Source organism: Strix aluco, chromosome 11 (assembly GCF_031877795.1).
Source record: "Strix aluco isolate bStrAlu1 chromosome 11, bStrAlu1.hap1, whole genome shotgun sequence".
Classification (NCBI taxonomy): Eukaryota; Metazoa; Chordata; class Aves; order Strigiformes; family Strigidae; genus Strix; species Strix aluco.
Window position 1 is genome coordinate 7,677,552 of NC_133941.1, and position 257,999 is coordinate 7,935,550.

Consider the following 257,999-nt stretch of genomic DNA (forward strand, 5'->3'; position numbering starts at 1 on the left):
TTTCCCTTCCACTAAAAGATTAGAATTCTTTAAAATGAGCTATGAATTCTACAGGAATATTCTGGTTTAGACAAAATTACCATTGGGTAACTAGGTATTTTTTTTCAAAAAGGCAGTAAGATCATGGCACTGATTTTACACTGGTGCTGGGAAAATTTACCCTTCAGACCCATGTCTGAGTCTCCTGTTTGCTTGATTCATTGCAGATTTTTCTCTTATCAGGTGAGTAGTTTGACCATTTGATTTTATTGTTGGTTTCTTTCCAGATGCCAGAAGTACCAAGTATTTAAATATATATCTGAAGTTCAGCAGGAAATTGAAAATTGATTCTCTACAGCAGTTATCTGAGATATGGTTCAAGTTCTTGCTTGAAGTTAGCCAGAGAAGAGAGCTAAAGCAGTCTCAGAGGAATGCCAGCCTGACAGATATTCTGGAGTGATTTCTGTGGCATCTTTGGAGAGAAATTCAGAAATTATGCATCTGTTCAAACAAGTCTCCTGTTTATTCTCGGCTCTACTAAATAAGCATGGAGGGTAAGAAGAGAACAAAAAGGATTTTGAATTACTTGCGTAATAGGCAGGCACCTTTTAGTGGTGCTGAATTGTGAAGTATGGTGATGATGAGATTATGACTCCTTGTGATTTTCTTTAGCTGTGCTGTGGCATGGCCACAGGCTCTAGTCACAGCTCAGCGTGCTGGTGCTAGATCTCATACGTGTGGATATAAAGGAGGTGACTTCTACCCAGAGTACTAACCCATAGATTGCAACAGGAGCCAGGGGTTTGGACAGGACAAAAAGGTAGGAGGACACAAGATGACAGACCATTGCTGGAGCTTGTATATCCACAGAGACACATCTAGTGTGTGGATGGCTGTTCCTACAAGCACACACCCACTGCTAACTGGTGTTAAAGACTCATGGCTCAACCTCTGCCATGAAACTGAATTTATTCTCCTTTAGTTTTCCAAACAGTTCTCAAGGCTGCTCAGTACAGCTGAAGCAGAGGAGTGCACTCCAGTAGAGCCAAGTGCTTACTGCAAAAGTGAGGAGCATGACATAAAGTCGTATTTTTACTAATGCTTCTATGAATTTGATGTACTGACAGAGATGTACTGACTCAAAGTGGTAACCTTTGTCATTCTGGGTTGTCATAAATGAATGGTTAAAACAGCACTTGGGTGCAGAGTTTAGTGCTGTTTTTCTCAGCAAAATCAATGAAACTAACCTTAGGTAAAATATTTGCGAGTATGTAAAAGTGACTTAGACACTTCTCTGCCTAAGCTTAAGCTTGCATCAGCAGCACCTCCAGTGGTAGCCTATTAAATGTTACCTGGACACCAGAAGCTGTAATATGCAAGAGCTCAAACCCCCTTTTATGCTCTGGCAGGAAAGTGACTGCAATAATGATTCACTATTACAGACCAGTGTTAGTTCAATACAGATTGATCTGGTTCTGTATCTTTTTGTTTAAAATGCATTCCCACACAAATGTGTCTGGTGTGTTCAAACTTCCTAAACAAAAATTCCACTAAAATTCTGTAATAAATAAATTACTCTCAAAAATCTACTAGAATTAAAAATAAATCAGTAGATTCTCTGTTCAGTAGCAGCAATAAATCCTTTCTCTATCACAGCATACACTGTTTACATTTGCCTGGGGGCTCTAAAACATTATGAGATGAAATGATTTTCCTGTTCCTTGGTGTCTGGCTGCCATAGAATTTAAGTGGTTCATGAATTTAATTGTGAAGAGAACAGTTTAACATTTTTCAACCCCCTGTGGGGAAATAGAAGGAGGAGTCAACTGGATATTATGTTGCCTGGAAAATGATTCATATCTAAAATTTAGCTATGATGACTGTATCAGGTGAGATTCAGAAGGCCAGCAAGTTACCCCATGTCTATTGAAGACCCATGCAAACTGTCAAAGAAGGATTCGATATCATAAGTAGGACCTAGCCTTTTGCTTGTGGTAGAATTTCGTTTCATGTTGCGTAAATATCTTTATTTATGCAACATTAAGCCAATTTTCAGCATTTTCCTGAAAATCTATTAGATGCTTTGAGGCTCTCTGAAAGGTATCATATTTTATTGCATGTGAATTCATCTGTCATAGTTTGGAGAGAGAGTTTATATCTCTAGCAACTAAAAGCTTGTAAAAAAGCAGTTGCAATCTTTTGCTGGAGTATAGATAGAAGAAACAAAAAATACTACCGTTGCTTGGATGTAAAAAGAATTCTTTTTTTCAATGGAAAAGATTGTCCTGGATTACCTTGATTACTGAAATCAAGGAAAACATATAACTTCAGTCTACCAAACCATTTCTGTACAATTTAGGGAATGAGAATATTGCTGTACAAGCAAAACTACTGGTTGTACCTCCTTTAAACATACACCCCTCTATATTTTCATTTTCCAATCTCTATTTTCTTTTTTTCGTTCTCTTTTATTCACTTTCATGCTTTGCAAGCAATATGGGAAGGATTTCTGCACCATTGTGTATGCTTACTAATTCTGACTTCTCTGCTTGGTGCACAGAACTCAGGGTGTGACATGAACAACAATTTGATGTACAGAGCCTACAATGCCAAAAGAATCTAGTATTTTATTCAGAAGCAAATGACAACAAAATCTTTGAAAACCTGAGAAGAAGGTGAGGTAGTAAAAAGGATGTGTGGGAGAAGAGGAATATAAAAAAAGGATGAAAGCAGATAAATTTCAGCTGGCATGTGATAACATACTCCTCAGTTTCCTAGAGTTAAATCTGTAGCTTCCAATATATTTTAGTGATGGATTCCGCATAGCAACCTTAACCTAATTTATCCCTTATAAATTTGTTTTCTAACAGAAAAAATAGAATTAAATATCATCTTCTAAATTTTGCTAACGTGATTGGTAGCGAAGCAAAATCAGCAGTAAGAAAAAGAGTACTGCTGACAATTTCAGTGAGGAATAAAATCAGTCAAGTATAATGTTCATTATTCCTTATTTACTATGATAATTAGATCTCGACATTCTGCATGGTGTTGTGCATGGCTTGCTTTGTTCAAGATGTTACCCACATTATTTCTTTGGGAGTTGTCTTCTTCCCTTGCCACCAGCTTAATATACATGCTTTTAGTACACATGCACTGGAAATGAGTGCTTCAAAAGTTCCTGACGGTCCCAGCACCTCTCTACGTGCATACCAGATGACACAGAGACAAATGAATCTGCTGCCAGGGACACCCCTGTGCGAAGCATTGCTGTGGTTCATTAAAGCAAATGCCTGGGTACACATTCAATAAATGTTCTTTATCACTGAAAATTAGCAGTGGTGTGAATGGGTCTCTTGAACTTTGTAACTACAGTCAAGGTTAAGAATGACAGAATCTGAGTGTTGGGAATTGGAAGAAATAAAGGAGTAAACCTGAACACAGAGCAGACTGGAGACTGGAGCACTCCTGCATCTCTCTTAGGATGGAACTGTGCATTAGCAGATGGCAGCCTAAAAACAATATGTGCTGAGAGATCTCGAGATGTATGGCAAGATTTTCAACACCTACGCAAACGTTCAAAAGAGTATTGTCTGTCAGGGGTGGGGTAGGAATTTGCAAGTTGCTTTTGTGCTGATTTCTGGAGCTATTATCTACATTCAATCAGCTATGAGATGTTGGAGACAAATTCAAGGCAAATTTTTACAAAATGGAATACGAGAACTAGTCACAATATCAATCCATATGTTTTGATGTGAGCGTTGTAAAACACATATAAAACAGCCCAGACCCTTCTTATTGGTAGATCATGTAGCGAGGTTGCTTGCGAGAGGCAGCAGAAAATTGCAACTGAAGAGCAAATCGTGATCTAGCCATCTGCCTGGAAGGAATTATTATATAGGGTTTGCTGTCAATCAACCAACCTGTTTTGAAGCAAAGGCAGAACAGTATATGATTTATTTCCATGCTCATTTCATGCACTAATTCCTTACTCAGAAACTAACCATTTCCAGCACTTGGGGCTCTGGCTGCAGCTTTCTGCCCAGCCCTGCAAACAAGGAGATGAGGTGTGGAGGAGAGTGCTTAGAGTGTTTTTCTTAAATAATGACAAAGCCCATAGCTGCGACGAGGAATTAAATTTAAGGTATTGTGTTTGCTAAAGTGATGGCATCAGGGAAGTATTGACTGCTGTATATCATATATTCATGCTGATTCTCACTTTTTTTCTCTTCCAGTTGGAGAATTTTTCCCAATCTCTCATTGCTACCTCTTTAGGGGTATCTTTTGTGTTTCTTTCTAACTTTTTGTGTTGCTTGGGTTTTTTTTTATGAGCACAACTGAAGTCAGAAATTGTCCCTGTCTGCCTGCTCTATCTTTTCAAGGATTTTCCTACAAACTCCAGGCTATAGTACTGCACATGAGTGTATTTCATCCATAACCAAATGTCCTTATGTAACACCTCTAATCTGAGGATCTCCAAGCATGCTAAAACAGGTGTGTGGAAGCCACACCATGCCCCTGCAGAATCCAGGGTATTTTAGAAGCAATAAGCTGAAGTATAATTTAAGATCATATAGTGAATCCATTATGAGAGTTCACACTGCAGGGAGCAAGTAGCAAAGAAACCTCTCAATTTGTTAATGTTTTTTCCACCACTGGCTTTCTTTGTGATAAAGTGGAAGCAAATATACAGGTTTGCAAATAAGCTATTTGGTCAATCCCCTGGTGTAATATAAGAGCTGAGATTTCCTCTGCAGCTGGGGCCGAGGCAGAGTTAGTAGCCTTGAAAGTGCTATTTTGAGGGGAGCACCTGGAGTTATAAAGACCAGAAGAGCAACACTGAGGAGCTGAATTGGCTCCTTGCATTTTCCTTTTGCAGAAGTACCAGCCAAAGGTTTCTTTCCAAAATAAGATGTTTCTGAGCACAGGTGCTGGCTTGTGCCAGGACGTGCATTTGATGTGTCACAGCCAGGACAGGCATTAAGCTCATAGTGGAGCCTCCATTCAGCGTTCCCTAGCACATGGCACAACCATCTGGGAATATTTCCCAAATCAGCCTGGTTGTGCCTTATCACTGGGATTTACTCTAACCAAAAAATACTTTTCACCTGATAGTGTTTTGAGCCTTCAAACTAGCTCATCCCTGTGCCAGGCTGTGGATCCTTTAAAGGCTCAGGTGGTTTAAGCTTATAAAAGGTCCCAAACGGTAGAAGGAGGTGGGAAGTGTAAGGTGGTAGTGTTTGCTCTGGAAGTACTCAAAAATTTATAGAAAGAAGTTTTGTAGTTAGGGGGAGACAGAAATGAGAGCTAAATTTTCATGTGGGCTCAGACCTGGTTTTTTTTCAAGTTTGGTCCTTAGGAACTAAGCTTCTGTGGCTGGGTAAGTGGGTTCTGGTTGTGTTTGTACCTTGGGGAAACTTTCTCCTCACAGTGATGGGAGGTGTTGGGAGTGGCCAGGAGTGGGTTGATGTATTCTTGAGCTTTGGGCTGTGTGGTAACCTTTTGCTGTGGCTCCTGGCTGCTTTTCCTACTATTTTTGCTGTGCCAGGGGCAGGTGGGAGGGTGGCTGGCTGGGCTGGGGGATAGTCTGCTACAGTGCAGCTGGGAAGGAGATGAAGTAGCAAGCTGTGGGTGACTTGCTGCAATGCTATAGTGAGAAATTTGTTTCCTAGATAACCCCATTTCTATGCTGATATCTGAAATATGTGAACTCTGACAGAAGAGGCTTATTTTAACTGCTGTTGAAGCCTCCTCTTTTTTATTACCTGGGGATAATGAAGACCTGCTGTTTGTTAAGTTTAACTGAAAGGTAGGAATGTAGTATGCTTAGGGGGAGTGAAGACAGTCTAGTGACCATGTCTGAACTCACCATAGTGAATTTGCTTTCCAGAGTGTCTCAGTTGCTTTGCTTCTGGTGGGCTTATTTTATTGATGTTGTGAATATTGAAAACACTTTTACCTTCATGTAAAAATTGACTTTTCAGCAGCAAAAGTAAACACTAAGCCTATGTTTGAGGACTGATATTTGACATACTGAAACTGATAAAACAAATACAAATAGTAAGTGTCCTTTCTGGCTATAGATATACCAATTTTCAGTTCATGCACTCTGGCCTGTGATTTCTCTGCTGTAGCTGGGTCTTGTATGTAACGTGGTTTTAGCTAGTCTGAAAAGGCAACTGCAAACTGATAATAGTAATAGTTTGTCCTGAAACTAGGACTATTTCAATAGTATTTCATGTCTCATAAGGATGTCTGGTTTGAAGGGTCTTGAGTTTGTGCTACGTGGAAGTTGAGAAACGATGAGGAGATTCTGGATTTTTCAGATCAGGATGATCTCTCCAGCTAATGTATAGCTGATAAAGGGTAACAATATTGCTACTTGACGAGAGCACCATGACTGGCATTGCTCTAGAGCTGTTTTAACTCGGATTTCTTTGCTTTTTGGTATCTCTGAGCTGAAACTACATAAACAGCTTGTATCCATTATATGAAAGTTATGTTTACCTGCCATGATATCCTGAGCGCAGTCATGTTTTTATGGTTATATTTTTAATATATTGAGTGCTATTGAAAATTTGTTGCATGACGATAATGTACTGCACAGATAATTTGTCTTGTTAATCCTTAGCAAGTACTGATCTTGTTGGCTACTGGCAAGTTATAGATAAGGGTTGAGATTTTTTTGTGCGTTGTCCTACATACTTTAAAAATAACTAGGACACAACTTTTTGATATAAACTTCCTTGACAAATATAGATGTGTTCATTTTTTTCTTTCTCTCCTCTTAAGCATGGAAAAACTGTAAGAAGCAGAATCCTTGCCTCCCAAACACAGTAATTGTGAAGACTAGACATCCCTTTAACAAGGAATAGCAACACCTTTAAGGTAGGCTGGGAAAAATAACTGTGAAAATCTTTCTTTTTGTGCTCTGCTCTCACTTCTCTCTGTATTTGCCCATGTTCAGAGTTGTTATTTAATTATTCATTGTTTTTTTAGTAGAAGCTACTTATGGTGCTCTTGTGGTTTGTTGCTGTGTTTCTTGGGTTTTTTTAAATTTCTAATGGCTTTGGCTATGCCATCTTGCTAGTTGGGTCTTCCCTGTACATTTGGAGATAGGGGATATCTGATAAGACTGCTGATTTTGCCAAGCAAGTTTGGTGTGGCTGTGAGGTAGAGATATTGCAGTGATATGGCATGAGATAAGAAGGTGGGAAGGAGCCACCAGGTTTTTGGGTGCCAAGCTCAGCACATGGACCTTCTCCATTGAGTGTGTTGCTGGGCACTTGGTGGTGCATTTTCTGTTGCCACTGGAAAAATTAAAGGAGAAGAAAGCCTGACAATAGAATTTAATATTTTTTTATTGTTTAATACTGTTGTAGAAGACATAGGAAGGAAAGGAAATAGGTTGAGTTCAGTCACTGAGGTTGGACCAGACTTCCTTCAAGAGAGGAAGGAAAGTAGTGGGGACTGAGAAAGGCAAGTCTCAGGGCAGAGAAGGTTTTCCTGGGAATATATCAAAAGTGCTAGAAAGGAAGTGGAGCACCACTGTGCGTCTGACTGAGCACAGGGGATGTGCACGTGAAATGCCGAACATTGCTACAATCGTATGTATTGAACATGGCATATAAGCACTTGTCTGGACAAAGCTCTATGCACAGCTGATTTCTAGAAAGCCCACAGATCTTGTGTTCTCCTATATTGAAAGAATCCTGCTTTACTGTTTGTGCTCCCTGTTCCACTGGGGAAAGAAACCAAGAGCTGGAAACACACAGGGAAACTTATGGCCCTGGATGAGGATTGCTGCTTGGCTGGTTTTACTCTGGGCTTTCTGGTTGCTGTTCAGGCTATTGCATGTAGGCAGATCAATCTTCACATGCTCAGCTGCTGTTTTTTCATGTGACCTGGTTTGTCAATGGAAGACAAGCTGCGTGGGGAGGCTAGGGGGCCAAGCAAAACTTCTGTTCCATCAGATTTTTAAACAAGCTTCCATAAATCTTGTGGACGTAAGGCAAGAGAGTCAGTAATTTGGCTTTCAGTAGAGTGAAGGTAAAACTTGCTGTTAGACTGTACTTGGCTCACCTGGGGAAGGAACATGCAGGTACTGAGGAGCTGCAATGTGCACTGCCTGTTGCCCAGGCAGCAGCCAAGACTGAATTTAGGTCTATAGGAAAGAGCTTTGTAGGGTGGGTGGGAGCAGCTGAGAGGGATGGAGAACACAATTGGTGAAAAGCAAAGCTTCATTGTCCCAGGAGCACTAGAACTAATGAGCTTTGCATTTCAAAGGTGGTGAGCCTTCTTCAGACCCTGTAAATTACAGGCCTGGGATTTGTTGTGTTAAATATGTACACAGGGAAAAGGTTGGGGGGGAGGGGGAGAGAGAGGCAGAGGAGGCAGCATGCAGAAAGTAGAGGCCAGAGACCCTTATTTGGGTGCAAGTACCAACCTGCTGTCTGCATGAGTCTGCCCGAGCTGCATATGCTCTCATTTTCTGTGTGCAAAGAAAATTGTGATAAATAGAGGTTCAGGCAGTGAGGAGCATTTATTTTTATTTGCCTATTTTTGTCATTCACTTGGCATCTCTAGATGAATGGTGGAACTGGGAGGAAAAGGCTGTTCTCCTTGTGGATGCAATCCTTGTGTGTCTGAGGCAGCCTGTCTCAAAGACAGTTTGATGCCTGCTGACCCCTTGCAGCCCACCTTCACCTTGGAAATATCATGCTGGTGTAATGGTCTGATTTTTGGCAACCCTGCCTGCAACCCCATGGAGTCTTTCCATGAGAGCTGTGGATAGGCAGTTTTCCATGCTCTCTGGCTGTGATAGTTCAGGTCCTGATCTCTGTCCTTCCTTCTGTCTGCTGTCGGGTATCAGAGTGGAGGTGAAAGGACCTTCTTTTGACACTTCACCTCCCAGCAGCCAGGCATACACCATGTAACCCAAAGGCTGTTCTGCCCCTCTGCAGGGCCTGGATCCAGTGCTGGCAGGAGCTGTTCTTGCACAGGAGGGTTGACACAACCTTTTGACCCATTTCCCTTCCTTCTACAGACAAACTACTCTTTCAACATTCCCTTTTCATGAGAAAGGATTTTGAAACATATAGACTGTTCACTAGCATCTTATTTTTCACTGTTACTAGCCCCACATTCAACACACAGGCCCATGGGCACATGTAAAACATCATTCCCTTCGTGTCAAAGCCAGAGACTCCTGAAGTGAGGCGCTAAAGTAAAGCCCCAAAGTATCAGGTGAAGATGACACTGTGCCGAACTCAAAGCACAGTAAGAGGAGCTGTTTCATGTCTTGTTGGCCCACTGAAAGTTAAAATTGGCAGCAAAGACATCAAAGCAGGTGTGAGGATGCTTCTGCAAGATTTGCCAAGGACTCCTCTGTTCCTGTCTGATGCTGGGAGCCAGCACAGGGAAGAGACTGCAAGCACAGCCTGTTTAATATTCTCTTCTGTCCCTCTGATCTCCCCCCTACCCTGCAGAAGCAACATGTCCCATGTTTCTGCAGAGCTTGTCCTGAGCAATAGCAGCATCTGTCAGGGGTTACGGTGGCATTAGCCTCATGGAGCTGGGAGTTAGCAGTGCTTGGCAGAGTGACAGTTCTGCTGTACCTTACATAAATCTGTATCTTGCATAAATCTGTCTCTGCCTACTCTGCCAAGGTGTGTGGTCACAATTTGTCTGATTTCTCCTGCTGTCCACAAGGCCTTTCAGTTTCCTAGAAGATTTTATTTGCTTCTCGAGTCCCCTCTCCCTACTTTTTCTTCACACATCTCCACTCATACCCTTCTCCTAGTAGTTTCCCCATGAGTCCTAGAGTGAACATACCTTGTTAAACAGGTGTTATTTTAAAATAAATTCCTATCACCTGCCCTTCTCAGGTGCTGCAGAAAGCTCCCCATATTCCCATGGAAAGAGTCTTGAGCCTCCCTGTGGCTTTGGCAGCAAGCCACAGCAGCCCTCCACCTTCTGCTATTGGCTGCACCTGATTCCATATCCTGATTCCATGCTCATCAGTACTTTATTGTATTTGGTGTGCCTTGGTTGCCTCTCATCAGCTTTCTTGGACACTTCTAGACCCTTCTGAGGCCAGAAAGTAGGAACAACTGCTCCAGTTCATGACCTTTTTCCAGTGTCTAAGGAAATTCTTGGGGAAAACAAAAACCCTTTATTAAACAGAACATAATAGCCCCAAGCATACTTGTCATGTGTTTTCATACAATGCACCTAAAAACAAATGTTGACCTCTTGAAAGCATCTCTGGTCACCACAAGGCTTGACCTGAGCCATCCTCTCCTCCCCAGCACCACTTGGGGACCTGATGGGAGCCATGCTGCAGTGGTAGCTGTGGTATGGGGAGGGTCCACTTTCCAGTGCTCTCCTGTGTCACTTTGTCACCCCCCCCATTTGCTTTAAGGCTATAATAAACACCTGCTCTGAGCACTGTGGCAGAGACCAGTGTAATGTTCCTGTTGGTCTGCAGGGATGATCTTTTGGTATGTATTACCCAGTAAAATACAGCAGCTCTAAAGGGGTGTATGGTCTGTCATGTAAACTCATTACACCTCTTGGTGAGTCTCCACTGAGATACATGTCCTTGGGTGCTGAGAATGATGTATTTGAGAGTAAGGGTACTTATTACTGTTGCTATTGACTATTGTTTAGTGTCTGGAGCTGGTAAGCAGTGAAGGTAGTACACTCTTTTACCACAGGTTATCAAGGGGGAAAAAAAAAAACAAGCGAAGAACAAAAACCCCATGTTGTGTTATTGCATGCACCCTGGGCTCTTAAAATGGAAGTTTCTGTTTTGTCTCCAAGCCTTCTTTTGCAGGCAGATGTGAAAGCCATAATGCTAAGTGAATGGTATGTATTAAGTCTATACAATAGTTCTTTAAAAAATAATTACATATGCTACAAGAGGGAGAGGAAACCACTCCATTCCTGTAAATGGCCACTTAAGATGTAGACAATAAATAAATGCCTGTAATAAATAATCTGGTGTATCTGAGCTTTAGCATTTAGGAGGAATAAATCAGAGCTCTTTCCCCATCGTCTGCTGAGATGCATTGGAAATGGAGTTGGAAGCAAAGCTTACACTCAGAGTTGTGGCAAGGTGTTGGAAAGCCCATGGGTGTGTGTAGGAGTCTCCTGCCCTCCCCTGTCTCTCCTCTGTTTTTTGTTACACTTTCCCTGCACCACCCCTCCCTGTTCACAAGCATGTGCTGCTCTCCTGTGAAATGGAGGAGACTCCCTGAAGTCTCACTTGCCTCTTGCGAGTAAGTGCAAGAGCAACGCCTGGTGAATGAAGCCTCTGCCGGCAGAATTAACGCGGCTCCCAGATTGCTCATTGGGCATTTAGTTCTTCGCCTCTCCAACAGCTTTGTCTTTCCACCAGCGCTCTTCCACCCTCCTCTGCCCATTCATACCTGCTCCTCGCAGACAAAACCAGCTGCTCTTCTGCTCTGTGCAAAGTCTGAGTGCCGGTATTTAAATGCAGCTCCAGTTGCTAAGCCCCGGCGACTAGCGGAGTGCCTGGCTGGGGCTTGCAACCAAAGGCTGTGTCGCTTTAAGGCATGTGATACTTTCCCGAGCAGGGATGTATTGAAATAGGCTACGGTACTTACAGCATCGTATAGCAGTGTACGTACAGCTGCCTTACTCTGCACTGCCTGCGCTGGAGTGAGCCTGCTCTGTCATTAAACATAAACTGCTCCTCGTCCTTAAGTATCCTGGAAGCGGCAAATTATCTCAAGATCACTTCAAAGGTCTCATCAAGCAGAAGGTGATGCTAGGAGATGATTTAAAGGTGAAAATGAGAAGGTTTCCGCCCCTCAAACCTTGGCCACTTTTCTAACGGCAGAGTCTGAGAGCTCAGATGTCTTCTTTACTCTGGAAACAGGATTTGTAACGAAAAAGAGATTTTTTTTTTTCTTTTAATCCTGATAAAGAAGATTATTGGGAAGCTATTAAAAATCCCTTATTGTGATACAGATGGATTTAAAAAAGTGTTAGATCTTTCCAATGAACACTAATAGAGTGCTCTGCTCTTGGTTGGATTACTCAGGTAAGGAGCTTCTTTAGGATTTAAGATTCAGAAATCAGATCTGGAACTCATCAGATAATATCTGGAGGAATACTCATTACTGTGTTTCTTTTCTAATGATAAGATGATCTGTGTGTAAAAGTGTGTATGTGACAGCAGTTTGCTGACAAGTGCATGAAGAAATCTTTGTAAGAGGTGCTGGGTTTTGAGCAAAGGTAGTTTGAAATAGTGTAGTTTGAGAAACAGTTTTTATCAAAAAAAACCCACACCCAAACCTAAAACCCCACAAACAGGTAGGCAGGGAGCTAATAATAAAGTCTGAGTGGGTTAAGTCAGTCTGCTGTCCATGTGGTTAAGAATATGATGCCCAAGGAAAGACACAGGAGCATTTAGCAGGCTGTAGAAGTTTGGCTTCGCTTTGCTGTTTAGCTAGGATTTGTAAAGTTCAGTTTAAATAACCTGAATACCTGAAATATCACTATGTGAGTCACCTTTCCATCTTACCTTTTTTGTATAAAAAGCATGGGAGCACCAAATATGACAAGAAGGCATTAATTCCTGAAGACACAGGAAGCCTACTGGGAGCTTCCTGATCTGAGGGCATTGAATCTATTTTGCAAGGTAAATAGGTCTAAAAAGAGAGGAGAAAAAGTACACTGTATACTGCAAATTAAACAATCAGAAATTAGTTGTGCGAAGCGGTGCATCAAACAGTACAGAGAAAGGAAGAGCCTCATGCTGATCAAAATAATGTTTTGGTATTTTTCATTAAATATACTTGTCAGTTTATGTGGTTCTTTTCAACCAATTAGACTTTAAAAGCTCCCCAAAGACTATTCTTTAAAATCAGGGGCAAAAAAATATATGCATATATTTTATTATTACTGTATTTCACTATTTTAATAGTGTTAATATTCCTAGTGCAGAAATCCCCCTGATATATCACATACAGACTTTTTATTTTTTAATTTTTGTGTAAAGACATGATTTTTTTATGTGAGATTTAATCTTTCAAAGTCTTTCTTGCTCTGTAAAAATGATGTTCAGCTGATTGGATTATTAGCTAGAAAATGGCATCACGTCATTGGCTGAATAAGGAGAGTGCCTGAAGTTTGATTAATTTGGCAATATAAAATGCAGCAGAAGGTGTTGTTAAGGGAACTGGACGATGTGTAGCGTAGCTGAGCCTTGCAAACCTCCCGATCCTTGCAGGCATTGAAAAAGAGCTGTTGAAGTTAAAAAGTCACAGGGAAATTTAGCCAGTTACTACAATAATTAATACAAGTATGAAAAGCCACAGTTGTCTATATTGGATGTCCAAGTATGCCAGCACTGGGAGACAAAAAAATTGCTCTTTCCCTTTGCAATAAGAATATTTTTAAAATTTTGACACAATCTGCTTTGTGAAAAGATCAAGTCTTCTATAGAATACATCTGAAATTCAGTCTGGCTATACTCCAGTCCCTTTACATGCACAGGTTGAACAAAAGGAAGCTGATTTCATCTGGGGATTAGAACATAATTCTGAGAAACCATTACTTTGTTTAGCAGACAGCATCATGATTAAAAATTAATGCTCGCAAAAGTCAGAAACAATAAACTGTTACCTTCTGGGTCAGTATTAGCCTCCCAGTCTTGGGGATTGAGTATTTTTGAAATGCATCTCAGATATCTGAGGATTTTGTATGCCTATCTGTAATGTGTTTAAAGTAGTTTTGATACTATCTGCACATCATGGGTTTTTTTAGCTGGCAGTGTGATTCTTTTTTTATTTTTATTTTTTGTAATTGTAAATTCAGCTATGGACCAATGTGGGAATATTTTCCAGCCTTCTACTTACATTGGGGTTTTTTTTCAGTCCTCAGATCATTACAGTTTCATTTTTACCACTGAATTATTAAAGTTATCCAGGCTTCTGTGTTGACATCCTGTTACCTCAACTGTCCTTTTTGGACATGACCTTTGTTGTATGACAATTGCATCCTGCAGGGGGGAATAATAACCAAGTGACAAAAGATATTTAGCAAAAGGAGTAAAAAAGGAAAAAAATTAAAAATACTATTGTAATGGAAGCTGACTATTCTGTGTGCTGTAAGGCAATGGGTAATAATATCTGTCTAATGTTTTGTTTAGAGAATGGCAGTGGTCTCTGCAATGTCCTGGGTCCTGTATTTGTGGATAAGTGCCTGTGCAATGCTGCTCTGTCAGGGGTCCCTCCATCACACTTTCCAGCAGCATCACCTGCACAGACCAGGTAGGACCAAGATCAGTTGTGGGTTGCCATAAGATTGCAGGCTCTTTGCCTGTGCTCATGTCTGTCTTGATAAATGACTGAATAATCATGAAATCCTTCTTATCACTTAACTTTTATGAGTTGCTTGCCTTTATATTGTGCAGCATCTTTTTTTTTTTTTTAGCCGGTCAAATGTGTGTTGTGTTTTGCCAATCTGATGTTGGACTATTCATCCTTTAACATCATCTTCTAACAAGTTCCCAACACCGGAATCCCCATTTTGGCCAACCATTCAGTTTCTCTGTCCTTATTTCTATCACCCCTTCTCTTCATTTCGTGCAGTTCTGGAGTGGGTGTATAACTTGGAAAGACATCATGACAGCACAGGTTTGGGTAACTCTGCAGTTATCTGACCCAAACTGGACAGGGATTTGTTGCTTAAAATACTGGCACCAAATCTCAGTCACAGTCACTAGTGTTTGCTGGAGGTTGGGTATTTGCCTTAGCATAAATGAGACACAGCTATTCTAAGGTTCTCAAGTTTACCTCTGAAAACTGATGGGCTGGCAAAAATGTAGCCCAGAGGGGAATTTGGGATGGTCTTTCAATGGAGTTAAATGCCTGTAAAGTTGGAATAAATCCCACAGGTTATCAGTGGAGAATGCAGCTCACTTTGACTGTTGCGATCCACAGAGACTGCACATTAGTAGTTTTATTGTGTTTTTATTAATATAAATGGTTCACATAGCTTTTTCAACTGTTAATTGCACTTTGAAGAATATGTGCTGTGTTAAAAATTGAGGAGTTGGCATATTCTAGCATGGTATTATCATCTGGTTATAATCAGATGGGCCAAGAATGTTGCTTAATAAATTTGGATCCAAAGAAAGGTGGGAAAGGTTCTAAGAGCTTTAGAGATGAAACATGGAAAATGTTAACTCGCAATAATGAATCATTTAACAATGTGGCAAGTAATACTTTAATGTTTTTTGATCTAATGGCATACCTTCAAGGATGGCGGTCTTGAACTGCAGGTCTTTAGCAGCCTTAATGACTCAAAGTTTTCCCAACTACTTTTGTTTTCCAAAAGTCATAGGTATTGACATTGTCTTGCTTTCTTGTAATATGCATAGTGTAGAGGAATAGACCTAAATCTTTGGTAGACCAGCCCTCACTACTTACGTTAGAGCATCAGATTAACGGTGTTACTAGATGACACTGAAAGTTTGAGAGTGTTTGAAGTTTGAGTGGTGAGGTTCTTATCTGGGACTCTTAGAGCATGAGCAAAATATTTATTACAATGCAATTGTAAGTAATGCTGCCAGTTATTTGAGTCTGTCACCCAGTGAAGGAGATGATAGGAAAAAACCAGCCTAGCTAAACAGATAGGTAAAAGGAAAATGTAATCTTGTTTTGTAAAATCAGTTGAAACAAGTGACATTATGAGGAAAAATGAGCTGTGCAGATCCAGAGCTCTGCAACATTTGCCTAAACTTGAAAAATCACCTTTTTTATGAAGCAAGAACAGCAAGACACTGAATGCATACCAAGTGTTGAGGAAATGTGAAAAATGACAAAATATTTCACTCAGAGATGTGATACAGATAGAGTGAAGGTTTTACAGCTGCCTCATCACCTACTTAGAAACAGCCAAGCTTCCCCTCCTGCGAGCCTTTCTCAGGCAGCTTCTCCGCACCCTACATGAATAAGATTGATGGTGTTCTGATCCCAGGCAGCCAATTTCGGTCTCTCAAGAAATAATCCACTACGTTGACAGATGAGTGGAATTTGACATGATGTTCACCTCGGATTCAGATTGTGCTGCACCTGGGAAGTACCAGCTAGTGAGCATCCTTTAGGGAAACTGTTAGAGATTTTGGACAATTTCTGCTGTCACAACAGAAAATCAAGACAGTGTTTTTTAAGGCCATGAATTTGCAGTCTGCCAACTGAATGTGAAAGGTTGTACATAAAAGGGATGGAAATATGTTAACTAGCAAACTGAGTGATTTTAATGTATTCAACTGCAGTCCCTGAGCACACCCTATTTTTCATATTTATAATATTAGGAATGCGTCATTTACTTTTAGTTAGTCACTGTGTAAGTAAGATTAAAATGTTCAGCCAAATAAAAGTGAATAAAAAATGGATGCAGATGAGCCAGTGCATAATTTCAGTAATTTAATATTTGGTATATGAAATTTCAACTTATTGAATCATAGCAAATACAGCTGTAATCAATATCATGCTCAGCATACCTTTTCTTTCAGTTTGTGATCTTCCATAGATAATGAGATACTCTAAAACAAGATTTTGAGCTGCTCAACTTCATCGTGGGGCTACTTTGGTACAAGATAATTAAAAAGTCAGGTTCCACCCCATCTTGTGCTTCTCATACTTTATGAATAGAAGTCTCACTGAGCACAGGAAGGTGCAGGTAAAAGAAAATCCTCATGAAGTGTACTTAACATAATAAACTTGAACTGAACTCAGTGGATTAGCACAGTGAGTATACCTGTCTGTATTACTGTGGTTAATCCAATTTTGAAACACTGGAAACCAAGGGCAATATATGAAAAGGTTAGGTTATCAGAGATTTCTGAGCTTGTTCTTTTTTTCTGAAACTTTAAGTGAATGTCTGAATAGGTTGAAATAGATTTCTGCACACTATGTGCAATCAGAAGTTTAAATCTTCCTTTCAGTGTAGTATAATTTTTCAGTTTTATAATTCAGTACTTATTTATTTAGTTAGACAACTTAGCAATAGGTATGCACCTGAAAACAAATGTGATAAACTGCTTCACGTGGCAGTATTTGACTTAGCTTTATTTTTCTGAAATGTTGGCGGGTGGGCACAGATATTAAGGGCATAGTAAATATTGCTTAACATAAGATGGGTGATGCTGTATTACTTGTTCCTGTTCATGAATTCTTTCCTGTTTTATTAACACAATGAAAAGTTTGAATGCTGCTGTTAAGCACCCTTCAGTATTGGTGGCTGTTCCTTCAGATTCTGATACATGAGGTGGGTGGGGTAGATTTTTCAGGCTTCTTTGCTGGGATCCAGAGGAGACCTTTGGAGTAAGCTAGCTGAACACCATTGCACCATAATTCCCCTTGGGTAATACACATGGCTTTCTGCAGGTTTTTTATTACTATATTTCATTTTTATGAAAATTATGTTAGGCAAAATACATTTGAAAGCATTCAGAGGGAATAACTTTATGTGGAAACAAATCTCCATTTTTTTCCAAGCATGCCATTTCTGTGTGATTTAATAAGAAAGAGTAGTAATGAGAAGAATTCCACACTGGCTGTTTTAGGCTCTAAGATACACACAGTTGTAGAGCTGTTGAATTGGCCTGAGGATTAGAGTGGACAGGTTGTGATTTGCAGAGTTAGCTGAGTGCCTGTGATAGTCCATTGATCATCTGATTGACGGGATTGACCCTGCCCAGAGGTAGGAGGCAGATGCTGGCATTTGGTAAGACAACAAGATATTAACAAGTAAAAGATTCAAGTTTAAAAAATAAAAAATAACCACCACCCTTTCAATCATGCAATTTGTAGCAAATTTTCTGGCTCTGTTCCATAAGTGAGGGATGTTTTCCTCCTGGTGAGGACCATCAGCTAATACTGAATCACAGTGGACAACACTGGCCATGTGTTGCTTAAAAATACAGGAAAGTACATTGGATTCACCTGTAAGTTTGTGCCAAATAATTAGGTACACATTAAGGATGCTTACATACAGTCTTGCATACAGTGTAGAGATGTGAGGCAGACAGGCAGAAACATGTACCTACTGTAGCAATGCTGACATTTGCAAATATGTTAATTAAAAATAGGCACATTCAGAGGAAGAAATCATGGACTGAATCAAGGCTGGAATCATATGTCTACTAAACACAAAGTACCTTTTATTGTGACAGCAGTTAATGATGTGCCCATTAAAAATCATCTCAAGAAGTGATTCTCTATACCTCATATTACAAGGAGGAAAATCAGTCTCAAAGCAATTCTACACAAACTAACAAGCAATGTCAACCTAAGGATGCTCTGAGTATGTTTCTCAGTAGACAGCATTTTGCAGGAACTTGAGTCAGTGGCTGTGAGCAAAGAATTTCTTACTTCTGATCTTGGCCTTCCCACTGATTTTTATAGCCTTGGGGGAAACTGCATATTTCACATTTCAAAAGGTCTGCTATGTTCATATGCCCCGTATATGTGGCTATTGAGTTCAAAACATACTGGGAAGAATGTTGGTCTGAATCTAATTACTCAGGAAAGAGTAAATAAAATGTGTCTTTACTTTGTAGAACAATTGAGATTTGGAAGATGAATTCAACAGAGATCTTGCTCTGGGTACTGATAGAAGCAAGTGTAGGACTAGGTAGTTAATATATAAATATATCTAGTTTCTATGACTAGCAAGAATTGTATTCCATTAACCATATGTTATGAATGCAAACTGTTGTCTTCAGTGTACAATGTCCAACTTGCCACGCAATGACTTAGCCAGTATGCAGCAGATCACGTCATGAGCATGAAAACTGACAACTGGTGCTTCTTGTGTTAATTAAAATGAATGAGTTTATAATCTCTAAGGCCTAATGCAGATTTCATCTACCTCAGTAAATGCACAGGAAGCACCATATGTATCCTGGTTTGTTCACAATCAGAAAAACCTGCTCACAATGAGCTGTTCCTGTCACTCACTGGAAATCATCTCTCTCGTGATACCTTTCTGCTATATACCTCTGGCCTTCACAGTCTGTTCTTGAAAATGTGAAACTACCAACTGCTAAGTAAAGAAATCCAGGTTGGAGGTACCTACTGTGTTCCCAGTCACATACAAAATATACTTGGATGTATGTAGACAAACATATTCATGTGTATTTTGTGTAGGCAGAGAACTGATGTAATGAAATCAACACTTAAGGATGAGGTAGGATTACTAGCAGCATGATAGTGATGAATTGCCTACCGTGCTTGTGGAATGCACTTATTTACAGCAGCAGACCTTATCAGAAGTATTGCACCCTGTGATTTTTATTTTTTCTGAAAAATCAAACCTTTAAAAGAGAAACCACATGGCTGTAGGGTGTGTTTGCAGCCAGAGAGTTAGCTATGTTTTTTTTCTGGGGTCTGTAAGCTGTTGCTTTAATGGGCTCCTGTCTCTCTGGTAAAGGGGAAAGAGTAAGCGGGCATTGCCAAGGAGCAACCAGTACTCAGTGGAGGGTCGAAGGCAAGAGGACACCTCTCTTCTTCACTGGAGAAGGGTGTGTAGCTGGGAGGCTCACAGCTTGGTTGCAGGTGGAGGAAAGCTGTCACCAGTCATGCTGCTGAATGTGACGCCTTGTTACTTCTGATCCAGGGAGACTAAGCAACCTGAGGGGGAGCAGGTGTTGCAGCTCGATGGACTGTGAAGAACAGCATGGACAAGGTGTGTGGTGGGGCACTGAGCAGAGCGCTGTGCCCTGCCTGGCTCTATGGGAACTACTGGAAGCATGGCTGTGTTCCCTGCAACAGCCCCTGCCACACACCTTGTGCAAAAGAACAAGGGCAAGGTGCTAACAGTGGTATTCTGTGAGAAAGGACTTGCCTCTTGCATGTGTGCTTTGTACTGGCACTGTCTGTGCTCTGGTTTGGCCCCCCTGCTCTGCCCTTCCTCCTGGCCATGCTCCTTCCCCATCCTGTGCCGTGTCAGCTCTCCCTCAGGCCTCTCTGCAGGCAGCCACACAGGCAGGTGCGATGCACATCCCTCTTTGCATGGCAGAAGCTGCTCTGGGGAAACAGGGACCACAAAGAGCCTCTTGCTGCCGTGGCCCCGGCAGGCATCTCCTCCTCCCACACCCCCATGCTCAGCTTCCATCTCCAAGTGCAGCCTTGGGGCCTTGGTGAGTCAGGAAGGGACCTTTCAGTGCACTGCACTATTTGTAGCTTGCTGTCATGGTATTAAAGACTGTGAGAATTCATACTGTAGTGGTTAAGTCCCAAGGAAAATTTGACACCTACAAATATAAACCCCAAAGGCAAACTCGGCTGTTCTGCACTGAAGTATTTCTGCTGATAACATCAGAAACCTGCCTTTAATGATTAGCCTACTTTAGTCCAAGGCTCATTTATATTTTAAAAGGCAATATCCAAGTGCATTTCCTCATAAGATAGATGTGTTTTCTCCCATTAAGTTTCATATTGTTTTATCCTATCCCGCCTATAATCTTTGTATTTCCTTTTGAATGTTTTCTCTTCCACTCTGCTGTGAAATCAACCTTTGCTGTGAGCAAGATTTATTTTCCTGATGGGATTCAGCATTTTTTTCTATTTTCAGATGCTCTGTACAGAACAGTTCTCTCCAGCTAAACTTATTTTTTTGCATGGGAGCGGTGCTGGAGACTTCTTTTCATTGTGCTCAAGGCAGGGACCATGAGGACTGCAGCACAGTTGGACTCTAAATTTATGAGACTCAGTCAATGATGCACAATGGGGAATTGGGTGTGTAAAATAAGCTGAATGAAGTTACAAAGCCCCATGTATGTATCTGTGACTCATATTTCTATGCTCTATTTAGAAGATTGCTATCTGACATCTCTCTCTTGCCGTCTGTATTCCTTTCAGAACAAGTTTTCCCCTTTTCCTCCACAGTGGGTGAAGAAACCAGTCCTGCCCTTCTTGAAAGGTCACTTGAGTGACAGCAGGTGTATGATCACTGTTGCTATTGTATGATAATCAATAATTGTGTCATAGTATTCCATTGTAATCCTTATCTTACCTTGAGAGAACAGCTTTGCTTGGGAACTGAATTGATGGTGGGAATGGAGGCCCTTACTAGTTTTTGGATGATGTGAAAGTGATTCCTTGAGAATCACCCAGTGAAGTGCAATATGTGGCCAATCTCTTATCTGAGATGGCTGAATTTCCTACTACCACGGTGCTCTCACTGTGGTGCCTCGTCTTTGAGCTACAAGTGATCTGGGAATAGTCTGCTCTAACTCAGCAGCTCCCACCGACAGTCACATGTGCTGCGTGCTTTTAAAAATTGTGCATAAATATTTCTTCTATGAGCTGTGAAGCTTTATTTGTATATCATGCACCTTACTTCTCACTAAATGAATAGGCAATTAAAAAGCAGCTTAAATGCTGATCCTTGTCTCTTGATTATTAGGAGAGCTGCTGGTTCAGATCAAAATATGCATTTAATGAATCCTCATGAATGATCCAAAACTCCTATTAGATTAATTTTGCTTTCTGTAGATACCAAATCTGAATTGAGGGCCTTCACTGCAAATCTACTAAGCACAACAAGCAAAAATCACTTTTGTAGTTAACTTGTGTGCAAGTGAAAGTTATGTTGACGGAGAATGTGATTGGAAAAGTCCTATGAACGTACATGACAAATTATTAGAAAGTGGGGAACTTGGAACTGTGATTTCCTATGTTGTAAATAATGCCAGCAGCCAATAGGCTCTATCCGGATGTTAAAAAAAACTCAGGATCATAACTGCACACACTCTGATAAAACTTTATTATCTTTTTTTAGTGTCCTCATTAATGCTCTTCAATGATGCCATTAAATATTTTTGGCAAGCAAAGCCTCAGTGTAATTTTACTGTATTGTTAAGGATTTATTAATTATAATCTTTTCTTGCAGAGTCTATTTATATTTGATCATGACATTAATTGTTTGCCAAAACAAACTAGAGTTAATTGTGTTTAATTAAGTGGTTGGGAGCAAGCAAAGATAGTTTATTTGGGAAATCTGTTTCATTGATTTATATGTTTATTTTTTAAAAGAACATAAATAAATGAAGGGAACCTATTATTTAGCACCTTTTTCCCTACATGCATGCCCATCAATAGCACATTTGTGACTTTGAACACATTCAAGTGTGGGAAAGTATCTCTATTATATATATATTTGCCTATACAAGCCTGTGAAGAGGCAAATGTTCACATTCTGAATGATTCTAAATTTAAATAAAACCTAAAAACAAGTAGAAGTGTGATCAAGTAACATTGAAACTAACAGTAAGATAGTGTTCAGAACAATGCATTTCAAAAAGTGCATTTTGGAGAAAAAATTTAGCTTCATTTAGATTTGGCTAATGGTGCTTTCGATAAGGAAAGTATGGTGAAATACACTAAAATATGACTAGATGAATATTTTCTATAATTATATTAATAAATATATAGTTATAGACATTACTAATCATAGAAATACAATATATTTTCTATCATGCATTTCAAAATCAGCTAATTTTACAGTTCAGAAGCTTTTGAACACCGACCCATTTCATGTTTTAATGCTAAAATAAGAACTGAGTGGAGAATTCTGAGGACTTAATGTTTTTTTGAGAAATGAGTTTCCTAAGTTGAAACCGTAATTTTAAAAAAACTTTATTTTTGTGCATTCCTTGTTTCTGCCTTGATATTCCTCATGGGGGAAAAAAAAAAAATCTGCATAAGTTTTCTGTTATCCCAGCAACTACCCAAACCAAGTCATCATCCTGATAAATAAATCAATACTGTCTGGAACCATATATTCAGATATGCCAGTGGCTGCCTCTTTCCTGAAAGAAATAAAGACCTCACAGATGTCAAATCTAATACCTGTACAAACATGAGGAGGGCCTTGTGTGTCCTTCTAGCTGGTACCTGCTCTGTTTTGGTTTGGAGCAGCACTGAAATTAAGAGGCCTAGTGTTTCCAGAAGTTGTCTTTTCCCCAAAAATCTCTGCTATTTTAATAAAAGGTGTTTCTTTATCTAAAAATCTTGTTTAAATCATAAGCTATCAGGGCTACACTAACACTGTTTGCTGTGAATATCATTAACTCATGAAGTTCTTCTTCTTGGTTGTTTGCATGGGATGCTTTCAAATTTGGGTTGTCAGCCAGCCAGAAGTCACTATTGTACATTAAAACAAAAACTTAAGGGATTAATTGAAGACAACAGAGGTTTTTGAGTTTGTGATTGGTTTCAGTGTTCCAGGGCAGGATCTGACAGAGAATGATTGTGTCTAAGCCAGCTCCCACATCTGTAGTATAATTCTGTCTGTAGTGATAATTGTATTTTTGTAAGGCTTTAAAATGCAGCTTTTTTTTTCCCCCAGGTAATTAGAAACTGTCATTCTATGGCTGAAACCTGAGTGCTTTCTCCATCAAGTCAGTCACTTGAGTGGTACTTATCTTAACTTTGTTTTGAGTTTCTCCAACAAATAGATGACTCCTTTAGTTCTAATTTAGTTTCTCTTGGTATTTCTGTTATCTCTTTGTAGTTGGCAGGCAAGGAAATCAGATGTGCATCAAATGAAACCATTTGTCACGGATTAGTGCATGCAAATGCCTTGATAACAGCAATAGACAAAAGCTGGCAAGTGTCTGAATGCTAACTTTGGAAGAGAAAATTAACAAGGACAAAAGACCAGTGATAGCAGTCCCTAAATGTGATTATTCAATCCCTAAGAGCAAGGTGATGCTCTTCTGTTCCCTCTCTTGCCATTTTTTTCTTTTACTGAAATCTTAAGACATTAGGGTGATGCACAGTGAACCCTGCTAAGTGGAGAAGTGTCTGTGGGAGCTCCTGGCTTTCCCTGGGCTACACAATGTCAGCACTTTCCCTCTGTCTATTAAAACCCATCTGTATCCACAGCAGAGGAGAGGGATGGGACTCGGATGGGCAAAAGTAGAGAAGACCATTAGTGACGCTCCAGCTCCTATGTCCCACTTTGTCCCAGCACACAGGAGTCAGAAGGGCTGTCGGGCAGGATACTTAAGTGAATCATGTCAAGGTGGAATGTATCTTCTTCAGTGTCTTGGTTAGAAATGCTTTGCACTTCCCTTCCCCCGCCCCCCTCTCCGAGGACACAATTGGGTAATTGTTTAATGCTGATCTCCTGCTGTTGATAACAGGCTGAATTGAATGAGTTGGCAGCGGTTATTAGATATTTATCTCATGCTTGTGATTGTTATTCCAGTTTCTTTATAAGCCTGGTTGGACTCTGAGTCCTAAAAGGTAAGCGTGGGCTCTGCTGAGTTCCCCACTCAAAAGATGGTGTGAGGAAGAGCTGAGACAGTTGTGGGAAGGGAATTTTTAGATGCCCTGACGGGAAGCAGGCTGTGGACAACGAACATCCTCTGCACATTTGCACATCATATTTCCATCCCTCCCAAACCACCCTTAGGAGAGCGCCAGACACAGAAGCTGTAGTTTAGTGAAAGGACCACAATGTAGCCAGATTACCTGCTGTCTTCTCTAGGTTTTCCCTCCATTTCAATCTTTTTTTCCTCACTGCCTATTCTATTTCTAAATCTGTATCCTTTCCTTTAAATCAGTTGCCTTTATTTTCTTTTAAATCTCTCTTTATGTAAGCTATTATGGCTCTCACTTTTAAAAGAGGGTCTCTGAACCTCCTTCTCTTAGAGTCAATGCACCTTGATGTGCTGTTTGAGCAACAAAATGCTATTTGATTTTGTCCCAATTAGTGCAGCACTGACATTTTTATGAAATAAATGGTTTCAAACATGGCTATTTGGAAAGAATCAAAATGGAGCTATTTGATCAAAAGATTTGAAATGCTACACTACATTTTCTGCTTTCTGATATTGACACCATACTTTAAGTGTTTTCTAACAAACTGGGGAGAATATAAATTGTAAACTTTTTCAATATAGGAAAAATTATTGCTGTTGATCAGAATTTTCCAATGGGAAAAATTTCACAGGTACTTTGTGCCTGTGTCTGCAGCAGACTGCATGCAAGGCAATATACTATCATAATGGATTTTTGTTCCCCCCCCCCGCCCTTGTGCTTTGATTTTTGTGTATTTGTACTGGAACCAGACCTTCATCCCTATACCCCCAAAGTTTTTTCCTGTTTTGATGCTGTAGTGTAGTCAAGACACCTTGTTGAGGTGATGATGTTACCACAGGCATAAGCATGTTGGTCAGACCGGGTGGTGCAGGCTCTAGAAAGCAAACTCTTGACTGAGCAGGACTAGTTCTGAAAATGAACAAATACTGGTGATAAAAATAGTTGCAAATTAAAGGGAAAGGGATTTCTGCTTTGAGTGTGAATCATTTGATGGTTTTCTCTAGTAAACAGTTCCTTGACTTTTTAGATTGTATTTGAATTGGCTTTGAGCTGCCTGTTGCTGCACAGTGTTTTGTGACGATGTACCTTCTATGAGCAGTGTTCTTTTGTACCAGTCATACTCACTGAGGTTCAGGGTATGCAAGTCCCCCTTAAACCCTGTTCTTATGTAAATTTAATTATTTGCTTATGTTCTTTTTTTGTGTGTGTTTTCTAGTCTATCAAAGGAAAATGTGTAATCTGTTGTGTCTAGAGATGGAAACAAACTGCAAAGCAGTATCACATTTATACTGAAATCTGTCTGATGAGGATTGTATGTCATTAGTATGCTGCTCCCTACATCTGAGGAGCTGGACTCTTTAACAGGTGAGAAGAGATTATCGCTTAGTCCTGACAGAATCTGTGAACCAAAGTCTGTGAGGGGAAGTTCATACAGACTTTAAAACATAAACCTGCTTTTAAATGTAACTGTAGCAAAATAACTTCTTCTGTATAATACATGTGACATGTATGAATTAGTACCTAAAGTTTCAGAAGGTACTGTAAGCTGTGTCCTGTCTGCTTTTAAAGAGTGTGTTAATGTCCAGATTTCAAGTAGGAACCAAGCAAACATATGAACAAAATTCAAATATGCCTTTGTCTTGAGGGATTATTCCAAATTCTGATAGCACGTACAGATCTCAGAACATCAGTATTCCCTATAACGAGAGCATAGATTTACAGGACTCCCAACCAACACCTGCCTTTCTCTTTGGTTCTGTTCTTTCTCTTTATGCCCAGCCAAGGGACAGTCGATTCCCCCTGTGCAGTCTGCACACAGCATCCAGCAGTGGAATAGATCGTCGGAGGAAACTAAGAGATCTCCATCATGAGCACATTTAGGGCAGCTGAGATGCAAATAAGTGAGGCTTTGTTATTCTGTTCCTCGTGTAGCCTCTTTAAGTGAGGCTGGTGGCTGCCAAACACTGTCCTCCCAGCTGGTACCCAGAACAGGCATCCTGTCCCTGGTGCTCCCTCTTTGGCATGGCTTGGCATGCAAGTACAAGTGTTGCTGTGAGCCAGGTGATGGATCATGGAGGCTCTTAGCTCCCTCTTTTCATGAAATCAAGTGCTTTACTGTAAGCCAACTTCACGCTGGCTTAAACTTTCATGGTGGTTAAGCTGTAATCTATCAGACTGCCCCAGCTGTGAGGTGTAAAGAGCCTTCACGTTCCCTTACTGTTACTCAATTGACAAACAAGTTGTACCATTGTAGTGAATTTTTGCCCTGTGTCCATGCTCTCAGCTGAACCAAAGGCTCAGCACACCCAGACAGGCAGTGCGGCATTTGCTTCAAATGTGGAACTTCCCACGTTTTACTTAATTGCTTCATTTAAGAGATGAGAAGGTTGGGCTTGTCTTTGGACAAAAAGGCTTCTGCTTTAAGTGTGTTTCTCACTTGAAGATTGTGCATCCCACCAGAGTTTTGTGTGATGCTTCCAATCTTTCACAGGTGGTGTAACATTGATTTTGCATAACTCGGAGTGTATTTTTTGTAATATGTCTGACTTGCAGATCTTGTTAACTGCACACTGTTATCTCAATATGCTTGCAGGCCAGCTACAGCAACATAAAAACTTATGACAAGATAAGTCATGTCAATTTTTTTAATAGGGAAAAAACTTCAGACTATTTCATTTGCTACAACTGGAAAAAAATTAATCTCTTGATTGCTTCTGAAGACACAGATTCCTCTGGGGAGAGACTACATCAGTTCCAAAAGAGAACTGTGCTTTGGGGGCTCCTAGATGGAAAATCACCTGTGAATGATGTCTTGTTTAGTCCAGTCAAAGGTGGAGGAGGGACTTGGTAGGGCTAGGATGCTGTTAGGGTCCTGCATGTCCTTCCCCACTAATGGCCCTGTTTTGGCTGCTGCTGAGTTTCGAGCCAACTGCAGAAATTTTGCTTCACACTTGCTGGAACCTAGAAAACTTCCAAGCTGGGAAAAGGTCTTCTTCATTATTTACCTCTGTTCTGGCAACACAGAAGCTCAGAAGTTATATAGCTATTTACCAGTATTGTGTTTCCTGGCAGGACTTCATGCTGTCATAGAGTCACAGCTGGAATTCTGTGTCCCAGCTCATATTTGGGACACCTGGTTGGACAAGGGAGTCCTGGCAAGGGGTCCCCTTCCATAGCATCCTTTTCCTCTTATGCAGTGAAGAAGTGACTGAGCTTCAGCTGATGTCCACTGCTTGCTTTGCAGAGGGTATCTAGAGGCGCTTCTTAGGCCTTGAGAATCAACCTAGGACTTGATTCCATCTGTATTGCTGAATTAATGTAAAAATTGTTCATTTTAGCCTCTTGTGGTGATAAGAATTTTATGTGCTGGAGGAATTGTAGCAAATTTTCTATTGTGACGTTTGTTTATTTTTGTAGGCTGAAGGAATACAGGGTAACACTCTACATTTTGCAAAGCAGTCTTTCTTTTCTTGTGTGACTAAAGCAGTGTAAATAATTGAATTTTTTTTATTTGACAGCCAAAGCAAGATATCAAGTGTTGGTTTGGTGCACTATTTACATTTTGAAATTAGTTTAGAACAATTTGATTGTTTTCCTTACTAACTGGGAAAGAAAAAAGAAAACAAAACCTGAAACAATTTGTCATATTTCTAAACACTGAAAGAAAAGCAAAGAAAAGGCCAGATTAAATTAGTAAAAAAAAGTCTAGAGAAGATGCTGCTTCTTTCCTTAGATTTAAATCAGAGTATCTCTAATCATATGTTCTGCTATAGGGCTTGACCCTTCAACTTTCTCCAAAAAGTAAAGCTGTGGTGTTAAGATATTACTGGTAGGGAGAGTAACTTCCAATAACTCTTGAATTTTCCATTTTGAGTAAATAATTAGGTAACCAGGAGAGCAGGGATGGGACATCAGGATTCTTCTCTCTCACTTGCTATGAAGGGGCAAAATAAGCCAGTCCATTGCTTACAGTTTCCATGGCTAATGTAGTGTTTTATGTAAGGTTGAATGGGCTCTGAGGCAGTCCCTACCTCTGCCAGAAAGTGAAGAGATGGAGGAGGCAGTGGTAAACTCCCTGCCGCTAAAACTGAGTGCACAGCTCTGCTCTGAGCTGGTGGGGGCTCTTGAAGGCAGATGCTAGTCACTGACAATTAAATGCACGTGAAAAGGAGGTTTTAACAAAGGATGGGTATTTTAAAAATACCTTGTTGTGAAGTTTAACCTCTGGGAAGGGCATACTTTGGATGGTTTTGCTTTTCTTTCTTTCAGAAGAAAGCTGAACCACTGCCTGCTAACTCTGTGTGGTGCAGTAGGTGTAGATTTTTCTGCCAGTCTTCTGCTGTAGTTGAACATAAGGCTTGAACTGTGGCTTCTCTATCTCTACTGGCATTTTGGAGGCCAAGGCTGCACTCCAGCCACAGCAGAGCTCTGCCTGTGGCCACTGTTCATCCATTCAGAAAGAAGCAGGAGCCCACAGGGAGAGAAGGCAAAGCTTTGACAAACAGATGTTTGTCTGCAGTGGTATTGAGGTGTTTTGCTGACTTCTCAGTCATCTCAAGATCTTTGCTAATTTCATGAGCCAATTTCACTTGTCAAGGTGACAGTTATCCATGTCAGAGACCAATACTCCTTCTGCTTTAGTATACATCTGTAGCAGTTATTTTGCTGTCCTTGAAGAAACACAGGCTGGAATATCACTTTATTTTGAGAGATGCTTCTAGGGTTTTTTTTAACTGAGGCTTAGTATTAGAAATGTGTTTCTTTATCTGAGTGATAGTATCTGCTTTTGTCATTTTTATGTAAACTTGGCTCTGCTTTGCAAAGCACCACTGTTCTCCTATTCTGGAGAAAATGTGATCATCTATCAGCAGTGAAGCTCTGTCTGTGCGTTCTAATATTAATCACTGAATCCAGCAAGTTATTTAAACTGTGTCTACTCGTGTCTCTTTCTTGACAAGTTCTTGGGAAAGTGGGAGGGATTGTGGTGGGATTTGTAAGTGGCTGTATTGGAATTTAAGTAAGAGTACTTATGGTAAATGAGTTGAGGATTATGTGCCAGAGGAGACCTTTAGTGAAATATATGGACTTATCAAAAGAAAAATACCTCTGGCAGGAACATACCAGTTTTAGCAGGATCCAAATTTTGGTAAAACAGAATGAAAGAGAGATTGAGATCTTATCAACAATATGATCAGTGGTGTGGTGGTTTGGGCATTTCCCTGGAAGCTGATTCGGATGGAGGATTTGAATCTCAGTCTTTCACTGGGCTATTGAGTTTTTCTGAATTTTCCCTTTCCTGGGGAGAAAATCTGCTTCAGCCAGTGAGCTGCTCATTCAGCACACAGAGAGCTGATGGCATGGCCTGGCAGCACAGCATAAAGACCAAGGATTGTTTTTCAGTAGCACAAAGTACAAACCTTTTTCCAAAGCCTTGTGACTTTTCTAAAAGTACCAGCCTGGTTCTGTGTGATGTTTTTTCATGTTGTTACCCAGCTCAGTGGACGATCTGTAGCTGTCAAATCTTGCAGAGCCCCAACTTTCTGCCAGCAGAAATAGAATGGGGTGTAAAACACTTAGGATTGGTTTTGATGGCCCTTCGTGTGAAATAGAAAATGTAGATTCATTTCATAGCTGACAGAGCTGATTATTTATGTTTCTTAGAAAACAACTAAGAATGTCTAAGAATCTTTTTTTACCATTATGGATTACTTTCCTTGTATTTTCACATCATTCTTTTTGAATCATGACAAACTGAGATTAAACAACAAACAGCCCCTGAGATCTGTCATTTTTTTCAATGATTTACATAGGATGCTACCCATAAATTACGGAGGCAGCTGCCAAATACTGTGAATGAACAAGTACTTCGTGATGTAGTTCTGAGAAAGATCCTGTGAATTGTATCTGCAGAAGATAATGGTGCCATCCCATAAAAAAGCTGCTTAACATTTTCAGGACACTAAGCCATGAGGCAAAGGTGCTGATTTTTTTAATTTATTTTTACATAAACCCATGAAGTTTTTGTGCTGGATTATATCACTGTCTGCCCGACTCTTTTCTCATTGCTTTTACCATGTCATCTAAATGTCAAAAGAACAAAAATCACCCTCTTGTAACGGGAAAAGGATGAAGATTTTCCATCTTGCTCTGGTGCTCTGAATACTTTGACATCTGTAATATAACTATTTCTCAGTAAATAATTCACCCTGTTTTGGACACCCTCTTTTGTCTGGAGCATCTCCCTCTTCTGCAATGGGAAGTTTTGGAAAGATACAGTAAGAAAAGGAGGCTTAATTTTGTTCTGCTGCAAAGTCTCCTTATTTATGGCTGCTATTATTTAATATATTTCTTTTCATTACTCCTTGAGGAGGATGGAGGAAGGTGGCAATGTATCATCTCCCAAAATGAGAATGTGTGGATATGCATGTGGCCAGGCATGTCTGACTTCTTTGTTCTCAGTGGTGCAGGCATATTCCCATACAAGCCTCTGCATGTTACTTCATCTTGTAGTGCAGAGACCAATTTTTAGTGTGCAGAGCTGGATTCTGCACTCACTTTCTTCACAGAACATTGTCCTTTGCTCTTCCTTTATTTCTTGTCTTCTCAAAATAGTCCATAGTGGGGATGTTCAAAGCAGCAAAGTCTTAGTCACTCATGTGGATATCTAAGTGCTAAATGTTTCCTATCAGCTGACCAGGTCTTGAAGTCAGTTATTCAAATAGTCGCAAGGATTTGGGGTTTGACTGTATTTCTGCTGGGTCCTGATGAAGACTGAAATATTTTGAGTTTTGCTATGTCTGAGAGCATCTTTCCTCGTTGTGCAGGTGGCAGTCTGGAGCGAGATGCTTCCCCCCAGAACCACGGCTTGCCACGGGCCAAAGTAGCAGTGGGAGTAGCATTGTAAGGGGCAGCAGAAAATCCCTTTGTTGCATTGCCCAGGGGAAATGAATGTAGCTGCCTTCTTCAGACCTTTTTTTTTTTCCCCACAGAGAGAATTTCTTCAGCTCCCCTGATAGCAGTAAAGACATCTGCTTGCAGCTGCAGAAGCAAGATGTGTCAATAGCTGCCCTGGCCAGGGCAGCAGCAGCAATGTTGCGGCAATGCAGGAAGCTCAGCGCACACTAATTTTCCGTGTTTCTTGTCCGTGCACTCCCCAGGCCAGTCACTTCGCCTGTGCTCGGGGCACAGCACTGTCAGGCTTGAAGTGGTGCTGGTGGAGGGGACGTTGTACATGTCTCCTGCCACTGCATGGCAAAGCCCCAGCTGACCTGAGGGAAGAAGATGTGCCATTGCAGGCACAGGGCTTCTGTCATTCTTTTCAGCTTATATGCACTTGTGACTTGCTTTTTTTTCTTTCTGTCAGTGAAAACCTTCAGAAATATCACTCCATGGATGTGAAATACTTATCAAATTCCCTGTTTTTTCATTATTTTTGTTATCTCCCTACCCCCACCCAGAAAAAAAGATACCCTCTTCTAATTTTTTTTTTAATATTTTGTTACCTTCTGTGCTCTGGTGGTTATAGTTAGGCAGACCTCAGTGCTTACAAGGATTGTGTTTTCTAAATGAAGTACTTAAAATCATAAAGCATAAACGTATGAAACCTGTGAAGAATATCAATTATCCTGTCTTTCTTCTCAAGAAACATTTTTCTTATCTTTTGAATTAATTCCTGTAACAAATTCTAAAGCATATATACTGTCTCAAGTACAGAAAATGCCAAAGTGTCATTAAGTTTGCCGTCAATATTTAATGTCTGGGTAAGTGCAATTCATGCTGTAAACAAAGCCATGGTAAACTGGTGAAAGGGAGTGCTTGTATGTATACACATCCATACCTTTACTGTAAATCAACTCATTTCTGGCTTTACATTCCCCACATGCCTATGGATTTCTTTCATGGGGGTTTCTGTATGTGTGGTAAGATTCAGAAGCTTCAAATTCATAAAATCAATCCACTTGGTGATCTTCTGGTAAATAACACCTGGGAGTTTATAGTTTGCTCATCTTCGTGATAGATCATAATTTGGATTTTCAGCCATTTGCCAGCCTGGCAGGCAGAGAGGTAAATACCTTCCCCTCCAGGAGCCTCCGGCCTGGCAGCACCCGTGTGTTGTGCCCAGAGCCCAGCAGTGAGGGGATGCTGGTGAGCTCCCTGGGGAGGGACCGGTGCCTCACCCAGTGGTGGCTGCCTGGCTGCCCTGTGCTGCAGCTGCCTTCTGAGATGGCGTATGAAGATCTGGTAATTAGCAGTGAGCAGGGATTTGAGGTAGTAACAGGTTTTCTTTACAATAAGCTTGCCAAACATTTTGGCTTCATCACACTTCTAACAGTGATAGTTATATTAATTAGCACTTTTATCACATAATAGTCTTTAGCCTTAAAATGTCAAATTGTGAGTGTATTTGTAGATCAGGTTTAAGCATTAGTGCTTTTCAAGAATTATATATAGATATGTATTGTTTCGTTATTGACAATATTAAATCATCATAGTTGGAGAGCTGTTCATTCATTTTTCCTCTGCCACCAGAAACATGCAGACATCACCGCGTCTTACCCAGCTGCCAGTATTTGAAGATGTTTTCTCTTTTTAAGTCTCTTTTATCCTCCACATTACATAACTACATAAAGGTTTCATCGGTATGCTTTTCTGTAATGTAATTTATATTTATTATTTTTTCAAGGAGGGAAACTTCCACACCTATGAGGAGAAAGAAGTAGACTATGAAGCATTGTTCTTAATGGCAGCAGTGAAAGTGTTCCGTGATTTGGGATGTTAGAGCAAGTCTGCTGGGAAATGGATTAGTAGGCCAGGAGAGGGTATTGTGATCAAAGTGCATAGTAAATTAATTTACCTCCCACTCCTGCAATTTATCACATAGATATCACCTCTACACATGAAAAGATACATGAGTATGGATGCAATATTGCTCTGCTGCTTATATCTTATTCCAGAACTTAAATAATTTAACACTCCTGCTTTAACCTTATTGAAATATTTAAATCCTGCAATCCCTTAGATTTGCTTTTGTTACAACTGTAACATGACATTTTTGTGTCTTTATGACACCGGTTCATAATTGCAGCCAGACAGGTCTTTGGCCATTTGAATAGAAAGCAAAACTGGTTTTGACTGGTAAAAGCTAAGCAATTTAATCATGAACAAGGACATGCATTATAAAGAAGGAGGAATTGCAGATTCACTGACATCAGGAGCCCTTTTGAAAAGAACTTTTTCATTTGCTCACCCTTGCAACTTTTGGCTTCAAGTCATTTCCCATCTATATAGCAGTTCTGAGTGATTTTTCAAGTTGCAGTAGTTACGCTTCAAAATTAGACTTGGCTGGTAAACAGTTCATTAAAAATATCTACTTCAAAGCAAGATAAAACAAGTCTTTCAGAGGTTTTGATGGAGAACGGAACAAAATAAAGATCCATCTATTGTTGAAGGGCCTCTAGGCTGTCTGGTGGTGGTGCAGTGAAGTTGAGAACAGGTAATGAAGTTATGTCCTGGTCTGAATCATGAGTGTTAAGAGTTCTTGTTTGCTACTCATGGTCCAGGAAAGTGCCATGACAAGGCTGCTCTGGTCTGTCTGTCCCTTTGACCAATACCTGCCTTGTTCTGAGCTACTTTTTCCCATCAAAATTACTGTCAAGTGGCTCTCCTCAAAGTTTCAGCTGTACAGAATATGCGCTATCAGATTACAAAAAGATCTCCTCAAAAAGAAGTCCCAATTAACTATAGTCACTGTGCTTATTTCAATTAAGCTGAGCTGATCCCTGCTGCTTCTGGATCTGGCAAGCGGAATGTTGCAGAGAAGGTCTGCTCCTCTCCTGCTTTCCCACATCCTCTCTCAAACGACTGCTTGGCTCCTTCTGCAGAGCCACCAGCTTCTTTAGCTGGAATCCCTTTATTGCCTGGGTTCCTCTAATTAATTACTTATCTCCAGGTCTTCTAAAAATTTGGTAATTAGTGTGTGTAGCTGTCTGTTTCCCCTAAAGTCTGAAACCATTTTATGTACATCTTATCTAAGTGTACAATCAGCTAAATTAATACTAATTACAATTTCCAAGACTCCCATGAATTCTTCATTTTTGGAAAAGTTTTCTTGACAGTTATTTATGGGTAGAGGTTATGAATATCACTGTATTAATCTTTTTTGATTGCTAACACCTGGTAACTCAGATTGCTTCTTCCTAAAGTATTTTTGGTTCAATTAATTTTCTTTTACTGCTGGATCTAACACACATGCTGCTGTAGTAAATCATCTGTTAATGAAACTACATCTTTTACAATCAGTTCAGGCTTGCTTGTGACTATGTTTGTTCTTGTTAGACTTGCATTTAAGGAAAAATGTGTACCTGGAAAGGCTTATGGAAAATTAAAATAGAAAATCCAATTACTCAGATATTTCAGTTTACTTGAAATTTCTGAAGTGAAATATTGTCACCTTTAAATTTCTTGTGATTTTGACACCAACATGAGTGGCTTTGACCATTCTTTGCATAAATTTTTTCTGCATTCTTTTAGCACAGAATTATTAGTGTTTCTTGGAGTTTTTTCTTTTTCTTTAAGATGTAGGGCTTAGAGCCTTTACCTTCAGTATGAAAATATAAGACACACCAGATGATGTCAGATCAGCCCAGGCTCTCATAGCATGGCCACACAGGACAAGGCATATTCAATCAGCTGAGATCTGCTGCAGGGAAGTGTGCAGGAGAGGAAGTTAAACCATGAGGGTGGCAGTGTTTCCGAAAGCTCATTGAACGATGAGGTGGTGCAAACATTGGAACTCAGACTCCAAAACTGGCAAGAAAAAGGTGGTGGAAGAAGTTGCTACTCTCGTAGAGAAGGAGGAAATCTTTCCAAAACAGGCAGTTGGCGCTCTGTTGAGTTTTCATCGTAGTGTTACTCCATCAGTAGAACGTAGGCATCAAGTAAGACCACACTGATTCAATGGCATTTTACAAGCATTGCCCAAAAGACTTGGGACAGTATATAACTGTGTTCTAGGGTTATATATAAAAGAACCTTTAGACCCTTTTACAAAATGAGATTTATTGATGGCTCATGAGGGATTTCAGATGAACTAAGTGATCCTTCGGAGAAATGAGTAAATGCTTAATCAAGACACTTGATCATAACCACTGCAAAATTAATATCTTCCATTGAGGTAGAAAAGTTGTGGTGACAACTCTTGTTCTGGTCCACAAGAGTGAGCGGTACATAACTAGGTCTGCAGGTGACAAAGTGTTTGGGTAGTCAAAAGGGAAGAAAGATGCAGCATTCTTAAATAAGAGGAGGCCAAAGCTACAGAACCCCTTTGCAATGTGTTATTATAAATCAGCAATATGCTGGGATTCAAAAAATAGATTAGAGACTTAAATGATTAATAAAAACATCTGTAGATATATTCATATATGTGTTTTTTAGCTTCTAACCTTACTTTTAATGGTATAAGCTTGCTATTCACCTCTTAACTTCATGTCTCTAGTGCAAATCCTAGTCATGCCTTCACTAAAATCTGTGCCTGTCTCCCTGATGACATCTGGTTTTAAGTCTGACAAAATATAGCTAGAACAAAATTCTTCTCTTACCATGGCTAAAGCAGGACTCATCATTGTGTCAAATCTCAGTTTTCAGTATTGTCCACTGTGAATAATTCCATCCTGCCTGTAATGTGTCATCTTCAGCTCCTCAGCTTGTGTCATCCATGCCGCCTCTGAATCATGCTGCATGAACCATCTAACATGCAATTGCTCAAGTTTGTATGTGCAGCCAGAAGTATTGTTAAGGCTCCCGTTTCATGCTCTGTTTATTTCCACCTTCATTTGTCTGTTCTTAAGTTTTGTGACGCTATGCTAGTGTCTATCTGAAAGGATGAGGCAAATACTGTCCTTAGCCTGTACCTCATCTTTCCTGGTATCCCTTTCACTGTTGCATGAATTGTAAACTACTTGCTTTGATAATTTTTTTAATAGCCTTTTTGGTCTATTCCTGTCAGATTTAATTCCCGTTTATTGGGTATTTACATGCTTTCGTGTGTATCTCATATTGTGCAGATTTTCATGTTGTTCATTCACATAGTACTTTATGAACTCTTTCAAAGTACCAAGCTACTTTAGTGTTACCTGCTGTTGGGATACTGGACTAGATGTACCAATTGGCCTGATATTCTATAACTTTTCTATGACTGCAGAAAGACTTTCTCTAGATAATCTATCTTCTAATATCTGTACTTAGGATAACAGACAAATTATACTTAAATTCAGGTGACCATGTCTGATCTACAAAGGTGCCTCCTGGGACATACTCGTTTAGGTACCAAAATGCAGGTTTGTACTTACTGTGATATTCAGCCATGAGTTTTCAGGCATCTAGTTTAAAAGATGCAGTTGTATAAGGATTTAATTTCAATAGGTCTTAGTCCTCTGAATATCCCCCCTCTCATAAAAAGAAGATTCTAGATGTATCCACACAATGCAAAGGGAAACAAAGATGTCCTAGCTGGAGCCTGTACTAGCTCCAGAGCCAACATAGCTGTACCAGGGCATGTTAGCTTGAGCTGACTGCTGTGTTCATTTGGTACTCTGCTGCCCTAGCTGGGCGAGTTTCTGTGTTGCTCCGGCATCACACATGTGTTGATTGCAAATCTACCTTCAGTGTAAACTAGTTTTAAGCTATAGTAAGTGTAAACTAGTTTTAAGCTATAGTATCAGTTTAGATGCTTACAAGACCAAAATTCAATATCTTAAAGTTTATCAAAGGTTATCTTAACTACACATGTGTCTATACTGTGTTTCTCGGATTTTGTTACTAAACAATTATCAACAATGATTATTAAAAGGTGTAGCTAAAATTTCGTGTTGATTGAATCACTTATGTGAGTATGCATAATATGGAGTGTCCCTGGTTTATTAATCTGAACCAAACTGTGCTGCTCTGAAAGAAGGAAGATGTTATTAAAGTGAAGTATATGTGTATAGCCAGGCTATTGCCTTACAAACTGCGGTGATAAACCTGAAGCTTAGGTACTCTTGAAAATATTCCCTATAGAGAAATGCATACATTTGTTTATAATAAGTCAGACTTAGAACAGGATTTCTGCTGGTGTTTGTAGCCTGTGCCCTGGCAGCAGTCAGCAACCACTTGATTAGCATCTAAACCCAGTGTTAGGACCTCAAGGGTGACCTTCAGTAGAGGGGAGCAATCAGACACTTTTAATTTCCTAATTACTGAGCGGGGCTAATGGATGCATGGTGACATCAATTCCACAAAAACTATTCTTGTTCCTCTTGGGTTCCTCAGACTCCTTTGCTTGTATTGATTGCATCTCTGCCCTGAAAAATGTATAGGCAGTGTGAAAGAAAGCTATTTTGGCGTGAGGTGTTGAGAGATCAACACTGTCATAGTATATATAGTGATTTAAATGTGATATGCCAAAAAGAGGGCAAGATACTGTGCTCATCTCCACTGAAATAATAGTTATTAATAACTGTTCTGTTTTTAAGGAAATACATGTGGAACAAGGAAATCCCTCAGAGCGGAGGGTTTAAATTGCTCCAGTCAACAAATTATTAAACACATCTCTCTGAGAAGAAGCTAACATTTTTGAATGTCCATGGGTGCTCACTACTTCAGTAGCTCAGCTACTATTCTATACGTAGAGTGTGCTCACAAAGTATCCCTTATTCACTGAGGACTGCTCACTTAAACAGGTGAAGTGACTTAGGTCTGGTGTAGGGCAGGCAGGTTCTGGATTTCAGACCTTGTTGCTGGCCAGTGCTATGGGTCAGCAACCTGGTGTTAAATTCAGAGGCTGCACAACAAATTAATTCCTTTGCAGCACTAGGATATAGGGTCCTGCTTTCCCTTCTCTAGCTTTTTTACACCTCTTGGTAGCATAGCTCAAGCTTGTGTAGTGACCTAGAACTAAGTAATTACTGTGCATAAAAGTACATAGATTTAGTGGAGTAAAATGCTAGTAAGTGTGCCATATAGTAATTATACCACTTTAAAAATTACCCATCTAAATCAATTCGATATGTGATGCCTTTTAATGCTTTTCACTAGTTTTACATTATGAAGAATAGTAGATAACTGTTTTGTCTTTCCATGTCATCTGCTATTTTATATGCTTTCCTGTGTCCCTCCCCTTTATTTGTTCTCACTGGAAATGAAGTGTTTAAATTTGTTTAGTGCCCTTGATTCACTTCGGTCCTTTTGCTGGTGTCTCTCTCTCCTGTTTTTCCTGCTTTGTCTTTTTTGGGGTGGGGATCTTAAGTTTTACTGGGTTTAGTATTATTTAACTATATTCCTTCTCTACTGATTTTTCCAAGCTATTATTTTTCTAGCTCCCAAATTGTCTGACTTTATGGCTGAACTATCATTTTTTTTCCCAACCTGACATGGTTTACTTTAGAAATATCTTGGAGAAGGTACAGTTGACTGTTATGACTTCAAGTGAAATTGCATCTGTTTCGTTAACTCTTGTTAATGATTTTCCCCCTTTTTTAAAAAAAAGAACAAAAACAATTGAAAAAAAATCAATTGAAATGCAATTCAACAAATGAAAATAACAATTAATGTTGGTCTTCAAAGTGAAGGAGGGGGAGTTAATGCTGGTATTCCCTCCAGAGCCCCAATGCTATTTTTCTTCTTTTGATAATACCAACAAAGTGGAAGCAGCTTGGGCAGATTTGTGTGGGGAGGTGTAAAAATTGTGGGAGTGTGGAAATAGCAAAATAAATTTATCTTCATCCCACTACAGTGTGTCATTGCAGCTGTTTATTTCAGTAGTTGTTCCACATAAAATACCGAAGCAGAGCCAGCTTCTCTGCTTCAAACTGGCTGCAATGTATGGGTACTTTCAGGTAATGGGCCAGTAAGAAACAGTAGGCCTGAATGCTGCCTCTATGGCCACGTGTGCCTTGGGATAGATGCAGGTCCTGCTTCCTCATCAGTTGACAAAAGACCACTGCCAGGAACTGTGCCTTAAACAACAAAAACTGTGAAGCCCTCTGAGGAGGAGCTTGAGGTTAGAGGATGTTCTTGCCTCACAGATCTCAAAGCCAGCATCCTGTAACTTTTTTTCCCATGTCCCCATTCCTGAGGGGAGCAGTGGGACAAATGCTGAGAAGGATTCTCCTGTCTCTCAGCTACCTTCTCCTTCTCACTGGGAAAGCACCCTAGTGAGTCACTTCTTTTAAAAACAATAGGTGACTTTAGGAATGTTGCTGTTTCTCTTAGCTGTGTGTGGGGTGAGCTCCAACACCACCCCGATGAGCCAGCATCCCTGCCTTTGCAGGGCTGTGTATTTTGGCTCTGATATAAATTAAAGCCATTATCTCTTGCCCAGGCCTCCTATGGCACCTGTGAGTTGTTGCATTGGAAGGCGACCTTACCATCTGCTCTGAACTCATCACACCTGGCTGGAGACAAACTTTTAGCTGAGGTGTGGTTCTGGGTAGAAAGGGGAAAAGAGACTTTGGACAATTAAATACAGATCCTTTGGTATTTATTAAAATATAGTAACTATCAAATTTAAATGGTGAAATAGCTGTTGCAAATGCAAATTTTCTCTAAAGTTCAGCTGCTGCTAACTGAGATTCTGGTGCTCCTATACTTAGAAATGCTTAACATAAATTATGACCTAATTAACATTTGCATGGTAATCTAGACTTCCTACAGCTTATTCTGCTAATTAACACATGACAAATGATCAAGAATTAATATTTCATTGAAACATAACTTGTCCAAGAAAGCCCAGTAATGCTGTAGAGAACATTTCATTCCCTTACAGTTTTATACCTGAAAAGTGTTCTGTTACAGTAAAGACTATTATGTAATTTTTGTCATTAAAATTATTTGTTATTAGAAAAATTACTGTAACAAGGATGATTGCAGGTGTTTCAATTTTTTTCATTTAAAAATAAATGAAGACATGTCCTGCCATGATCAACTGATCTAATTAGGGTTTGGGGTAGTTTGGATTCTTCTGTATTACCCTGCTGGACTTTGGTCAGCTTCAAACAGTTTGAAGCAAGAAACAAGCGCGAACCCCATGTGCTGTTCTTCTGTTCTTGTTTATTTGTAATGTGATAGTACTGAAGGGTAATATGCATTCTGAGTAATGCAGCGTTATGAGCAGACCTGCAGGTTAGCTCCAAGCAGGCCAATATCAGCACAGAACACAGCACAGTGGCATGCAGAGATACCAGCTTGGGTCTTTAGCTTCCGTTGCCGCATTTGCTCTGTTTCATGTTTTCCCCTTTTTAATGCTGCAAAACATCCCTGTGCTTATTGCTGCCGCAGTGGGGCCAGCCTTCCAGCGCCCTCAGTGGGACCCAGCTCCTCGTCCTCGCCTTTCCTGGGGTGACAGGCTGCCTCTTTGCAGGATGTGGAGGTCTGAGCACCCACTTAGAGTTTCTCATCTTAAATGGATGACAAAGTGTGGCTGAAACAGAGAGCTTACTCTTCAGAAAAAAATGTTTTCTTTAGATCCACAGGAAAAAGAAAAGAGCCTGAAGAGTTCAGTAAATGTGTGTAAGCTGAGTATGATTAACACTTAAATAATTATTAACTGCTAACTCATATAACCAGGAAACAAATTTCAAATCAAGGTTGTAATTAGGATTACATGATCAATGCAGCACAGAAATCCAGTGAGCTAGTTCCTTGAGTTCAAAGTGATTAAGTACCGGACATTCTTGCCATGATTTTTTTTAAGCATTTCTATTTCTGAGCACTACTTACCCCAAATTTGAATATAGATGTGTCTCCTTGGGCTGAAACAGTAAGTCTGATTACCCTTAAAAAAAAAATTAAAAATAATCAATTGAAAACAGAACATTTTCTTCTGCTTGGATTCCTACGCAAATAATACTACTTAAAGCAATAGGTATTCTTTTGCAGGAATGTAAGTCTCATCTTCATTGTTTGGTCATCAGACACATCTCTACAGACACCTCTTGCTCCATTTCTTTTAGATAATATATCATCATTTGTTCAGTAAGCAATAAATCCTTAGTGATTAATCAGTCAAAATGCCTGTTGGTTTCAGAAGGAATCTTGACTGCTTGCAAAACACAGGATCTCCTCTCTAAGGAAAGAGCAGAAAACATGCACATATTAGACTAACATTTGCTTTGTTTTAAAGTCAAATTAATTTTGTCTTGCCTGAAGCTGAGAAGGAACTTAATCATATATAGAGAGTCTATAATAAATCCTGCTTGACATATGGTATTTCCCTATGAGCTTCTAAAAAGGAGGGGGAAGCAGCAGATATGTTGTTCAGGGACAAAGGCCTGGTATTTCTCGAGCACCAATTGAACTCCGACATTTTGTATTTGCTTTTGTACTCTAGTTGTGTGTGCTTTTCTTGGAAAGAGCTCAGAACTCAATTTTGTTGCACATGGCTGCTTGGCACTAGTCTGAGACGCAGGCGCAATGCAGAAACATGTATCTGAAAAATCTGCTTTATAGACTGTCAGACAGCTCTTCTCCAATGTATAAGGTCAATGTCTAAGGTTTGAGCTTTATGATTATCTTTTTTTATATGAACTTGAATATTTATTTTAAATTACCCATAACATTTTTATTTCAACCCAGAGTGGTAAAGATATTTGGGTCTATATGTTATCAGTTCTGAGGTTATAAATATCTATCTTAACAGTTCAATAAGCCCAAACTTCTTCAAATTGAGTTCCTCAGAACTATTATCATGAGGAATTGTGACTGTTCAGGCTGGGAAGTCTGTTTTCTAGCCCACTAAATGAAAAACACAGTGCAAGAATATGGGGGGTTTTGGACAAAAGAGGCATGACTACGTTTGTGTCTGAATGGTGGCATTACGTAGCATATCATCTCAACTATCAAGTACTGAAATGCTGAGAATCTGTGTGCAGTCATTCTCCCACTGCCTTCTTGGGAGAGGCCTTAGTGAGTACTGGGTGTAACTTGTTGTATAATAATTGCTTTAATATTGCAATGATCTGAGTGTTAGCAGTGTTGTATCTTTGAATTTCTTGTAAGCGTAACTATTAGAAGAGTTTCCTTTGTCCAGAGATGGGAGTGCAGATAGAAATTGGTAATACTGATCTGCCAACAGTGATGTATTTTACAACTGAGTCTGAAGCATATCATCCCTTTGAAGCTGTCTTTCTTGTTTAACTATTTTCCTTTGTTCTAGTTTTTTTTAATGTTCTGGCATTGATGCTCACAATGCTAAGAGAACTGAATGAAAAGCCCTTCAGAAATCTAGCAGTTTGTGCCTGTTTACATTCTTCTGTTCTACATTAGATACTCAAACACATTTAACCCTGAAAAAAAGCTTCCTTTAAGGCTTTTGATTCATTGTGACATGTTATGTATGTCCACATTATGCACGTGGCATCGTGGCATTTGTCCTCTACCATACAGCTGGAGAAAAGTAATAACACAAAACTTCGTCAATCACTTCAACTGTAGGTGGCCTTTCAGTGCTCCCAAAAACCTGATGCACCTGCAGCAGGATACAGCTGGGATGGGCCATCCTTCTGAGCTCCAGGCTGCCCTTGATGCAGGAGCATGTCGATGCTGATGGTGTTTCAAAGGCCCGTAATATTCCCTTTTTGGATGCTACATTTTTGATAAATCCACATTTATCCAGGCTTGTGTTGCATCATGTAATTGAAGCAATCTGATTCATGCAATGGAGTGACACTGAAAGCCAGTGCTCACTTTTATAAACTAGTTTCCTTTAAATTCAAAAGAAAACATCTTGAATGTCTTTGATCTATGATAAAGGTCAAAATTTTGAGATGCAGACGATATTGCACATCACCCATGGATTTGGGGATGGCAGAAGTGTCAGTCAGGTTCTTGACTGTGTTGCAATAAGCGTGATTTCATGTCTTCAGTGGCCCAACATCCTCCAAATGTAGAGCTCTCACTTGTGTATCCTTCAGCTTCTTTACTTTGAACTTCTGAAGGGTGTCTGTGACTTGGCCTACTGACTGAAATGAATTATGAATAATTAGCTCTTGTCTTATATGGTTATTTTGAATTAAAGAGTCTCTGATCTATACAGGTTACTCAGCTTTTTTATTCCAGATTTTGGGGGTTGAGCATGTTGACACCATTTCTTTTACATAATGAACAGTAATCTCTTGTCTCTGCTCTGCATTTTGTTATATTCTAGTTCCATTAGATCTGCAGGTAAAACCACAACCCCAACTGCTTCAGAAAAGGCTTTACTTCTTTCCAGTTGCTTGAAGCAAAACCTGTTTATAAATAAACAGCGAGTGATTAACTGCTTTCTCTAAGAAATGCTGGTCAGTGTGGTAAGGAAGGAATTGCTCTTCCAATTTGGCTGTCTAAATGCAATTAAATGCTGCTAGATTTGCCATAACAAACTGCTAAATTGTCACTGTCATCTGCTGAAAGAGACACCTCAAGTTATTGAGGGCACTGTTCATTTCCTCCTCGCAGATAAGGGATCTGTCCGGCTGTCAAGTGTCAGTCGTCGTCAGGCGATGCTGCTATGTGCCCGGACTTCAGAGCGTGCAGCGCGGTTAGTGCTTGGATGGCGTTTTTACTTACTCTTCTGCTTGGGTTTGCTGCTTTGGGGGTGCATTTGGATTTTCAGCTTCCCCAAGAATGACTTCATGTTGTTATGGGTGGGTGTAATTTCTCAGGGAAAGAGTAGAATGGGGGCAACGCTTAAATGGGTAAAAATTTGGGATGTTTTTATCAGGGGACAGCTCAGTTCCCTGGCTGTGGTGATGGAACAAGCTGTGGATTCGTTGTTCTGGGTCTGACTGCATGAACTGACAATCACAGGGTGGTTTTGTTTTCTCCACTCAAACTCACGCTTTGCTCTGAGTATCTCTGTTTACACAGACCATTGCAGTCACAGAAAAGGTTAAACTGAGCTAGAGAAAAAAGTGTCTTTTTTTGTTGAGTTAGCAGTGAAATTATCATGGGATAAGCTTTTCTTTCTGAGAATAGAGGCTGTACTACTTGAATTCAGCCTGTCTCTAACACTGAACTCTATTACTCTGAGTCATTTTACATTTTTCCTTCTCATTTCCCTTTTGAAATGGGAAGAGCCCACCAGAGGGTGTTTTCAGCATTAATTAGTTGACATAATTTGAGATGCTGAAGAAATTCATGATAGTTCAGACACTTTATTTTGGGCTACTGCCTCTCTTACCGATTGATGTTTTTTCCTCACATACTAATTTAGTGGGGAAAAAACTACCCCTTTTTCAGTTTGATGTTAGACTGACTCTTCTTTCTGTCTTCTCCCATCCAAGGCATCTGGAGGTCATAGAAGCAGCTGCCTACATGCCAGGCCACTATCAAGTAAAAGTGACTGTGCACTGATGCACACGTACATTTCTTTCCGCTGTGTTCAGCTGTATCGATGTTGGAAGGCAATATTTTGGCCACTGGAGCTGGTATTTACATTAAGGGCTGAAAACTGTCAGTTTGCTGCTTGGTTTTGAGATGTGAGGTTGTCCATCCATAAACCCAGCACAAGTGTCAGAGACCCCGTCAGCTCATAACAAATACAAAGGCATGGCTTTGCAGTGAGTCGTCCAGTTGTATAATCAAAATGTTTATAGCATCTGTGTCTTGGCAAGGTGTCTGCAGTACCCCAAACACAAATTCCATCAAACAGGTGGTTGCAGAGCAGCCATGTGTATTAACTCTGTTTATCAGATAATTAATTTTGGTATCAGAGAGAAGGGATGACCATAATTTACAATGTAATTCAGGGCCATGTGGAAGAAAGAACAATGCTGTAGTATTGTGGGCTGCAAACAGGAATTTTAAGTATACCTTAATATCTCAGTGAATACACTAAATGCATTAGGTAACCTTCTAACCAGAAGGTTGTCCTTATGGTAATGGGGGAGTCAGGTTCATGTCCTTCTGGCAGGACAGGACTAACTTCCTTTTGTGAATGTGTCTTTGCTAAAGGGTGGGGTTTGGTGGTTTTTTTCCATTTGGGATTTTTTTGGCATTTCAGTATTGCATAATCCTCAAGAATAAATATTATTGGTTCTCTGGCAGCAGCCATATTTTAATTTTTTTAAACAATATGATGTTTATGGCCAGCAAAAGATTTGAAAATTATTTTAAGCCACAAGTCCTGATCAGACTAGGAAATGTGGATTTAAATTGTCCCACACAGGGTCTGAATCCTGTAAACGTATAATCAGCCCCACTGCTATTTCCTGAATGCATTTTGTTGCCAAGTGCCCTACTAGGGCCTGTGAGGTGACTACCTCAGTTTCCCTACTCCTTGCCAGGAGAGAAGGAGCAGATATCATCCGTGTCTTCTCCAGAGCATGTAGAGTGCTTCTGCCTCCTACCCCTTAGCAGCAGTGCAGACCCAAGGCACCGTGGGCAGGAAGCACGTTTATCTTGGCTCTTTCTTTATTCCCTTAGTATTGTCAGACTGAGTACTCCCATTTGACAAAATGTGTACAACATGCAAAGTGTCATCTAATTTTTTCATCTTTGGGGTGACTTCTGTTTATCAATAGCTCAATAATTATTGATATTACATTTCCTACAGAGCAGGCAACATCTTTTAAAATTTATTCTCCCTACTTGCAGTGTTTCTCCATTTTCTGCAGTATCTAGCTAGAGGGGAGAGAACCAAAATGAGCATTCAGGTCTATTTTCCAGTTCAGGATCCCTTTTGTTCCTGCAAGCAAAGTGCAGGTCGCACCACAAGCACTAGATAAATGGCTTGTTTTACCTCATCACCGAGTGAAACGTTCTTTCTCACTTCTTTTTCGCTGTTACAACATGTTTGGTGTTGTTCCATTTGCAGCATTTGTAACAAGTTCCAGTCTGATGACCTCTGGCGATCCTCTCAGCAATGCCTGCAAGTGGTGCATTACTACAGCAGAAGAGGGAATGAGCAAAATTTCCTTTACTGCTGCATGACTCTTTTCAGAACTGCCAGTACCTTTGGAATATGCTGCACTGTTAGTTTGCCTTTTATTTTATCTCGGGTAGCTACAATCTGTTGCGCTGACTGTTGTGAACAGCCAGGAGGAGGCAAGGCTTACATCGGTTGGTGTTTTAGCACTGAGAACTTGACTGTGCTTCAAGGCACGTCCTGGGAAGGAGCAGGCAAGTGGGATGCCCTGGGCTGGGAAGTGCTGTGGCTCAGGCTCCCACAGTGCCCCAGCTGGCTCTTGCCTCTACCCCTCTGTGGATGGGGTGTGAGTGTTCACAGCCACTCTTTTCCAACAGGGATATCAGGACTTGGTCTGGTTAAAATGTGAATTTTCATCTGTGATTTGAAAGTGCTTTTATTTTCCCTTTTTCTACGTTCTATTTATTAATTTTGCAGTACTTTTAAAAAAAGTGAATAGTGGTTCAATATTTCAACTCTTCTTTCATGTTGTTTTGAAAATCATTATTGCCTTGCATTGATCAAATCACACTTTATCTAGAGCAAAGTGTCTACTTTGAGATGTAATGAAGAGTAAGTTTGATACTTGTACAAAAATCATACATTAAGGCATGTCAATAGTAAAGTAGTGCAGGATGTTACTACCATAATGTTGGAAAATGTGAGAATAATAAGGACCATGTAAATTGTAAAATATATCAAATTACTTTAATACTCCACTTAAAAAACCAATTCATTTTAAAAAATACTTAATTGGAATATATTATATTCCACAATATATTTGTTGATGTTTGCATTGAAGTCAGTAGAATTTGTAGGGGAAAAAAAATAACTTTTTTGGACAAAGACCAGTACATCCAAGACCCTGCAAACAAACAAGATGTCATAAGAGGGAAAAAGCCCTTCATGACACTCAGGTCCTTACCAGAAACTCCAGAAGACTGGTGCTAAACACACTTTTTATTCTTGCTAGCTCTTTCTCAATCAGCCTCTATTGTGGGAGAGAGGGAAGGAAGAGCTATTCTTTCCTAAAGCCCTTTCATGATGATCTGAAATCCAAGACACAATCAAGTCTTTATATACTAGAGAAGTGGGTGGTAGATGTCAACCTAAATAGATTAGATGAATTATTAATGTGCATATTTTTGAGATTGACAATAATCGGTTGAAGATGACAAGTCTATTTCGATAAGCAGTGTGCCTCCAGACACAGCACCAAAGGGAGGGTCCAGCCTGGGGCCCCTCAATTTGGAGAGAGATTGCGGGGGCCATGGACAAGCCTTGTTGAATCACAATGACAGGAGAAACAGCTGATGTGGAGCTGTTCACCACATTCTTCAAAATTGGGCACTTGGTGAATGAGCAGGAAACTGATTTTTAAAAGCACATTTGTCCCTTTGAATGCCCCCAGTGCAGGGCTGTAGGTCCTGGGGAATGATGGAGGGGATGGGATGGCACAAAGTGGCAGAGGCTCCTGTGCTCCACCAAAGAGCACCTAATTGCTGCTGTGGGAGAGGAAATGCTGACACACAGGGCAATTCCTATGCTAATATGTCATCTTGAAAAAGTCTTTCCTTATTTTCCTGCCTTTTCCATATATTCTGTGAAGAGAGGGGGGCATATCACTTTGAGCTGAGAAAGAGGGTGCATGGCTCTTTTCTCAAGTCCTAAGAAAGTACCACTGTAATGATAATGTGGAAGAAAAAAAATCCTATCCTAGTTTTCCAACTCTTCTTGTTTACTCCCTTGCTAATAACCACACAAACTCAGCTCTGGTCATCACCAGAAGCCAGATTGTTGCTTCTGAAGAACAGAATGAAATTTCAGTAATATGGACAAATACTTTGGCGATTAGTTTGCAATGTGCTTAGCTTGTTTCCAGCATCACTTAATCTCAGATTATCCAATATAAAAGATTAATCTTCTGTTTAGCTTTCAGTTCCTCTCAGTATCTTATGTCCAAGCTTTCTGCAACGTATGCAGCTTTTTAGGGTGTAATACTATCATGGCTAACGCATGCATAATGTATTAAACCTATTCATAAGCAAATACTGGGTGATATTTACTAACATTTGCTTTGTATCCAAGCCAGTCTTTTCAACTCAATTCGTATTGATCTTTCAGCCTGATTTCCATCTTTCCTATTAGGTTGGGGGGTTTTTTTGAACCATTGACCTTAATTGACCTTTGGAGCTGTAAGAATGACAGAAATGATGCTATTAGGTTGCTCTATGGAGAGCTGATGGTGACAGTAGCAGCTTTCATTTCAGGTCCCCAGGCATCCTCAAGTGTGTGATTGATATTCCCATATTATTTTCATCTCTCAGGTCAAATCAAGAAAAAAAAAAAAAAAAAGAGCAGTTAATCCAAAAACTCTATCACCCCAAAATGAGAAGAGTGTACAATGGAGGCATGTTGGTAAAGCAGACAGCTCTGCTCTCTGCTGATTTTTAGAGCTTCTTATTTTAAATGACACGGAAACAACAGCTTTATGCTCTGATCAGAAATACAGAGGTTAAAATTTAATGTGATTGAACACTATCCCACTAGTAGGGCTGTCATGAATTTTATCTGCAGCCTGCAGAATGAGAAGGGTCTCCTTGACAAGATACCCCCTAAATCCCAAGGCTGCATTTACTGTTTTAGAGGTGGGATTCTCTGATGTTTGCACACATTTTTCAGTTTGGTACATGTGACTTTAAGAACTGTATGAAATATTTGTGTTGTGCAAATGGTGCTGCTTAGTTACTATTGGATACCTATTGTGGTACAAGGCTTGAATCAGAATTGCACAAAGTCTGAATCACAAGATGCAAAACAAACCCCTGAAAACAACTCCATTTTGTTCAAAGAAGCCAGTCCTTTAGTTTGAGGCTGAAGGAAACTCCTAATTCTGTCCATTTCCAGAGGGATTGTGCCTTTGTCTGGATTTGCTGTATCAGGAGAGAGATGAATGCTTGGCAACGTGTTTTGTGAGAACAGTAAAAACATATCTTGTCTGGCGTATTATATATTCTTAGACCTACTCCACAGGGAAGCGCAGGTCGAAAGGACCATCCTGCTGGTTTTTAGCTGAGTCTCTCTCAATGTGGTTATCAGTTAACTGATGAAGAACCACACTCTGCAAGATGCAAGATATTTTTTATGAAGGGGTGATTATCTTCATTTTCCCCTGGGAGCTGAAAATGCTGAGCATCTCACATATTATGTTCAGTGCTTTACAGGACTGAATCTAAAGGTGACATAAGTGTATTAGGGCTAATTTTAGGGCCAAAGACCTACGGGGAGGGACTGAAAATCATGACACTGAGATGATAATCTCAGCCCTGCAGCTGTCATACAGAGCCTGCTTAACTTCTTGGTCTTCTCTGGAGACTGGAAACAGGGCCACAGCTACAGATATATATGTAGGTACCTAAAGATGCAGAAAGATGCTACCAAAAATCTCCCTGAATATATCTCCCTATTAGTAAATATTTTACTGTTGTGAGTCTGGCTCTTGAGTTGTGGCGCTTCCCTAAGCCTTTCCAAGACCTGCCTAAAATATTCTAGTTTTGTGGTAGTGTTTTGAGTTAAATTTTTCAGTTATGTTTTCTCTTTGGAAGGTTTGATATTTTTTTTTAACTTTTTTTTTTTAATACTCTGAATTATTTCCAGCCAATGCTGAGGTGGTTTTTTTATTTCCTTTGGAGCCTTGCAAGATCGACGGGCTTGTTGTCATTTGATAGATAGGTACAACTGTCAGTGCCACTTGCTCATTCAGCGATGAAGAGACCTTTAATAATGATAAATGGTTAATAATAGCAGCTTTTAATGCCTACTATCTGGAATTAAAAATCTCATGAAAGCTTATACACGCTTTCGAATTGTGGTCATTTAGTGCCTTTGTACTTTTATGTGCTAGAAATCTAGCAACTGTCCCCTTTGTGCCTGTTAGATACAGAACCATAGTTGTCTGACTTCAAAGTCCTTAGTCAGAATGAAACAGCAAAGATTGCTGTAGCTTTCCTATGCATTTGCTTAAAGACTTATTTTCATTTATATTGCTTGTTGATGCTAATCTTTGTTTCAATTATAGTAACATGTTGATAATATGATACCTGGGTATGGATATAAACCAAAATGGATGTAAATGTAAATTTAATAGGTAGACATACCTCTTTATCTGATGCAGAAATATTTCCATGGTTATTAGTTGTGTATACAAATACTCCTGCATAATTTGCAAAACCAATTAATGCATGGTATTACAATGCACATCTTTGGTCACCTTCTCTACAGTTTGTTCACAAAGTTGTTTGTTCTGGAATAATGCCAGATAGTCTCAGCCTGTTTTACCTTACCTGCCATATCTAAATCCAACTACTCTGGCAAAGCTCGCTGGTATCTCTGTCAGTGTGGAACAGTAGGTGGAGTCAGGGTGACCAGGAGTGTGAGATTATTCACTTCTGGATCCACTCTTGGATCTATCAGGGGGCTGAAGTGCAGCATCCAGTGGCCCTGCTGGATTAGCAGATAGAAACAAGCTCCCTCTTTCCCAGAATGAGAAATCTTTCTTTCAGGCCCCAAAGAGTCGTATATTACCAACCCTAAAATAAATCACTGGTGTATGGGAAGCGCAAAATAATTTTCTAAAGTCTTTCAGATGGGTGTCAATGTACCCCTGGTACTAAATTATGCCAGGTTGAAGCAAAAGAGAAAGTTACCACAGTTAACTTTAAACACTCTAAAATTTTTTTTCATGTTCAAGTATATTGCTTGTACTAGTATGGATTAAGGTACTCTAAGGAGTTTGCAGACATTTCTTCAGGGTGACCTTCGTAAGTTCCTAGGGAGTTTACTATCTGCAAAGGAGACGTGCCCAGTGAATGCCTGTTAAATATTATACCACAACATAATATTGCAGATACAGTGGTCACCATTAACATTTCAGAATTTGTTTACAGATTTGTTTACAGCAAATAACCACAGTTATTTGCTAAATCAGGCACATGCAGAAACAAATGGTATCTCAAATAACTTTAACTGTTGGAGGAAATACTAAATTTTAAATTGTGAGCACTGTATATACATGTGACATGTATTGTTATTAAATAATTGGGACCAAAAGCCCCAGTTGAGAATAGCAATTCACTGTACAAATTTGTATAGGAATCTGGCTAAGTATCATTGCAATAGAAGAGAGCTGCCATTCAGAAGACCTTTGGAGATTGTTGGGTTAATGAAGGTATCTGCTAATCGAAGGTAAACTGAAAGCATTCATTTGCAGATTGTGTCAGAGTGTAGGATGTGAATTTGTGTAACAGCAGCATTTCCGCAGTCATGTTAAGACAGAAATAATGCAAGGTAGAGAAAGTTACTTTAAAGCTAGTAAGTGATATGTCCTTACATAGTTTCTTCTCGCTTTGGATTCGGAGTTAAATGCGATTTACAGTCCAGTGCTTGTAGTGGAAATCATGTTTCTTTTAAGTTGTAGTGATTCCTGTGCTTAAAGGGTACAGCTTAATAGAACACAACTTCTCTTTGAAATGTCTCTTGTCAAAACTAAACACTCTGGAAATTTTCAAACAAACATCAAATGAACTGGCTGTAATTGGCACTAGTGTGTTGAATATAAAGTACGTTACTCTTGTAGGATTTGTTTCACCCTACGTTCATTTCAAAATATTGGGTTATTCTGCATGTTGAAAATGTTTGGTGGCAAGAAGAGTAAGTGATGAATGAAGGTGACTAGTGGCAAAAATTAAAATGTGCTGGTAACCGTGCATTCATCATACTACTGTGTAAACTTTATTGGGGTTGGATAGACTCAATTTGCACATATTTTGCTGAGCACTGATCAGGTGCATGATTTTGGCTATTTCCTGTCATGTATCCTGGCCAATGGAGAGATCGTATCTAGCCTAGTGATAAGTTGTGGATATACAGGTGTCATCTATTTTGACTGTGTTATAGTCCTCCCCCCAGATTTCTCAATAACACAGGCATGGGATCACTCACAGTATCTCCTCTTGAGTTCCTCCTTTGTCAGTAGGACTGCCTTCATCTCTTGCTGTTGCAAGATGCTGTAAGGGTAAATGCCTGAAATGTTTTGAGGTGCTCTCATACTGTGGGAACAAGAAACTCTGGGTATATCCTGTCCGTATGTCCACCTGCAAAGATACACGTCAGGTTTAATAATTCCTATAGTAGCTGCTATTACCTCTGTCTATATGGCTTCCAGGTGAGAGCTGGGCCACAGTGGAAGAGCTCAGGTCCATCTACACTGCCCAGACAGATATGCCCTTATGTGGGCACAGGGTATGGCAAAACTGGTGAAGGGAGATAGGATGTGGCTGAGAAAGGGCTGAAAAAATCATAGTGGAAAGAAAAGCATAATAAATCAAACCAACACACAGAGAAGTGAAAAGAAGACATAGCACCATCCCTAGAGGCAGGGACATAAGAGCTGAAATTAAATTAAATTGCTGTAAAGTGTTATACCTGGAATATCCATACTATCTAGTCAAAGAAAGATGCAGAGCTTTGAGGAAGGCCAGTCTTGATATTGAAAATGCAAAACAAAAGGAAAAAGAAAAATCCTGTCTCCTGAAATGGAAAGCCATGGCAAGAACACCTTCAAATATTTCCCCTGTTGTTACTCAGGGGTGAGACACTCTCCCTCCTCAAAATATAATTCAGAAGATTGATTTTTTTTTTTTTTTTTTTTGTCAGAGAGGGGATGGTGAAAAATACCTGGGACCAGTGTCGCAAATAAAATTAGTGCTGTATACCAAAAAGCAAAATAGTTAGGGTTGTCTCTCGATTTCTCTTTCAGCTTGAATTTAAACTAAACTTCAAAAACATTCATGCTTGGTGGTGCAAGTCATCTCTCAGAAAAATCTGATAGGTATTGTTTTGGTGTGTTTTGTGTTGCTTTTTTTTTTTTAAGAGCTTACTAGCCAGACTGTGCAATATATTTCTAAAAAGAAGATTGCCCAGTAGACATCACTGGTTAAAAAGCCTCTGGCTGCATAGCAATCAGATTTGACTTAACATCAGGAATTGGAAAATAAACTTGGTTCTTCATTTTGGTGGCTGTCGGTGGTTTTCTGCTCCACGGCTATAACAAGCATGGAGGTTGCATTGACACGGGCACTGTACCTCAGCCAGTGACGCGCTGCATTGCCTGATAAATCCCAATTCACTCGTAGGTTATGCAATGGGAGTGAAAGCTTCCCCTGTTGTGTAAAGGGCTGGGGTTTGTTGTTTAGGTGTTTTTGTTGCATATCTTTTTAGTTGAAAATAAGCATAGTAACAGTGTCCTAACTCCACTCCAAATAGAGAGAATGGTTGTAGAATTCATTCATTTCAGTATTGCTGGGTATAAGAGGTGGTCTTTCACAAATGATGCGTGTGTTATCTTTTCAAGAAGAAGTTCCTGCTCTGTATGCTTACCTCTAGCTGCTCTTTTCTGTTCTGTCACCCATGGGGTTTGTCACCCGCAGCCACAGTCTTGCTTCAGAGCGCCACTGAGGGCAGGTACAGTCATGGAGGTACAGCGCCTCTAGCGAGGGCAGGCAGAGACCTGTGGCGGAGGAGGATGTTTGGCAAATTGAAGATTCTTTGTGCATGACAGGTGAATTTAAACTTTTTATGAAAACAGGGCCTTTCTAAAGGGACTGCGGGCCAGCTTCTATATCCCTTCTCAGCCTTCTCCCCAGGCAAGACCTATTTTTTCACTTTCCTCCCTGATACACAGGGCAAACAGTGTGCACATAAGCCACACAACTCCCTTTCCCAGGAGTATCTCTCCTTAGGGACAGACAAAAATATCTGTGTGAAGAAACACTACCCATATCGCTGAAGGTACGTCACAGGCCCCAGGAAAGATACAATCCTGGTAGCTGTGCATTTGCTGGCGTTAGTCTAGCTGACGTGGGGAAGGCATAGCATAAATTAAAGCGCTGCCCCATCTGCTCCTGGTTATGGATTTTTGTTGCAGCCCTGTGTCACTGGGCTGCCGGGGTGAAAGCTGTGCTCTGCCCCAGGTATGGAAAGTTACCTCAGGAGAACAGGGCTCACTATGAGCCAGACACACTAAAGCTGAATGAATTTCACTCCTGTGCAATTAATCACTCAGTTCTCTGAGAATAATACAAATTATGTGCACTTGCATTAAAAAACCTCCTCCTGACAGTGCTGTTGAGAAATATGTCAGCTTCTAAAATCAATGTTTGAAGTCTTTGGTTGGAAGCCTGCCTTTTCCAAGTTCTTTTCTTGCTAGAAGATAATATCAAAAGATGGCATCTTAACGTCCTACTAATTTCTTTCTAGTCATTCAAATGATGAGTCTAGCTAAATTCTTTTTCCTCATAACAGGAAGCGTAAGTTAACATCTGACTTTTCTCCCTACACAAAGCCAACACTACACAAATGCCTTCTGACTAGGTGTATGTACATTAACAATATGGCTTCTTAAATAATCTGTTATCTAAAAAGCAGTAAAATCTGTTTCTTGTGGAGTTCCAGAATATTTAGTTTAAAAAACTCAAGCAGTGAGCAGCTGGGGTTACAAGCTTCTGCGAGTTTTGTTTCAATAAAAGGAGTAGTTTGGGGGAGAATTGCAATGGAAAAAGTGACACATTCTTTAGAAGTTCTGCTCCTGGGATGTATTCTGCATTGCCTCTGCTGAAGATGGTCACAAAATAAGTTTCTGCAGCTCAAAGTCTGATGGGTCCTTTCTTGTACATCCATCAGGAATGGGGCAGAAATGCTTCTCGTAGTCTAATCACTCCAAACAAGCATGCCCGGAGCATGGATTACAGGAATTACAGGGATATTAGGAAGAGCAATCAATTTAATACTGGTGCTATAAGAGAAGCCAAGCACTTGGAATGCCTTTCAGCTCAGAAGTTGAGTTTATGGGGTTTGAATTTGGGAGGTTTCTCAGACTATTCCGCCACAAATCACTGACTGGTGACATGGAAGCCCAAAACAAGAGTAACTCTCATTTGTCAGAGCTTTGAAATGAGTCTATTTGCCCTCTCTTTGCATTTCTGGGTGTTTTAGAGGGCTAGAGGGAGGCAGATACACAGCAGAATAATTAGTTTGTGGTGTATAAAGCATTCACATGGTGAAAGGAGGCAAATGAGTGCCTCAGGAGGATGTGGGATGCACCTGAATTAGCCTGGGTGCCTGACGTGAGTGATAAAGCTGACCCTGGCCTGGCACAGGGGTATTAAACACCCATTGTTGTGGAGAGATCAGGTAGTCACACTGCAATTTGCTACAGTAAATCACCTGGTAAATGAGAAGCAAGCAGGTGAGCAGGATTTACACAGTGCTGCTATGTCATCCTTTTACACGAATAGGCACTTAAGACGTTTGGTGTGGTTATGTCTTGTTCCCCTGGGAGGCTAGAGTCATTTTTTGTGGGGGTAGTTTAGTTCAACTCCGAGGAGGTTTGTCTGTGCTTTTTATTTTATGGCACAGCAAATGCTGCTGATCTACATTAGCCTGTCTTTGCTTCTGCAAGTGCTTGCTGTTGAGCTGCACGATACCTCTGTTTCCCCAGCAACTCCGTTAATTCATTTAAATCTCTCTTAAAAAGTAACTTTTCCTGTCTACCTTAGGATAGGGAATTGTAGGGGAATTACAAAATCAATATACAAAACAAACCCAAACTAAATTTAGAGAGACTTCTGCCAAAACAATGCATGTTTTGTGTTCCTTATCTAAGAAAGATCTGCTTTTGCATTGTTCACTTTGTTCTTCCTACATCTATTTCTTTATCCATTGTATCAAGCGTAGGAAAAAATGCCAAAACTGCTGAGGTGTGAGTTTATGCATATATTTTGGTATGTTTTGGGATCCATGTTATTTTCTTCATCTACCTATTTCTTAAAAGTAGATCCCAGTTTGTATAGTATCTAAACTGTATGGTACATTTATATGGATATTTAGGAAGTACAGAGAATACTTTGAAGAGGTGAATTCTGTATGACTGGACACAGTACTGAATGGATACACAGTTCCAAAGTCCAGCCAGCATGATTTACCTAGTTACAACCATAACATCAGAAGTAGTTGTGTCTGAATCTATTTTGTCAGTGATTAACTAGAGGATAAAAATTGCAATTCAGGGAAACCGTGGTATTTGGTGGATGCACAGATAAGTGCTCTGCCTTTGGTTCTGGTTTAGAAAACATTGGCATTGAGATGAGAGGATTTTCTCCCACAGTGCTGAACTCCCACAGTCTGCCCAGTTTGATTCCTTAGCATTCTAAATAAAACCCCCAGGATGCTGGCAAGTCTTAAAATTTCTTTGGAACTCAGGAAAATATGAAAAATAACGGGAAATAAGGGGTGTTAGCCTTTAATCAATTGGCACAAACCCTTAAAAATCAAATCCTTTCCCTTTCCAGACTCTGTGACAAAGCCTCTTGGGTTGGAAGCGGTCTTCTGGTCCAGACATTCATGGTGGCTCAACCAGAACCAGGCTTTGAAGATGTGCAGGATGCCTTCTTGTGCTGAGCAGGTCCCAGGGCTCATGTTGTCCGTATTTGCTTCCCAGACACTGGAGAGTGGTATCGAGGGCACAACCCTCTGCCTCACATCCTGCTGCAGGGCAAGGGATATTTGCAAACATTTCCAATGTCGGCCACCATGTTCTGCATTTTACAGATGCTTCCAAGGAAAGTAGTGTGGGCTGGGCTGAACTGGTCTCCCTGACAGGGAAAGTTGGGCTGTGTTGTCTCTGCATCCCCTGTCTGCTTCTAGGAGATGGAAATTAAACTTGCAGTAGCATATCAATCCTGAGAAAGCTGTGCACAAGCCTATTGCCTGTAGTCTGCATGGGGGCCAATCTCACCCTGTGTTTCTTCATAGAGCAAGGCTGTCAACTCTGTGCTTTCCGTGAGCCATGAGGATTCAAAGGAAAAATAAGATAAAGAAAACAGCTTTGATTTTTATATTTTTGCTACCACCACTGAACAGCATATAATTAGCCTTTCTTTTACATATTAAAGCTAGTTTGATGATGTAATATCCATTTTAACTCTAAAAGCTTAATCTTAAACAGAGAAAAAAAAAAAAACCAAAGCAAAACAGAGGAGGATCATATGCCTGTAAATTAGCATAGGGCTTTTTTGTCTTTAGAGGAATGCCTGAGTGCATGGATGCTGAGAGGATGTGACTCATGCAGAATGAGAACGAGTTGTTCTTCAGCTTCTTGATGTAGTGCCTGGGATATCAAATCAAGTCCAAGCCCTGATTTGAAACTCCCTTGGAGGACCAATTTTCAACTGGATGTGAACTACTTTTAATGATGGAAGGATACCTCTTTTGGTGTTATATTTATGGGAAAAATGAAAAAGCAATTTTATAAGAGCAAAACATACTCCAGGGCATGCAGTTGTAATCAAGTAGACGTATTTCCTGATTGCTGGATTCACAGCTGAAGCATAGTGTATAGAGTATATAGGCTACATGCTGCATCTCACACAGGGCTCAGTCCTGTTTATGCTGCTATTGGTATTTTATACAGACAGCTTCCATCACAGGACAGGAGTATTTTGACATGTTTATCCTAAGGAAAGACTAGATCTCCCTTGAATTTCCTCTGTTCAGTGCATGTGAAGAATGGATAACTGGCCCTCAATTCTTTTCCCCTTTCATCAGACTCAAATTCTCAACATACAGGCTGTGATGCACATTTCATCTCTGCATACTCTCATTACCTCCCTCGTTAGTACAGTGTGGAGGTCTTGGCACCATCCCACTGGGGAATGGGGTCACGTGTTTGTGACTTAGTCCTGTGCAGCTCCTCAGTGGGTTTAACTATATAATATTTTAAGTTAGCTTTTCTTCTGTGCCAAGGTGTAAGCTTTTAGGAGATGCCGCATTCCATCCTGTACTGCGTTAGAGTGCAGGCAAAGCAATCTTTCTACCCACCAGTTGTAATCAACATATAAAGTTTGTCAAATAAGTAATAGGTAATTTTTACTCTTTCTTAGAAATCCGATCATGCTGTTATATTTTGTTCCTCTTATTAACCAGCTGAATAATGGCTTATACAAAATCAACGTTTAGAACCCCCCCCTTTTTCATTGGTCATGAAAAGCATCAATTTGAATTGTAGAGCACTGCTTTTAAAGGGAAAAAAATAACACTTGGTCTTTGCCTTGTACTTTTTCCTTCATTCACAAATCATAAACAAACACCTACCTGGCTATTTAAGTAACCTTTCATTCTGATAACTTAGTTATTTATCTACTACAACCTCATTATTTAACATTAACACAAGTGTTTTCTTTGAAAAATCTCAGTGCTCTTTCTACCCATTGCTGCTGTTCTATCTGGGAACCCTCATACCAGTTGATTTTCTGTCTTTGTTTTTACAGTATAAGTGAGTTTAATATTCTGCCCTATGCTTTCTGTGCCCTGGATGTCCTCACAGAGTAGTTATAGAGTAGCTAGGGCAGACTGCATTTGTAATTTGCTTCTCAGTAATTTTCCTGTGAGGACAAACCTTAAAAACTATTTTTCAGCTAAAGGTCTTGGAAACTTCATTTGACTATGCAGCAAGCAACGACCTGATCTCAGGGCTAACTGTATCAACGTTGTTCTTCCTATTCTCTATGGGTTTTTGTAGTCACAACATCCACACATCCACAACTGCACCTGAACACCTTTCAGTGTGTATTATGCAGCATGGTTAATATCTGGTATGTATTTTTCTTCTCACGTACTCCTTGGGAAGTGTGAGCAGCACTGTGCCCAGGTGGTTTTGTTTGGTTGGTTTATGCAATATGCACATTTCTCCGAGTTTGTTAAACTCAAGTGAATGTTCTTGAAAAGGAGATGTTGTAGGGTCTGTAATTCCTATTGCAAACTGGGAAACCTCAGCATCTTGCACACATGAGCCTAATCCTCCTTACAGCAATTTTTTTCCACACAGTGAAGTCCTGAAAGGTGGGTTTCAACCTATACACACCATATGATAGTGTGTGCTGCAGGAGCAATGAAGCTTAGCTGTATCAGGAGAGAACAGTGCTGTGCATGCTAGTACCTACTGGGTGGGCTCTCCAAAGCATCACGGTCATGTCAGAGAAGCACTCTATTGTTTATCCTCGTTATTTGGAGAAACTAGTTATAATACCATGCTGATACAGGTATCTCACTTCTAGTCAAATTAGTTTGGTGGGCACTGGATGGCATGGCTTCACACCCTAATATAGGTGGTCAAATAAGATTCAGGCTATCCAAGGTCTTTGAACCTTTCTGGGGATATTGATGTAGAAAACATAAGACTAACCTGATTTTCTTACAATGGAAGCTAAAGGGATTGTTGCAGCTTTCTGTCCTGGATGTGATTTTTCTGATCAGATCTTTCTGTCCAGGACCACATGCAGACCTGACTAGGTAGGATGAGGCTGGGACTAGAATCCTCATCTGCACCATTGAGGGGGACAGGGAGCAACCTTTGTGTGTGCAGACACTTGTAGCCTTGGGTTTCTTCAGTCTTGTAACCACGGTGAAACTCTTCTCTAGACAGTAGGACCCTTGAATCCTATTTCATCTTGATCACAAAGGAAAACTTCTAACAAATTTCATTATTTCCTCACTGAGAGTTGAATAGATCTCACGTTAATTGTGACAGTGTTTCAAATTTTCCATTAGTATATGCTGTATCATTCTTTCATGTCAGTAATTCTTTGTTCAGTCTGCCTCACTGCAGGAATATATTAAGAATCCTTACAGCCCAGATTTAGACATGCTTAGGCATGATGATTTTTCATTTGTTGTTGTAGAATGAACATTGCAGAGCAAGCAGGAGGCTAACCATTTAACACCAAGTGTCTTATTAATCAGCTTTTGTGTATTTAATTTAATAAGCAGTTTTGATAGCTGTGAGTCTGGTTGTATATTTAATTTAAGCAGCACTTATTGCTTGGGTCTTTGGAACATACTTCATCCTTCCTGATATTTTGCTATTGTATGGTGGCATTTGGATCTCAGAAAGTTTGTTTCACCTTTTCTTCTTTTTCTTTTGAAAATGCAAACAAAAGCCAGGCAACTGCTTGCCTTTTGGCATCAAAACCCAGAGAAGCAAGTGCTAGAAACTCCTGTTTTTGAATCCTATCTGGTCCTTTGGGAAGTTATGGAACCTTCTTACCATCCTCTTCTCCTTCCTGACAAAAATCAGTGTTACCACATCTCTGCCTTGAATGAGTCCCAAACTATTTCAAAAACACTACTATAGGAGGTGAGGACCAGAATCCACCTTTATGATCACTATCTCAGTCCTCTAGTCACAGCAGTCCATGAGTTTTCTTGTACATTTGTTCTTAGAGTCATTTAAAATGCTTCCCAACGTGAAGCATGCTGCATTCCTGTGCCTGGTGCTGCAAACCCTGTCTCCTTAGGGATTTGGGGTCCAGGACATGATTGTCACTCTGGTTCCACTCCTCAAAATTCACCAGGACAGAAATCAGAGACCTACAGAGTTATAGGTCTGTGGGGAGCCTTTCTCTAGTTTCATTTACATATTTCATGTAATCATTGCTTATTAATTAATCTGGTTTTATTTTTCTGAACTAGAAGAATACCGTGTGGTTTTGTATCTTCCATTAGTTCCATCAAATCACATCACATTAACAGGATGGGTTTGCATGTACAGCCCATAGTTCCAAGTGGCCTTGGGCATTTTTTTTCATGGATGCAGTAGCTGAAACTGGACCTTGCTGTATCTAGTGAAAACTCAAGAATTCTCCTTAATATTCAGTGCAACATGATTTAATAAGATCTTGATAAATTCAGGACAAAATATTACTGAAATAAGTTCACATACATGTGAGTTCCATGATATTTCTTTTAAAGAAAAAAAGAAAGGATATATAAAACCTTCTGTTACCCATGATAGTCATATTTGTGCATTTTTGCAGCGTTAGATTGACATGAAGACCATGTATTAAATTGGTTACATATCTGCCTAATTCCATTCACGGTGCTGCAGGCTACAATACTGTGTTTTGAAAGACTATTCAGGATTAAGCCTCTAACTTAAAGACTCCTTTCATAAATTATTTAAATACTGCAGGAGGTGGGGAAGAGAGTTTCAGAAATATGGAGAATTGTAATTGTCTTGGTGAAATCTATATTGACAATATTAATGTTTAACTTTTTGATAAACCCTTTGAAAAAAGGTACTCTCTGCTGCAACTTGCAGATCCTAATGTAAACTGAGAAATAGAGACATTGATACCTGACTGCAGAGTGCTATATGTCCTTGGGTGTAGTCCCCATTATGCCATTCTGATACCTAAGCAGGAAGATAAGTGAGAGACAGTTACTCAATGCTGAAAAACTAAAAAAAACCCACCCCAAAACAACAAAACCCAAAAAACCTGTTACACAATTTGTTATATTGGCTATTAAAAAGACCTAACACCCAAAATCCCATCCTTGGCAAAAAGCCAAGGGCATGGTCCAATTTGATTTTCAAAATCATGGGTATACAAATAATTAACAAAGCAAGCTTTTAAACCCAATTTAAAAGGAAAGAACAGAGAAGAGTTTTGAAGCACATAATTCAGTTTTTCTTTCAGTTCGTTCCCATGCTTTCATTGATTTTTAGGGGCTGCTGAGTAGTTCAGTTGTAGTCATTAGGATCCTAATTCTCTTAGGTACTTATTAAACACTCAATTGCTTGCTTGTGCCAGTTCTTAGTAATTCATTGTCCTGAAATAAGAAGAGAAAGAGCAAAGATTGACATCCGAGCTGTTATTTTTCCTATTGTGTTATCTGGCAGAACAGTAAAATCAGCATTTTACAACCTTTTCCTCTCTCTACCCTATAATCAGAATGTAAGACATCTCTAGTAATGATGGAAATGTCTCATCTAAATGGGAATACTTAAGTGCCTGTTCCCTTTTTTTTTTATCCTTACAGGAACAGACATTCATATAAGATTCTTAGTACCCCCAGCTCCCTCTATTTCCAGATTTTCAAAGAAAAAAACACTGTGTGCTAGAGCAATGTAATATTCCTTTACCCAGTAACAGTGGGACTTTGACCCATGTTTCCAAACAGGATCTGAAACAAAGACTTTAAACGCTAATGTGGGAGACTCAGCTCTTCGCTGCAAGTGAAAAGGGTTGTTATGTGGAAGCAGTCATTGAAAGTTATTTTCATATGTCCATCAGCTACAAGAATGGGCCATCTCTCGACTATTATGCTCGTAGGGCCTATGTGGACATCTAAAACATATTTCTGCTGCAAATAATGTCAAAAGGTCCATAGGTTAATTATCTCTGAGCATTAAAGTACCTTGGGGAAACATAAGCACAAAACGAAATGCTGCTGTGTGCATTAGACAGCAAATACAGCAGTAATGTTTTCAGCACAGATAATGCTGAAGTGGGAAGCTAGCCCACTGCCAAGCCTTGGGTACCTTGGCTTTCCCAAAAAACAAGTGGCCATCTGCAAATTAACTTCAGACGGCTCTGCGCTCTAATGGAATAGCTGATACGCAGGAGCATCAACAAGTGCTCTTTGACAAAAGAAATCCTTGATAAAAGATGTCTAAAATAGTCCCTGGGGAGGGGGGAGAAATCAAAAGCTCAGTCTGGAGAAGTCACTTTTGTACAGCAAATGCTGTCCACATGGGATAACAGGCAACAACTGATCTTGAAAAGAACTAGGGCCCGTTATCCTTTAGTGACCTGAAGTGATGTTGGCATGCAGGAGCTATTAAAGGGCAGTGGAGGCAGAGGGAAAGATACTCCTTTTGAGTGAGAAATGAGTCATTTGAGGAATGAGTTGCTTTTATTTTTTTTATTTAATTGCTTTTCTCTCTGTCTCTATTAGCTAGATATCAGCTCTGAGAAATGTGCTATTTGGGCTTCTGGGAATTTGTCGGCAGTATTTCAAGTTTGTTTGTCTATCGGTTTATAGACTTGTCAGCAGAAAATCATGGGAGAATGCAAATCAGGAAATCTTTAATTTTGTGTAACTTATCAGTTAATTTCCATGCATGTTTCTCAATAACCTTATTTCCACAATGCTAAATGCATGTATGCATTTTATTTTCATTGTGTTTACTCATTGAAAAGATATGTTATAAATAGAAAAATGCTTTCCTAAATGTCTTGCTGGCATTGTAATGTCATGTCTCTGGCACTCAGTTATGCCAGCAAGAGCATTTACTACTGCCAGTTCCAAAACATAAGTCTTAGGCTGCTGCCTGCATTGGGCTTTTTTACCCCAGATCTGTATAGAACTCCCATGAGAGCTTCACCTATCCTCTGCACCTTTTGAGCCCATCCCTGCTGTTGCTGAACACCTGCCATGCCAAACTGACACGTGGATCAAATTGCTTCTTCTCCTCTGGTGATACCTCCAAAGTCACTCCCCAGTAGGGCACCAAGTGCTGCTCTAGGCTCGGTCCTTCCCTTTTTGCTTCTCTTTGCATCCACCCTTTCCCTCTTTTATTTCTCTAATTTTTTTTTCTCTTCTAGACATCTCACCGCTCTTTCTTTCCCTTGTTCCAATCCCTTACTGTTCTCTTAAAGGCAAAAGCTCGTGTTTCACCTACCCTGGCTCTCCCTCTCCCCCGATGGTTGCTCTCCCAGTGATAACCATCCTCCTTTCCTCACCCTCCTCCTCTCTCCTCCTTTTTCCTGGCACTCTAGTTTCTTTCCAGGGTGGTGGCTGACAAACAGGTTTACACCACTTTACCCAAACTAGATGAAATGAATATGCAGCTATTTCTGTTCGTAGCAGCTTATTTCAGTTTACATCAAAACTGCTCTTACACTCTACCATGGTGGAAAGAGCACAGAAAAGAACCTTTTTTTAATGCTGAAGAAGTCACCCAAGGTGTTTTCCTGATTGATCCCTGGTGGCTCTGGGGTAACCAGATGCATGTGGACAGGCTTTGAGGGCCATGCTTCAGTTCACAGCCCCTTCATTATCTGTTGCTTCTTCCACTGGTTTGTTTTCAGTTGAAAGAGGCACTTCCCTTATGACTCAACCATCTGCCTCGGTCTCGCCACGCTTTTACTCTTCTATGTCTAAATGGAGTTTGCACCATCTGGACCTCCCCCCTCTTAGTGGACAGAATTTGTAAACATCGTGATGGGTTTTCTGATTGGTTTCCTCACGATTTCCTCCTTTCAGGAAGAGCGTGGAATTGGCAGAACAGCCACCTCATGGATGTTAACCAAGTTGCCCTCCTCAACACTTCTCCTGCCCCATCTTTTCCATCTTGATTTGTGTGCTTGAGCTGGGATGGCTTCCTTGGTGTCTGTGCAAACATTACAACATTTTATAAAAATAGTAGTGAGTAATGCTGTTAGTTCCTCTTCACTGTGGTTTGATTTCCTTTATTTTAAGCATAGGTCATTAAGACTGTTGTTCATTTTTTAATCTCTTATTATCTATTAGTTTTCAGCTTAGATATCCTACTGCTGATTTTCTTTAACTTTGATGGCCCACTGCAGCTCTAACAGTCTCTTACTGAGTTTCTGGGTACTGCTGAGGGCTCATCTCTGATAGCAGCCAGGCCTTTACCACTCTACAATCATACAAATCAGTCTTATTTACCTGATTTTTATTGCTGTCAATGGAATGCAATATCTTAATTTGTAATGATAAAATATACATTTTTTTTATCCCCACCCTCAGCTTTGACTTGTCTAGCTCAAGCCAATGATGGTTATTTCTCACATCACTCAGTTTGATGTAGAGGGCACCTGTTGTTTTGTCTATAACTCTGGTTGTGAGGAGAATATAGAAGACACCTATAGGACACTTGCTCTTTTGCAGAGGGATGGATTACCCCAGCCAGTCATCCCCTGTCAGAGTCCGATGAATGGGCTTGATGCCTCCTTCAGCACTAAATATTTACTGTTTCACTGAGCTGGTCTACTAATCTAACTGCACTGAGGATTTTAAAATAAGTATCATTGCCTTCAGCTTAATTAATTAAATTTTCTAATTGTGCTCTCCCTTTACTGCTGTACGAGGTAATAACTGGTGCTTTAATGGGGGTAATTCAAGAAAAAAATCATCTTGTTCTTATTACTGGGTTCTGGGGTTTGTTTGTTTATTTAAGGTTTCCCTCGATATAATACCCATAATGTTAAATTGCTTCAGACTGTGGGAAAGCATCTGCCATATACAGATGCTGAGAGTCCTGGGTGACATGGCTGCTGGGTCAGGCCTGACTTCCTAACAGCCCTATAGTTGATAATGCTGGATTTCATACTACTGCTGGGAACCCATATACCTTGCACTCCTTTTAGGATTAGATTGCTGAATGAGGACCACGGGTCATTTAAGCCTGATCCCAATTTGTAATGACTTTATTGTTCCTCTGAAATGGATATTGGAGAAGAGAAATAGGTCCATCGGGTGTGTTATGATCATAGGGTGTATACTACAATCCAATCCTTGTGTAGTCTGTTTAATAGAAGAAAACACAGCAGAAAGATCCATTTGAATGGTTTTAAGATCGTCATCACTCTAAGTATTGTCCTTATTTTCCAGAGACATTTCATAAATGGTAATTGCTGCTTTGGGAACAGGCCATTGAGAGTTTGTGGATATTTGGCAGTGACTGGAGTCAAGGGGCTTAAGCGCTTTTCCACATGGGAAGATTTACTGGTGTAATTACACTGGTGTAATTATACAGCTCTAATCGTACCAGCATAAATACCCCATGTTTTCCAGGATGAGGGTTACTTTCTTCTTGTTTATTGTGCTTCCACTGTGACATGCTTTGGTTAAAAAGGAGCAAACTTTGGCAGGTATGTTCACCCTTACCAGAATGCCGGAGCTCAGGCTGTGGAAGCTGTCCTCAGAGGGGCATCCCATCATCTGCCATACCCACAGACATGCGAATTTATGTCCCAGCACCATGGTAAAATTAGGAAGGCTGTGTTGCACAGCCCAGTGGGATTATTTTGTCCATGGGCTGTGCTTCAGCCAGCTGTGTGGTAGCTGTTATCTCACTATTCTGCAGAATACTAGAAAGGAGCTATCAAGCAGGAACGTGTCTCTTTTGGTACCACAGATTCTGAAATGGATGAAGCAACATGTGCTTTCAGCGAGATGATATTATATAGTGTATTATCAAACAACCGAGGCATGGGAGTCTTTCGAGAAATGTAAAAGCAGCATGCTCAGTGAGTATCGCTTTCAGGGCTGGAGGAGAATACTCCCAGATCCAGAGCTTTGCTTTGAGGCTGGGTAAGTTAAAGAGTAGAGGAGGCAATGCAGGTGAAGGGAGAATTAATTTACTGGAGTTCCTGTGCAAGGTGCAGTTAAACGCATTAGGAGTCTTTGTGTAACCACTATTATTTGAAGAGACAAAACTCTAATTTTGGAGTTGTGTGTTCAGGACAAAGAAATGTTGCTTCTTTCTGCAAGTCAGCATCAATAGCCAGCTGGAACCTGCCTAAAAATGTTTCTCTTTGGATTTGCAATTATTATCTTTGATTAAATAATGAAGAGGGACCTCATTTTGTTTTAAGTACACATTCTGCAATATTTCTGATAGTATGGGAAAGAGCATACTATGCACTTAAAAATTACTGCTCATTAATTAGCTTCTTTGATCCTAAGAGTGAGAACATCCCACCTGTGCTACAAGGTGGTTTGCAGAGTCTTCTTTAGAAAAAAGACTTTTGCTGAAAAAGCTTATCCTCTCTGCTGTGTTATGCAAACATTTTTTTTTTCTTTTAGTAGGAGTGAAGTATGAGTTCTTTTTCTTTTCCCGGCTTGCTAAAAATGTGTGATAACAAGTTGACTTCAGTGGGAGTTTTGCATGGGTAAAAGCTGAAGGATCAATCCCCATATTGTATGTGATTTTGCCCTAGTAATTATTCTTCAGTTGAACAGCTTCTCCATGGCAACTGCTTCAAATAAGTCTTGTATCTTCACCTATTTTTAAAAAAGGACATATTAGAATGTAAGTTTTAAATTTTTTTCACCCTAAAAAGAGGGACAGGAAAAGAATGAGACACAAGCAGAAGCATACAGGATTTGGCTGAAGATGTCCTTTCTTCCACTCACATCCCCACCTTTTCTCTGTCCTGGGGTGGAGGAAACATATACAGTTAAAAATAAATTCACTACCTTCTCTTTCCAAGTCCCCTTCCTGAACCTCTGAGACATTATGATGCTGACTTGATCAGTCATGCCACATCCACCCCAACAGTTCCTTAACACAAACTTTCTTCTTCCCTCTTTTTTTCAGCCACAGTCTTTCAATCTGGCAATTAATTATCCTACTTCTCCTGTCCTCACAGTTACATTTTTGTCGGATGGCTCAGCTGAAAGTCAGGGTCTGTTAGCTGCTTGCTTTGTTTTGCACCCTCTTACTAAAAAGTAAGGGGAGCAAAATATTTTGTGGCCGGATGTTCTCTTTCCTATTGGACTCATCTCACAGATCATTGGTGATGCCTCCACATGCAGTTCTACACCTAAAAAAAAGGGACTTTTCTAATTTTTTGCCAAAGAGTAGAAAACACATCTGTTGTCAGCAATACCGTAGTCAGAAAAATCACCCAATTACTTTAGACTTAATTTTCTATTTTCATTTTAGTATGGCAACCGTGCTTTCTAACAAAACTCCAAGAGCAAGGGTTTCATAAGAAATGGTCTTTTTAGAGTTTTGTATTATTGGAAGTCACTGTCTTTTGAAATAATACATCTTTTTGGAAGGTCTTTTTCCTTGATTCATTTCCAAATGTGGGGTTATTTTTGTATGCTGGACATGGTATTTTGTGTTCAGTTCCTTATGCTGTGACACATCTTAAAGGCTAATGGGGTAAAATGGAGCCCTCTCCTTACTGCTGAACACATGAATATGGAAACTCTGGCAGATAAGTTTACCTGTCCAGGTGACATGATTTTTGCAACACTGCTGACTGACAGTTTTGCTGGCAGGTTTTCACACATGGCTTTTTTAAATTGATACATAAGGCCATGTTACATTTGCTTCACCTGAAAACCCACAGAATGTGGCATGCAAAATATGTTACCTAATTGCTTTCAGCAGGACTATATCCCATGTGAGAGCTATTTTGTCACTTTTAAGGTTGTGTCTGAAAGTTTTTGCAGGTTATATCTAATTTTAAAATCACTGCTCTTTCTTGTGAAGATCATCAAATGCTGATGATTTTTAGCTGTTTTTTAGCAAATCCAGGATGACTGGCACTGGACCCGAGATTTGCCTTCTGTAGCTGCTCACCCCTCTGGTTATATGCTGCTCTCATCCTCCCTGTGATGCACATTGCTTTTGGAGATCCAGTCTATATTATGACCCAATAAAGAATTTTATCTGCAGAACTAAGATGGCAACAAACCGTGGCAGAAGGTGGGAAGAGTTTGCTGGAGGATGAGAACATAATAAACCAGCTTTCTCATTTAACCTGATTTATCACTGTACCCTGAGCCACGATACTCATGCATGTCAGCAGGTACTGCTCAGTTTTATTCTTTTCCTTGCAACTCTCAGTGTCAAAAAGACAGCTTATCAGGCAGCATCCATGAGTTTGCTGGTACATTATAAAGCATTGCCTTTTGCTGTTTTCTGACAATCAAAGTAGAGGGAGTGGTTAATAAAGCTAAACTGGTATTTCTCAGTCAAAATGTTGACAGCCATTTTGCAAATGCCATCTTAGCTCTGACATCTTGGGAAATGACTTAATAATTAACATCACAGTGGAGATTTTAACTGTCTGCCAGTTGTGACTACGACCAAAACAACACACAAACTCACTAGGTATAGCAGCGTTACCTCAGGTGGACTGGACATCAGGCACTGACGAGCAGCTGTCATGTTTGATATGGTGCCATCAGATGGAAGAAACTCTAACTGAATCTTTAACAGGATACATCTATTAAATTTTCATTATATGTATTTGCTTGAACAGTTACAACACCAGTTTGATTGTCTTTTGTTGGCATTAAAAAATTAAGCCAGCAATCAAAAAATGAAATAAACATATCTAGCAGTGAAAAATCTAGGATTTTTTTTAATCTGTCTTGGCTGTAATAGTGATTGAATGGTATACTGTCAGTCAGGTTGGGAGAATAATTTGACTCTAAAATGCTGTGAGACAAAATTTCTTGTTACACTTGGTTCTGCACTATCTTTTTTGTCACTTAATCTAATACCAGAGTAATTAATTCCAAAGAGCTATCTTTGAAAAACAAATAGTCCTGGCTTCCTGCTGAAAATGATAAATATCACTCTACAGGGAGAATAAAAAATAAACAATAGTTTATCACAGAAGTTTGGATTATTCTGTTTAATTGAGAAGTAGCCAAATGCTCCAAGTCCTTGACGATTAGTGAATTTATATGTATATTTAATAGGTAAAAACAGGTGTGATTTGATACCATTCATCACTGGTTGTACCAGTTTTTTGGCCAACAACCCAAAAATTACAGAGGGTTCTCCACAATGTTAGCCTTATTACTAACATTTTCATAATAATTTAAACAAACAAACAACAAACCCCCAAACAAAAAAAAACAAACCTAACTCTACATTTTATGGGTTAATGTGGTTCCACAGACCAAACTATAATGCTTACTGATGTCTTATGGACCACCAGAGAAAGCTGGGACAGCTGGTGGGATCCTCGCTGTGGTCCATTTCTGAGAGTGCAGTATTTCCACGGGCAATGTATTTCAGCCAGGATCAGTTTCCCTGCGTGGCAAAGAGAAAAACCTTTTTGCAGCAGCAATAGAATGATTGATGCTATTGGTTTTTATTACAGCTAGATCTTAAAACATCTATTTATCCCTTTCGTCCATTCCATGCAGATTTTAGACAAAGTGACATCTTCTCCATGAGTCTCCTGAGCTTGCTTCTCTCCCTGAGGCAGGGCTCCTTCAGTACTTGTATTTTCCTCAGGACACCCATCACCTTGCTTCTGTAAGTAGGATAGTGAATGAAGTATTCTTTGGTGGGGAATTCAAGAATTTTATTGTTTCATTTATTGCTGGATTTGGATTATGATCAAAGAGTGAAGTAGAGGCACCACGCATTGAATGCTGAAGGGAAGAATAAACGTTGCACAGTCTGCATCACTAGCTAAACTACATACTGATTTGGGCAGGGTCCAGAGGAGCAGGGGCATGGAGTTATGTATAACTCATGTACAGGATTAATGTTATAGGATTAGACCTGACAGCAGATTGGATCCTGCTTTCCAAGGACTTGACTTTGCAACTTTAGCATTCTTCTCAGTCATTTTGTCATTATTGCTTATGAAAGAATATCTTTAGAGACCTTCCAGCAACTTTCCTGACATAAATCCTTCTAGTCAAAACCTTTTCCACCTGAACTAGATCTTGTGCCCTACTGTATTACAGGAATTATAAGTCCTGATTTCAGCTGACCCCAGGATTGGCTATCCAAATGGAAAAATGATTGTGTGTCAAATCAAGAACCAGGGCACAAGGGAGAAGAACAGGGCATAATTCCCATGGTTGGAGGCCAAAAGGGGGAAGGTGGTCATCCCTACCTTGCTCTCAGGTAATAATATACACCACCTGTTCTACAGGCTTCATTAGGTTAGTTTTCCTTTCTTTCCCCTTAAAGCTGTTCTTATTTGAAACATACAGCTACTTGAAAGGTGGTATTATTTAAGATAATATGGTAAGTGCATCTCTGGCAGTTGTTCAACTACCAAGAGAGATCATGAACAAGGTGGCTAAAACTGGTTTTGTACCATACCAAGTTATCTTGATGTCACAATTAATATCTAGCGAATAAGGTATTAGGTCTCTCCTTGGATCAGAGCATCCCAGCTCTTATTACAAATTAATGATGCCAGGGCAGCTGACTAGACAGGAAAAAATAATTTATGAGAAGTCCAGCTTACAATTTTGAGTCTTTTTAAAAAAAAAAAAAAGTGAAAGCAGGACTTTGTGTATGTTAATATCATCTAAATTTAAAAATGCCTGTTAAATGTGTAAACCTAATGCATGCTTCTGTCAAATTACATTTTTGGCTATGGAAGGTATAGGAGTAGATTACAGCTTAATAGTTTTTTTAAGGTATGTTTGTTTAATCTCTGTCACAATGTAACTGCAAAATTTGCTGGCTATATATGTTTTGTTATATTGATATCCTATGCCCATTTAGGTAGCACATAAGAGAAATTATGTCATTTATTAAGCAGTTTAAAACTGATCCTAGTTTTCAAGTTTCTATTAGAATGCGAAAGGAGTCATGACATTTATCTTGCAAACTTTTGAGATATAAATGTGTATGCAATATCTAGTAAAGAAATTTTACTTGCTGGGCTGGAGTTTCAGGTCAAGTTGAATTTACACTTGTGCAATCTTTTTTGAGGGAAAGAGCCTTTGCTTATATCTTTGAAGGGATGTGAGATAATGGACTTTTACACTGAGATGTTTGTACTTCCAGAAAAGCTTTCACAGACCAAGAGTGATGCCCAGACACTCCTGTGGCTTGGATAAAATTAGTTGGTGAAGAGGCATTCCACATTTAGTGAAAATGAAAAAACAATGTCTTGATAACTTTAGGGACTTCCTTCCTAAAAGTGACCATTTGAGCATGCTGCGGAAGGTATACAATTATGTTGGTACATTGAAATAAATCTTGGAGAAATATATTAGCAGGCAGGCATGAGGGCTAAATTACATGGCTGTGATTACAGATATGGAGGAGAAATCTGTGAGGTGAATTCCACATGTATCTGTGCATGCAAGTTAAATCTTTACAAAATAATAGCAAAAGGTATAGTGTATGCTGTAAAGTCAGAGTTGAAAAGTAGTCCTGCAAGCTACCTCCTTTTTAGTTAATGAAGACAGAGGAATCTTTGTAACATATAGAAAATCAAGACTCTGTAATGTGTTGATTATTCTCCCATTAAACATTATCCTGGACATAGAAATGGAATATAAGTTAGCTTTATAGGGGAAATATTGACTAGACAGGCTGCTAACATAGAGATTGATTTTATTATTTATGAAGGCAGAATATTAGGATACATGAGTGTTTCTTTTTTTAACCAAGATGCTATGCTGTCAGTGGTGAAATATTACTGCAGGAGAGTTTTCTTTTTATACACAGTGGTAAGAAGTATGGCTTCCTTTCTCGGCACTTCAGCCACAGATGCTATCAGCTAGACCATCTGTGGTGACAGATTTGTGTTATATCACTTAGAAACTAAGTGAAGCTGGTAAAGCCTCCTACTACAGGATATAAGTAGCTCCTGCTAAGGCTGGGATGTATTACAATTCTGTCTTTCTTTGGGGGCAGAGGAGTGGGAGGATTGTGTGGATAGAGGCTCACAATAGCTTTCAATCATGTCCTCACCAAGTCTTGAAATGCTGGCGTGGATCTTCCGGGGTAATGTCCACATGAAGCTCCTTTTTCTGTGTCCCTACAGGATAGATCTGGACTCTCCTTCACTGTGAGTCACTAGCAAACATAAATGATCTGTGGAGGTCAAGGGAGATGCTAAATCTACCTCAGAGGAAGTCTGTGTAGGTGATATGTACCAGGCTCTCATGTGGCCCATATCTCCTCTAGAGGAAAGTCTGCAGAAAGGACAATGTCTCCTCAAGGTTACACTGTCTTAAAGATGGTGACATTTTGGGTCACAGTGAGCTTCTTCCTGCCCAGTTGTAATCTTTTCTTTCTCTTAATCTTCAAAATGTTTTTAATTGGTGTTCTGGGATTTCCCAGAGGATGACAAGCTTTGATGAACATTGTTGATAGCAAGTGGCCATGGTGACCATGAACACCATTTGAGTACTACTAAGACTGAAACCATTATACCACACAGGGAAAGCTGGCCACACCAGGAACAGTTTGTCAGCCATGAGTATGCAAGAAATGAATGTTGATGGCATGTAGTGTCACACAGCATTTCTGTGCAGTGAGATGTGGTGCAAATAGGTGTTTTGGCAAAAACGTCACAGAAAGCTTTGCTGAGCCAAGAATGGAAACCTTCAGTCTTCACATCTGTCCAGTTGAAGGTATTTGTGGATGTATTAGACTGGAAAGATATTATTTTCATGTCTCCATAAGCATAAAAGAAACATGGTTTTAGACTGAGAAACAATTTTTACTGCTAAGAACATTGCGATATCCTTGTTCTATGTTCAGAATCAGTGGGGTATACTCAGATACCAAAGGAGCACAATAGGATTTAACAGTATGAAAGCTCTCCAAGTACCTTGTGCTGAGAATTACAGGTTCCTCAGCCCATAGTGTTATCCACTCATTCCTCATCTCAAATTCTAACAAGTAACAACAGAGTGGTAGGAGTTGAACACCTTTATGGAAGTTGGCATTTCATGATCTCAAGTTCCCCACCTGCAAAACAGAAGAGATCATCCGTTTGGTCATGTAGAGAAGCGGCCACGACTTCTTTCAGTAATAGAACCCATAAAACAACCAAAAATAAAACTATGGCATTTTACAAAATCTAAGCGATAACAAACACCTACTTGTCAGTATAAATTTGCAAAATTGTCCTTCCGTTCTTTTAAAATAAAATCCTGCTGATAACTTATACTTTAAATCCAGCAAAGAGAGTTTCAGACAGATGATCTCAGGAAATTGTTTTTTACCTTTGTCTTTGGAAATTTCGGCTTGCTACATCTCACCCACAATAATTTTGCAGAGGGAAATCATAGCAGTGGTTTTCTGGGTACTGTTCCTGCACACAATGCAGCCAGCTAAAATTTTCCAGTTGGTAAAATAAATACTGAAAGAGTCATGAAATGAACAGGTCTTTTTTGTGGTCAAGTATTTCCTCAAGGATAAATCGGTAGTCAGTTATGTCCCTAGTTGGCAGACAGAGCTTGCATGTGGTAACTTTGTGGCATCTCAGGTGTTACTACCCCTTTTCTTAATTTGTCTCCTGTTTCTTTTTTCCTTTATCCTTCCTCCCTTCTTTCATCCATCTGAGCATTTGAACCCTATCTTTATGAAGACTTGGAGTAATGCACCCAGAATAGTGGTTACTGCATGTATGGCCTGTGCGATTGTCATACTACCTCTGAGCAAAATCTCCACTTAGGTTTTCTTCTTCCTTCTTCAGAAAGTCCCAACACGCTACTGCAGGGTAGAGGGCATAAGAAGAGGTTGCTGATCCTGCCTTTTAGGCATGGTAACACAGAGGGCACGTGGGTCATGCTCTGATTTCCCCAGATGGCTTGCCAGGTAGACCCCTGCAGATCTGGCCCAGACATATGCCATCAGGAGAGTAGGCAGGCAGCAGGTTTGCTGTTGAACATGGCCCAACACTACACCTAAGGAGAAGGGTTTGTGTGTGAAGCTCTGCAGGCATCACACTGCTCCTCCACGAGGCTCTACCAGTGCACCACACTCCCTACCTAAAGCATTCCTGTGTTACTGTTTCAGGGAATGCAGTCATTGCTGCATGGAGTAGGAAGCAACCTTGCCCTTGACCCAACACCATGACAGCCATCTCGGAATAACACTGGAATAAGACAGGCCTGGAAGCCTCAGATCCTGTCACCAACCTCTAGTCCATTTTAGACACTTGCTTCTTGCCAAAACCTGTTGGGACTTGGTGCTGAAATACTTTGGAGGATTTGAATAAAACTGCTTAGAATAATAAAAAGATAAGATCAGCCAGTGCACCATCAAGAAACATTTGAAATTAATTCTTTTCCCTTTTTGATTTCCAGAAAATATTTGTTGCTTTTAAAAATGTGACCTGGCTATCATCCATTTTAAAGCAAAATGAAACCAGCAACAAAGACTGCTGTGTTTAATTAGTTTTTAACATATCAAAAGTAATGCCTACAGTGGATGTGTATTATTAAAAAACCAGTAGAAACTGTGATTGCTTTTACTTCAGGATCAGAGGTGTCCCTTTAACTAGGCTTTTTTTTTTCTTTTATCAGGCATTTGTCAGGGGGGTTTGTCATATGTATACACATGGTAGGATTAAGCTAAGCTGAGACAGAGAAGATTTATTAATTTATCAGGTTTTCTTGTTTATCAGGCTTTTTCTTGCAGTCTTCAATATAATTAACTTGTTGCTTGTTAGCTCTCTCTGTCCTGCTGCCCCACCGTGTGAAGTGAGGAAGCTTTGTGGTGTCTTTGCAACATCTTGGAACTCTAGAAAAACAAAACCACGTGACAAAGTCAGGCTTCCTGTTCCATGCTTTTGGGGAGTTTCTATGAAGACTTCAAACTCCTGAGCACTTTCCTGATGTCATCATCCAAAATGCTGCCTTAGCAGAGGTTCCCTGGTGTCTGTGTTTGGTTCTCTGGCTGTTAGAGGTGTGCAGCATGGTGGGGTGCGGTCCGTGGGGGGTTGCAGGAGGTCTGTCTGAGTTTGCCTCCAAAACTGAACACAGTTCCATACTGAACGCTCAACTGCTAGCATGCACACAAAGATATTTTTTCCCCAGTAGCTCTTCATGCAGCTAAAGTGATCAATACTGGAATCTAGCTGTCCCTGATCTCCATATCCAGCATGCTGTTGACTGGGCAACATATAGCCCTGGTAATATATTGCTATAGGGGATGTTACAAACAATTAGAGAAACAGGGTGGGCTCTTGTCAATTGGAAGGCATCATCTAGTCTAAACTGCTCACAGCAGGTAGAACAGGCTTCTCAGGAGCTTCTCCAGTCAAGGTCTGAATAATGCACCCTGTGTGAGGTACTAACGAGGTCTGTGGGTTAAATTAAAATTAAATGTAGACAGGAGTTACTTCAATAGAAAAGGTCCTGCCAAAAGAAGAGATCATCGCTATGCTGCATGTAAAAGGAGAGACAGGAAAAAACCAAAATCTTTGGCACAAAATCTGCTCTGTTATGTCCTTGTCCTGTCCTTGAAGCCAGAACATCCACCCACTGGATGACTCGGGTCAGAACCCAGTTCTGCAGCAGAGGCATGATGTTTCTTCGGTGAAGAAGAATACTTTATTAACAATATGTTTAAGTTACGTCAACTATCAGCCATTCATGAACTTTTATTGACAGTTAAATAGAACCTGAATGATTTGGGGTTTTGCCTGTCATTCAGGGGTGCTTTTGCTTTCAGGTCTGTCTTAACCTGAAAGCATGTAATTTGTTTCATTTGTGGTGCTGCATAGCAAATGAACCTAGGTCTCTAGTGCTCAAAGGCAAATGCAGTAATCATCTGCATGACTTGATTCCTTATTCCGGTAATATGAAAATTGTCAATTATGGATGAATTATGGGCACTACTGATACCTGTAATTTGGTTCTGCAGTTTTGTAAACATATGCAGCTGCATTTAATTGTATTTTACTAGTCATGTAATTCATTAAGGTGCACCTGCAGTCACCTAAGATACAGATATTAATGAACTGAAAAGCTGTATTTCATCGTCTACTGTTTATATTGACATTTCTTACAACTGTTTGTTTTTAATCATATATCTGTGTATCCGAGTTGCTGATATTAAAAAAAATTAAATGATTTTGAAATAAACAGACAGCACAGCTAGCTGCTGTATTTTAACTTCCTGAAAGTACTTGCTAAATAATTAATTTAAATAATTGCTTTTCCATGCAAAGCCCAAGACTGGAGGAAAGCTGTAGAATTGATTTTTGCAACAGTTATTGTGGCAAAGATGAATCATTAGATAACTGATTCCAGGGATGTAAGCTGCTGAAGCCCTAAGTCTGTATTTCCATGCATGAGTGGTGATGGATGTTGTTCAGCTCTGTCCAAATGCAGTGCCTTTACCTTTCATCTTCCAGTCCAATCTCTTGGAGAAGTTATCTTCAGATTGGGAACACATTTTTAAAATAGACATTATATTTTGCACAAATATGTGTTTAATATGCACAGCCTCTTCCTCCTCTTCTTCTTCTAGATATTCTTATCATTTGGATTAAAACAAAACCAAGTAGTTTTATTAGCTATATAACCAGTTCTTGGTATTTTGCAGAATGTACAGGTAGAGCACTGAGAATCAGATCATACAGGTCATACCCCAGATTTCTTTTTTCCATTCTTTCAGCATTTCTAATTTTGCATCTTATTATGGGGAAAAAAATTATGTTATGGCAGAAACCTATGGCTTCAGTAGGTCTGGGGTAAACTCTGGCTCCATAGGGAATCGTTGTAACTTTGCTGCACAGGAGAAAGATGGAAAAGAAGGCAACACAGAGATTTTCAGTTACTGTCTGTGTCCCTGGGAACATTGCTCCATGGCTGCTGTCTGTATGGGAGCGCACAGAGAAGAGTGGTGAGCCCATTATCTACAAGCTGCTTAGGGGAAACTCAAACCTTTCCATCAGCACAGGAGACATACTCTGATCTCCTCTCAGTGTTGGTCTCTGCCTGTTCCTGCTCTCAGTATTAACTACCTTTTGTCTCTGATGAAGTACAAGTCAGGTACCTTCTTCCCATCATTACTTTCTCCTTAAACAGAGATTCAGTTTTCCTTTTTGACTCTACCTCAAAGGATTGTCCCCAGTCAATCATGGTGTTACACATACGAAAGAAACCAAACCACTGAAGTTAAATAGTCAAAGTAGCTAAACAGAATAAAATCATTGAGTCTGAGAAGGATGTAACACTGCTTACCATAGGTTACAAAAGTTGTAGGTCCCATCCTTGAATCAAAGGTATTGTATTTCTTGGGAAAAAGCCTCTTTTCCTTGAAGAAACTGTTGATTGGTTGAAGATCATTCCTGGAAACAACATTAACTTGTATATTCCATTTTCAGTGGAATATCTTTTTTCAGGAAAGTTTTCCCAGCTCTAGCTATTAGAATACACTTTCTGCCTCACATAAATTTGGTCTCTGCCCTGTAATGTAGATCCCGGGACAAAAATAGAGTGCATCCTTTCCATACATCTTGACATTTTCAAGGAGTGAAAATTTTTGTTGCAGGTTGGGGGGGAGGGGTGTTAATTCAGTATTTCAGAAGTTTCTGTGATCTGAGTGAGTATGATGACATTATGCTAAGAAATGTTCTCTGGCCTTATCATGAGATTCTGTGATAGATGCTTTTGCAGTTGCAGTATTTGACACAAAATGGACTAATCATATCGCTCAGACGATGTACTTTGTGGCTTGGCACCATTTAACTGCACAGTGATGGTTATTGTAAAAGCAAGCTAAATATTCTTAAGCCTATCTAGGATATTAAGTACTACCAAGCATCACACCTCCATTTCTGGAGGGGTTTTAGAGATAAAGTTTCCAGGTAGGAAAATATCAAGCAAGAAGAAGAATTGGAATTTGAATAGCAAGACTTACATAAGGGGACATAGGGTCCTCTGATGGAAGAGGCAGATATCAGGACAGATGCCTTCAATTAGAAGGAATTAAGAATTAATGTTGTAAATAACTTCCAAAAAACACAGGAGTTGCTGGAATGAATAATCTGATTATGTCTGTCCTGACATCTGTGAAAGTGTTGGAGTGTAGGAACATTTGCACAGGAACAATCCAAGTACTTATGTTCTTCTTATGCTAGAGTCTAAAAACAGATTAAAAAGTTAATTGCATCTTTCTCCTGTTTCTTTGTTATGCTCATTAAGAACATTGAAGACAACTGAAGGAGAAAGTAAACAACAAAAAAAAAAGGAACTGCCATTGTTGGGTGAAGGTCTGGAAGATGAGGAAAGGTGGATGGGAATTTATTGTACATCAGATTAGGGATGGTATTATTCACGAGGGGAATACTGTTCAGAAATCTGAGTTAATATGGCAACTTGGCTGTTTTATGATTCTGTTCTACTGACTGTATTGAAACGAGGTATTAAAGAACAACTGAAATGCGGAAAAATGTTAACAGTAGGCTACATTTTGAAATCACTTTATTCAAGCTGTTCTTTCCAAGGAAATATAGAATAGATGAAACATAGTTCCATTAAATTGATATGTTGGTTGAGTCATTTTAAAGTCCTCTTTCTGTGTAATAATAGGATTTGTAAGGATAGTGAGGTGCCCAAATCCCACAAGTTGGTTCACCTACCAGGCCTTGCACTTAAGCCAGTTCCAGTTAGGGTCATTTTCCTCCTTAGACTTGGATGAAATCTTCTCCAAAGCTTGGCTTTCACCAGCCTTTGGAGAAGTTCTTTGCCCTACCTACATCTTATTCACTTCATTGTGTGAGGGAACAAGATTTAGTCCTTATCTCTGCCTATACACATCATTTGAAGTTTTCTTTAAATGAGATGCTCTTCCAAGCCACATAGATACCTAGATTAGAGGTGAAATATCTCAGTCATAAAGTGGTTCCTTGTCTTGTTGCAAGTCATGCAGTGTTGAGGAATGGCTTAATTAGTTTGGAGTTTGCATGCCAGTTGTTTTTCCGTTTCTTTCCCCTCTTGTCAAGCAATGGATGCTAGTTATGACAGCATCTATCCCTGGTTTTATGAGAAAGTTCTGTGCACAACAAACTTCAGAAATTAATGGCTTAAAAACTCACAAACTTGTATGATTGCATTTACTCTGATCGCTGATATGTATACAGTCTGAAGTGTTAGAAGAGAGGAGAGGTGTATCCAACTCTCAGCTGACCAGTAAGTGCCATATATAATTGATTCTTTTGTGCTAAGTGGAAATTGAGTTTTCTTGGCTCATAAAAAGGAACCTATTTCTGGAGTTTGCTACCATTTTAAACACTTCTGTTTATGCTCGTGATTGTCATTGCTGCATAGCATTGTCATTTGCTTTAGTTTCTCATGAACTTTAGTTTCTAACCTTAATACTTGTTTGTATAATTGGTTCTTAATACATTGAACACTTACTCTTACATCTCAGGTCTTTTATTGCTGAACTTCACTCAAACCCTTCAGTGAGGTAGTCTTATCCAGACCACAGAATTGCTTGATACACAATACAGGTAATTCAGTGTCTGGTTTTCTGCAATATGTATCAAGGACACTTATCCTAAGTTCAGTTTGTCTTGAGTAAGGACAGAACTATGATAATTTCTGGTATCAATAGAAACGCCAAGGAGTACAAAAATAGAATAATTTTCTCTTTTTTAACAATATTGGCTATTTTAGGATGCTACAAGACATGTCTTTTGCTAACTTTCAGCTTCCTGCTATCTGTTGGTGATTTCCAAAAGGCTCTCAGAGCAGTATGAAGCTGTGAATTAAACACGGCTTTAATTTGAAAATAAGCTTGGAATCATTTGTAGTTTAATTGGTTTGTGGCTTCATCTGTCTAGAAAAGGTAGGAAGAGGGTATATAAACCATCCTCCATTCTGCAGCTTGCTTAAAGCTCCACTCCCAGTGAGTAGACCAGGAGATGGTGGGTAGCTCCAAGGGCTAGGTAACACCATGGCTCAGCCCTCCCACTCACTAGGTCAAAATAGCTGAGCCAGCACCTGTGTGCGGGGAGGTAATAATTTAGTCCTGTTATAGGCCAGCGGTAAATCACTACCCTTTCCCTCCCACGGGGAGTAGGTGATTGTGATTCAGAGATGCGTCTCTGAGTCAGGTGGCCTCCCAGGGCTCATCGTGGGATGTTCGCTCCCGGTTTAGCGTGTAGCAATGCAGAGGAGTCGATGCTCGCCAAAACATTGCTTGGAGGGGGCTAATCCCATCCAGTTTGAGAAAAAGATATAAGGAACTGCTTTGTCTTTTGGTTCCTTCTAACCAGTGTCCCATCAGCCCTTCAGCAATAAAGAAAGGTCCTGAAGTTTAAATTCACATCTGCTCTTTCCAACTGTTTGTTTCCTGAAGAATGTATTATAAAGCATAGGAATGTGATCATAGTAAAAATTGTGTGCCTGCAGAAATGTCATAAGTGTCTTCTCACACCTGCATTTCAAAAGGCAACACTACCAAAGATAAAGGAGGAATCTGAAATAGTTGAGGTAGTAGGAATTTTCTGGCAAATTACTTTCCAAAGGAAAACATCTTTCTTCCCAAATCTGACAATGCCCATCATGAAAAATGTCAGCTTAATGCAAATTAATGTGGAAAATTGGAAGTTTTCTCTGGTGTATCCCTGAAGGCTTTCCTGAAGGACCATAATGTTACTGTCACTGCCTGTCTGCTGGAGGGAAGGGAATGTGCGAGAATTTTTCCCCAGGGCAGCAATTTCAGCCATGCTTAGATGGAGCTTTTATCTTTTTCTGGAAACTTACTGGGGAGCACAGGGAATTATGTTTCTTTATAGTTTAGGGTGATTTTAAAAATTAACTTTTTTTCTTTCTTTTTCTTAAAGCAAAAGATATCTCTACTTTCTGTCCAACCAAGCACCCTGGCCAAAACAGAAGAGTCTGGTCAACAGCTTTGATCTGAATGTGTCATGGGTTATTCTGTTACCTCCAGGTTTCCAGATTCTTTTTCCTAGTATAGGAGCAAATATTCAAGCATGAGCATAAACGCCATGGACGTAGTACTGCAGCAAGAGTCTGCTGTGGGTGAAGAACTGTTTCCTCTGCATATTGCTTTCTGATTAGGGTTGTTTCTTGACACAGTCTATTTCTGAGATACTTAAAAAAGATAATGACATACTCTTGTTTCTGACCACTTCTTCTCCAAGACTAGCAAACACGCAGGAATAAGATGACATATTTAGAATCTACCTAAATATCCAAGAAATTTCTTTTTTCTCCTTTACTGGGCCCAGTTATTCACTAACTGTTCCTAGACAGTCACTGCCTGCCTTGAAGAAAGGGAACAACAATACTATTTCTATAATACTAATATTTCTGGTAAATATATTGCTAGTGAACAATTTAATAGCTAAAATGAAAGTGTACCCCAAAATCTTCCTTAGGCAGGAGTGAAAGCAAATTAAAGAGTAGGAGAGATTCATGATTTTGATATGTCTTAACAGTAAGTGACTCAGACCCGTTCGTATAAGGTACCATTTATTCCATTCTTTTGTGCACTCATGTCATGACAGATACTCATGTCTTGTTCTCTCTGTAAAGTGGCTGTGGTACTTGTGAAAAGGCTGTCATCAGTGCCAGAGAGAGAGAAATGTCGCATGAAAAGTGGCAGTGGAAGTTTTCCTGCTCCACAAGTGTCCTTGCCTTGATTTTTTAGGAGCTGTCTAGTAGAATAAAAGTAGTACCTCAGCTATTATGGCCATTCAAACAAAACTGACTATAACTATCTCTGACCACTCCAAGTATAGTATAATTTTTCACTGGACATGTTTGTTCAACCAGTATCTCCTGACTGTCCCCAAGTATTGTTGAGTAATATCTCTGCAGAGGAAGGGCTGTTCTCCAGAGAAACACTTGCCCACAGAGCTGGAAATCTAGTGTCTCTTCCTGTCATTAAAGACTCTTGGTGAGAATTATAGTCACCATCATCTCCTAGTGCCTCAAAAAGGATGGCTTGCACCTCTGAAATGATCTGATCATTGATGGAGTAACCAGTGATGGCTATCACTGGTGTCAGCATGGGGAACTGGTGGTGGTCTCAGAGCTGTGTTGTTGCAGAACTGCTGATTTCCCAAGTGATTGTGCAGAGGATCCGTGCAACCACCTTGCAGATGATTTGTCAGATGTTTCCAACTTTTCTTACCCAAAGAAATTATTTTTACTCTCTTCTTACTGTTACCTGTGAATGAATCCTGTAGCTTTAATCTTAAAATTCAGGTTGAACATTAGACTAAAATTTCATGGTAATATAATTGTTTCATATGAGATCATTCCACTTCATAAAAGGTGCCTTCTGATGGTCTGGAAATAATGTTATAAAACAGAAAGACCCCAGAAACACTAATACATCACCATCTCTAGAATTGTGTTATCTAAAAAATACTTGAAGTGCCTTTCTGCTGTGCACTGTGTCCAGAATCAAAATGAGGAAAGACAAATTTTTAAGATAAATTGGTTTGTGAAAAATTTATGTGCACTTTACTAGTGCAGGCAGGATGTAATCTGTTTTGTATTGAATCTGCTTGAAAAAAAACCCACAATGATAATGAGATTTTTAAAGGCACTTTTAAATTCATGCTGGCAAAAGACAAATAGACATGACTTTTAATTTCTATAAACTTAACAGCTGGGGACAAAATAAAGCGTTATTAACTTAAGGGGTGTAAGGAAGTTGCTTTTGTTTCAAGGACAAAATAAGTTATTCTGTTCTCAGTGTTATTCATCTAAGCTGTCTGTCTGATCTTTCTGCTGGTACTGCTGGGCCAGTGAGTGCTTTTATTTATGCTGCTTTTACTGTTAGGAGTGAGAGAAGAGGGGCTGAAAACATCTCCTGTGTTGTCTGTGTTCCCCATCCTTGGTAGTGCCTGGAAAAACATTGGTTGTGAAGTAGCTATGCTTCAGGAGCAAGTTGCTCTGATACTAAATGGGGTATTCCTCATATTCAAAACATAAAATCATAGAATACCAGGTTGGAAGGGACCTCAAAGATCATCTGGCCCAACCTTTTTGGCAAAAGCATGGTCTATACAAGATGGCTCAGGAGCCTGTCCAGCTGAATCTTAGAAGTGTCCAATGTTGGGGAATCCACCACTTCCCTGGTGAGATTATTCCAGTGGCTGATTGTTCTCATTGTGAAAAATTTTCCTCTTGTGTCCGATCAGAATCTCCCCAGGGGTAGCTTGTATCCATTGTCCCTTGTGTTTTCCATGTGACTCCCTGTAAAAAGGGAGTCTCCCTCTTCTTTGTAGCCACCCTTTAAATACTGGAAGATGGGGAGAAGGTTTCCCCTAAGCCTTCTCTTCTGAAGGCTGAACAAACGCAATTCTCTCAGCCTTTCCTCACATGGCAGGCTTCCCAGGCCCTTGATCATCTTTGTAGCCCTTCTCTGGACCCTCTCCAGCCTGTCCACATCTTTTTTGTATAGCAGGGACCAAAACTGAACACAGTATTCCAGGTATGGCCTGACAAGCGCTGAGTAGAGTGGGATAATGATTTTGTTATCTCTCCTGGTGATGCCCTTGTTGATGCAGCCCAGCATCTTGTGGCTTTCTTTGTCACTGCAGCACACTCTTCATTCATATTGAGCTTGTTGTCCACTAGGACCCCCAGGTCCCTTTCCACAGAGCTGCTCCCCAGATGGGTAGATTCTAGCCTGTGCTGCACTCCTGGATTGTGTTTTCCCAGGTGCAAGACCTTAGACTTGTCCTTGTTGAACTTCATAAGGTTCTTGTTAGCCCACTCTTCCAGCCTGTCCAGGTCTTCCTGCAGGCTGGCTCTCCCTTTTGAAGTGTCCTCTTCCCCACTCAGTTTGGTATCATCAGGGTATGCTTGATCCCATCACCCAGATCACTTATGAAGATATTAAATAGCACTGAGCCCAATATCGATCCCCAGGGGACCCCACTTGTCACAGGTTGCCAGTTTGAAAAGGAGCTATTTATCATCACCCTCCGAGTGCGGCCTGTCAGCCAGTTCCCCACTCACCGCACAGACCACTTGTGCAGACCGTAACACATCAGTGTCTCTAAGAGGAGGATGTGGGGAACTCTATCAAAAGCCTTGAAGGAATCCAGGTAGACAATGTGCACTTCTTGCCCCACACCAACCAAGCAGGTTACTTTGTTGCAGAAGGCGGGTCAGGTTTGTCAAGCACGATTTGCTCTTGGTGAATCCATGCTGGCTTTTCCGAATCACATGCTTCATTTGACTTTCAATAGCCTCCAGGATTCGTTCCATAACTTTCCCAGGGATTGAAGTAAGACTGATGGGCCTATAATTTCCTAGATCCTCCTTTAAACCCTTCTTGTAGATGGGGGTGACATTAGCTTTCTTGCAGTATTCTGGGACATCTCCCAATCTCCATGACTTCTCAAAGATTATGGAGAGTGGCATTGCAATGACATCAGCCAACTCTCTTAACACCCTCAGGTGGATAACGTCAGGGCCCATTGATTTGCAGGGGTCAAGCTCCTGTAATAGTTCACATACCAACTCTTCCTTCACTGACAGTCAGTCTGTGTTTGCATTCACCTGGATTTTTATTCCCAAGGCCTGGGGCCCAACAGTGCTGGTAAAGACAGGTGAAGAAAGTGTTGAGAACCTCTGCCTTTCAGTGTTGTTGGTGACTAATTCACCTCTCCTGTTTAACAGCGGGCCAGTGTTTTCCTTCCGTTTCTGCTTGTTGTTTACATACCTGAAGAACCCTTTCTTGTAGTTTTTGACATCTCTGGCCAATTTCAATTTGAGCTGAGCTTTTTCTTTTCTAACTGAATCTCCGCACACCATGGCAATGCCATTGTAGTTCTCAATGGGTACACTGTGCTTTTCCACCTCTTGTACGCTTCTCTTTTGGTTTTGAGCAGACTCAGAATCTCTCAGTTAAGCCAGGGAGGTCTCTTGCTCCACCTGATTCCCTTACCTTTAAAAGGGATGAATTGATTTTGTGCTTCCAGGAGAGCATTCTTGAAAAATTCCCAGCACTCACTAGCTCCTTTATCCTCCATGGACGCTTCCCATGGAATCCCTCCCAACTGAGCTCTGAGAGAGATGAAGTTTGCTCTTCTAAAATCTAAAACCTAAAAACAATCTAAAAATGTATTACCAAATAGTGAGAGGCTTCTTAACCTCATTTTACTGCTAGGAAAATTATTATTTGTCTCTTCTATCATGACAACCATTAATGATAAAGACGTTTGTCCTTGTCAAACTGAGTTCTTACACTAATTTTAATTGCATTAAGTGCAATTTACTGTTATCAGAAGATAAATAGCAGTTATTTTTCTTTATCAGTGTATGTCTTATATCACAACTAAGAATTAATCTGTTTGGGTTTTTTTCATTTTGATTATAAATTTAATGGTAATTCAAAGGCCAACCACAGTTTCCTGGTATTCTTATGTGCCTGCTGTTTCTTTTGCCTGTTGAATTCAATTTCATTTATATTACTCATTTATTTTTTACTGTGAATATCTTTGTCACCTGCAGACTCCTCCTGTACTTTCCCAGACTTCACTGTAGAAGAAGTTGTAGAGTATATTGTGTTAATAGTAAACCACAAGTTCATGTTTACATACCAAGGGGTTTCCCTTGAGTCCCAAGTCTTTACTAACTGATTTGTCATAGAGGTGAAGGGCACAACCTCTGTGTTTAGGAAATCAATAGCAGTTGCCATTTCCATTAAGGAGCTTTGGCTGAAGTTGTTCTGTCTTGAATATTACACTGCTGTCAGTATATGCTTTCATTTGCTCATAGCCTGAAGCTAAAAATGGGGACAGACCAAAAAAAGTAGAGTTTTTTTCTCAAATAAGCATATCCTCTCCATAGAATTGGTAAGGACTGATCTGAAGATGGTTTGAGTGGAGGGAATACAGAAAAAACTAGTGTGAGTAGATGTTATAAAAGGGTTTACTTACATATGCTCAGCTAAACCAAAACAGTGGAACAAAGTATAGCTTGACCTAGTGGAGAAAAAATCTGCAGAATTGCCAAAAAAAAAAAAGATCCCTCTGCAGGGAAGATTCCTTAGTACATTATAGGAGTAGCAAACTAATACCTCTGTTCAATAGTTCCTGAGTAGCATCTGATGGTGTTTCTAGGCATCTTGAAGAATGACCAGTGTTTGAAATAACTGTAGGTGGAGTAGCAGCAAAGAGCCACGTGCCAGTTTAGGAGCAAATGTATTGGTGCCATTGGTTAGTTACCAAATTATGACTTCCCCCAAGGACTGACTTGGGCTACAGCCCTTTATTGGTACCCACACTACTGTCCTTTTTCATTACTACTGATCATCAAGACAGGTTTTGTTGCTGTTTACCTTTAAAGAGCAGGAATGCACATGAGTACACAAGCGTGATGGTGTCATTACAAAATTAACTTACATCACTGTTATTTCTGGGGAGAAAGTGGACCGAAGACAACCATAAATACTCCTGAAGTCAGCATGTGAAATTACAAAACACATCTTTCATGATTTCGGATGGCACATCCCAGCTGGCGCTAACCATTTCCTCTAGGCAAGAGTGTCATTTAAAAGAGATTAAACTGCACATGACAAGGATAAACTCCCCTTCTCCTCCCAGGGTGCTACTCAAAGCTTACCTGCTTAATACCAGTGTTAGTACCCTCTTCTCTCACTGTAACATCAACTTGATGAGACCCAGAGGTCTCCATGGTAGCACTATAGAGGGATGCTCACTGGGTGGAGGCACCATTAGCAGTGCTCCTCAGGAGTGTGCCGGAGCACCGAGGCCGTGGGAGCCCAGTCCATGCACGCTTGTCTAGAGCATCCAGCACCCACTTAATGACAAGAAAAGATTCGTCCCCAAGGCAGTGCTAAATTTGCAGCAACCACAGTGGCGTGGAAGTGGGTTATGGGAAAATTTGCTGGCCTTGCTTGTGTTTTATAATATTTCTGCCTGCAGGAGAGCCACTGTGCTATGCCAGGTCTTATGCGCTCTCCAGTGTATTTCAAGTACTCTACCTTTAAATACCGACCACCAGCAGAATGATGCCAGTGCTGAATGCTGCACTCATGGATAGGATAATCTTAGGGAAGATACATTTCTATCAAATTATTAAAGGGACATCTGATAGCAGTGTTTCAGTTAAGGCTTATTAAACACTCTCCATTTTATCCTCCATTTTCAGGGATTTATAATTTTGCTATAAAAATTCACTCAACCTTGAAACTTGGCATCCATGGTTTCATTCCAGAAGATATTTTTAAAGATACGAAAGCAGAAATATCCCTATTCTGGCAATGGCTTAAATGGATATTAACTTTCAATCCTGCTGCACAGTACATTGAAAAAACTGCTAAAAATTACTGCTGGAAAAAAAAAAAAAAAAAGCCTTTGCAGCAATATAGCTTGGATTATTCACTGAAATCTTGATCTCTTGAATGTGATCTGGTACATTTTGAGGGTTGTTGTGCAATTTCAGAGAGCTGCTGAGATGCAGATACCTCTGCACTGTACTTCTTGCAGAGGCTGGGCCCATGCCCCAACAAGGAAGGGCCTTTATAGATAGGGAGGATGTCCAAGCACAGGCAGTCCTGAAAGCAATGTGAACAATGGTAGCAAGTGAGCTTTAGCTCTGAGGAGTGGGAAGTCCACTGTTACCTGAATGCCTGGGAGTATTATAAGATTGGCAATGGGCACAGTTGCTCTGATTTTGAGTGCTCTGGAGAATGAGTGGAAAAACTTTCTAATTGTTAAGTCCTGGAACAAATTGCTCAGGATCATTGTAGGGTCTCTATCATCAGCCCTTAAACTGGACAGGCTAGGCTAGGCATGTTTCAGTAACATCTCAGATACAGTTAACTCTGCCTTAATGGAGAGGAAGAGATGGACTCTCTCAGATGCCCTTCGGCCCATTTTTGCTCTTTTTTCATCATAAAATTTGCTGTATATTTTTTCATTGGTGCTGCTTATTCCTCTCCCCAATTCACAAGGTGATCGCTTCACAGTTGTCTTAAGTGGGTCCTTATTTCTTAGTGCAGAGCAAAGATTTTTGTTCTCAGTAGAGGTCTCCATTTTCCTGTCCTTTTTACCGAACATGTCTGAGCCTGGTGTCGTCTTGATTTCATTGGCATTTAAACTGCTTGACATCTTTAGCCCTCGAGGATGCTCTGAGCTGTAAAGACTCCTTGCTGAAACTGCTGCTCTGGAGTTATAGGTGATGCACGATTGGTTGGCTGCTTCATGTGCTAAAGAAATCAGGCAGCGTGTATCTTCTCTCATTAAAAATTAACGCTCTGCAGTAGGCAGTAAAGACCTTAAATGTTTTGTTGTTAAGGAGCAAATAATGGAAAAACACCACCTTTTTGTTAAAGAATGAAGGATGCTTCAAGTTAGGAGCTTTCTCTTGTTATGTGGCTATCACCACCTTGAATCTGACGACCGGAGAATGATGTCTGGGAATGCATGATTGTGCATGTGGGTTGCTCAGATGTTATTCCACCATTCGTAATCACACTGCTTTTACCTGAAATGGCCAATGCGTGTATGCAATATGTAAAGAGATAGATAAGTACCTGTGTGATTTGATAGTACTTGAGGTATCCTTTCATATACTTTGTGTGTATGTAAAGCTTCACATGGCTGCAGATGGCTAATTTGAAAAGAGGCCTGTGGGAAATTTGGCATAGAGTGCATTTGCTAATGCAAATCACAATAATTCATGTGGGAAAGAGTGAAAGGATCATTTAAAATGGAGCACTGATTCCAAAACTTCCCAGGCATCCGTGAATATCCTGGGTTAAGAGGCTAAACTCATGATGAGGGAGCTGGGGATTTGGTAATCGTTTGGGATTATGTGAAGATGAATTGTGGGATGTCAATGTTCATGTCTATTTTGCACACTCAGTCTGCAATGGGAGATTTGCCTGGAGCATGGGGTTCTGTTGCCCTGTTGTATCTGTCTCAAGCTGTTCTTCGCTCTGCAAAGCAGTGATGACTTGAAGCCTGAGAAATGCCCATAGAGTGGGATACAGTGATTGGAGCAGACCTGTGGAAAGCAGGCACGTTTCCTCTGTCTGAAATGGCATAATGTTTTTGGCAAGGACCACAGTGAACGAAATGAGAGGGGGCATTCTGTCCAGCCAACTGTTGCTGCTCACATCCACCTCCCCTCCGCCTATCTGGTACATCAGCTCTATTTCTGTTGCACCATCTAAATGCTAAATAGCAGGGCTGCAGCATGTCTGTAGCTATGCAGTGCTCTTTTGTTACACTCCATGCTGCTACCAGATGAGAAAGAAAAATAGTTACGAAGTAATTGAAGGTTTAGGAGAACTGTGAAGCACTACCATGCAAATAAGAGGAAAAAATATGATGCTATAAGAATGAAGTGTTTGTGTGAAGAAGCTCTCTAGAGTCATATAAAATGAAGTCTATCTGTTTCACAGGGTTGCAGCAGAGGGGTCCTTCAGCTCATCTGGGATGTGATGGGGGCTGCTTTGCTCGGTATAAAATCTGGTGCCCACAGCCTCTGTCTAATTGGAAGTAATTGCAGTAAACTAGTGGTGTAATAAAGACTAGTTAGAATAAATGCTACTAATGACAGTAACACGTGTTAAGAGTGATAGGTAATTGCTAGATTTAATTTTAATCTTAAAAAAGAAGTTATCTATTGTTAACCACCCACTTGTCCAATACAATGTGAAGAGATGTAGGTTAAGACAGACACTTTCATTCAGACTCCCATGGTTGCTTTACCCATGTTGCACTGTGCTCCTCTTTAAAGTGTGCCCACAGCCTCCAACGCACATCCTTTATGGAAAGAGAGCAATGTCACTTTGAGACAGATCCACAGGGTTTAGACCAACTTTCCATTTCCTCAGTTAATTACCAACATAATCTCTAGATAATCTCTTCTCAAGTCTATGAAGATTGGCTGCCTTTGAATTCAGAGGACACTTGGTCTTTTTGGATCGTAGCCACAGATTAAACTTCTCCAGAATGGAGATAGCTGTACTTTTCCGCTGTTGATTGATACACACTGCTGAACACTTCTGAAGTTGGATAACCCCTCCAGAAATGCAAACAATTGCTGGCCTCCTTGTGTCCTCCTAGCTCAGAGGTGCTAAATCCCATTATAACTCATTTTTGTGCAGACAGTCAGTCATAACCTTGTTGTTCAATGTGTGAGAGGATTTTCCAGTTATGATAGGAATGCTTTATCAATAAGAAATTGCACATTAGGAAAGAGCTATTTCCACCAAATTTGCAAAACTGTGTCTGTAATTGTATTGTTATGCATTTGTTGCATAACCCTAAAGAGGGGATTTTTCTAATTATGTTTTCTTAACGATCCTCATCGTGACCGAATTCTTACATCTCCCATGAAAGGAGAGATCTCCCATCTGCAGGAGGCGTACCACCATCATTTGCACACCTCTGCTATTTTCAGTTCCAGGCATTTTGGCATGTTCTGCAGTGAGCATCTGCCTACAGAAATGCTCATAAGGTTTGTCTGATGTCACCTCTGGGAGCTTTGCAGAAGATCAGAGAACTGTCAGAGGAAAATTAAAGGTTTTCCCCAGGGGAAGAGGCAAATTTATTTAAATGAACAAATTTACCCTATCCTGCATGCTTTCCTCTGTATCACCCACACCACCTCGCCAATTCCATACACGTATAGATTATCTAAGGAGCCATTTGTTCACCGCATGCATATGGCTGGGAGTACCGACTCTCAGAAACCATCTTCACTTCTTGGGAGTCACAGAAAATGTTCAGGCGTACGCTAGGTTGTCCCTCAGTAGCCTCTAAGACCATTTCTGGCCCTGCCCTTCTGCATGTGCACTTCTGATCTTAATGAGCTCACTTGAAAATGCTGGGATCTGGCAGCATAAATTCATTTTGTGTCACTGTTGGAGAACAGAAATACTGATTTTTAAAAAACATTTAGTAATTTATGAGACAGCAAGAGAATCAAATGCTTAATATATGCTTTCCTGTGGGGTATAATTTTAAATTAAATTTTGCTTTTCAATGGGCCTTAGACTTCCAAACTATTTCACATCAAGAAAATGTAGATACCTGCATAGTCATGTTGGTGGGATTTGTCTCTGGTTTAAGTTGGGGTCTCTAGCAGCAAGTCTGTCATTTAATTTGCTGGTGGTTATTTACAAACTAAACTATACCCATAACTGAATGTAACGCAGTAAACGTCTGTGTGGTTTCAACACAAGGAATGACCCATCATTCAGATATCCATATATTAATTTCCCATGAGCTCAGATGAAATCATTCCATCTCCCAGTGGACATCTAGCACCATTTTCTATTGTGAGTAATGTATTTCTCCCCTGCCCTGGACACACACAGTCATTCCAGTTTCTGGTAACAAGTTTTTGATCAGGTTTTCTTTGTACTCTCAGCTTTTGAAAGCTCACCATTGGGGTAAATTTGCCTTTCATCTTCATATAACATTCTCCTCCCCTTTTTCTCTGAAAACATCTGAAATTGGTAAGGAAGAAAGTTGAAGTGCAAACATAATTTGCTTGTTTAGTTTGAAATCGTAAATCCCCTTTTTCTTAAATTCTCCCTACAGTGAAAGAAAAAAAAAAAAAACAAAAAAAACACACAACAGTTTTTTTTATCCTGTGACATTAAAATCTGGAATTTCTACTTATGAAGAATAAGACAGCTCTTTCGTTCACCAGCTGTATGTGTTTTTACAAATGTCAGGCTTAGTTTTGAATGAATGAATGCCTGAAAATATAACTGCATACTTAAATATGATGCCATAAAGGCATTTGAAAAGACAGAGTTGGGGTTGACACTCTCCGGGTGGAAAGGATGGTGCAATATTTGCTTCTGCCCCATCTAGGCCTGATATTTTGAATGTTACCTGCAGAATACAACAGCTGAAGAGTTTGGTAATCAAATCCTGCTCTCTACCGAAGTACTAAAGATGTTACTATGGCTGAAGTGTTTATGGCTGTGTGAAATGTAGAGGAGTGAGAAATAGTTTTTAGAGAATGACAGTGATTTTTACTTAAGACATAGGAAACTCAAAATTGGCTTTCTACCATGAAATAAATAGAAAATGTACTTAAATGCAATCTCTGACCTAAGAGCCAGCAACGTATGTGTTATGAAGTGTTGGAAAGGTTGACTCTGCATGCTGCCATGGGATGAAGCCATCATCCCTTGGCCATGTCCAGACAGCACAGCCCTGACCGTGTGCCCCAGCTCACTCCTGCCATGCAGCTCTTGTTTCAACTTGGCCGGTGCCTTCTCTAGCCCCACAGTACAAACTGCTCCAGCAAAAACTTCTTGTCCAAAATTCTTAGGAAAACTATAAACAGTTAGGCTACCCATTGTTTGTGTCCCCTCTTCCCTGCCACTGCCATGGATCATTTTATCTGCAGGTTGGGAGAGTCTGTATGAAATGCTCTTTCTGTAACTTGCTGCCGGTAGTACCATATTTGCTCTCTTCTCCTGCCATGCTCTTTATTTTCCTAAGGATATGGATAGCATCCAAAAATCATATGAGCTGGACCTTTTCTATTAAAGACTATGCTTTTCGGGTCCAGAAAGAATAAAGTTTGTAGCAAGGAAAGGGCTTTCAACTCAACTCAGACAGATGAGCTCTACTGGCTCTGATGCAGCCACGTAAAATACCACCAGATAAAACCCTAATCCAGAGTAAGGTGTAAAGCCAGATGTTTCAGGGATGTCAGCAGCCTTTTTGTTTTCTGAAATGAGACTGTGAGTAATCTTGAGCTTACCATCTCATGAGAATGTCATGAGTGGATTTAGTAAGATTTTGGAAAGCAGTGAGTGTGTATGGAAGTATAAAAAAATATTATTTCTTTTGTTGAGCTTGTTGAATGTAAAGCCTCCCTGCTCCTATCTGGTTTGCTACAGAAATCACACTTTAAAATAGAGTGTATGGTTTACACCTACATATGCGCACGTGTGTATGTGTACACTGAACACTTTAAAATATATGAATTATCTCCATTTGGTGGTTAATAAATTCTTATGGGAGAAAGGACCCTCCTGAGTTTCCAGACCAAACATGATTAGTTACTGTAACATTATAAGGTGAGCCAAATCCCAGCTGATGTAAATTGGTATAGTCTTAATGAAACCAAAAGAGCTGTTCAGATCAGAATCAGCTGACAATTCAGCCTGTTTAATAATCAAGGTTTAGAAATAAACCGTTTTTCCATTTTACTGTTAGAATATTTATTGTAGCTGGATATTTTCAGGCAGCTAAAACAAGCAGTTCCCAAACTTGCTAAAAATATAGAAAAGACTTGAACACTGCTAAAAGGTGTTCCTTTTAGTGAATGTGGTTTATTACTTGCATGGTTGACATAAAATAGAAAAAGGTCCACAATAATGGTATTGTTCATACTTCTAATTAAGATTGCATCAGTATTTCAAGGGTATAATACCCAGTTAGAAAAATGCACACAATTATAGCATTAATTCCTTGGGAAGTAGATCTTTAGCCAATTTTTATGGGGAAAACACTGTTTTGGTCGGTGACCAGGTAGACGAGTCCAAAGGAAATGATTCTGGGTTCCAGCGTGGCATCAGGTGTTTTGCATTCCTCACATAATTAAAGCTTAATGTGGAAGCGATGCCTTAACGGACTTAACTAGCAGAAATGCAAATATTAGACTGACTTAGTATGTTCCACTTTTACAATGTATTAATTGCTGTAAATATGCAAAGGTATGCAATTAAAAGAGCAAATGAGTATTTCTAATTAGGATGGAATGATAGCACATTTCATCAAAGTAGGACACAGTGTGCTACTTAGCTGTGTATATGTTTTTGCCAATTAGTCAACAAGGAATTCTTGTATGAACAATTGAGCCTTATATAATTGGAAAACGAGCACTGAAGCACCAAGGTCCAAAACCAACATTTATATTACCCTGTAACACAACAGGGTACTTTTGGCCTTCTTTGCATCTGGGGAAATAGATAATTCATTGACAAAACCTGCACCTGCATGTGGGAATGTGGCCTCCTCCTCGCTGCCTGCACTGCAGCATGCTGATGGGGCTGCCCGGCAGAGACGTGGGCAGAGTCCTACTTGCAGTCAGACAGAGCAGTGCACGTGGGACTGGGAAACCAGCTCCCCGAGCAGCCCAGGGGCAGAGCTGCTTTCTAACCCCTTGCATTTGTTCATTCGGATGTGTCTTTCAGCAAGCCGAGCACCGTGGCAAGTGTCCACAGTACTTCGCAGTGTGACTCTGAGGAGCCTGGCTTTCCTGGCAGTCCCAGCAGTGTGTTACAACTCACTCTCAGTGGCAGAATACCACACAAACATGTTACCAGCACTTTCCTAGAAAACATTTAGAAACGGGTCTAAGCTGGAAATATAACTCTTGGCTGAAATAATTTCGATCCGGTCTCCTCCATTGAGCTGCATCTTTGTGGGTGCACGTGTGGGGAGGGGTAATTCCACAAGGCAGCCATGTGTGGGGTGTGCCAGGGCTGCGTGGCCGCTTGGACTGTGACAAGTGACTTGCTGGAAGGCTGGGGTAGCTGAGCTCTATGCCAGGGGTACAGCCCTCAGCCATAGATACCAAATTTGTATGCTGAACCTCATGCAGTGGGGAAGCAAACCAATTTTCTGTGCAGTCAAGAATATCCCAGTGAATACTCCACATTTTGGATGAGGGGACACTCAGAGCAGGTGGAAATTCTCTTAGTTGGTGCTGTGCAGCATGCACACTGCCATGGGAAGATCTGTGTTTGGAGATTTAGCAAAATAAGTATTTGGAAATTTTAAGACTAGATCCTTTGGTTTTTTTCTCAGGTGACAGGAATAGGATTAGAAGGGGAATAACTTTTGTTCTTGACTAACATCTGTGGGAGAAGTTGTATGGAAGAGGATGTTACTGATACAAACTGGACCCACAAATATATCAGTAAAGATGTCTGTTCAGACTGATGAGGGGTTTGCAGGAAGAAAAGTTTAATCTGCCTGTCATGGGGAGCTAAAAATCTGAAACTGCTTTGAAAAGCCCTTGAAGGGGCAACAAACCCTAAGCCAAGTGCTCATGGGAGCTGCTCAGAAGAAGAATGTGCTTCTAGTCTTTTTAATGCTTTGCTGGTTTTGGGGCTGCTCTTCCCTTGCTTTTGGATAAAGTTTCCTTGTGTTTGTGAGAATTTAGAATGTCTTGTGGGTTCAGTAAGTTTAGGGCGTTCATTTGGGGAAGGAAAAGCCATTTCTCCTTTGTGTGATAATACAAATGCACTTAGATACAGGCTGTACTCAAAGAACTGACTGACAGTCTCTGTGACAGACGAAATAGAACATTCTGGGGTTGCAGAATAAAATAATATAATTCATACTGTACCAGGCAGCCTCCTGCCCTGAGCCCTGACCCCTCCACAGATATTCTTCCCATAGCCTCCTGAAATATTCCCAGAGCCTCTTTCATGGTGAAAGGTAGCTTGCTTAGTGCTTCTCCTATGCTCAGAAGGCACTGGCCTGTAGCTATAAATAATTACTGACTACTCACACTGCCTAGCACAAAGTTCAGATTTGAACTTTCATTCAGGTACCTCTGTGCCTGTTCGTGCTTGCTGTACGTGGTAAAGTTGTATTTTCTGCATCTACCCCGTTCGCTCCAAGTTAAAGTGATTTTGTCATCTGGTTGAGATGCTCAGACAGGGAATTAAGTTGGGAGCTTTTTTGGTTTTGGTTTTTATTTATTTATTTATTTATTCATCTTTTCCCGAGGAAAATTTCTAAAACCTTGTTCTTTCCAAAAGAAAGGAGTTAGTCACCTAAATCCAGGTCATCAGCGTGAGTATTTAATTCCCTTGTGCTCCATTGTGAACCAAACCAAAAGACTGAGGTCTGCCCTACAACTGCCTTTCACAGCTTTCCTCAGGAATTAGGAATGTCCCTTGTCACCCAGGTGAGGCAGGGGTTGGGTTGAGCAGATGAAGGTGGGGAATATCTACAGATCTCTCTGTCCTGAAAGCCTCCAAGTCCTGGCAACTGCCCCAAGGTAGGATATTGCCCTTCATGCCATCTTTGCAGGAGCTCAAGCCTGTGGTGGCCCAGCCGTGAGGGATCCTCTCTGATGGGCTTATCTGGAAGAAGGGTCCCTCCAGGGCGGCCTCCATCAAGGGTGCACTGATCAATGGCACTAGTGTAAAAGCTTTTATGCACTCCCATGGGACTGCACCTCTGTTTCTTTTTAAAAGACCAATTATATATGGTAATAGCAACAAATGCCTCTTGCATCATGGCTGAGTCTGATGTGTTGATAGCTGCACTCACAGAAGATGCTTCAGTGGAGCGAACCAACTTCTCCAGCTTTCAACAAACCTCAAGGAATTTTGCATCTGGTTATTTGCATGCTGTTATTTTGACAGACCTCCTACTCAAAATGCTTTGCATCACTCAAACTTGCCAGATTTTGAGCTTCATATTTTGAGTGAAGGTAACTTTCCTGATATATTGAAGGTGTTTAGAACTTTCATTTGACCTTAGCTTTAACTTGCTCATATTTGTCACTGGAAAGAAAGGTGATTAGGAAGATATATGGCACTCTATACTGATTGCAGACAGTGGATATGCAGCACTGTCAGAGTGGGCAATTGCTGATAGAACTGTTTCAAGTTTAGTACAGTTTGGATCTCAGGCTCACATCGCTGTCAGCTCTATTTGAATATCTCCTAGCACAATTTCAATATTTACTTCATGCAGAATAGAGAACATCTGGGATTTATGCGGCTGCTCACAGGAGTAAAGAAAAAAAAAAAGTAGTAGTGATTCTGGGGCTTTGCCTACAAAAGCTTCAACTTTCTGAGCAAAGCTAAATGGTGCTTGGCAGTGTTATAGTAGAAAATTAGAATGAAAATGGTATAAAGGCTTGTGTTAGTACCAAAAGAACTTTTATTTCTGCAGAATTTGGCATAGCAACACCATGCATTCCCAGAACTCTCCCTATGTATTCAAAAATAATGAAGTGAAAACAAATTGGGTTTGTGGAGTACATTATATGTGCCAGCAGGCTTGTTTGTGTGTGTCTGAGATAAATGTGCATGTGCCTATGTGTAGTGGGGTAACTGTTATCCGCTAAGTGGTGTGTGATCCCCCTCCCTCCATGAATTCACATCGCCACCATGTGCTGCAAATAACGAAGAAATACTGGGTACTACCATTTATATGTCTAGACTCAGTTTCCATGTAAAGAGGCTAATACTAGATAAGAATTAAGTGGTGGTCTCTTCATGTTGCTTTTGAGGCATTTGGGAATATTTTTAATCTCTTTAATTGCTGTTGTCCCTGCTTCATCCTCTCCCTTGTTGCCACTTAGTCCTTGCAGAACTGAAGAAATGGCTTTTACACAATGTTCTGTAACTATTGAGATCTTTGATTATAAAAGGTACATGCTGTTTCCACTGCCTTCTGTAACTGTAATTTGGACAAGGAAGTAATGGTGAAGGTTGCATTGACGGCCAGAGCCTTAGGAAACCCACTGACATGAAAGTACTGCTCTGCTTTGCACTGGGTGAGGATTTGTGTGTCTTCTGTCCCCTCAAAGGTGGCTATTTTTGTCAACAAAATAGGGCTTCCCTACAGTGTCAGGGCTTTGTTATCCCAAAGATAGCTGAATTTCAGGACAGCACAGTATCTTCCCAGATGTTTAATGCTGTGATAATATACACTCCATTGACAGCCTGCATTAGAGCTGAAGCTTTGCACTCAGTATATTAAGAGCCTAACATGCTGCAGTAATTGCACAACAATTCCACTCTTGTGCTGCTTTTCTTTATTCCATGAATCCTGATTCGTTACCTAGCTCAGAAAAAATTATTAGCATTGGGCTATGCCTGAGCCAGTTAATCTGTGTGAAGTAAAGTTGCTCAACACAAGAGTTCTTGCAGGAAGTCACAACACCTTGCTGCTAGCTCGGAACTGCTGATATTATGAATTTCCAAATTCTATTACCTACCCCACCTCCTGTATACACCATGAGTCAAGCTTCAAGATACCACATGTCTGAAGTTTTCTCTACTTGTTTTCCTTTTCAATCCTGTAATTTTTTCTAAGTAAATTTTGGTTTGTATGCAAAATGTTTTGACAGCTACATAGTAGTCTTTATATCCAGAATTCCTGTGTGTTTTACTGGCATGTGTCAAGGTCAGCAGCACTGCAGGGATGCAGTAAGTCAAACTAAGCCTTTAAATGTTGATAATATGGTGTATGCACTGTCTATTTATTGCTAACCCATAAAGCAAGTCCTGGACTTCATGAAACATTTGGCTTTACTTTGCATGTCTGGAAAGTTAGTCATGTATAAAAGTGCTAGATCTACTGAATGTGCACGGAGCATTTTTTTTTTGTACATACACATTTTAGGCAGTGGAATGGATTGCCCAGGGAGGTGGTGGAGTCCCCATCCCTGGAGGTGTTTAAGGGTAGGGTCGACATAGCGCTGAGAGATATGGTGTAGATGGGAACTGGCAGTGTTAGGTTAATGGTTGGACTAGATGATCTTCAAGGTCCTTTCCAACCTAGTTGATTCTGTGATTCTGTGATTAGTAGTGATGTTTCCCAGCGGCATCTGTGCACATGCACAGGGTAATGGTAGCAGAGCAGGATACTTGGTCTTCCAGGAAAGCTTGCTTGGAGCATATGGGTTATGGCTCTATAGTGTGGGGGACCCCCCATGCTGGCCCCTTGTCCGGAGTGGTCTTTCATGAAGGAAGACCAGCCACATCTGAAAATGGACTGATCACCAGAAGGTGATAAAATGTTTACTGCTGTGGAGAAAGAAAAAAAAAAAAAGGTATGTAACTTATTGAGAAATAAGTGTATAATCACAAAGGAACGTTACCTCTGCTCTGGAGTTTTCTATAAATGCATCATTTGAGAGTTACCTAACATTTAAGTAATTGCTACGCCACTGTGTCTCTCATTGCAGTGGAGTAATTCCACATGTGTAGGTGCATATAATATAGAGCGATGATTTTATTAATCTCAAAGGAACATCAAAAGTCTAAACTATATCTAAGCACTGGCATATATCATTTGAGTGTTGTCTCTTCCACATAATCTTCTCTCTTGCTTTGCTAATGACTCTGACACATCTTTCTTCTTTTTTTTTTTTTTTTGACACATTTCTCCATAAGCGTAGTGGGAAGATGTTACATGAATCTTGGTTTGTACAGACTTCCATGCTTGGATTTCAACATTAATTTTACCTTAAGATAGTTACAGGTTGTCACTGTGCCTAGTCTAGGTATATTATTTCCATATCATTTTTGCATGGATGTGGTGGTATTTATTCACACACAAATAAAGCCAATAAAGCACATATCTAGTGCATATTTTATTACTAATGTAACATTTACAGCACTTTATTGTTAACATAAAATAATGGTACACATATAAAAAGCAAATGTTTCAGCATAAATCACCCTAAATATTCAGCCTGCATGACCATCTCATATAATGTTTCCATTTATCAATCAATATGTCAACATGACTTGATGCATCAGATGTAAATTATCATCTAAGGTATCTTTAACTCCTCGAAATGTCATCCACCGAACTGAGCTCATTGAAGTTCACCTTTTAACTTTTTTCCGAAGATGCTCACTGTCCATCAAATATGTGAAGGAGGTCAGAGGTTAATGAATCTTAATTGGGCTTCATTATGTGGTAATATAGCACCTCGAGTGCCTAATTATGCCCTGGTACTGAAGAGCAATGTCATAATGTAAGGACGTAATGAACTGGAAGCCATGCATTATCATGCACTGTAGCATTTCATGACTTGTTATGGTTCTCTGCATTGTCTCCAGCGAGGTATAAAGCTTGGTGCATATTAATACAGTCAAATTCCAGTTTTGAGAAATATTTAAAACACATTTGTAAGTATGAAGACTTCTGACTGACTGAATTATGCTGTGAAGGAAGTCCAGTGCCATATGACTTCTATCATTACTATAATCTATTGTTCTTTATTGCCTGTGATGCTAGAATAGAAATTGTATTTCTTCACTGCAGGTAGGGCAAGGCAAACTGAAAAAAAATACTTCACTCCCAAATTTTATGGTGTTGATTTGCCATGTATTAATTTTCACGTATCATTTGAGAGCAAACAAAGAATTAAAGTAGTTCACTCAGTAATAAAAATGTTTTATTCTGAGTTGTAATTAGGCTATTTTATTTTCAGTTTTCCTTTGGCGGATTGGAGTACATAAGCAGAAAATGGTTGTACTACTGTTTTTTATCTCAAAAAGTCTGCTTATACACTAGCTTTTAACAAAAATGCATGTAAGATACTAGTGAAGTTAGCAGGGCGTTGCAGGATCAAAATTAAAATGTTAACATATTTTTGGTACATTGTAACTACCGGTGTTTATATTCCTGTTTCCCAAAGTTTCATGTTCTGCATCTGATGCATTTTGCCAATTCTTTAGCAGTTGTCATTTATATAATCACTTTGTCCTGTTATTTAAAACAGGAACCAGGTACAATGTCTGGTTGCTAGAAGCCATAGTCCATGATTAAAAGTTATCGTAGAGAGCTTGCAAACAGCTCTTCACAGAGCTGGGTGAATAATTGATAGGTCTGTTTGCTACCTTGGGTTTGGTGTTTTGTTTGGTTTTTGGCTTAGGGGTTTTTTTTATTTTAGTCATTCTGGAGCATAATATTTTTTCTTAGTAAAAAAAATTAAGTGTTCATTTAGGTTACATAAAATACTTTGTTTTGAATAAAAGTTATGTTTTGCATTCCTAAGGATTTTAAGTTTATTTTTTTTTTTTTTTTAAATATCCTGGCATTTTTTAGAATGACTAAACTAGATTTTAATTTGAAACCAAAAAAAATCAAAATTATTCATTTTGAAAATATTAAGCACTTCAATTTTTGAAAAATAAACACCTCTTTTGCCCAAAAGTCTTTATGGACTTCACCCCAGAAAAGCAATTTTCTGTGTGTAAACTATTCACTTTTCAATTTTTCATTTCTTGGGTCATTCATTTTTCATTTCTTTTCTTTTCACCTTCAGAGTGATTGTTCACTCCTAACATTATCTGTTTGGGCTAAATCTTGCTTAACAGTATGTGTTGTCATTTGTAAAAACAAACCAAATTTAACCCAAAAGATGACAAATGGTAGGGCCACTCTAAACATGACTGCAGAGAGAGATAACTGTATTTTGGCTTAAGAAATGTGCTGATTTTTCCTGGTATTGCAAATACCAGCTAATTTAAAATTGTTTCATAAATAAATGATTTTCAGTCAGCAAAAGAGCACCTTCATTTCTAAGCTGAAACTGGTAATTTTCTTGTGGACTTTCAGTTGTTAGGAAAGGAAACATAGTTATATGCTGCTGTCTGTACCGTCAGGTATCCTGCTTTGAATCCAATAACTGAGTTCAACAGCCTCAAAAGGGTATTAAGCATCAATATCCTTTCCTCAGCAAGGACTAATCAGTTCCATCTCTCTAGCTTTTGGGGTAAAATGAGGCTGCTTGGTTGCTGCAGGATTTATAATATTTATAGCTTCATTTTATATTATCTGTTTCCATCTGCCTTTGTTTCCATCTCTCTAATTTGCTTTATTTACATAGGATACGTGTAACCTGAATGTAGCACTACAAATTGGTTAAAGAAACCAGCCTATAGGACATATCTGCCTTAGGAAAGGCTCCAGCAGTTTCACTCAAGAACGGAGTCATGTATCTATCTTTATTCCTTATTTTCAGTTTATAAGAACAGCCCCTGGGGCTAAATGACCACTGGGGAGACTTTTCGGAGACAGCAATGACCAAGCAGTCTTCAGCTCTCTGGAAGTGCCCAGATCTCCTGGGAGCCTGGGCTGCAGTGAGGGCAGACCTCTTCAGTATTCGCAGTATTTGATATGGTCAGACACAGGGATGGTGGGCAATGCAAATTTCTGTTATCACTACATGTAAACTGTGTTTACTTTTCTTCTTCTCATGGTCTGTTCTAAATTAAATCGAGCAGTGAGCATTTCCGGGCAGCAAGCCTTCCGTTTGCTATGTTCTTACAGCCCATAACACAGTGGGACTCTTGTCCTGATTAGGCTGTCACAGCACTGTTGTAATGACGTGTCTGTTTTCCATTGCATCAGCTGATAACTTGATTCAGATAAATGATTACATGAAGAAAACAAAAACAACCCGCCCCCAGGCATATGTGGTGTATGAAAGCAAATCTCAGCCCCTATTAACTTTTAGACTGTTAAAAAACACTTTCCTAGAGCATAACACGTTACTATTCCTCCTAAAATGTGAAATATAATCCGAATAACCAGTGGCAGCGAGGGATATATTTGCTGTATGTTCAGGTAGGGTTCATCTGGTGGAGTTGTATCACATTCTGATAGATTTATGACAGTTCAATCAGAAGTACAACACTCGTGTGTGTGCTCCATACCCGCAGGGACAATACAGATTTCAGGAAACGCAATGAGCATTCCAGCAACAATCACAATTCAGGACAGTGTCTTCACTCTGGATATCAGTGGCAACATCTAATTATAAAGAAGAAAATGTCAATGCTTTCCCTTTATTACTAGCATAGTAGCTGCATTAAATCTAACTTTATTTGACAGGGACTACTCAAAATTATCTCCTACAGAAATGTGCTATCAGACAGCAAGAGTATATCTTTGTCAAAACAGCAAGTAGTAGCTGCTGTTAAGCAATTTTGCAAATATGGTACCTTCAGGCACATATACCATATTTTATTCTGCATTTACTGATATGACAATTAGCCTTCAGTGTCGAGATAAAAAAGATTATGGATGCAAATATGGCTATTTCTTTTCTTTCAGTTGATTGTATCTGATCACAGCCAGATACTACTTCTCAGAGTGATGACTTTAAATGTTTTACTCTTTTCTTAAGGAAAAAAATGGAAATTGACAGCAGAGTACTTAACTGCTGAGATTCATATGCTCACTTTATGTATATATGAAATGTAATTCAAGTGGCTGCAAACATTGACTAATCCAAGAATTCAAGCTTATTTGAGTTTTCTGTAGAGAAGCTTAGATTAGATCAAGTTGACGAGTTCTTTTGAGTTGCATATTACAATGTCATAAAAGACTAACTGAATTCACACCAAATGCAAGCTGGGCTACTGCTCTCAGCACCATCAAAGAATAGAATCATGATTTGTATCTTCTCTTCACAGACAGCAAACCTTCTATTTGATTATTGGAGGAGTTTTGGCAGATTGTCTCACTCAGCAGCAAAAAAAAAAAAAAAAAAAAGTCTTATTATGGAGTCAGCCCTTATACGTGGATTTTATTATTATCATTTTCTAAATATGAGCTATTCTTCAGTTTTGCAGCCTGGAGGTGGCTTAAAAACTTGTCTGGGAAATTCAGTGACAAATATGTCATAACAATACTCTGGAAAACTAGCTGGAATTATAAAAACATAGTCAAAATTAGTCACTTCAGACTCACCTATCATGTAGTTTGGCCCTGAGGAGCTCTGCTGAAGGACCAGCACACTCTGAGCTTGACCTGGTGCTTCAGTTAAACCCAGTGGGCTTGTTCCCAAGTGTGCCAGGGCAGGGCAGAGCCCTGGCTCTCTCTGCCCTCCTGCTCGTGATAATGGAGACGGCAGAAATTGTTGTGAAAAACGGCCCGTCTTGAGCACAGTCTTTGTAATCAGAGACCTTTTCCTTTCTATCTACACCAAAAACCTAGCTGCATTATTTTTTGCAGCTTATTACTTGGAAAACAAGCAAAACAATGGAAGGAGCGCATGTGATAGAGAGATGGAGTCAGGAGCTAAATAAAGAAAACAATAAATATTGCTGAGATTATGCTGTTGGCAAAATAGCTGGATGCAGTTAAAAATCCAGCAGATCAGTAAGATGAAATTCATTGAAGGATGCTAGGCAGTAATCAGAAAAATGTGTTCCAACCACAACAAAAACTGAAAAGAAAACACTGGGATGGCCACAGCAGGTGTACTTTATACTGCTGGCACTCGTGAGACCTGACAGAGAACCTTATAGACATGTGGCAGCAGAGCATTTGAGTATAAAAGGAGCATAAGGTTGCCTTGGAATTCACATATAATTTAAAAGAAAAACACTGCTTGGGTACATAGAAAATATGTATCTTCCAAATATTTCATATGGAGATTGTGGTGCTTATGCTGTTCTAATCAAGAGGACATTCATGGAAGAAACCAGTAAACAGCAGGCTTGAACAAATGCTTTCTCAGCTCCCAAGTAGGAATTATTTTTAATCATAAAACATAAAGCATTCATTGGAGTAAGACCCTGATCAGTATCTTGCTGTCATGTGAGTGGTTTCATTGATTTCAGTGGAGCTATTAAAGATAAGCCTGTGCTTAAGTGCTTGGCTGGGTTGAATGATAAAGATGGTACGTTATTTTTGCAAATATACCTGACAAAAATTGCACTCATTTGCAACTTAATACCCATTTCATAGTTCTGTCCTTTAAGAAAACATTCACTGAGAATAAGAGAGGAGTCATAGACCCAAACTGCACCAGAACAGAGGAAGACTGTTTTCCCTGCAGAGATTTCAACAATGTGCAATGACCTCCAAAACTTTAATTAAAGAGAAAATGCATACAGAAGAAAACAGTACAAAGATATAGTTAGGGCAAATAATTTAGTTCAGCATCAAAAGTCAGTGAATGACTGTGCTTCATGAAAAATAACTGTCAGTCCTTGGCCAACGACTACAAAACTTGCTGTGATGCACTGAAACATTAGGGGAAAAAAAAAAAAAAGGAAACTTTTCCTGACTTCTTAAAACTGGGCACACAGTTCATATACCTTTTAACTACCTGGGGGAATTAATTAATGAGGAAAAAAACCCCACCACAAAACCAAAGTCCACTGGGAAGTTAATTGCAGGTATCTACTTTCCAGATCACCTGCTGCTTTGACTGTTTTTATCCAGGACTGCCATTGTTAGCAGCTGCTGACCTCCCCCTGCGAGACTGTTGTATAGACTTGCATAAAATTCAAGATGCTATAACCCTGTGCAGCATTCACCTGAGCTGGCTTTCCGGTGATTAATCTGGGGTAGGTGATTATCAGGGAGCAGCCACCTTTCCTTTCACACTAGCTGTAAATCTACAGAATTTCCATCTCTGTTAATGGACACGGGGCTAATGGACTTCTCTGCTACAGAGTTTCATTGTGTCTCTGCCCCTCCAGCTGCATCTTTCATTGATTGCACCTCAGTACTCTTTAAAGAAACCTTTGGGGACTCCTTGCTTCCCCTTCAGAGGGATGAGAAGGCTCAAGCTGGGCAAGGGACACTGTGGGTGTTTAATCTTGACCTCTGCTTATCAGATCTTCTCAGGTGCTAGCCACAAAAGGCTGTGGCAGTGATATGTCTTTCTTAACTCCATCTGCAAATATTGTCTTCTGCTGTTGAGGTTTTTCACCTTGAGCAAACATATCATTCAAGAAAGCGGTAGGGTGTGCAAATGTAGATTGCTTTGTGGGTTTTTCTCCCATTTTCAGGAAAAATCTATGGATTTTTTTACCCAAAACTCTACTCGGTATTTACATACTGATTGTCAGAAACTTCTGTGATATGTAGTGATGATCAGGACATAGGACTCTGCCTGGGATGTCTAAAAGTCACATGAATTCAAAGAAGTAAGGAACAGCAGTCAGCAGCTTGTGCACCAACATCTTTCCTGCTTTGGTCCTGTGCAAAGACTTCTGAAGCTGGACAGAGAGATGTTTGTTTGGAAAAAAGGGAATAGGTACTGCCAAATTATGGAATTAAATTGTAAGTAACCAGATTGGCCAAATTATCTATACTTAATGCCTGAAATTTACTTCTGAATTCAAGGTATGTTTGCTTGTTGACAGCTCTCGGTGGAGATACCCTTTCTCGGCATTAATGTTACTGATAGCAGCACTTGAGTGGTGTCAGCTGAAGTGATATTTCTCTTTCCTTCACCTAATAGAGACTGAAAGGGTCCTGAATTCCTGGATTTAGTTGTGTGAAAGTATCAGGTATTTAGGAAGGAAAAGGAAGATAGATGTAGGAACCAAAACCACTACAAAATCAACATAGTGCAATTTAAAGATCCATTCATACAGGGTTGGAGCCTGCCCATAGCAGACCTGTCTAGTCCAGGCTAAGACAGGACACAAGTTTGAAGGAACACTAGAAAAAGGCAAGGCTGAAGCTTGGGCTTAGCTATACTATTGCATTGCTTAGCTACAGATATACATGACTAAAAATGTTCTACTATGAATTGGACTTGGTCAGGTTTTTACAAGGACACTAAGGTATATAATCTTGGAAATACAGATGGCTTGATTACAGAAAAGTAGATGGAGACACCTATTGAGAATTAGAGCAGGTAACAGCACTAGCAAGACTTGATGTACTCTGTTTTATTTACAATGCAAGGTAAATTTTTTAAAATTTGAATGTCTTATTCCCATACAAAGTATTACTGCAAATACCATGGCTGACACTGAAGAGCTGATAAAGTCCTTGAAGTATTTATTTGACTTTTTAATCTATGTGTGTAGTTTACAAATTAAAACATCACAAAATTACTTTTATTTCTTCTGAATAAACCACCAAATTGTGTTTTAATGTCAAATTTCAGTTCTAGTTCCAAGCAATTTGGTAGAAGTTTTACCAGTGTAAGGATTCAAAGTTGAGCTCACTGATTGCAGACTCACACTTCTGGTAGGCACAGTGATCTCAGAGAAAGTCTCCTGGCTGTTAGTGTGACATCTGTAGTAGTACAACTGCATTTCTTGTTGAAGTGTGTTTCATCTAAACTGTATCATTTAGCAAATAAAAACCCATTAAGTAAGATACAGTAGATGGATGCTGAAATTGGCCTATTAAAGATGCTTTAACAAATGGTATAATGAAATTATCTGTAGCTGAGATACTAAGCTTAATATGATTCAGAATAGATAAAGTAAATAGTGACTAAGAGTAAAAGCACTTTATAGGAGATAATTATCATTTAAGTAAGGTACTTTGCAGATGTGAGGAATTTCTGCAATATACTTCTCTTTCTGCTAGCATTAAAGGTGGTTTTCTCTCGGTAGTGACTCAATGTGGAGCAATTTGTTTCATAACTTGGGAGCTTAAAATGTAGTTTGGAGGTTTGTTAAAATGTCTCAGACTCTTCATTTTGTAATGCTTTGAACTAGGCTGTGAATTATTTTCCCCTGAGTCTTTATTAACTAACAACCACAAGTCCCCCACATCTTCCAATACAAACTCCTGTGAGTAGTAGCTTTTCTTGTTGTCTGCGTAATATTTTCATATGTGCAATAAGCTATGCTTTACAGATAGATACTCTAGTAAAATTCTGGCTGACTAATAAACTGTATGATTTAAGGTCAGACTTCAAGTCCAGGTTGGAGCAATCTCTTTTTTTTGATTACATATAATAGTTGGATGAGCGTACTGGGTCTGGCTGGGTTATAAATATGTGTCTGTGTTATAAACATGTATCTGTTCCCACTGTGTTATAAGTATGATCTCAGTAGCCTTGTGACCTCACTTTGATATCTCTTTCAGAAACATGGAGACCATTGTCAATTCTGTATGAATCAGGTTTTGATTTCCAGAATCAAATTTATTCTAATTTTGCCAATTTTTCCTCTGATGTGTGTTCAGATCAATGACTCTGAAGTTATCCTTGTGTATTAGTGACCCCTTGAGTTTATCTGTAGATAATAGTCAACTAAAGGTTAAGAGAAGGGCTGTGTCTGGATCATACATGGTCAAGATCCAAAGACTAGCCTAATCCACAGCCAAATGAAGTGAAAGAGATGCCTCGTGAGCTCTTCACAGCCCTTTGAAGTCATCATTTTCTCCTGGGTAGAGGGTCTACTTCTGGGTAGGGCTTCTGACAGGACAAGCTTCCCCAGATGACGTGGAAGGGGTTGACACGTAAATTATTTTACCTGCTTCAGATGTGTTCTGAGATACATGAGTCCTGAATCACTTTTTAAGTAGGTGACTTACTTGATTAATTAGTTTTCTGCTATATGTGTTATTCATGAGCAGCTTTTCCACTTTATCACAAAGCACTTTCATTTTGCCAGACATTATTTTTGTTTAATATGCAATCTATTGAGCAACTGATTGCAATGCCCCATACAAGATTTTTATAAGTGTTGCTGTATGTTTTAGTAGTCAGTATAGTTATTGTAAGATTTAATGTTCGCAGCACTTCTGAAACAAATGGCTTTTCAGTGTCCATATTATTTTATCATATCAGTAATAAGCTATTACATGAATATGGAACAAGTTTTATGTGACACAGCAGAGAAAAGGTATTAATTTCCCATACCATTTCATTCTCATTTTGAATTAACAAAGGTGTGACTGAGAACCATTTCTAAAAAAAACATTGTACCATCTATTGCTGTATGAGAAATGTCCTGATAAGGAGTTGCTGCAGTTATAAAGAGGATAAATGGAACTTTGCTTTTAGATGAAAATCCTTTCTTTGCATATCTTTCTTCATCTGTGACACTGAAGAGGAGAGAGTGACCATGCTGTTTAGATGCTGGCCAGGTGGCGCACAGAAGCCCTGCAGTAGCCCTTGAACATTTGATTTAATTTCTCTCAGGCTGAATCCCATAGCAAGGTCACTCAGAGGCCTCCTCTTAACCCACTTTCTCATACAACTGGTATGGTTTTGTACCACTGCCTGTAACACCATTGCCTGTGGCTTTTCACCTTGAAAGGGCTCCATGGCTTGTGCAGTGTTTCAAGTTACGATTAGATTTAGGGTTAGGCAAATGCTTTTCAGGGATTAAGTTATTCACACGCAGAGGTTGGAGCTATCCCAAACCTCCTTGCTGAGAGGTTGAAATCAAATCTGCTGAATAAAATATTTCAGGCTAAATCCAATTGGGGGTTTGGGCTATCAGCACACAAAAGAAAACTTCTGCATTTAAATGTGAGCAGAAGGCAGCGTGAGGAGGAGGGCAGGGGCTGCCCTGCTGCGCAGACTGCCCAGGTGAGCATCCCCCAGACCTCCTGCCATGGAACAGCCTGTTCTGCTCTGCACACGCTGGTCAGCTATGTCTGCACAGGTACTGCCCCCATACAATGCCCACAAAACCTGCCAGTCTTCCCTCATTTTCAGTTTGTATTGCACCGTACTTCCAGAGCCAGCTGTGTCCCAGTTTGTGTTGGCACATCTGATTTGCCTTCCACACCGTAGTACTCTACACTTGTCTTCAGTGAATTTCATTTTCTTGATTTCAGTCCGTTTCTCCAATTTATCAAGATTTTTCTAAGCCTGTCCCTGAGAGACTTCCCTGCCTCTCCCAGCCTCTTGTCAAGTGCGTGTTTCAGCAGTGGGCTCTCTTTTGTAATTACTCACCATGTAAAAAGCAGTACCATCACCACTGATGAAGAATGGTAATAATTTCTTCACAGCCTGCAGAATTTAACGAGTGTTGCACTTCTGCTCTGGAAGGCTATAAAAGGGCTTAAAAATCTCCAGAAGGTGTATGATTATTTATTTAAATGTAGTGGGTTTATCGATTCCTGTGGAATCCGATTGATTTCATCCCTGTTAAAACCCAGGTGACTAAAGAATGTAGCCTCTTTGATAAATTAATAATTGAATGTAATGAATTATTAATTATGGCTCTTGTTCTGCCTTTGGTGACACAAGGTGCAAAGACCCCCATTAATTCCTCCCAACCCCATTTCATTCAATGGGCAGTTTCCACACCAAATTCAGGTCTATTCTAAATCTAGCAGAGGAGTAATATTAGATATGCTGTTGGTCCATTTAGTTTGTAGAATGAACTATATATTTGCAGCATTTAAGGCTCACTGAAGTTATTTCAGGGTTTTTTTTACAAACATATCTTCTGTTTTTCAGCAGAAACTCTTGTATTCCACAAGTGTGAGTTTCATTACATGCATGCTACCGTTGGGTGTGTACATTCATTCACCTCCAAATTATGGATAAAAATTAGAAGCATTCTAAAACAATCATTAAGATTATAAATCAGATATTTATATGGCACAAAGAGCTGTGTGAAAAAAAGCCTGGAAATCAGGTCTTGAACATTGCGTAAGGCAGTAAGTGGAAGTCATCCATGGTACAAGAAAAATTGGTTTAAGGCAGCCTTGCCCATGTTACAGGAGAAATCAGCCAAATGCACTGCACTCTGCTGTTTGCTTCCATTTCAACATCACTGTTTGCTCTGAAGGCCCCATTTACTGCAGCTGCACACATCACTTTTTCTCATGATCTTGACTTATCTTCTTATTGACCTAATGGGGAGAACTCAATATATGTTCTGGAAGATGGGATTACAGGCAGCACTGAACAAATGATCTCTCCTTCTCTTATCCTGGCCTCGAGTACCTGGTGCCTTACTGGCCTAGTGACCAGCAAAAGCTGCTGCTCAGTGTCATCTCCTTGCCTTAGGAAGTGGCAGCCCTTTTAAGTGTCCTTGATCTTGCCCAAGGATTTTTAAGTAGAACTACCTCATTCCTAAAATTCTCTTCCCCCCTCCCCCCCCGAATTATTTTAAACCAAGATATTCTCTAAAAGGATTTATAACTTACCATTAGAAATCCTCTTCATTGCTTTTTAGCCCTTTAGGATTTTGTCAGGATTACTAACAGGATTTTTATCGCTAGGGAAATATGGTTTCAGACATTATATCTTAAAAAAAATAAATCTGAAGCATAGACTGTCAATGAAGCAGCCAACACATTTATATTCTTCTCCAGAATAGCTTGTCTTGTAAACCAGAGGATTCTTTAGCAAGGTGTTTTAATTTTTTATGTGTCAGAATAAAGCAAATTTCTGGCTGAGGAAAACCATCTGTATGGATGACAGCTTGACCATTGCGGTTTACTATTTTGCTAACGTGTATCTACCACATAGGTTTCACTGTTTTTCACCATGTTTTGCTACAGCTGCATTCCTGCTCATTCTGGTCCCATACTTAAATATATTCTTCAGTCCATCTCTGCTCAGCTGTTCACTCAGGATTTCCAAGCATGCACCTCAGTAAATCAAACATCCTCTCAAGTGTTTTCCTGCATCAAGGCCTCTCTTCTTGCGAATAGAGGATGAATAAAGAAGGAATTAGGGACAGTAGTTCCTGCTATGCTGGACCCAGGAGACACCATAGGGTAAAAAGCATTCATGTTCTCTCCCTCGTTTATCTACAGATCTTGCAGTCCTCAAGGGGTGAAAACTTGGATGGTCTTAAATATGAAAGGGAACTGTATATATGACTTTATTTAATGGCTTTTCTACACAGGCTTCTTTGTCTTGATTTAAACTTGTTCTAATCATCCTACCTAAAGGAAGGATGATCAGCAGGTTTTTACAGTCACAGCTTACTGCATATCCATTGTGAACTCCCTGAGCGAGCAATGGAGGCAGTTCACCAACAGTATTTATGCAAAGACCTGTCCATGACCTTGTTACGTCTCCATGTCATGCCTAGTATATCAATAGCTGGGGAATGGGAGTCAAATTAGGAAGGAAATGGACCTGAGAAAATGTTGCATTGCAGAAGAAAGTGTTAACCTTAGATATGGTCTTTGGGGATGCAAGAGCTGAAATCCGTGCAAAAGCAAATTTTATTTCAAAAATGCTTCCTGATGACCATATTCCTTTCATTGTTTGTCAAATGAAGAAAGAAAGAAATACATTTCCTTTTTTCTCCCTCTAAAACTGCCCTCACAGAGTATGAGGAAGAGCACTGTGTTTTCAGTAGGCTCTTTCTGCCTCCATTGCCCCCAGTGCAAATTGTTGATCTAGAGCAAGGAAGACTGGACGTAGAGCTGTAGAAGGCCCTTAAAATAGGAGGTAGCAGCTCTCTGTTCCTGAAAGTGTTTTTCCAAGTCTTGGTTTTGCCCACGAGGTTGGATCTCATGGTGGGCCTCTGTGCTCCAGGTTCACCATGTTCTCCGGTCAAGACAATTTTCTAAATGATTGCTTTATTTGGAAAAATCCTGTGGGTTTTTTTCTGCTGTTTGTTTGAGTTTGGGTTTTGTTTTTTTTTTTTATCAATAAAGAACATAGTTAATTCATTAAAATGCATGACATTCCAGAGGTTAGTGGGTCACATAAATCTTTTAGAGCCAATAACTCTGTTTTTTTGTTTGAAAAAGTTTATTTAAAATTGTGTGCCTGGGGATGTACTGTCAAGGTTATTTTAATTTCATATCAACTATAATTATTTAAATGACCTCTAATCTATTATGTCTTAGAAAGTCTAAAATTCAATAATAGGAATGAAATCCTGTGAGTACAACCTTTCTAGCCACTTACAGGATTACCCTTAGCAATTCTCCAGTGCTTTGGGAGGTAGGGATGGACAGAGCTTTCTGAGATATTTTTCTTTTTGATTTCTAAAAAGTTTCTGGATCACTTGACAACAAGTTTGGATTAATTAATAAGAAGTGCAAAATACAGCGATCCCTGGGAATGACAGAAAATCCAATCAATAATAAGCATGATCCATCCAGATCCCAGTGCTGAGGGCTTTGTCAAGGTGTGACCATATGATGTCCATGAGCTGCATGCTCATCTTCTGTTTATAGCAGTATTTAGGATATTCTCCAGTTCATCTTCATTTTCCTGAAGAGTATGAAGAGGTTTTGCAAAAAAATGCTCACAATAAAATACCATTAATTTTTAAACAGATGAGTACAACCCTCACAGCTGGTAGCTCTATGCTATTTACAGGAGAAGTTATCTGTCTGATTATATATTTATAACAGGCCAGGTAGTGATTAATGTCTGGGGGGATGGAGGGGGCAGCTTGCCTCAGCAGGGGCTTCCATCACGGAGTCCCTCGTGCAGAGTCCCTGCTCCCCCCACCTCACTCAGCATGGGTCACCTTTGTCCTTCTGTGAACTACATGTTCTGCTTCTGCACTGCTAAATTGTGTAAGTCAAAAATCATGCAATAGGATTAAATGCATGTGATCTTTAAAAAGATAACTTTTATTTCCGTCCTTGGCTTTGGCCCTTCAGGCTTTAATCAGCTTTCATCTTCAAGCTCATCTTTGAACCCACAAAGGCTCTCTTGTCAAAGGCGAGATATTGTATCTAATCACTCGATTTCAAGAGCTGGGCTTTAAAATTAAAATGCCAGATATTCAAGTTCACTATAAGGACAGGAAAAGTCATCCTTAAAACAAAAGTTAGCAGGAGTTCATTCTTCCTCTTCCTTGCCGTCCCTGAGCCCGTGGTGCAGCCCCACAGCTGGAGCCAGCTCTCAGCAGCACACCCATGAGGGGTAGACACTGGTAGCTCCTTTTGTGAGTCAAATTTCACAAATACCAAACTTGGCAGCTCGTCTCATGCATGGGGTTTATTTTAGCAGGGGAGCAAACAGTTTAATTGCTCAGATTCCAGGCCCCAACCTCAACTAACTTTAATTAATTAATTAGATATTGGCACAAGTCATCAAGCCTGTAGGTGAAGAGAGGAAAAAGCTGCTACTTTAAGGCCTTCTCTGGGACCTTCTTGTTTGCCTTTTCCAGAGGAGGAAAGTGGGGAAAGTGTTTTCTATTGCAGTTAAAACAAGACCTGGAGTGGCTCAGGTGAAGGCGATGTGAGCAGCAGCAGGGCATGACTTTGGACTCTCCTACTCTCATATAGGAGTTTGTGTGGCTCCTGTCACCTCAGGGAGGCTAATGTCCATGCCCAGGCTTATCTGCTTATCAGCTGAATTGATTTTTTAGAAACTAAACACACATCAAGGCAGAAGGGCTGCAGCTGGAGTGAGTGTTAGATACTATCTCATGCAGGGGTTGGTGGTAGGCTGTCCAGCAGAGACTGGGTTGTTACAGGGCAGACTTAACCCCAGGTAAAGCATTGTAAGTCCCTCTAGGCTCTCTGGACAGTGAGGAGAGAAAGGTCCATCCCAAGGGCAATTCGGGAGAGGAGGCTTAATAGGACAGAAACTCCCTCTCTTGCTTACAAGTCCCTGAGCTGCCCTTCTGGGAGCAGCAGCCTCTGCAAACATTTAGATGGATGCCAAGAGGGAGGTAGAGCAGTTGCAGCAATTGCTCTCATACAGCTTGGGGTGACTGTAAATCAGCAGGACACAGGCTTGTTTGTCTGCAGGCTGATTTGGGATAGAACAGCTTCCTTTGGGAAGGGAAACACAGCTTTCCTGAATAATTCATGTTTTTTCCTTAATTATTCAATAATAGGTGCCCATTCTTTGGTATTGAGATCCCAGATAAAATGCCAAGAGTGTATTATGCCTCTAAATCTCATTTTCAGGAGTAGTTCAAGGCCAAATTTTCAAGGTTATAAAAGCATCTTAAGATAGAGATAGCAATTTTCAAGACCAGTAATTAAGCCAGGCATCCAATTCCCTAGGAGCACAACCTCTGTAGGCATTTTGTAAATGTGTCTTTTGGCACCTAATGACCTTGGCATCTTTCTCAAGAACAGAGAAGGGAGGGAGTTTGGATGACTTCCTATGGCTAAATTGCAGTGGAAGCTTTTGTTCAGTAGGAAATGCAAAAAAAAGGTCTTTTAGTATGTTTATTTTGTTAGCTGCTCTCTAATGATACAGCAGAAAAGACAGGTCTTGTAAAAAGCTAAAGTGACAACCAATCTTGTTATTTGGAGGGTGAAAAAATAAGTAATGCCATGTTTTTCCTGTAGTTCATTTAAAATTTTATGTCTGAGACTATGGTACCAACTTTATGTGGCATCATTAGAATACATTTGCTTAAAATAACTTTATGCTATTCATTTCTTAGAAAGTCTGAAGTGCAACTAACAAATGCTAAATCTTCTAAGCATAGCCTTCCCAGCTGCACAACACTACTACTTGTTTTGGCAGATCCCCAGCACGGCTGGGAGTCCTCTCTCTGCTTTCTGTCCTCAAAATGTTTTCTGGATCAGAGCTTTTGACAAGTAGAGAGTGTGGGAGTGTCATGTTCAACAGCTCCAAATCATTAGGAAGAAGCTGAACTATCCTGCACTGACCATGGTAGTGTTATATTTGTTTTGGTTAGTTGAGATCCTGACCCATTTAGGAAAAGATTAAATTTAGATGAATGTTTTAAAGTGTTAATTGAAGGGTTTTTTACATAAACAATCTCTTTTTAAATGAAATATTGTTTTGGTTTACAGATTTATATGTGTGTTTCTTTATAGTCAATTAAATTAATAAAGGAAACTAACAAATTAATAGAACAATTTAATAAATAATAGAAAATAGTGGATTTTGTGAGGCTTTGACTTCCATTAGACTGGAGTCTGAGCACCTTGCTGTTATGTTCCAGCCTGCCAGGAGGAAATCCTGTCCCCTCTCTGCCTTTTGGGGACAGGCAGGGAGTGGGGGAGCTTTCTGTATTCCCTGGGCCAGCACAGCGAGCTGGCTCAGTTGCAGGAGCAGCATGTCCATGTCAGCAGGCACCAAGAGCAGAGTTAATTCTGCTGGTTGGCCTCAGCTTGGGGATCAATGCGTCAGATATTATCTATAATATAGACTTGCCCTAAGGCTCAAATCTTTAAATGTATTTAGGAACCTAAATATGCAAGTGATTTCCTGATAGGCTTGCCCAAGATCACAGTTGAGGACTGTGACCAAATGCTGTAACCCTTTCTAGTCCCCAGAATGAGAGAGCATTTCTGGAAATGGCAAAGTGTATTGGACTATGTTAGGATTCTGGGAAAAGAGAATTACTTAATTTTCAAAAGAGAACAAGAAGAATTCACATCACCCTGACATGAAGATTACCTGGCCCCTGCTGAGTATGTGCTAACCACACACTACTCCAACTTCTGATATTGTAAACTTGCAGCTGATCACTTATGAATAAACTAAAGAACACTAATTATTTACAGAAATTATATGGTAAGTAACTGTGCGCAACAAATATACTTGTTTAAATGATAATCTGCTTGTGGATAATTCACAAAGAGGAAAAATGTGATGCTTTATTTATGGCGAATTATTCACTACTGTGAAGTGATTTGCTAGTGGAATGCTGATTCTTGCCAGATATTTATAGAGCTGTGTCCAAACTTACTAAATACTTCAAGAAAAAGCTGTGAGAACATTGCATAGCGTAGTTAGTGTTTGTGAACAAAATTCTGGTAATGATTGCTTAGCAGGAAGGTTTGGCTCAAGAAAATCAGCCAATACTCTACACCGGTATTAGATTTCCTTTACATAAATTTCAGATCAGAACAGTACTATCTTGCTAACTTTAACTTGTATGTGGAAACTAGGGGAAAGCAAGCAAAATGACAATAATAATTGTTTGCTAGGCTGTTGCTTCAGAAGACCCTTTCACAAACATCAGGTTTTGCAATGGGTTTTTATGTTCCCCAGAAAAACAACTGCAATTCCTGGTAGCTGAATTGCCCTGTGTGTTACTTGACAGCTGTCAATCAATCACTGCTGAAATTTACTTCTTTGTTATATGTGCTTTATAAAAAAATAGGAGACCATTCACACAACCTAAGTGGGCTTCATTAGCATAATGACAATAATGTAGCAACTCTAGAGAAAAATACAGCTTAAGGGAAGTTTAACCTGCCTTCCAGCCCAGTTACTGCATGGAATGGGAGTTTTCTAAGTAAGGAATTGATTCTAATTTCCTAAATCTCTAGACTGATAGTGGAAATAGTACAGGGAATAGAGAAGCGATTACTTCATGTAGCTGGTTATTGCTGTTTGAATCTGAACAGGACACTTGGCGAGATGCATGCCAGCAGAAGCTGGCTTCTTAGTTTAAGTACTTCAGCTTCTTACTGTCTGACTTAGCTCTTGATTAAGAAGGTTATGGCTTTTGTTTCTGTTTTACTTCATACTCCTGGCAAGTTTTCTGAGGAGGCTTGCCTTGACTCAGCATTTATAATATACTTGCATGATTCAGTTAATATTATCAGGATGTTCAGAATTAATACTACAGCATGTGCATTATATGTTTTTTGTCACTAGTTAAGTCAGCAGCACTAAGGCAGTAACAATATTTGTGATACCAAAGCCCTATATTCAATATTGGTGATACCGATACCAATAATAGTAACAATATTGGTGATACCAAACGCTTTCAACCTTACAGATCCCCGAATTTCAGCTTGCATGAATTGGTGTGTGGTAAAGCTAGTTTTTTAAGGCTTTAAATACATTGACCAAACTGTTTGTGACTTTATATATTTTAGCGAATACAAAGCTATGCTGATTTTTCCCGGCTAAAGACTGAAAACCTAGTCCCAGTGCTTTGAAATTGCTTTTCTGTCTTTTTACAAGACTCTGAGGGAAGAAGCCTGAGATGAGAGGCCCAGCTTTGAAAATGTAGCAGGATTCCTCTTCTCTGGTAGCTAGGGAACAGGCTTGAAAGTCAAGTTTATCCATATATGTGCATATAGATGTGCACATTTTAAATGTGTATATGTCTATTTTGAAGCTTTTAAATATATATTTATATAATCACAAATATATATATTTGTATATATAATTATATATTTAAAAAACCAATTCATGCTAAATCATTTATAATTCTTAAATAAAGAACCAAAGTTTTCTTCCTTGCACGAGACATAACCTATATAGTGTGCCAAGCAAAACACCAGTTTGTGTGCCAAGGTAATAGAGTTTTTGCTGTTTTAAGGAAGTTAAATATAACTGATTTCATAAGATGTTGTTTAATGAAAATGCTTGCTTTCTTTCACACTGGTGCTGTTTATTTTTGTCAAACCCTGGCTGGTTTGTTAAATATCACTAAATGATATTTACAAGTTCGCAATGCTCCCACGGACCAGGTGTAAAGATTTTTATGTATGTATCTATCTATACATTACATATATATATTCTTGATTATACATAATCAAAAGGAGAAATTAATGACAAATTCCCACCTACGTATTATCAGGCACGTCACTGCACAAACGTAATCTCATTTTATATCTATTTAGTTTAATGCTCAGGGAAATGGTTGAGACATTACAGCCCAAAAAACTGAATATGAAGTAGTTGTCTATGAAACTTTGCTGCAGATTAAGGTTTACATACGTCTGTTGTGGACTCATTCCTTAATTTTACCAGAAACTTCATCACCAGAAACTTCATCTCAATTCCCACATGAACCCACAGCTGCTGGTGTTTGAATTTCCTCCTCTTTGCAGCCCCAGCCATCTGGAAGAACCCATGTGCATATCTCTACTGCAATAACTCTCCATTTTCAAATATCAGCCATAAATATCTTCTTCTCCTTGCCCATAACCCTTCATTTCTCACCCCATCTGCAGCCACATTATAAGGGTATATTTTGCAATTGAACTATCTAATTGTGAATTGCTCTTTGAGATGCAAGTTGCCATATCAGGCGTGGGGGTACATGTTTGGGTGCCTGTCCGGGGAGCACCCAAGGGAAGGACCACAGACACCAAGGAAAGAGTCCCTTGCACCTGCTCATGATCCTGCTAACTTCAACTGCTGCCTGGTGGAAAGTTCAGCACTGTGGGTCTTGTCTGTATCACTGCAAGCTTTGTGTCACAGATAGCTTTTGCAATTATTTGGGTTCTTCCTTTTAGTACATTTGGGGAAAAAAAAAAAAAAAAAAAAAGCATTTTCAGCCAATTTCCTTGGCTGGCCTGAATTATAGAGAGCAAATCATTTTAACATAATCTTTCCCAAATTGCTGAGTAAAACAATTTCTGAATCTTCTTGTAGAACTGAAGATGTCAGTTTTATTGATTACAGCATGGTATCAATCAAACACTAGTCTTAAAATATTTTCAGATGCAAAATACAGTAAACATAGCCGATAAGTACCTTAGCCTTTACTTCTTCAAAGAACTCTGTAGGTGTTACTAACTGGTGTGTTAGTGTGGACTGCCCAGGATCTTTATACACATGTATGACTCCACCTGCATTTATTTCTTAGCAAGGTTACAGTACATTATGGGATGTATATGGTGGTCAGTGCCACCTCAGAATACCTTAAAGCACATCAATAACCAGTCTGCAAGGTCAGAGTCAAATTTTTGTGTTTCATTCTAAGGCATTTTGGATGATCCAAAAAACAAGATATCACGTTCACCACATCAGTAAAAAATTCTTAATTCTTGCATGAAAGTGTAGTTGGTGTATCAAACGCTGAAGATAAATTTATGATGGCAATTCTAATTCAAGCCATGTTCTTGAGTTCAGTCCACCTGAGCACAGACTATTTGATTGATAGAAAAAATGTGTGATCTATCTGTCTCTAGGGTGCCATCTTTTCCCATTGTCCCTTTGAGCTCTCAGTTCTGACACAATTGAAAACAAGGGGTCAAGTTACTGCTCAAAACGGAATGATTTTATGCCACTTACTAACGCTATTTCCTTGTAAGCCAGCCAAAAAAGATCGAAGAATTTGACATGCTTTTATGCCCCTTGAAATGTGGTATTGAAGATCATATTAGCATACACATATTTGCTTCATCTCTTCCTTCTAACGTACAGCTAACGTTCTAAAATTAGTCTGGAGCAGATTTCTCACAGAGTAGGAATATGCTTATTTGAACAATTTCTTACCTTGATTTCTGACATAAAATATCGGAGCTGTATTTTAGATTTAGTTATGAATAGATACAGCTTATTGATAGACAAATGATACCCCTGATGCTTTCCCTTCCTGTTATTTTGACATTTTGCTTGTAATTGGTGATTGTGAAAGTTGAAAATTAGCAAGATGGAATTATCTGATACAAAGAGAATACATTGAATTTTGCAATACCGAAGTGGAACAGAAATATATCTACAACCGTTTTCCTATATTTTTTTCCATAATCATTTCAGGTGGGTGTTTGTGTTTCAGAAACTACAATTTATTCTGCTTAGCAACTTTCATCCAGAAGAAATAGACTACAAGGTGTTTTATAGACTGTGGTAATTTAACTTACAGTGGTAATATAGGCACAACATGGCAAACAGACCTAACTGGCAGAGCAATTAATTCATGCTGAACATTAAGCACCTCAGTAGTCCCATGATGAAATCCACTTTGAGACTGCTGACAGGCCATCTTAATGTTAATCACATGCTTACAACCTTTGCTGTATCAAGGACTTAATTTACCAACACTTGAACAGTATGCAGGAAAAGAAGGAGAAAACAGGGAAGACGATAAGAAATAGTTTCCAGACAGAAAGCACTACACTTCAAAGGTTACTGAAATGGTCTTACTGACACTTGACTATGCCAAGATGTTATTTCCCACAAAACCAAAGAAAGGTAGAACAGCTGAACTAGGGAAAGACAAAAGCTTACTCCTTCCATCCAGAAACTTATTCAGTGCAAAATTTGGCTTTGTCACAAGCAATGATAAGAACAAGATCTTGCTCACTCTTCCCTTTCTGGTAAACGGTCACTCTTGTGGCATTAGTATGTTGACTCCTAATATTCTTCAGCTCATTCAGAATGGTCACATCCCAGCTATTTCCCTGTAGCTCCACAGGCAACTAAAATAAAAATGCAACCTGCTGTCATCACAGTGGATTGGATAGGAGTCAGCCTTTGCCTTCATGGGGAAGGGGCTGTCACCAGTCGAAGGGAATGGAGGAAATTCCCTAAAATATCTTTTCATTCAAGGTAAGCAAGAAAATTTATCCTTCAAGAAGTGTGATTCCTTACTGATGATGTTAAAACTGTAGCATGTCAAGTTTAGGGCTTTGATGAGCAAATGGAAGGAAATAGGGTGAACCAGGATAAGATTTGATCCTTCTAGAATCACATGATGGAAAGACTTTAGGCAATGTGTGAGATTTGTGCATGATCAGTTGTTGCTGAGAAATTTCTGAACCCTTAAGAGATTGCAGAGATGGAAACAGTTTAGGATCTGTTTTGCATCCTACTGTCTTCAATTTCAGAAAGACAAATTCAGTGGTCTTGGCAGTTTCTTACTTGTTTCCTTTTTTATATAAATATATACATTTTTAAAGATACACAGATTAATCTGTGGAAAAAAAACCCACAACAAACTCTTCTCTTATGAATGCAAGTGCAGTCTAAAAGAAATATCACGCAAAATGAAGGATGGAGAGATGTGTGTTGACTCTTATGCTGACAGCAGTAAAACTTTTGCAGAACACATTGAAACTTCTGTCACCAGAACTATTTTATTGCAGCTGGGAATAACAAGAACTGTAAGAACGGATCATTAAAGACAATAAAAACAATGGTTTTTTCTTCAGATAGGTAAATCACATTTTGAGAAGTAATTGATAACTAATGCTACACAGCCAGCTGTAAATAAACCATCCATCCCAAGGATGAAATATATAATTTTTTCAGTCACAGTCCTAAACCTCCATCAAAGATCTAATTTCCTCCCCTTAGCAGGGGAAAATACAAGCCTTTATCAAACAGTAATCCTTTTAACAGAAATGCCAATTAAAGCTACCCTTCTCTTTATACTATATGGGTTCTCACCATCTGTCTTGCAACTCTGTACTGTAAATAAGAAGGAAAATAAAAGGATTCTCAGTTTATTATAGCTTTAACTGTAGGAAAAAAAATTCAAGCATTCCCTTGATGTCAACAAATATCCCTCTTGTCACCCAGTGGAAACACGACCATACTTGCGCTTTTGCTCGAATTAATGAGTTTGAGTGCTCGGGGTGCAGGGCTGAGAACCAGAGGCTTGTAACCTATAATGCAGCACTGGAGAGACTTTTCTTCACCAAGGGCAAACAGGCCTTTGAAATGCCTTTGGCAGACCACACCGCAACACCTACCTGGAGTGACAGCAGCTCTGAGAATATACAACAGAAAATGTAGAAGTGGGGGCTTCAAATTGTAGTGTAACATGGAAATGCACCATGGTGTTATTAACAACACTTTGCACCATTTATTAAAGCTTCCTTGAAAGAAATCAGTAATTTCTCATGAGCTATGTAAACACCATGACTTCTTATTTGGAAATGGGTTGTCTTTCCAGAGTATCAAAGGTAGGAGAAGTCTTCTGCACATTTCTACAAAGTGGTACATTGAGGCAGAGCAAAGTCCTGGATCATATTTCAAAGTAATATCTCTGGATCTCTCTCCTTTCTCTGTCATGCCTACACAAATGCCTATCCCACTGCTCAAAATTAGGAGATATGACAAGCAAGCCCACCCAAACTAATAGGAGTTTAAAAATCAAATGAGAGTCACTACTTCTCAAAGTTGCAGTGTATTTTCAGAATGGTACCATGAAAATAATGCAACACTCTGTTAAGATGCTCAAGCCCTCTTTTCTTTAATGTGTAAGGCTATTTTAAGTATTCCATGAACTCATTTTCTTTGACTTTTAACAAGTGATTCCTAAGTTTATTTCCATGTCCTGTGGGACTGATGTCCTCACAAGCTTTTTCTGTTCTGGCAACAATCTGTGGGCAGAAAAGCTGCAAGCCTCCAAATTTGCATGAACCATAAACTGTAATTAAAAATGGCATTAAATGTTATCAAAAATGGGGTCCAGAGATTTGGTTTTCTTCCTTATTATGTTAGTTCTCTTTCAGAGAAGTGGCCCTGTTGTCTGGAAGTGGCACACAGTAGTCAGACAGTGGTGGTCTATGGTATGGTGTGGGAGTGAATGCGGTGGAAAGGACTTAATGGGTGGCCCTTGTTTAGGCTATGACATTAATACTGGTTTTGATAGATGTATCCTATAGACCCACTGCAGTATGATGAATTCAGCACCTTATTTTTGCACATTTCCTACGAGATTGTTATAAATTTGCAAACATAGGGGCAGGGAGCTCTGGTTGCATTTGATTGTGTGATCAGGTGGAAAACTAAACATATAAAATTGCTCATTTCAAGTAAGATACTATCTTTTTTACCCAAAATACCTTTTTTAACCCTTTTTTAGATACAGAGAACGTAAAATATGTGTTGTAACACACATTAGTCTGAATGTCAAAGAAAAAAATTTTTTCCCGCCTGCATATAACAAGAGACCACAATGCATTTATTCAGGACTTCATTCATAATGGGCTTATCAGTGCTATAAATCTTAACAGAATTACCTTTTTGTGGTCAGATTTTTCCTGTTCTTTCAGTTTTGTCTCTGCTGGTCTCACAGTTTAGCAGATTATTAATTCTGCTTCAGATACACCCTGTGTAGACTTAACCATGCTTCTACAAATTCTCTGTAAGTCAGCACCTTCTCCTCTGGGACTGCAGCAGCAATACCTTAGTCCCCTTTGCATTCAGGAAGTACACAAAAAGGCTTGCTGCCAAACTACTTCCCATCCTTTTAACAACTCTTTTAACTCTCCCATCTCCAGTTTGATGGCTTGTGTTTTACTGCAAAGTGAGCTTTCCTCTTAAAGATAATGATACCCTTTGGTTTCTAAGTACCTAGTAAATTGGTCCCAAGGTGTCTTATGACTTTGACTTGGTTGAAACATCCACTTCATTCCTTGTACAGCTTCTCTCTTATAAAAGTATCCTTATCAACTTTGTGACAGTGATGGGGTTTCTGTGTTATGCTTGTGACCATGTCATTGATTAATAATCTGCACATCTGCAATGCTGAGATGTGTTTGCTGCTATATGTACACGTGCAGAACTCCAATCAACATGTATACCTTACATAGAAAAAGGTTTTATTAATGGAAAAGTTCTATGAAGCATAGAAATTACTGCTTGAATTATTTGTTAGATGTTTTTCATTTAAAAATTCTAAGAAATGGGAGAAAAATAAGGTAAACTATTCAACCTAAGAGGCAATGTATTGAAATATATGAGTCCTGTGAGTCAGATCATACTTGCTTTTCTACCACAGCAGCCCAAATCTTACAAGCAGCCTGAGGAATACTATGTTTTTCAGACAAAACTAGTCTGAAATATCAGATCCATATTCTGGTATAATTTGCGCTGCTTTGAAAGCCTGATGGTGTATAAAGTTCAGTGTCATATATGATCCTAGGTGGCAATAAATGTTAGGATGTTCCTAAGCCAGAATCCATTAATATGTGTAAAGATAACCAAAACTGCACTATCTTTGTCTCTGGAGAATATAAAGGACTTCAGTTCCTTTTCCAGTAATATCAACTAAAGAACTAATCAGTTATGCAAAATGTGAACCAGAATGTCTCCATGACAAAATATCGTAGAATGTATAAAAGTGTGACTTCCTATGGAAAATTTAAACCAACTGAGAAAAATTTCAAAAGAACAGCTATCTCCTAAATGCTCTAACTTCCACACAGGACATATAGGTTTTAATTCCATAAGAATTTCGTAACAATTGATACAGGTGTCAATTCAAATAAATATAAACAGAAACTGGAAATCCTCTGGCAGAGTACCTGTTCTGGTAAGGCATGCTACTGTCTTTTTGGCAAATTTCACCATATCAATTGGCACTCGTAAATAGTAATCAATTAGAATAATTTACTGTATAACCAGGAAAGTGGCTTTCTTGTGAATGCTTGCATAATGAATATAAATAATAACATACTGAGAGTTTTTTCAGTTTTCCTCAGTACCCCTTTCTGAATACTTTTCTCTGAATGATCCACTTGGCCTGTCATTCATGTGGTTTTTGAAATAAAACAATCCTCCTCATGCAAACACTCAGTGTAATTACTAAGGCCACTGCTTAAGTAACTCTGCTGGAGTCACTCCATCTGTGAACTGCATGAGCCTACGTAAAATAATTCACTATGCACGTAAAAAGAAAGGGAGACATAGAGGAAAATTGCAGATAACCTCAGGGCTTAGCAGTAGGTCTACTACAATTAAATAAAAGATTTTCTGAAGGTGACCTTGCGGGTGTTCATTTCTTACTCTTGTCAACAGTAGACCATGATGACAAGGCGGGCAGAAGGTAGTAATGAGACAGTTTGATTGATCAGTGAATGTCAAATTAATTCAGCTGGAAGCTTGCCAGAGCAAAACACAAAGCTGCATGGCGGAATAAATAGAAGAGTGGATTTGATACTTTGGCTAGAACAATGCCCTGAAACCATTGAAAAGATGGCTCGGGCATGGAAAGGTAAAAAATGAATTCTGTAATGAATTATTTGTCATTCAAAACAAATTTGGTTTTACAACAGGAGATAAAAACTATACACACAGCTTTGCCAAAAGGAGAAGCAATAGATTATAAAAATGTTAGTGGGACAGATGACAAATATTCATTTATCTTTAGGCAATCTACAAATTCAGCCTCTTAGATTAAAATCAAAGGAACCGGTCTGGAGAATTCAGTAATTTAAAGCATGAAGAAAAAAGCCCTTTTTTAACTTTATTTTATATGTACAAGCACGTATCATTTTATAGAGCTTCTTCAGAATCAATCTTGAGAAGATTGGTCTATTAAATATATTTATTTGGATTTGATTGCAATCATTCACAAAATGTTTATGGTCTGCTGTATACACAGAGGGAAACGCTGGCCTACTGAGTCAGTGGCAAAGCCTCCCTGACTTCACTAGGTGCTGGGTACTACCACTACATGTACAAGGAAAAATTGTCCCTACTGAAATCAGATTTTTATCTGATAATCAAATACAATGGCTATTTTCAAACTTACTTTGTTCAACCCATTTCTCTCCTATTAGCATGAAAAATGACATTGACCTCCTTAACAATACCCTTCCTTGAGAAAAAGTATCCACATAACTTATGTCTCCAAATAACATGTTGCTACTGTTGGGCAGCTCCCTTTCCAACGTGGCTGCTCATCCAGAAAGCTTTCTTGCTCCCAAAAGTAGTTTTTTTATGTAATGGGCTTGGGAGGAAGGGAAGTGGTGGGGTTATGGAGACATCAGGGCAGGAGGTGGGAAAATCTCCAGCATAGCACTATCAGCTGTATCATCTCATTCTGCTTATTCCCAGAGCTGTTTTCCATGGATGCCCGTGCTGTTGTCAGGTCTAACTTTACAGCCACTTTTCTTTAAAACCAAAAAGCTGTCACAGTAAAGGTGAAGTCTACACCAGGAGTTGTATCAGCTGCTGGCAGCCCGTAATTACATAGCTCCACATTGCTAAATGTTCTTTTTCATAAAATAAGTAACATTGTCCTATTTAGACTGTAAAGGTACTTATATTAACTTTGTGATGTGAACACACATTCTAGAGTGGGAATTTGCTACAGTTTCACACAGGATCGGTATTTATGCCGCAATTGCAAGACATACTTTTACCAGTGTAGAAAGATATCTAACTGGGCTTCATTATCAGCCCTTTATGAATCCACTGTTCTGCTGGAGATAGAAAAATTTTTCTTCCAAGTGTAATGCTGATGTTGAAAACACAGAGAGCTATTATAACTAGGGTTAGTTCAATTGCTCAGTGTCTCTTGGGAATATTCGTGCCATCATGCTTGTAAATTAATTTCCTTTGGCTATTCTGTGTTCCACTTGTGTTAATTTTCTATGAACATTTCTAGAAAATGGTTTTATTAACAAAAATATTAATCGAATGACTGTTTCTAAACCAAGGCATATTTGAAAGGGCTACTCCTGGTACTTGTTCTGAAATCATGGAGTGCTCTTGTATTGTTTGTAAGAAAATCTTGTTTTTAAAAATGCCTACTGAAAACAATAGCAGCTTAGATGAGTAATTTTGCTCTAGTGTTAACAGAGTTTTAGGGCTGAAAATATATTTGTTGAATGCCAGGAAAGGCTGATGGTAAGGTTCTTTTTGCAGTCACAACTACATCATCTTTGGTGTATATAGTCAGGTTTTGTATCTGGAGCAATAGAAGCAAATTCCTCAAGATGAGCTGCTCATGCTCGTACCTGTTTGCCACACAGGACTGGCCAGACCTGGAATTTTGACATTGGAAAGGCTCAAACACCAGGGAGCCATTCTGCATGGTGCAGAGGGAGCAAGGGGAGAGTACACAGTGGTGGGACAAGGGTCTTGTGGATTGTCCACACAGGCACTGCTCGGTGAATCCGCTGGTGCCAGCACACTTATTGTACCACAACAGGACTGCTGCGAGCACATCTGGGCCTCACAGCACAGACTGGAGGGTGAATAGGAACAAGACATGGGAATTTTGCCACCAACTTCAGTGGGAAACAGATTGAGGTATTGTCTTTTCATGCATTTATCTGCAGTGATTAATTTTTTAGGGAGCCAGGGACAGCCAGCTGCCACTGAGCGATCTGTTCCTAGGCTCCAACTGTTCAATAACTTCCCAGCCGGAGAAGCCTTTGTCCCCACCTCATCTCTTTTTCGGTCGTTCACATTATCACTTGATAAATATCTCGTGGCATGATGCTCTATTTTACCCAGACCTACACCTCAGAGACCTCCCTGCAACTTCTACCATCCAACCCCAGGAAGGTAATGCATCAATAAAAAAAAAATTACTTGATGTGATGTGAAGTGAGACCCGAAATACCCTTGATATTGTGTGTTAGGTACATTGCAAACCTTCACACACTATGAGGTTTAATGGTTTACTACAATTCTATTGAAAAACTTTACTTTTTCATCTGAGTAGAAATTTGTCATATACAGAGGAACAATTAGTCAACCTGATAGACCACAGAGCCTCTTGATCCGATCTGTATAATTATATGATGCCTATTGGGTTCTTAGTTCATTCTTTCTCTGTAGCTATAAGTGTATCAAAATACTTGTTTGGGCACTACCTGCCCTTGATGAAAACTCCTGTTTTTTTAATAGAGGTCAGCACATCCTGTTAGCACAGTGAAATATCCTATGGATGAGAAATTTCAATGCAAAACTTCAGGCACCCAGTTTGAATGCCCTGAGTTAGGAGCTTGATCTGAGCCTGCTCTTGGATGAGCAGAACCACCTTCAGGAGTCCCAATTTCTTTTCACCATGAGGGGAAGCTCATGAGTTATTTGGGTGCCTGAGCAAAGTGCTTACACTATGTATTCTTGATAAAGGGCCACAATTCTGAAGTGGTCTCTAAAACTGCACAGCCCATCTTTCCTCCAGGAGCAGACATTTGCACATTGGTAAATCTCGCTTGACTTAATTTTGGCACAGAAACAGTCTTGTGGTTTTAGTGATGCAGATTCCCTACATGTGCAGGGGAAAGCACAATCCTGCAGTTGCACTTTCAAGGATTTCCGCAGAAAAGTAATCCCTTGGCTCTTCTGATTTTTTAACTCTCAAGGCAGGAATCCCGCTGCTCTTCAAAGCAATCATGCTGTTGGTCTGAGTTTGCTCCTCTTGAAGTCTATCACTGAATTCAATGGGAAGGATCTCAGTCCACCCACTGCTTAGAAATGCCACCTATTTCTTCTTGGAATAGTAATAACTAACCTTTTATCCACTGTGATAATACTATTTAACTCTTCAGCTGATTTACAATAATATCCTCCCCTAATATTTATTGTACATGTTGCAAATTTTTACTTGATCTTCATTTCTAGATAATATCCATATATTTATATGATAGTATTTTGATTTTCCAGCTGAAGTACATTTCTCAGTAATGCAGCACTTGAATGCATAGGCATTGCTCTGAACTTTGAAGAGACATCATAGGACTGGAATGAACCTAAAAGTTGCTTTAAAAACCTCTCTCATCTTCAAACAATTCTCACAAAAAAAAACCCCAAGTGCAAACATTCCATTGATTAAAGATTATTTAGCATGTTTGAATAGCTTTCCAAAAAAGCCACATACCTAAAACTTAGTCACATTTCTGTGAGCCTGCACTGGTGTTTCTGACATTATTTTTATTAATGTTAAAGGAAGGGAAATAGTTCTGATTTTTCCCAAAGGAAATACCAGGTTTTAATGTGGTGAAAGGACAACCATTGTTTGCTGAGATTTCCGTTGCTGTGACTCATTTACTTGTCCTACTCATTCAGTAATTAGCCTGGATGAGCTCTCTTTCTGCCAGTTGGCATTCCCAGAGCATCTGAGGGGAATCCTGGTGCTTTCTGTTTGCATCAGTTGAAATGAGAAAGGTCCTGGGTCACTCCTGAACACAGACTTTGGCATCATACCCCACTGCGCAATCAGCCCCACTCGCAGGGCTCGCTGCCTTCGCTACTCTGTGCTCTTCCATCACCTCCCCACTAATTAAAGTGTCAGTCCAGAGCAGCTGGGGTTGGTAGTGGTGTGCTCATGCCAGGGATATAGCATCTCAGAAGGGTCACCTCTGGGGAGGGAACATTTGAAACATATGGGAGGAAAATGCTACTGGGGAGTTTTTTGACATCTTGAGTTTCTAAATTGGCTCTTGGATATGAGAAGACATTACTGCATTAAGGTTTTTCCCTTCTTCCTAAAATCCTTTGCCACAACATTTTGCAGTACAAAGCATTTTTTAAGTGGAGGGAAAGGGAAGGGAGGGAAGCATTAAAGATAAGGATTATATTAAGGGAAGTGGCCAACTTTGGAGCCTAGCAGCATGACAAAATTGAGGTAGAAGAACAGAGACTGTTTTTTGATGTAGGATAATTTAACTTAAGACCATGACTATCACTCCGTTTTACACATTGTAATGAATGCGGGCATGCAGCAAGAACAGTTTGGGAGCATCTGATATATGAAAGCATGAATATGGTATTAGGCACTTTTAATTGCTGAATTTTTGGTGTCTTGGGCTCTTTTTTAATAATTTCCATTGTTGTTATTCTTTCTTAAAAAGCTATAAGGGTGATCTTTAGCTCTACAGAGTGTGTTGGACATGGAAATATAGAAACCAGTTGAATTGTTTTTATACTTTATGCTAGTAAATGATTTATTTTATATGAGAGCATCTTTTGTAATGCCTCTCCCTAATTAAGATACTTCAAGCACCTTTCTAAGCACAGTGTATATTGGCCTGGATTCAAGATCTGCTCAGTGCAGAGGAGGGGTACCAGGGAGTCGATTATGGGTCTCAGACTCACAAACCCCCTCTGCTCCAGCCTTGATTTCAATTAGAGCATCTAAAGGGGCAGCTTCGAGTTGCCCCCAGTTGTTCTGTGTCCTTGAGACTCTCAGCTAGCTGGGAACTGAGAAAATTGAGATTTCTACCCATTATACACATTGTGACAGCTGAGTGTTTCCCCAGCTGTGGTCATACTCTGTATGGATGTGCTTTGTTAGTGGTTGGGATGAATGGGAAGAAACTGTGGCCCTTTTAGCATAATCCTACTTCACCCTTATATGTCTTCTCTTGGCAATGTCTGTCAGTCCCCAACAGCCTTTATGTGAGATGAGTGGATACTGCTGTCCCCAGATTTTCATGCTTACAATGAAGTAATTACAAATGGTATGAAAATTTAGTCACAATACTACAAAAGTCTCCTTAGAATGTGTTTCTAAATGAAATCTTTCATTAAAAACAGAAAAAAAAAAGTGATAACTTCACTGAATTCCAATGGATATCTTTGATGTGTTGATATTCTTGGTAGATTTCTGTCAAAAGCATAAATTCATCTGTAACTATTTTTGCAAAAAAATACTTGAGCTGCAGTGTTGGGGAGATAACAATCTTGGGACTGGGGGAAGATGCATTTATTGAACAATTACTCATAAAAAATATCCACAGAGCAGTTCTAAATACAGTTGATGTCTACAAATACTATATTAACTGAAAAGAAAAAGTTAATCTGTTGTCCTTGCTCAAGTGAAATCAAGTGGCTGTTAGGATGGCCTTTTGTAGCTCATTTGCTGACACTTGAGTCATTTAAACTCACCTGAGAAGGATCCTTGCCAAAAGAGGGGTTGTACTTGAGCAGCTCTGAAAGCAGTGCTGGTGGGTTGAAATTGTAAAATTACTAAAAGAAAATCTTCCTGCTGGCAGAGTCAAGGACAAAACTGAAGTTAAAGGGAATTGAATCAGAAATTTTTTGAAAATTATGCTCCCAGGCTACTTAAGAAGAAAGTTTTATGGATGTAAGGGAAAATAACTCCTTGAGCTTGATATCTACCATTTCTGAGATAGCTGGTGAGTGCTTTTATTGTGAATGTGTTTATGTTTTTATGACTTGTGAGGAGATTCAAAACTTTGATCTAGTTTAAGAAAATAAAATCATAGCAGGAATGCTTGAGGAAGGTGGAGGGAGGCCACCGGGGAACTTTGTCAGTGGTGGTGGGTCTGCTGGAGAGTGTCCCTGCACAGTTTGCACAAAGAAACTTCCAAACAAACATCTCTTTCTGATCTCCAGAAGTCTTCTTTTGGATAGGGCTCCGAAGTGTCTCTTGGTAGAATTCCCCAACACATTGAAGCAGAAACATTTAGGTTTCTGATGGAGTTTATTCTGTTTCTAAATACTGACAGATTATCCTTGCCAGACACACCTTACACCTGAGCTTGAGGAAGAAAAAAAAATCACACATCAAAATGTTCTTTTTCTCTCTTTTTTTTTTTTATTCTTCAATAAAGTAAATGAAGGGTATTTACAGTAAAATAAATCACCAGGAGAAGATGCTTTCACTGCCATAGTACCCAGTTCTCTACCATCAATATCCACAGGATGATATCCAAGTCTAAAATACAAACATTAATGAAAAAGAGGATCTTAATAAAAACAGCTTTTTCATATTTGCTTTTTTTTCAAGTTGCAGAGTTATCGCTTTGCAAAAGCCATTAGCAGGCTCCTGTAACTGCACTTTCTGTTGGAGAAGGATGTCATGTCTAAAAATGTTGTCACCTTCAGAATACTGTGAAAGTCAGGGGCAAGTTATTTTAATAAGGCAGTACTAGAAGTTGTGGGTAGAATCACAATGGAAAAGCAATATTTTCCTTTATATGGCCAATGAAGTAATCTCAGTTTCTCTGGGGAGATGCTAGGGATTATGCGGATGGTGAGATTAGTGTATTACTAAAGCATTTAACAGCAAGAACAGCTACCATGTTAGCTCTCTAATACTTTAATAATACTTAATATTTCTAAGTTGTATAGCCTCTTTCTTTACAGGTTTCTATCCATGCCTTTTTCACTGCAGTCAGCTCTATCTACCTTGAGAGATGGAGAAATAGGAAGGCTTTCTTAAGAAAGTGATTGATTGGGGTGAGATTGGGGCTCCTGCAGGAAATGATGGAAGCTGCCAGGCTTGTGCCTTGGAAAATGCCACTGAACAACAGTCCAATTTTCATAAATGAAGAGACTTTCTGGTTTGGGAGAGATGTTGTATTGTGCAGGAAGAACTTGATGGTGATTCCTGGAGGAAGGGTTAATAAGAGAGTCATTTTGTAGCCAACATAAAATTTGGCTTACATTGATGGCTTCTTCACTTGGAAAGCTCTTTCTGCAGGGGAAATCACAATAGGTGAGAGTGGAAATAAAGGAGATTTCTTACCCATTCGACTCCAACTGACCCCAGGCCTCTCAATTTATGCATTGTGCTTTTTTCTCTCCCTTGCTCCATTAGCCGCCCCCGCTAACTCTGATGGTAGTAGTTAAACTGCTTCCAGTTTGGGTTTTTCCACAGGCTTTGCTTTAAAGTTTCATCTCACTTATGGAGACTTCCATCCACATTCCCTGCACTTATTTATTTATGCATAAAAGCTGCTTCTCAGCAAAAGCACAGACCTGGGCAGAAGGCACAGTGACATGTCTAATAGCAGGATTGCTGGAGGGGTCAAGCCAGCACAGCAGAACAACACACTTCACACAGGGCCTGAGTGGTGCAGAGGGGAGCGCTGTGACGGCTTGGGTTTATCTGAAGTCTCTGATTAATAGCATTACCATCCCAAATCTCCTGCTGTGTCATGTCTTGCTTGCCTGTCTGCTCTTAACTGAGACCCAAAGAGCATCATGTACTCACACAACCTTGGTAATTATCCCAGCTACCTTGGCTCCTACTTCCCAAGCTAAGGCTGCCAATCTCCTTTCTATTACTGACCAGCCAGACTTGCCTTGTAAGTCCTCTTAATTGGCTTTTTGGGATAACTGAAGTTTACCTATTCAGCCTGGCCAATTTGCTAACAAGGCTCAGCTGCCTTTTCTGGACCTTGACAGGCTGGAGAAGGATTTTCAGGGCTTGGCTAAGCTCAGCAGCTTTGGAACAGCTGCAAGTAGTACCTGAGGGTTGCTATCAGTGGCTTCACCTCTCCTGTGAGAGGCTTCTTGTGTGTGTCCAAAATGTGGATTTTTCTTATTGAAAAAAGATGGGTGAGTGCTCTTTCACCAGCCCCTAAACACCCTCTTCCCCCTTTCCTTCCCTTCTCGCAAAACTATACTTGCTAGTGGTGTATGCTATGGAAAATAATGAACCTGCATGTGGTATTTTACTGCTACTTTCTATCCGTGTATACTGTGTCAGATATATTGAAAGTAATGGGATTTATAACACCATTATGGTTCTGATAGTTGGCCATATCTATGGCTAATCTTATTTTTTCTCTGAGCTCCCCTGTTCTTTGCTGCACTCTGATTTGATTTTTTTTTTAATGTAGTGATATCAGTCTCTAGGAGGCAATGTTCTGTCACAATAGAGTTATTAGATGGCACTGTATATAAAAAGAGGCCAAAGTGACTTGATAGTTATTTCTTTTTTTTTGTAGCTATAGACTCATTAGAAGAGCCTCATCCACTTGTGGCAGGCAGGCCAGAGTACACCTCATTAGTGTTTAGTATGAGAAAATCCAGCATGCAGCACCAAAGGTTAGTTACAGATGTATTTCATGATAGATCTAAAGCTCTCTATTTTAACACTTGCTCTAAAGTAAAGCTACTGAACCATGACTCTGTATTGCAGTACATTAAAATGCAATGATAATTACCCTCATTATGAAAACATCTCATAGCTCTTGCAATACTTGCTTCAAAAATGCATTAAGGGGGAGTATGCTTGGGATGTAATCTACAGAAGTGAGGGGTGATAGCTGGGAAAGTAAAAGTACATTTATGGACAAGAGAGGTGGTGAAGAGATGTCCCTCCCTGACAGAATCCTACTGCAAACTGCTATCTCTCAGAAAAGGTCTAATTCAGCACTCGCCAGTTAGAGGTTTCCCATAGTCCTCCCTGGAAACAGCATGCAGTGAGTCCCAGTGGTCCCCATTTGTCTTATACGGGTCTTGTATAGGATTGACCAATGAAATGGGTTTTGTGTAGGTGCATGCTTACCTGGTACTGCGTCACACAAAATTTCTGCTTTTGATAGTTTTGAGGTGACAAAGTGAAAGGTGTTTTAGCTGAAAAAAGGACTCATTAAAAATTAGGTCTGTATTTCCAGTCTGTCCATGCACACAGGGAAAAAAAAATAGTTCTTGTGCGTAATATGTAACCCAGAGGATTTGGTTTGAAGAGCTATATTAGCCTGGAGACAAAAGAGGGAAGCCTTAATTAGAAATAAAACAAGCAGGCTTTCAACCACCCTGAACTTAGTGGGATGCAGAAGAGGCCTTGCAGTAAGAAAACTCCTTGATCTACCAAGTTTCTACAACTACCAGTGCCTAGAAAAGTCATTATATTGAGTAAGAGAACAAAAATAGAATATATCTCCCCATCCCAAGCAGTGGTAAGGTTTTCTGCAATGTGCTTCTTAGCAGGGGACAGAAGTTTGATAAGGATCAACATCTGATCCTTACAATTCAGTGTAGAACTTTGCTGATGTATGTATGTCTTACAGTTTGTTTCTCGTTTGTAGCCTACAGGAGGCATATGAGCAGAAAACCAGTTAGTTGGGTAATCGTGGTAATTAAAAGAGATGTAAACTTTCAAAGTAGCTGACACTTAGTCATTACACCAAGCTGTCACGCTTGACTGAACTAACGTTAATTCCGATATCCCATTATATTTAGCTGATATCAGTTTAAAAGATAGCTGCTGTGTTTCTCTAGCAACTTGCAGCTACAGTCATAAAAGTATTGATTGCAGTGCACATTTGACAGATGCGAGATGTATTTAAGAGAAATTGTGCCATAGATATTCTTTTACTTAAACTGCTCGATGCCATATGGATTCCAGATATATCCTTCTGGATTTCACTGGTAAAGTCCTGTGCAATCTACCTGAGAGGTGCAAGATTGAGGAAACACATTCTTTTGGGCTGTATTTTTAGTTTCTTAGCATCGATCTCTTTGATTTTGGTACCTGACTACCAAGGTGATGGAGAATGGGAGAAAAAGCAGTTTTTTAGCCAGCTTCGCCATTTTATTTGAGACTTCACCACATGCTAAGTTATAGACCTCAGCCAAAGTCAAGCCTTCTAATTGACTTCAGCAGGATTTGATGGAGGGGCTGAGCACTGAAGTTTTCTATTTCTTGGGAATTATCTACATATTTAAGAGTTATTTTATCTTGCCTTTCTTGCTGGCATCAAATTGATTTCCCAGTAGTGAATTATTATTTTTAAGACCTTGTTAGATTTCATTAGATACTAAAACCCCAGCTAGTGGAAGCTGCTGGGAGCCGTATGGGAGCTATGGAGAAGTTTTTGTTTGCAGGACATAAACTCTATTGAAGTGGCAGCAGGGTGCTCACGGCAGACTTTGTTCTTACAGGTGTCTAGAGGACATGAAGCTTTCTTGTTCAACCCTTAAATGATTTCTATTTTTTTTCCTAAGTATCCTACCCTTTGCTATCTTATAAGCTAAATAAGCTTTTATTAGATAATACATTCTCTATTTCTTCATTTCTGCACGCAATTTTAAATTGGTCTATGTGCCCGCACTGAAGCATGAGGAAAATGATGGCAATTGTCCTAAGACAACATAAGAAAAGAAACAGAAAAAAAGATTTTAATTTCCTTTAAAAACTTAAAATTCAGCAACTCAAAAAACCCCATAAGCCTAATTACTTTTATCTTTTTCTTTAAAATAATTTGTTAGCTTATAGCGTGGCAGGAAAAAAAATGGGAGCAGGCCCACAAACTGGCATGAGAAATGGGAATAGTGAAATGAAATGGCAAAAGAATTATTCATAGATTTATTTCTCTGTGTTTGGCAAAAAAAAAAGTGAGTCTGAGAGCTTTCACAGAGACAGGCATGCTGGCATTATGAAAAAAAGGCCAAAGTTCAACTTTATCTAAAGATTCAAAAGCTGTCATCAGATCAATGTACGCCTTACAGTGTAGCTTGCAAAAATCATTTCTCTGCTAATATCCTCAAGGACAAGATATAGTTTGATTTGGCTCTTCCAGGAGGTATTCTTGATTGCTTTGGAAAGCAATATTTTAAAATGGGGGTGAGGGAGAGTGATGTGGAGTTTTATTTTTAAAGCTCTGCAAATCACATCAATCAGCTGTGAGGAAGGAGACTCTCTTTCTTTATAATGGGAATCTTGAATCTTCTCTTTTATACCTAATTGGCAATTTTTTAAATGACTTTATGAAAATCAGTCTGCCTTCCAAAATGTTTCAGGAGTTGGTTTTGTATGGGTTAGTGCCTTCTTCTGTTTGTTGGTTTCTACACTGCAGTACATAGGGATTTGGGACTTTTTTTCCTTTTTCTTCAACATTTGCATTTGATTCATATGCGGACAGATCCTAAGAACTGTGTGAATACATTGGTTAACAAATCTTATCAAAAACTGCATAGAAATATGCTGGAGACAACAATCTAGTAGTTTAGTGTTCCTGTACTGAGGCATTGTAGAGAGCAACAATTTACCTCTTCTTTTTTTTCTTTTTTTTTTTTTCTTTCCCCCCAAAGCTGATTGACACAGAAAATTAAAATGGTAAATAAATGTTCATGCTAGTTTATTTAAAGAGGTGCACAGGCTTTTGGCGTGCATCCCACGGGCTATTTAATAAGATTTGTGCACAAGGCTCCCACACAGTGCTTACCCCCTGATGGGCAAATATGCATGCTACATGGCTACTTCTAAATGCAGGAACCTAAGAGGCCTAATACTTATTTCTTTATTCAGTCAGCAGTGCTGTTATTACTGTGGAAGAAGGGGATCTTACATATTGAAAAACCCCAATCTTCCCCTCACCCCCAGCCCTACATTGGCAGCAGTAGGTCCAGTGAATCGCATGCAAAGAATTACTGATGGAGAAGTACCTGCTTTAAAACTTCTCAGGAAAATGCTTACAGAGATGCTTTTGTATGGGAGGCCCTACAAAGATCACTAAAGTAACAGGCAGCCATTGCAGGTCAGTGTTTTCTTTATTTTGTTCCTGATCTGATGACAGATTTGGTCAGAAGGCAAATTCATGGTGTGCTGGTAGCTGACTGCATTCAGGAAACAAAGTATTAAAAGGGTCAGGGTCCGACTGACCTGTGCTTAGCTCAAAAAGGGAAGAGATCCTGTGAATTTAGTATAAAGTGTTTTACAGCATAGCCCTGTGGATGAAACTAAACCAGGGACAGGATTTGAGCATACCCATAAATGGCTGCTGATAGCAGGAGAACTGTTTTCAGGGGCAGTGGCACCCATTTTTGTTTCTAGATTTATCACCTTGAGTGCTTCTGCCAGTCTCTTCACTTGGTTTGCTCCTGTAGCTGATAATTTTATGGAGGCTTTTTTTAAAAAGATGATTTAACTGTTCTGCATCAAGTGGAGAAAAACATTTTTCTTCAATTTTTCTGGCTCAAAAGATGTAATGGAAAATGTATCTCATAACTTGACTGTCTGGGAGATACATCCAACACACACAGCTGAACATCAGCACAGGGAGTCAGGAAGAGCAGGTCCCATACAGCAACTGTTAACCAGTTAAGATACTGGCAAACTGTTATATCAGGACTGAGCAAGCCAAATTTGCAGAGCTATGATTTACAATGTGAAATGCAGAAATATCATGCAGTTTAAAAGAAACAGCAGGAGAAAATTCCTTTCTCTTTACTCTTCATATACATCAGTATATAACCTACAATGACACAAATCAACATTGATTTTTCCATCTCTATACTGAAGTGAATTTCTTCTGCCTTTTAAGATGTGAATATTCTTAAATGTTCGAGGGTGTAAATGAGCATGGAAAGTGTGTCCATGAGAAAATGAAGCACGTGTTTTTAATGGCTCTGTTTCCTACAGGTAGTTGAAATTGTATTAATTTCACTTAAAAACTTTGAAACGTGCTTTATTCTGGCAGTGTTGCATATCAAGCCACATCCATGGAAGTAAGCTGGTTTCACCTCCAGTCCTGGCTTTGTCAAATTAACTCAGGCCATAGTTCCTCAAGTCCCTGGAGCTGTGTTTCTGTCCCTCTATCACCAGGCTTGACCCATGTGTGAGCTCGCAGGAGTGTCAAGCCTACAGTAATATTGGTTAAAGAAAAAAACAACTTGACATCCAGCTCAGAGATGATGAAAATTCCTGAGAAGGAGAAAATTTGCAACCTGGCAGGCATTTTTTTACAACCACTTCTCTGAGTGCAGCTTCACCTTATTGGTTTAAAAGATGTTTGTCTTCCAGATCCTGGTGCTTTTATTTAAGAGTAGAAAAACAGATTTTTATAAAACTAGGTAATTTGAACAAAGATATAAGCAACTATAGAAAATGCAACGTCAAAGATGTGGGAATCTTTAATTTAGTGACCTGTGCAATGATACTGGGCTGATAGCTGTAATTGTTTATCACTCTTTAACATGATCAATACGGTAGCTAACCACAGATTTCTCTTTCAATACCATTGATTGTAACAGCTCCAACTGACAGTTGCTGTGTGTACGTTACAGTTGTAGCCACATATTAACATGACTTTTGAATGGCTGAGGAGCTTTAGACTCAAAAGATGCTATTCTTCACTGATTTACAGCCCCTACGGTATTTCTGAGGCTATGTGGAATGTAAATCAATGGAGAAGATGGCCTAGGTGATGAGCTATTCCATTACAGAGAAACATTTCCATTTTGGTGTATTTACAGTATAATGCGCTTAGTTCCTCTGGTGTTACCTCTAAAGTGAAGTAGGGGTGCAATATCAGGATTGAAAATTTTAAAAACCTATTTTTTGTTTGAACACATTCACTTACAAAGTTATTTGCCTTTTTCATAGTGATTGAGTCAGCACAAGTATACAAACATTAGAAATGCAGTCCTGGCAAACTCCCTTTCGTCTGACACCAGTTCACTGCGTGTACCTTACTTGTATACTCTGTGCTTTGCTTACTTGCACTTGGAGGATTATTCACATGAGTGAGCTATGAACCCTCCTGTGCAGCTTGCTGTCCTTCAGCAGGAAGATCTTGAGACAGACCAAGGGCCAGTTAAGTTTTTTTTGAGCAATTTCGATCTGCAGTTGGACAAAGTGCTCTCAAGGGATGTGTCTAGAGGTAGGGCCTTGCAAATAGCTGGTTTTGTTGGCAGTGTGCAGCCTGTGATACAGGCACCAGGGCAGGAGTTTGGTGGTTGAAGATGACCAAAGCTGCTTCATCTGTTCTGATCTCAGAGCAGATTCAGCCTTTATTACAGCCAGGATCAGAGAGTAGAGTTGTGTTCTTGCAGCTTAAAAGTTTATTCTGTGATTTATTTCTTTTTTTTTTTTTTTTTTAATTTGACAAAGAGTATAAATAGTGGTAGTTAATTCCCTATAAGGATGAAGCTACCATTACTCTCTCTCTCAAGCCCTGACCATTAACTGGCTGAATGAATTGATGGTGATGGGAGTGCCTCAGCTGTTTATCGACAACTGTTAGGTTTCTTCTCAGCCTATGCGTGATGCTTGTCTGGATTAGTGTGGGGATCTACTAAATAATCTATTAACGCTTCAGGTTATTGAAAGACCACCTTGAAACACTTTTAAATTATGTTTGTGGGAGTCAGTCTAGAAAAAATTGACTGTCAGATTTTAAAAACAAAAAAATGCTCCCCTCTCACGCTATCCAGTATAATTGGTTTCTGTGCACTGGACAAATCAAAACAATCAGAATACTGTTGTGATGACAGTGGTTAACAGACTGGTTGTGAATTGGGGTTGTACATGAAAGGCACTGCCAGGGCCTTGGTTTGTACAGCCTACATACCCATCCCATTGGTATGATGCCATTCTTCCCCACATGTTGAGATAATTTTCAACAGGTCTGGAGGTTTGTCACTGCAAAATGTTACAGTTCATCCCCTCCCTGTGAGCGCTGGAAGATGTAGATCTTTCACCACATTGCAGGTGTTAGAAGTTGTAGTAGGGGGAAACGGCTTAGATTTTCTTGGTGCTATTGCTACCAGTCTTGACAGATAATAGAGCAAATAATGAGAAGTAGATTTGTCTGCACCATGGATATAGATGTAATCATGATTTCTTTTTACTGTGTGTCTTTTCAAAGCTGGTCCATGTCGAAGTTAAAGCCATGGTACTGAGTAGCCTAGAGCATGAAAACATAGCTGTCCTACATAAAATAAGTTTTGTTTCTATTTTTCTTTTCTTTGCTCTTCTTACCTCCTCAGATCACCAATCACAGACACAGAGACCAAATCTTCCCTTGGCTGTATCTATAGACTCCTAATGACTTGTAGTGAGATATTATACAGTGGGACCTGAGGCTAGAGGTTTTGCCTTAGTTTTATTGTTCATTCTGCACAAAAACAAAGCAAGGGACTAGTTGGAGCTCAGAATTGGAAATTAAAGACCCCAAATAAATTATTTCAGCACACCTACAACTTGAGAACAGGTTGTTTTCCTACTTCTTTGTGTTGGTGCCTCACATGCCGATTGTCTTATTAACAAGCTGACACGATCTCCACTGCTGCATAACTGAGAAAATTAGGATAGTGCTACATGTGTGTTACTTGAAGGATATGCTTCATTTGGGATTTCCTTCAGCATCTCATATCTGTGAAAACCTAATGAAACTGCTTTATATTTAGTACTTGTGATGGTGTTTCTGACCTTTTGCGCTGCTTCTCCCTTCTTGGATAAGGCACCTGCATTTTGGACTGACTTGCCATGCATGTAAATCACTGTAAGCGGTGAAATGACTTTTTCTTGATTTGACAGAGAGCACTAAGTATTGTGCTTTTGTTCCCTACACTACTGAATATGAGTTGGCTAACTATACATACTGTGAGAGCTATTGTATCACGCTGTTAATACCTAAGGAGTTTTTTATTGGACTTTTATGCTAAATATCTTTAAAGGTACTGCCTGGTGTTTTTATATAAATTACAAATGTTTTAAAAATACATTAGAAAAAAATACTTTAATAGTACAGTTTCCTACTGCGGGGTCTCATGCTACGTAAAATTTAGATTACAACTATTTATCCCTGCCCCCACCAATGACAGTCTCTTTCACGGGATTCAATTATAGCTATTTATTCAGCTCAGATAAAATATTTCTTTAGATATTTGCTTTGGAGCATTCATTTTTATTTTGAAGGTTTGGTAGGAAATGCCCACAAAGACTATTTTTGTTGCAATCTCCCAGACGGTGATTGATTTATGATGATATTTATACCAAGTTTCACAAATAAAATCACTGATGTTTCAGAGAGGAACACGGAATTTTCTGTGAGTTTGATCTTGTTCAGTTTTACTGGGAGCTATGAAACTAGTAGCTCTGGTATTCAGAACCGCACAAATAGCAGGAGTGAAGACCTGCAGCAGATTTGGAAGGTCAGATTCTGCTGGTGATGCATGGCTTTCCCACTGAACCAGATATCCAGTGGCTGATGCATCTGCTGAAGGCTCCCCTGTAAATTAGTAAGCTGTGGTAACAACACGCCCAATCAGCTGAACCCCTGTAACTCTCTACAGTCTGTAGTGAACACAAGATAACACAACTTCTTCTAAAAGCTGTTTCCCTAAGGTGTAAGAGAACCCGCATTACCCTGCACTCACTCCAGGGAAAGAGCATGCACCTAGATGGTTAGTGCACCTCTGCTAGCCTGGTGTAACTTGTTAAGCTGTGGTAACTTGACTGTAAGTCTAAAATGCAAGTCACTGTTGCTCCTCAATGATAAAAGAAATGTCCCAGGGTCATGGAGTGTTTCCTATTTCCCTTTTATGTGGGGGATTTGCTTGTTATCCTTCTGCTAAGGATTGTTTCAGAACTGCCTCTGATAACTCCTAGGACAAGAGAAGCTGAAAAACTTCCCGCTCCAGGCAAAGGTGGTGAGCGAGCCCTTTGCCGCACATGGCTCTGCATGCGGATGAGGGCAAGCAGCATCGTTTCTCGCCTCACCGCCGGCACGAGGGAGGGTTTTATATGTAAGAGTCTGTATTGAGCTGCAGTGCCCTGGAGTGAACATTAGTGTTGGAACTTCTGAAAGCGGCAGAGAGAAAACCAGGTTGACAAAATGCACTTGGTGTACTTGTAGGTGATATATAACGGACTGTGCCATTGAGGGTAGCACAATGATGATACTCTCCTGTGAGAGAAGCTACATTGGGTAAATATTCAGTGTTCTCCCTCCTAAACAGGACGGAAGTGCTGCCCGCAGGCCAAAAGTTACTTGTCTTTTTAACTTAATTATTTTATCTAGGCAATCTTTCTTCCATTGCTTTTCTGATTTCCTTATTAATTCTGACTTCAGGATAATCCCTTGTACCCCTTCTAGTGAATATATGGTCTTTCATACAAAAGTCTTCTTGTGTGCTGGGGTTGGGGATATTCAGACAACTGCAGTTAGTAATGGAGCATCAGCAAGGAAGGAAAATACTTTGATCCATTGTTTCCAATGTAATCCACAGCCTCCAGGTGGAATTCAGCTGCTGGTGAGGTCAGACCATTTCTATACCACTGAGTTTGGCAATGAGGCCAGTGGTGACCAGTGATAAAACTAGAAGGCTCAGAGGAAGGTCTAATCCCAAATACTGGCATATCCCTGGCCTGGGTGGTCTTGTGAATTCAACAATAAGAGAGACTTGCAAGGTAGCTGGGCATTTGATTCCAAGTAAGTGTTTTTCCTAGAATAGGTAGTTATTTTCTGTACATAACTCTTGTGACCATCAGCTGTGCACAGGCTTACAATACACTGCAGATCAAAGTATTATTTTTGATGGTCTTGAAACTGCTGCCTGGAGTGAGATAATATCTGCAAATGATGCATTGTAACTGTTGACATGGGAAAACTGTTTTGCAATCTAGTACAGCAAAAATAAATTAAAAAGGCAACCGCAGAACTTGAAAATGTAACAATCCTGCAAATATTATTTCTTTTTGCCTTCCTATTTATTCATACATTTGTAAATGCCAAAATGTCTTTTATCTGCCCTTTCTCAAGGGCAGTTCCCTAGTGTCATAGTAATTGAAAATTAAGAATTTACAGTATCGTAATTAAATTCTACCCTTTGAACTCTTGTAGACTGTAGCTGCATATTAACAACATCCCGCTCGGATCATGAGTGGCAAGAAGTATTTTGAACACCAACTGCTGCAAGATAACATAACAAGCTCTGACAGCTCCCTAATTACCAGACTACCCACTAGTTAAAAACTCTTTAATACTGTAGCAATTCTCTTCTTTGCATATAAGTCAAAAGGTATAACTAATTTGTCATTTAATTGATATCTATATTGCTGTTTAAATAAAGGGCACATACTCCCACAATATGCTTAAGCATTAATTTGTCACCTATGAACTGAATTTGGAAAATAATTGGAATGACTGTAAAGGCTTCTTTCATTGATTTTTATCACTTTCACGACGAAACTTTTACTTCTGATTTGATCATTAGTCATGTTAAGTGGTTGGCAAATCATGTAAAGTGATTCTAAGCAAAGCTGATGTTCAAATACTTCTGTACATGTAAAAGATTCCCACCCTGCCATGTCCCAGTGCTTGTGGCTGAGTTGCAAACTAATAAAAAATCAAAGGTTGCAGAGCCATGATGCTGGCAGGCCTATCAACTGAACCACAGCAGAGGGAACAAAGTCCTGTCTGCAGTACAACGCCCTGTTTCTAGTCAGTGACATTGTACTGGTGGCCCATTAGCAGCTTGCTCTCCACACCAAGGAGTGGGCGATGGCACTGCTGAGCTCAGCTATTCGACATCCCACCAAAACTGGCCTCCTGCACAATACCCATTACCATCTCACTGCTTTTCCTGGTGGTGGTTATAATTTAGGAAAAAAAGAGGTTCTGGTGGCTTGCCAGTTTGGAAGAGTGGGAAGGTGATACAGAAGCTGCTGTAACTAGATTTTTCAGCACAGACACAAAAAGTGAATTCTGGAGGGATCTGAAGGTGGAAAAAGCTAAAAACAGGATGTCCTGCTCTTAGGAGTGTAGTTAGTTCCAGGAGAGACGAGAACATCCAGAAGATGTGACCAGGACTGCTGTGCAGCCTCTCTGAAGGAGGCAGCTTGCAGAGATCAATACATGTGTTTGCCTGAAAAGCTGCTGGAAGAATGCACATCTCTCCCAGGGCTATTAATGAATATACTGTGGGCTTCTGAACAATTTCTGGCTTTGTGTTCTTTGGCACTTTGTGATCATGCCATGATTGAAGTCTTTCCATAAATTGAAGCCAGAGGAGGTGGGAGACCATTAATGAGGCTGTTTTTTGGGACATTCCTCATGCTGTGTAAATACCCCTCAGAGAACATACCATAGGCAAAGATAGTAAATGTTGGTTTCATTTCTCCTTTTCTCTTTTGTTCAATACCTAGCATGAATTTAACAAAATGTTGCCTTTGGTGCATGTAAATACAATGTGATATTTTGATGATGATGACTAAGATTACCTACGTTATTTAGGTAGCTAAAGATTCAGGCAAGCACTTCTGAGAGCATTGCTCTGTGCCTTGCTCCCATCAAGGCACCAGCAAGAGCAGAGGTTCAAATGGACTCGCATGTCCTAGGTGTACCTTAGGTTGCTCTGACTTTTGAACCACTTCATTCTTCTCCTCTGCCTTTCATGATACAAGAAAACAGACTCAATTGTTTATATGAAACTTCTCCCTTCAACAATACCATATCCTTTGCATGCATTCTTTTAATGTATCACCACTGAATTCAAACATTCAGTCAATGAATGACACAACAGATCTATGCTCTTACAGTACACATAGAGATTTGAGTTCTCTGAAGCACAAAAAAAGGGCTCAAAATATTTTTCAAAACGTTTTTTTTATACTTCAGTTTCTCAAAATGTCAGGGCAGAATGTTATCAATCTAGCTAAGAAAAGCCTCCCCGTAGTGGAAAAATAACAGGTTGCTCAGAATCAGAATATGGCGATCTATGTACAAGTTTTTCAAGAGAATCATTAGTTACAACTTTAAATTATTTTGACAATTATTTTTTCTTTGTAAGAAATTTCTGGGTCATGATTTTAATTCTGGCCAAAGGAGAGTCTGAGCTGACTGCAACTCAGGACTGTAGCAGTGAGGAAAAATGTCATTGATAAGAAAAATGTCTGATGAGACAAAAAAAAAAAAAAAAAAGCATTGTGGCTCTGTGTAACATCTGTCATTAAAATATTTTTAACCAAGCTGCATTGCTAGTAAGGAATACCTTTGTATGCTTACTTTTCCACTGATAAGAGATAGAAAATATCAGCACAGTGTAGCAGGAGAAGAATTACTGGCAATCCTTGAGATTTTGGTAAACATCCACTCATGCTGAAAAGCAAAAAGTCCCCAAAAGTCATTCATGAGTGAAGCAAGAGCTGAAATACAGACCTGACATAGATGACACTGTGGAGAGGAAGAATGGATGCTCACTCAAGCAACAGACTTATATGCACATGTTTTGAGATGAATGTTATCCCAAACTGGCACTAAATGTGGACAGGCACATTACTGTTGTGTACAGTATATTATATATGATGTGTGCATGGGGCCAGTCCACTGGTCTGGTTATAGAAAAATCTCATGAAAGTCATCTCTGCATCTCCCAAAAGAAGGAGTATTTCTATATAGTCCATGGCAGAAAGTTTATATTCATGTGTTTTTCCCCACCTCTTCTGTGTTTGCTTTGTACCCTTTCAAGGTCTCTTTCCTTCTATATGCCGCTGTAGGTCATGTGAAACTCCTTATGTGAAAGATATGTTGTCTTCATGCCTTTGTGGGGTGGCAAGTTGATCATGACCCATCAAAATAACTCTCATCAGAACAAAACTAGTAGAACCAGATGAAAGGAGGGAATTGAGGAGATACCATTGGTTTAATGAAAAACCCAATTCTCTCTGCTTTTCTAGATACAACAACCTGGCTTTTTGTATCGACTGCTGAAATGTGCTGTAATCATATAAAAGGGACCTCTAGACAGAAATCTATTTTTTGTTCCTCTTCTACTTTGTATTAAGTGAGCTCACTTAATACAGCTCACTTTGTATTGAGTGAGCTGTAATGTTACTTTTTATAGGCTATAATCATTGTAATTATGTTTTGTTGAATCTTTCACAGTAGTCTAACATTTAGTAACGTTTATCTCACTGTGCTGGGACTTGAAATCTTCTCTGCCATCAGATGCTAATACAGTTATATTATTGTGGCTATATGGGAGCTAAGCCTAAGTACAGTTTTTACTTGTTACCGTTGTTACCTTTGGAAAATTACTTCTGGTTATTTTGAGTAGCTGAAATCAGAAGGTCAGTGTTAAGCAAACCGTGAAGAAGATATGAGCAATAGATATGTTTAAATATCCACGCAAAGCACACAGTTGTTGGGATCACTAATGCATTGGTCAGCATCCAGCAATCAACAGGGCTTGCTTTCAGTGTTGTGCTCATTGCAATGATTATTTCTCGTTGAAGACCCTCTCATGTGCTTTTTCAACAGAATGCACATGTGTCCAAAGCTAACTCAACCAGATAAATTCTCCTGAATGCTAATATTAGTATAGTCCTCTAGCTTATTTCTATAAATGCTGGACTATATACCATCCTAGTATCTTCAGATCAATATAAGGAGGTATCTCAAAGGAAAGAAGTTTGGAGAATTAATGCTGTAGTTTCTGTAACATAGTCTAGGAAAGGGAAATGCACATCCCTTTCTCTCCCTATCATCTGCTCACTTGCTCTTCCACTTTATGACTGGTATTACACTCTGTGCTGTAAACAATCACCATTAAACTCAATTGAGGCACTGCAAGACAAGCAGAACTTACACCAATTGTTTGTTTCTCACTATGTTCCTCCAGCCTGGCCTGCTGTCATCATTCCAAGGCAAGATCCTCAGCTGGCAAAAATCAGATGAGTAAATTTGTGTCAGTTAGGATGTACCCTGTAATAAATGTACTTTTATAAAGTATCTATCAGGTTGTCAGGTGCTTGAGCTGGTTGTTCAGAAGTCACAGGTTCTGGATTGTCAGTGGGAGAGGCATGATCCACCCCGGATCATGCCTGCTACTCATTTACAGCATGGACTGTTGTGTTTTTATGTTCACATCAGGCCAGAATAGGATTGATCAAATGACTGATATTTAACTAAAAGTATTGCTGCTACTTCTTTTTCTCTTCCTTGTATAACCTTTTCTCAGATGCTTATTAGCTAGGAAAGGTAGTCACTACAGTCTCTGCCCTAAGGCGAATCCTGTGATATACCCTGTGCACTTAACAGAAAGATACTGCCTCAGCAGGAGAGCCTTAAATAGGATGACACAACAATGGTTCAGAAAAATACAATTTTGAGCTTTTGCGGGTTTTGTGTGACAGAACTGAAAGCCCTTTGAAGTCATATTATCTGTATTTCCATGTGGACCCAACAAGTCCATGGTGAACCCAGGAGGGTTGGCCAGGAGGGCAGCTCCTCTTCACCTTCCAGAGTAGGGCTGACTTGCACTCATGTCAGAACAGCCCTCTGTGAGTTTTTATGCTGTTATCTTGTGTAATTGTAAATGATATTTAAACTTCTGTAAAGGAAAATGGGTTTCAATGAAGGCAGGTTGCCATGGATGGCATGTGCTGTGTCATGAGTGTTTAAGAGTGAGAACCAGAGATTGTCTCATTACCTTTTGCAGCTTCTTCCAGGCATCGATTGGCATCTCCGCCAAGAGGTTCTTCCTCCAGGATTTTTTGAACTTGTTATCCTTTCTGTCTGGAGGCACCATCACTTCTCCCTCTAGGTTTAGGTTTTGACTCAATGACAAGGAAAGCGAACTTCACGTTCCCTCAAGCTACCGTGGGGAGCATGGGAATCTCTGACATGCTGGCAGCCAGATCATCTTTAGTACTGCTCTAAGGAAACACAGCAGACTGAGCCCTGAGATGCAGTGTAACCATGGTGGATGATTTTTTTTTCCTTTTCCTTTTTTTTTTTTTTTTTTTTTTTTTTTGGTAAGGACATTGTTCCGAAGGCCTTGTTACTGCTGCTTTCAAGAAGAGACTGGTGGTGCCCTGGGAAATACAACTTTCTTTCCAGTAGAATAGCTGGCTTGGCACAAAATCTCCCAGTGCTCTGCTCACCAATGAAGTCCCCATGCCTCCAAATTTTGAAAAAGAACAACGAGATGTGCAGCATCTGATTGCAGAGCCTTGTGCTGCAACAAACTTGTAATATAAGAAAAGTCATTATTGATTTGTGGTTATTGGAGTTTCTTTGCCCTCCCACCACTCTGCTTCAGTGCTTTTGACAAGCAATTGGCTCTCAGCTCCTGGAGTAGGAACAAGCAAGACAAATCCAATATAGGATTTGAGCGTCACTGTAAGGCTTGGGTAAAATTTAGATTTCTTTGTCTGAAATTGCAACTCTGAAAGCTCATCCAGCTACCCACTTCTGGGAATACCTAAATTCTTTGGTTTAACAGCATGCCTCAAGTGACTGGATAAAATGTGCCAGTACTTCTGGAAGCAGTGTCCAGGATCCAGGGCTTCTACTTTTCCAGATGTAGTTATCAACTTTCTTGTTATCTCCACTACCCAGCAGCATGGGGTTGCTCTATCATTTAATGACCAGGGTGCTCAGCAGAGGTAGAGGACGAGGACGTCTATGTCTCTGCTTTGCTGGTTGAATACTTCATCTACAAAACTTTTGTGCAATAAAAAGGAAAGCACCAGCACCATCAACTGCATTTTAAAAGCTAAAGGATTGATCAGAGCTCATGTTTCACAAGAAAGGCTGTGGATGCATGTGTTCAGAGAGGGTCCTGGGTGGGACATTTCCACAGAAATGAGCTGGGAGTAGGGCATTTGGTGAGTGAGAGTTAAGTTCCACATCTGCTGATGGCTAGCTAGACAAGAGTGCTGATTTCAGATGCTCTGTGTTCCAGGCATGGGATGTTTCACACTCCTTTGGAGGCTCTGTGTGTGTAAGTGTAGGAGTTGTAGCACCAAAGTTCTTTACCAGATCTGCTCAGAAAATTACAATATTAATCTTGCATTTTATCTGTCCAAGAAATTCTTCCTCATTTCATACTTTCTAACTGTATTTTTAAAAACACCTGAAAAATATTAACTACCTATGTATCAGTGAAGGACCAACAGAAGTTGTAGCATCAGCTGTAATTATTTGCTTGTTTTGCTTGAAATGCCGTTTTTAGCCAATTTTGCACATTTTACAAATGCCTTTCTTGCCAAATCATCCATGGAACGTACAAATCCTCTCAATTGTTAAATTCATTAACCTAACAAACTGTGGACTAAAAGCCACATTTAAAGCATGCGTCCTAAATAGTATTCTCATTATGTGGAATCAGATTAGTCCCTAATCAAATTTGACTTGGAGCTTGGAGCAAAAGGTAATGGAGTATGACCCCTGATGTAAAACAAGGATAGGTGAAGTATCTAGCACCACGATACCTCCATTTTGTGCTGTGCCAACTAATTCCATCCTTCCTGAGCATTTTCATCATTTTGTAAACAGATTTGTACTTGTTTAGCTCTTTACCTCAGCTTCTCATGCACACATGACATCTGCTAAGATATTTACAGATATTCTTCCAGCAGCTTGATGTTTTTGCACATTCATGTCACTGATGTAACTTTAATAGCGTGGACCTATAATAATTATCGAGTCTATTATTGTTGTGCCAACAGACTGAGCATTGATGGGACACCGTGGCTTGAGACAGTACAGACAGAACAGCAGAAAGTCTCTGCTTCAAGAAGTTTGCTGTGTAAATAGAAAATTCAAGAGGGGGCAGAACATGCAAAGAGAAGGGGAAAAAAAGCCTAAATGGAGAAAAATGTCACAGTCAATTTCTTCCATCCTAGAAAAATGTAGAGATACCAGGAGAGAGAGTCGCAATACAAAAGAGAGGAAGGACTGAGAAAGACTGAGCATAGTCATATTATGCATTTGGATAGTGGATTTTCTCCAGGAATTTCCGGGCATGTCTTAAGGACATTCTTTAAGGAAGATTTAGGAAAGCATATTTCCCCCCTGAGTTAGCTAGTGTGAGCCCTCTTTCCCATTTGCTGAGCAGTTGGGTCTCCAAAGTGGGTTGCTCACCACCATCATCAGCCTGGTTTAAGGGGACTCCACAAGGGTCGGAGGGGTGTGTTTCCCCCCACCTGCTCCAGACTGGGCTCAGTAAGCTGACTCTGCCATGTGGTGGGGCCATATTTAGCTGCCAATTTTCCTTCCTGTTGAAACAATAGCGTTTAAGGGGCCACCGAATAGCATCCACTGTACACCAAACCCAGGAGGTGGGATGATGCAGTCTTACGTCCCCTAGTTAACCCACTGGGATGTCCTATTTATTTCACACAGGAATAGTCAGTGTGTATCAAAAAGATCAACATCTGTCCTATAGCCATTGTAAACTACTTATGTACAAAAGACTGTTTTCATGTGGATGTTTTCTACTGTTTCTTAAATCCTTCTTTTTTGAAAAACTGTTTTTTCTTTTTCAGAGGATGCTTTCTTACAGCATCCTTGGAAACTGTCCCATTTCATGCACTGCCATAGGTAATTCATTCATTTGCCAACTATCTGTTGGCTAATTAAAACTGTAGCTGTTCATGTGATAAATAAATACCATTTCAAAGTTGGTTTAGCTCTTTAGTTGTGTATCAGTAGTAAGGAGGAATGGACTGCATCTACAAAGAAAAAAGCAAGAATAGTTAATGCATTTAAAAAAACTCCATCCTTCTGATATTCAGAAGCCCCAAAGAAGGACTGTCAGCTCTTTGGAAAGCAAGACAAATACTTTTAAAAGTGTGGTCAAGGACATGAGGTGAGGTTACCACAAAACAATTTAGCAGATAAGAGTGTGTGCAGTGGTGCTGAGGTCATTGCTAGCCTGCTCGTGTGCTGTTACCAGGCTGATTTGTGATAGAGTTTTAGATACCTAATATTTGTTTCTGTCCGTCTGCAGCATCAAGGTCCTGGGCATACTGTCCTGCAGTAGGGTAATATACAGTTCCTTATTCTATCTACTCGCTGCAATCAACTTGATTGAGAGTGTAAATGTCTGTTTATGAATTTGCAAGTTCTCATTCTCTTCTCTTTGTTTAATTTTTGTTACTTCATATAACATTGATGACTTCAGTATATGAACAAATGCTTTCAAAAGCTCTTTGTTCTGGAGGCAGCTTGCATTATTTAATCAGATCTGCAGTTGCAGTATAAGGTATTAGCTGTATCATGTGATTCTAAAAAAAAATCTCAGTGTGATGTTTGGTGGGTTTGGGTGTGCCACAGCCATCACAAAGCCATCATTAGTAATCTGGTGCAGACAGCAGTCTTTGATAATGAAAGGGTAAGGACAGAGTTTAGTACAAATTACAATTATTTTTCAGAACTTGCACCTAAAACTAAGATCACGTTCTTTATTCCCCACAGAATTAAAAAAGTCATCCATTTGCTTTTCCTCTTTGCAGGTCATTTCTTCAATCTTCTCAAAAAAATGGAGGTTAAAAAACAATATACTCAGACTAGACTCTTCAGACAGATCCAGCAAATGAATGGGACAGCTGGCGCTCTTATGATTCTCCTTTTTAAGCTACAAATGGTTTCGATTTTTAACTTTTTGGCCCTTTTAAGTAAATGGGAGTTTTGATTTTGACTTCAATAAGGTCTGTCTTTCTCTATCTGGAAGAAAATGTGGTTATATAATTGGAACTATATCAAAACCTTTCTGCTTTCTAAAATAAAAGAACCTGTTTCTGCCAGTTTAGCAATTACCCATAAGTAGTCTTTGTGGCGACTTCTGCAGTGCTATTTGGTGTCAGCATCAGGGCAAGAATTTGGCTTCAATAAACTGCTTCAAATTGAAAACCAGAACACAATGTGAGTATATGGAAGAACAGAAGGGATAGAAAATAGCAAAAAAACCTGAGCGAGCATACCTCAGTAGCTACTCTGTAGCTCGTAACACAGCTCCTGAGCAAAATTCAGATTGCACCTGGAATGTCTGGTTCAGTTAACATATCTGCTAGGAGAAAATGCAATGGCTCTCATATCCCAAACCCCTGTGTCATTGGCCACAGAAATATGGTTGTTCCTACCCAAGTCCTCACCCAATGCACAAGTCGCTGTTTAAATGCACAGAAATTCATGGGAATTAGTTGTGTGCATTGCAAAGGAGGACGCACAGCTCCAAATCCCAGCATCACGGCCTGGAAGATGGCAGAGCAGGAATCCTAATATGATTTCATAACAAATACTTGGGTTTCAGCGTATGTATGAGGCATAAAAACTGTCCCTGCAGGCTGACATGGAGTAAGGAATATGTTGTCAAATAAGAGAATCTGCATTTTGAACACAGTTGGTCTATTGTGAAGGTCCCTTCTTACGAAATATTTTGAAAAGTAAAAGTACAGTAAGGAAAGGCTTCTCTTCCCATTGTTATCCCTGTCTGAGGTGTTAAGAGCCCTTTTTTTTACTGCTTTCCTTAGATAACTAACCTGATGTTACCTTTAGTTCTGGGCACTACTTTATTGGACAACTAATAAATTAGTTGAAAAATAAGAGCTAGCTGGGGAGAAAAGAATTTGGGTCAAATCCTATAAATAGCTCCTGATGAAAAATATAAGAACAAGAGAGAATTCAAAATCATTTCATGGGAAATGCCAACATGTTTCATTTCAGTGCTTTAATGATCCAACTTCTTAGCTTTCTGCTTCAAATCAGCATTTTTTTGGTTTAAAAAAAAGCTCTATATACTAAAAAAGGAAACTATCCTTTGTTCAGGAGTTAAATAAACCAAAAACATAATAAAATATTTTAGGTTCAATGAAGCATTTCAGATTGTGCTTATGTTAAATGCAGAGGTTTTGTTGTCGTTGAAAAAGCATATATATTTTGACCTAAACCAATTTCCTTCTCAATCTCTGAATTGGTTGGGAAACTGAAGAAGCTATTTTTTTCTCTCTCCTTCTCCCTGTTCCAGCATTCTTGAAGCATTATATTTCTTTAGCAGACTTTTTCAGAGTGGACAGGCTTTCCTGGAAGCAAATCCATCTGTCTGTGACTAGCAAGAGAATTTCTTCTGCTGAAATATTTTGAATGTGTCTTTCTGAGACAGACTCTTGCTGCAAAATATGTTACAGAGCGCTTTCCTTGGACATGCACTCAATGAACAGTTATTCCATATTTTTGTTAAAGCTTTGATTATACGGCAAATGTAGGATTTAAATTCCTGTAATATTCTGTGAGCAGTGGAAACATATCCATTGCCTTTGGACCGCAGACTTAGGAGTCAAATGATGTGCGTTTGCTAACCACCAAAGCTCACAGGTTAGCACTGGTTAATCAGGATTGCTGCAGAACACCTGCAATCACATCCATTTCTTTTCCAACTAAGTTGGCTCCTGGCTGGAAAATACATCTCTAAAAGCTGTGTTGACACCTTCAAAGATGTGCAAATGCTATAAAAGTTTAGTGCCACACTATGGTATCCTTAACTCTTACTCTGGTATCCTTATCTCTTTCGATAATGTTGAAAAATACTTCAGGTGAAGAGTGAGGGGTTGCACAGGGAGAGAAGGTAAAAATGGAATGTTTTTGCTCAGGACACAGTTGTTCAAGTGGGTGTCATATCAATTGCTTTGTCTGCAATAGAGTGAGAAGCGAGTCCTCTGTTCCGCTCTATGCAACTTGCACGTTCTGCAAATGGAGAAAAAACAGTGCACATCTGGGACCCCTCTTAAGGTCCTCTTATGATGTCCGAGAGCAAGAGGGAGTAGCAAGGTGGCGGAAAGGAAGACTAGATAACCAAAAAAAGGGCAGCTGCTGTTGTCCTAGTTACTCACGATATTTGCCTTTTAAATTTCCCATATGACTTGGGACGGAGTGTTCTGGAGGATGTGATGAAGGGAAGCTGAAGTCAGCTGGGGCCTAGTATTAAGCTCACAGGTGGCCCCACCAGGCTCAGGCTTGCACCCAGAGGGTCTGGCATAAAGATGAATTGGCCCCAAAATTCTAAGTGATGTCAACAATGCTCTCTATTGCTCTTCTCTGGCATAGCTGAACTCTAAATTACAGCCCTAATCACACAGATGAGTGCTGTGGCTCTTTGGTGAGTCTTATGTATGCATTTACATGCCTTCACAGCACAGGATTCCTTTTAATTGAGTCTTTGTGCCATCCTACCATTTTCCTGTTTGGGAAGAGACAGCTCCATAGCTGAAATCAAGTTTCTGCCTGCTCTTTGCTGATCTGGCATGATTATGTGTATAGGGAGGAGAAGAGAGGAGAAAAAATCTAGACTCTTGTGATGTTATGGGGGAAGGAGATAGTTTTTTTTTTTTTCACGAACATTTTCTCTATTTGTGCAGATTTGCTGTAAGTTAGAGTAAAACATTTCCTAGATGTATGAATGTTATCTAGATCAAGAGTATTATATGGAAATATCATTTAAGTTTCATGCCCAAGTCCCAGTTTAACTTCCACTAAGTCAATAGAAAAGATTGCAATGTGTTGAATGGAAGCGAGATGTAGGTCCATAAAAGAGGTTTTCTTTTCACAGGGGACATTGCTTTGCTATTTGTACTCTTTGTTTCTTAGGAACGTCTCTCAGAGGTACTCCCTCTTTCATTTCTCTCGTCAGAAACATGTGATTAATGATCTCTTTTCAAGCTTTATTATTCAATTCAGCTCGCTAATCCAGTACACATGTGCATAGTTCTGAAAACCTGAATTGTCACCACATTCATCCAGACTGGTATACATAGACTTGCAACTATCCTGGAATCTGACAAATCAAATCATTTTAATGAACCACAGCAAACAGTTCATGTTGAAACAGCTGTAAGCACAATATGCAAATCATGTTTACTGGTAGCTTATGCTCCAGAGAAATAATCTTTATATGACTGCTTTATTATTTACAGTAGTTCCAAAATTTAATTTTAGTCAACATTGACAGATGCCATCCATGTTAATACTTGGACTGCTATATATGGAAAATGCTAAACATATGCAGAGATCTCATGTTTGTGAGTTGATAATGTGGTTGACAAATGGGTTTAACAATATCCACTCATTTCTGAGCAGTCGGCTAAAATTCACCTGAGGTCTGTGGTAACAGAGTGAAGAGGAAGGTCAGAGGAATATGAATGAAGAAGAAATAAAGGAATGACTCCAGAGAGCAGTGGGTATAATAAAAGCATGACAGAGGATGATTAATTATATTTTAGAGTCAGATAATTCCCAGAGAATATGTGTGCATGATAAAACTTTCTAACCTTTCGAGTTGTAATTAAATGAGTGATACACTAATCTGACCGAGTAGAGACTATTCTGTTCCTAAAACAGCACTAATGCATATATTAAAAATGTGTTATTTTAAATAAGCAATCCTACCTGGCATGAATAAACTTAGAGGCATTAAATGCAAAAGACAGAACTGAGAGCAAAAAAGCTAAAATAAAAGAAAATAACGGAGATTTTGAGATGTGGATGACAGTGGGTAAACTGCAAGGAACAGAATTTGTAGGAATAGCTATTGCTGGAAGATAGGGGTGAAAGCCTCCAAAATTCTTCTCTACTTTTTATCCTGTGTCCTTTGTTTTGAAGATGCCTATTAAAGTTTTTGTGTACTTGCTGTCAATGAGTTCACTGGCTCTATCAGAAGCAACATGGGCTTCTATTCAGGTCTTGAGTAGTTGATTTAGACAAAAATTCTGGAAAGACTCAGGAGTGTAAACTAGTTTGTATGTATTCAGCAAAAGTAAGCATGGATCATAAAAAGTGTGTTTTCTCCTCTTCCACTGGTTATTGCAGTTCAAAAAGTATCTTTAAACTATTTCTGAATCTCGACATTAGCAGAGCTGCTTCTTTAGCTGATGTATTACAGCGGGTAGGTAGGAGCCATTCTGGAGTGTGTGGGGATGGACCTTCAGAGTGCAATTATTTTCCATTTAACTCTATTCCTTAATATCAATTACTGAGGTGCTAGAATCTCAGGTACAAACCCACAGTGCTTTAATTTTTAATTAATCCAAAAGGAAGAGCTTAAGGACGATGAGCTGTGCTACCCTATTTAGTGAACTTCACTTTGGTAGGAGTCAATACGTTCATTTATAGTTAATGCTATAAAGGATATTAGAACTCTCATTATCCTAACTTGTTTTTAATACAGGGGCTTTGTAAAACACATCTGCAGTGGGCTGGACTGGTCGTTAAGCAGCTCTGTCTGGTTCCTGAAACACTCAGCTTGTTCCCAAGGGAAAGCGGGTTTCAACTTTCATGGTCTGTACTGCACTTCATGCTGATTTTTGAAGGGGAAGACTATGAAATCAGGGTCATGTTATTTCAGAATGAATGTGCTGGTGATAGACTGGTCTTGGTCTGCCTTCAAAAGAAACTGTATTGCCTTTTTCTCTCTGTTGGCTGAAAATGTACAGGGAAAAGTGGCCATAGCAAATGACTAGTATTCCATTGTAATTTGTTAGGAGTACTTGAGAGAGCAGCACCCGAAAGAGTTTGGTAATCCCAGCCTTTTCCTCCAGCTGATCTTGGAGCCATCCCCTTTCCAGGCTGTGGCTTCCTCTCTGCCTCCTCGCTCTTCCCCTGTTTGTCTTGCTGCATGAGACACCAGCTGGACAACGATGCTTTTTATCTTCTTTTTCAAGTTGTCTGTGCAATGTTTCTTGGAAGCTCAAAGCTGTTCCACCCTTGCTTTGTGGTTATGGTTGCAGGTCAGATAAAGCAGAGATGCTCCTAAGACATTTTCAAGAAGTGCAGAATGTTATCTTGAGCTTTTCTTCTTATCAAATGCTTGGATTACTTCATTAAGAAATCAGGGTGACTTCAGGTGGTAAATTTGCATAGTGAATTAGGGACTCTTACCAGAAGAAGTGGAAGAATTATGTTGGGTCTTCCATTTCTCTTTGATATTAATATTGAAATACTATTTTGTGTATTAAAATAGGAAACATTTTATTGAGGTGATCGGTCACACCATAAAAAAAAAAAAAAAAAAACCAAAATAAAACACAAAACAAAACCCAAAAAAACCCTGAACAGTTGCATTTGAGCAGGAATATTTCCTTTTTAATAGATCTGGATGTATCACAGAAGCACTAGCATAGAGCAAACCTTTATATTCATGGTCTGCTTAACAGGAAACCTATCATTTGGCATTAAAATCTGAATCAGTGAAATGGTTAAGCACATGTTTAATCCTAATGGATTGTGGACCCACTCATGTATAATATGCTAACAGTTTTTCAGCTTTCTGAAGCACATTTTTCCTTAAGTTTTAAAATAATAACACAGTGAATTATGCTGATTTCACCCTGATCTTACATTTTTTAATGTTGCAGGCTTGATCAGCAAATTTTAAATCAAAGCATTTCCTGTGGCTTCTTAGATTAAAGTAAAAAAATGCAGTTCAGCTGTTTATATACAAACATGCAGCAGTTATAATGAAAGAATTACCCACAATGCCAGTGTAGCTATAGTAACCTGCATTCATAAAGATCTACATTTAGTGGTGGTTAAAGCCAAATACATATTTGTTTCACATAGACAATATCATTCTTGTAATAGAACACAACAGCAAAAAAGGACCTATGGATGCAAATATTAGTTAGGTGTGGATTTTCCCACAAAATAAACTCTGTCTTTGCTAACAGTATGCAGACTCTCAGGCTTCTCCAAGCATGTCAGAAGGCAGACTCATTCAAAGTCAGATGAAAACCCAGTTCTCTAAACCCTTGTCCACAGTAGTATCCACTGGCGGAGGGTCCCATTCTGCGCAGAGTACCGCTGACTTCAGCAGGAAGGTGTGGGACTGATGCTCTCTAATCTGCAGCAATTGCTGCATCTTCATACTGCTATAAATATCAAAAATCAGGTGTTTGGCTGTGCCAGAGATGTTATTGATTCTAAGTGATGGAAAAAGAAAATAGTAAAAAACAAACAGAAGACAGCTAGAGGAAATGAAATAAGCAGTGGATGTACACTATAATCACAGGGTCCTCTCTGGTTTCGATACACTTTATGGTGATGCTCTGTTAAAGAGAGGTGGAGTTTTTTTCAAGTCTATGGATGATTGCAAACAAAAATAACTACTAATCAATAGAAACCTCCACTGGGAATGGAACATTGCCTGGAAATGATCTTAGCAAAATTATCTGGCTTATTGCCTTGCAAGTTTATGCAACTTCTTCTTCATAATTGTTTCAGTTCTTCTTGTATGCAGAAAAGTCACTATTGGCCTATACCCCCCTTTGCAGCTTGGTAATTTCAGGGAGTGTAAGGGTACAAAACCCTCTGGTTCTATTGCTCTTAAACGCTGTGCTTTTAGTTTTGTCCAAATGTCACTCACTGAGACGACAAAGCGTTCAGAACACTAACTAACAGTGCGTGGTGGGCAGAGGACAGGAGAGAGGTGGGAGTCCAGGCACCTTCTAAGTGGGAGGTACCTGGATGATCCCAGCAAGAAAGCCTCCACTTTCTGAAAGAGAAAGGCACAACCATCCTGCAAGCCCTGCAGATCTGACACAGAGGGGGAAAAAAAAATCATTTCCAGCCCCAAACCTGGTAAGTGAGAAAAGCATGACAGGCAGAGCCTGTGAATGCATGTTCCCCATGCCACCTCCTTCATTAGTCCACGGCAGCCCCTCTTTAGCAGCTATGGACCTCCATTGATCCCTCAGAGTGAAATAGAAGAAAACCCTCAGATTTTTTTCTAGGCAGTTGTTTGCTTTATCGAAAGAAAGCAAAGTAAGTATGACCAGGTTTATCTGAGATGAGTGGTTTCAAGCCTGGAAATACCAATACAATTCTGACCAAGGATTCTCAGGGTTCAGAATAATGTTGAACCAGTGTTTATTCCAGCCAGACTTAAAGCATGCTGTGCTTTTCGCAAGACCCAACTGTTATGATATTATACCGTTAATGACTGCTGTCAGATTCATGTGTGAATATCCCTTTGTCCCCAGAGGCTGGGTTCCTATTCCCAAATATGTGGAGGAAACGTCAGTTATAAAATGGGTACATGAAAGGTTAAAATCAAGCACCTGTATTGAGGATTAGTGCAGATTTTTACCAGAGTTTAGTGTGTCAACCTGTATGGTTAAAACAGTTTCCAGGTGGGCTAGCATGTAAGACTGTGGTAGCTGGTACCTTCCCCATCTTCCTGGTCTGGCTGATGTGGTACCTATTTACTGCTGCCGTGGCTGCCAACATCCCCCAATGCAAGGAGGCATTATCTGCACTGAGTAGCTGTGTCCACATTTTCTCTGTGACTTTGAAATAAAAAGCAATATAAAGCAGCTTGAAATTAGCTGCATTTTGTTATGGCTGAAAACAAGAACATAATTTCAAATGAACAGCAGAGAGCTGTCAGTTGTTATGTTCTTTATATCTAAAAGTTTAATGCGATTCATTTTATACGTGGATGAAGAAAAAATAAAGAAAGGAAGTGTGGGTATGTGGAGGGAAAGCTAAGGGCTGACAGGTGGAAGGGCCCACTTCATTAGTACATTTCCATCAGATCTGAAGTAACACTGAGACAGTGAGTAACAATGTAAATGACTTGTGTAAATAGAATTGAAAATAGAAGAGTAGGCAACGGTACAGCCAGGATATAATATTCATAATGACATGTTCACAACATAGGACAAAAGTTTAAAATCTTGTTCCTAAATCAATAAAGAATAAAAAATGGCATACTTTACTCCAGTCAAATAGCTCTTTGAATTTCAATTTCAAATAAAATGAAAGCAGGTTGCCATGACTACTGAGTGTTATTGAATGTCTTCATATCTGTATAATTGCTGAATATTTGTAGACAAACAGTTGAAATGCATCTTTTGCTTTCACTTGAAAACTTGGAAGCTAACTAGTTGTTAACATGAGTCCCCTGGTGTCTTTGTGAATAATTGGCTTAACATTAAGCTACAATTATCTCTATCCAGACAAAAAGATAGCTATTCAAACAGCCATCATACATATATCACACCCAAATGTCATTATGTGTTAACATACAGTATATCTTAATTTTACAGAGCTTTCCCCATTTAGATAAATCAAAGGCTGCTAACATGGTTGACATGATTGTATGAAGCTTGTCTTTGGGCTGTTTGATCTTTGCTTCCAAAACTTGATAGCTTTTCACAGAGAAGTGGAGCTCTTCAGCACAGCTGCGGAGGTCCTGTGCATGGAGAGCTGATGGCTTTTTTGGGCTTGTCAAGGACCTGTCACAGGACTATTTTATACAGTGTTTGCCCACAGTGTCTCCCTTCGTTTGGTAGGTCAGATATAACAGGCAATGCTTGTGATTCTATATTTTTTTTTTTTACATTTTTACTGTAGATTTCAGTTAAACTGTTCACATGCAAAATGAGATGTGTAATTTACACTGTCTTCATGTATTATGCATATATACTCTATTCCATTTGCCTGTTAAATGCAACACTTCCCATTGCCATAGAACTAACTGATGTTTGGTGCTTGCATAAGAGTTGCCCCCAGTGAGGCTAATTCAGGTACCCAAACCTTTCAACAACATTAGAAATCTCAAATTTTTATTAATTTGTAATAATCTGTAAATTACATACACAGTTTGTATTTAGGAAAAGCATTCAAAATTTTTGGGGGGGAGGGGGTCTGTGGCATGCCTTTGAGAAGATCTGGCCCTAAAACTGTAAGGAAAATATTTGGGGGGGGAAAAAAATCATTAATAATTTACGTGCTTTTCATCTAATTTAGAAATGTAATTAAATGTTAAGATAACCAAAAGCACTGCTACCTCTGCTTCCCTTTTCTTTTAACTGCGTCTACTGTAGCACATATGGGGCAGTAAATGGGAGGGAGATGGTCCAGAAAAACAGACTTTGTGTTGTATTGAACAGTTGCATCTGTCATACAGCACCTCTACAAGAATCAAGAAAACACAGGATAATGGTGGACAGTTCTGTAAGGTACCAACAGTTTTCAGCTCAAAGTTATGCAAGTCAATCCATAAGTAATAAATGTATATAGAAAGCAAACTCAGAAGGAATGAGGAAAAAGCTGAAATATTCTGCGGGGCTATTTCCCCCTCACTCCATCAGTACTTGTGCTATTCTAGAAACTATGTTACTCCTCACATGAAATTTTTCAACCTGTACATGTGCATTGCTCATCAGCAGTAAACGTGGTATAGTTGTTGGTAATTAGCTATTATTAGCAAGATAGCAGAACTCAAAATCAGGGATCTCTTAAAAGTCATGGCAGCACCTAACAGTACAGATCTGGATTAAATTTTGCAGCTACTCCCTTGGTACACAAGAAATTATCCAAAATCCACCTTAGACTGTATCCCAGTTCTGGAAAATAATTTAACCATATGCTGAAACCTAGAAGTGGTAAAATTGTTACCTGCAGCTTGCTTTCTCTTAAAAAACAAAACAAAACAAAACCAAAAACAAACAAAAAAACCCCCTCAACTTAAAGCCAGAAGGCTCGTTTTATTTCCACTAGCTGTACTAGGATTGGTCCAGCTTATTTATTCAGGAACTGAGATCTATATATAAATCAAGTTTACATTTTTTTCTATTTATGTAGTTCCAGTCAACTAGTAGTAGAAAACAAGTGCTGCATGAGGGTCTTTGGTCTTCCTACCAAAGATCATTATGTGTCTGAAGAGCAGTTGGTTAGTCCTATAATCACTTAGAAGTTTTCTGTCAAGCTATATTAGTCTCTGTTCAGCTTCCACTAGATTTAAGGTTCTTTTTCTTGGCGTTTACTTAATTGTACAGGTGGAATTTCTTTCCCCTTGCACAGCCTTTGGAGAAAGATCCACACCTTCAGCCTCAGCATAAAAGTAGCCCAGTTGTCCCCAGGTGATATGTATTTTATTCTTCTTCAAGTATAGTTCTCTGTTCTTATTTTGTAACGTTTTCTCTTTCATTGTTGAGCCCATCCATGCCTCTAGTGTGAGACAAACAGTTCTTTTGAAGAAGAATAATTTATACAAACAATGTTGCTCATTTTTCTGTAGTTTCTTCATAGTCATGGATATCCCCTTGTAACCCTGCAAAAAGCAGCTTGGGTAGCTCCATGTATAGTGTGCCTTCCACCTCACAAGCCCATGTCATCCCCTTGTAGCTCTGAAGGTCACTGGAGTATCTTTGTTGGTCTGTTTTAGTCCAAGAGAAACTCAGTCCTCTGTACTTGGACCTGAGCTATGAAACTGTCTCCCTTCGGCACCAATATGTGCCAGTGCCAACATATCATACATGTAACTCAGGCGTGACTATGGAAAACAAGTTTTTTCCCAGTTACTGACAGAAATTTCATACACTTTTCTCTTTTTCATAATAAATAGCCTCTGCTTTATCATTTTAATGAGTGCAATGTGCGATGGTTTGAACTTTTTTCTTGTATTATATTATTGACCCCAGTGAATTAGGCAGAGATGTAACTACATCAAGTTTGAGACTATTTCCTATGTATATGAATATCTAGCATCTATACAATGGAAAGCAGGAAATAAGCTAAGAAAGTGAATACATGGAATTAATCCTTTCAGGGTTCACAGACTCAACATTTCAAAGATGTGTGAAGCTTCTTTTTTTTAGTTATTCCATTGACTCAAAGATTTTTAAGGTCAGAAAGTGTCACTAGTATTATGTATTCCATTCTCTTGTGTAATATAGGTCACAGGATTTCATCCAGCTGTTTCAGTGCTGAGCGCTGTAAACTCTATTGAATAAGCATATTTACTGAGGGAAAAGTCAATGAACTGGAGAAATGAACTGAGTTCTCCCCTCTCAACCTGGCAAATACACCTGTCCTATTCCATTTTTCATCAAAATTCCAATCTTCTTATAAAAAACGTTATTTATGTACATAGAGATTATGTTACTTCTTTAGAACTAGCATCTAATGTGTTCTTTATAATGAAGAAAATACATATGAAGTACTCCTCCAAATACACATGCACACAGACGTTATTCTTGCGCTGCTTTTGGTACTTGGTAAAGCATCCCTGCGGATAAATAATATTAGTTCCGCAAATATTTATAACCTCTCTGTCATGATCATCTCTACATCTGTAATCCATTTGTTTTAGACAATGGAAACTCTTTAGAAACTTCATAAAAGGTTTATAGATTGAATTTACAAGATGGAGAAAATTCTAACTTACAGAAGTAGCGCTGCTGGAACAAAGATAAAATGTATGTGATCTGTGTTTATTTGTATAATTTTCTGGGAACAAACCTTTGGTAAGCTGTTTAGAACATCTGCAGCTCATCTGTCCACTCGCCTAAAAAATGCAAAGAGAAAGATTTCACTCTCTAGTTAAGTTGAGCTTCCAATAAAGTAGAAAAAAATATGTGTACCTTGTCAAAGGTGCTCTGCTTATTGCTAATCCCATGACCTGAGAGCTGCTAAACACTTCTGAAAGCCTCACCATGGTTCCCTAGCTGCCATGGGTGGAGACACCTCCTCTGTGTGCCTGCTGGCTCTGAGAGCTGCCCAGGATGCCCAAGAGGGCGAGGAAACCTTTGGACCCCAGGTGGGGTCCTTCCCAGCCCATCCTGGCCAGGGAAATGGTTGTGATGTGTTAGGTGCAGACTGGGGTTTGAATGGTGTTAGGTGAGCTTTTTCTGTAAACAAGCAGAGCAGAAACTCAAATGTGACTGTCATGTGATCACTACCATGCATGTCTAATGCTGCAGAAAAGCACACAAAGGAGCTTTATTTAGTTCTGATGCAGAAGGGATGATAGATAACTTGAAAAAGTGCAATGTATCAGCTACACTGCCACATTTATCGGTTGTGTGTGGAGAATCTCAGAAAAAAAATAAAAGAGGAAATTTAGGTCCTGAACCTATGTCTGTAGAAACTACTGATAAAACTCTTATTTTCATTAAGTCTAATAATCAGGAAAATTTCAGTATGGGTTCAGGTACCTGAAAAACTTGAAAGCTTGTGAGCTATTTTGCCCATAAATAAATATGCTTGAGAAATGTATGGTACTCATTATTACACCATAGTACACTATAGCACTATATGTACATTTGGGAGATGTGTTGTCCCTGTGATGTACCCCAAAGGTTGTAACTATCCCCCTGCTATGTGTCTGCTGCGGCTGCTCATCCTGGAAATAGGGATGGCTGCCACAGCGAGCAGGTGTGGTGTCAGCTTAGAGGAGCGATATTTGTGCTGATGGACTGAAACCACATTGCAAGGGCTGGCAGCGTGCTGTGAATAGCGATCCAGCGCAGGCAGGAGCGGGTCTCCTGGATGGTTTTCCAATGTAATGGTGCAGGTCTCTATTGAACTGGCTGCAGTGGGCGAGGCGGGGACCAGGTTGTTCCTTGAACACACAGGCTGAAGCCTAGCTAGTGCTGGAAAAGGTGACGTCAAGGCTAAGCAGTATTTAAAAAAAATTCTTCTCTTGTGTTAAACATAAAATCTTGTTGAAAATAAGATTTTCCATGTCTTAATTGTAATAGAGAAAGTGTCTTTTATTCTTCCTATGCTTGAGATAGCAAGGTAATTTCAGAACTGAAACTGATTGTCTCAGACATTCACGACTCAAATATTTAATCTAAAGGGTAAAATTCCCAGAGTACTTCTCTCATCATTCCTTAGTTCTATAGAGAATAAAAGCTTCAGCTTTATATGATCTGATATTATTTCCATTATTGGTATTATGCTGGAGGCAAATATCCTTCAAAAAGCAAAATCCACTTCCCCAGTGCTCAGTAAGTTGCACACCACAAAGGCCCAATCTCTCCTTTGCACTCTGTTCTGGAGATGCCTCGTAATCTGCTGAGAATTTAATAACAATTATTTTACTTCTTGTAGTGAAGAGCCTTTAAGATGTAATATAAAATATTCATCTGAAATCTGATGTATCCAAATTTCTGGGGCGATTTAGGACTGAAGGATGAATTTTGCAGCTAACCGAAGAGTTTAAGTAGTAGTATGCCTCTATGTATATGCATCTGTGCACCTCTCCATATGGGTGTGCAAGAGCTTTCTTTGGCACCGCTTTGATTTCACTGCTCTAATATATGCGAAGACTGTGATAAGTAATAGCTTACTCCTAAGTACTTCATACAGTTTTGGAGCTCTGCCTCTGGAAACAGGAATAAAAGTAAGCATTTCCCTGTATGGTAAGCAAAGACATCAAATTCATTTTTTCCAATAACCCCTCAAATTCTTTATCTCCTTAATAACACCTCAAAGATTTTTGCATGATCTCAGTCCAATTGCTTCTATCTGAAAGTGGTAAGAGCTGCTAAATAAGAACTTCTAAACAGCATGCAGTGTAATATGACAAACTGTAAAATATTCTGCGATTGAAAACAGTAGGTAATATAAGGCACCTTGCTTGTAATACAGAAAGGACCTCTTAATGATATCAGACAAATTCCTGATGTCTTTTTTTCAGTTCTCACTGAGTAGAAATCCCATTGACTTTATCACCTTAGTGGGGCTGCAGGATTTTATCCATCCTGCCTGATATCATAACAACATGAATATGGATTGCTTTCTATATTTATTGTAATACAAGGGCATATGTTTTGTAATTATGCATAATGAGGTCTGTAAGGCTATGAGGTGTGTGTGTGTCTGTGCATTACCCACAGACATGCAGGCAGGAGATGGATACAATTTCTCCGCTATCGATCATTTCTAAACGTAAAATGAGATTGCTTACTGCAGTTGCACAAAGCAGTTACTGTGTCTGCAGAAGGAACTTGTGCAAATAAGTGTATGCATGAATGAAAGAGTGAGAACTAGAATAAATACATAAGAATTCAGGGACATATGGGTGATAATTGTGGAGTGGTATAATGGAGCAGCAAGACCAGACTGAAACATTGACGTAGACCAAGTTTTTGTGTCACTAAAACTTGTTGATTTCTGTATCCAAAATATCTTTGAAAAACATTATTTGCTGCGTATAATTACCACAACTAATTTGTAGATGACACAGTTGGGCTTTGATCAAACACAGAAACAAGGGAATTGAAGATCAAGAATAAGGAATCATGACTCAGGACTGTGCAACAGACTGAGAAAGGAGAAATCTCAACCAGTGCTAAAGAATGAGAGCATTAATGTGTGCTTAGTCTGAATTTCCCATAGCAGTCCAAACCAGGAAAATGAGAATTCAGGCTGGATGCTAAACAGTTGCACCAAAGAAAACCCTTCTTTGGTGAACCCGTCTTTGGAGAAGTTCTCTTCTCTGTTATGACACAGAAAGAGGGATTCATTTCATGGTGGTTTGAATGGTTACAATGCAAATGTTGACACCTAAGCTCAAAGATCCCCTTGCAGTCAAAAGCTTTGCATGATCTAATACTCAGAATGCTACTGTCAGGCAGCAGATGCTTGACAATGTTGATAATATCATGTAGATGGTACGTGACAAGCAAATAAGCTGCGTAAGTTTTCTATACATTGACATGCTAAAACAAAGACCTAGAAGACACTGATAAAGAAGAGAAACACCAAATTGTGTTAGAAAAGGGAATCATTTTGCAGGAGACACCGCATCTAGTTCATGGCAATGTTTGTAGACCAGGTTTTAAGTTGTTAAGTCTATATCAAGTTGTCATATCAAGCAATAATAGCTGTGATGATCCACATTAGTTATAGATCAATTTCAGGATTCTTATTTTAGTATTTTCGAACAGTAGAGAACAGAAAAAGAATCTAATGAGTTATTAACTCTGATATAGTTAACTATCAGATCATCATTTCTACTATCTGGGTGTATGTGAACCAGGATTATCACCAAAATATTTTATTGTAGAAAATTATCTGTATATTCACTTTTTTGCCTAACTTGCAAATAGCTAGTAAATGTCAGAATACGCCAGGTGACATTAAGAAAGTTATTCAAGCAAAGATGGCTTAAAACACTTACTAGTGCCTGTAGTGTTTTTAGATGGAGAGCAGAAGACATCACTCAGTTTCCTCTCGTTTTCTGATAATAACAGCAGGTAAAGGCAGAGCAGTTGTTCGAATGTACCTCAAGCTATCTGCTAACTGCACATATCTTTCAAGATAGTCAGGGACTCCTGAGGAAAATACAATTGGATTTTAAATTCTAAGCTAGCTGAACTTTTATGCATATATATGTCTAAAAATGAGTATGTGTCTATGCACATGTACACAGATTTTAGAGATATTCACTCTGAGTATGTGCAAATACATCCTTAAATGGCAATATAGTCTCCACTTAAGTACAGAGTATGCCCTGCTTCAAAGTCAATGCATAACATTTCTGTCATTCTCCTTTATTTGCTTTTTTCAAAGAAGATTGTAGAGGTGAAGTTACAATCAGTCTCTGATTTTATAGGTGAATATAGTTAATATCATTTAACATTAATTGATGACCCTTTTATTATCTTCTATTTCTTGGTCTTTTGAATAAACATAGTGCAACCTACTGTTGCATGAAAATCCTAATAATTGCTCTTTGGTGCCTTGAAATGGGTTTCCTCAGCTTTAGCATAGCTGGTATTTCTCAAACGGTTCTGTAGCTAAGTATTTTATTTTGAATTTATAGCAGCTACTTGCTGCATTATCTGACTTTTCAAGGGACAGCGAGACATCAGTATTCAGGAACAACTGTAGGATAGTGCAAAGATTAAAAAAGAATTAGAGAAACAGCAAGAAAGAAGCAGATAAATAACAAGAGGCATAGTCACTAAGAACAGGGGATTGCCACCTGTGATGAGAAGAATGATGACTAAACGTGCTCCATCTGAAAAAAAAAAAAATACAACCAAAAAAAACAACAAACCAAAAAACAAAACAAACCACAAACAAAAGGGCTCAGTCTGATTTTATTTCGTGAATAGGCTCTATGGTGACTGACACTGTGCAAATGATGCTGATGAATCTAAAATAACTAATTAGTGAAATTACAAAATAATCTCCTGAAGTTCCCGGGGATGGGATTGTATTAGTTGTGTGCATGTTGTCATTAAACATCTTTCTATTTTGGGGAAGAGGCATCATCTGTTGCCCCCCTGGACCATTTCAGAAGCTACTCATAAGGGAGTTTATGCGGCTGGGGAAGCAGCTCACCCATACTGGGAAACACTAAGAGCTAAAGAGAGTCCCAGCCCAGACCTGAGAAGGTCCTGCAGGGAGATTTGAAGTTTGTAGGAAACCTTTCAGGCGATGCAGGGTATCAGCCACCTTTAGTGAGACAGGGTTCTTTATCTGAACTTAAAATAATAAATGCGGCAAGCCTCTAGAAGCCATTATCAAGGTTCTTTTTTCTCTTAGTTAAGATATAATTATTACTTTATTATAATAAAGACTATTCTTTGGACATGTTCTAAATGAGCTTTAGTAATCATTTGCTTGAGCTGGAAAGCAATGAAACCAACTAAAAACTTTTTAAACATTTTGCATTACTGCCCAACTCTTGTAGTAAGAAAGGGAAAATTTCAGCCATACAAGCTAAGTGCAGGAATCCAAGAATCAAGTGCTTTCTGAAACTCTGTTTTCTTTCCAAAATAAAACAAGCTGCCAAGTAACTTCCAGTCATTCTTGCTGTGGCAATAACCTTTCTCAAATAAATCGATGCACTGTTACTTTATTAGGTCATCCAGGTAGAAAACTGTCTCCAGCCAGCCAAACAACTGCTTCTTTAAGAAAATACAATAAATTTCAGCATATAGCAGGGAGTTACTTGGCACTATGATGACCACAGTAGATCACTAGGAAGAGGTGATACGGCTGTTCATAAAGCAGTTAGTGCTGGGTTAGTGTGGGATATGCACTGCTAAAAATGGTCTTCCTAGCAATGATCACCACTTGTAGCCGTTAGAGTTGTGATGGAACTCTTCAGGTAGGGATGAGTATGATTCTATACTGTCATAACTAGATGATTACATAACATTATTTCTAATGAAAATTAGATGTTGGAGGTCTGACAAGAAATCCTGGTTGTTCATGATGCATTACTCAAAAGGCTTTGAGAATTATGGTTGTATAATTTTGTCCAAATATGTAAATACATCATGCAGGACCAAGTGCTTTCAACATTTTTGTATCTGATGCTTATAAATTTTCTCAGGAAAGCCATGTTCTCTTTGGAAGTATTTCAATTTTCTGCAATACTTTCAGCAGAGTCAAAAAAGCTAATGTTACGATATACAAACTTTTTCATTATTTTCACCCATACTTTCAAGTATTTTTATAAGGGTTGTTGAAGGAAGTTGTGAAGGAGTTTGGATGCTGTATGGACACAATTAGGACACTGTTTGACCATGTTTTGTATATATTTGTCTGTAACACTTAAACTGTTCTGTAGTAAAGCTGGAGGACTGGAAAGCAAACATCAAAGGATATGAACTAGTCACCTGAACACCTAAAATGTCTTTTCTGAGAACATGTGCCTCATCAGGAACTGAACTGATTGCTGCATGGTTAACTTCTGATTTTTACTTTGTTCCAGCTGTAAGTGCCACGACTCATCAGTTATTGGATCTCAGTGGCATTATTGTAATGGGTAATTCAAAACTTCCTTCAATAACAAGATGCCAACTTGCATTGTCACACGATAAGTATTGAGAGACAAAAGGGTCTGCAGATGGAAGAAACAGAGCAAACTTTGCTTCATTAGTTAGAATCATAGAATCACAGAATGGTTTGGGTTGGAAGGGACCTTAAAGATCATCTAGTCCCAACCCCCCTGCCATGGGCAGGGACACCTTCCACTGGACCAGGTTGCTCAAAGCCCCGTCCAACCTGGCCTTGAACCCTTCCAGGGAGGGGGCAGCCACAGCTTCTCTGGGCAACCTGTGCCAGGGCCTCGCCACCCTCACAGGGAAGAATTTCTTCCTTATATCTGTCCTCTTTCAGTTTAAAACTATTACCCCTTGTCCTATCCCTACACCCCTGATAAAGAGTCCCTCCCCCCTTTCCTGTAGCCCCTTTAAGTACTGGGAGGCTGCTCTAAGGTCTCCCCGGAGCCTTCTGTTCTCCAGGCTGAACACTCCCAACTCTCTCAGCCTGTCCTCACAGGGGAGGTGCTCCAGACCCCTGGTCATCTTTGTGGCCTCCTCTGGACCTGCTCAAGCAGGTCCACGTCCTTCTTATGTTGGGGGCCCCAGAGCTGAAGTTACTTGGTAGATTTGCCCTGTGATGCAATGCCTTGAGAATTTGCTAAATTTGTATTACTAATATTGTTCTAGTTACTCACTTGAAATACATTCTGTACAAATAAATACTACATATGCAACTGTTTAAATTCAGTTTGGTATCATACTAAGACACAAAGGTGTTTAAAATACTGATTTATGTGGAAAACTTACTGGTTTATACTGAACAAGAAACCACTGTACTACACATTAGTATGTTGACAATATAATGAAAGAGGGAGAGAAAAGTTTTACCATACTTCAGTGAAAACAGCAATGTATTTACTTCCATAACCATTTCCATAGGTTTGGACAATACTTTATACTTTTGAAATCAAATTATTAGGTGTTCATCAACCGTGGTGCTGTTTCTGTTGTTCCTGTGTAATATTTTACTGATGGAGATTAGAAATCCATCATGTAAAAGGAAACCACAAGCTGTGGGAGGAGGCATCCCTTAATGGCAATATAGCATTGATTTATTCATTTAACCCTTGCTTATATTTAGAGTAGGCACCAAATTTATTCCAAATTAAATGTTAATGTAACTAAGAATAAAGCCTCATTGTCTACTTTTCTTAAGGAAAAACTATCAGGGCATAATTCAATTGATATTTTATGTTGCAGTTAACACTTGATATTAAAAGGGAAGCTTCCGCAAAGGTCATAAGAATAGTGTGGGTTTACTGAAGTTTTCAGGAAGCACTGATTCACATCAGTTTGGGAAGTTGCTTTATAAGCAGTAAAGGGATGCAACACTGCCTTTATTTAGAGTAGGATTTTTGGCTGGATCCCTTCAGTTCAACAGCCAAGCACATTGAACTGGTGTTGCATGTTCCTTTGAACATTTTATTTCATCCATTCTTTCTCTTCCTTGGACTATTTTGCTAGAAAATGAAAACAATAATCCCATCCAATCTTGAAGATTAACACATACTTCTGTGTGACAAAATTAACTAAGGAAAGACCTGGATTCCTGAGAATGTGGTGGACAAACTTCAGAGACTTTTTGATGATGTCCTAGTAATTGAATCATTTACAGCCCAGAAGAGGGGAGAAAGAACGAATTCCATAAAATATACTTCCAAATTACACTTACCCTCTTGCATTTAGAGCTTGGATTCCTTCACCAGAGACTGGAAAAAGCTACACAGATAAAATGAAGGCAGATTAATTTCATGCAGTCCATGTTCAATAAATAAGGCAATTTTCAGTTTAAATAATCAAGCGGATAGCGTGAAGTCCTCTCCACATTTGCCAGTTTCTTCAGTGGGACCAGGATTTTGCCTTGAGGTTTTGTGTGGCATACAGGGACCAAAACTCATGTCAACTTTACCACTATGAGCTGTCTTGATGAGTTAGGTTTCTTTTCAGCTACATTAATTCCCAAGAGAGATCTTAGAAAGGTACTTTAGTGGATTTTGCTACATATGCTTGGAATAGCTGAGGAAATTCAAAGTGAGTGAGAGCTGAGCCAGAGACAGAAATGTCTATTTTCATCAAATTCCTGATGCTACTGAATCTCAACTTCTGCTTTTTTTCTTTCTCCATTCCACTTCTTTCCTATGTTATTACCATCTGATTAGTTAATTATTGCTATTGATTCTACTGTATTATCAAAGCGACAGCTTTTCCCTTCTGTTTTACCTGTGAATTATGTTTAGACACCCAATAATTATTTTGATAACAGTAGGTATAGCAATGAAGAAATACCTCCTCACTCCTTATGCAACACCTACCTTGAGACTGAGAAGTTAAAGCTGAGTTGAGCGCTACAGATACTTATCAGTATCGCTGTTCGGTTAAACTGATGTGCGTGTGACCTGTTGCAATAAAAGGAAGAATCAAGGCGGACAGGAGCTAGTTTGTGAAGAGGCCCAAGTATAAGGGTATTAACTTGTTACCATATTTGGGAAAAAGAATCAACATCTTTTATCCACAGTCTAAAGTATGTTTTAAAAACCATATAGCATTTTGCCTTTTCTCCAATTGCTCTTTGATGATTGGCATCAAGAATCAAGCAGTGTGGTAGAAAGACCTTGACATATCCCTTAGTGACATACAATGCCTCGTAGGCATGGATGGTATTCAGCAGAACTGGCTTTCCATGAATAAATTCTAACACTTCCACACAACCTCCCTGATATCAAATATCTGCCCTCCACCACTTCAGATGTAATACATAGCCTCCCAACAACAGCCTCAATTCACAACTCTGTCTGAAATGTTGTCACTATGGCAATTAAGTTTGTGAAGCTCATGGCAGTAATAATAGAACACGAATTATGCAGTACACAGTGTTTAATATTGCTTAGCAAAACTGTAAGAGTAGCCTAGTGGAATTATAGATATGTGAGCATGTTTGTGCATGTATTTAATGAACTGAGCTAAAAATATATTATGGAACATATTTTAATGCTCTGAAAAAAATATAGAAAAATGTACTGCTCATCCCTAATGAACACAGATTTTCTGTAATAGGCCCTATGAGTATAACATGGAAAACTCTATATCTGCACACAGACCACAGTCAGGCATGCTCAGCACTGATGGCTGCAGACCTGGATGGATGCTGATGTGCTCAATTGCCCACCCCGTGCATGCACATCCAGAGTTTTTACAGGCTCACACGCACAACTACCACTGAAAAGTGTGTGTACCTTGTGGTCCCTGTTCTAACATTTTTTTTTTTTCGCACTGCATGCAGAAGCAGTCTTAAAATTAAGACCTCCCTATCTTTGGGTAGCCAAGACAAAGTAAAGTGAAACAATGTTCACATAATGGTGTGTGTACATCTGTGGGTGCATACATGCAAATAATGACATTATCTTCAGTAATGTCTTTAATGTACTAATACTACTTTCAAGTATTTCCAGAGGCACACAGAAATATTTGTTACAGTTATATCTCATTTTTAATGTTAATTTATGGTAAATACATCTCTTAATTAATTAGATTTAATAAAGGTCTGTGCAATGATCTGGCAAGTCTGGAAACGTATGACATAAAAAAAATTTTTATGAAGCACATGGAGAGACTTGACTTAGAGAGACTGATACAGTTGACAGTCTTGGGTGATGGAGAACATGACAAAGAATTTTACAGGGACTAAGAAAACTCGATGAATTGGTAGTATAAGGTCAGGTGATTTTCAGTGTTGATAAAAGCAGGAAAAATAAAATATATGTACACAGAACGAAAATCACAAAGGGCAATTTTAACCTTGGGGCATTATTCTGCCTTTATATTCAGTGGATGATGATGGGCATTTAAAGTGCCACTTAAATGATCATCTCTGGGCTAAAGCTAGTCCTTGTGGATGTCCCTCACAGTACTGGGTTCTAATTAATCAAAGATTTGGTTCATCTCATGAGCAGAACATCTGCTCACTGTGCACTATAGTTAAAATGATCCAAGGTGTGATCTGGTTAGCCACACTGTGCTCTGAAAATGAATAATGGATCTGTGAAGGATCATGTAAGTGAAGAACTAGGGAAGGTGATGTTGTCAATATGTAAACTGCAGGGAGACAAGAGCACCCAGGGGAATGTGTGGTGAATTGTTTCTAGGGGCTAACAGAGACAGCAGAATAGTGTAACAGGAGTTCAAACCCAAGAGGATAGGAAGAAAATAGAGAAAGAGGCCAAGAATTATTAGAAAGCAGAGCTAGAGTAGTCCCAGAGGTGAGTCACCTGGGGACACCTACTGCCCTTGTAGTGGTGAGGGAAAAATCACCTGTCTGGCGAAACTGCAGAGGGTTATTTATTATGAAAGCATTGGCTATTGGGAAAAACAGTGTCAAAGTTAAGTAAGTGTGCCTAAACTGGTGACTACTGAAATGCTTACTCCAGCACCCTAGGATAAAAATGGGATGGGAAATACTGAACTGAAACCTGAATTCCTGAGTGTCATTATGAGAAATTAAGATGTGTCTTACTGATGGATTCACATCACCCCTTCTATCATCAAATCCAAAGCACCAGTGAAAACTAATAGAGGAGCCACATAATAAGTTTAGGAGACAAGAAAATAGCTTTATATGAGCAAAAACTGATGTATTGGTGACCACATACAGTAGAGAAAAACTCTCTTAAAGAATAAGTGCAGATACTCAAGAAATTTATGAAACTGATATAGGGAACCAGGTTTAAAATATTTATTAATACAGTGTGTAATTGTGCTGGTTTTGGCTGGGATACCATGATGGATGTGAAATGCATGGTGTACCAGTAGTGCAAGGGACGTAAAATAACATGGATGTTTTGCTGGATCATTTGAACATCATGAATTTGCCTACAATTAAAAATGATTCCAAAGGAACGGGAGCTATTATTCCCCAGAATATAACTATGTAAGCAGACCATATTGTAATTGTCCCATTTATGAGCTTCTTTAATGTTCCTTTGAAGCCCTTTGTGTTTCATCTGTCAGAACGAGAGCAAAACAGGTGATAGACAATTGTTCTGATCTAGTTTGGCAGTATTTATGTTCCAGGTTTGTACATGTTTAAGGGCCACTTAGCAGTGAACCTGAGACGCTCTGAGGATTTCTCAGATGTATGAGAGATTCATCCTTAGCTTGCAGCCTAAGCACAAAGAAATTTTGGAGAAGGCGTGGCTAGCAGCAGAAATCAAAGAATTGGGAAATGTGCATGACACCTTTGACATTTCCTTCCTTGTTCTGTCCTGTAGCAGTGATTCTGGACAAGGCTCCACAAGACAGGCTGTCAGATGATGAATGAAATAAATAAAACCTTGAGTGTGTACTTCTGATGGCATTTCATAGCACAAATCTTCTTTTGAGAGAGCACGTCAAAACTGATGTGGTTTGAGTAGAAAGAGAATACAGGAGATGGAAGCGTGAAGGAGATTGTCTCTGGGTAAGAACAAAAATAATGGAAATGAAAGCCCTGAAAAGGGATATGAAATTCCCAATATATGATTTATGTTAGGAATATGTGTCCTAAATAACTTCGTGATACTTTACAGTGGGTTACTATTTTCAGATGATTTAGAAGAATGACCTCTGGGAAATTGAGACCATCTCTGGGAATATAAAAACAACCATACTGGGTCAGGCAAGGAATCCAGTATCTTGTCTCCAGTAGCAGTCACAGCACATGCTAAGGCAGAGCATAGGAGTGATAAACAAATAGGGAGTTTCCCCCTAGACCTTTACAGTTTTCAGTTACTTGTGATTTGGGGACTGTGTTTAGTAACCCTTAAAAGAGTTTTCTCCCATTTATGTGTCTGATCACTCTGTGAACTCATGGAAAATGTTCAGTTCATGTGCCTTGTGTGAGGAAAGTCTCCATTATTTGTTTGAACCTTCAAATGCATAGTCTTTCATAACTCCTGGATTTGCTACTGGAAAACACAGTGAAAATTCGTATTTCCCTGACATTTAGCAGTACTCTGATTACATCAATTCAAACCACACCTCTTGTTCAGAACTCCTAATAATAGTCTTTTCCAGAAAGTCACTCTTATTTTGGTTAGAAACATTCAAATCTTGTTCTTAATTAATATGTCACCACTATTTTTAATATTTGCTTTTTACAGTTGGGCAAACCTAATCTCTTCATGTGGGACTTTGTGGGTTGCTTCAAAAAATTGGAGTTGACTTCTTTTGTCCTCTTCTATTCACTTCATATTGTTATTTTACTGAGTTTTGTTAACAGCTGTTTATTGGCCTCATTATGAATAAAGTCAGAGCTAAGGCAAACACCTTCTGGAATAACAAGTGATTTTGGAGGACTCTGGTTTTGGGGCCAAAACTGAAGCTCCTGAAAGATGCCTGGTTTTCAGCATATTTATCTTTCCCTTTTCTAGCACTCAGGTCTCTTAGAACATCTCCAATTAGACAACCAAAATCAACAGCTACTGTGGAAAAACTTGATTTAGTTATTCCTTTAACTAGCAGAGTCAGTGGAGAACTGTCTTGTCCACAGGAATTAAGTGCTACCATTGTAGGCAGGTTGAGAGCTGCAGAATTGCTGTTATATATCAGATCAGCTGTTCAGAGGACTGTCATGCTTAGCAGCTGCCCTTATAGCTGTCATTTACTGTTTCTGAAAGACTAAAAGTATGTTCAAAAGTTTTTTAAACACAAAATTATGAACCTTCCCTTGAAGATATATATGTAGTTTATTCCAGCTTATATTTTTTCTCTGTGAATTTTTAATTAATTGTAAGCCCTTATTTTTACATTTCTCTAGTAGTGTCTTCCATACTAAAAATCTCAGACCTCTACAAATAAGAAAGAAAGTATTTTCTTTATATAACTACATTAATTTAGTAGAAACCACACCAGGATATGTTAGGTCCATTTGCCAGGTAAGCTTCATAAAAGGTGTTCTACCTCATGCAAAAGAGTAAGACATAACATTATTGTGAATCATGCTACAGTGCAATCTTCTCTGGGGTGGGACACGTTGCTACACAGTCAACATGTATGCAGTTCCAGGACTGAAGGGATGAGTATATTCATCTGCAGCATGAATTTAAGCGCAATGCAATTATCCAGGTCAGAATCCTGTCCCTTTTCTAACAGGTTATATTTGGCATTCACCATGAGGAATGTTAACGCTGCTATCTTCTTTGCCTAGTGGAAACAGGCTACTTGTATTTTGGTTTTCTTCATTTCAATTCTTATAGCGTACAGAAGAGTGTGTGAGTGGTATCTGGTTTGGCTTTATGGTGGGAAACTGGGTAGAGAGGTTGACTCTTTTGTGACTGTGAATGTTCCTAAATCATCTGGTAATGCATTTTACAATCTGATTAAGCTCTTCAAAGTTTGTGTTCCCTGTTGCACACCACCAAAGCCACCTATCAGGAAGCAATAAGCGAGGCTATGATGGATGTCATGGCTTGATAACCAGGTCAGTGAAGCCTATTTCTATGGAGGGCTTTCAAAAATCGGCAGGGTGGCAGCCAGGAACGGTACCATGCTATCTTATGAGACTGGTACAAAGAGCAGTGAATGATACTTCTCAGAAAATAATCTTGATGAGATGGTGTCTGCTAGTTGTGAAGTGCCTGGAGTTTTCTTAGGACACCGTTTCATTCTTACCCAAGGGAATCTGGCTGAAACAGATTTAATTTCATCTCTTCCTATTGACTTTTGCAATCTTGCATCTTTTGCCGAGATGATTGCCATCATCTTTTGCCAAAATTACATTTTCTCTCTCTCTCTTTTTTTTAAATCAACAGCCAAAATTATCTAGGGAGTTTAGCTTAAACATTCACTTTAATTAAACCTGTATTTCTTCAAGAAGTTTCAGTGCAGTTTTACACTTTTCTTTTTTGCTTTGTCCTGATGCCCAAGTGCTTACTCTCTCTTGAGGATCAGAAACAAAGCCATAAAACCAAGAGCAGTTGACTGGAAAGCCCATATGTTAAATAACTGGCCAGAAGGGAGCAGAGCTATCATCAGTCCATCATGCTGATGACCATCTGATGAAATTCACAGCACGATAAAAACAATTTCTTACTGAGTGAGGGTCAGTGAGTGAGCATCAACAGCTAAGAGCGTGTTTGTCTAGGGAATTGATCAGTGCATATTTTCAATCATCTTAAATATCATCCCTTTTGAAGCAGCCATAGTTAGTAATTTATTTAGGACACAAAACCTCTAACATAAACAAGGATTAATCTTGGAAGAAAACTAACAGAGACAACAGCTTTGTGCCATTTCTTTTGTTTGTATAATTAATGTTCAACATTAAGTGCTCACTCGGCTGATACATGCATGGTACCAGCAAAGTAAATTCATTCAAATGCAAACAGTTTCTCTTGTATTGTTTTTGGAACTATACGGTACATTTGTTCAGCTCCCTGGTAATACTTTAAAAGCTAATTACTTTGAAAAGTAAACAAGTATGCAAATACACATCAAGAAGTGCCAATTGGTTATTTTTGAGGTTTTGGGTTGAAAGAGCCCAAGAATAGAGAACCATGAGTTAGCTGAATTACTGAGAGTGCTGTATTTTCTATTTTCTATTGTAGCTCTCTGCAGTAGTTTTTTCTATTGTCAGTCACTACAATACTTTCTTTATCCAACCTAGTTTAAAAAGAATTGGAATCAATGCTTCAAGATCGTGCAAATTTTCAGCTGAAACAAGTCAACAAAATAGTGATAATGGGGAGAAGACCACAAATGCCCAGGAGATTTGATCTGTTTGGAAAGCAGCGAGCAGTGGAATATTTATGCACAAATTGAATAGACCTCACAGATAGCTTGCCTACATTGGCTGGGGATGATAGGCTTTTGATTGCTGCAATGAAAACATGAACAAACAAAGCAGGAAAGGAGAATGGGAAATTTGGGACAGCTGTGTCCCATTGTGCCTCTTCCCAGCCCAGCTTTCTCTTGTGCTGTGCACTGAGCTGAAAAGTCTTGGGATTAAGGATTCCCTCCCTGACTCTGTCTCTGCTGCAGCTCAGGACCAGGAGCTCAGGAGATCAAATGGTACAAGCCATGTGCTTTCTGCTCCATGCCTCCTGCACTGACACCGTTATCTTAGATGTAAACTGGAAAGTACAGAAGTTTGCACTTCAGTAGTTGCTGGTTATGACAAACATCTTAGTATTCAACTGTGCTAGTGAAACATCTGCACTCCAGTGCTCTCACCAATCTTGCCTGGGTGGAAGAGAGTATGAGCTCATCTTTGCTCCTTGCAGGTCATCATTGGGAGGATTGAAACCACAGCTATTTCTGGATGCCACACTGGTGGTACTCCATGAGGCTGTTCCCTAAGCATAACCAATAAGCAGGAGGATGAAGTTTAAGCCTTCCAGATCTAGGCAGAACCTTAAATTTTTCAATGATAAAACTGTACATGTAACACTTAGATATAGATTGGACAATGTAACTTCTCAAAGGCAGATAATAATAATAACAACAATAATAATAACTCATGACCTTGATATAAGGAAGGTCCTGTTTCGTGTTTTTAAGGAAACAGTCATATTATTAAATCCCTCACTCAAAACTTGTGTCCAGCAGCCTCAGTGTCTTCTGACAAGACAATTATTTAGGACCTAGTGCTATCTCACTGAGCTAGAAAATTTCTCCCAAGACCATCTCCTGGTCTGAGAAGGTCCTGCCGTTAGATTTCCAGCACCATTAATTCACTGCTCTGCCTCTCAGTAGGATCCTGTGCTTGCATATCAATCCCTGAGAATGGTCTTTAAGTCTAAAATGCTGGTTCCAGTATGGCTGAATATTGTTTATTGGTGTGAAAAGAAGTATCTGATCCTGAAATTATTAACATATATATTCAGACATTGAAGAGGTGAGTTGTCCCACAGAGAGAATTATGCTTTCTAAATAGGAGAAGGGCTATGATGCATGAGACTGTGAGAAGGTGATTGCAATATCAAAGGAGGAAATGGAATAAATGAACTTTCCAATTATTTCAGTAACTTACCTGTGTGATAGTGTGTAAATTATTGCAATTTATTTAGATGAAATCTGTGTAAGTAAAAGTATTTTTCTAGATACATTAATTTATCAGAAAAAGAATTTTTTACATGTTTTCTGTAGATTTCTTTTTGTAGTGATTGAAATAAGATCCACGTCCTAAAGCTATTATTGTAGCAACATGGATTTTCTGGCTGCATTACTTGTTCACAGATGGTTAGCCTTTGACATGGCAATGAGGTTGTTCACTTCTGCAAGATGTTAGCACAGATCAATAAGAAAACTGTCTTACAGAGAGAACACCTGTTTGTCAACCAAGTCTGCCTTAAAGGTATTTCTGATATTACATTTTTGTTTGTTCAATGGAAAGTCAGTAGTTTCCCTGGCTGCAGGGTTAAATTCCCTCTTTGTTAGTGTGCAGTTTGATAACAGTAAGGAGAAGACTCCCTTTAGAAAAAGAGGGAAACCCACATCTTTGCAGTGCTGGATATCCTAGCAGGTTGGGCTTAAAACTCATTTTGGGCCATAGAGGTATTGCAAGTGCTAGTTTAGATTTCTGCCAAGCAAAAAATCACTTTCATCTTTCAAGTTTTAAAATAAACATTTGGGGACTGCTCTGTCCAGGTTGTGGCTCATAGGAAACAGGGCCTCTGCCTATTTACCTGTGATACTAAAATATGTGTTATGACAGATGTCACTGAAGTCCAAGCCTCATAATAAAAAGGATCAGAAAAATCTGAAGGCCCAGGAAAAAATGAGTGGAACTAGAAAAACGTGAACTAATATATCTGGGGAAAAGAGGTATTCAAGTATTAATGCTGGAAAATTGCTAGCTGCTATAGTGAGGATGAAAAAAATAGGGAAGTGATGGCATTTTCTCAAAAGCAGGAGGTAATAGTCTCTTTCCTTGTTGAGAACACTGCTGGAAAGCACAGAGCACCATTTCAATTAGATATGGCATTCCACTTCCACGCTCAGACTGCTGGCTAGATTTTCTATTACATAGCATCTGTCTCTGTTTCTATCTATCCCTTGGTTTTCATTCCTTGTCTATCTCCATAGTGCCTACGTGCCTAAGCACTGATAGATAAATGCCTGTGTATCTGGTAGTCTATACACTGATGCTCAAGTATTCTTGGTTACCTTATGTTGGTTACCTATGTTTCAGTTGACGGTACTGAAGAGCAGACTAGAGATAAATGCTGATTTGGGAAAATAGGGCAGATTTCCTCTCTTTAATGGAGATAATAATACTCATCAACTTAAGAGCACAGAATTTTGATCACTGTTAATAATAATGTTATTGTTATATAGTGGAATTTGAAAACAGTACCAGTGATGTCAATGATGCAAAGAAGTGCTGTAGACATAATTAAGGTGATGGAGGCAGACTTATGAAGAAAGATGAAGAGAAGCAGCAAATGCACAGCTTGTCTAAGTGGTGATAATGTTGATGGGGGGATGTGATGACCATCTAAAACATATCTGACATCTGTAAATATAGAATAGGGAATAGTTGTGTTCAGTTGGTCATAGCATTACAATTAGGGTTAATGAGGAAAACTGAGCAAAAGAAAACAGAGAACATTTTTTTGCTGTTCAGCCCAATGTTAGATCACATTAAATGCTAGAATGGTATCTTCAAAAGATCCCCTGTTGCACCAGCAGAAGCCCAATTGCTTAAATAATGTGAAAATAAATTGAGCAAGATGCTCATGAGTGTGTGGAGGGAAACATTTTGATACTGGGAAAGGACTGGGCAAGATGACCTCTTCTGCTTCTAATTTCCAACACTCTATTAGAAAAAGCTGGCAGAGATGCTGTATTTCCAGTTTGCAGGCATTTCTCACTTTTTTATTTGTAATGAGAGCACAGTTTATATTCAACATTATCCAAAACTTTCAAGATCAGAAATTCAGGTAGCTGAACTGAGGGTTCAGAGCATTAGGGTAGTTTCTCTGGTAGGGGTCACCTAGAGCTGCACACCCTGGATGCACATGAACCCCATGGGATGCAGTTAAGCCTGAGCTATCTGAAGCAAAACATTTGAGGTTGAATGAAATGGTGTTTTTCTAACTAGCTTGAAAGGGGACAAAGCTGGACATGCATCAGGACAAGTCTAAGAAGAATCGAGGGAAGGAGAACCATTTGTGTGCAGTGCTGCAATTAACATGGCATCTGCAGCACATCAGACTGGCTGCTTTTCCTTAGAAAGCTGCAGTACATGCATAAGGACATGTGCCTGTATCTTTTTTCTTTTTGCGTGATTGCCTTGAAATATGTTGCTTGCTTTATTTTGGACTGAAAGTTGAATTTTTAAATTTTTTTTACTGTAAAATGGCTCCTTTGTGATCATAAGAGACATAGTTCAAATAATTTCCTATTTCCTTCTCTGTTTGGACTTAAGCTTTCAAGGTGTTTTCCCCTTTTTGATGAGGATGTGAGTACGGCATAAAGTTTCTTGGCTGTAGAACTACGTAGGAAAGAAACAGGAATCATTAGCTAAAAGTAGTAGAGTTATATGAACCATAATGTCCCCTGTGGCATAGGGATTTTATCTTGAGTTGAAATTCATTGATGTTTGCCAATGAAGTGTGAATGTTTTTCACCAAAAAGGTTTTAGGTAAAAAAAAAAAATCTGTTTAAAAAGCATTTTTTAATTAAAAAAGCCGGTTCCAAATTCTCAGAGATAGTATTTGGATGAATACTGATCATTACCAAGGGTAAACAGGAAAGAGAAAAATAAATCCTTTTTCTGCCTGGCCTCTTCAGTTCTGCTAACTGCAGAGCTCCCTGCACACTGCTACTGTTTAACTAATAAAAAATAAATTAATATGAACTTCAAGCCAATGCTGTAATGTATCACACATTGCTTTCAAAGTAGGAAATTATTTGCTCACTAGACTTCATGTATTTCTGCTCAAGTGTGCAGCCCTTTTTATTCATATTATAAGGGAACAGAGTGAACTGAATTGCACATGTATTCAAAGAAGCAGTACAAATCTGAACAGGAGCCAGATGATCAATTATTAGGAGGTAGTACTGCATTGTGTTGTTCACCAGGAGTTTCAAGAGAGAAGAGAAAGAAATTGTCAAAGAGAGAAACATTCAATGCAGTTACAAAAAAAGGTAAAAAGAGAGAGAGGGTAACCAGAATAAATCAGGGTTAGAATTGTATGCTGAGAGCTGGAGCGGAAAGACAGAGCAAATCAAGGTGACAGGAAATAAAATATTGCTCATCAACAGAAACAGGGAGGAGAGAGACATCAAAAGATGGAGATTCATACAAAAAAAGGCAGCTCAGGATAGTGACTATGGGAAAATGAAGGGGAAAGGGAGGTTTGGGGAATGTTTAAAGTTGTTTGGAAATAGAGAAAATCAGTTGGACTTGGTTTGTTTGAGATGAATGTCACCAAAACAAGAAGAAAATTAGAGGAACAAAAGTCATCATGAAATAAAATACTGCTACTGTCCTCTTCCTTAAAATTTTGGTGAGGAGGAGGCAACGACCCTTCCACTAAGGCTTCACATAGAAGTGGCCGCAATTGAGAGTTAACTTTTGAGAACAGTAAGGCCTGAATCCCACATCATCCTCTGCTTTCCTCCCTCTTCCTCAGATGTAGTTTGTTCCTGACCAGTAGTAAAACAGCTTAATCATGCTTAGGTCTCGATGAAATAGATTATTTCGAGAGAAAATTTTTTTAACTTGTTAATTTATAACCACAGTATAGTAGTCTGAAAATTAAAATATTGCTGTTCACATATCCAGTCTGTAACATTTACTGAAGTGTTTGACTGTGCTTGAAGCTAAGTAAGGTTCAGTAATGAGCGTGCTATAAATTGCTTAGGTTGGAGACTACCAGGTTCTTCTGCTATGGATAATGTATGCAGTGTAAAACGCTTTCCATGCAAAAACAACTGATAGTTGCTGTTCCTTCAGTTTCATCCTCTGTCTTTCTGTACCATTGTACAGTCAGTTCCTGGCAAAGGTATTGTTTTCTACTCAAATGTAGGACCAGCTGCTGGTGGTCATGATGTGAATGACTCGAGGAATATATGGGATGGGATAATGGGCGCACTTGTCCACTGAAAAATGACCAAGAAATGATTGCTTGACATTGCTTAGCTGCAGCAGAGGATAGAATTTACTGCTGCTGCTCGTGGCACACAGCACCTGTACAGTGACATTTTCATTACATGTGCTGTAACTTATGGTCCTTTGTTTTCCTTTTCATGGATTTTGTAACATGTGGTCAACCCCATTGACAAAAATGTTGTTGCCACTACAGCAAGACAATCCAACTGTATGAGATCCCATTCAAAACATCTACACTTTGGTCCCACCCTAACATCTCAGTTTGATACATTAGTCAAATTCTTTTAGTCCCATTCCTCCTTGTTATTTTCTTTATTGTCATTCTTTCAAAGATTAATGCAGCTTCTGCACTGATTATGATTCTCTGCATCAGTCTGTCTATAGTATCTCTGCAATCCTAACTCTCCACCACTGTACATTCTTTGTGGATCCTGTTACTTTCACCACCCCTTATCTAACTACTTCATAAAAACCACCTCACACATTTATAAAGCATGACAAGAGCATTACCATAAACTATGTTACTTGCTCAGTAAACACATCATAGGCTCTCCATAGGCTAATCACCTTAGTGGATAAAATTATCTGGGGATGAATTTATCTGCAGCAATCATATCAAAAGACAAACTGTATAGAACAGCATTGTTCTGCTTTTCCACAAGAGTTTAAGATCCCTGCATCATCTTGTCTCAACTGAAAGCCTGGATTTTAAAGTTGGTTATTGTTGATCTTCTTTGTAATCAGTAGATTCATTTATGAATATTTAACAGAAATCCTGAAAGTGTGAGATTTTCACATATCATATGAAACAATAAAGGATATGTTATGAGTTTAATAAGCAATTTTGGGTCTCTTTTGAGGCTGATGGGAAAAGTAATATAGTTTCCCAATTTGGAGAGTAGGCTGAAAATAAAGGCATATAATAAAAGGATCAGGCAGTTTTAGAGATCTGGAAACATCAAAAGGGAAGCCTGTTGGGCAAGAGCGAGACTCTGGCAGGACCAAACAGTGCTCGTGTGGTTGACATAGAATAATTTCTAAATTCTTTCTTAGTAATGACTTCTCATGCCCACTTCTATATTCATTTCTCATCAGTAGCTGTACCTAAATCATACATTTCTTATCAGCCTAATTATTCCATCTGAAGAGAGAGTTACCCTATCTTTCTTCTATTGTTTCTCTTTTCTAAAACTCATTTAACTTAACATCCATTCTTTGGATGCCTTTTGCTGGCAGCATTTAGAAGAACAATATTTTGAGGCCCCAAGAACAATATTCTGTGGTTCACGCAAATTTTGTTGTTATGATATTTTCAGGCCTAATTCCACTTTGGATTTTCACTGTGCTCTGGCAAGGAGCTGGAGATGCCAGTATTGGAAATGTTTGTCTCTGTTCAGCAGAGATGATCATTTCTCCACAGTTTTGTTACCTAGAAAATTTGCTCTGGGGAAGAATTGTGCAGCTGCAAAGCAATGATCAGAATAGCATAGTAGGTCTTTTTAATCTCTAGTTTTATATTGCTTCCTACAGTTTAAGTTATAGGAGGAGCACTGCTTGAATGCAGGCATATTACATCTATTTTGCCCAAACTTTTTTTTATACTCTCTCACATATCAAATATTAAATTTTCCAAACCACACAAGTAACTAAGGGCAAGATTTTTTTAAAGATACTTCCAGATTTTATGCTCAGCCTTACTAGGCCTACATCATTTAGACCAAGAAATCCCATTTACAAGTGATATAGACCTTTAGGAGTGTCATATCTCACTGAAATTCAATGAAATTTAGAGTCATAATGTCTATTACTTTTTGATATGGAACTTAAGCTATTTCTCAAAAGTAACATTCTTCTCTTTCTGAATTTTCAAAGTCCTGCCTCTTCATACACATCTGTTAATGGCATTCCAGAGCTGTAAATCCCACCAAAACTTCTTATTTCTAACCTCCATTTTTCAAAGTTGCTATAAGTTGATCTCCCTTTGAAGTAAAAAAATCTCATTAAAAGACTGAAGATCCCCACTAAGAGAACATTGGATTCTTGACTGCCTCATGGGTCACATATCTGCTTTTTGTAGTTCATCAATGCAAAAATGCTATTAGTACCTATTACAATTCACCTTCAACATTCTCTGTGACAAAAAAGCAATCAAACGTATGGGGGATGTGTATGGTCTTCAGCAGGCAGCTTTGGCTGATTGCTTTTACTCCGCTGTCTGGCAGGGACAGCATACACACACAGTAGGTGGAGTTTTCTCGTAAACTCTGGCATTTTTGTGTATGTGTATACTGTACACGTGCATGAAAATCGTAATTAAAACTACCCATAACTCCGCTTCAGTAACAGCTAGAAGGAAACTCCTCATCAGCATTCCTCTCCATCCACTGTTGCCCTGTTGTCCTCTTGAATACTTCAGCTGACGCTGGTTATTGCACTGCCATTTGAGATGCAATGTGCCAGAGGCACTAGCTGCTAGAAGACTGCCTTGTTTTTCTGGATACCATTTTTCCTTTGATTCATCTTTAAGAGATTTTTTTTTTTTTTAAATATGCATAAGAATAAGGTCCTGTGCAAATTTCTCAGGAGATCAATTTGCAAGGCTCTGTAGTAGAAAGACCTATTCTCTAGTGTGTATATTGGTTTGATATGGAAATCTATAAGCCTGCCCTAGATCCACCCACATCTCATACACTGGTGTGCTCTGGGTTTTCTTTGTGAATTCAAGAGTAGACTCCATATCATTTCTCCTTTACAAAAAATACTTATTTTTCATTTCTGTGAATAAACCAGTTCTTGAGGATCAGAGTCTATTCAGGGTGTAAGTATAAGAACCTGTAAATCTGTCTTATAAAAAGCCTCCTGCGGCTGATGGCAGAGAGCATTAGTAGAAAATTGTAAAAGACTACAAATCCATGTGCTAATTAGAGCTTTGCATACCCCTGCTTCCCGTATTATACTGAACAGGAAATAAAATACAAATGAAAAAAACCAAGAGTTAGTATTCAAATGAAATATTAACATTCTGCTGAACAAAATATTTTAAAGATATTATTTTCTTCTAGATATTATTTTGTTATGGATTTTTGTATAAAACTTTGGTTTCATGAAAATTGCCTTTTCTGTCAAAACTGCTCTTAGAAAATTAGCTTATAGCACCATAAATAACCAGAGAAGCCTGTGTTGAATGCACATTGCCCCTCTTAGCTTATGAATTCTGTCTCCAGAATCTATGAAAACTTTGGCTTAGTATGAAATTAACTTCCATCTTCTTCTCCAGACTCTGGCCATGTGTGAAATGGGTCAAAACCAAGACAATAACATTATTGGCCTCAAAATAGGGTTCTTGTATCAGTGATACAGAAATCAGGGCCTGAACCAAACAAGAATATTACATCACCACCAAGAAAGAGTCCTGTGGGCTCTCAGCTGAGCTGTGACCTCCAGGAGTACTCTTTTAAGTGACCTACACGTGAGAAGAAGCTCAAGACGAGTTTGAAATGAACCACAAGGTGCAAATCCATGGGAAACCAAATTTCGCTAGCCACACTCCTCATGGAACTACTTGTCTTTTGTAAACAAATAGCATTTTCTTTAGAGGAGGTACCCTGTGTCTCCAGAACCCTTTCATAGCAACAACATCTGAGAAAATAATATCCCAACCTAAAACTTAATAACTCACAGCGGGAATTGCTTATGTTGCTGCTGTTGCATAGAGACTTCCCAAACTGAAAATAATATGTATCCTACGTAATGAACAATGAAAATACTGAATATTAATGATAATGTAAATATAAATTTAGGAAACAGACCATTGCAGTCTAATCTGATCTACTGGGCAAAAAAAATCCAGTGTATAACCAGGAGGCTTTCAGAGCATGTGAGGTGCGTTACGAATTCCCATCATTACGGTAACGCCATATATAATGAGTAGCCCATTAATCCATTTGTATCAGTTATCATAATGGGAAAGAATTAAGTATGGCTTAATGCTAACTTTTTATACTTGGGTCCATTCTTTGATGGTACCTTCGCGTTACTTAAAGTTCATGGGACAAATTCAGCTGTTTTCTAACTTCACTGGGTGAAGTTAGCCTCGACCTTATAAAAACCGTAAGTCCTGTCTGATTGCTCTTCAGCCATTGTCACTCTCTGTGTTCAGAAATGCATCCTGTAAGCTTGATCTTTTTCCTTCTGGAGCAGATAGAGTGTCAGTGGATTATATGTAAAACAAATATTGGAGTGTAATTGGCCCGTGGCTATGAGGAGTCTTATTTCTTCACTTATGAAGTGGCTTGTGGACTAGCATGGAACTTTGTTTTTCCATCTGTTACATATTCCCGTCAGAACCAAGAACGTTATTTTGTAAGTAACATAGTAGTGGCTTATTATTTCATAAAGTAAAATAAAGTATAGTATTTTCCCCTGAGTGCAGTGTAGTCTGTAGTTCTGGCACATTAGCTGGCATAAACATTTTGATTAAAGCTTATGAATGTATTAATTACACCTGGGAAGTTTCCAAAGCTTATTCAAACTGCAAACTCTTCAAACTGCAGCCCCCAAATCTGAATTCTTTTTAGCAAATATAAAAACGGCTATCACAGGGTTGCCTTTTCTTTCTCTAGGATGTTTGTATAAAGACATGAAATGGCGAGAGTGCGAATTTTTTTACCCATTAGTTTCTGTAAGCACTTTTTCAGAAAGTCTTCAAGTTTCTGAAGAATTTTTACGGTCTTGTTGTTAAAATTTGCTTGAAGTCTAAAGAACTTTAATTCTGTTTAAAGTTTTCTCTGATCTCCTAGGTAGAGAAACATCTGCATATACTTAAGCATTTATCAGAGTAACATATGGGTATATGACCCCAAATAGGATGATAACACTAGAGCATAGACTGTCTAGCTGAAACTGTATAAATAAATAGAGCTATCAAAACCAGTAATAGTCTTAATGAACTGTCTGGAAATGTTCATAAAAATTGGTCCATATGATTTCCTTTGCTCGTGTTCCCATGGTGAATTGCTTATGGTGTAACAGAGGACAGAATATGACCAGCAAAGCCTATGAAGTTTTTGGGGCATCACTATTATTTTGCAAGATACATGAACAAGTTTTTACAACAACCTTCAACTGAACTAGGTTGCATGGTGCATTGACGATGAGATAGAAGCAAACGTAACAGAGGATCTCAATTCTAAAATCACTGGGTGTATGACCCCAAAAAGAAAGACATATCTTATCTATCAACCGTCTGTGCCTCTGCCAAACAGCCCAAGAAGTCTCACCGAAGCGGTGCTTTGCTCATGCATTCATGCACGCATGCATTCATTATGACTGACCTGCCCTAGGAAGGTCCATTAAGTGGAACTCATTTCAAGCACAGATGGTCCTGAATAGCTTAATGTCTGCCTGGTGGCCAGAATAAGTGAATTCTTGATGGCCTTAGACTTCTGATCACATACATGCAGCCAAGGAGGAAATGAAAACATGTTTATCATTTTGATAAACAACCTCTCTCATTGCTGCAGGATGCTCCATGTAACTCAGCAGAGTCAAATACTATTAAATTGTCATCACTGTCAAAGAGAGAACGTACAAGTTTTGTTACCTGAGTCATAGTTAATGACTTCCACAATGTATAACACAAATCAGTACTACTGTTTGCCTTTTTTATGTTTGTTTACTGATAAGTTCAGGCTTGGCTAGAATACAGAGGTGAGTTATAATTTTGAAGTGCAAAATATTCTTTTATTATTACCTCTCAGCTAGAGATATAAAAAACAGAGATGACTGGAAGATGGCTTTCTGGCTTCTGCTAGGCATGCAGTCAGACGCTATAGGTGATTAGATATTTTAAATCACAGCCACCCACAGTATGCTCATGCTTAGGATAAAATATTTCACTCTGCGGTGTGTAAACTCAAGGTGGCTTTATAACAGAGACAAAAATTAACATGATTTCAGGAGTTTAGTGTCCTCCAATTAGAAATAAATAAATAAATAAAATTTGCAGGAGTAACAAATAGATGTCCCTGGTTTATAGTATGATATATAATTTCTACAGTTTGATATTTTGAGCCTATGCAGAACAGACTTCAGGAAGACTAGGAAATATGAGCAGTGTTGTAATGCCACAGATAGTTGTCATCTTCAACAGCCCGGAATCCTTCCCAGCAGCCAGTTCTGTCCCTCTTGCTTTGGTAGGCATCACATTTCTTTCATGCAAATTGGAGGGCAACCTGTGAACTGAGTGATCAGAAAGGATCAGCTGTTCATCCTATCAAGAACTGCTAATGTTTGGTGTGAAGTGGATATAAGCCATGTTAGGACATTTCATTCATCTCTGAAGTTTCTTGAAGAAAGAGCAAAGCTATTCCTGATGTGCAAATTCCTATTCTATCTCTAATCTTTTGCTGATTTTCTTGGGGCAGGAGGGCATTTAAAAAAAGTAAGCTATTTTTCTTGCTAGGTGGATAAAGCAGCCACTTCATGAAATGTAACTGTCAACAAAACATTCAGAAGACACTTACTTAGAGGATTTTAGGGCTCTTTCCTCTCCTTTTAAGATCAATGGCAAATCCCCTCTTGACTTGAATGAGTTGGATGAGGCAGTTATTGTGGAAACAAAGCCAGAAGCTACCTTAGCTCAATAGTCCATAAACTTCCAAAAAAAGACATTTCTGTTCTTTGTGACAAGGATTTAAACTTTTGCTGCACTCACAGCCTATCAGGTCAATAATTCACATTTTTTCAGGACTCCCAGCACTGTAATATCTCACCAGGTCTTCCAATAATCTAGAAGAACCACTGAGAAAAAATCACTGGTTCAGGAGCAGAAGTCCTCAGATATGGGTATTACAGCATTTCTTTGCACTCTTTCTCTCGCCTCCCCACCCTCCCCCCCCCCCCCCCCCCCCAAAAAAAAAGAAAGTTGAAAATAAAAATCACAGAATAAAAAGGTACTTCACATATACATCTGAACATGTTAAATTTTTTTCAGTGGAAATTGAAGACTGATGCCTGTTTCTCTCCCCGCTTCCTCATTTGTACAGCTGAAATACAGATTTAAGTTGAATTCCCCCCCCCCCCCCCCCAGTATATTTGAGATATATATATTTCTGTGAATAATGTAATCAAAAGTGTACTTTTTCAGTGAGGTTTTTTCCTAGTCTCACTGCTTCCATTTGTATTTGTCTGGGTACCTCTATCCCCATTTTGTACATGGATTTAAAAAGTCTGACATGTATATGCATGGTTGGTAAAATATATACCAGCAAAACACATTGCATGCAATGCTATCCAGTAGTCATTCATAGGCTAAACATGTTTTAATAGAAAAATCTGATACACCATAGCAAATTTTCCAGGAAAACGAGGTGTGTAACATGCAGTACTTTCTCCATTTGAGATGGATCTTTTCTTCTCTGTCAGCATGGGGAAGGGTCTTTTTATTATTGTTATTATTTGCATTACAGTTACATTCTGTGCAGATAAAACTTCCTATTAATGTACTTAACTGTCTGGTGGTTAAAAAAGTGGTTTTTCATTGCTTTTATAATTTCATTTTGCCACTCCTAAACAACTATATCCTTTGAGTTAAATTCTTTATTGCTGCAGCAACTTGAGCCTCCACATAACAATTAAAGGTGTTATAAAGCTCATCCACCACAACCCATTATTTTGAATAGATAACCAAATAAGCAAGACTAGCTCGTGTAGTTATTAGTACTCATACAGCAAATTAATAAAGAAAATTAAGCATTTAGCTTATTCACAGATATTTACCACACAGTTTATGTAGTCTAAAATTAGAAATGCTTATTACTGCGTAGATTATCTTTATTGTTGAGGCTGCAATCAATAAAATCACAAATCTTTCTTCTCTTAGGGCATGACTATAAGATGAATTAAACCAATCAGAATCTTTTCATTGCTTTCAATATGATTTGGATGCGGGAACAAGGAGTTTATCTGAAGAATTAATTCATATAAAAATACAAGCATTTGGGGCTAAGTTGATTGTCACAATTCCTCTTACTCTTAAGAGACACTTAAAAGACCATTTGTCAAATGATGGCTTTCTGAATTGTTGGGATCTCTCTTCTGTGGCACCTACTGGCTTTCAAAAAGCTTGTGACAGCAGGCCAAATGCACCTAATAACTAATACATGAAGCAGCATTTCTCTCCAGATGCGCTAAATATTTGCTGTAGAGTTAGTGTTGTCTCATGCTTGCACACTCATCAGTGCTTAACCCCATGACCACACAACTTAAGCTCATTTACTCTAATGGACGTTGACAGGCTTTCATCCACTGCCTCACCCTGGAAGGTCAGTGGTTTGAAAATTTAATATTATAAAACATTTCCACACTTTGTGGAGTCCCTGTTCATTGGTCATTGTTGTACTACTCTACTGTGGGTACACCTTAATGACACATCACCATATGACCTTAACAATTTATAGTCAAGGGAGATTCCTCCCTGCCCACGTACCTCAGCACTTCACTACAGAAATGTCACATTTGTAGAAACACCAGGTAACAGGACTCACTCCTGAGCAGGGAGATGCTACTGGGCTCCCAGACTTCTTCCCAAACTCCACATTCGCAGCCAGATGAGGATCAACATCTCCACACTGCTTATTCTCCTACCTGGCTGCAGGGTTACTATAGTGTTCAAAAGCTCTCAAAGTTGTTTCAGAAAGAATGAAAGCCAAAGAGAGTAATAATGCTTTTTACGCTATAGTAAAAACAATGTACAGTTAGCATTTCATAGTGGCATAAAGTATTAATGCTTTTTTAGTAAACCTGGCAAACCTTCTTACACATCCTGCTCTTTAGTAGGCTATGCACGATGTTTTGTGCTAAGTTTAAACAAATCCTGCCAAATTTATGCCGCAATTTCATAAAGTAGCCAAATATCTGTGGGGAACAGACTGGCACTATTAAATACTTGGTGATTATGAGCTAAATACAATCTGAACTGAGAAATCAAGAAATTACTTGGGCAGTGCATTAGCCCACTGTGGTGTCTCATCTCCTTGCGCTGCACTACTAAGGTGAATGGGAATAAAACACTTGACACTTCATTTCTGTGCATAGCATATGCCACAAACAACAAGTATTCATAAACCTTAAGCCACCATCGATCTGTCTATCACTCCTTCGTGTTCTCCACCTAATCAAACTATTGTAAATGTTCATAAAGAACAATTAAGGAGAAGACAAATTAAGCCTGGTGATCTTGCACACAATGGGAATATTTTTTGCCTTAAAACTGCCAATTTAGTGAGTGGGGTAGCAAAGGGAAGTGCTGTTGGACCATCCTGTAATTTGCAGAGGCTGATTGTCATCTGCTAAGGGCTGAGTACTGGCATAGAATCAAATATATGGTGAAAAATCTTATTTCTAGATGAACTCCCTTAGCCCCATCCTTGTACGAGAGAATATTTGGGAGAAGAGGCCTCCAATATCACAAGCATAAAATTAGACAACAGTTGTTACACATCTACTGTAGTATGTTACCTACAATTCTTATGGTCCAGACCTTGATAGAGTCATTTTTAGGCCAAAAATTCTGCTGATGTCAGAGAAGCTTCTAAGACAGGCAAGGTATATCTACTGTAGAGGAATATTTATCTACATTTCCTATTAAAACTGAAGTATAGCAGCACCTGGCTGAGACAGGAGCACCCATAATGGGAGAAATAACATTGTAATCCCACCTATATAGAAGCTGTGCAGGGACACAGAGAGGAGCATGCCTGGGTGCTTTGATTAGCCACTGCTGCTCTTCCTAATCAGAGTGTCAATATTCTCTTTTTCTTTTTTTCTTTTTTTCTTTTTTCTTTTTCGCCAGAAGGAGGAACGTGTGAAGTTATAGCAGCACACAGATGCTGTAATAAGAATCGAATTGAGGAAAGATCACAAACAGTAAAATGCTCCTGTCTACCTGGGAAAGTGGCTGGGACTACAAGAAACAGACCTTCCTGTGTTGATGGCAAGTAGCTCCTCCTGTATATATGTCTCTGTTTGTGTACCATCCAGTAAATAGCTTTAAGTCTATAGATTATGCATAGGAACTTTGTTGTGTTTTCTGTTTAACAAAACAGGAAAATCTATAAGCATAAGCATACATTTACACCACCTTGCCTCCTGCTACTTTAGTGCATGGTTCTGTGCACATGTGTCATGTTAAGATTTACTCAGAAAATGAGAGTACAGAATTCAGTACAGGCACTTAGACAAGTATAAAAGATTCTGTGGCAGGATAAAGCCCTTAATAAATAACTGGACAAAATTATCCCCTGCATCACTTCACAAGGCCCCCCTGGTGCCACGTTAGTTTTGATTCATAAATATTTCAAAGGATAACAACCATTCCTTTTGATTTAATTAGCCATTTGAAAAGTCAGTGTCAAAAAAGATAAATAAATGAATCCTGTAGTCTCATCCTGTAACAAACATTACAGAAAGCTAGGAAAAAATTTCTGTCTTTTGAAATCACTGGTTCTGTTTCTTGTCACAGGGATTTTTTTGCTGAGGGAAAAACACCATGTTATTTGTGTCTGGGTTTCATATCAGGGTGTATTCCTCTCTGGGGCTCCCCTGCCACCACTGCAAGGTGAAACCATGCAGCAACTGGGGAGAGCATTGTGGCTTGAAAGTGGAAAATATAAATCTCATAAGAAGATGGGGAGTAAGTGCTACTAATCCCATTAGTTACCTTTCCCAAACAAGCCGCTCGGTGTTGCAGAAATCCCTCTGTGCAGCAGCTTTGTGAAACAGAGTAGCTCATAAAAAATTCTTGCTATTCTTTATGGTAAACATCTGGTGCTATTGTTTATACCACCCCACCGCCCAAAGGTGCTTCAAAGAGCCAGGGGTCATTTTGACTAGAGTCAAGGTGGGATCTGCCTTGGGCTCTTCTCATCCTTCCCATGGCTGGATGTTCAGGGCTGGCAGCATAGCTGCAGGTTTTGGAAGCACCCAATGTTTCCTCTTTGGGTCTGTCATTTGGCATTCAGCTTCCCCCCAAGTGAGTGAGAGGGGGGAGCTGTACGAGCAAACATTGGGAAAAATGGTTTCTTCTGGGTACCTTTCCTCAATCACATGCTACAAAGGCACTAGCAAGGAAGCAGAGGCTGGTCCAGTTGTAGCCCAAAGTTAGACAGGTGTATTGGTGAGTGTTGTGGACTGGAGGATTGTGTAGACAAAGGTCTGAGGCTTGTACATTCAACATCAAAAAGATAAGAGATTGTGGGTGCCTTGGAGGGATGAAAACCTCATATTTTCTCAGCAAGTATTTGTGGTGTGTACATATCTAATTGATATATTAAAGATAAAAAGAAAATGTTTTATTATTTCAAAACACTTTCAAATTTTTAAATTATGAGGCAGTATTTCATAGCTTGTTACACTGGAACATGATTCAGCTTTGAACTTGTGACTGAAAACACGCTATGAATGCACCTGTGAATGATTACGCTTTAATTCACATTTTGTCATTCTGTTATTGTTTAATTACCTTGATAAAAAGAAGCTTTTCTTTTTGTGTTAAGCACACTCATAAAACCATAGATGAAACCTACAGCTGGTCTTAACCAAAGACCAGCTGTACAAGCCTTGAAGAATTTCACGTTCTTCAGCAGGTCATGAAAAGAAGAGGCACCAGATAGAGCAGAGAGACACCATTAATTCAGATCTCATAATTCTGTTCAGAGAAGAGGAGCTCAAAGAATGCTCTGTTAAGAAAAAAAGTCGGGTGCAGGTGTGGACTGGAACCTAATTGCTCTGTCAGGATTACAATAAAAAGAAATGTTATTGTCTGGAATTTTGAAAGGAGTAAGGATAAAACAATGGCTAATATAAAAGTGCAAAGCTAGTCCCATTGAAGTCACTGGTAAGACTCAGAGTGACTTCAAAGTCAGGAACCGTGAACTACAAAGGAATGTCTTCGCCTTTCAAGTTTAGTTGTTGTAGTCAGCCCATAGCTTCTTTTGTAGATGGCTGGTGGAAGGTTCAAAAGCCCAATATGCTGCTCGTAAAAATTAATAGAAGGGGCGTTTTCTTTGGCCTTTGTTTTATCCCAGACTTTGCTTTGTGACTTTTGACATACTGACCTCTTATAAGTCAAAACTTTGACCTATTTAGTGGTTCTGTTCTTGCTAAGGCAAACTCCCAAATCTTCCCATGGGAGTCCCATTGACGTCAGTACTTTAATTCACACAAAGATTGGGGATTTACTGTTTCTGTTGTACATGAGAACATTTCAGAAGGTCATCTGCAACTTTTTACCTTCTTTACCTACAATATCGGAAGGACTAAGACCATTCTATCTCACACTGGGTTTTACACTGTATATGATTTAAAGCCATGATCTGTCACTAAGAAAGCTTGCTTGGGTCCATTAATTAAAAACCCATGGGTGTTCAGGTACAGCAGTATACTCACACCCGAACATCTTTGAGAGATGACAAAGACTGGGAGATCCCATGTTAGCAGTTTGACTCCCATCTGTGGTTGATTATTGCCTCAAGCCATTTCCACCTGATGGCTATTTAGTAGTGTGTATAAAACAAGCTGAACTTGCTTGTCCAGTTAATACCATTGCACCAAACTGTGACTTAATGGGATCAGAATCAAGCTTTTGGTGTTTCTCAGTCCAATTTCATCAGAAAACATCTCATCAAGCCTGATGCTTTGACAGTTTGAGTTCACGTTACAGAGGAGAGATTGCATTGCCTTCCACTCCTACCAGCCATTGCTCTGGAACACAACTGAACTGTGTGGGAGGGACTGTGTGGAGAGCTAGCTTTGTCTTCTGTTTAAGAGAGAATAGTTATATGTGGGAGTCAGCTTAACCTTTTTAATAAGTATCAGAGGTGATAAATTGTCCTTTTGTCCTCTTGTGAGATCTTATCATGGGTAGCACACCACCACAGTACATAAGACTCAGGCATGTAGTCCTCCTCCTGAATGAGCTGAAATTCAGGTTGAGTATGTGTTATTTGTACTATAAAGGGTGGGAAGTTGCCACGTATTCCCAAGCATCACTTCCTGCCAAGTCCACCAAACTTTATCTTTGGGACCTCATCTTAAGAACGTATAGTGAGGTCAGGCTGTGGCAACCTCAGAAGTTATAAAATTATCTCTTGCCACTCATGCGGTAGACACTATCTTAAAACCTCCCTCAATCACCAGTGAATTATGCAGTAGCAACAGTGAGAGCAAAACAAAAGCCAAATCTTGTCATGAAACAGAGATGCCAGTTTCTTTGCCTCTTCTGATGCACATTTACTTTCATGATTCCCTTCACTACTTCAAGGTTGGTTTTTTTTTTGAAGGATGGTTTTGAGTGCTCCCTTCAATTTATCTTGCATGCCACTTGGCAGTAGCACATACCATGAGCATCAGTCTGTTCAGCTCTCTGTCGTGGCTGTTATTATTTTCTCCATTTGCCCAAATACCTCGCCAGAGCAAGTCCCAAATGGATTTACTTCATTTGTGTTACAGCAGTTTGAGAGGGTCCCTTTTTCTGGGGAAAGCAGTGTCGAGCATGTCAAGGGAGTCCCCAGTCCTCTGTCTCCAGAGCACAGGGGACCTGTGCAGCTTGGAGTGTTATTACCCTACTCTGCAGCCTCGCTGTTAGACACGGCATATGTGTTGGATGTCTGAAGGTACCAGAGCAACTCTTGATCTACTGTCCTGTCCACACACTTCAGAGACGGCTGAGGCCAGCAAATTTGCAGCTCACACTAGCATGCAGACCCCTCTAGCTTCATGCTTTGATGGACCCGCACTCTCTCATTTTCCTCTTACTGCAGGCACTTTTTGTGTGACGTGCAGGCTATTTCTGCAGGGGTTTCTTAGCCATGCTTCTGAATTCACACCTTCCCTCTCCATTATGCTTACAAACAGCCTGACTTCCTTGTTTCAAAAGCCCATGAATTTTCCTCTGCATGCAATAGGCTCTGTGGGCCTATGAGGGCCCTCACGTGTCAGCACAAAGAGCTGGGATTTGTCCCCTTGCTAGCTGTCACATGGCTAGTACAATTTCACCTGTGGCTTGAGGTTTTATTCCTTTGTTAACCAATTTCTTCTTTTGGTACTGTGGTCGTCTAACAGAGATGTTCCCAATAATGTCCTCTGCTTCTTTATAGCAATGCCTCTGGCACATGACAATTGTCCTTCCAGGTATCGACCCCCCACCCTTTTGAAAATCTCTTCATCTCTGTGAATAAAGATCAGTTGGTGGCTCCAAAATTTTAGTTGTTTTTACTTAAGTTAATTTTATGTTACTCTACATAAAACTAAAAGAACCCACTAAAACAAAAAATAAAAAATCCTCATATATTTATCTTTTTTTAAATAGACTTTTATCTTTTTTAGAATTTTTTTCACCATTTCTAGTACAACTTTTACATTAAGTGGGACCAGGAGTTCTTCTATTGTTCGTGCATAATGTGGAGGTATTCTTAAACTTGTTCATTACTTCATCAGAGCTTTCTTTTCCTGCCCCATCTTCCTTCTCAGTATGGAACAAACTGAGCATAGTGAAACTCTGATGACAAAAATGTGGCTTTTAAATACCTTTAAAATTGCTATTTGAACCTTTCTAGCTGTACTCAGCATATTCTCAAAATATTTAAACATTATTGAGGAATTTGCATTTACACTGCCTCCTGAAAAGCCATTTTGCTTTTGCTTTTTTACAACCAGGACACCTTCTTCAAATAAATGGCTGTGGACTGCTCAGGTTTGGTGGTTCTGCTTATCTTGGCATCAGATGGGGTTTCATAACTTCAAAATAACTTTGTTGTGACAGTATCAAATCTAACAGTTACACCAACACTGTCATATTTGGGTCAGGACTGTAATGTCCACCTCTCATTCTTTACTGACCTAGTCTTCATGCAAAATTGATATCACCTGTCTGAATAGGCTAAGATATTCTTCTGTGGCGTGAATAAAATTGGCTATGTGAGCTAGAGAACAACAATGAGCAAGTGACAGGAGTGAATTAATACAGTTATGTCTTTTTTTTCTGGTTCCTTATGACTTGTCTTCACATGATGTGCAATTTTCTTTGGTTGCTTCCATTAGAAAAACAGTCTTGTGGCCACTTCATTTATTTCTATTTTGGCTTCTTGTTTTGGATCTTTTTAAGCAGTTAACTTTAGTATTCAGTATAAACAACATGAACGTTTCGTTGGACATGGGAGTCTCCACCTTTTCTAAACTCTAGTTGAAATCATGTGAAAATTCTCCTCCTTGGAAGTTTCCCATTCCCTGGAAGGATACACACTTCTACTTTCCACTGCGCTTCGCAGTGGCTGCTTATGTTCCTTTCAGGATATCAGCAAACAGGACTGGTCACAAATACACAGTGTGAAGGAGGTGGGAACAGAGGCCAAGTGGGCCCATGGGGTTACTGAGTAAATGTTAGTGGAAAAGCTAATGATAATACCCTCTCAGTTCTAATACTTCATATGATTGCTATAAAAAGGTAATAGGAATATAAGATATTTATAATTTTAATACTGTCACTTTTATACTGTGAATAATGTGCTTTGTATCATCATTTACAGTGGTATTGAACCATTCTGTACAGTCAGTAGGTGGTTATGTCCATGTGTTCTTCGAGGCCTTTGAATAATATATAATTTGTTAATCTATACTGAAGTTTACTGTGTTACAGTCAATGACAATTTCAGACACACTTTTTTTAACACTTGAATTTTTCTGTTCCCTTTTCTTCAATCTTCTTCCAGTCTTTTTAAAACTCTTTCAGAGGCAGCTTCAATATTTCTTGTACAATTATCTGTGAAATTTGTTGGACCATAGAGTATGGAATAACAGAAAAGCACCTGCACTGGCTTTTGAAATCTGTCCAAAGGGACTTTCAGGCAGGTTGTGCATGTTACCAGTGCTTTTAGGAAATGAGGTGGTTTTAACACTGGTCAAAACCAATGAGAAAAAAGGAAGGTGCTACTAAAATACTGTGCAGTATCTCTCCCTCTAAATTATTCCTGTAAGAAAGGTCTCTGCAGAGATCTGAGATGATCTTATTCCATGTTGTCTGCAACACAGGATTTGAAGCATTAGCTCTCAGTCAGCAGGACTAGTGTTTTAACTCTGCATGGTCTGCTGTGGTCCTATTTTATACCAGTCATGCATCAGGGGAAAGGGAAATCACTCACTGATACAGAACAATGAAATGAAATTAATACAGTGTTTCTCTTTCTCCCAGACTGGCTTTGGATTGCAACAAGTTTCAAATAATTCCGTAATATATTAAATATTAGCATGCGTGTACATACTTCAGATTTCTGTTAGTTTGAGGATTATCCATCACTAGCCACCCTGTGGCCCTGTGAGTTTACATCAGACTTTATCAGGACAGCATTAACAAACTAAACACAATTCTTAATGACCATTGCGATCACTGTGACTTTTCATGCCTCCCTGGGCCAGCACCTCACAACTCTCCATTCATGCTCTTGAATGGTTGCTACTGCACATCCTTATTTTCCCATGTGCCATAGTGAGAGCAGAGAGAAGACAGCGTTCATCAGCACATGTTCCCTTTGCTGGCATTTGTCCTCCTTTCCCTCCTTAGCCAGGACATGGCAATGAAAAGGTCGTACCTGGTATGTCAGTCTTCGGGCAGGCAGTAAGTGCAGCCATGATGTTGACATGAGATAATTTATTTTATTTTTTAAATTATGGCTAAGATGTAGAGTGGGCATTCATAATTTGAGAGCACTTTGTTCCTGGACTACAGAGGTGTCTCTATCCCCTCGCGGGTCCCTGAGCTGGTGCTCGGCCTGTGCATCCTCTATAGCACCCGAGCCACCCCAGCTCTCACCAGCTAAAACATGGGCATGGGAAATACAGAAACTTCCTGGCTTTCCCTGGGCTGAGTGCAGGATCTGAGCCCTGTACAGTCAAATGAAAGATTCCTATTGACTTTGGGTCAGGTCCTTAGTAAATGCTTTGTTAGATATAATCCTGTATCTATCAGCACTTACATCAAGTGGAAACGGTTCGCAGTCACAAAGCCAATAGTTTTCTATTTATCTAATGTGTACTTTAGGTGGTATCACCAGAAAGCCTTTTTTTTTTTCCACTCTGTGAAAACACTTTCAATCAATTCTTATTTCTTGAAGAAAGGGGGAAAAAATGCTTTTTGAAACCCAAGGAGTCAGCTTCTCATCCCTCTAGCTGTGCTTCGGCCTAGATAAGAAGAGATCTCAGGGTCCCATATTATTAATGCACTGTCTATATGAATAACGAGCAGGCTTGGTGAATTATTCCACACTCCTGGGAAAATCTATAGCCCTGTCCTTCTGCAGCACCACTGGAACTGAGCAGGAGACTCGTATTTTTTTGATTTGGTGAATTCAGATGGCTTCATTCGTAATGAGGAAAAAAATGTATCTGTTCCCCACTGACACCCATTTAGTAAGCTCAAAAAAATTCACAGCATACCATGTGCATTATTAAAAAAGGAGAGAGAGAGAAGCCTAACTGTGTACTGGAATATTTTAAGACTTTGTTTTTGTCCAGGAACATGTCTTCTTGAAACGCCCTTGCAGCCACCCTGAAATTGCAGCCAGATCCTGAGAGGTGCTGACTTCAGGGGGAGCAAAAGCAAAACTGGCAGTGACAACACAGAGTAATTAGTTCATTTACCAAGGCACAGCAGCTCTCATTACCAGTTTGCCTTCTAATCTGCAGGACAGAGACTGAACGGAGCAGAGGGGAGGTATGTGCCTGACCCTGCTGATGGTGGATGAGCTTTTGTGTCAGAGCACAGTATCATCTTCTGAACCCAGACCATTGTTGAGCAACGTGGGGAGAGCAGAGAGGCCATACTCCTCCCTGAACAAGTATATGCACAAACACATGTGTTTGTGTATACATATATATATACATATATCTGTGCACATGCTGTAGAGTCATCCTGCCCTGGCTGGTATATCAAAGCACGCCGTGCGGTTCAGACATGTAGGTATGTTTCCAGTGATTAAGGTACACGGGTGGAAAAGATTTAAGGGTCAAATCTGCAGCCAACCTGAGCCAAAATCTGCAGCAAGGGCTGCCGAGTCAGACACTTCCCCATCTCTCAGCGAGGGCTGTGTTGTTTGTGCCGCATGCAAACATCTGCCAGGCATTAGGGAGAAGTAGACGGATGATCATGTCTTTCTGGTGTGAAGATGGTGCAGCTAATGAGATCGTCTGACTGTGGGTTTATGGGAGTATATCTTCATCTCAGCTATAATTTATCTCCCTACCTATGTCTTATATTTCTTTCTTTTCCAATTGACATTGCGGTTTCCTGCGTAGCAAAGCAACCACTCTTTTTAATATCAAGCCCATAGAACAGCTGACTAATCCACCCCTGATGAAGTGCAGAGAGCTCACTTAAATCCCAATTTCCGCAGGAAAAACATTTTCTTTTTCTACTTAAGAGGGGAAAAAAGCCATAAGTCATGGCACTATCTCCATCTGTGTGAGGGGTGGTCATTTTTCCAGGCTCCAGCTGACAGGTTTCAGTGCCGACACAGAGGGAGCAGAGCCGTTGCAGCCAACCAAGGTGCACAAGCAGCAGCCTTATGGCGAAATTAGAGAACGGCATGGCCATGTAGCAGTGTGAAGACACCCAGGAACATATAATTACTTCACCTTCATACAGAGGAAGGTAACCTTTCTCTAAAATACTTGCAATAAACCTGCTAGAGGCTAAATAGAAAAACAGTAGGAGTTTTTTCCTCTTATGGGTAGCATTATGTGGAAAGAGCCTGGTAAGGGGTTTTGGAGGCATGGAGTGCAGGCACAGAGGGCAGCCCACCCCTCTGGTGTGCCAGGCACTGCACGGAAAAAGAAGCACAAGGTAGGTGGGGAAAAAGAGCCTAGAGAAAATTCCCTTACAGGGGTGAAGCCACAGGCAGGACCTTGCAGGTGAGCTCCGTGAGTTCAGGTAGCACAAGGACTGGCCGTCCTGCCTGGCAAGCACAGAGAACAACCAAGAGAAGGGGTTTTCACAGCTTTTGCATACACAGATCTATGTCCATGAGCACAGAGTAGCCCAGAAGAAGAGCAGCAGCCCCCTGCAACCTGTCTGAAAATCTACAGATGGCAGATGTAGGGGCAAAAAATATCTTCAGTGATGTTACGCAATGCTCCTTTCACAAGTCATCATCTATCAGTGCTGAGGGAGAGATTTCCAAATGTCAGGAACTAGATGGAAAAAGCCTGTCCAAGAAGAGATCACAAGGGTGGGGTGAGCAGGAGTGTGTCAGAGCCAAAAAGCTTTGCTTGGGGGGTAACCCAGAAGTGACTCAGAAGAGTAAGATCTGGATATCTAGGAGGAACTTGTGTGTAAGACGCTTGATGTATTCGTATCTATCACAGCTGCCACAAGGTGTGGAGTCTGCTCTGTATCTGTCCTGTATAGCTGCAGCAAGGCAGCAAGAGAAAGTGCTTTGCTACCATTTACTACATCTGTGTGGAGTGATGTTGCCAGCTGATACAGGATGTGTGGTGTCTCAGGAGTAAAAGGTTTAAATCTTTACACCATGACTTTAAACAAACAGTGGGTTTATCTGTGTTTTGTACAACAAAGCACACATGTGTGGTCCAAGTACAACATTCAAAACGCATTCAGAAAGGGGTTTGACACCCCGAGACAGATTTTCAGCTGGTGTAAACTGGCTCTTGAAATCCAGAGAGACCTGCTAGTTTGTGCCAAATGAGCATGCGGTTTGTTGAGTTTAGGAAAATTAACAGAATGGTGACTGGCTATTAATCCTTGCTCACAGTCTTCAGGGAATATATGGGATCAGCGTTCAGCTAATCTGTGGCCAGGAGGAGCTTAGAGAAATGCTCTGGTCAGGTTAGCATCAGTGCTGTATCCCCTTACACCAAATCTTTACAGTAATTCCAGTAATTCAGATTATTATCTTTGCCAGGAAAGACCATGTTACTAAATGGCTAATTCTTCATAAATTCACATCATACATCTTTTCTGCATCGGACACTATTTCTTCAGTGCACCAGGGCTATCAAATGCTGCTTGTCTAAAGGTGTCTCTAATACAGTATAGAAAATACATGATCAGAGTACTGAGTACTGCAGAACATAAAGTCGTCTTTTCTTTCAAAGACACCTTCTATCTATAAACATGGAGCTAGTTCACAAGGCTTGAATGCGGTTTGTAGGATTAGGATTTGAACACAGAAGAAGTGAATGATTAAGTAAAAATGGAAAATGCTGCTACATAGTGTGGTCTTTTTAAATTAAGAGATGAGAACCTGAAGTTATTGCATACTGAAATTTTAAAGAGGCAATGACCAAATCTTTGTAAGAAGAATACACATCATTAATCCTTTTACTGATGCAGCGAGTTCAAATAAGAGTCACTAATGTAGCACTGGCATTGCCCATTGTGTTGAACTACATGAAATAATCTGGCAACTGCAACTAGAGGCAGACAAATCAACAAGTGTTTAATTGATTTCAGAGAATTGATTATCCATAAAATTGATCACAGACACATTTCCAGTTCCTCCTCTAAGAATACAACCAGGTAGCTGTAGGACCCAGCCTCGTCAGCACTTTGAGACTCCAAGGTCTGTTTTGGGTGATTTTCATGCATTAACATTGCAGAATTGCCTTACATTTAGGAATCAAGTAAATACATTGCAAGCGAGGGATTTATTTCAAATCTTGGACTTTGTGCTGAGGAAGTGTGCTATTCAGCACATATATAGCCTGCAGATTTTGGAACAGGTCTCTATATGTAGGTGTCAGAAAGCAGTTTACTAATCCAGTATCTCAAAGAAAACATTATTTCTTGTTGGGAGTTAAGTGTTTCCATAGACCATTCAGTTTACTACAATAACCGCTCAAGGTTAAGCAAGCACAAGTGCTGATGTAGTATGGCAAAATTCAATAATATTTAAAAAGTGCTGCCTCTCCCTTTTGAAACTATCATGCAAAAGACAGCGGTGTGGAAAGGAGCTGTGCTCTACAATTTAAGCATTCTGCCCTGTGTCATTAGTACATAAAACCTATTCTGCAGGCAGATGGATTGCTTTTAATATGTGGTCTTGTGTAATCATTTCCTTTTGATTACAATTCCTGGGCAGCAAGCATACAGCAGAGTTTTCAAGATGCATGTACATGGTCAGTACATTTTTTTTATCTTCCTAATGTACCCAGAACTCACAAAGAGCAAGGTGAAACATCAGTACAAACCATCACTCAGGAATGAAATTGAGAAGCAAATGACACTGTCCTAACTGAGGACAATCGCAAATCTCCCATTAACTCAAATGAGAGTAGAAAACATACCTGTATTGGTTTTATTATTATAAAATGCCCTCTTCTTTTTCTTCAGACCTCTCCATGAAATACCATCAAATATGGTTGTATGTAATGTAGTTATGCAAATATCAAATGAACTCTATTTCCTTTGGAAATTTCCTTTCCTCCTCTTGAAAATTGCTAACTGGATGAACACATTTTAAAACAAGAGCACTTGTAGTCCCTGTTAAATAAAAAACCAAAGCCCATTAGTGTAATCAACACTTGTATCACATTAGTGAGATCATTATCCAGGGACACAAATACCTATCGCTCTGAGCAGAACGGGGGAAAGGAGGGTGACCACTGCTTTGAACCACAGAGCACAGGAACGAAGCAGTAAAGGAGAAAATCTGTATAGTTTTTGACAGGTTGTGTTTCCTGTGGGATTCAGCTCAGTAGCAAAGGCCCGGCCTCATTATTGCACTGGTGTGCTATTCATTTCTCTTGTTGGTCTGTGTATTGTGATGAATTTGGTTCATCTGAATGTCAGGCAGGGAATCAGGCAAGGAATTTGTGGCAGAGCTGGAGAAGCGTAATGCTTCTCTCTAGCACACTGCCGGGTCCTTTCCGAGGATGGATGTGCAGTTCTGGCCACTCAGCTTCAAAAAAGACCTTGAATTAACTTGTGGGCCCAGGTGTGGAGAAACGCTTTGGCTACTCAGGAGAACAGGCAGCCGCTGTGGAGAGAGAAGAGTTGTAGGGCAGCAAAGCAAAGCATGAAGGAGTATGAATCTACTGTCAGATCAGTACATGGGCACCAGGCATGGAGAAAGGCTGAGAAAATAGCAGAGGATTTAATAGATATAAACTCCCAATCATTAAAAGTAGATTGGAAATTAGAAGAACAGTTCTAACTGTTAGAGGAGGTTGGCAACAGCTTCCCAGTAGGGATGCCATCTAGTTTTGAAGACTTACAGAGTCTTTTGCCATACCCACAAAGGGCAAAGAAATTAGTATTATTTGATAAAATAACACTGCAGTATACTGGTGAACAATGGATGGACTGTAGACTGATATGTCAAGAAAAAGAGCTGTAGAGCAGACTCATAAGAATTCATTCATGTGTTAGAGACACAACAAACTACATATGTGCTTTGTCTTTAATATAGCAAGAATTGATTCAATCTGGAAAAAAAAAGAATCTTATAACAAACAATTCATATTAGTTTTCAGGCAGCTGCATTTCATACCAACTAAAGGGTGAAGTCTAGGGGAGGTTGTGTGTTAGTTCTTAAAATGCAATTTTTGAAAACAAAAATGTTTTCTCAATGTTGTGAATTTATTAATAAAAGAAGGGGGGATAAAATTGCCAAACAGATATATGGAGAAGTTTTATCCCATTTTGAAGTGTTTAGTTACATCTTGACTATTTTTGATACAGTAATTTTTTTATTGTTTGGTTGGCCAACATTGTTATCTTTTTTTTATCCATTTGTTTGCAATAATGTGCTGATAAATCAGTTTTAGCAGTGGAACCAATTAATTCTCCATTGTAAGTATTGACTTAGATTTTTTTAATCTATTTTGTTTGTTGGAGATAACAGTGCTGGACTTCCCTGGATGAGTAATAATGAGGAATATTGCAGAATCCATTTCTTCTACTCCTCTGAAACAGTGCTTGTAAGTTCTGTGTGGTCATTGAAAAAAACTAGCATTTACAAACCCAAATTAAGTAAATTATAGCCTTGCTACCTGGCTTGCATTCTTCACGTGACCCCTGGTGCCCACAAGTGGGGATTCTAGCAAAATGTATCAGCTTGAGTTTGCAGATTTCCCAGCTGAATTTGCTCATTAGCACATGGCAGAATGGAAACTATGATCAGAAATGATCTGTGATTATGATGGATCTGGTCTAAATGTATTATGTGTAGTCAGGTTCGGTAAATAAAATGAATGGGGAGGTTTTGAAAGTCCTAAAATTCAAATTTAATTATATACCACCCAGATCTGAGTTTTACTGTTACTGTTTACTGGCACTGAAAACCTTCTGAAAGTTGATACAATTTCATAATGAAGGGAATAAATTGACAAACCAGGTTATAGAAGCTTATGTTCCAAATGTAGCAACTCTTATGGAAGGCCTTTAGTGAAAACTCCTGCAAGTGTGTGCTGTATTGAATCAGTGTATATCTGAAATAATCAGGAATGCTCATTTGTAACAAGCTTTGGGTTAGACCCTTTCCATCTGAACCACTTTCATTTTAAACTCATTATTTATGGTAAGCATAGCCACACTCTTCATGCATTTTGCATATTCAATTTTCAAGCCAAAATATAGGAGCTGCATTAGCTTCAGTGCTCCCAGCAGGTAATCAGCCTCCTGCAATACCAAACCTTATGTCACCAACAGTAATAGGCTGCAATAGTCAGAGCCTCATAAGGACTGTGCCTGCCCAGTTCCTATTAAAATTAATGGGCACTGGGCATCCATTCCCTCTAGGCAGCTTTGAAAATATCAGCCAAAATGTAGTTGTAAGTATTAACCTTTAGGAAGTTAGTGTTGGCAGCCTCCCACTGCTCTGTACTGGTTTCCAAAATCAGTAGCTGTGATGAGGCATGAGCCCTGCACGAGAGGCTGCAGCGGCCGGCGGGGAGCAGGGGAGCAGCTGGGGGCCATTCGCACCTTCAGGCTGTTTTGGCTGAGCAGATTCTGGGGAGTCAGGAGGCAAATTGTGAGACTGCTCTGCCACTTGTGCCAGGAGCAGCCTGAACTGGGCATGATGGTTTTTCCCCTGGTTTTCAGAGGCGAGGAAGCCAGCGCCATAAAGGTCAGTGGAGGTGGTGTGAAAAGGCTACCCTGACTCTGAATATGATGCAATATGGAAGTCTGGGGCAGAAATGCCAAAAATATTGCAGCCTAACTGTTAAAATAAACATATTTGGTATAGAAAAAAACTTGCCTGTGAATGCTTTTATATATTAAACCCTGTAAGGAACTTCTGCCCTGCCTTGGTTTAACCTTCTTTAATTAGGGTTTTTTTCCCTTTCCTGTCTATATTTGTAAAGAAAAATAGTCTGGCATTTGAAAAGAAAAAGGGGCTTAGAATTATTTATTATTGGATTATTGTTAAACCAATAGAAATAGCAATAGAAATTCATGTTTTTAAACAATCTCCAGATCTCAGGTCTAATCCATACGGATGGTGACCTGTGAGGAACTAGTGTTACAGGAATAAATTGGCTATGGTTTAGACTGAAGGATTTCAACCCAGCTAATAAACTCTCAGTAGTGCATGCCTGAAATATTACCACAGCAGCTGGAGAGCAAACTGTCCCCTTTCTAAATTTTTTTCACCAAATAGTTCTAAAATAACCAAAGTGTAATCAACACACTCAGCTAGCAGATTGTTCATGGACACAAAATATATTCCTAAATCAAATAAATTGCTAACTGTGAAGCATTTGCTAGGCTCTGCTTTACATAGTATGAGCTAAGAAACAAATATAGCTCACTGGTCCCTATTGCTGACTGTTACTAAAAATGCAAAGCAATAAACGTGCTATTTCAATTTCAACAGTGCATCATTAGTAGTAAGGACCACCTGGATCTTAATGACTGGTTACACTGTATCTTCACCACCATTGTGAGTGCCAGCTCTGTTTTTTTTGATGGATACCTATGTCATTTTAGGAAATAATAATTGCATTTTGCTGAATTTTGCTCCATTTTTATTCTGATGGTCTTACTTTCTTACTTTCCCTTCCTAAATATGACTGTCTAATAGTCATGGACCTGGAGGAAATGTGTAGCCAGGAACATTAGCAGTGCTGGCAGATCTCAGAAGCAGCAAAAGGGCCAGCCAGAGCCCTTCCTGGCTCTGCTGAGTCCACAGGTTTTGAGCAGAATTATGGGCAAGGCTTACTGCAGTATCCCTGTGCTCAGGGTATGGATCGTGCGCCTGTTCTGCTAGCTTTTCCTGAAATATTAGGTCTTGCTAAATTTAGCTTTCTGTAGAATACAAATCAGCTACGTTAGTGTAGTGTCCTGCTTGTACAACATATTTTGGCTATGTCTAACCTTGTATTTGCTCGCTTCATGGCATGCTACGGGATGTCAAAGAATGTAGATGATGCTGCTTCCTAACACATTTTTCAGCTAAAAATGACAGGTGCCTGAAATTATTACAGTATTATTTTTGTTTGTTTTTTCACTATGAAAACAACACCGCAGATGGTGAGAGGTTCTTGCCAGGAGTTTTTCAGTGACCAAGGGGGCTATACATGCACTCCAAAGTCTAACAAGGAACTGCAGTTCACTAGTTTATGCTGCAAAACAAGGTAGGCATCCAGCAAGGGCAGGAGCACAGGGTTTGTGTAGTGAAAAAAAGAAAAATTGGACTGTGGGCAACACAGGAGTGAAGAGATGTTACACTGCAGAGTGGGACCAGACTTACTGTGTTGGTAATACTAGATATGGTAAATAACCTCAGACATTTGGAATTTTTTCTTTCTTAGAAACCTGAAAGAGTGTGCAGTAACCAAATAGATTAAAGACATATGCTGTTCAGATCACTGTTCACCTGTGTGATAAGGATAAGATAAAAGCATATAGCACAGGTGGCAGAGAAGGGGCAGACCCACAGGGTCCTGTTCTACACTCAGTCTGGGGAAACTCTAAGGTAAAAGGAGATATTCCTGCAGACTGCTTTCTATTCCCTTCCAAAAATACCCTTCCTTCCAATATCTCTTTGGTGTCAAAATAAATGAAAATGTTTCACAGTGATTAATGGTGTGCTGGCTACACAGTGAATGCTGGTAGGGATACAGCTGATCAGTGAAGAGGATATTTTCAGAAAACCTCATCATATTTTGTTTTGACTTTATGCTGACATGTTGAATTTTGGCAAAAAAGTGATGAAATTCAGCCAGTTACATAGGCATGCATGTGTGCACATAGACACACACAGGGAGAGAGAGTCAGTTGATGATTCTGCTCCTGGAAGGAGATACCTCTCTGGAGAAATGCTCCGTTGTTTGACACATGCTGGACTGCTGGTCACTATTTGCACCTGGTAATCCAGGTCTGCAGGACAGGACTGCAGGAGCATCCCTGTGGTCCCCAGGACCACCCAATGTGGCACTGTGGGAACTGACAGCCACTGCGAGGCAGGTTGATGGGAGATGGAGGCTTACCTGCCCCTCACCCTGCCTCTGTGCACCTCCTCATGTGTCACCTTTGAGAATAGAAGAAGGTGACAAATGCCACCACGTCCCTGTTTTCTCTAGGAAATTGGCTTAGTTAAAAAGTGCTCACAAGGTTTTGGAGAAGGTTCCAAAAAAACCTACACCCTAATGCAAATCAACTCAGAACTTCTTCTGGGTTTTGATAGAGCTTGTTATACATGAAGTCTATTCTGTATTTATTCCCCTAGAGACTGTAACTATTACGTACAAAAAAGAATGACTACAGCACAATATTGTTTCTTTCACTACCATTGATCTTTAGTTTCCCACTTCAATTTTGCCCTCTAGATTAAGGGTGGTTTTTTTGTACTGCTGTGTATGTGAGATGTTTAAAACTTCTTGAGATTTCGATTTCCAGAGGGTTCTGTGAGGCTGAGGTTGTAGCTTATCTAATATTTTGACAAAGTCTAAGTTCTGTATTGTGAAAGTCAATTTAGTTTTAAGCTGTTATTTTCACCACTACAGTGAATAATCGAATTTTTAATTATTTTATATGTTATTTTATTATTTTTATGTATTATTTGCTTACAGTTTAGTTGTTTGTCATTATTATAATTTTAGTGGAAGGGACACTGGAGGAACCAAGCCTTGCTGGAATAGATTGTTATCCAGTGTAATGTATTGATCAGGTCAGGCAGTAAATTAACAGGAGCAGAACACCATTAAATTTTGAACTTAATTGCCTTCTACTCTTAATTTCTATTGGATATAATCAATAGGTGCCAGAGGAAAGTTAAAAGAGTTATTTAGCAAGCTGCTATTTCCTGCAGCATAATGGAAAACTACTGTTTCATCCTCTAGTTGATGCAAATAATTTGCAGTTCAAGTTTGGTCACTTAAGCATTTTATCAAAGACTCACTTTTAGTTCTGTCTTGATTAATCTTCATCTCTTCCAGAAAGACATGTGATTTAGTGACTCAATCTGTTTTGGTTTAGCTCCCCTGTTGGTCTTTGCACTTACGCTAGTGTTGCAGCAACGCTGTTTCCCTCCAGGACCTCTCCAGCCCATATTCCTGTCTCTAGCCATGCACAACACAGAGTGTCTCTAGGGGGATATCCTCAGGCCAGTATCTTTTAATATCATTTCATTTGCCAAGGAAATACAATGTTACAGCCAGTGGAAATGAAGACCATAGCCTTGGTCTTGACTTTTCTTCTTGGTTCTTCTCCTAGCTTGTTTGGGCAAGTTGCTCATCTCTCCCATTTTCCGTGCCTGCAAAACACTAAAATAATCAATCACCTTCAGCAAGGTGTAGTGTCAAGTTGATGTGTTGTACTCTCTTCTAGGACTCCCTGCATTGATGATACACCTTGTTCTGTACTCCAGCCTACTGTTCAGTTCGTTACTCCTTGTGTCTCACATTTCCCTCTATAGTAATATTTTAGATACATTTTTTTTAACTTGCTGTTGAATTTAAGTATTGCTTATGCTGCTGTAATCTGAAACCAGTTCCTTACAAATCAATATCTCAGTATTATTATTTTTAAACCTCTTTGAACACTCTTTCCATTACCTAGGCTTTTGCTAATAAAATGTTGCAAAGGAAGCATCATATTTCAGGTGGCCCCCTGCCAAAGCTCTGTGCCCAGTATCACTGCCCTGTGGAATCACAGGGACATTAAAAAGCCATTGAATGAAGGATAGATATCTGATGCAAATTAGGGGATTATTGCAAACTTTGGTGGGCCTTGGAAGCTGCATTACTGAAGCAGCACACAGAATAAAACAGGCCAAGGTAATCATGCCTCATATTTTACAGTAGTGTCAGTTCTGTGCCAGTGGTGCTATTCCATATTTATAACTTTATACTGGCATAAGGCAATTCACATTCAAGCTAATGGGAGTTTTCCAGGAGTGTTGATTCAGGTTCTTGATGAGAAATGAGTATAGCCCCTTTTGCACATCTTTACAGCAGAAATAGCAGTTAGAGTAGAGAAGAGTCTACTTGAGATTTTATGAAGTGGTGCATAATGATGCACCAAATGGACAGACCTTCATAGAAGTCTCATTTTCTAAGAGAGCTGACCTATACTCCCTCTGAAAACCAAATATCTTCAGGGAGTGGCAAGTTACCCACCTCAAAATAGAGTCAACGCATTCAGTGAGCCTTGCTCTGAAATTTTGACCTACATCTGTCCACAGTTCTCTCCACTATGAAATGTGGATAACGGGTATTTTGCTGTGAGCATATTTGATTTTATTCAAGTCCAGTATATTTGAAAAAACATTGCTTGCTGCCTATGCAAATTCAGAAACTGCCAAATCATCAAAAGAGCTGAGTATGAATTTACCTCTTTGACAATTATTCCTTGTCACATTATTTTGGTTAACAAGGAATTCATCACAGGGGAGAAGAAAAAATGAAGCCTCTTGACAGTTACAAGGAATTAACTGTGCTTACAATAGTATATTTTCCAAGGAAAGGCTGGAGGGCAGAGCTTGACAGTGCTGAAGCTGTACCACATACCGTGACATCCTATGACCCATCATTGGCCTGGGTTTCACCTTTACAGAGGAAAGACCTGTTCGGTTGTGTTTACAGATTAGCATGAGTTGTGCAAGGCTCACAGTCCCAACTCCCAGGAGATGCTGAAATTCTCCTGTTCTGGTCATTCCACCGGTGCCCACCACATTATTGGCCCTCATATTATGAGGAGACAGAAGAGTTGGTGTTGTGCCTGTGGTATATTTAGGGAACTGAATCACAAAGCCCAGATGCTTACGGAAGCCTATGGCCAAAAAGGGGCTACTTGAGTATCTCTGGCCAGGGTGGTGTCAGCAATTATAATAGCATTCTCCATTTCCCATGGAGAAGAGCTTCTCCTTGTGTTTCACACTTCTGCCAAGAAAAGTATAAAAGGAGATTTTTCTGTGTCAATGAAGAGAATCCCCTTTTCATCCAAATGAATTATGCTGTCTCCAAGGCGCCAGATTAATCTGTCTATGATATCCCTTGTGTATTGTTTCTAGACTAACGCATATCTGTACTGCTTCTTTCATGATCAACTAGTACAAATGAGAGCTAACTCACATGGTAGTCTTTCACTGCTACCCACTGCCGTGAAAAACTCTACAGGAACGATTCAGCCCCGCTGAAGAAGAGAGGTTCAGATAGACTTCTCACTAAGCAAGCAAAGATTTGCTGTGCATTGGGGTAAAGTTTCACCCTTGAGTTTCCCCATAAGATGCATCTGGAGGAGATAACTTCAAGCATCTGACACAGTTCCCTGGAAGAGCAGCAAAGAGAGGCAGCTGTGGTGATATTTTGATACTGTGTCTGATCCTCTCTTGAGCCTCCCCTGGATTCTTCTGAGCCTGTTGAAAGGGAAGTAGCTGCCTACGCCATACAGCAGCCTAGGTCCAGTCTAAGCTTCTACATGAGATAGACATTTGCAACATCCCCAACTGTTTAGAATGAGATGTGAATAAGACAACATTATTTATGTTAAGGTTGATGGTGAGTGCAGTTTGGCTCAGTTGAAGATTCTTCTCTGGTTTGTTGTCATAAAAACCTTGTGAACTATAGATTATTGCATTATAGGTATACACAGCAGAAAAGGCAGACAAGGTAGGAAGTCTCAGAGACACACATGAATTAGGATTAAATGGAGCAAACTAATTCTCAATCAGATCTAGTCACCACTAAACCGAAGAAGATAGAAAGAGACAGAATCAAAATTAGCAAGATAACAGATTGCATTTCTGGTTAGGAAGAAGTCCTGCATTATGAAAGGCTGGTGGATTTAATGTTCAATTCTACCCTTATTTGTCATGCACGTTGTAAAGCATATTTGCAGTCATCACCTTCTAGTTGAATCAGGGCAGGGAGTTTTTGTTTTTCTTAGAGTACTTTATGCTTTATAGCTTAGAGCCTTGGCAGAAGTCCATCTACAGTAATATATGATTCACATCATTGTTAGGCTGGGGACTGCAATTGTTGCTGTTCTGTCTATACTCTGCTGTGTTTGTGGAAGGATCAGCATTGGAGCTCTGAGGTTTTTCTCGTGATCCCTAAATCCAGAAATGTATTTGCACCATTTTTATCCCTAGAAAGGTTTCCACTGTTTACAACTTGCCTTCCTGAGAAATAGTCAGAGAAGACATATTGACAAGCAGGCTTATTTTGTGTATGCTAATATATAAGACATTATACCAGACAGTAATTCTAGTTATGAGCCAAAAGAACCACCACACAACAACAACAAACCCCCAAAACCCAAAAGAAATAAAAGAGAGAAACCCTCCAAAAACCCCAGCTCTTTGGAGGCTTTGCAAGATAGTTCTGGGACTTTCAGGTAAAGATAATATATTCTTTCCATAACTGTTCAAACTGAATGTGTTGACTCTATGCATAAACTGTTTTCAACTCTGTCTTGTAATTCAGTCTAAAGAGTGTTTCAGTGGCACCTTGGTGGAGTTTCTCAAAAACATCGGTACTGGCAGATGTAAGATGGCCTGCTTTAGCTGAGGGAAGCTGAAGGGAAGCTTCAGCTTCTGGGGAAGCTTTGCCATTAATCTCATGGCCAGCAGAACTAACACATTCTGGCTGCAGGAAAACTGTATAACATGCTGCAAGTGGCAAGTTCTTTATACTGCATCACTGGAAATACGAGTGTGAAACCCCACCACTTATATGCACACATCTTCCAGCAGTTTAAGCAAATTCAGCAGATTTCCAGATCTTTATCCTGAATGATAAGCAAGTGCATTTTATAAAGATACGCTCAGCATCCCTATAAATAACAATTTCTCTTTTTGCCTTTGCAAACCATCATCAGAAGGTGAATATTTCTTCAATTCCTCACTCCTATCTTTCATCTACCCACATAGCCATAACAGCATGCATGTAAAAATGCATAAAAATTTCAGCCTTGCAATTTAAATGTCAAGTCTTCAATCTTATTCCAGTACATTTAGACCATCTTTTGCATACAGTATGGCTGACTTCTTACAAATCTCGTTTTCTTAAAAATGACAGAAAATGCATCTGTGGCCCTTTCTGATAGTCCCATTTGTTACTCTACCCTTGCAGAACAAAAACGTAGTGCAGCGTGCTATGCTGAGAGATCAGTCACAGACAATCCCTTGGGGATATTAAATAGACAGTTATATTGTCTTTGTGGAGCTGATCTGACTTCCCTTCGCTTCACTAGAATTTAGCAAGGTCTCACGGAAATGCTGCTGGGATTTAGCTTGACTGTGGTATAACCAGGCATCTCTGCATGGGGAGATGGTGCTGCAAAGGTGTGTCCCTTCGTCCATCTCTGTGCCCTGGAGAAAAGAAAAGATTGCACAGAAATATATAAGTGAAAATATATGTAACCCATTTCACAGCTATCTGGTTGTCTAGGTTTTTTTTTTTCCTCCCATCCTGTATAGTTTTCTCAGGTATATATCAAGAGAAGTTGTTTGCAATGATGTTGAGTGGTGATTTGGGCCGGTGTTGCAGACTGCTGAAGACCCAGAACACACACACACTAGGCTGCCCTAACAAAGTTGCAGACATAGCCTGCTCCTCTTGCTCTCTCTTTAGCACAAACTAGTATTTAGGATCTCACTTTCAAAGACTGAGGGCTTCCAGTGAGTCATCTAAATTCCACACTTGGGCACATAAATTACTTGCCCTAAATTAAAAATTACAATTTAAGATAAAAAGCACTAACAACTGTAGAGTTCATTTTCTCAGATATGTTTGATTTGAAAATAATGGAAAATACAATCACTTAAAAAAAAAGAGCTTTTTTTGTGAGCTTTTGAAGAATTTCCTTCCAGATAGTACTAATAAATGTACATGTGTACATTAGGAGCTCTCTTTTGGGTCAGATTTTTTTTTGTATTAAAAAAACCTTATTTTTATAGCTGTATAAGATGTTACAGCCATTCCTAAAGACTTCATGAGTGCCTTTTCATCCCACTGTCCACAGAAAGTGTAAGGGAATTTGTCACTAACTTCTCTCTCTGGCAAAAATAACACAAATATAACCCAGTATTTCCACTGAAGGATAATGGATATTTTTACCATTTCTGCCCACGTCCTTCAGAGCAGCTTGTACAATCCATAGTGATCCAGGAATGAGAATATACTTTCCCTTCCACCTTGGCAGGGCTTTACTCTGTCAAGGTAGGGCTTGGAAACTGCTTTGAGATCCTTGCAGTAGAGGTGTTAAAAAGGCACAGGAAACTCCTATGGCGTGATGATGCACCGGTTTTGCTGCAGCATGAGCCTCCCCGTTACTACAAAAACCTTGGAGGTCAAAAGCTGTCCTGTTTTTGCCTGCTTTGACTGTTTCTACCTACTTTTTAATGAACAAATGCTGACACTGTTTGAATAATTCATCTATATTAAAATCCAAAATCTTGAAGCACATCAGCCACTGAAGACACTTCTCCACAGAAGACATTCTGCATTTCCCTGGCCAGGACTGGTGCTCCCTGCAAGGCAGAGCTGGAAGGGCTCCCCATGAGCTCCCAGTGCAGAATTGAAGTCTTGAATGCTCCCTGGTCATGAATTGAGCCCCTGAATGCACAGTGACTGAATATTCATTTTGTCCATTCTTCAAAAAAATACTTACAATTTAAAGAACAAGAATAGCTCCATTCATAAGCCGCTATGTGAGACAAGGCTCTATCATCAGTGCCGTATCTACATTTCTTAATGAGAAGCGAACAAAGCTGATATGTTACCATGTATAAAAATAATGAAAAAAAGATATCCAGAGAGAGAAATTACCTTTTAGTCATAAAGTGATGTGGGTTGATTATAAGCATATGTATTACTTCTCTTTGTTGTTCACTTCATTGTGCAGTCCGGGAGAATAAGGAAGCCATGTGCCCCTGCTGTATGGCCAGATGATATTAGGGTTTCAGCATTTGGAACAGCAGATACTTAGGGTAAAACTTTCCTCTGATTTAAAATGAACAATTCATCACGCACATAGCTGTCATTAATCTTACATGCAGAGCCAGGCTTCTCATATTTCAAAATCTTTGGAGAGGCAGCTTTTTAATCTATATTTGGTTCTTCTTTTTTTCCCCTCTGAGATTGATTTCTCTTTGCATATAATGCTGTAGTAGTTTCAATTTAAACAGAACCCTGAAATAAAATTTTTGAATATGAAACCTTAGCAGAGAAAAAGGAAACAATTATCTTGAAATTCTTTTTTTTTTTAATGTAAAAGACTTCAATGACAGCACCACTGACTGACAAAATTGACATGTATTTCAACTTCTGTCTCAAGCAATGGATTATCTTAATCACAACAAGAGGGCATATAATCCTGGATGAGGCCATAAATTCAATTAATCTCGGTAGTAATTCTCAAAGCTATTCATTTTAATATAATGCAGCACCTTGCACTATCTAAATTACAGCATCTGAAGCTGATTAAAGATGAGAGGCAGATGCAGAAGCTGCTCAGCAGCTCCTGGAGGCCATCTCTGCCTCCTTTTACCTCCTCTCTGCCACAACACCTTGGGCAAAAGGCAGATCTGCTGGAGCTGCTCCTGTGAGCCTGGACAAGAAAATGAAGGAGAAGGACAAGGAAAATGTCAGGGAAAACAGGAAAAAAGGCAGAATGGATGGAAGGGCAGAAGATGATGGGGGTAAGGTCTAAGCTTATTCTCAAAAATATATGAACTATGATACCTGCAGGTTATGAGGTATCTCTATCAAAAGTTTCTGGTGACTAAAAGCAAAATTTTTAAGTGGTTTGCATATCTCTTTGGGCTCTTGAGATAATAATATAGCTGTCTGTTCCTTATTTTGTAGGTCATTTATACAACTCATAATCTAAGCCCTTCTCTCATAATCTAAACCATTCTTCTGCTAATACTCAAAAAGGATGTTATTGGAATCCCAAACTCCTTGCCATTTTGCAGAGCTGAATCTGGACACATAACATTATAAATTCAGCAATGTGCGTCACTATGGGAACTGTTTCTCTTGCTAGACAGTGGGGAATGAACTGAGAACTGGCTGTTTAGACACATGTGTATGTGTGTGCATGTGTCTGCCAGGCACACACGTACATAAATAATCAAATATAGATAGATAAATTTTACCATTAAGTGTTTGCATTTCTTTGCTTCACCATTTCTTCTTATTTTGCTTCATTTAGTGTAGAGTATCTCTGTAAGTCTGGAAACTAGTCAATTACTGAATTTCTTTTCAAAGGAAGGAAAAGAAAGATTACAAAATTCATAAAACTAGCATAAATCACCATATCTTCCCCACCTGAAGATCTGACCCTGTAATGGTAGTTTCTTTCTTCTTTATAAAGGTAATTATTCTATTAAAATTAATAGTAAAATGAATACTGCTGTGACTGAATTACATGGGATAAGCGTGAAATACTATGATCTGTTCTGCTATGCATTAGTAATTATAGTGTGCCCAGTGAAATTTGCATACTTTCCTCTCCTTCCCTGCTATCCACGTTAGTTTAGTTGCTAAAACTCTCTCCAGGGTTGGAGATAGAGATTGCTACTGGTTTACACCAGCACAGCAAAGAGGAAGTGTTTGCAGAACATAGTACCCCTGAGTTTTAAGATAGCAGAAGTTACAAGATAAGCATGAATTTGTTTGGTATTTGAAATATCTGTGATTGCCATTCTAATGTAGAGGACAGAGTTTTTTGTGCTTATATAAATGAGGTGAGGAAAAAAACCCTGTCTCCTCTCCACCTGCTATTTCTGTATGAATAGTTCGGCTTTGTGATATGACTCTGAGTTCACACTGCCTGGAGCAGTGAAAGCAGTTGGTATCTCAAAGGGACAGCACTCAGAATAAGGGAGAGCCACTGCTCATGCAGGAGCTGATGGACCTACAATAGCTTCTGTTTTAGAAAGAGCTGCATTCACCTGCTTGCACTTAAGTGGTTCATGGAAAGTTTAAAGTTAACCTCAAATAGAATAAACGATACTGGGACAAAAGACAACCTTTCCCACAGACATATTGAGCAACGTGGCTTGAGCTAGCAATAGCAATTACTTCTTAACTAGATGATGGCAGGAAACAACCGTTTATGGGTGCAGGGCAGAAGTCAAATATCAGGCCCAGGCTGGTTTCTGAGGATGAGAAGGAGCCTGCCCAGCAATAGCAGGGAAGTTTTGCCCAGCAGCCAGCACAGCCCTGCTATGCCAGGGTATGTGCTCAGCTCAGCAAGGCAGGCCCTTCGCCTCGGCACAGGCTAAATACCCACAGCCTGATAGAAAGGGATATATGGGAGAAAGCAGGGATAGAGTGAGCTACTCCCCTTTGACCCACAGTAGCCTGTATCTGACATCCTTGCAAGTATCCTACGAGAGCTGTGCACTCAACATGGCTTCAGAGACAGAGGGAGGAAATCACAGCTGCCCAGGCAGCCTGGGAAAGCCCTAGCTGTCTGGATTCCTGTGAAGTAATTGCTTTTGTTAATAGGATTTTATTGGTTTTAACCATATTAGGATGGTCGCAGGTTGGTATAGACAGCTTATGCTTGATTAAATAATGACCTGCTGCAGTGATAATCGCAAACTTGTACCAATGAATAAAAAAAATGGTTCTGCATTCCTGAGAATAGTATGCAGCCACCATTACTCAAAAAAAAAAAAAAAAAGGACACTTATGTTGGCATACTTAATTAAGATAATGTATTTTGTTTCTTTGGATAAACCTTGATCTTGAAAATCCCCAAGCTAACAGAAGGTCATTCTTTTTTCCTTCCTAAAATAGTCTGTGCAGTGCACAGCTTAACCATCTCAACAGAAGCACTTTTTCACCCCAAGAAAGCAACCTTAGGCAACTTGTAAAAAGGTCATATAAACTTTAGATTCAAGCCGTTATTTTTAATTCATGTGGTCTATCCATGTTTCCTAGTGCCTGAACAGCCCTTCCTGCAAATTACATTCTTTTTGTGAATATAAACAGTTTATTAAAACTCCTGTATTAATTATTTAAATGAGTTTATAAATATTTGAGGAAGCCCATGCAAAAGGCACTCATAATAAATTATCATATTCTACATTCATTGAAAGTTAAATTACAAAACTCTGAAGACTGCCTTCTGTAACAAAGCCATTTCCGCTGCCTGTCATCACAAAGTCTATGGTAAGAGCATTATATTTAGGTAGCAGAAAAAAAAAAAAATCGGCATCTAAAGTTTCAAGTGAAATAACATTTCTGTTTTAGAGTGTTTGTACTAAATATGACATACAATTAAGTATGTCACTTTAATTACCCATGTTCAATGTCTTATGGGAGGAGCCATCAGTTTCCAGCCTTGACTTTGAGATCACAGGTGTAGAGACTGAATTAATGAGCAGAAGGGGGGAGAGACATACTGAGGAGAAACCTGGAGCAAGTGAAACAAGAAATCACTCACACAGATCGATTGATTGAATGAGAAGTCAGATACTGGAGAAGTGGTACTGGAAAGAATATCAATCCTACAATTCTATGGCAGATCAACCTGAAGAGTGCAAGGGGGTTTCTTATATGAAAGGACAGGGAAAAAACCAAAATTAAATAAAAAATGGCAGCAGCAGGATGGCAAAAACTTCTCTGGATAAACTTTTCTGGAATTTTTTTTTTGAGATGGGAGGAAGCTTCAGAGTTCTTAGTTTTGCAGTGTTGGTTGGTAAGGTAAAGACTCACTTTGTAGACATTCCCATCTTTTGAGTCTCAGTCTCCATGTACATGGTCAGGTCTGGCTGCCGAGGACATTGCACATTATAAATGGCAGGTGCCATTTTATATTCTGCAGAATTTGTGTAATGGATAATTAAACTGATTAAACAGGAAGAGACATCTGATGATGATCCCCTTCATCATGTGCTTTTTTTTTTTCTTAACTGTCCTGTGTTCAAGGAGTATCTTGAGGTAGACACGTGGATGTCTTGAGAACTTGGTAAAGTCAGTTTGTGGTCATGCAAGATAGACCAGGAGATGCTCCTGCTGTAAAGCCTCAGACAATGAACTCATGATGGCTGATAAAACCAAATCACTTGTAAAGACAGACTCACCTCTATGAGCAATGACAGTTTATATTAGCTCCACAAATCCAGCCTTTACAGTTTTGCCAACACTTGCCCACTCACCTGCTTCTCTTCATCTTCTTTTCCACTGGTGACCACTGCTAAAGCAGAAATCTCACTAGCATGAGGACTGCAATGTAATGCTCAGAATTAGGGGATTCACTGGCCAATTATCTTTCCTATTTGATCTACTTTTTAAGTTTCAATTATTTGTGGAGATGACTATTTAGAAAGAAAACGCAGCTATTTTAACCTTGTGCAGTTTTAAAGTGCTTTAAAAAGATGAACAAGGAGTATTAGAAAATTTCATCTAAATCAACTTCCTGTTCAGTTTGCTAGTAACTATAGCAATTCTCAGTATCTTTGTTTAGCTGCTTGCATACATTTTGTAACTGACAGAGCTGAACATATTCTGCAAAGCATTTTAGCTAATTCATGCTCAGGTTTGTAAAAGAATTTGCGCTGGGCATGCTCAGACTCCATTTACATTCATTTTGTATGAGCATTAATGAGATCAAGTAGAACAAGGACAGATGTTTGTGAAAAATAAAATGTTAAACTCCTATTTGTAGTGATGAGAATAGAGCTTACAGCTTCATAGCTAACAACCATCTGACTGGAGCATGCACGAGATTCCTGGAGTATCTGGAGTCTAAGACTCACAGCTCCTTCCATCTGGTTATTTTTTCAAGAGCACATCTTGTGTATTACATAGGAAATAATGATCCTTGTATAAATTCAGGATTACTCACTCTAAGGACAACAGAGTAAGGTCAACATATAAATTATTTGTAGAAAAGACTTACTTAGAAGTGCAATCCAGGGACTCTTCCAAGGTAAAAGGGGGGAAAAAAACACTGTAAATGGTAGTGAATTTTCATCCTTTAAAATAATACAACTCGGAGTTAAATTGAATGGAGGCAAAAAGAAATGAGCTGTGCCAATACCAACATGGCCATGAAATTTCAAGTGCCCATTAACAGACTTCTCAGCTCTGTAAAATGTTTCAGAGTAAATAAGCATTATGAGCACTGAAGGAAAACATAATTTCAAAGAAAAGCTTGTCAGTTAAGGTCAGTTTAATATCCACTCATGAATTTCAGTGTTTTTAAGTCCTGCTGATAAGCTTTTATAATTGAGTTACTTCTCTTATTCCACGCATATTGAAGCAGTAATTAAGCTATGATATGAGATACAAAGTAATGTGTGCTCAATTCATCAATTTTTGTCCAGTCTCACAGTTCTTGTTCCGATTGCACTGGCATTGTTGCACTGAAATATCTCCAAATCTATCATGTCAAGATTATGCATGATGTAATTTGTAATAGTAGCTAGGGATTTGTTTACAAAAAACAAATGTTCCTTTAATCTTTAAAACAAAATTAGACTTGTCTTACATCACAGAACAAAGAGATTTCAATGAATACAACACTTTTAATAAATCAGTAATTGCCTTGTGGAGTGGCAGTTGGCTCATTTAACTTAACCTTTGAAAACAGCTTCCTCCACACAGATTTTAAACAGTGCCCTTCTGAGATAAATTTCAAGAGCTGGACTGTGGAGATTTAAGTGCTCTATAGGTGTATTATATATACCACAGTAGAGAATTTGGACCATATCATCTTTTCACAGCAGAGATAATTACAAGTTAACTAAACTGCCTCCTAAAGAAATTTGCAACCTCTGCCTTTTGGTACCACTGTGCATAAAGTGGCACACCACATGCAAGTTCATAGTACCATCATTAGGACAATAAAACCTCCCTTAGTTTATCATTTCAAACTGAATCATCCCTACAACGCAAGCACAGGGCACCTGACCCTAGCTTGCAGTGTGAGTTGGTTGGTTGGTGGGGGATTAAATAGCACTCCACCAGCTGTAAACCAGTCTGCTGTAAACATATTTCTGTAGTTGATGTGGTCTGAAAATAGCTGGTGGATACAGACAATAGCAAAGAGCTGCTCCCATCCTTTCCCAGGCACCCTGGGTCATCCGTGGGTGATGCTCATCAGGGCTTTGACCCACATCACTTTACTCTGAAAATCAACCAGCCATGTGCCAACAGGCGACTAATGAAGACTGGTTTTCTTCTGCATATGTGTCCATTGGATAATAGATCTGCACATATTTTATTAGGCTGCAGGGCACAACAGCCAGAACATTTCAGAGGAAAGAGAACGTACCAAGAGTGTATTATGACATTAGGTCAAGCACAGATGAACTTCAGCTACATGAAAAGTGTTTTAATCGCCATCCGTGGACTATTTAGGCAACTTTACAGGACAAAGATGTGTGATGGTGGGTGGTTTTTTTCCAACATAAGTATGACCACACCAGTAGGTGCTTGTGCTAGTGGAACTGGGAAAAATAAGAAGGTCCCTCTAGAGCCACATTCTGCCACCATGGCAATGCCAGCAAAGAGCTACTCACACCCAACCCCATCCTCGCATGGTCGGGTCAGCCTGTCTGAAAGGATGATGCCTCAAGCAAGGGTTCTCCTATAAAATTGCAAACCTGACTCACTGAAGTGATGGCTGAAATCTGTGTTTAATCACACACCTCAATGTATTGCTGAATCTGCCAATGCCACTCAACCCAGCAAGACTGTCAGGCCAGCAGTGATATTCAGACCCTTTTAGGACTTCACATTCTTATAATGAGCTCAAAAGGAGTGTTTTGATTCAGGAATTTTCCAGCTCTGTTTGTTATCCTCTTTCCAACCTTTCTAAGGGAAAAATAGCAGATGGCTTCATGTACTTCATACCTCTTAGCAGTCCCTTTTTACAAAAATTCCTTGATACCCAAATTTTAGGAGAAACATCACCCTTTTACTGCTCATGCCAATCTCTAATTATTCTGCTTTTGGTTCTTTTGCCAGTGGTTCTGTCCTCATACACTTTCTTCAGCAGCAGGTACCCACCTGACAGCCCTCACTATTACAGAGAGACACCTGGAACCACAGCCACATATTCCAGCATTTTCTAAGATTAGCAATTCAACCTTAGGTCTTTAAAGCACAGAGATTTTTAGTATTTTTCACAAAGAAAAACAGCGACAATATAATAGTTTGCATTTAACAAACAAACAAACAAAAAAGCCAAACCGAAAAACATATACAAAGAAAAAAAAAAAGGTGGTTTTTATTGACTAATAACACATAATCACATTATGTGTTATTAATTTCTGTAGATTCAAGGGAAGAATTTTCCTTATTTATTTATTTACAGGAAATTCTCTGTGGACTGGAAACAATAAGAGACAAATACTACACAATTTATACCCGAGTAGTACACCAGAATTTAATTTCATAACTGATAACTATCCAATATATTATGCATGCTTTGTTATGCCTTATAAATGCATTACAGTTATATAATTTATTAATTTTCAGTGCTCTTTCATAGAGTGTTTTGCTGCTAAGCTATGTTTCTGGCACCTCATTCAGTCAAAATTTCATCATAGACTTTCACCCTTCAGAGCCCACTTGTAGCTTTTCCCTTCCACCTCGCTGAACCCAGCCCCCTGCAGCGCAGGGGATTCATGTTTGAGCAAACAGCGACTTTTACAGACACCAGATTTGGTCCAAAGCCCACAAAAACTATGGAGGATTTTTTTTTCTCCTGTTTCTTCAGTAACTGTTGGATCAGACACAGTTCATTGGTTTCTAATGCAAAAGCAGGCAATAATGGTTCCTCTTGGGTGCTCACTTCCACCATCGTGAGCGACAAAGTCATAGCAATTGTATCTTTGGTTCAACACAGTCATTTCCCAGCAATGCTGGCTGTGTGAGCAAATATCACCACAGCAACTCATCATATATATATATGGGTGTATTTATATATATAGGCCACCCACAAACCTCTGTGCACCTCCCTTATCCTCATCTCACAGCCTGGCTCCTCTCTCTGTATTTCAACTCATTCATTTACTTTATTAATGAATTATTATTAATGAAAAATTAACATTGCACAGAGACGTTTTTCTTCTTTGATGGCAAACCAGTCCTCAACCCTGGTTTGAAATGTGTGTGAATATTTATAAGCAGCTTCCTATTGTCTTTCCAAAAATGTATAATTATGCTGCAGTTCTTTGGCATTTCATTAAATATATAACAATAAGATTAAGCTTTCACTAGGCTATCTAGAAGCAGTTCAAATATGGTGTAAATAACACTGCTACACTGCACAAATATTTTATCAGCCTGCACTCAGCTTTATTCTGCAGCAAGGGATGGATTCAGTTCCAAACTTCAGTAATAAATAGCAGCAATGGGTCTCCCTAACCTACAAAAGATCAATTTTCCCTGTAGAGGTTGGGAGAGGATCCTCAGTCGCCTGCATTCATTTCAGCTCTCTGCATGTAAGCATTTCATGTTTTCATTAGTCTCATTAGCACTCATTAGTGTCGGCAGGTTGCTCTCAAATGACCCACTGTCTTTGCAGCGAGGTTATGTCAAACACCAATAAACTCACACGCATAAAACTATAAATAAAGGTGGGCGGCTTGACAATTACCTTAAATGTATGTTGTTGTGCATGAATTCAAGAATTTCCAAGAGAAAATGTAAGGCTGTGTCCTAACACTCTGGAAGGTCATAGCATACACTATGCACTTCTGGGGAGACAAGTTTATCACACATGGTTTATTTTATCATTTCATGTCCTTTCTCTCTGCCACAGATATCTGCAAAAAACTGTTTTGTTGAGGCTTGCGCTGGCTTTCATTGTAGAAATGAAGCTTCCAGATAATGCAGTGAAGGCTCAGGTATAATACCAACTATGATCCGTAACTGTCAGAGAAAAAATGCCAAGCATTGGTCATATCTGAGCTCAGTGGAATGTGGACTAATTAAAAAAGCCAACGACACCTTCTGAGTACAGTACTAGCAAAAGAGAACAGGGGTTGAGAGGCAGCTGCCAAACACAATTCAACTGACCTGGGACCTGCTGCCATCTCTAGGAAGCAGTGCTGCAACCCTTTGGCCTCCAAGGCTGACAGCGTCTGGGGGCTTTATTTTTTTATTACCTTAAAACCTGAGATTTTGGAAAGATCTCACAAGTTGAACTGCAGGGCCCAAGAAAAATCTTAATTGCTTTTTATTGGCCTGTACTCAGTGCTGCTGAGATCTCTGACATCTACCTGATTCAGAAGAACATTCTGCAAATTCTACAGTTCTCTGTAAAATCAGGATGTTTTTATCTGTGTACTTAGCTAACAAAACTGAGGTTTTTACCTCTGAACAGCTGTACACACTTTATAAGTACTCAGAGGACTTAAGTCCTGTCATTTCTAATGCATTCATGGAAGTGAAGATGCATGTTCACTCACCATGAAGGTGCCACCCATGAGAAATTGTAGTCCGACTTCAGTTATGGATGCCCTTCAGCCATATGTCTAAGCAACATTTGTTTCCAAAGGTGCAGAGAGAGGGCCATGGAAAAATGACATAGCTGCAGTGTTTGACTGTCCCAGGCTGAACAGCAATGAGGGCTAGAAATTCCTTTGCAAGATCTAAGCGATTTTGTATTAAATCTGCTCTTTAACAGACCATCTCTATTCAGCTGAAAGTCAGGCATGTGCTTAAAAACCTTCTGGCAGCACACAGACTTCATATAATTTCAGTGTAATTATTTATTATCGTAGTACTTAAGAAACCCAGGCTCAGACCAAGACACCATTCTTCTAGTTGTACAAATGCAGAAAAAATGTCAGTCCCAAATTGCTGCAATACAGTGTTGAAGCTCAACAGCTCAGTAAAGACAGAGGGGATCATACAAGGAAACAAGGCAAAAATAACTCATCCTCTTAAGTAAATAAAATTACAAATGGAAAATGGCTACAGCAATATGATGATTTACCTGTAGTAATAGAGAAAGTCAGTAGCAGAGCTGGGATTAAACAAGCCTCAGGAGTTTCTGATTCTCAGGCCATTAGGCAACACCATCTCTGTTAGTCATATTGTTATGAGGGAAGTATACAACATGCTTATGTAATTTTTTCCAATTTACCTAACAGTATGCCAACTGTTAGAAAATGGCAATGTAAGTGCTTTTTCACTAGTGAGTCTTCTCATGCTGTCGAATTAGCACCCTTTTTGCTGGTTTATGCAGATCTCAAATGGAAATTGTTCATGGATTCTTTGCATCTAATCTGCCCTTTCATATTTTATGAGTATATTTTAGTGCAGCCCACAGAGTTGTTCAGACACATATTGCACTCTTAAAAATATCCTACTCTGGCTTCTGAATATATTGCAATGAAAAATCAAAACTTCTGGATGGGAAAAAATTTTAAAACTTTCAATTCTTTCTAAAGTTTCTGCCAGTGAATTAATAAAACATTGTTCAAAACTTGGAGAATATTGCAAAGATCCAAAAGTTCTAAAAGAAAAAAAAAAGTAGTTTGATGATCTCTTTTTAATGTTTACTACAATTAAAAAATATTAAATTAACTCAGCAGGACTGGATCTGAGGCAATTAGGAGATATGAGACATCACTTGCCAGACTGATTGTACTGTCCTTGTATTTTAAACTGAAGAAATGTCAGTTTTGCCAGAGTTATGAGAGGTCTGTTATCAAAGTCTGCAAAGTATTACACTGCATGAGCATCAGATTGATGCTTCTAAAATTGAGTAAGATTGCATTAAAGCAGATAGTTTGATGGACTCCCTGTAGGAAACATCCTGTATTTCTCCCAGACAGCATTATTCAAGCTGAAATCTTTTGTTTCGGATTTGTATTCTTTAACTTATCAGACTACTGCTTTACAACTCCCAGAGTAAATGGTATTTCAGTCTGTTTATGAAATACATAACCCTTCATATGACATTTTCTTTCACTCCAGTTTTCTCATCCTCCTAGAAAGTGTGTTCCCACCCCAGTAATTCATTCTGCACCCCATGACATGCCAATAAAGTAAGAGAAACTACATCTCATTCAATTCTCTGAGATTTTGTTTTATAAGGAATAAGGTGAGCACAGGGTTACAGATTCTCCTATTCTAGTTTATATCAGGGTTTTTTTTAAGAAAAAAAAAACTACCTGAAAGATTTTACCTACCTCTGTGCTATTGCCTCTGCCAAAAGTCTCCATCAGTGCAAGAGTCTCACACGGGGAGTTTGAACTTTCCTTTAATCTAATCCATTTAGAAAATGACTCACAATTTATTGAATAAAGTGGAGAAAATTGATATCTTTTCATTAAGCTGACAAAGTCTTTTTCACTGCTGGCATCTGTGAAATGTGTTCTCTATTTAAATTTTATTTATATCAATCTTCTCTGGTGGAAACTAGATTAAAATGAAATGCTTTATACTTACAGTAAAAACTTTCCCATCCTGCAACGAGTGTCATACTGGTTTCGAAAACGAACTCTGTTTCTTATTCCTTGGAGTAACATGATACCTATGATCAGGAGGAAGCACAATCTAATATCTCTATTCTTTGTATTCTATTTCTGTATAAACAAAATGTGTACACTTTGTCACAGGCAGAAAGAGATAGCTGCTGTGGCTTTATAATGGCAAATGCAGAAGCAATCTTGGAACAATTTAATACATAGCATGTTCCCTCTAAACTGTTGAAAAATGCATGATACTTTGCTCTGTTTTCATATTTCAGGGTCTTCCATAAACATGAATTAAAGTTATATATTACTCTGTGAGTTTTGTCATATTGTTACATTGTTCAATATAATGCCTTTATACTTATTGTCATATATTGTTTGTCATATTGTTAAAGCCATTTCCTAAATACAAATGCAGAAAAGTTAAAGGAGAATTCTATCTGCAAAAAAACTCTTTGCATTTTTTATACGCACCAGAGTAGCAAACACGACACAAGCAAGTGCCTGCGAGTCTCTGGGCTGGGTGTGCACATTTTCTCCCAGACCACCCTCTGCTGATGTCCTGTTAATCACCTGTGAGAGGGCAGTTAGTCACTGCTTTGAACAACTGAGTAGCTTCAGTCTAATGCAAGAACTTGAAGACTGAGTATGTGAAACCTAACAAGTTTGGGAGTTTCAACAAGTAAGGAAGTTTTAATCAAATGGATTGTGTATTTTTTTCCAAATATTGCCTGATTCAAGAGGAAGATGATGGAATGGTTAGTGTTTCCATGCTGATTTGATCTCAGTTTAGGTGGAGATATTTGAAGGTCTTCAATGCATTTTTACTGCCCTGTAATAGAATAATTTGTTACTGAGGAAAAATTTTTACTGGGGAAAATGTCCCCAGCCAGATCTCTTCATGCATCTAACCTTTGTGCTCCAGATGGTGCACAAGAACAAGTCAAAAAGCGGTCACTACCCTTATGCAACATATAAAGGTTCTTATGAACTTTGCAAGCTGAAGCCCACTGAATTCAGTCTAAGCTGCAAGTTCCCTGCAGCCATCTAAGGCTTTGGGCATTATGTTTGGGAACAAATGTATTTTAAAATGCAATACAATTGTGTAAACACTAGTAAATATAAGATATTCTATTGCTCTTTCCGTATATTCAATTTGATGCCTGGATCTCTTATCTGTAGTTTGTTTCTCTGTTTGGTACACAAGATCAGCAAATGCCATTTCAACCAAATGCTTTTTTGTCTGTTAATTCATGCAGACTAAATACATCAGAAGTTAAATATTTTGATCAAAAATTTTCTGTAGCTTTGCAAACAAAGATTAAAAAAAAAACAGTGGAAATTGGACTGGAAAAAAAAATCTCAAGAATTTTCTGGAGAAAGTTGCTTTTCTCCCCTGTTCCATTAATTATATGCTTAAGGTTTAATATTCTTATAAAAGAGACATTTTCTTGAACTCAGATATAAGCAATCCCTTATTTACACTAGCAGGAGCTGGGGAACAAAAAAACCCCAAGAAAACACAAATGTAGCAGGAGTAAGTCAAGGCTCTTTTATGTCATATCCTTTTTCTTTTCCCATGGCTGAGGGTATCTGTCCCAGTTAAGTCAGCCTTGCATGAAAAAACTCCATGCTTCATGTACTCCCCAGACAGTGAGAAGGACACAATGAAAACCACTCCAAAACATTACAGGTGTCTAATTCAGCATGATGTGAGCACTCTCAGCCTGTAATGACTGCTGACTAACAGGAGTCTCTAATTCTCAGCCAGAATTAGCAGTTTGGGTCACCGAAAAGCTCAGGTTCCTCAGGATTTGGGAGATGTTGAATGCAAACTTCCCAGAGGGAAAACATCTTAACTTTAACAATTCTCTTTGTCACGTGACTGCTTCAGCACATCTCGGAGCAACATAACATAAACATAGAGAAGTTGCATTGTATTCCCCAGGGAAACTTTCCCCCTCCTCCCCATACAGGTGTATCTAATCTCAAACGCAGCAAACTGATTTATTTTAAAGCTTTTTCCTGCCTCTTTGAACAGAGCTGGAGGTGTAAAATTTTGAAAGTTTTAGACCTCAAAGGATCAGCAGTATCCAAGAAGGACAACCGGTCCTAAAGATTAAAAGGTTCTTAATAGAAGAGAAAACCTATAAGCACAAAACTCAAAGGAAATAATTTTCATTGGGCTCTAGACACCCCTGCCACAGCATGGTGCTGAGGACTAGACCACAGGGAGCTTTGTAGTGCTTCAGACTTACAAAGGATTTTGCCCACTTACATATTAAAGACTAATAGGAGCTTTTCATCTGCAAATGGCCTTAGTTTCCCCCTTTTATAAAAGGAACCTTATCTCCAGTCCTGCTATACTAGGTAGCGACAGGTGAGGGTACTCACTGGTGGACCCTTGGGTTGGCTAACTTGTGATTGTAACTGCACTGCGATCACAAATTTTTATATATATATATATATAAAACCTGCACACTACGACTTGAATCAGTTGACATTAAGGTTCAGCACTGACTTTGCATTTGATTATTTTTCAAGGTCAATATCCAAATACTTGGGCTGTATTTAACAGCATCAATAAGTACTTAGATCATTTTAATTGCTATGAACAACATTGCTTCTCCATGCTGCCGCTCAGTCTGTATTCATCTCGTATCTCTGTTTTACACTGTAAACTCCTGAGGCCAGGGCATTCAGTTTTGTGGGTTTTAGTACCTAGCACCATAGGATCCTTCCCCATGGTTATTTAATGCTGCAGCACTGCTAGTAAATAATTATGATCATCACTTTTGATTCCATATCGCAGGATTCTTCTCACGTATTCTGAGGATTCTCTGCTCTGATGATTGCTGTGAAGGCCAGTATTTAACAGGATATGGTTTTTCAGTTTGCCCACTGCACAGTCTATTATTAGAGCACAGATTCAGTCCTCATGTGCCTTTTCATGCATAGCAAAGAGAGATATCTCTTTTCTCCACTGTTAGCAGCATTAATGATACCCTTCTGAAAATGATGTGTGAATAGCATCATTAAACTGCCTTGCAAGCCCAGGTGTAAAGGGGTTTTTTGGTGTGTGTTGTCCATATGGAGAAATTATATATTACATGATAAAAATGAGGTGTAAGCTGTGAGAAGAAACAGGAAAGACAACACAGAGAACTAGATAATCGATGTAGGGCCTTTCCAACTGAACTATTCTATTCTACTCTATTCTAAGCTTAGCTCACTTGCTCCAACATACTCAACTCTTCTTCCAGACCAAAGGAGCTTTCAAACCCAAGGTGTTTCTCCCTGTGTTTCAAGTAAACTCAGCGGGTGAAAACCATATACCTGTTGGGACAGTTATTCAGCAGGTCGGCTGGTATAATCACATTTCAAGTGAAGGCCTGTTTTAGACATACTAACCTGGACTCCTGAATTGCAGTAGCTTCTTGTTAATTAGCTGGCCCATAAATATTCCCTCTCATTCTGATTTCTTTTGTACTAAAGTGGGCTATACTTGGATGCACTCCAGCATGGTCCACCAAATATCTTGACCATATGCCACTCAGATCAACCACGTACCTCAACAAGTGACAGGGGCTGGTTTGTCCAGCTTATCTGAGGAACAAGGATCATACCTTTACAAAGGAAGTCTTAATTGCACTTTAAAGGAAATAAAAGTGAAATTTAATTAACATATTTGACCTTCTTTGCAGGATTTCCCACTCTATATTAACCATTTTTATTTCCCAGAGTTTACTACCAGCTTTATGTAAAAAACAGCTTCCTTTCTGGGCACATGACACACCTTTGTGTTCATTTAACCACTCTAAATTATTTCTCTCTGTTACATTCTTACCTAAAGAATATGGTATTTGGCTTATTTTGGGTGTGTGTGAATCTAATTTTCCCATCTGAAAATACATATTTATAGTATTACACACCTACTGGCTTGCATCTGTGTGTGTCTGCAGCAAAGGAAGCTGGTCAGAAAGTCAGGGGAGCACTAAGGAGAGGAGGTAATTACAGGAGGCTGCCAGAAGAGTTCAAAGTGGCTGAGGGTTGACCGTGTTGGCAGTGGTTCATTTTTCATGGGCTGCACTGGAAAACAAAATACTAAATTGGAACAGTCCTATGATAATGTAGTTTTCCTTTCAGGGCAAGATCAAAAGGGGAACAATTTCTAGTAAATCAGGATCAGAGCAATAAAGTCAACTGCTTAGGTGGGACAACAGCAGGTCTGGTAAAATAGAGTGATGGGTATAACTCTGTGTAGATAATGCTGATGATGCATAAGTTTGAAGCTGTGGTCATCTAGCACACACCTCTCCTAAGACAAAACCAAGAATGTAGTCCAAGCGTTATTGAAAATGTCGGAGTGCCTCTTTTGTCCATTGCGGAGTCTCTCTCTTCTACAGTCTCCTGCTCTCTATGCCATGCAGAGCCTCCTCTTGCATGATGAAATGGAATAGTGATACACACTTTTTAGTCTAGGAGTATCTGTGGCTTTGGTGCGTTTATTTTTCAGTGTGGGTTGGTCATATGTTAGAGATTAGAGAAGAAGGGACTTGTATTCATCTGAGTAGCTGTGAATTAAGGGGATGGACAATAGCAGCAGCTGCAGATACATCTTTGGGTGTTTCCTTAGGATTTTGTGAGCATAAACAGATTACAACTAGATAAAAAATAAATCAAGACTTTCATTATAAATGTTCTTAAATCAGTGCATGCACAACAGGGCATTTTCCAGAGCGGAATGGTGTGATACAGTGTAGTCTGCTGCTTCAAAGGTATTTGATGGGCTTGAAGCAGCTACGTGGGGTGAGTTGAACGGGTTAAGCATCTCTATTTGAGTGAGTGTGTGAGAAGTTTTCACAGTTAGGCTTCAGGAGTGCAACCATGAACTTAATTCTTGACAGGGAAAACAAACCACAGGCAGAGCCACTCATGCACCAACTAGCCACAGTTTGCAAGGTTAGCCAAAGTTTATCAAAATCCCCAGACAAAAATTGTCATTAAGATACAGTTAAGGTCATAGACAGATACCAATTCCCAGGCAAGAAACTTCATTAAGGTACACTCAAGGTTGTAAACATATGTGCCAATTAAATTCAAACAACAAGATCCAAACACTGACATTATTTACAATGTTAAATATTTGGAAATTAAAAGTTACTCCTAGAGATAATATGGTTTCTATAAAATTCATAATCATGTTTCAACAAGCTAAACTTCTGCTGCTGTTCAGTGTCACCTTACCTTCTATTTCTAGTCGTGACGCTCTCTGCCATGGGATAGTGTGAAAGCTAGAAGTCTGCATGGGTTCAAAAAAACTCTGCACAGATCTGTGGAAGAAAAAGACAGCTATAGGTACTGAAAGTGAAGCAGACTGTTTATTCTGCAGTACCCTGAGCCACAAGTCCTGAAGACCTGGAGAATGTTCTGAGAAAAAATCTCTTTCAATTTACCTTGTTCTTATGTATGTCCATAAAGATCAGATTGGCCACTCACAAAGATGGGCTGTTAGGGTGGGTGGTCCTTTGGTCTGAAGCAGTATTGCTGCCATCACAGTATTCCCCGCAGGCACAGCATGATAGTAAACTAGATTTCAAGTATAAAGAAGCTATGGCAAGCAGTCTTGGAGAATATAAGATGCAAAACAAGTAATTAAATGCGAAATCCTTGCAACTAAATTTCAGTTGAAGGGTTTAGAAGGGACATTGCCTCTTAAATGCCTTGAGATATTATTTAATTAGATTTTTCATTATAACACAGTTGTGAACGTTGTCTTTTCTCTTTTAGCTTCAATAGTGATTGGGAAATGGTGGTGTGAGATGGAGCCCTGCCTAGAAGGAGAGGAATGTAAGACATTGCCTGATAATTCTGGATGGATGTGTGCGACTGGCAATAAAATCAAAACCACCAGAGTAAGTCGTCTTTCTGTCTATACCCAGGAGGTCGTCATAGAAAAGGAAGTCACTAATGATTGCTCTCACATGTCTTTTCCATCATCATATCTGCTGTAAAAGTCTTAAAGATCACTGCACACCTCCCCAGCCACCCAATGCTTCTGGCCATAATTTAGCAAAAGTTCAGATGGATTCAGGCTTGTCAGCTGGGTCCAGGCATAACAGGCAGGTTGGAGCTGCTGAATCACCAGGTCACTTTCTTACACACTGTCACCTCAGAAAAAAAAGCCAGTGCACATCACTGAGTCCCTTTCTGGTGGCTAAAGGGAAGAATGTTACATCAAAAGGATCTGCTGGATCCTATATTCGTTCCTTGGCTGTTCCAGGCCACATCTGTATTAGCAGCTGTACAGGTGCTTTGTAGCATGAAACTATGTTGAGAACTCAACTCACTATCTGCACTTCAGGTGTTACTTCAGAGCAGCTCTAGCCCCATGCATCCTTTAGTGACCTACTCTTGAGATGCTGAAGATTCAGGTAACACAGGCCAACAGGTGATGACAACTTTCACCATTTCACTAGGAAAATGTTGAGATATAGCTGCAAAGAGAGAGAGTGTGAATGAGTTGGCTAAACTTCTCCCACTATGAGATTACCTTCGGAAAAAAAAGTGTTTTTCAAAAATAGATTCTAGTTTTTCTTTTGCATTGTGCAATCGTTTCACAACCATTTTTTTAAAACTGCTACCTATACCTGTATTCAACAATTTCAATTAAATTGTCTTCATACCACGATTTAATTTTTTTTTCCATGAAAATTACATGGTTGCCAACTCAAAATACTTTTATAAATGAATAAATGTTGTTTTTCAGTGAAGTGGAAAATAACTTTTGAAACCTGCTAGATGAAAAAAAGCAAATTTTCAAGAAATTTTTCTCTGTTCATTAAGTTCTACATACTCATACCCAGCTACTAATTCACAGGAACATGTCATGATTTCCTGACTTCTTTATTTTTCTACAATCCTAACTCTAGCCATTTTTCATGTCTTCTAGGCCCTTTGTTGAAGGACATTTTACCCCAGCTGATCCCCATGCCATCTGAATACTTTTCTTTCCCTCCATATGATTTACCCCAGGATGAATGATTTGTATTACAACCCTGGTTTCCTGAACAATGCCTTCTGGCATGGCTAATCTCACCACCACATTAAATTACTAGGATACGTACTAATTTAGGAGGTTTTCTTTGCAGAAGGCAGTAAGTGGCCCCTGAAAACAGAATGCATACTATCTCTTCGTCATGTCCCAGACCAAAGGAGAAAGCATGGGGGGAACTGTGATTCCTTGACTCAATTTCTTCCTGCAGTGTCATTATTGCTGCAAACTGATCTCTTCTGAGATCTGAAAAAATCACTGGAAGGATGTGCCCTAACGTATGTGCTTTGCAGTGCAATTAAAAAAAAAAACCAAACAAACCACAAACTTACTACGTGTCTTTTTTCAGTGAGGCAACATTTTTCCCACTGAATTGGGGAATTAAAATGGAAGAAAGTGATATTAAAGAAGCAATAAACAACATGAAGTTTGTTATACTTTTGGTAAATTACAATAATTCAGTACTTGTGCAGTCTGTCTGCAAATTATATGATTTAGGAATTGCATTTACTTTTTTCTGTGAAATCGTCCTGCTCTTAACTCCCTCAACTGTCAACATATAAACTAGTTTTAGGTGATAGCCCGCATCTAGAAGTGATTGCTAGAAATTTAGCAGCTTCATTAATATGCAGATGTATGGTCCAATCTATTCAGTATGCATTATTGTATTTCATTTAAATTAAATACTTACAGAGTGAGTGCTCATAACTGAAAAAATATTTCTTCATTTACCCACAGGAGTTATTTTAATTAGCTTGTGAGGGAAGTACCTTATGGTGCTGCTTCCAGTAGTATTTTGCTTTGTTGCTTTAAAATATCATTACAGAACCCAATTGACAAAGGCAACATGACATGATGTGTTTAGCAACTGTTTCTTGCATTTTCTAAGCAAAAATTATACTTCATAATCCCTGAAACTTTGCTTGAATCTGTACTGCTGTGTCAAGTCTAGCAACATAAATAAAAAATAACAGAAGCAATCAGATTCTGAAACAGGCATTTTTTTCTTTGTTTTGTCATTTCAGATGGCATCAGAGAAAGAGATTACACTATAATCTGTATTGACCCCAATCCAGGCTGCAAAATTGGGCCATGTGTGTCTAATTTATGTAGTTAAGGACGTTAAGAAAGCAGAAGAAACGGGACAAATCAGTCAAATTCCTAAATATATCTGTGGTGATTAGCCAAAAAGGTAGAGCAAGTCACCACAGGCTGTAAACTGTTTTAATGAAGGTTTTTCCTTACACTAAATATATTTATGTTAGGCAGCTGCTGTCCTGACAAGGAAAACATTCGCTTCTGTGTTTCACAGGATTAAAATACCTATTAGTATATTATTCAAGGCCCACAGTAAATCACATATAAGCATATATGTGTGTATATATATATACACATACATGTATGTACACAATATATTTAATTTTACAGTGTAGTGTATTATTTCATGGTTGGTTCTCAGATGTGATTAACACTGATTAGTGTCAGAAGAAGGTGGACAACAGATCCAGCGAAGGCTTCGCCAGCACATGCTCCATTCCTTCCTTTTCATGCATTTATTCCTGTGTTTAGTCCTTTAGCATAGCTCACTAATTAAGTTGTTAAAGCCAAAGATATAAAGCTCACAGCCTCTGTAAATCGATTTGTTTGCTATTGATGGTCAGAGCAAGTGACAAACACTGGAAAGAAATCATTTTGTAATTCAATTTTTGGAGCAGTTTCAATGCTTTTTTTAATCCCTATTCACTCCTTTTTTTTTTTTTTTTTTTTTTTTTTTTTTAAGAACGTAAGTTTCAATGCTTTCCTTAAAAATGTGTCACTCTTGGAGCTGTACTAGGACCTGGCTGGAGATCGCATCACTGCATTTCAGCAGAGCAACCACCACCAGGGGAAATGCAAGAGCACTGTCTCAGTCTGGATGCTGGGACATGGTGCCCACAAGGGCCCATAAAAGCCTGTAGGTGCCAGAGCTGCTGAAAACCACAAAAACATGGCTCTTCATGCACCCCAATGTTTTGTCACTTCCCACCTGAGTGAAGGAATCACTCACAAGCTCTTGCTATTGGATTGATGTCTACATACAACTTTCTGTGCATGGCTTTGCTTTCTGCCTGGGCTTATGTGCACACTGCCCTGCAAAATACCCTTTTTGTGTAATCCACACTAATAACACCTGGCATTCATGTACTAGCCCTCAATATACTGCAACAAGCTGTTTTTCTGCTGATACTGTGAAGGATGGAAATGAAAGCGTTGAGCACTTGGGGACTGGCAGAGCAGCTCAGCTCGGAGCATCTCTCCAGCTTCACAGCCTGAGCTCTCCATTACAGCCCACCCGTCCCCCAGTTTCCAGAGTAATACTTGGTTTACCATATATTTTTCCATCAGAGAAATGCAGGCCATCTTACAGTGCCCCGAGGGACCTGAGCATCACATTTCTTAGCAGCCACTGCTCGTCTCATGTTGCAGTAAATAGAACCTGAGGTGCCCATGGCCCCTTGGCACTGTGGCCCCTTGTCATTCCTTGCTCCTGCATCAACCACAGAAATTCATAAGGCGGTGTACACACAAGAAAGGGATGTATTCATCCCCAAGAGATAAAACCCAGTAGCCTCACTTGTCAGTGGCAAACCAGGAGAGCAGAAAATGGGAACTGGGGAAAGGAAGGAAATGGTAAATGAACCCAGAGTTTTATTTTCTATTTTTAAGCTGTCCAACTAAGTTAATATGTCAGATAATTTCCAGATTAATCTTTTCTTTAGTGCAGTGAAGAAACCCCTCTATTTTTGTGATAACAATCTCTGTAATTAAGAGGTCAGTTCAAAGCAGTAGAGCAGAAGATAGTAAATATCTCTTGCTACAAGACTTACTGCTGCATTTCATCATATCACTGAGTGCTTAGCTAATAATTTGTAGCCCTGATTTAATGCCTGAGCCTGCTCATATTCAAGTCTATTTGAGTTTCATTGCTGACCTAGTCGTCTAGCAAAGGATCGAATCACTTGTGCCATTCCTCTGTGTGTATCAGTGCAGGAAAGAAACAAAAACCTCTCCTCAAGAGAGCTATTCTTGCTTCTGGTCAGTTGTTCTTATTTCAGCATCCTAAAAAAACCTCTGGGCGGTGGTGTTTCCTCTTCAAGCCATTAGTGTGCTCACTCAGATCAATTGTGGTGTTAGTCATAAAGAGTGATGGGTTTACGGTCTGTTGCAGGCCATGTTATCTCACCCAAGGTGAGTAGATGAGGCCAGTCAGACTTTCCAGTCTGTTATATAGCTAGTCAAACCTATCCTGCCCCTCTTTGGGTAAGTGGGTTGGTGGAGGTCCAAGTGAACCTGAAAAATGGATCCATCTGCATGTCCTTGTCTAGTAGAAGCTACTAGCATCACTCTGAGCAGGGCAGGGTGGAAGGCTGGGGTGAGCATGGCCCCATGCCCAAAGCTGTCCTGGCATCTCCTGCACCACCAGCCCAGGTGACGAATGCACACCTCCCACGGCACGGGCAGGAGGTCGTGCAGGGTCTGCTTCCTGCACATCCTTAAATCCCTGCAGCCCCAAGAGAAAAGAACCTCCCCCCAGAATATTGCAATTGAAACTCAGCTATATCACAAGCAGGGCAAAGTGCCATGAAGCCTGGGTCTTTCTTTCCTCCCATAACATATTTTATATAACAGACTCTTTCTCACTTTCTTACTGCAGATCCACCCGAGGACCTAACAGAGCGCCGTCTTCATGGAGACAGTGAAAGCCCTGCTGATTTATGAGGACAAAGTATTGAAAGTTTAAAACCATCTCAGCATTTACAAGCCAAATGGATTTCTTATTTGCACTTTGACTGTTTACCAGATAACAACAGTGGCTTTACTGTGTGAAAGAAAGTATTCAGTGGAAATAATGCCCCCGATTTTTGACAGCTGAAAATAAAAATGAAGAAAATGGTTCCTTTGGTAAAGTTCCCGACATTGCGAAGTACAAACAACAGTCTAAGTTTGGATCTACAACTTACTTTATACCAGTTAAAGTATATATATATAAATATATATATATTAATATATGATATTTTGAAATAAAAGCCTCACTCTTCAAGAAATTGAATAGTACCACACTTTGCTGCAGCTGCTGTAATTTTTTTTTTTTTTTTTTTTTTTGTAATGGTCTGGAAGATCCCTACCTGTTTCAGAGAGAAATGTGGCAGTGAAGAGGCAAAGCAAACCTGCTGCGGTACAAGGACGCCTAAGAGCTACACGAATCCTACCGATGCGGCATCCAGAGCTTCCTGTTCCCTTTGACAGAATTTTGAGGGCATTTGTTGTTCCACTTTGTGTTCTGGAGGCTTTTCCCCTTGTGCAATACTAGCATGCTGGCTTTGCTTCATTAACCATACTTGATTGATATATAACAATGATAATTCTATTCTCTTCCAAGAAAATATTTTTAGAGCTGTTAGATATTCCATGAAGAAGAGATGGACAACTACTGAGTGAAGTACAGTATGTATTAAAGGTTTATTTGGCAGAGTTTGGTAGACTGTGAGCTCCCTTCTTATTAAAGATGTACTGTACGTACAATGTCTTCAGACTTTGTATAGCTCGTAGAGACTGCAGTAAAAACCCAGTAACTAACTCCAAAGCTTTGCGTTGTTGGCTCACTAATTCTTTGAAACAACAACAAAGCTATTTCTTTCCAGACCAACATCCAAGAGGGCTGTTACATATGGTTTGTTTTTTTACGAGCCCATTTGCAATTGGTGAACAAGCATTTCAGCTTAAGCGAATGCCTCTGTGGACATCTTGAATGCTCAGGCATACCTGCACACAAGGGACTGCCTGGCTGTGTGTTCTTATCCCACAGCACACGTGGGAGAGCAACCTAAATTTAAGCTTCCCTCATTGCAGGCCAGGCTAATCCTCACTGAGTGCATTTGTCACCAGCTAAAAGCATACACGTGAGCAATTCCATGGTACAGCAAACGCACAACATTTTGTGGTAAGCAAACTGTTTCTGAGCCCTGCTTTCATTTCAGGAATAGTTTATTTCAGTTTAATTTTAATCTGTGTCTTATGAAGGTGAATTCAGCTGAGATACTCTTCAGCAAGAATACGTCCACAGAGACATTGATCTCACTGCAAGAGGTTTGAATTCACATTTCTAGCTAAGCTGTTGCTGTTCACCATGAAGCCTGGCCCTTGCGTTGCTGAAGAAATATCAGATCTGAGGACTGAAATGCCCAAGTCTAGTTTACATTCCCAGGCACTTTTGTGAGCAGTCCAATTAATTTCAGGGGGTTTATTCGTGCAGAAAAATATCTTGTTGTCATGCCTAAGTCTGCGCAATCTACCCTTCAGCACGCCTAATGCTATCAAATCAAAGAGGAATAGGGAATTGTAAAACTTGTTCTATCCAGTCCAACTTCATTTCTTTAATATTTCTAATTTCCTTTCAGCTTGCTTACCTGTCTCTCACAGGATCCCCTTTGGCCATGCTGATCACTTTTAATCCAATGCAGAGGAAGTGCTGCACTTCCCAACCTCGAGTTGGTCAAAATTCTCCCTCTAACATTCTAACTCCTTCAGGGCAATCACTTCAATCCCTGATGCTTCAAGAGGCAGAAATATGTCACTGTAATTACACTGTATATTAAAGCAGCTACATGACATGTCATGCCATACTCCATGCTGGCTTTCTGTGCTGGTCCTTGGCGATGCTCACAGTGGAAATGCACATGCTGTTTCCAAGTACTTCTATTATTTCTCCTTCAAAAAGCTATGAGAGTGAAAAATGTCCAGGGAAACCAACTTGGTTTTCTTCCACGCACAGAAAGATTAAACAGGAGCACGAGCCTCACCGCCAGTCGTAAGTTCTAGCACATGGAGATCAGCCTCACTGGTGGTCCAGCTGGACAGGCCATATATTTTCTGGCCACAGCTACCTGCCTAAACCACAAAAGATACCTGGACCCTAGTCTACATTTTAGATATGATCTGCCATGGCTATGTGCCCCTAGTCCCATCATCTCAATGTGGAGGGGACCGCTGCCTGCCTGGTTACCCACAGATAGGTATGGTACCAAAATGAGATCTTCAGACCAGCTCCAGGCTCACCTGCCACAAGTAAGGAGAAACTCCTCCAAAATAAATTGTTAGCATTTCTTAATTTTACTAGAACAGAGGTTTAAAAACCCCAGGACCCTCTAGAGCTAGGAAGCCCTTGGCGCACTAGGAGATAGACCCTGCCACCAGGAGATAAGTTGATTAAAAGCCAGGATATGTTATCATCCCTTTACCAGTAGGAACTGAGGCACACAAAACTAAATGGTCACTCAAAACCACATTGGATGGCTATGGAAAATCAAGCAGAAATTGAACTTTGGTTTCCTTACTCCCAGTTTACTGATACTCTGTAAGATGACACACACAGAGCAAACTAACGCATGGCCTCTTGTACCTTTTGCCAAAGCTGAAGGTATCAGCACTGAGAGGTATTTACCTCATAGCAGAGTATCTGACAAGGCTCAGACTATGAGTAGATAACAATGCTTATGCCAGTGTCTATAAAATATGTCTGCAGAGATTGGGAAATATTAGACTTGCTAAAATATAAGAAGGAAATGTTGTCATTACCACAGCAAAGTTTCTTAGAGATGTTTATGAATTTTTCTTTGCCAGTAGGCAGCCTCAAATATCACCACACCAAATTCAGTAAACATCTGTGTCTCTTTGAAGTTGCTGCAAAATCTGCTCATGAAGTACGGCACTGAGAAATTGCTGGTTTAATTAAAATATTTTAGAGGGGAATTAAGGCCTTTGCAAAAATAGTAAAACATGAAGTCAAATTAAGAGTGAGATGCAGCTAGCCTTCATTGTTTCAGTGAACCAAATTGAAAAAATTAATAAAAAAATTCAACCAGCCTGGACTCATAATGATCATGTATTTCAGTGATATGCACAGTAACACAGTGTGTAGTGGGAACGTGTCAGAGCTGCTTACCTTGGCCGATGGAAACCCAATGGGTTTCAGTGGTGGAGTGAATGGGTCCAACATCCTCATGAGAAAGTGAGAGTTGTGCTATTCTCTGCACAATGTTAAAAGGTATTTACATCAACAAAAGAGAAGATTAAAGTTCCTGCTTTCTGTCAGAAGTCTAGACAGAGACATGTCAGGGAAAAAAGAGAAATACTTGTAAATGCATCGAAGATAAACTTAGCTTTATGTCAGTGTTTCTTCCTCGGATGTGTGAAACAAAGTTATGTAAATTTAAAATGTACAAGTTGGAAAAAATACTGAAAAAAAAAAAAAAGTAGCTACCATCTGCCTATTGATTCAGAAAATCTAGATTATATGCTTCTGTCCAAAAATCTCTGGTAATAAAGAGCTTAGTGTGGTATGACTTGATATTGCTTTGAATATGCTACATGCTAAATTTGAAGAGGAAGTCCACCCCTGTGGCCAACAATTACGAACACCATGATGTGTACTCAAACTTGTCATTACACAGAGAAAGAACTGTGAAAAATTACTGAAGGTGATACAGTTTATGATGAGTGATGCTCTCATCAGATCTATTGATCAACAGTTTGCAGATACTTTCAGTGGTGTATTGCTTGTATATTTTCCTATTATAAAATGATTAGTTATGTTCCTAACTCTCCTCATTTGCCACTTTTCTGTTTCATTGTGTGGTCCAAATATAATTACAGATCATAGAGAAGTTGTGGAGGAGATAAACATACCTTGGCTTGGAAAGCACGTCCATTTCATCTGAAGGTGGCAATCTTTGTTTCTTCTTCAGTGGCAGGATGAATATTGTGGCCTAAAATGAGCTTCTCTTTTATCAATACCTCAGTCACATCCCAGTAAACAGGCTTTAGAGCTTGCCTGACAAAGAAGTGGGTCATGCTTCTTTGCTTAGTATTCTATTTTTTGTTAGAGAAAAATAGAAACACATTCCACAAATAATCTCTCAGGTAGACAGCAGGAGATGTGTGTACAGGGCAGTTGGTTTAAGGCTGTCAACACTTTTTCTAGTTCACCGGTTTGAATTCAGATCATAGGCCTGACACATATTTATGGTTTATTCTCTGAAATGCTCACACAGTCAAAACACTCAACTTCACAAATATTTATACTTTATAAAACTATGCTGCTCTAAGGAAAAGAAACTGAATCCTCTGCTTTGCAGGTAGGAAACTGCGGCTCATAAGACCTGAGACCTGTCCAAGGTTATGCTAAAAAAGTGCAGCAGAGCCAGCAGTAGAACTGAGGACTCCTGGATTTTAGGTCATCATTGCAGATGGTTCATCTACAGTTCATATCAGTGAAATTTCACCAACAGCAGATTCTGGCTTTAGCTCAGGTCACAGAGAGCAGAATTAGGGAGCCTGCAGAAGAGTGTGGACAATCGTTTGTAAGCACCAACTGCTCAGAGCTTGTTCACCTCCCTTCAGCTGGTATTTTCAAACCACTGATGCATGGAAGACCACCACTAGATCTACTCCAACATCTTCTGCTATCACAGGGACACAGTGACACAGTCCTGATCTAGTTTAGTTTCATGGCTCCTTAACAGAAGCTGCTTCAAGCCTTTCAGATCAGAGCGGAGATGGAAAAAGGCACAGAAATAGCTGTGCTTAACCTTGATGGGCTGAGAAACACGTAGCCAAAAGTCCCTCTTTTGGAGGTCACAACTTCTCAGAGATGCCATCTGATAGAATGACTTTCATGTAAAAGTTGACTTTGAGCAGAGAAAGCACACATTCCCCCACACCAGAAAGTGTCTGAACCAGCCAACAAGAAGCACAAATAACTTGTGCTCAACTGAAAAACATGAGCACCACTGCCAGGGGAGAGCCTACTACCTAGGGTAACTAAGTCATGGGGAAAAAAAAAAAAAAAAATCACTTTTACTTAATATTTGACAAATATTCATCTCTGGGCACACTTGGCAGATCTTTGCTAAAACCTTTTGCCATTGTTTGACAGGTACCTCTAATTCCTGAGTGCAGCTCAGAAACATACAGAGGTCTTTCCCACATGATAGGCCTGGGTATGACATCTTTTCATCCAACACTCATTGTCGGATTATTTTTGTTTTCCCACCATGTAGCAATATGGTCAAATTTGTATGACCAGAAAAAATATACATGTTTGAGCATCAGGTTACTGACCCACTTCCCATTATTTCTCATCTGTTTTCTTTGTCAGACAGCTGTCCTTGATTCAGTTAGAAATGAGGGCTAGAGGCGCACCTAGATTTGACGCAAACTACCCATAACCTAAAATATTACTCAGGGGAATATGCAATTTCTTCCTCCCACCTGCCATTGCTCTTCATTTCCTATTTAATTTTCATTTCATCCCATCCCATCTCTTTCACACCATTTAATTAGTTTCATCCATCTCTATTAGTCTTTTATCACCACTACTGCCCCATAGACTAGAGAAAAGCAGCTGTGCTGTCAAGACCCAGCTCAGGGCCACAGGGTCCATCTCATGTATGCCGTACTATACAAAACAGATGCTACCGGTACTTGATTTGCAGCAGAGTTAATTTTCAGCTCCTCACATTCACTGAACCTGTCCCATTTGTTGCTTCTCCTACAGTCTCATATACCTTGACCAGAACCGAGAACTTGGCACACTGACTATTGAGGGCTTGCCATTACTTTATGCCTCTCAAGAGGAAAATTTATCACTATTGAGTTGATCAGACTTTTCTTGGACTTGAAATAGAGAGTGAGAAACAAACAAAAGTTGCTGTTAAATTCACAGTATGGGATCAAGCACAGACATGTTAGGTTTTTTCTGGTCTCTTTTTTTTCCTGGTGCTCTTTCAGTTACATTTCCTTGCTGAAAGACTCTGCTTTCCAGACTTGTAAAGCCTACACAGTATCTCATGTAAAGTGGTCCAGTGTTTTTACAAATCTGTCACCAAGTCCCTAAATCCCTACTAGTATCTGACAGACACTGATGTAAAGCAGAGAAACAGGAAATGTTACAGGCTGAAGATAATGGTCTCTGTGTCCTTCCTCTGCGTCAAAAAATCTTCCCTGAAAGTATCTTTGAAACAAAACATCAACCTTCAAAGCATTCTGCAATGTGAAGAACCTCAATACTGAACTAATGCTGAAGAGCAGCTAAAAATCCTAAAAGACAAAATGCAGTTGGCGCTTGAATTCAAGCCCTTAGTCAAATCTTCCACCAGCTTTTCTTCTGGAATAGTAACTGATGGGTCACCCTGAGACCCATTTAAGGCTGAGTGATGATTGTAAGCAGCGAAGAAGACCTATCACAAAGGCATCGCTGTCTCTCATGCTGCTTCCAGGCACTCTCCAGCTTTTCTTTAATCCTGCCAATGGCAAGTTTAGCATTTAGCACTGAGTGGCTACTACCAAAGGGGCTGCACTGGATCCACGGTAGGCAGATTTGTATCGCCACCCACTTTCACTGATCTAAGTCTAGCGTGAATTTAGCTGATGGGTATGTGTGATAATGGCACTTATGACTTGCAACACAGTATAACAGTCCAGATAAAGCTTTCCTACTGAGGAAGGCATACAACTTCATTATAATTACCTGCTCTCTTACCAGAGATTGGTGGCATATATGTTCAAAGCTGCTCAAGAGGAACAATCAGGCTAAGAAGCCTTTCCTTAAGCAGCTTGGCTATTTTCCCCCATTCTATTTGGCCACCAGATTCTCAGAGACATATAAGCTAAATAGCAGCTGCTAGTGCAACAAAGAAGTGTCACAGTCTGGATGTGTACCTTCAAGAGGCAGCTTCAATGAATTTGGCTTCATTTTGCTCTGACCTTGACTTCCAAGAACTGATGGGCTCAAAACAGCACAAAGAGTGACTATGGTGGAAAATCACAGTAGTCCTAGTTGGTATGCCCTTGCAGTGCTTTCGCCTGAGCTGGCATGGGAGAAGGGGAAGACTCAGAAAGGCAAAGGCAGGGGGGAATTCTGGCACCCAAATTCCTACAAGCCTACAGTGGCCTTTTCTGCCAGACTGTTCTGAGCTGTCATTATTATAAGAATATCATGTTCTCTGTTAGCTTTTCTACTCTCTTAGCAGCTGATTTCTAAATATTATTATAGCCTATCTCCTTTTCAGTCCATCTACATCCTGCCTTTGTCCTAGGCAAATTATATTGTGCTTACACAAAAGCCTGTTCTTTTACTTGACATACAAAACAAGACAGATGATGAGAGCCCGTTGGTCTTACTCAGCAAAGCTAATCTCATCACTTGTTTCACTGTGGGTTTATAAACAGTATTCAAACTCACCCCCATAACTGAAACACTTTTTTTATATCCCATCCTTCCTTTTTAATATCAGACAATGTTGATTTGTTTACAGCTCTAGCTCCTGTAACCCATTTCTAATTCTCTGATTTGAACAGAATAGAATGGAGATTTCAAAATGGTGGGCCCAATCCTACCATTTTTCCCTATAGATATTGTGTCCATATAACCTACAACTTCCACCTTGCAACGCGCTTTCCAGGAGCATCTTATTACAGTCAACACCATCCCTGGGCAATGGAAACAAAACAGCCAACTCTGAATTGATAGTCCAGGCATTCACATATTTTACAAATTAAAATACACGTTAGATGGTTTAATATTTAGTGCAAGTCTTTGTTCTTTAGTAGCTGACCTCAACAGAGGGTACAGCAAAATTTCAGTGCCCAGCAGGGTTAGGAGAAAGAAAGGGACAGGAGCAAAATGCAAAAGTTGCCTCCATGCATAGATTTACCTGCTGCCTAGAAAGGTTCTCCAGGCTGAAGTTACTGAATTCACCCCAGAGGACTGAATAGTAAGGGTCAACACATGTTTTCTGCCAAAGTACATCAGTTTCCCTCATACGTGGATTTGACCCACAATATTTGCTGGTTCATAACGTAGTTTTGTAGGCCCACTGTTGAGTTTAAAATGTCTTTTTTTTTTCCCCCCAATAATTATTCATATTGTGGCTTTCAGGACTGCTTGTTACATATGATCTATGAGACCTTAGAGTTACAGACAGTCCTCAAAAGCTCTAAAATCTGCCACAGTGGCTTTTCTCAACAATAACATCTCAACTGTGAATCTAGCAGCAACCTACAAAAAATACTTATGATAGGATCACAATACATCCCTTTCTCCACCACGGACTAAAGCTGTGAAGGAAAATAAGGATGATAGGCTTTCTTATAGTCAGTATGGTTCAAGATCTGGGGGCAAAATAAGGAAAAGCAGCCCAAAACTTTAAAAATGGTTTAACACATGTTGTCATTGATTTCTAGTCCATGCTCTCCTTCCTTAATATGCTCCACACGTCTGCCTGGAGCCTAGAGTAACTCCACCTTGAAGCACCTCCTGTAGCTATACCATTTGATACAACACTTGCAAAGGAGCCCCAAAAGCCAACCACACCACATGAATGAGTGTAGACCTAGTCAATGTGTTGCTGTCTCCAGTTTCCATTTCAACTGTTGCCCTCACACTCCCAACAGAATTTGACCAGAATAGCTATGGGAGAGTTGTTCTCAACAAATTGCTGTGAGACATGAAAGTCATCTCATGCCTGAATAATCGAGGCACTCGTCTCTACCAACAGCCAGTTGCTTTCTGTGGTCCTCATTAACCCACAGAAGCCCTGTTTAAACTGATCTAATTAGTCCCTTGTAATCAAAGGCAGTGGTTTGGGTAAAAGAATTGAAAAATGGGAGCTCACAACACGTAAAGTTCTTGGTCAGGATTATTATTATTTTTTCAAATCAAACCCAAAGTTTGCACAATGAGGTTTTCTGGGAAGATACGGTCTATTACTTAGGAAAACCAGTTGTTCATCACTAACTGACTCCATCCTTCTCAGATACTTTTTCACAGACACCTAGAATCAGGATTTCTGATCACATACAAGCCTAGCATTAAGTTAAATGAAAATTGAAGAACTGACCTGAAAGCAAAGATTACCAGCCTTAACTTTCAATTTATCAGAACCTTGCCATGATTTAAACACAGTCTGCTCTGCTGAAATACAGCCAGTTTCTACCAGCAGCTCTCGATTTTCTTCACTGCTCTACAATGCACAGGCTAAACTAAGTGTAAAACAGTACCTATGCAAAATACCCTGCACACCTCAGTGGTGACTTTCCTCACCAGTTAGCACTAAGATGCCCTGAGACACAGGTGAGGCCATCAAACGTAACCCAACATCCACCAGTGTGAATGTTATGGGCTGTTCAGTTTCAAGTTTATGCAGTATAGAGGCAAAACAGACTCATAACAGGAGCAAATTGATATTAAAACCAGTGTTGGGACAGCAGAAGTTCCACATCTCACAGATGACATATACAAAAAGAGTATATACCATGGCTATGCTGATCACTTCCTTAGGATTTAGAGAAATGAGCGACTTCAGCTTTACAGACTTCATGGTTGCTTGATCTCACTACAGTAAACAGCTCCATATTTTTCCTTTTCATGTTTTATCCTGAAGCAACAGAGCATTACATTAATTGACTTGTCTTATTAATTCAATAAGCTGCTTCCAAGATGAAATGCTTAGCTATGCTTACTTGTTTTTGGCACTTTTTGGTTGTTGGAAGAAAAGCTTTAAGGCTAGAATTGCTCTGATGTTTTCTACAGTTCACTGAATAATTTTATGCACTACTGAAGATTTGCCACATTTGGAATTACTGCAAACTGCTACTTTTTCATCATATTATAATTTAATTCACACTTTTAGTATGATAAGAAAACATTTAACAGTTTGCATATTAGAGAAGTGTATTTGTTCTGCCATAAAGTTGTGGTTAAGAATTCATTATAGGTCACTCCTTTCTAGGATTTATAATTTGGGCATATGATGCATTTAGAAGATTAAAGGTGACATAGAAGCCACCCCATTCAAATGTATTATATGCAAGGAAATTTGGGGAGAAAAAAATTGTCCTTGCTGTAAATATATAGCAAAAATAATTTACCGTGAACTTGACTAAGACTGAGAATTAGTTACGATTTCAGCAAGGGAGGCGAACATATTTTAAACTTTAAGAAACTTGAATCCCAATAAAGATATTCAATAATCCTTAAGCGAAAATGCTCATGTAACTATGTGGATTCTTAGATTTCAGCTTCTTTAGGAAAACTCTGGGTTTGCCTTTCAAGCGGTGAAAAAGCTGATTTTCTTGTCTGTGAAGTGGGTGAAAATGAAATTTCTTTTTTTCGCTGAGCTTGTTCTTTTTCAATAAGACTGGCCAGGGGGTGTCAATGTTCTTACCTTTGAAAACTCTTCTTCCATCTATTGTCCAACTCTAGGCTGTGCCCACACGGTCTGTTTTGAAGCAAGGTAGAGCATGGTTGTGCCTGCTCAGCACATGGCATGCACCTTGGAGTGACACAAGCATCATTCAGCTTGTTAATGTCACCCTTCAGCAGCCATCATTGGTGTCCCTCAACCTCTCCGTGTCCCTTGGAGAGTCCTGTCACACTCTGAGCTATTGCCCTAGAGGTAAAACTCTCTATTTTATTTCTTGGACTTGGAGTGGAAGCTCACGGTGAAGCTGCTAAGGTGAGGTCTCTGCAGGGTAACTGTGAATACTCTCCCTCCACCTTCATGCTGCAAGAGGCTGTGGGCACCTCCAGCCTCTCTGATGAGGAAAGTGGGTGAGTGAGCCCTTATCAGTGATTGCTTCTCAACTTGTAGGTAGTACAACTCCCTAAATCCTTACTCCACTGTACGGCACTCAGCAGAGCCCCTTAGAGAGCTCCTGGAAAGAGTGCTGCATTTAGCTGCTTCAGGGGTGATGCCTGGCCTGGACTGGGCTACTGCAGGGAGCAAGGGCTGAACACAGAGTGAAAACCAGAATGCCACAAAAAGGAGTCAGTCCCTGGAGAACCAAGTCAGTTGTTCCTGCTCCGAGGGGTGGGAAGGCATGGCTGCAAAAACTTCTTCACACACTTCCTCTGCAGTAAGAAAAATGTTGTCCCTTAGCAATAAATATGGCAACTTTGTGCTCAGAGGTAATGCCAGTGGTCAGGGCAGTGACTGCCACCAGCCCTGGCATGGGTTGGTGCAATGCTGGCAAAACTTCTCACCACAGAGCCAGTTACAACCACTGCTATAGCAAAATCACTCTGGTAATCACAAGGCTTTGAGTCAAAATAAAGACTTTGCCTGCAGTGAGGTCCTATTTTTAAATGAAGGTTATTGATCAGGTTTCTGGCCTTAAGAAAAGAAATCAAAACATAATTTATGCTCAGAGTGACCTGTAGGTGTTTGCACAACAATTAATACCCACAGTTATGGTAATGCAGCTGGACACATGGCAATAGATCTTTTCCTTGAAATGTTTTACCCTTACAGCCACTACCTCTAACTCTTCATTATGTGTCCCCATACTCTTAGCATTTCAAAATTATCATACTAAGCAAAACTCAATGCACTATTTAAATGAGTAAGGAACATCTGGTAAGCTGAGACTGTTGGACTCCATGGACAGATAAAGTTGTAGCACTTTTCCTCTGTATATGGAAATGCATTGTAAATTAGATCTACAAATTGTCTGAAAAGGCACAGGTCAGAAAGAAGGTAGAGAAATGCCATCATTTGTCCCAAGGTCAAATTCCATGCAGCTTAGCTTATAGTCAGTGCATTTTCATACATTCAGTCACAAAGCATTGTAGAGTTCACTCATTATTCTGTATTTTAATGGTTTTCTAAAGGTGTTTGTGACATCATATTTTGGCCTTCACAAAATACGTGCCAAATATACTATAAAACTGACAAGTGAGTATGAAAATATTTCTCTCCCAATCCCTTTTTTTTTTTTTCTTTCATTTGCTTTAAAAAAAATGTGGGCAATACTGAAATCTCAACCTGAAGCTGCCCAAGACCGAACCGCTGCCTGCTGATCTATCTTAGTTAAAAAAAGAACAAGTTGTGCAGTAGGCCATCTGCCATGAAACATGAATGTCTTGTAACAGCAATGAGCCGAGAGCCATGAGCTACTTAGCCTGAGGGAGAAGATGTTTCAGCAGGGTAAGCAGCAAGGAAAGCCTCAAAGAAATGGGTGATGTTCCCTTTCAGCTCCAGCTGCCGCAGCGTTGAAGGCCAGCTCTCCTCAGCCTGCTAAATTCCTGCACAGTCTGACAACTCCTGCTGCATCACCTCTTCACCTTTGCTTTCATGCAGAGAGATTGAACCCTTGGGAAGATAAGTTACTACTCAGTGTTACTCTGTGGTCAAGCATCCTCCATATCCCACTGTGCCAGGAGATGATGTTGCAATACCTGGAGGTTATCACCACCTCCCTGCCAAAGATGTTCTGCCTCCCTGACGTTCCTCTGGCACTATTTGTCTGACACAGATTAGGGAGTACTCATATGTTGGTAGACCTGAGGTCCTTGCAGGAAGCAAGGGGAGAGCACTACAAGGTGGTGGGACTGTAATGTTTTGCAGACCAGAGCTGCATTTGGAAGGCAGTGATGCCATAGATGTGCCAGTCAGCACTCATACCCATCCTACTGCAGTTATTCCTATCGCACATGAGACCGTGTGTTTGTAGAACATTCATGTACATTTGGCATCACACAGGGCAAAAGGCATCTGGGAGAGTGCAGCCTACAACTTTGCAAGAAATTTTACCACCATTTTCTGCCAAATCCCCAGAACGCCCTTTATTCATGTACATCTGTACATCAGGAATTTACTCTGGCACATCCTACAACCACAGCCCAAATTCAAATGGGATTAATACTAACAGGTAGGACATTTCAAACTGTTTACTCTGGAGCAGAACTAACAAAAAAAGACAAGCAGCTTTCAACACAAGGTAGGGTTATCTCAGGTCACAACAGCTAAGTAGTATTGTTTCAAAACCCCAAAGGGAAAGTTTAAGAAAACGTCTTCCAGAAAAATCCCATGCTGTCATTACCATTTCAAGAACAAGCAGCAGGAACATGACACCTTTGTCTTGTTGGTGAAATAATGGTGCTAAGTATATGGGAAGGTTGAGTGCTAATTGTTTATTGGGTGATCAGTGATATTCCCAGGTGGATACAAAGAAGGAGTTTGAAAGGGGATAAACGATCTTTGGCTTTCTCCTTTCAAGAAATCATTTAAACAGAGGCATGAATAAAAGGAGTGGCAGGACTGAATCTGCAGATGGCTCCAGTGTCAGGGAACATTTATCTGAAAGCCAATAAAAATGTGACAGTCTACTGTTTTCCCAGGCCATTTAACTTCATCTTGATGACTGTTTTGAGATAAGACAGTAATCGATGTAGAAGGGCACACCTCCTTTTTAGCACAGCAGTGGGCACCAGGGGAGCAGCACTGCCGTTATGGCAGACGCTCTCCTGCAGCTCCCTGCTAGGTGCTCCTGTTCCCCCTCCACCCGCCGTGCAGTTCTCCCAGGCAATAACACCCAGCAGTTCTGCTGCATCATCCATCCGCCCCAGCCTCTTCCCTCCCGCTGTCCCCATTATCCGCGTGTGGCTCATCAGTTTGGCTGATCCCTTCCTGGACCTGCTGGTGCCATCCATCTCCACAGCTCCCACAGCAGCATGAGCCAGAACCTCACTGTCCACTGTGCAAGGAAATTTCCTTTAAAAATCAGTCTCCTGCTCATTCACCAGGTGCCCCTAGGCCTAATTTTGAACATGATGAACAGCTCCACATTGGCTGCATGTCCCACTCTAACAATTTGGTAACCCATGGCCACATTCCCCTCAGTCATCTTTTCTCCAAACTGAGAGATCCCAGCCCAGACTCTCGTTCTGCTGCTGTGTTTGGGGACATATGTCTTAAGCCACCAGCCCAAAACTCATCTAAGGATAATCCTTAGCTTTGTGACCACAGATTTCTCAGCTCCTACCCCATCTCAGGAGACTCTTTACCTCCCTGAAGACAATACAGCCCTGGAGCCTCTTTTACCTACCCAACATGCAGATCTGTGATATGAATCAACAAAGTATCCATCCCTTTCAGCAGGGCTCAATGCAGCTGAGGAGAAAGGAGAGCAAAGATGCCCCATATCTGGACAAAACACATCTTCAGGCTCAGGAAGTTCTGACACTTATTTTGTACCAGCTGAGGGCTACGAAGGATGGTGGAGAATCACTCTGGCAGTTCCCTTATATGAGATAATCTGACATAGCTGATATTAATCAATGCCCAAGGGCAAAGTGACTGGTACTAACCTAAATACCCTCTCAATACCATGAAAAATAAGTCCATCCTTTGTATATTCCTAGGACAAGGTAATAAAGCTAGAAACACAGTGCTTAAAAACCTGCATTTGTCAGACTGATCCTGTTTAATTAAACAGGAAATTGCAGGGCAACTAAATCAATCTTTACAAAGAAAAGCTGTTTCTCTGTTTACAGAAGAGAAACTTGTGGTGATTTATCTTAAAGAATGTAATTGCCTAATGATTAATAGTGACCAGAGACAGTCAGAGGGAGGAAATGAGGAACAGAAGTGACTTCTCTTGGTGCATGTTTGAAGCATGGCAGAGCTACATGCCCCTGCCACAGTGATTATTAAACAAGCAAAATTTCCTGGTTTATACTAGGAAATTGCTGTTGTTCTTCTAGCTTCTTCTTTTGATACAGAAGTTACCACCATTGGAGAAACCCAGATATACTGGTATATCATATAGATTTTATCCAAATATACATTTGGTCTTTTTCTTTCTGCTCATTATAATACAAAGTCAGATTTTCACCTTCACAGGTCTCATCTGGGCCCACTGCCTTTTTAATGCAGGCCTGTAAAAAAATAGGTGTTGTCTGCCTGGACTTGAGACTTATTTTTCTTTGCCTGAGTTTAGAGCAGAATTGGAGCTGCTGCAACACATGGTGAGTCCATACAGCTCTCAAAAGCAGAACAGATCTAATGTGCTGGTCTTCAGGCAAACTTCTTCTGTCTGCAGGCTACCTATGGCTGTCAGTAGGCAACCTACAGCTGTTTACAGGCTACCTATAGCTGCCTGTGCTGTGGCAGTGCACCAGGGACTGAAACACGCAGAGGCATGCATACACACATCTCTGTATATGCATAATGGTGCTGGATAGCCTTCAATCTGGATATATTTTCTTTATCATAGAGACACTATGAAGAAGCCAGAAACAGCTCTTACTGTTCCTAAAAAAAAAGATAGGAATTAATACTTGAGGGACACTTGGCCTTCAGATAAATCTATCATCTTGCTTAAAAGCACAGGCTGTGCTTTTCATAACACAATCAGGGTCTTCTTGCAGCCATTCATCTCAGGATATCCTCAAAAATATAGATCACTGGTGACAGGATAGACAAATGAGCACGTCAGGGTTATTTTTTCATTATATTTATTTACTTGCGTGTTCAAGTATTCCAGCCTGACAAAAGCAGTGTGAGTAGACAATGGGATGATTTCATTGTCCAGAGAGCAGCTAGTTCATGGATAGTTTCTAATAAAACTACTTTATTATACTGCTAATACAGCACAACTTTCCATTTTAGGGCTCCTCACTATCTCACAAGGTCTCTTTATAAATTGCCATTCAGTTCTGTCATTGTCTATCAGGTCTGTGGTTTCCAGGAATGACTGTCAGATTATATGACTGCTTCCATTAAAAAAAAGGGTTATTTACAGAGTTCAAGTCATAATTTGGGGCCCTTCCCTCTCTGAGATGTGTCTAGACCATGTCAACACAAGCCGATGTTCAACCTGAGTGTCCAGTTGGCACCATGATGTTTGAGGTACCCAAGACTCAGCCCATCTTAGGAGTGCACTGGTTTGAGGTGAGCTTCTGGCACTTACCTGCCCAGTCCAAGGAACAGGAGATGGACCTGCTTTGTGCTCTATCTCCAACATGGTTAGGTCTCCCCGAGGAAACATGTCCTGAGACTGTCCCACCACGACAGGTTGAACGTATGGCTGGTTTCCTGAGGTGCTGTTGTTGGCCTCCATCTTCCTGTTGAAGCTGAGCTGTGGTGCAATGAGGAACGCAGGATAAGAAGCATAACCATGCAAGATGCTGACTTTGTAAGATGAAGTGCCTTTACAGGAAGTCTTGAAATTTCCCTGCATATTTTCAGGAAAAACAAACTTCCCAGGAGCTGAGAAGAGAGCCTGGAGGTCACTTCCTCCCTAGGTTGAACAGTCAGGCTTCACCTTGCCTGTTCCCTTTTCCTGACCCCATTGATTTTCTGTCTTAACTTCCCAGTGTCCCAGCAGAAGAGTGAGCAGGTGGTCTCCCATCCCGTTTTCTGCAAGCTGACACAGAAAATAGTGAGCTTTATGGCTATATGATAGCTAAAGGAGCATCACAGTGGAGTGAAGAGTCCTAAATACTTCTGCAGTTGCATCCTTGGCAGTTGCATCCCCGTTCTGAATCCTGTGCCTTGACTGCAGGACACCTGTGATAGAGGCAGGAACTGAACCCAGATTAATTGCATCTCAGTGCAGGACTTCAACCGCTAAATACCGCTTTTCCATTCCAAAGCATGTCCACTCACAGCTTTCCAAGAGATAAATTAGATTTGCTGTTCACTGCTGACCGCTGGTGGGGCTTAGAAATGTGGATTTCTCACACAGACAATAACAGATACCACAACTGCAAAGCCCTGGTAGGACAGTAAGACATCCCCCTGCCTCCAGGATTACATTTGACCATTTATCAAAGTAATACCCTTGAATTTAAATAGGAAACAGATGTTGCCAGTACCTTCCACAGGGAAGGCAAAAGGAGGCATCAACGAGTAGCACACCCTTGGCTGCTGAGCACGTAACAGAGCTTCCCGAACAGCACTGGGAAGAGGGCTCTGCTCAACTGTATGCATATAATTCAGACTAAAAACACACAACCACTCTTTGTAGGACTAACCAAAAGTCTTCAGAGTTTGACAAGCAATGATTCAATTCGAGAGCGTCTGTCAAGGTCAGTAACAGCGTCCTCTGCAGCCAAATACAGAAATCCCATCGCAGCCAAGCACAGAAGTGCCATCGATGATATCCCCCTCTCCTCGCCAAGTGGATTAACAGATGGAAACAATTTCTATTCACTTGGAACCAGTAGAGGTGAGGATAAGACAGTAACCTTTTAATAAGCTGTAGTTTTTGGTTGCTTATGAGAAAATACAGGCAGAGGTCTCACAAACCTGTTAGAAAACCCTGATTAGTAAAACACAGTTTAAGCAAATGAGGAATGTTTGTTAGTATTCTAAGCTGGTTTGCACTGAGATGAAAGTTTGAAAGACTAATAATGCCTCTGAAGGAGGTGTCCTAAACTTGGCCAGCATGTAAGAGCACTAGTATTATAAGTGTTTTCACTACTTTGCTGTTATAGCTGAACCAAAGCAACATACTGCTCATTTTTTCAGCTCAGTCATGTTTCATCTGCACCTTCAGCAGCTCAGTTCTGATCCTGAGAGCTAATGCTCTCTCCCTAGGAAAGTGCGTTGCTAGCATTTCAGTCCCTTACGTGAAGGCACACGTTATTCTCTCAGCTACACATTTTTTTCCCCATTTCCTTTAAATGACTCAAGGAAAATCTGCTCTCAGTCTGTTGCAGAAAGGAATCCATCTGGTTTTAACCCATAACCTTTTTGTGCTTTACTGACCTAAAAGGCTGCTGCCTATAAGGCAGACTCAATTTTAAAGCATTTATCTCCATAATTTAAGGATGGTCATAAAACATCGTCCAAGCATATCCACTATCTTTTCCCATAGATCATTTACTGATTATTTATAGGCAGCACCCTA

At 39.5% G+C, this 257,999-nt stretch overlaps 1 protein-coding gene across 1 annotated transcript; it reads left to right on the forward strand.

Moving 5' to 3' along the window:
- Positions 1 to 11,671: 11,671 nt before the first annotated feature.
- TAFA1 (TAFA chemokine like family member 1) lies at positions 11,672 to 240,253 on the forward strand. The gene is made up of 5 exons (XM_074835832.1): positions 11,672 to 12,046; positions 14,159 to 14,279; positions 194,152 to 194,292; positions 235,001 to 235,125; positions 239,959 to 240,253. The coding sequence occupies exons 2-5, from the start codon at positions 14,162 to 14,164 to the stop codon at positions 239,974 to 239,976; spliced, it is 402 nt and encodes a 133-aa protein (XP_074691933.1). The 5' UTR covers positions 11,672 to 12,046; positions 14,159 to 14,161; the 3' UTR covers positions 239,977 to 240,253.
- Positions 240,254 to 257,999: the final 17,746 nt, after the last annotated feature.

What these genes read in the sequence shown, in the direction of transcription:
- TAFA1 (XM_074835832.1), top strand. Translation starts at nt 14,162, where the DNA reads ATGGCAGTGGTCTCTGCAATGTCCTGGGTCCTGTATTTGTGGATAAGT. An exon ending in GCATCACCTGCACAGACCAG is followed by an intron (nt 14,280 to 194,151) that starts GTAGGACCAAGA and finishes CTTTTTCGCCAG; the next exon opens with AAGGAGGAACGTGTGAAGTT. An exon ending in CAGACCTTCCTGTGTTGATG is followed by an intron (nt 194,293 to 235,000) that starts GCAAGTAGCTCC and finishes TTTCTCTTTTAG; the next exon opens with CTTCAATAGTGATTGGGAAA.